The following is a 260479-nucleotide window of genomic DNA, read 5'->3' on the forward strand; positions in this document are numbered from 1 at the left end:
CTTTTGTGTTCTTGCCTAATCATTTTTATTTAGTGGTATCTAAAGTCTACCTTTAATAACAATTTCCCATTTTACTGTTCCTAAAGGTGTTTTTTTTAATTGAACAGAAACCGTGTGACTTATTTTCACCTTTTGTTTAATGTAGAATAAGGCTCTCCAACCCTACTCTTTGGGAGACACAGGTTAGCAGATTTTGTAGGTCATTAAAACATTAAATCAACAGTTTCTAAATTGTAATCAGTTTAATGGGTAATTTGTTAAATTAAGTAATTTGAGTTCATTTACAACTAAAATCTTAAGTCTTTTAATTAATTAATTTAATTCTAATTCCACACTTAAGGACCAGAGTTATCTTAATTGAGCAGATTACTTGCTTGATTCATCAACATTTTATAGTTGTTGCTAGATTTTAAAAACAGGTGATCTATAAGACCCCAGTAGAGCTCTATACTCAGCCTAAATTTTGAGTTGAATAATCAAGATTAAATCAGAATGTTCTTTTAACTGTCTAGAAGTGCTCTTGTGAAAAATAATTATCTGATCATTGTTTCTATTTGGTTCTTGGTACATTTCCTATGTTACAGTCTGCAGTGTTTCTTGATTGATATAGTTTTAAAAGCTCAGGATATGATTCTGGTATTACCTATTAATTACTGACCTCTTCTTTTTTCTAATCGGTTTAAGACCAGAATATTTTTGTGTTAAGGCATTTCTTTATTTTTTATTTTGTCTCCACAGGGCTAAATCAATGGTAACACTCTTTGTTAGAAGCACTTAATTTTCTTTATAGAAAATAACTTACTAGAAGTAAGATTGCACTGCAGGATTGTTCAAAAGATCATTACATTGTATGTAGCATAAAATTTCTCTTTGTTTTCTGTGATTGCTGCATTTAAATGAACTTGCAGTAGCCCCATCTGTTTGTTTGGGAGTTGCAGACAATTCTAAAGTAAAAATGCTGACAAAAAATATACACATCATTGAACAGCCTGCTGACATGAAACGTTTTGCGTTTTGCTGTGATTTTGATGACCTAGAACAGGATGAATCATAATCTCAGTTCAAGAAAAAAATGTGGATTTGAAAAATTTAATTTTGTTCATTGTCCTAGTCTACAAATATCTGTAATAGGATGTAGAATGTTATTCTTTCAGGCAGGGTGAATTTTGTTTCATCTGTAGCATCGTGATATTCAAAACCTAAAATTCACAGGAACAGTAATTGAAGTATTCTGTGGAAATTCTTGAGGATAAATTCTGAATGAAAAAGTTAAGTTAAAAATGAGTATTTAATTGAGATTGTAGTTGCACAATGTGACACTGTGTGTAACAGTCACCAGCTGAAGAAAAGTTCATGTCATCTGATATTTGATGGCAACTTATTTTCAAGTAGCTACATTCAAGTTTGATTTTTAAGTCTTGTGGAATTATTTCTCCTAGTAGGTTTTATTTCCTTTATTTTAAAACAACCCAGTGTGTTGAATATTTAGATTTTTTTGTGTAGTGTCTTTATATTGATTGATAAATACCTTGTTTGTACTTTGTTCATTTTACTAAGCTTACATTGCTAGAATGCATAAATAATACACAGTTGTTGTCTTAGATCATTTCAACAGAACTACATACAGTGTTTTTGTCGTTAACAGGCTAGAAAAGGAAAGGAAGGAGAAAAAATATTGAAGGTTCACATCAAGATGGGCCATTGTTTAGTAAAATGCAAGGAAAAAAAGCTTAGAACATCAGGCTGGATACATCATACCAAATTGAACAGTATAGAAGTCCTTGATTTGCTACTTATCATTTCAGCCAACCTTCATTAGTGAGTAGCTCTTGTCATAAAAGTGCTTAAGAGCATTATAACAAGTTGCCAAAATAAAGCAGTAAATAGTCCCTCAGTCCAAAGTTTGTGAAGTGTGACATGAGATTTTGGCATTTATTGTTTTATTAAGGTGCCTCTAGAACACAGCTCTTGATGGACAATAAAAACAGGTAGGTTAGTTGTTCCTTCTTTATAAACTAAACTTCATGCCCACAGGTGATATAGCTCTTCCAACCAAAAAAATCATTGTTCTTTGGTACAAGATTAGATGTTATATATTTTTTTCTCTGTGTATATTACTTGTCTTTATCCTGTATGCTTTGTGTGTAGGTTCTCAAAACCACACAAAGCTGAAAATACAGTGTACATCTCATTTCCAAAGTACTGCAGGAAATTGCATCTATGTAACAATGACACAAAAGCATGTTTTCAAAATAGCATTTCTGTTATACATACCACTTGAAAACTGGCCTTAAAGCCATAGTGCATCTGTGTATGCTAGTTCACATTTTTACTGCTTGTCTTAAATCCTGATATTTTTTCACAAACTGAAACAATTACAGCAATTGTCAGGATGATTTACAGAATCAGTTGGGTGGAATTGTGTACATTACTCCCCTAAATAGACATATAGCCAGATATCTGCTTTATTTGGGCCCTTTTGAAATAGTGTGTAAAGTACTGTTCTTCCCATTGAGAGGGAATCCAACACATACTATCTACATGCAGCTTGGACTGGGTGAAGACCCAAGGCAATTAATGGATTTTATTTTGTAGACTGGAGATGTAGTACAAAATATGGAACAGCCCAAGGGGGTTCATGATGCACATTATTTGGCATGAGAGTTAAATCACTAACAGACCATTAATATAAGAGGAGATGAAGGAGTTTAGAAGTAAAATTAGACAGATTAAGGCCTCTCTGAAATGTAGAACTTGAATATGTTAAAACCTCTGTTATCTGTTCTTCCCGTTCCACCATTCATTGTCAGAAAGTCAGTTCCCAACAGGCTGCGTGTTGGCGAGACCCTGATCTCGGGAGCATACGGCACAAGTCGGGACTACACCTGGGCCTGCCGGCACTCCATTGCAGGACAAACGCACACTCCCCGGTCACTTTAAAGACGGCGATTAACACACTGAGTAAGTCATTAGTAGGTGGGAGGGAACCTGAGCAACTAGGAAAAATCCACGAGAACGTGGTGAGAACATGCAAGCTCCCCACGGAGTTCCGGTCCGATATCGACCCCAAGACCCAAGAATGAGACAACAGCAATAACTGCCTTGCTGCTTCTACCCATTCATATGTATTGTACTGTATATCACGGTGAGTATTGCACTTGTGTTTTATTAAAAGATGTAGGAGTACCAGCAATATTTTTACTGATGTCAATGAGTTTCAGGTGGGTGGCTCCAGGTATCATGGTTTAAGTGTGTAATAAACGCGCAGGACCTTATTAGATGCAAAGCTGGTTTGTTTAATCTCTTATTAATTCATTCAGATAACTAAAGGTGAAAACCTTCTTTTGCGGGCATCTTTCATATATGTACAAATGTTTGTGTACTTCCAAAAAAGGTAGCAGACACAGTTCACAATTCCGGGAGTGAGTTGGCAGTGTGACCTTCAGTGAGCCGTGTTTCGTTTAGAGTTCATTAGGACGTCTGAAGCTGAACCCTGCCTCTTATCTGTTCTCTGCCAGTAATGCAGGGGAGTGGTGAATTAATTACAGTTCGTTTTGTAATTAATTATCTGATCACTACAACTATTATCTCAGGTCAAGGTGGGTCGTGAACGGGTCTTTATACAGTTAGAAAGCCTGCAGGTGCCTGGATATTCTCCAGAAAGAATCGTGTAATAGAAATAATAGAAAATCTTAACGCAAAAAAAATGAAATCCAGTGCTTATACGTGTATTTACGCACCTAACTACAAATGCGATTTATCCCATTTCTTTCAACAAACATGAACGTTTAGAAATGTCATGGTTCTAATTCTTTTGTACTCGATAATATGAATAGGTTAATTTAAACAATTTGATTTTGAGTTTCTTTTATTACCATAATCTAACTCACCTGTTATTCATCGGAACGAATACGATCTGAAATATGTGATATTTGGAAAAAATCGGAACCAGGTCATCAGATTTTTCCAGTTTGATACTGTGGATTAACAGGCTACCAGATGCCTCGGGCAATATGTATTTGCGGCATTTCCAGTTCAGGGTATCCCCTTTTTCATTGGGGTGTCTCTTGAAACTGAAAATAAAACCTGGAGAATTATGTATATGCCAAGAAACAAAATCTGAAACCAAGACAGCCTGTATATGAAAACATTATTTAGAGGACCTGTCCTACATCGATTGCCAGTATTAAAAAATATCATCCGCTTGTATCAACACATGGCGAATTTATTTTTAAGGGGTGTTTTCATGGAGGATAGGATAGGTGTTTTTTAAAAGGACTAAGTTAGTCCATTTCTTAAGCAAAATATACACATTAACGTTCAGCAACGGGTCCATAAAGAAGAATGTCAAATTATTTTTTTTACTGGGAAAGCATAGGGAAACTATGACAAAGTTACATTAATAAAAATACATAAGGACAATAGATTTTCATCTTAGATGTCAACTTATCCTGACGCGATGCACATTCCTGTGATGGAAATAAGCTAATTACAAGGAACCTGCAGTATTCCATGTAGAGAGTATAAGGACATTGATCTGTATAGGGGATACACTGCTCCAGCACTTCTTCAGCTGTGCAGTAAAGGCGTAAATAGGACCAAGTAAAGAGGAACAAAAATCAATTACTATTATTCTTCGTTGACAAAGTAATTAAGACTGGAGTGGCCAGTTAATTTACTGCGGAAAGACTTGCTGGAGCTGCTTTCAGATTTATGGCCAGCCCTGCTTCAGCGTTCATTACAAGTGATTATCACACATTATCAGGCTGTGCAATATGCAATGAAAACCGTGTGAAGGTATACTGCTGTACTATTTTCGAAAGTATGAGGATGACGTAGAAAACCTACGTTTTTCATAATCAAGGACCGAATATGGTCCTTATTATTATGGGGATAAATTCTTAACACCATTAAAAATAGAACTGCTGAAGTCTGTGAAAAGGATGTGCATACTGTATGTGACTTCGGGTTTGCGTGTGCTAATTAATATGGCACGAGCAGTTTCAGCTATTTTTTCTCACCGATTTCGAAGTTATGTATGGACTCTTGGCTGGTGCATTTCTTGCTTCGCACTCCGGTTTATAACTCCCAGTCAGCGCTATTGCTAAAGATAGAAAGTCACGCCTTCTCTTGGCTTGTGCTGAAGTTTAACGCAGTGTTTCGCAAGCCATGCACGCTTACATAAATATAAAAATTTTGCGCACATTGTCCTCCTCCTCCCCCGACGCGCGTCACCGGCCCTAGCACATTATTCTTAACGCTAGAATTCCAATGTTTAAATCGGAGCTCGCCACAAAGTGCATACAGTAGTTGCATTAACCTGACAGGAACCGACCACAATGAAACACTGAGCTCTTGCTTAACCGCTCACAGACGTTCTCTGTTATTTTTTGAACATTAAACCTGAATATCTGAACTGGCCAATCGATTCCAACGCGGTCGGTCTCGTAATCTGATCAAACGCGTAACCCGCAGCACGACACGTCGGATATTCCACAATTTACTGTATATAAACAATATTTGATTTACTAATTTTTAAAAACTTTCTCATTTGTGACATTTCCAGAATTCCGTCTGAGAAACACCGGTTTAACTTATGACTAACCATGTGTACTCCTCACATCAAGATAAACCATTCACAGGACGGTTTCAACCACACAAGAGTCCCCTGAACAACTAACAAATACCTACGCTTGAAAGTTTATTTTGAATTAGTAGTCTTACGTGGATAAAGCAATATTTTGTACGTCTGCGCCGAAACACAATAGTCAGTTTCTATATTGATTTAATATCTTGAAATAATAATAATATCATTTGTTTTTATTTTTAAAAGTAAAAAAAGAAAAATAACTTGCATGTTCCTGGAAATATTTTATATTTGTATTTATTTTATATTCCGAAAACTACTATTATGATCTGCTATAGCGGTTTGCCTCCCTAAAATTGTAGCCTGCTTTAAACGGGTTAATAGTTAATATAGAATCCAGAATTGATTTTGTTTAAAAAACAGCAAAATTACATAAAGATATCATGAAATATGCACTAATACAAATAAAAATTAGTTTTCTTTTTCTGAAAGGTTGAACTTCATCTTGCACTAAACGCGCACAATTACTGTTTGTATTTGCTACATCATAAACATACTCTAGTGTTTTTTAAAGAAAGTTTAAGTATATTAAAATATTTAATTATATAAAACAACGTGTGCAGAAAGTAAAACAAAATGATTTATACAGTATTTGTAACATCTGCAGTCTAATTCTTACATGTTCATCTTTTATCAGGTAGCCATCATCCTTTTCTGAATTGCAAATACTGCAGTCCCATACAGAACTTTGAAAATTGTTTTAACGAGCAGCGAACACTTACTCGTAGTCTCTTGAGACTAGTTTCTTAATCAGCTCAAAATGAGTCACTCCAAATGCGCAAGCTCAACGAGATCGGGTGTCAGCAAACCCGCGCTTGCGCTCGTTGTCCCTTTAAAAATCTGAATCCACGGCTAATGATTTATCAAACTCTTATTATCAAGAAAATGTCAGGCGAAGGGCACCTTGCTATGCACTGACGCAAACCCAGTCTTTCCCACGGAGGTATAGAAAGCTTTGCACCTACCAGAGCTAAATTCAGTCTATCTAAACTCTTTACTCTTGTTTTCGGTCTTTAACCTATCTGTTGCTGCTGAAAAATGGTAAGACAGTTTTTTCTCCAAAAGTTTGTACGTTTTTGAGACTTCAAAAGGGTTATGAGGAGCTGAAACGTGTCTAACTGAAGCAAATTAAAGCGAGTTTTTTTTCTTTTTGGCGATCCTACTTTCTGCGGTGTCCATGGTGCTGAAATTTAGTGCTACAGTATACTGAATACAGTATATGGTCTTCTTTAGGCAGGTTTTTCCGTCGCGATTTTTTGTCGTAAAACTGTTTTGACATGTGTTATTGCTGTTACTGTTATGTTCTAATTTTGATGATTACTCTGTCTTGCTCTGAGCTTCAACCACAAAGAGTTGCTTTAAAATATGTCAATGGTCGAATTATTTGACATTTCTTTCCATTCACGGACGGATTTTTTCCTGATCAAAAAAAGTACATTTTATTGATGTTATACTCGTATGCGAAATGTGACTCTCAAGCAAGATGTTTGGTGTTGTCGTTAGTATGTTGTTAATAATATTTCAATAAGCTTAACAATTTAATGCTTGTGAAAATGCCTACCGGGAAGAACAGATCTTGTACTTAGTCTGCACATAGCCTAGCAGCTTGTCTATTGCCTATAAAATCAGTGAATGTGCTTTGCTGAATGACAGGGGGGAAATGGGGCGTAAAATTAAAGAATCTTTCTGTAATGGTGAAATCGAGAACCGAGCACCGGCGGATCGTGAGCTGAAAACCAAAGACCGGAGAAAGATTGAAAAATGAGATAAAACATTCGAAAACGCTGAAATAGCCAAATGTTTTTTTTTTGTTTTGTTAAATACGTCTGCTGAAACCTGAACGCCGTCATTTCCCTTCCTATGAATGTTAGCGATACAATCAGTGAAATGTGTCTGGTTGTTGCTCGTTTGTTTTTTGTCTCAGGCTATATCGCACCTTGATTTAAAAAGGACCTTTCGCTCTAGGACTGTAGATTGCTGGTTTCTGATTAGCTCGCGTATTTCTTTGATATTGGTTTGGAATATTGTCTAGTAAAAGGTAAGACTAATTACCTATGCTTTTGTTTCTCTAGGAATTTTCTGATCAAAGAGATATGACCAAACAGCCAGTTAACAGTCCTGCCAACTTTAATCCTTTATCACAAACCGAAGGAGCAGTTGGAGTTATAACAAACAAACCCGAACATGTCCAAAACCTACCTTCCGAGGTCCAGTCACAGACGCAGCCAGCCAAGGTTTCTAAATCTCCTTCCACCGAAAGAAGAACTTTTTCTCCAGCTGAGAATAAGCCGGGCGAGACAGAGGAGATCAAGGCATGTGGGACGTTGAAAAACGCAGTCCCGGGTCCAGTCACCTCTGCAATCCGTAAGGATTCCTTGGAACCTGCGCTACCCCAAAAGGATGATTCTACAACTGTTCATGGCAAATCGATGTCTTCCCATTGTAAAGAAGTGGTACCCAATGAAAGCTTTATGAAAAGCACAGTGGAGCAAAACAGTGCCACAGGCAACTGGACAGCCATGAGCCAGACCACCGTTGTACTGGGCACAGATGGTAACACGTCTGTTCTGCCTGGCACCGTGTCCGGGGTAAGTGGTTTCAAATTATTATTCCCATTCAGGGGGAATTCAGTGCAAAGCGGCGCACTCGTCCTGTGGATCTTGCAGAAAGGTATGACCCTGGTCTTTGGTAAAATTGTTTTTTAACCCTGAAAACGATCGTCCTTATAGTGCGTGTCAATACACCCTGTTAATTAAAACGTTCACGGCGCTTTTCAATTTCTGCATAGCCCTGTGTATCGGAACACCGTGAGTGAAAGATGAGCATTTGATTTGCTGAATGTTATATTGAAATGAATTGACAAGATATTCATGGTAAAGTGAGGTAACTTAAGCTAATAAAACTGTGTTCCAGCTTCTACAATCGCTACGATTTGTTATGAATTTAAACTGAATTTAAGATTAGCATTATCATTGGCTTTCTGCTACGGACCATTATAAACACTAAATTTAGATGGAATTAGTTCATTCGTTCGTTATTAAGAATTGAAGCAAAAGTCCATTTTATTTTAAGTTGTCTACAATGAGTTGGCTTCTTTCACATAAGTTACTTTTTACAAATGGTACTGGTAAATATTTATTAAAGACTTAATGCAGTAAGAGTATGTATCATTAAATACTTCCATTATCGTTTGTATTTCTCTATTACTCCTCTTCATGTAATAGATTGCGTTAAAATGATTGCAAGAAGCGGGAACGGACAGATATTGGAAGGGTCATATCCTTCTTTTCAGGTTTTTACATGGTAGTTCTCTCTGCCTACAATTCCGTAATGCGCTAAGCGTGTGGATTAATTATGATAGGAAGTGACAGTGTCATTTTATAGGGCAATTGTTTTTCGACCTATATAAAGCGCATTCGAATTTTTTATTTCTATATTTTGATTTTTTAGAATGTAGTATTCAGTTGAGGCAGCTCTGCGTCTCCAATCTGCAACAAAAAGGACATTATAGCTCCCGTCTCCCCCGAGATTTGTAACCATACTGCTGTTAACTGCAGACTAATGCATTACATAAAGATGCAGATAACAACCTATTGTCTCATCCCTCAGGGATGTTTCACAGAAAATTGATTGTCGGTGTTACAAGAGCCTATAGCGATACTGGCCCATGCATATTTATTCACGTAAATACTGTATAACCGCAGAAACAACTGCTTTGTAATCATTAAGCAATTATGGCAACCAAAAACGCGTTAAAAGATACATAACGCGAAACGGTCAAAATTACGTTCACGAAGAATTTTGTAATTTTTAAGATAAACGTTTTTTTTCTATCAATAAAATATTGTTCCCCTTTAAGAAAGTTTTGTTTCCAAGTTGATTTCAAGTCCCCTCTTAATGCTGTACTTCAAAAGATTGTTCATTTCTTTGTTCTAATTTTATAAGTCTATGTTTGAGTCCGCGTATGGAACTTACTCAACAACTGTTTTCTTCAGGACGACGATGACGAAGAAGGAGATGAGAATAAAGCTAGAGGAAACTGGTCAAATAAACTGGATTTTATTCTCTCTATGGTTGGCTACGCTGTTGGTCTGGGTAATGTGTGGCGGTTTCCTTACCTAGCCTTTCAAAATGGAGGAGGTAAGAATTTAAAAGACCAAACTTCGATAACTTAAAAGAGTCCCTTTGCTGCATATGGACGAATCACAAAGTTATCACATGACGGTAAAAGGGGTCTTCGCGTTTCATGCACTGGATGTTTTCTGTGGGTGAACCTGTCAGAATGCGACACATTTCGAAAGGGGAAAATCATATTGCATTTCTAATTATTTACCCCCCCCCCCCCCCCATGTGCTTTTCTTCAATAAACCTTTTTCCTCCCCCAAAAAAGATACAACTTTTTCAATTATCAATTTGTCTTGTTCACATCAACCGCAGTTTTTACTGGACAGCTGTCACGATTTAGGGAATTCCATTTTATCTTGAATAAAATTGTTATGCAAAATGAACGTACATATCTAAAGTCATTTGGGTTTAAACAGTTTTGAAAAAAGTTTCTAGAGACTTTTTTTTCGCACGATACCTCTTTGCTGGTTAGTAAAACTTTAACCTCTAACGGGTGTCATGTTAGTTTTCAGTTTCCCCCTCTCATGTAGTATGACATTATTTCATTTATTGATATTTATGTGTATTAAAATAATAAAATGTTTTTCAGATTTTCTTAGACATGAAAGTGTAGTTTATGTGAATTTTACATTTTTTAAGTACTGTACGTTCGCAACAGAGCAACTATTTGAGATCTTGTGTTAAAAATAAAGATCGTATTCTCTTAAAAAGTGTAGATGAAACTAATTACATTCATTCAATGCGTAATTCTGAGACTTACTGTACGTTCAATACTCTCATTCCTTCAACCAAATAAAGAGTAGAGTGGTCACCTATTTGGTTTTTATAAGTCAAAATAGAATTATTACATTTTCTTAGAATTTTAAATAAGCTCAGTATTCATTAGGATTTAACCAAATCATTTTGTGATTAATGCTTAAAGTAAAGATAAAGGTAAACGTTTCGATTTTTTTCTATAATAATTATGACATGTCTTAGTATGAATATTGGAATGGCATAAATATTGTCCTGCCTACAGTACCAGTAAGCCTTAAATTGTAAACTAGGTGTCTTCACTGCCACGTTTTGCTTTCCAGACACTGTGCGCATTTCCAAATAGAATCCCGATTTTGAGCACTCAGGTTTTAGCGGGTATTTAAAAATTGATTTGTTGCGGATCTATGCATTTATCCCATAAATTAAAGAAAAATGCTTAATCCACCTACCTACCTCTGCTTTCTACTGTCGCTCAGGCTAAAAACAAATGTATTGCACTTAAAACGTGTATACTGCCTCTATTGAGACAGCGGTATAATCGTTTTTTGATTATTCCGATATTATTTTGTCGATTATAACAACAAGGGCATTTAATGTGTTTTTTATAGTTCGCATTTCCTTCCCTCTTCCTTCAAAAGCACTCTTGGGAATACAGCACTGGATTGCTGCGAAGGAACGTTAAGAAAACTTCGGGAGAGCAGAAAGCAATGAGCTAGGCTTCTCCACCTCCCTAGGATCGAGAAATGTAGCCTGTCGAGGAAAGCCGAAATCCTCACGTTTCTTATAAAAAGTCATTTTCAGTTCCGTTTAATGCATCTTTATTTATCGGGGTCATTTCTCTTTGAGAGATAAGTCTTTAACCCTTTTAAATGTGGCAACAAAGACTCCCTAGTCACGAATTCGAAATTATCATACAAATCCTGTGCACGCATTTTGCCTTTTGGAAAAATGTCCAATATGGTGTTTGTTCACACCACGTTTCGCTTTCCCTGTAGGTGCTTTTTTAATACCTTACCTGATAATGCTGGCCCTCGCTGGAATCCCCATATTTTTATTGGAAGTATCTCTGGGACAGTTTGCAAGCCAGGGCCCTGTTTCTGTATGGAAAGCCATTCCAGCGCTGCAAGGTAAAGTTCTATTGGAAACTCGCCTACTGTTTGTTGGAGTTTGTATGGGTTTCCTCCCACAGTCCAAACACATAGTAGCAGGCCCACTGGACTCTGTGTTTGTGGGCGGACTGCGATGCGATGGACTGGCCAGACAACCCGGGTTGTACCCTGGCTCGCCGCCGGTGGCTGCCGGGATAGGTTCCAGTTCGCCTGCGACCCCGAATAAGAAGAAGCGGTTGAAAATGGACTGAACACACTTTGTTACTTAGACTCACACTTTGTAACAGTCCCATCCTGTACTGCACATTTGTAGTAATATCTAGCAGTATTTTGGGCGATGCAGGTTATGACATAGTTGCCTTAATACATGTTTTAATATTAGTTCAGTTACATTTTAAGTATTGCGGTGCTATTATTGGTCTATCCTTTGTTGTAAGGTTAAGAACAAACCACATTTTTTCTCAGTTCTTATTATATGCATCGTTTTTTATTGTTTCTATCATAAGGTAAGTTAATAAAGTAATGAGATTATATTTGTTAATCCGTTTTTAAGTATGGTTGTAGTCTTACAGTTATCAGTTTACGGGCATTTTATGCTAACAAATTTCTTATTTATCTTTTCATACTTTGCTTACATAGCAACAAAATTCAACATTTTTGCACAGTCCCGCAGCGAAATAAAACAGTCCCTAATGACCGCCAACACGATTGAAGTAAAGCCATTTTACGAATGCATTTTATGATTTGTACGAAATGACGTGGCGTGGTTTCTGTTGCATTTTTCAACGACTAATCTCCGTTTAAATCAAATAAAACCACATTTGTTTTTGTCTTCGTAGGTTGTGGGATCGCAATGTTGATTATTTCTGTCTTAATAGCCATATACTACAATATAATTATGTGTTGGACACTTTACTACCTGTTCGCTTCGCTGAAGAACCCACTTCCGTGGGCTACGTGCAAAAATCTGTGGAACACTCCAGATTGTAAAGACAAGGACATGTTAGACTTGGGTAAGAGCAAGGAAAAAACCGTCTGAGCCACCCGGGAATGAGTTCACAGAATTATGATCAGTTTTATACATTTATCAAAGTGAAAACAGCCCTTTGGGTCTGCGGTAGTCTCTGACGGAATGCCTCAACATTGATATTTATGTTTACGAAATCCTAATAGCACTAAAAATAATTAACGCAATCAGAGGGTTTTCTCTCTAATGCGCAGTATTACAATGTTCAACCTATACCAGACAATTTGACTTGCAAGTCAAATTTTGCATCGGCAAAACATTTTCTCGGAAATGTTAGAAATTAGACTACATTTATGTTACACCAAATTAACAAAATTATACTTCTGAATTCATATCTGAAATATATACGTTGTATATTTAAAACGTTGATTGCAGTAACATTGTTACTAGACTAGTTTAACATTTTCCTTCATGCCACTCCTTCTCACTTTATCTTAAGGCATGAGAACCGAAGAAACAGATTAAATTAATCATGCTTCATTATGTTAGAAAATTCACGAACCTAATAGTTTAACACGTTTCATCATCTGAAGCGCAATTTAAAGTTTATCCTCTGAGCGTACAAGCCCAGAGGATAAAAATGCGGCTACTGTGATACAGTAGTTATTGAAAACGCCCCCTTGTGGTGGACTACAGAATACTTTGATTTTCAGTTACCGCAGTTGTCGCGGCAGCGTGTCAATTGCATGTACGTAAGTTAGAATTGAGCTGTGCCCCAAATCTTTTTTCATGAGTATTTTTTAAACACAGAGATTTGATCATTTTGTTACTTTGTAATTTTAGAGTTCTACTTGCACTTTCTATTTTCATTTTACCCTAGCTCAAATGATTAGTAGAAGAATATAATACACACCACCCTTCTTCTTCATCCTTATCTTCCTCAGTGCATAAAACAAGATTGTTTAATAATTTACGTAATAATAATAGGAAGTGAGAGGCTAAATCCTTATATCCGAGATGTTGCACGGAACAGTCCCAACACTGCGGTACTAAATTGGAATGCAGGTATTTCATGCAGAATGGGCTAAACTGCTGCCTGAGATAGCATGAGACTATACCTGTTCATAGATATAACAGCCCACTTTACTGCACATGTGAACCTTCTCAGTGAGCATGTTGGCTAACAAGGCAGATGAGGGAAGAATAAAGACAGATCTTTTGCTGCTTGATGAGGTCTGCAAAGTGTTTTTTTTTCTGCAAGCCCTAAAAGAAGGTCTGGTTTAACATAGTCTTTCACTCAATCATCAGTGCAACAACGTAGTTAATTAGCGTGTAAGTAACCAAAGGTACATGCTGTATGTATCTAAACAATGCCCAATTGTGCCTTCGTTCAGCAGCTGTGTACACAGTATTGCCTAGCAGGCCTTCCTCCAAGCACCTGACTTTGCAGACTACTTTCCAGAAGGTGCAAAACAGGGGCAGACAGAGCGATAGGCGCAAGACGATGGTTCTTCTTGGGTACTGATGCACCCAGAGCCTTTAGCCATGTGCCTCTGGATATGTAAGCAATGTCCAATGTCACGGTGCTGAGAATTGATCTAGGAGTCTGGTAACAAAGAAAGTGATGGAATTAGGGATTTTACATTGAGACTGGTCGTGGGGAAAGAGAGGAGCCTTAGTCTACAATCCCTGAGATGTGTGTCCTTGGGCCTTCAAACAACCAGAGTCTGAGTCCAGATATCCAGGAAAGTGTTTACAACTGAATATACTTCCTATGCAATCCATTTTATTTGTTTTGGATGAGTGATTGCATTCCATTGCGTTCAAAGCAGGAACCTGCTTTTAGTTTGGTGAGCCAGCTCAAACACATGCCAGAAGAGGGCGCTATTGTGTGGGTAGAGCTGGCCTGCGAAAGCTCCCGGAAGCCCCTGGAGAGATGTATGGACAAGGTGATATTGGCTGATTATTAAAGCCAGTGGTTAAACCAGCTGCAGGTTAAAAGTGGGCTGAGGAAGGGGTTAAACCAGCAGCTAATTTCCTCACTATGAATACCACCTGCAATCATTAATGGCTAATTAAGTATACACCTTTGTATCCTTAATTAATCACGTGTTCGTTTCAAGAGGTTTTGTTTGGAGCTGACACTGCAAGTAGGAAATTGTCTTCTTTGTCCTGACTTAACCTACTTTTGATGTTGCTTTTATTTTGAGACCTGATGTTGCCTGTAAAAAAGTGGCCTGAGGAAGTTTTTTTTTGCTTACAAACAAACCCAGGTGGTTTCCTGCAAGGCAGAGCTGTGTGTTCTGCCAAACTGCAGATGGAAACTTTTGTTTTGCTATCCTAGGAAAACAAAGAAGGAAAGTGTTTTATTTTGGAGAAAACCCCTTGCCTGTTCACCGTGTACTTGCTTGCTCCCAGTTTATAAACACCATTTACTGTAATGTTTGAAAACTACTTGTGATTTATTTGGATGTTTTTTAACTGATTTGATGAAAAAGCCAAAACAAATACAGCTGAGAAAAAGGCTTGTCAATACAAATTAAGCAGAACTTCTACAGTTATCCTTTTGTTTTATATGATGGATAATTGAACTAATAAAATGCTCATATTCCTATTTATATATAAATGTTTTAGGTTAATGTATGCAGAATATAACAGCACAGGTGTGAAGCATTAGGTTTTCAGTATAGCAAATGTGGTAATGTGTTTATGTAAAAGTACATGAATGGTTACAGTTAATACCACTATATTTAATTTTGTCTTCTCAGACAAAGAAAACTCTTTAAGGTTCAATAATATTGATAATAAAAATAAATCCGAGCTAAATTTGTTGTTATACACTTAAGTTATATTGTCTTTAACAAAGAAAATACCCAGTGCTTGGGTATCACAAAGTTAAATGCTACAATACCAATGTTACATCACCCAGTTACAAAGTCTTTGTGCCCCACAATCGAAAGCATCAAACCCTTGTTCTATTACACCTATCAATTATAGTTTCTGCAAGAAAACGTTAAACTTTCCACAGGTTGTTGTAGTTCAAAGCATTCCTCAGTATAGAGTGCTGCACATTAAGCCTGCTTTCTACTGAGTTTAACCAGGGCTCTGTATTTGTAAATGAGAGATGTAAACGTGACAGATTGCTGGTTTTAGCCAATGTAAATTTTTATATCCTTTGTTGGACATTTATCAATATTAAAACAGAGAGCCGCATCAGTGTGGGAGCTGCAGAGGAACTAAGAGGCTAATTCCATGCTTAAAAGTAAAAAGAAATATTCTGTACAGCCTTCTGAACAACACCCCCGAAAAAGGCTCTTCTGCGAACGTTTTTTTCTTAATTTTCCGCAAGGAATTAATCTGTATTATTTTGTATTTAACAATGATTCCATTTTGAAAAGCAGCCAGACAATCGCATCACATTCCAGTGTCTGTTCAATCCACACTTTTACTCTGCACTTCATTTGTATTCTAATTTTCCTCTTTCTTGTGTAAACAGATGCCTGTGTATTGCGAGATAAGAACATCACCTCCATAAAAAACACGACCTTTTGTATGTCTGCAAATGCCATTGGTAATCTGACCAAATTAACCAATTTAACATCTGAAAACAAAACATTTGTCAGCCCTAGTGAAGAATACTTCAAGTAAGTAGATATTCATTGTTGGGATAACTGTTTTTTACATTGCTGGAAAAATAATTGATTATGAATTAAGATTGCCTCAATTATTACTACACACTTTTTTACTACAATACATTTTTTAAAAATTAATTCACTTCTACCTCTCTTTGTCATGTTTTATATCCATGCACATTATATTGCTGCTTGAAAATTTTCATTGTGATTAATTTAACTACTATTTCAGCTTTTTTTTAAAAATGTGCATTTTATTTGAAAGTATTTGTTTTTTATATCTCCAAAGTGCAGAAATTAAAAGGCTGTTTTTTTGCAGGTACAATGTATTGCACATTTCAAAAGGAATTGAATATCCAGGGGACATTCGGTGGCCTTTAGCCCTGTGTTTGTTTCTGGCTTGGGTCATTGTCTATGCATCTTTGGCAAAAGGAATTAAGTCATCAGGGAAAGTAAGCTGGTCTTTTTTTCACTTTTATCTGTGAGACAGAATTGAGAGAAATAAGAAGTCCCAGTGTGTCAGTGGTTCATACTGTTGTGTATATGTTCTTTATATATTGAGATACACTTGAAAAGTCATCTTGATAATGCATTGTGTTCTGAGAAATCCCAAAGGAATTCACATTTACAAATTTAAAAGTTAATCAGCGCTTTAAAATCATCATATCCTGTGCTGCAATTTCTAAGAGAAAATTAACTATAACTGTCATTCATATTTACTAGATCCTAAATGCAATGAATATGTTTATTATTGATGTAAAAAAATCTCATTTGCAATCAGGACCTGGTCAAGAGGCTTACAGCATAGGTACACAGAAATCAAAGCAGTGCAACAAAGAAAAGAGCTTTCTATAAAACACACATTAGACAAAATGGCAGTATTAACAATTGCAAGTGTCAAGCAGAATATATTTAATCATACAATCGAAAATCTCCCCAGATACAGACTCATTAGCAGAAGCAAATTAACAAGACTTGAACCCATTTCTGACAGTTGTGCTTGAGAGGCTCACTTGATAAAAACACATCTTATATTGTTGTATCATACAGAGAACTACAACAAGTTAGAGATGCAAAGGTGTTTTCCCAATTTAAATATCTGTAAAGAAGAAGAAGAATTATCTTATATTTTTCTTCCCAAATGGTTTCAAAGCACTTTACACATAAGATGGACCCTCTTCATCCTCTCCTGCATTGCAGTCCTTACCCTGTCAGCAGGCAGCAGACCTTAAGTATCAGCTAAAGCACTATGCAATAGATCACCTGGAGAAGTGAAAGCTTGCTTCGCCTGTTGAATTAAAGGAGAACTTTAGACAGAACGGTGCAAACCCAGAATGGACATTAGCCAAGACACTGGGCTAACACCATGCCATGCCAGGTTAGGTTAATTGTCCAGTGAAGCACTTGTCTCATATGCAGAGAGGGTCAATCAAAGATCACAATGGTGAGTGGCACCAGTGATGCATTTTATGGCAGGATGGTATATACAGTGTAAGACATCAAGCCCACAAGAGAGAGTATAGATGTTTTAACTAGTGTATACTTAGAGGAAAGTGTTAGACAGGTATCTCAACCTTGGTTTCTGCAGAGCCTGGTGTCTTTGGTGAGATCATTGCAAAGAAATCTATTAAATTTACATCACTACTGGAATGACTCAGTAGTTGAGGGTTAGTTAAGGGTATTCTTTAAACTGCATTAGATACTCTATCAAGAAAAATAAAAGAAATGATGGTCTTGCAGTGTTTCATATCGCCACGAGAGGGACCACACGTCACATTTTGTGATATAATTGGAAAACGCTGCCATCTATTGGTGTGAAATGTAATAGCAGACTTAATTTCACGTCCTCATGTGATTTGTTAATAAACACTTAACTGTAATGAATTATATGTCATTTTGTTCCAGGTTGTGTATTTTACAGCTACATTCCCTTACGTGGTGCTGGTTATTCTTCTAATCAGAGGAGTCACTCTGCCAGGAGCTGGGTCTGGCATCCTTTACTTTATAACACCCAAATGGGAGAAGCTCAATGATGCTAAGGTAGGTGAAAACAGCATATGCCTGCTTTGTTGTAATCCTGTACATTGATTTAATTATTGGATAATGCCAGACAAAATGTTCATGTTATTGGAAGAATAGTGGAAAAACAATAGGATTTGTGGATTAGGTCTGGCAACAAAATTCTCCACCTGAAGTGTTATTTGTAAAAACATACAACACCTACAGTCTACAAACTTAGAGTGAAAAGCCTTTAAGGGTTAAACTTATGAAATTCTTAATGGCGTATTCATAAATCTTCAATCATTCCACTATTCCATTTAATCTTTCCATATTCTCCCTCATACCCAAGTTGTGTCCCTGATGGCTTCAGCCTGAAATTGTCTTCCACATAGCTATAAAAACTTACTGCCTTCTGCAGTTGTTAAAGGCTTTATTATAGTATTTTCCAGAGTTTCTGTGTGTTTTACCAATGGTTGTAAAATGTTGGAGCAAATAAATAATAATCCCTGTTGAGTGACATTTCCACACACTGTTGTTAACATCAAATGTAACACTGCTGTAAACAAGAGCATTGCTATCCCTATATTGCAGCTGCTTGTGGTTTTAATTTACAGTAGTACACTGTGTATAAATGAATGAATAAATCATAATAGTGCATTGCAAGAAAAACAGAAGACTGCTGAGAAACGCCAAGGCCAAACAGTGGGGCAATGAGTTATGAGACTCTGGAGTACTGTACTCCAACAGGAAGCATTAATTCACTGTTATCATCTCCCACTGCATTCACATGCCTCCTTGTTTGTTATGTGATCTGCTAAAACTGTGTTTTGTTACTAGGTTTGGAAGGATGCTGCTACTCAAATTTTCTTCTCCCTATCTGCAGCCTGGGGTGGATTAATCACTCTCTCATCCTACAACAAATTCCACAATAACTGTTACAGGTGAGCCGGACATCTTCCACCCATATGAAAACTTAACAGTGTTCTCCTTTGTTTTCTATAGATGCTTAAACCACTTGTACACACTTTCATTTCTCTGTGTATTTGACTGCTGTTTTGTGTCAACACCTAATTTGTGTGCTGTGTGTATGCTTGGTTGGTGTTATTGCTGTTTATTATGTTTCTTGTCAGGCAAATGGACTGTATTAGTAAAGAACTTAATCTCTTTAAGATTTATGATTGACACTAAGCACTCTGAGGATGTAAAGGACTATCTCATAAAATAAAGTGTGTATAAGAGAATTTAAGCTAATAGATAGCATATTTCTTATTTTCTTTTGTTCTTATGCATTTTCACTTTTATATTATCTTTCTAAGACATTGTTAGGAGCAAATAAGAATTGAATGGTTATTTCCTGAAGAAGGAATCACAAAAAATAACAAATATGCCTAAAGATAGACAACAGGGAATAGATTATGAAAACTATTTCATTACAGATTTCTTTCAGCTCTGAGCAATGCTGTGAGATGCTGTGATGTGAAGAGAGTTATTGAAAAATAAATTTGACTTGATTTTACTGTATTTAATATTGTGGGTGTCATGGATTTCCCTATCTTGGAAATACCCTGGAAATTTGTAGATATTGAACAGTATTTTATTTCATTTTCGTTAAAGCCACAGGTCAAAGGTACTAATTTTAGCAGCTGAGAATATTTATCAGCATTTCATAAAGCATTTTGGACAAGAATGCTTTTGTCATGTGTAATGAGACCTCTTAATATTTTGGTTGTTGTTTTATACATGATGCTGTTTTCCATCATATTAATTACTTGTTAATCATCATATGCCCTCCAGGGAAGATGAAAACATGCTGAGGCAGAATACATTTTCCTTGCCTACTGAATGGGATGAATAATACCCACATATTGAGAGTTGTGTCAAAGATTATTGTCTTCATGGGGATAACAATTTGGTCTAATTCTTGATAATATTTAACTTCATTCTGTATTAATAATATGCAATGTGAAAACATGAGTTATTTCAAACTGCCTGCAGTCTCAAAGACAAATTAAGTTATATTGTTACCTAAGGTAAGATTTGTGTTTTTTAATTGAAGTATGTGCAGATGTTCTCTAGAGGGCGCTAGTGGATTAATCGACATCTCACTGGTGTCCACAGTACAGCAGTTTATTCGCTCTTATTTATGAAAACTCATTCCATGTATTTTCTTATAATGCATTAATTTTTGCGTTATGGCAACCTGACACTCAATAAAATGAACTTCTTTTATTATTACTACTTCTGAAATTTTTTGCAGCAGTTGATGAAGATAGTTTTTAGCATCATTCAGAGCTACAGGGTGATGAGGACTCGTCATGAAAAGCAGGGATCATTATTATTGTAAGGCTGCAAAGTAATGATCATATTGGCTGACTTGCAAAGTAGTTATTTTCCTTCTTCTCTTTCTTCTTCCTGTTATCCAGGGATACAATAATAGTGACGTGTACAAACAGTGCAACCAGCATCTTCGCAGGGTTTGTCATTTTCTCAGTCATTGGATTCATGGCACATGTGCTGAAAGTGCCTATTGACAGCGTTGCTGATGAAGGTAAAGAGGAAAAGATAGAATGCTGCTTATAAACCTATTTGAGCACTAAGTGGATGCCTAAGTGTTAATACTTTTTTTGATGTTGTGAAGTGAAATATTTGCATTTTTCTGCAAAAGTACTACCAAGCTATTTTGGAGACAGAATTAATGCTAGATGATAAACAGGATAAATAAAAAAATACAGTGCATTTAAAATGCAAACAAAATGTCAATGAAGTCACTGTTTTTGTAGTTGCTTCCTTTGAAACGTATTTTGATATGGATTTTACAGTCATAGTGAAAGTAAGATGCATATACACTGTGCATTCACATTTAAAACAGAACTCTCAAAATCCAAAAGCAGCTTTAAATTTAATTGACATTTAAAACCCACACGTGCAAGAACAGTAAAGTGCTTGTGCTCACACATCTAGCTTTTTAAGCATGTCATGTATAGAATTTATTATTTAGTTATTGGGATCTCATTGTGTCTTTTGGATGGATAGTATGTGCTGTGTTCGTGGAGACTGTATGATGTATTTAGGTTGCCATAAGAAACACATAAAGCAATCGTGGCACAGGATAATATATGTTTATGTTCTTTCAGGACCTGGTATTGCCTTTGTTGTTTATCCAGAAGCCTTGACTAGGCTTCCTGTGTCTCCATTTTGGGCCATCATTTTCTTCTTGATGTTGTTAACCCTTGGACTGGACACAATGGTAAGTCATTTGAGACTCTTCATGTGAATCATAGGAATACTAAGTTAACAGAAGTTCCAGGTTGGGTCATTCCATGCTCACCCAACTAGTATGACTGTGGCGACAAATAGCAATATGTAATACCCTGCATACATACATACCCTGCAGAAAATTTAACCCTGGCTTAAATAGTTAAAACAATACAGTTTATTCAGGTCACTTGCTGTTGTATGATTTTTAATGCTCCTGAATATTTGTATCCCACATAACTTTTACCCAGGTATTCAGAAAAATAATCTAACTTTTTTTCCTTAAATAATACACAGATTTAGAAAACTTCAGCATAAACATTTTCTTAATTAAACAGTTCTTTCACCAGTTATTTTTTAATCTGATAAAGGCAATGATTGATATAGAAAATGCCTGATAAGTTAATGGACATGAACCTTTGATTAAATTGATTTGCTGGCAGTTGCACGCGAAGGGGCTCCACAGTCTGTCTGTTGTTTAAAGTTTAAGTTAAATGGCACCACTAAAGGTGACTTTGTGATAAAGACGGAATTTGATTGAAACAACCAAGAAGAAGCCCGAGTGTACAGTCCAATATTCTGGCCAATCAGCTGAGGGCACTCCACTGCCTTCCTGTTAACCTAGTTCAACTGTTGACCTCAGAGACCAGGAAGGGGGAGAACAGACTGTAAAAGATGTCAGTGCTTCTTGCTGGACTGACACTGCTGATTACATTTAATCAACAACCCATCCCTGGGTGTGAAGGCTTTAATTAGCAGAATCTGCAGCATATGTAACACTTCCACCGCCAGCAGAGGTGGTCTCACGGATTATTAAATTTGGCGATTTTTGTGTGAAACCTCCCACTGGCATTTAAGTGCTCACCATGGACTCTGGCAGTGAGACATTTCTCTCTGAAAGATGACAGGCCCTTCTTGCTGCAGTGAAGTAATGAAGAAAGCTGCATTATTTACAGTAATTTAGTCAGAGTAAAGCAACTCTGTAATCACACTTCTTTTAATTACAATCCTCCTTAATTGGCTGTTACCTGTCAGCTTGAATAGAATTTTGTCAATGTGATTTTCTGTGTACTTGATGAGACCAAAAAATAGGGAAAACACAGTGGTTGTTTTTGGCTGTATGCAGTATACTGTACATGTCTCCAAAAATGGAAGACAAAAATGAAATAATCTAACCTGATAAAAGTCTGTCTTCGATCACTCTATATTTTGTTTGCTATAGTGAAAATAGTATAACTTCAGTTTCTGTATGGTGTATGTTTTCAGAAGGAGAAGCTCGTCGAAGGTTCCTTTCATGCACATCATCTGCTATGCACTTTCATGATGGTTCTCTTGAGTGTTCTGTCTGCTCTGTAATCAGCTGTCTGTAACTCTGTAACTGATTCTTTTTCATTTCAGTTTGCCACAATTGAGACAATTGTGACATCAGTGTCTGATGAGTTTCCTAAGTACCTGCGCACACACAAACCTATCTTCACTTTGGTGTGCTGCATCAGCTTTTTTGTGTTGGGGTTTCCCATGATAACAGAGGTAGGCAGTACAGTATGTTTTGGCATACAGGAATACCTGAAGGGCTTGATCGCTTTGTTTAGAAATTCTGAAAGACAGATGGAAAACCAGTATGGTTGTTGGGCTGTTTTTAATTGCTTAAAATAAATCTGAATGACATGGCTTATATAGTGGAGTGTATATTACAATGCCATTGGCTCTATCATCAACATTCATGCATCATGTGTAAAAAAAACAAAAAACTCTTATCTTGTTACTGACATTGACATATTGATGACCTAAGAACTTGTTCAGACATTCCACACATTGCGTGTCAAGCAAGTATGAACAGAAATGAAGTCTTCTGGGGGGGTCAAAACTAGTGGGTCTGCCTAGTAGGAAGTATTATTAAAGCTTACAGTGAAAAACTGCTTCCCAGTTCTGGAATATCTATTAATCCCTCTGATTCAGAGAATGTTTAATAATAGATGCCTACTGCGCAAAGCAGATATTCTGTACAGTATGTAGGGTACTGATTAGAAGGGGTATGCCTGTGAAGGCTTTTCAAAGCAATAAAGCCATCTCATTCAAACAGGGCTATACTACAGCTCAAAAGTAACACAATAATGAGAATTATTATTTAACACATCTGATAGCAACAGATATCTTAAAATTTTGTATGTAATTAAAAGTAATATAAGATTGAAGTGCTCTTTTTCTCCTTTGTATGTCTTTTGTAATACAATGTTATTGTTTTTCTGTTTTCATGGACAGAGTGGTATGTACATGTTGCAGCTAGTGGATACATATGCTGCCTCATATTCGCTTGTAATCATCGCCATTTTTGAACTGGTTGGAATTTCATATATATATGGTAAGACATAAAATAGAGATGTAAAACATCCAAAGCACTTATAGCCTATATGATTACTTATATCCATTTTTGCGTTTTTAAAAGCTAAGCTGCTTTGTAATGTTGTCTCAAAATCTGGTGCCAAAAAGATGGAAGACTACTTTTTTGAGACCACTAGGTGGCTCTATTACCTTTACTGTGGATCTTCATGTCCACTTAAATTCCCTGTAGTTATTAACCGAAGGCAACCCAACTTTAATTAGGCTCCCACTGTGGAGATTCAGATAAATGGGGTCCCTGCATTTCTTAAGAAAATAATAAACAGTACTGTTTGTTTCGGAGGGAAGGAAATCTCTGTGTAATGTTGTAATTTCACAACAATGTGAAATTGTCATTACGTGTGCTAACACACTCATAAATGAACTATCAGTTGAGCACTGGTGTTACTGACTATTACGTTTCCCTGAATATCATTTAAGGGTTGCAGAGATTCTGTGAAGACATTGAAATGATGATTGGTTTTCAACCAAACAAGTTCTGGAGAATTTGCTGGGCTTTTGTCACTCCAACAATTCTTACAGTATGTATCAGTATATTTGTCATGAATTGTTCCTTAAAATGATAAGACTTAATTTCTTATGTCATTGTGAATAACCTTGCCTGCCTAATATCTGGGGAAAAAAGATGAAATGTTGTATTATTTGAAAAATATGTAAAAAAATTAGAAAATACAAATGAAAAATAAAGTGCATTTTAGGAAATGCATAGAGATTATGTTTTCATCTGTAACTGCACACTGTTTTGCTTATGTAGGAAATCACTATGTTAGGCATGACTAGGTTATGGTCTGTGGTTTTGACTAATATGTGCCTCAGAATATAATATCTTCTAAGTATTGGAAAAGAAGGGAATCAGTGTAATAGTTAAATGTGGGTGATTTATTGCTGTTTAAACATTAAATGACATCCCATGCATCAGTGTTATTACAACTGACTCTGCTATCAATGACCTTGGGATTATTATAAACTACTTATAGGTACAGCGTGCTGGCAACATATTAGTTAAAGATGAGTAAGAGAGCCTGTTATCGTTTGCTTTCAGTTCATTCTGTGCTTGAGCTTCTACCAGTGGAAGGTTATGACCTATGAAGACTACACGTATCCTCCCTGGTCTATGGTTATGGGGTGGCTGATGGTTGTGTGTTCTGTCATTTGGATTCCCATTATGTTTGTGATTAAAATGCATCTAGCTCCTGGCTCTTTCATTGAGGTAAGGAAATAGAGTGGAATTGTCGCTGTAGTCTTTACACATGAGAAACAAATGGTTCTTCAGGCTCCACAATTAATAGAATCAATAGCCTGATCTCTCTTATTAAATTGAAGTGGAGGGTACTGGGTTAGCATTAATTTGTATATTACAGAGGTAGTCCAGTGGGCACATTTAAATACACTGATTAATCTGTAAAAATGGCCTTCAGCAAGCACAGCATGCTGTTTGTGCATGTTGAAATTTCCTAAGCCACTTGACAAGAGAGTATCAAACAGAAAAGGAAAAGCAGATTGTTCTGGCACATTCAATGAAGCGCTTGTAGCATCGTGTTTGGAATAGCAAAATATGTATGTTTTTTCTGCTGCAAAGAAACTAAACAAACATGATTTGTTTGGAAGACATTATAACTTATAAGGTATAATGAGCTACGATAAAAAGGATAGAACTTTTAGAGCGTGCAGAAAAAGCCTATGGACCTTATTAGATCAATAAATGCATGCAATGAATATGCTCTGCTGGATCATTTCATTATCTAAAAAGCAAATACAGGGCTTTTGTTGGATATTCATCTTTATTGATGATCAATTAGCAAAGTGCAATGTGAAAGAGTTGCAGCAGCTAAACATGGAACTAACCACAGTATATCAAAGTAATTGTGCTAGATGTAAAGAGGAATGTATTCTAAATGGAACTTGAGTTTAAAAGTAGTTTTTGAAAATCACTGCAAAAAACACATCTATTTCTTATGCATGCACTTTTTGCGAGTAATAAAACTTGGTAAAACAAATAAAAGGCTAGGCTTGAAAAGATAACATATGTTTATCCCATGAGCATCTGTGTGAAACACCTGCCTCCTGCTGCATGCAAATGAAGGATACAGAGGTAGAAACCTAGGTCAAGTGGGGTTCATGGCATGTGTGTTTTGCAAAATGTTGAATTAACCATCCAATTCCATTATCAAAAAAAATAAAATAATGAATCATCTCAATTTTTCAGAGGCTTAAGTTGGTCTGCTCCCCACAACCAGACTGGGGTCCCTTCTTGTCCAAACACCGCGGAGAACGTTACAAGAACATGATCGATCCGCTGGGAACCAACTCTCTGGGACTCAAACTACCACCAAAGGATTTTGAGCTTGGATCTCAGTTGCAATAACTGTTGTTGTCATATATATACAGTATATGACTCGGCACTATCTGTCCTATGGTATCCCCATTACTCCTTCCTATTATAGTTCCCTTTCCAACTGCAGGATGTTACTTTCCAAAGTGTCCTGTAGTCTGGACCATGTGCCACTTTGCTTTCTAGAACTCTTCATCTCTGTGGCTTCCATAAGTAAACCAAGCTTTTGCCTAACGTGCACATCTAGTGTTGATGCATAATCTTTTCAGTGAGGTCTGAAAAACCAGACAGTGTGCTAATTTAGAGTAATCTGGCTTTAGGCATAAATCTCAGGCTAGATTTAATGCACCTCTAACATATGTTTCTTTTTCCAACTTGTAACATAACTGGTACAAACTGCAAGTTTATATGCCCTGTTATAATTCATTGACCTCTATAAAATGCTAGAAAAAGAAAACTGACATTTCTAAGTACCTGTTTATGGGCTAAACAGTATTTTAATTTTGTGTTAAAAAGAACAAAAATGAGTAAACTCTTTATGGTATTACTAGTGGAGTCCACTTGCAGTTTCATTTTTAACTTTTAATTTATTACCCCATTATCTTAACTTTCACCTTGTAATTTTTCCACAATTTGTGCATTTAACTTGTTATACATTCTTATACTATCACATATTTAATTAAAAATCTGTAATTTGTGCCTACTTCTATACTATGACCATATTCTTTTTTCTCTGTGCTCCGTTTTCCATAATTATTTGTTTTAATATTAAGTTTTAATTACAGTAGCCCTATTCTTGAATACTTCTGCATTGTAGAGTTTAGATGTATTTTTCTCTCTTCACTAAAGGGGAAATTAACTGTGCCCCACATCTATATATAAACTTTAGAATACATATTCTCTCTTATGCTAGTTTAAGATAGATGAATTGTCATTGAGATTTTAATTCACAATATCTAATTAAAACCAGTATTTCCTCCTTTACAAAAACAAAAAAGCCACTTACCATACTGTGCTGAAAAATTGCACTTTGCAATTTTAAATATATTTGACAGCCATATTTGTGTACATAAAATTATATACAATATTTACTGAGAAACCATATATGTTGTGATTTATGGAATTTGTGATATAATTTCCCCTTACAAGTTCATGTAGATATTCCCAGTAGGTTTAGAGCAATGAGTAAGAGAGGATCTGTATAACTCTAATTTGCAAATTGTCTATTTAATTGTAACTTGTATAAAATGACACTTTTTAAAAAGTGATCAGTGTTCATGTAGTGTGTGCCAGTGTTGTCATGTCCCTATAAGTATCTTATGAAACTGTAGAGATGGTGAGAATAGAAATAGTTTAGAAACAACTTTTTCTGAAACTGTTATAGTTTGAATTCCTCTAGTGGACTTCTGGGGACTGCTTTGCCATTGAATTGTCTGTCTTCATGTTACAGGGTCTCAGGTAAACTTAATTTCAGAAACTGCATTTCTAGATGTAGTATAGTGCCATCACCATTTAGGGAAATATGGAATGCTATGACTTATCTGATTTCACCCATTGCTTTCTGAGAATTTAAAAACATGCATTCATCTCATTAAAAAATGAAAAGAAAGAAATCACAACAATCAAACAAATGATGCTACCATCAAAAATAGCTCTAGCTTCTTGTGGTCTGTTTGGGGGGAAAAGTCTCTTATCTTTTGGAAGCCATCATGGTCATTTTGTTTACGAGAATGCTTTCATTATAAGCAGGTTAATGTTCATGCCAAAAGCTGTAACAGAAATTTCAAGGCATATGTAGTTAACCACTTATAACCACATTTGTTGTGCTGTTGAAACTAAACCTAACTTGTATGTCCTTTACCTATATGCTTATCTTCTTAATGGAACCAGTCATCGTTTGATTTAAATGCTTTTTTACTCTTGAAGCTAAAGTTGTTTAGTGGATACACAATAATGTTAGTTAAAATAACATTTCTAAACCTCACAGCTGAAGAACCTGTCAAGGAAACGGAACAAAAGCATTCCACAATAATTAAACAGTATGATATAACAGTATCAAAAACTGGTTGTATAAAGCATTGCATCTGAACAGATGTTCTGCTCTTCGTAAAGAAGATGGGGAGGAAAAAGCAAGAAAATATATTCCCTGTTGCTTTCGTATTTGTAGTGAAGTGTGGCTTTTACAACATTTCATATAAATTCAGTGTTTCTCCTTTGGGTGTGTAGATGTGCCTTGCTCCTGCTGGGTTCATGAATACTCTGTTGTTATTTTTACATTTTTCATTAATTATTAGTACATCTGGAAATGCACTGATTTATTTTATTGTGCATTTAATGCTCTTTTCTATGCATATTTTAGATTGATTCTGATCACTCATTGTTTAAGGCAGGATTCCCTTTTTACCAATCATTACCATACTACCAATGCATGTTGAACACAAGACAGCTTTTTTTGAAGATACCATGAGCTCTGCATTATCTGCTCTTTGGAGTAACAGAACATCTGGATTAAGCCTGGTTCATGTTATTGGATCCAGCTCTCAGAATCTCAACACCATAAGTGCTTCTGTCAGCTGTATACACAGACACCAGCTACTGCTGTGCAGTCACACTCAAATATAAAACATTCCAATCAGTTATGTCTCTGTATCTTGCTGTTGGGTTGATGAATCATATTTTCCTTATTAAAGCTTTTCAACCATTGCAGTAGATATAACTTGGTAAATTTCTTATGTTCTGTGACAAACATGCACAAGTAAATCGATACAAGTCAATAATACAATAAAACTATTTAATCTTAGTATAAAAACAGCCCAGGATATTCTCTTTTTGTTGTTTGCACCCCTTTTTTTCAAAGGTTAAAAAGGTTAAAAATTATATTTTTTACCAGAGCTAATCAACATTCAAGTATTTTAATCTATTCCATTATAGAACTTTAAGTATTTAAATTGACACATGGCCAGTAAAATAATTCCACACCAGTTTTGACAGTTAATGGAATAGATTTGATAGGCCTGACTTTTATGCAGCTGCATGGAAGTTAATTGAAAATAAAGACCTTTTTAGTTTGCTTTAATTATTCTTGTTATTCACAGAAGCCTGCTTCATGATGAAAAAAACAAACATGTCAGGCTATTTTTTTTCTTTTTTCCATCTAGAAAGGAATAAAAATAATGGTATTGTTTTCTAAGGGAGGATAGTAACAGATAGGGTGATAAATTCTGAACTACCGAAAGTGTTTCTCTCATAATAAAAACCCAGTGGGGTGTAGATCACAGACTGCAGTCCCTGCTCTGAATTATTTCCTGTTCCTTTTCTGTTTTCTAAACATTTTTAATTCTTTGCCATATTTTGTATTTCAGCAGGTACATTTACCCCCCTCCATCAGCCATTAGTTCCTCTTGCATGTCTTCACTATTTCCTTGCTGGTACAGAGTTTGCTGTCACTTCTCTGGAGTTTTGGCATGTGGAGAAGGTTAACTTTTAACCTGATATTTCTGTTTACTGTACAGTATGTCATTTTACGTATGCCTACAAGTCAACTTTAGGCAGTAGATAACCAAAGAAGGAGAGCTTTATGAAGGGTTAACAAGGAAAAAAAAATATTTGAAAGACTGAGAAACTGCCAGTCATATTTCATTTGTGTGCATTAATCTTTGCCATCATGTTACAAGACATTTTCAGGTAGCCATTGGCCTTATAGATGTCTTCTGATTTTAGAATATTGTATGTAATTGAATAATAGATACAGAGTAGCCTATAGTCTGCCATATATATTGAATCTCTTATCTAGTGTATGTTGTGTCTTTTTGGCACTTTATTGTGGACCTATCACTGTATAGGTTTAATTCCTAATTACTTGCGTAATGTCATATTTATGTGCGTTCTATGTGAGGTACTGCTGCCTATGGATATAGATATGTACCTCATTCAGGTCATGAAATATGTTTATTTGCCATACAGAGTATAAATATATAAATATTAAGTTTTGAATCTTGTGCCAGAAATATCATATATTACATGAGAAATGCATTATTTATTTTGAAATGTCATTAATTCTTGAGGCCCTACCTCAGATTTTTGTATTTATGTATACAAATGCAATTTATGTATTATATCTTTGCCAATATTATGATGTGAAAAATTAGAGTTTATCCTATAATGTATAACTTCTAAAATCATTAAATAAATGTCAATGTTTTAAACGTCGATGCTGCGTTGTTGCTTTTTTCCCCAGACAACACGACATTCGGGGGAGCTCTGCTGTGCGAGGGTAATGCATGATAACTGATGACCACAAGAGCACATCTCCCTGGAGCAATCTGATTGTATTCCTTCGCTTATAAATACCCTAAATTCCTCAGAGAGGATGGGTATAGCGTGGAAGGTGGCGAGTGAACACTTACCAGTGTTGATCTGCCCCTTAAGTACCTAGGAAAGGTTACAGAATAGAGGAGGCTATTTGGCCCAGCAAACTCCCCCCCCCCAAAAAAAGTTTGGGGGAACACGAAATATTAAACTTGCATACAAAGCTTGTTCACTGATTGCGTTTGCTTTCGTAAATCTGAAGTGAAATCAAACACCTGCAAAACCCGATCCAATTGTCTAACGCGACAATCAGTTTTAATTATTATTGCGATTTTTGCTCTCACACCTTTTGCTGGAAATCTTCCTTTTTATCACCCTTCGCTACATCTGATCACTGAACTGGGGTTTTCTATTTTATCTGCAGGGGAAGGCTGGCAATGAAAAAACACAAAGTTAAAAATCAAACGGCAGCCGTTGGCTCCGTAGTAAAGAAAGCAAAAGGAGCTGCAATATTCATCTACAGCTGCAGCTCCTAAATCCCCCAGCACAAGCCTTTATGAGGTTTATAGGTCAATTACGGCTCAGTAACTAGGATGCTGACGGGTCCCCTGTTTCGCTAAGTTGGACTATTCCAGTCAGCTACATCCAACACCGGTGGAGCTAACACAGTTTTCAAGACGTACACGGAGCAGGTCAAGTTTGGATTTCTGTGGAAACCTGCATCTTTTGGGTATCTTAAAGGAACTGTACATAGTTATACGCAGTGCATACAAATGGATGTTTTCGTGGCGATTTTACCCGTTCTGCTTGCTGTAAAACCAGGTAGGTATTTTTGGAAGAAAAAAAAAACAATACAGAAGATGTTACCAGGCGGTTTAGAATATTGAAGGCGTGATGTCTAACGGGGATTTGTTCTGTGAAGGAGGAATTTCTTGTTTGCATAGATTTTTTTTTTCTTTCGTGTGTGCTATAAACCTGTATCCTTTTTGTGTCTCCCTACTGAAGCTGTGGCGTTCGCCACGCTTCTAGGTCATACAATATTATTTGTTTGCATCTTTAACAAAACTTCAACAGTGTTGCTAGGTCTGAAAAAAAGAAACAAAACCGCAACAATTTAACGAATTATTGGATATTTCTTCTGCCTCAGCTAGGCTTATATATTAAATTGTCTGTATTAAAACCTCATGGGGAAAGTAAGGTACCTATTGCGTCTTGAAAACACTCCGTGTTTGGGGAGCACTTATTGGGCTAGATTTTGTGTTTTAACACATAAAGGGACGTTACGTTATATTCAACATAAACTGAATCTGAAGAGCGAATTATGTTAATTTTAACGAAACATGCACTGCTAAACATAAGTTGTAATCGCTATGACGGGAAATTTTAGAAATGTGATTATTTCCTCCGAACAAAAGTTCGTGCGCAATGAAAGACGCATACTGTACATACATACATTATTTATAGGGAAATGTAATTATTAGTGATTTTTCGATGTAGAAATCTTAGATAAATTGTTCGTAGATGCAAACCCCACTGCAGACCTAAAGAACTCATTGTAACATTTCTGTTCCCTATTGACTTTTTTTAACAAGTGCGCAAGGGAATTATTTCGCACAACGCCAGCTTTGTAGAACCATAGGACCAATAAATAAATCCCTTTCTGGATACAGGGTATTACCATTTTAGATTTTTTAACACATAATTTATCCATGTGAGATATATGAATGTAGTATAAAATAGAGTAAAACATAGAGCAACCACCGTTAATGAAAACCGTTCCTTCCTCCACGGTGTGCTTCCTGTGTTGGCTATTTCTAATTTAACACCGCATGTTTCTTCAGTTCTAGGGTTTGGAGTCGACCCTGATATGCAAATTGATATCATCAGTGAGCTGGATTTCGCAAATGCAACTTTTGGAATAACTCAAGTCCCAGGACTGCACAACAACAGCAAAGCGTTCCTATTTAAAGGTAATGGTAGCCTATGTATTTTTATGCATAGAGCACAATACAATAAAATGAATATTTTATTGTCTCTTTTGTAATATCTGAAAGCGGGTCGTCTTTTATGGGGGGTGGTGATATTTTGTAAATGAGAAAATAAAATACGCCCTCCAGGGGACCAAAGATCGACTTTCCGTTAAAGTTCCAGTATTGTATAAATCACAGCGAAAATCTGAATTTTGCAGCTCTTTGGAACAGACGTTGTACGCAACAAACTGCTTTATTTTCAAACCTTCTTCTTATTGAGTAATCAAAAGGTCACATTGGATCAGCTGCACACAAAAGCAGTGCGCTGCATGACAGTATCAACGTTGATTGTCCCTTCTTTCATGTGCTTTACGCTGATGGAATCCTAAAAATTCAGAGCAATAGTGGCAGTGTGATGCCACATAAACTTGAACAGCACCAAGAGAATTTCTTGTTAATGTTTTTTTTTTCATGCCGCTGATAGTTGGATTGAATCCAGATTTAGTGTAGGACAGAAATTAATTACGGAATTATTGGGAGTATGATTTATGGCATTAATTTACCTCATAAAACGGCTTTAAACACCGTAATTAAGATAGCATTTCTAGCCAACTACCTCAGAGAGATGTTTTCTTCTGCAAATGAATCCTGCCATAGAGAAGAAAGTTAGGTTACAGACTAGACAGAAAACTAAGATGGCAAGTTTGTACATTTTTTTTACCTCTTTGCAGATACTTCGGAGTATTTTGTTTTTAGCTGCGATAGATTTGGTATTTCTCCTTACTGTGATTAAAGATTCATGGAAGGAATATACCAGGCATGCTGTGGGTTATGATATTTGAGATTAAGGATCCTGTTAGTTCTGCTTTGCTTTGCCCAGCGGTAAGCAGGGGCAGCCAATCTGCCTTCTGAAGGTGGTCTTATTTTTGGTGTTCAACCAAGAAAAGTCCCAGGAGTACTGTCTGATAATTACTTCACATTTAATGTGTCCCTTACAGCTGCTGCTTTCTCATTTTCTGCTTCATGTATACTTAAAATGTATGACTGATATGGTAACATCATGAATATTTCATGTAAAATTAGTGCTCATACTCAAGGACTTGTGGGTGGATATTTTTATCCATAAATCAGATCAAAAGTGAGAAATATTTGTATTTGTGCTGGGGTAATGATGTCTTCAGATTGCTTTGAATTGAAGCCTTGTAATTGGTAGCATTTGCTTTGTCTGTATTCTAAGTGAATGGTCCAAGTGAGTTAATTAATTATGAAAGATATTTGTCAGAGGAAAAAAATATCACACAGGCGTTTTTTACCCAATAAAAAAAACTGAATTCAGGATTTGGATAAATTATTAATTGCAGATATTATTTATGACTTTTTAAATATGAATAGTTTGCTGCTTATTAAAAGACGATTACAAGATGGTATGACTGCTGTGTATAGCAAATTAAACAAAACTAGTGATTTAATGTACTGAGAAACCTTTCACTGGGAAGTTATGATGCAGATGAGAGTCTTTAGATCTGTGTTCTTAAGTTTAGGTGCATGACTGCTCAGCAATACTCAGTATTTTCTGTACAGAGCTCAGTTGTCTTCCAATCACATTCAAATTCACATCAGTCATTACACTTTTTTTCACTCCTTGAATTGATTTTGCATTCTGGTTTATCTGAAAACATGCTTTGCTGACAGGTGATTCTGTGCTTCATGAATTAAGTTTGCGGCTTAATGTATTTTTTCTTGCAACTGAAGGTACAGATCATATAAGCATTCTGAGTCTACAAACATTTGTGGGAATAATGGAATTCCTGAAATATGGTCATTTTTGAGATTGCAGTGCACTGCTGCATGTCCTTCCTCTATGTGATAGCACGAGGGGAAAATACAGCAAAATCAATCGTGTCTGACCTTTTGTTATTCTTTGTTCACATTATGCATACCAACAGCAGCAGGATGTTATAAACTAACAGCATCACAAAGTTACTGGGAGATATATAAAAATATGCTTTTATCCAACGTGCTAAAAACTTTCCTTACTGTTTACCATTCCACCGTCCTTCCATTATCTGGAAGAGCCTTAATCCTGGTTATGATTGGAGCACCCCAGAGCCTATCCGGGATGCATAAAGGCAGAGCATAAAGGATCTGCGCCTGTGGCTGGAAGGTTGCCGGTTCAAATCCCAGGGCCGGCAGAGGAATCCTACTCTGTTGGGCTCCTGAGCAAGGCCCTTAACCCCAACTGCTCCAGGGGCGCTGTACAATGGCTGACCCTGCGCTCTGACCCCAAAACTTCTCTCCCTGTCTGTGTGTCTCATGGAGAGCAAGTTGGGGTATGAGAAAAGACAAATTCCTAATGCAAGAAATTGTATATGGCCAATAAAGTGATCTTATCTGATCTTATCTTAAAGAACAAGGTGGGATTGCACACCAGTACATCACAGGGTCACATGCACATACGCAAGCCAATTTAGAAATGCCATTTACCTAGTCAGCATGTTTTTGGGAGGTGTGAGGAATTGCAAGTTATTGATTATTTAAATTATATTAAGGAAACTCCTGAAGTTGAGCATTGAAGGGTATTCATATACAGTATTTCTCATAGATTATCTCTAAATAAATCAAATGAACAAACCTTTCTCTTGATAAATTAATGATTTGTCCAACTTTGTAAGTAATATTAAGTGTTGGAGTCTCCTGCCCTAAAGGGTGCAGATTGGAATCAGGGCTGTGCCATTACTGGACTGTGGCAGGGATTCCTGGAGCAGTGCATTGTGAACTGAGTGCCACCAGGGTGGGGCAAACGGTTGTCATGCGGGTTATTCTAGGCTCGCTTCACAACAGCGAGTTCTCCTGTGGCTTGCCAGCCACCTGTGAATAGGCAGTGCTGTCTCTGAAAGATGCATCGGCCCTTTAAGTTTGAAAAGAGGTAGGTGACTTGGCAGTTCACGCTACGGAGGATGTTTTGTCTTTTCATTTGACAAAAAAACGATACCAATGCAATCTGCACAGACCGGTGCAGACAGGTGCCCGAGACAGGAATCAAACCCTGTACCCTGGAGCTGTGAGACAGCAATACTGAGTATCATGCCATTGTAGTACCCAGTTACAGAATCTATATGTTTCTAAATCCTGCTCTGGTTCCTCTATAGATCTGTTTATTTTGTGCAATGTAGCTGCAGACCACATATTGTCTTGCAAGAGCTACAAAAATGACCGGTTTTAATAGTGTATAGATACATTTGGGGGCATGAATATGTTTCAATTCATTTTTTTTTCTGTCACTTTAGGAAAGAGAAGAATCTGTTAAATTAGCTTAGAAAAAATATTTCCTGGACACGGGTGACTGGAATTGCTTTCTTTTTCTTTGACAAGTTGTCAGCCACTTGTTAGTTTTATTCAGATCTGTGCATAATTCTTGAGCCCTCCCCCAATCCTTTGAAGGAACGACAGCAAAGTGTCGTGATTTGAGTGTAGGTGTTGTCAAGTCAGCCATTCGCCTTGAAAAGAAATTTAAAAAGGAAAAAGATTTGATGAAATAATCTTGTAAAATTTAAAATGTTCATGAACTGCTAATAATACCATTTTGCATGTTAAGATATTGATTAGTAAGGTTTAATGTTCTGTTTAGCATAAAATATTGCAATCACAAAAAGAAATAATTCATAATCATTAAAATGCATGCAATAAACCTCTCTATCTTAATGTGTATTATATAATAAATATTAAAAAAAAGATATTTATTGTAACTAACAGCTTAGTGAAGAAAATGCAGCTTGTTTTTTTCTCTCATTTGGACAATATTTACCACCAATTCCCTGAAGAAATGCTTTGTGCTGGGAGCAATAACATGAGTTATAAATAGCACTTGTGAGTGATTAATAAACAGCATAAGTGCATACTGGTACAAAATGGATGATTTTGTGATGTGCAGGAAAATGGTAAAATCTCAGGTACACTTAATAGGAAGGAAATGCATTAAAATTCTCATTTGAACAGTCCCTCTGGTACCCATAGGTCTTTCACAAACCTTGTGGGATCCTGTCTGAAAATCACAACTCTTACACTGTATTGGAGAACATTTCTCCTCCAGTCTTTCACTGCTCTGTACTGACCTAAAATCTCATTAACCAGAAACATGGCTATTTTGATGGCTTGTTTTGGGGAAAAAAAACCAATTAAGGTGAGAATAATTTAAGGCTGTTGTATAGCTTGGCTCTGAGATTATTTTCTGAAAGTTTGACCGTTTTTGGAATTCACACGGTGAAGGAGCTTGGCTAACCTCCAGGTGAAATATAAACCCAAAGGGGATAATTTCACTGCTGATAGTGCCCCTTGAAGGATTGCTAGAGGCAAATTGATGCAAATAATGCTTCAGTTAAGATTATTATTCCTACTTTTCAGGTCTTCTCTTATTGATTTTCTCGTTGTCCTTGTTTTAAAGATACTGTTCAGAATTTCTTTTTCTTTTGGGCTTTGGATTTTAGAGCTTTTGATTAGTTTTGCAGACAGTGAAGCTTAGCCAATACTGGAGACCCCCTCTGTGACCCTCATTATTAGCCCTTGTGCTAAGCAAAACCTTATAATAGAGTGTTATGGGATGTATATTTAAGGTGATGCATATTTGTTTCTTGTTATTAAAAAGGCCATTCAACTGCTTGTACAGTATTAATTTAGAGCTTTTACCTAGAGTGTGGGAGTCACATACACACATTTGTTTTTCTATTTATGTGAGGACTTCCCATTGACTCCTATTCTATTTTGATTTACAGTACTATTCTTGACATGGGGTGAAAGAACATAAGAAAGGGTCCAAATGCAAGGAAACCATTTGGCCCTCTAGCCCATTTGAGGCAGCTAATTGAAGATCTTATCCTTTATTTATGAAACAGATCAGTTCCAGCATCCTGGCTTGTTCCAGACAACTCTCTCCTTAATACGAGTACCAACTTATTTATATTTAGAAGATGATACCAGTTGGTTTGTAATAAAAAGTGATTTACATTACATGGACATCCTCTTCATGAATAATTTGTACATGATTTACTGTCTTTGTGGGTATATATTTTTTTCAAATTGTGTCCTTATATTAATAGGCAAACCCGCGTGCACAGCCATACTAAATCAGGATGGGACAATCCTAAATACTTAAACCAGGATTTGTCTCGTGGATAATTTGTGATGTCGGAGAAATCGTCTTAAATGCTGCTGTTTTACTTCTTTGCTGTTTTCAGTAACTGTTTCATGAAGTATCGTGCTGTAGTGTTACTGCTCTAGCCAAAAGCACAGCGCTGTGGGGACACATGTGGCACAAATGTTCAAGTGAAAGCCCATTCCAAATACAGGAACTGACAGCTCAGGAGGGAGTGTGAGGAGGCTATTAGCATCCAAGGCACGCTGGCTGTCACTGAACCCTCTGCAATGGAGGCTATCAAACTTTTCATATTTTATTCATGAGTTGTGGGCTGTTCTAGCAGAGGATGTGAAGCTGCGCTCTCTCACATCACCGTGCAATAATCATAAAAAATATTTACATGGTATTAATTCTTTATTACAGAAGGACAACAGTTTTTTTTTTCCAGGAAGAAATGTTTCCATAGCCCCTCTTGAAAAGGAAAGGATAAGTGCTACATTTGTTGAACTGTGTGATAAGTGAAGATGGGGAAGCTTCTGTCGGAAGGTTTCCTTCCATCTGTGAATGTTATTTCAGGTCTTCCACAGAGTTCTTTGCTTTCCATATCTCCTTTAAGGAGGAGTGTTGATTACAAAGAATATAATAAACCATATGGTACTGCATTTAGGATGTAGTAAGTGATTAATATCAACAATTGCCTATATCAAAAACCATATTCAGACATTGCATCACTTCTGCTGTTTTGCCACACTAGTTTCTTTATCTTAGCTGGATAACAATCTTTAGATTGAACATTGAACTCATTTACTTTATCAGCAATCATTTTAAAGATTCAGTCATGATCATTTTTTTCCAGGAAGAGGAAATCCTCCTGGAGGAAATGCTCCTTTAATATTTTTACTTTGAGGAATCATTGAAAGGTTATCTTTGGGATATCTTTCTGTAGAGTAGCCTGGTACCTTTTGTCTGTTGGGCATAGTCCAATTTCCCAGTTGAAATGTTTTACATGACCTAAATATCTCATAGTGATGTTAAAGAGGTGTGTCTATTGGTGTTGCCTGTGTTCTCTTCATTTTATGGGTGTGTTGTGGAAAAAATCTACCATGTAGAGTACCTAATATGTACTAAAGATTTAAAAATGTGTAGATTACAACACTTATGTTGTATAACCTTAATCCTCTACGTCATTGGCAGCCAGGTAACTGTCAATAATAGTTTTTTCTGAAAAGAAAATTTGTTTTTGTTATTGTTGCATAGAACCTGGGATTCTGCCCTCATCTTTCACAGTAAATCAGATAGTTTTGCTGTTTGAGATTAGGATCAATAAGAAGTTACCATGCTGTAATCGTCTCTCTATGGGTATTGGCGACTTGTAGACTAATTCATACACAGTAAGGAAACGCCTTCCTGAAGCACCACGGCCTCATTATTCCAGGGTCCTGGGTTCAGAACCTGGCTTGGTAGAAGAATCTGGTCTGGTGAACTCGGATCCGACCCCTGGAAGTGGCGTCAAACCACTCCAAAGACCAGAGAATGTATTCCAGACATTCCGCTGTCCGAGAAAGCTCACTTTAGGTGTTGCAGTTGATTTCTCTCTCTGTATAAACGAATGGAACAATACGGAGAGCATCTACTCCCAGGTAGTTTGATTTGTAAAGTGTCAGGTGAGACAACTCGAGGTCCTTCGGAGAGATTACTAAGACCTGTTTGAATATTTAGGGAAACTAAACGCATTGCAAGTTGCTGTATTAGATCGTTGAAAGATTATACAGTTAAGTCTCGACCTCAGGCCAGACAGTATCCTCAGCTGATTAAGAGAAATTAATGGAAGAACTTGTGTGGGGAAGTGGAACTGCTAAGGCTAATGGCCAAGCTTAAGGATTGAAGGGCTAGAACATCAGGTTTTTTGACCTTCTCTCAGTAGGAGCATCCCATACATTAGAGAAAATATGGTTAATGTACATGAATCCTCTGTGCCCATGCTACCTTAGAGGAGGATCTGCTACAATATTCTCGCTGTCTTTTTATGTAGTTTTTCACCAGCTGCTCCAGTGTCCCTCCACCATCCCAGGATGTGGTGTTCAGGCATGTTGATCTTTTCTGAATTGTTCCTTTCTCTTTGGCACTCAACAGACAGTCCAGGATAGGGCATAGCCATATATCCTCTGGCCTCATGATTCCAGGATAGGCTCCAACTTGCCTCGAATCTTTCTTAAGTTTCTTATGGGTACACTAGTATCGAGTTCAGTATATCTGTTCTCTCTTTATCGTTGTTATGTTAGGTTTCTATACCGTAAATGCCCGGAATGGACAATAGTTCTATATGTGTGCACTTAGATTTATGAATGCTTTGGAATGGATGAGATGGCTGGATGGGTAGGTTTATATGGGAATTCATATTTGTAAAGGACTTCTGGAACAACCTGCTCTGGTTAGCCTGCAGTGACTAGTCAGTCCTTCTCACCTCCTACAGCCTGTGCATGTCTCTTCATGGAATACACCCCCTCAATTAGCTGTCATCAGCTTCAGATACTGACCTTGAACAACCCCACACATGACTAACTGTGTGGGTGTCCCTCTGTATTCATACTGGCTAAGTTACATTTACTGTTGTCTTCATATGTTTTTATCCTGAGCTGTTTTTAGTCTTTTGAAGATCAGAATTATTCAGTCTATTATAAATGAGAAACAAATAAGATTCACAGTGTAAAGCATTTTCAGGTGTCTGAACATATAAATTGTAATTCTAAAGCAGAAGAGCAATTTTCTATACTGCTTTAATAAATCCATCTATTTGCTTATCCAATATAGGGAGCCAGAGCCTATCCCAGCAAGCAAAGTGAGGAAGGCAGGATACACCTTGGATGGGACGTCAGTCCATCACAGGGCACACACAGACACACACACTCGCACCAGGCCAATTTTCCCGAGAAGCCAGATAACATACCAGTATGTCCTTGTGAGAGGAAACCAGAGCACTCAGACGAAACCCATACAAACTCCATGCAGATAGCACCCCAGGGCCCCAGTGCTATAAGGCAGCAATACTAACCACACTGCCTCTGTGCCACCCACTGTTTTAATATCTTTATTCCAAATTTACTCAAATTGTCTTAACCAGCTTAAAATACCCCCTCATCTTTTAACACTTGTAATGGACCTTGGTAGGACAAGAATCTAACACCCACTTTGCACTGGCATACCTTGGCCGATCTGATATCCCCCTGTACAGTACGTGCCCAGGGTTGACTGGTCTAGATGGGATATTTTTGGTCCGTATTGTTCTAGATGTGATTCAGGATATCGCATTTATCGAAGAATTCAACAACTGGCAATTCACGAGAAATGCACTTGTCAATATTTTATTTGCAAAATAAACAAAATAAATAAAAGTGGTTTTAATTTAACGGTGGTCTTAGGTTTCTTCCCAGATAATTGTAATATGAGCCTGCACTTCAGAAGACTTGGGCTCAACTTTTCTTTCTATTACAACACTACCAGAGACTATCTTATTCTGTTTTCAAGCATTATTTCAAGTGATGACAAAAGTCATTAATATAGTCTCTTCTGACCTGCTTTCTTCTTAGCCTGTACCAGGTAGTTTCAGTGTTTGGCTGTTGCTTGACTTTCAAAACAGCTAGTGAAAAACTCACCTGGACCTGTAGAGTATAAATCCGACACGTTTAGTGGACCAGTGGGGGAAGAATAATTTCCTCTACATAGCTAGTCATAGAAAGCTCCAGAATCTTTAATATTGCTTTTTTAGCTCTACTTTCAGTCATCAAAAATGAACAAATTATTTTATGTTTACAAGTGAGTTATTTTTCCACTGTCTTATACACTATTGTTTAAGCTTTATATCAAAAACATACCCTCCAGGATCTGCATTCATACTGGTACATTCCTGTTATGAACTGGTATGCAAATAAATACATGTCAGTGTAATATTCTTCAATAATTAATTTTGTATGATGTCTCTGCTGGGGATCAGGTACAACTGAAATATGATTGTCAAGCTGCTGCATATATTCATGTAAATAAATGACCACTGTCTTCTGTAATCAGCTGGTATTGAATTAAAGAGTGTTGTGATTATCAGGTCAGCACATCAGCCATGTGTTTGATATTGCTTGATAATCTCATCAAAATGTGAAGACATCAGAAGTGGGTTTCATATAAAGCAATCTGTAAAACTAAGCTATTCACTATGCTTTGCAGGAAATAAAATTATATCAGGGCTAAAGAAAATCATACTATGAATAAATTTGTAAATAATATTTATGCAGTAGGAGTCTTTTGGGTGAATTATCACTTCGATTCATATTATTTATGAATTACATAAATTTATTCATGTTGCTTTATTATTTCAGTAAGTTTGGTAATTAAGGTAAAAAATATTGTTGACACACCTTTAAAGTATATGTTTATTTGATTCTATATTATTACACACCTTCAGAGAATGTTAACCCTGTATCTCCTTTTTGTCTTCATGCTTGTATTTCCTACTAGCAAAAGACAGTGAAAATCCATGATTTTGTTATTGTACTGCATTTTCCCCCAAAATAGAGTACTTATTTTAAAATCCCACCAATCATCCAGCCTTTACCGGACTTGTAGCTCACCCTGGTTTATATATTTTTCATGCTTTGTTGCAAAACTAGTGATAAACACCACCTTAAGACCATCAGGGTTAATGTTTCCCTCATATTTAATAACTCATACACTAATTACCTAATGAGCCATACAATTTCATTAACATATAACATCTAGAAATAGAACATAGCTCTTCAAATTTTCATTGTGCACCTTTAATTCAAAACCCTTAACTTTTAAATTAAGCAATTTTGTGACACATAGAATATTCTTTTTGAGAAACCCTGTAATTATATCATTCATTCATATTTTAAACATATAAACAGGCATAAATTATAAACCAGCCATCTGTGCAGTCTTCACATGCGCATTGTGTTTTATTTGTATTAGAGACTGCATTCATTTTTTTCCCTTTTGGAAGTTTTGCATAAATAGATTTTTTTAATCTTGAATTTTGCAGGCACAGTGTTTGTCTTTTATTTTTGGAATACTGTTTTTCATTTTAATTTTCAGTCATTCTAATGATTACATTCCTCAAAGTTTATATGTCACTGAGCAAATAGCCAATTTCAGGTCCATTACTAGAAGATAATAGAAGTAGCTGCCTTCTCTGTATGGACATTAGGCATGTAATTCAAAGCCTATTGCAACTTAAATGTTGTATTGTGCTTGAGGTGTATTTAAAATTCCAATTACAACAACTGCTGTTTTGCTTTAATACATCGTCCAAAAACCATCAGTTCCAATGGTGCTTATGTTGTGCACAGTATGTGTTATCTCTATCAGTTCTCTGATTTTTTAAAATTAATTTTTATATAAAAGGTGATTTGTTTCTTTTTAAAGGTGAATATAGCCTTCTTGGTGTTACCCTTTAAAAAGAGAAATGTATTTTGTTGTGACATTCTCGGATTGTAAACTGATCATGTGAAGCCCCATCAGGTTTGATTTTTTTTGTTGTTGTACTAGAGCAAGAACCAAGATTATCCTGAATACATTTGGAATGCAATTTAGTGAAACACCCTGTTTTTGCACTTCTGTCAAGTAAAGAGCTGACAACCTGTCAGTCCTAAGACATTTTGTGTAATGTGAGCAAGTAAATGTTCTACAGCTGAAAAGAGGAATACATTGCCTACAGGTTAGTGGAGGAAAGAGAAAAGACCAACAGCTCAAATGTTTATTCAAAAGAGGATGGGCATTGACGCTTCTCCCCTAAATTAAATTGGTAAATCTCATATCTTAGATGCAAAAACACAGTTGTGTGTTTCCAAGGAAATTGAGTTTTTCAGTAAAACTGTGTCAGAAATAGTGATGTGAGCACGGTGCTTTATATTCCCCAGGGGCTGAGCGTGGTTGTTTTTGTGACACTTGTAAGGAAACAGCCAACAGAAACTAACAGTTAAGAACTGTTCTTCTGAAAAACATTATCTGAACTCTCGTTTTAAAATATAAAGATGGCAGCAGTTTTTCTTCTTTTGTCGTGTCTCTGAAAAACTGATGAGACTTTGTGTGCTGTTTGTGGGGGGAAAACCATGCTAGAAAATTCCCATTTCGTAATGTTCAGCATGTGTGTCATGTGATGTAGGTCTGTTAAGGTGAGCTCACCCTCTGAAATTGAAAGGTGTAGGCCTGCAGGATCAGTGGATCTGTGTGTGCAGTGCAGCTATGTGCTTGACAGAACAGGTGCCTGATGGAAGGTGGTTGGGGAAAAAAAGTACGCATGGCCTGCATGATTAGTAAAAAAAAAAGTTGCCCCGTTTCTTAATAACAAATATGCAGTTTTCAAATGTGAAAAGAACTGAGAGTGTCACGTAAGGGATTATTTATTAAAGTGCAGTGATTAAATGGTTTTGGGTAACATTGGCTACCCAAAGGTTATAATACCTGAATCTGCCAAAACATGCAATTATATTGCTTATAAATTAAGAACTAATTCGTTTTCAGAGAAATGTAACATGGCCCAGAAGAAGGTGGAGTTTGGAAAGCATAAGTTCTCTGTACTTGATTTCCTCTTGATTCTGATGGTTTTTTAGAATCACTGTTGGGTTGTTAAGATACTGTAAAACGATTACATTTTGTCAAGACACATTTTATTGACTGTTCAAATTGTGGAGGGATGACACATTCGCCCTAGTTATTACCATGCCTCCTAATTTAATGAAAACCCATTAAAGTGAAACAATAATTAAAATGAGATATAAACTCTGTAGGAGGCAGGAGTGTGAATCCTTTGAGTATGACGTGCTGATCTTATGCACTATGCAGCTGCATCTCAAGGAAATGTCAAAAGCTGAAGGAAAAGAACTCGCCGCAAATTAGCATAATTTAAACTGGAAACCTTTTCCCTTGAGCTGTAAACTCAATAAAATGTGTACACAGAAGATGCAGAGCATGCGAGTGCCGATTATCAGTTCATGCTAGAAATGTTGTAAGCCTCAGATTGGATTCGCATTGAGCCAAAATGTAGTTTAACAAAGTCTGATCTTGGATTACTGTTTCTGTCAACCTTGATTTGATTACTGCATGGAACAAAAGACATGCATAAATGATCTTCCAAAGAGAAAAAGCATTATAGATATTTGCATGCATCACAAAGGCAAGTGATAAATGTTTTCAGAAATAAGTGGTCTTTGATCCTGGTATTCTTCTCATTTAGTAGGACTGTGTGACAGTTATGTTACAAATAGATGCCTGTTTTGTCTTTAAGGTATATAGATAGGGACTCCATGGGAAAACAATCAAATACAGTACATGTATGTTATTTCCCAACTAAAAATCAGGATATTGTCAGGAATTCCTGTGGAAAAAATCGTGTTTAATGACCTTGGTGTGAAAGCGCTGACAGAATGTTACAGTTTGATAAATGTATTTTCTTAGTTATGTTATGTACTGTATAATAACTTGCTCCAATGTCAGACATTGCAATTGTCACACATTTACCAAACAAAGTTTCAGACCAGGAAGTTGATGATGGATTGTTGTTCAACACGGGCTTTTTGATTGTATCGCATAGGAAGATGCTGAAGTATTGAGTTTGTTGTTTGTGACTGATGGGCTGGTTGAAGTTTTTTTTTTGACCATGGGCTTGTTGTTAAATTTAAGTACTTAAAAGAAACAGCTGGCAATGGCTCAGTGCAGTTAAGTAACAAATGAAAAAAGCGCTTTAAAAACTCCTGTGATGTTGAAGTGCCTATTGCTGACCTGACAAAGGGTAGCATGTGTGCTATAGAATTCCATTAATTAAAAAAAGGCTTTGCTATTGAAAAATTGAATCGGCGTCCTTTTAATTATAATGACTTGACCAAATCCCAGTGGTCTGCTGACAAGTTTGCCATTATTAGGAGCTGTTGTGCACTACACTTTCAATTTATGCTCTAAATCTGCTATGAGATTGTTGCATGGCCTGAGAAATAGATTTCATTGCACAGTAAGTGTAAGTAATTGTTGTATTGGTTAATGGTGGAACTCATGCTTCATGGAAATTCCTACTGCATAATTGCCCTGGGTATTTACTGATGTGGACTTATTTAGGGGATTTGCAGCCTGTGGCCAATTATGATACAGGCCAGTTTCATAATTAGGCTACACTAGCCTACACAGAGAGTGCTTTCGAAATGCAAATGGACAGACACCTGGTTGTCCTGATTTACTTCCATTTGCTAGTCTGGTGGTTGTGCGTTTTGAGGAAATTAGAGCAGAACCCAAGGGTCCATTTAATAAACTGCTTCACTGTGAAGGGGAAGGTCTGTGGGCCTCAGGATGCTCTGTAGCATTGTTGTCACCAATGCCCACTGATAAATCTCATGAAAAGGCGTTTCCCATTGGAACATAAGGTATTTCCCTTGCACGACTAAAGCCTTTACAAAGATCTTGTAATATTTGGATGATCTATAACAATAATAGACTTGAGTAAAATTGGGTCATAATGTTTTTGTATGAGAAGAACATTGCAGCATATAATATTCATTTAAATGGAAATGAGAGTATAATCGGGATAAGTGTATCGCCTAAAAGGATGGAAAATGTTGATCACCGTAGTAAAAATTAGAGCAGGTAGTAGTATCCTTGAGATATAAAGCTAAAAAAAATAAGCACTTTCTTTTCTACAGTTTGCTGTTTCTGAAAATAATGTTTATAAGGTTTACCTTTCACACTGTGTCTGAGCCAAACATGATATAATTAATTTTCTAATTTAGTAGTGATTGTGGGAGTATGCTGTGATATAAAAAGCTCCTCTTGGAACAGGGAAATAAGTGTTCAAAGAGAGGGCATTATTGAACATGGAATAGGCTCTGCGTTCTTGTCATGGTCTGATGCAGTGGTCGTTAGCTTGTAAGGTTGTGAAGATTGCCAGGGGCTGTATTTAATGAATCTCCCTGAAATACCAGGGTGTGCAAATCTCCCTTTTTTCAGGTGGTTAGCCTTGCACACCTTGTGAACACAACTTATTAAAAAGCAAGGTTGATTTAATCAATGGTAGTTCACATTTTCCACTAACTAAATTACCTGTGTTAGCCAAACAATTCAGCATTACTAACATTGTGTACCAGACTCTTCTGTGGATTCAGATTTTTCACTTCTGTCAGTCAGGTCTGCAGAGGCCAATATGTATGATAGTGCATATGAGTGCTAGAATACATCTTTTTAACCCTTAATATTTAAGTTCTTTATGTAAACGTCCAGGAGGAGTACGTCTGTAATCAACAAGCGATGTTACATTAATATGTATTGGAAAAACAATTTAATATATAACTTCCTATAATGACCAATATAGACCATTGGTTTGGAGCAGTGGTCGTCAATTTTATTTGCTGAACAATAATTTCTAACTTATGCTACGCTGTGGTCAGTGGCCAAAATAAAAAGGGAAAGGAAAGTGCTGTACTTATTTTGTAGTTTTTGCACCTCATAATGTTACCATTTTTCTGGTGCTGAGGTAAAAGTACAATTTTGATACATTTGGACATTGTTCTTATAAGACAACTGTGTTCTGGTTTTTGTGGTATTGGAATACATTTCTTTATAATTGCTAAAAAATAATAATGTCACAAGTTATACATTAGAAGAGGAGTTCAACTGAGAAGGCTAGGTGTAAAGGCACTGGAAGGAGGCATCAGGCAGAACCTCTCCAGCGGCTGCTTGGATGTATTCTGTCTGTGAAGACATTTCCTGCTGACAGTGGTGTCTTTTCAGCATGAGCTTCACGTGTTTCTTTGTCTTGTTGAGTGTGGAGTAACAGGCTTACTTAATGTGAGCAGCAATATGTTTTTAAGCAGACAAGCAGAACAGATGCCTGTCCATTTACTCTGCGGTACAGCCTCTTATTTTGAAAGCTTTATAAAGATACCTCTACAAATTCACTCACTTTCCTTGAGCTAAACCTGATGAACTGCTGTACAATGATGGTTAGGCTTAATGAGATATAATTAACATGTCTCACACCGTCACAAATTTCCTGTTAGTCAGATCAGAAATTACATATTGTTGCAATAATCATTATTGCAATTTGTCTGGAAATCCTTCTTTACAGAGGGAGAGCTGAAAATAACTACAAGATGAAAATTTATTTTTTAATGTAATGTGGTTATTTCCTTGATAATGTCTTTTAGCATGTGTAAAGAGAAATAAAACAGATAATCACCAATGTTTATAGCCAGTTCACTATGCATTGTTCTTTCAAGTCTTTAATTTGACCTCAAATGACCGCTCATACACCATGCATTCTAAGATGTATAACAAATAACATTTGCCAAGCGATTCAAAGAATACTCATGTCATCTTTCTATTGGAAGAAATGTGTTGCGTTATAATTTACAGTGATCTGAATTTAGGTCAGGCCAGAAGTGAGAAGTCTGGTGAAATTCTGTATCTACCCCTTGAGAGACAGCAAGCAAGCTCAAAAACAGACTTTAATGTACAGATAGCTTCCTTTAGAAGCAGACAAAAGGTGAAAGTTCAGTGATTTAAGTATTGGAGATTGAATTATCCTCTCCCCCACAGCTGTTCAATACAGGGACATTTGGGACACATTGTTGGAAGAATTTGGAGTGAGCTAGATATAGCTTCCCTGTGCTGTGTCAGCTGTGTGGATCTATTGAAGATTGCAGCCTGTTGTACCAGTATTCTTCATAAGCCCTAAAAATTACTGCATCATGAATGAAAAAATATATTCTTTGATTTTCATTTTCAGGTGAAAAACTCAAAACCCACTTATTTTATTATTATAATGAATGTTAGATATTCACATAATACAGGAGAGCAGGTCAGCGGCATTCTTTGGTGTTTTCTTGAGCTTGCTGTGCAACCCCAGGGATATTTAAAACATACTGAATGGAACAAGTGCAGAATGGCATTCTGTCTTATAGTTTTCTGTGACAAACTCAGTCTGATTGCTAAAGAAACATGCAGTTGAATGCAGAATGCACTCTACCGTGGATCCAGAGAGCTGTTGCTTTCCAACACTCCCAGCTCATCTGGTTTATCTTCAGCAGGTTTATGAAACATTATGAGTTGCAGGTTTTCTGGGTAGGGAAGATTGTCTTTTGAGCTAAAGAATGTGAATGATTGGCACACATTTATGCGTTTTTTCCTGACCCTGTATGTTTTTTTTAACCAAGCTTTTGAGTGTGATGGATGCCATTCAAATTTGTAATTCTCTTTTTAAAAAGAGAAGAGAGGATATATTAAGCTTTTGTGTATAATGTAGTAAGGAAACTAAAAAGAAATCAATTATAGCAGTGTAGCTGTAGCATATTCTATCTTTAAACCAATTTAAAAATGTATTTTTATCAACCTGTTCTGTGAATTTATTTGAACAATTATGATGTTTTATGATAGGATGATACATGGTTTTCTAGTAGGATTGTAGTAGTAGATTCTAGTAGTCAGTTGCCTACACTTTTTGCATTTATTGAATGTACTGTAGATTCTGTTGATTTTAAATGTTTTCTTACCCTTTTTGCACATTTTCTAGATGTAGAAAGAGAAGTCCATGCTCCACCGCATGTTGCTGAGAAGATTGTTCAGCTCTTTAGGAATAAAAGTGAGTTCACATTCCTTGCGTCAGTCCAGCAGAAGTCATTAACTTCAGGGATAATATTCTCCATCCATGACTCAGACCACAGGTAATATATTTTTATTTTAATTGTTTTGTCTTCTGACTGCACAGTTCTTGGTAATTGTTTTCATGGGTTTTATCCTGCCCATTCCCATGAAGAACTGATCAAAACATGCCATCAGATAACTAATATTGCACGTTTTATCCCAAAGGATCCCAAAACTCTATGTATATGTAGGGACCGTCTTCATTCTCCAGTTATACAGTATGACACGCAGCATCTGCTCTGCTCAGCAGATCAGATGGCGAAGCGAAAAATCACTTCATCAGTTGAGTAAAGGGGGAAATGTTCGTAGGCTAAATCGAGCAATTCTGGAGAGGACAATGGGATTAACACCCCTAATCTCCCAAATTGTGCCATGGGACTTTTAATGACTAAGCATTCAGGACCTCGGTTTAATTTCTGATCTGAAGACCAGCACCTCCTAACAGTCTTGGCTGTTACCATACTGAGGCATTGGTTACAGTTCTGTTTCACAGGATAGAATGCCACTATCACAATAACACAGCTTTTGGCAGAACCCTAATTTTTCTTGGAGGTTTCCTGTCCCAGTTACTGACCATAGACAGCCTTAGTTATCTGATGCGAACAGACTGTAGGGTAGTAATCCTATTTTTTTATCTGATTAATTTTATCTATAGGTGAAAGGGAATTGATCCCAAATTGCCTATGGTTCAGTAAAACAGTGCATTTTCCTGTGGGCTGAAACCAATGATATAATAACCATAATAAGTCCTTGCACGTTTCAATCAGAATGATCTCAAAGTAATGACCATTTAAGTGGAGACCCCACCATCCACACCTGAAGATCAGTACCCTCTTGGGTGATGTGATGTTGAATATTCTGCAATTTTGTTGTACACCGTATTATTATTGTAGGGTTTTGAGGTATCCAGTCTCTATAATGACATATATGACAGACTGGAGTCTTTAGAAGAAGTATTATGTGTCATGTTTTCTGTTTAGACATTTGTACATATTTGAACTTCAACATGGATCCCATTTGGGAAATGTCTTGATCTTTAAAAAAAACTGCACGTGTTTTAAAGCATGGTGAAAAGCCTTTCAAAAGCATTACTAGTGGAATGATGAATATTCTGTGATCATCCTCTCAATTGAAAACATCTCCAACAGTATCTCTAACAGTACTGTATATATCCAACAGTTGTAAATTGGGATACGTATGTGGGAGGGTGTTAATTTGCCTGAAAGCAGAGGTTAATTAGTGCACAATGACTGTAGTATAAAGTAATTACAGTAAATACACCACCTAGGATAGTATTTTTCATTTATTCTTAAACTATCGTAGTAGAATGAGGGATAAAGTGTTGAGGAAAAATGGTATTTTTACCCACTGCTCCCCAGCCACTCACAGGGTCACTTAGCACAGTGGGCAAATTTAGTTAATTACCATCCTGCCTCTATTGGAAAAATCCAGGCGAAGCAAATGTCAGTCTTGACTAAATAGGGCCATTTGAAATTCATCGAATTTAATTTTAGCTCACTGTGAATTGCTACTGTTTTTCATTTTTTTAGGGCGTTTTGCTGCTTTCCCAACCAGCTAAAATTCCCATTCACTTTTAATGGTTTTTGAACTCCCCCCCCCTGTCTTAAGCTGCTGTGAACTGTTGCATACTGGCAGTTGCGCAGCCAAAAGGAATCTAGGACAGTAGTGTTCCATTATTCAGAAGGAAGAGTTGCTTATCATAAATCCACACACAGACGAGAAAACAATGAGCAAAGAGATGGAAGTTTTATATTTTCCGGGGACTTTACTAAAGGAGTGTTATGTGAATGGGTAGCTAGTGTTCTCACTGCTTTCTTTTCTTCTTTCCCTATTGAGCTGCCTTAGTTCTTTGTTTGCCTTATGTGCTCTTCATTCTGTGTGCATTGCCAGGTCTTCTATGGGAGAGAGCATATTTCTGAACTCCTGTTTGTCTGTCTGTGGGGTAGCACATGTTGTTTACTGAATGCTGAAAAATGCAGATCACAGTGTCGAGAACACAGATTTATTTTTAACCAGAGATGTAATAAGATGTTTTGGGAACCTTCTTATATTTTATCACTCATGAGATGCACAAAAGAATCTACCCCATGAGAACGGTTTGTTACTGTTTTCATCTTCACATTCATAAAATGTGAATAGTGAAGTGCATACTTTGATATTTACAGACTAACTAGCAGCAGGTACGTTTTAGCCGTATCTTAGGAGACAGCTTTATCAAAGTGGGAGCATAACTTTTTAAAATTGACTCAAGTGCCACTTCTTTTTTTTTTAAAAGGCTTCAAGATTAGCCTTTAAGTGCCTGGAAATTCAGCTCATTCAGAAGGTTTAATAACACTTTTGCTTTTGTGTGGAAACGAAATATTTCCCCGTGGTGGTTTGATCAAGGAACTTTTTTTGATATCCAGAATCCTTCTTTTACTGTTTCCTACTGTAGGTTTACAGTATTTCATATACTGCTGCAAATGCTTTTTACAGAGTGTCAGTTTGCAGGCACTTTTTTCATTCTAAAATATACTAGAAGAAGAAAGCAAAATTTCTGCACCACCAGCAGTTTCCAACTACAGTATCAGGGACCGTCTGTTATCAGTACAGGCATTTCAGTAGTGATGGGACTTAAAGGTAGAGCTGATTTTGCTGTTTTTTGTAGAGTGTACAGTGCTTGCAGACATTAGGAGTTTTAAAGTACAATTTTATAGCTCTTAATTTGTTGAACACATCATCAGTCAGTCCAAACTTTGCCTTTTATTACAAAAAGTCTTTGTTCTTTTTTTGCAGTTAATAGTATTCAAATTGAACGTATTCATATTTGGAAGGTTATCTGCTTCACCTGATGAAAATGTGTTGTAAGCTGGCATTAATGGAATTAGGATTTTCATTAAAAAATTTAAGGTTTAAAATGCCCCTCTTGAGAAGTAGAAAATATTCTCCACACAGGTATTTAATCTTCATAAACATCACAGAAAATCTAATCTGTTTTTTGGAGGTTTGTGAGACATTCCAGATATACATTTTTTCTATTTCTAAATCTGTTTTGTTTTGCATCTGGTTATTGCAGCAAACTAATTTTCTAATATTTAATGAGACTTAAGTTGCATATTGTTCTGGTAAACTTTAAAACAAAAGGACTGGCAGTAACTTCAATAACTTTAGATTGGAGATAGGAATTAAGAGGCTGTAATGTACCAGGTGTAAACAATGGAGAAATCCAGTTTTTAATTTTAATTGGTGAAGTTATGACGTGGTTGTCCTTCATCGCTGTCGGCAGTGTACTTTCTCTTGGGAACTGTTTTTAAATGCCTACAGTTCTTTATCCAGCACTTTAATGAGCTTCAGATTGATGCACTATATCAAAATAAGGTTCTGAATTACTTTTTACTTTAAAAAGTCCCACATTTTATTTAAATTTTCAGATGAACTTGAATTTTTTATTAGTTTTTTTTTTGTCAGTTACGCAGTTTACCTAATATTATGCCCTAGTACTAAAAGGTACTCATCTAGTCTTCCATTACTTATAGGAAGTAATGTCATTCAGATGTGTGCTGCATTTTTTCTTTTATTGCTTTCTTTTTTTATTAAGGCCATTCAGAGAATATTTCTTTTTCTCCAGCCTCTGCTTGCAGCCTCCTTAATTTTATTCCCTCGACAGCCGTGTACTAGTGGACCTAACAAATTGCAAAGCCTCAAATTCTAGAGCTTGCAGTTTAATTCCCAGTTTGACTTTGAAGAAATGCACTGAAATTTCAAATATGGAAAGGGTTAGAGGTACAGATGTTTATTACTTTATATGATTATTCAGTAGTGTTTTTTAATTTTTTTTATTTTAAATGTATTCCTGTTATGGTACCTTCTAGCCAGTATAAAGCTGTGTATGTATTTTGGCAAGTTCATTGGTATGTAAAAGAAAACACTTTAGCATTAATCTATGCAGTTGCATCTGGCAGTATAAAAATGCAAATACTTTGTGCCTGACATTCATCGCGAACAGTTTAGATTTGATTGAAATGAGCTGTCAGATTTCTGTTTACTTAACTAGAGTTATCCTTTAAAAAACAAATGGCAGGACACATCTTTCCAATACCTCTACATATAACCAGATTTTTATTTGTGATGTGCATATGCAAATATTTTTTAGGTCATATAAAAGTGTTTTTTAATTAATAACTGGTAATTAGCAATGTGTTAATTGTTAGGTAAGACTAATGAGTGTTTTGTGCAGCAGGGAAGCGTAGTTACTATGGTTACTGTTTATAAAAAGGAACCTAGATCATTTAGTTAAGTGTGTATGCAGCATTAATAATAAACAGATTTACTTAGGATAAACTCAAAGCACTCTGTATACTACTTATTTAGGTAAATTCAAAGCACAACTATGTATAGTACATAGATGGCTTTTTGTTTTGTGAAAAACTATAGAATGAATCATTTGAAAACACATTTTTAGAAATCATTCAGTATATTTTCATGGACCATTTTTCTTGTATTGTTTCCCATTAGCCTTTATGAATTATAGTCCTAGGCTAGGGTGAGCATAGTCTTTCTTCTACAAGTAATATTGTTTCCTATCCACCAGTCTTAAAACGGTTTTGAATAGAAGTAGTTATTGCATTTCTCCACTTTTAGAGCAGGGGCTTCACAATTCTGGAAACAAATGACTTTAACAGCTCCTAAAAATGATTTTTCTGGCAAATAATTCATAATAACAGGATACTATGGAGGCTAGAAAAGTGGTATTCATTTTTTAAAGCTGTTTAAAATATGCAATTTTTTTATGTACATACATGTGACTTGAAGACCTCCAAAATAAATACTTGAGTTTATCTGCATTGCTTGATCCAGCAGAAATAGCGGATGTTGGCTAAGCAGTGTTTAACCAGTCCTTTGACTGTTAGTCATCATGGTTGTTAGAAGTAGGATCCAAACACGTAGTGGGTTTGTAGACTCACAGGTACAAGGTAATTTCTTAGAGCATTATTTCACTATTTAAAAATGGAAAATAAATAAAAGGCCCAAATATAAAAAAAACCCATAAAGGTTAATAATTAACATTCTGACCAGCCTGACTCTGTAAATATATCCTTTGCCCACTCTGTTCTTGGGTAATGCTTTTGAACTGAGATTTTGTAATGGCTTACGGAACCAAAAAAAATGTTTTTAAATGATTGCAAAAGGGCAATAGTTTTCTATTCACTTTGCCTTGATAGCAGTGAAAGTTTTGTTGACCTTCTAGAGCTATTAAAAAATTAATATTCCAGAGTTCCTAAGCAAATGTTCTGAATTTTAATTTTTAGTCCCCTTTGCATATCTCTTCTCCTCTGAGACACAAAATGGCAAGAGCTGCAGAAGACAACAGTCTCACTAAATCTAGTCCAAGCTACACCTGTGGCTTTTCACTGAACATACTGTCGAGTTAATACACTCCCGCTGTGGCAAAGAAGGGTCTTAGCAGTAGCTGAAGAGGAGCTGATTTTGGAATATTGTTTTTGAAGTGTCTATTTTTAAATAAAAATTGTTAAATCGTTTTTGGAAACCATGATAAAAGGACTTAGGCATCGAATTGTATTCTTAAAATATATTTGCACCTGCTCCTCTTAAGTCTTCATTTATGAAGATTTAAATTCACTGCAAGACCATAACTACCACTTCTTAGGCCAAATGAATGTTTAGTAATCTTTCAGTAGTATCTACGGAATGGTAGTGTACTTTAGAAATGAAAGTATTACACTTACTGTAATAAATCAATGAATTACATTATTTTTAGAGTGCGTCTGTGTGCAAGCTTTTGTATGTATATACTATATAGCTTTACATCATATTCATTTTTATGATGTTCTTGCTTAATGCTAATACACAATTATGAGACTAATCTTCACCCTCTTCACCCTCTCTCACTTTGTATTCGGTGTGACACTACTGTGCTTATTCCTATAAATATTTATGAGGCCTGTTTGGGTCTGGTAGCTCAGCCAAGCTGAGTTTGTAGCAGTTGGGGGGGGGGAAATAAAATCTCATGCTCGGCTAAGTATAACTCCATCATTAATGATCTTTTCCCCTTTGCTCTTTATTTATCAAAGCTATCAAGAGCTGATCATGTACATATATTTCTACAGAAACACAGGCCCTCTGACCCTGATGTCACTCAGTGCTGTGTTCCATCACTTGCTTTATTGAAGCTTTTTTATCGAGTTGGCCTCTCCTTTGTTGTGGCAGCTGTGGGTAAAGAGAGTTTTGACCTCACCTACCCTTTTTTCCGTATTTTTTAAAAGGTAGTTTTACTTAGCTCTTAGTGCCTGCAGCATCATTTATTAGTAAAGCGTTTGTTTATTATAAGAAGGCAATCATGAATCTCTAGAATATCAGCAATTTATTTTTTTGTTATCAAAAAGTTGATATCTCAAATTCAATAGTTTTATTATATGCCTACCCAAATTAGATTCGCCAGTTGCTTATGACCGCAACTCCAGTATTTCACTGGGAGAACAAGGACCTGCAGATATGGTTCCTCTGACACACCTTTTCGACCCATTCATCTTTTGACATGCTTCATGGTCTGCAGTGCTTCACAGGAGAGTTAACACTGATTGGTGCGTCCCTCACTGATTTTGCCAGAAGATTTCTGTTGCCTGACGAGACACAAGCATTACTCTTTCACAGAAAACTGAAGATTCTGGTCCAGTAGTTTAAATAAGTTTAAGCTCCAGATATGTTAATTATTTCTTTGCTTATTGTCATACTACCATTCTCTTTAGGTGGATTTGATAAAAACGTTGATATTCCCTACTTTACTGTGATGTGTGTATGTTCTTGACGCAGAAGCAGGCTGTTGAAATCTTATTTCTTGTGACTTAAATCAACAGTTATTTTGAACTGGAGAGCAGTGGATTACGAGAAGAAATCAGATACCATTACCTATTCAACGGGAAACCCAGAAGGGAGTCTTTTCCTTACCGGCTGGCAGATGGACAGTGGCATAAGATCGCACTTTCTGTCAGTGCCTCGCACCTGCTTCTTCATGTAGACTGCAACAGGTAGGACATTTCATCACACTTTGCATGTTGTGATTTTACAAGCATGTTACTTCCTGCAGCTTAAGGATAACTGAATTGTTAAAGGAGCAATCCTGAGCAAAGCAAAAATCAAAAGTAAACCAAACTGCGGTTCAGAATGAATTATGTCATTGTAAGAAAATTGCACACTCCAAAACATCTCCATGAAGCCACATTGTCGATCTTAAAAATGACTCCTCTCAGTGTAGCCACCTGAGCCACAGAAATGCAAGGAGAAGTACTTGTACTGATGCATTCTGGTACGTCATGCTCATTGCAGAGTCCCTGGACAGACTACAACATTTGTGTAGAGACAGCTGGGGGATGGAATCAACAGCAGTCTCAAAAAACACTCTTGTGCAATAGTATGTGGCAGTTTAGTGCATTTAGAAGTGTAATCTCATGTCCTCTGTCCTTGGTAGTTAAAGTCTCTACATCTACTGTACGTTCAGTTTGACTAGGTATATATAAAAGCATACTTTAAATAAGGTGGATTAATAACACTATGATCTCATCAGATGTCAGAACAATGGCACAGAGGCTGCTATGCATTGTGATTTCATCATATTTTCCTCTCTTTGCATCTGCATATTGCTTTTCAGCCAAGGATTTATTATTGTTGTGATTATTCTTGTAACTGTGATTACTGTGAATGATATATGTATTTCGACAGTCTCAGTTCTGATTTCAAGGATGTGAATTTTATTAATAACACTGTCAACAAAAAGGAAAGTGTCAGTCTGCAATCATTAAAAGATATATTAAATTGATTATTGCAGATCAGATTGAGAAAAGAGGTAATTACCTGTTTGACAGCCTTTGGCGTGTCAGACAAAATATACTCATGGGCTGGCTATAATACATCTGGTGAGCTGTTGCCCAATTATGGGTAGTTAATACATTCCAAGACTCAAAAGTGTCAGATTATGGATTGCATTACATGTTTTAATTAGTTTAATTAGAAATAAGCATTAAGGTACATAGATATTAATTTTTTACATGTGAAGTAACTAAATTGTCTACTTTATTACAGTATATTACAAAATATACAGTAAAGGCCTGCTGTTTAACCATGAATAGTCTGCTTTTCTGTTATATGCTAAAATATTAAAACTAAATCTTGTCAAATCATAGTGTTCAAGAAGTTTCGTTATGTGACAAGATGAAATTTTGATGTATTTCTGATCCTTGGCAATAGTTATATTGTACATATTGTTAAATGATTTGCCTAAATTATGTACCTCAATGTTATTAACTATCTTATTTATTATTGTCCATTCATTTTCTTACTGCTTCTTCCAGTTCAGGATCAAGGGGAGGTGTCCTTTGCAGGCAAATGGTGCAAGGGAGGATACACCCCGGACAGGACACCAGTCTGTCGCAGGGCAGGCAGACAAATGCAGAATTTAACCACTCACAGCTAGGGACAGGTTTCCCCAGTAACCAATTAACCAATCAGTATGTCTTTGGGCTGTGGGAAGAAACCAGAGCATCCTGAGGAAACCCATGCAAACATGGGGAGAACATCCAAACTCTGCACTAATAGCACCGCAGGTCTGTAATCGAACCCAGGGTCCTAGTGTAGCGATGCAGCAATGCTAAAGACTGGCACCCTTCATTATTGCATACAACTGTATCTGTCCCCTAGTTAAAGGTAACTTTTCAGTATTTGATAATCAAGCAATGCAGAACACAAAATTAGGTTTATGAATATTGTCATCCATTGTTTTGAGACTGCTTTTGCAAGGTGGACTGTTGTTTTCCAGTTCAGTGTTTCTATGTGAACTTCTAAGTATACCCTCAGACGCTGTAATGTGAGTGATACATTAGTATACAGTAAGTCCTTGTATAGAAGGCATCTTTAGTTTAAAGGAGGCTTCACAGAGAGGGCTTTTTTATCAGATTGGCAGTGTAGCCTTGTGGTGTTTTCGTTGAAAACTACAGAACTACATCATATGTTTCTGTTTATGCTTCGGATTTCCCCTTAACCTTGAAGTTCTTATTTTACGGTACATATTATGTAAGAGATTTCTTTCTTTTCAATACATTTTGTTTCCCGTGATTCCGAATGCTATTTTTTAATAAAATATATTTTTTAAATCAAATCTATTTTTATTAAGTTCAGCATTTGCTGTTGCAACTTTTGTTTTGGCTTGTCTGAAGAGAGTGGCCCTTAGTAGGCTTTGCTGATAGAGTGGGATTTTGATGTACACTATGTCACACCCCTTTGATGTTAAATCTCCTTTTTAAAATAGTTATCCACGAAATGTAGAAGATGGATGCCTTTTCCTTTTTCCAATTCATTCTGTCTCACAGATAATGGATATGTAGATAATAGATGCGTGTCTGTTAGGGCTGTAATAGTTTAATTGATTCAACAGTGAATTTGAGCAATGTGGGTTCTCATTGGCAGATCAATTCATCGATTGGGCTACCAAGGGCATATATCCACTTTAAATAGGTAATTTTCTGGGGAATTCATTATGGGCACGAGTTTGTTACGGTATAAGTCCATTGTTTGAGCAACTTAAGAAATTGCTTTTTAGTCTCTTCTTTTGGTGTTCTGTTATGTCCATTACAAGTAGTGTTCTAGAATTCACTACATCAGAATGCAGACAACAACCAATATTAAAAAATGAGGTAACTCTTAATACCTAAGATGCCCTACCTTCTGTGATGCACAAAATCCTCAGTTATTGCTTTGTTAAAATTCGCCTTGTCCCTTTGGATAAGTCAGGCAATAGAAAGCTTTGTGCTCGAGATCTTGCTGAATGTGCTTGTCAGCGCTTGTCATCTCAGCACAGGCACATGTAGCAAGTTGGTGACTTTCCAGATCGCTACAGTAAATATTAGCCTAAAGATTTTTGGACTAACAGTTCAGCTTGCTGGATGCTGAGAACCCTGTTGTTATGACTTTATAACTTTTTAGTAATAGTATCTGGCATGATGCAGATTGTGAGGTGATGCTGAGGGGAATGAATGCAGATGAGGGGAATTTGAATAATCTTGTTATACGGTGTAGGTCCCTTTTTAATGGCACTGCTTTTTAAAACCTACTGAATTTTAGAAAACAAACTTTGATACACATGAGAATTAAAAAGAGCAATATGGTTTAACATGTTTTAAGTTTTTTCCTCATGAAAATAGTAAATGGGGATAAAATTTAAGATTCTGTGCTTTGAATGTAACATTGCATCACCTATAAACATGTTTGTGATCATTGTAAGCCATATGGTATGGATCACTTAGTGGATTTTACTCAGTTTCCCCTACAATACAGTATGTGATCAATACATAGTGACTCCCAATTAGCTCAAACAATGGCATGCATTCTGTGAGGCATAGACTGGCAGAGACCCTGCAGATGTACCACCTAGATGATCCTCCATTATGACTGTAAAGCAACTTCCAGATCTCTGACATTATTTTCTACTGGTTAATGTTGACATGTATCTATCCAGGTCATTGTGAGGGGTCCGGGTTGTTAATATTTAATGTTACTGCTGGCAAAAGCATGACATTTAATCTCAGATTGACACAGAAAGTCTTGAGAGGTTCTTGTCATGAGAGGACAGCATTACCGGGGCAGTAAAAAGCTTAGGAAAGGTGATAACCCCCCACCTTGCTAACTATCAGTTAGATTACTGTACTAGCTTGCACATGAACTATAGTTGCTGTCTTATTGTAACTACATTTTATTATCCTGATTAAGATATTTGACCACAACAACACATTTGATTATAGAGGATCATCTAAGATGTACTGTAGGCTACTCATGATGCTGTCCAAGGAAGAGCTTTGTGTTTTAAATGTTGATTTGATTTGTGTTTTAAATGTGATTTTCTGTGCATCAAGCCATAATTGTATTATTTTTGCTATAGAGGCATTGCTATTGAGGATTGTTATTTTGTGCTCATTGAGAGTCTTTTCTTCACTTAGATAATTTAGTGACTTCCACTCCCTTTATTATTCATGATAAATCTTGTCTCCAACATTCATGAGCAGGTAAAGGACATGGTATTTGTTTGTGATCTAATGATTCAGCTGCAAGGGAACCCTTACCTTTTGTCAATTAGTAACATAACTCTCAAGAGTCCACAACTCGTAATGCATGACATTTTCCATCAAAAATTGAGATTACATACCATTTGTGCTATGTTGATGTTTTTTTGTATTCATGTACAAAAAACACATTGGTTAATTGGCAGAATTGCAAGCATCTACAGCAGTTTCAAAATTTTACATTAATTTCTTAATTAACCTAGACTTGATGCATATTTTAGATTTAGTCCCAATGTGAGAGACTTGGAGCTATATGATTACATGCTGTACCATTGCAACTGTTGGCAGGCAAGTGATCTTGTAGTGTATTTCTATGAAACGGTATTTCAATATGCATTCTTGTGTACATTTTGTCAGAGTTCATGCGTATGTTTGGCTAGGCGGTTTGGTCTATATACGGCTGCTTTAAACAGTGACTACTATGTTTTAATGTGAAGGGATTGTATTGGACATTGATGTTATTGCAAGTTGAATGTGATCAGAAGTACTGTATGTTGTGCAGTATTAACATCCTTATGAATAAACTAAATCCTATTGGTCTTAATGGCCCCATCACTACACTGTTGCTGCCACCAAAACAGTGCTGTTATTTTACAGAACCTTTAATGCTTTCACCTCCTTACCTGTATTCCATCATGACCAAAGACAAAATGGATCGAAGAATCATCAGAAAGCACCATTTGTTTGCCAGTAGTCAGGCGTTGTCAACCATGTTGATATGCATGATGTGCACTTTGCACACAACTGATTCACAATGTCACCAGTATAGGTTCGCCCAATGTCTGTAATTAGGCCTGTGGATGTTTTGAAACCATGCATATTTATTACACTTGTTGTCATTTTGATATGCACAGGCAAAGAGTACGAATAAGGAATTTGAGCTCAAAGATCTTCTACAGCAATAATACTGTTTTATTTATGATTGTTTTTACAGAACTTTATAGCACTGAACATAACCCCTCAGAGACACAGACTATCATATATGAAATGGTTTGTTAGCATTCTGCTTAATAATTGAGACAAACATAATTTGCATTGCATAGATTTTACAAAAATCTTTGACATTTTTCATTTGGACTTTTTGTAATTTGTTTCTTGAATATGATGATGACTGCTGAATAACAAGCTTGATTTCTTCTCACCCAAACTAAGCTGTAGTAATACTAAAGTTGACATACTAGTTGGTTCTTTGAGTATGTTATTGATAATCATAACATGTAAAGTAATACTTTAACGTCTTATTGGGTACAGTATTTGAGACTTTTGCGCGGTAGTGTGTGCATACTTCATAGATATTATAGACGCATTGTGGTTATTTTCTTAAAATGTGGCTTGTGAGGTACTGTAGCAATTTTTGAGAGCTGTGTACAGTGGTGATGCAGATAATTGTTATGGAATCAACAGGATTAGATGATGTTTTGTTTTTAACATATACTTTGTTACACTTAACCACAGCTGTTTGGGTAACTTGTAAATATACAGTACAATCCACATACTTTCAAGTTTATAGCAGCCTTGTTAAGTTTGCATCCATTGGTTAAAAATTAAGATTGCAGTACCAGACTGAATACTTCCCTGCTTCCAACGGCTGACAAATTAGGCATTGGTAATTAGGCCTTCATTTTTCAAAATAATATGTTAATATTAGCAATCTGGATAATACCTTTTGGGTACTTTGCTATTCACAATGTCTCATTATGTGGTTATTGTTCATGTATTGCAGCAGGTGTTGTAGAGTGATTGTTAAAACAAACCATAGAAAGTGTAGCTATGTAAATTGTAGTGCAAATAGGCTGATATTGCAAAAATTCAAGAATGTATACAATTTATCAAACAACATGTTTTTGCTCTGAGTTATTGTGGAAATTCTCAAATGCCAGAGCCCTTGGAACAAAGGTTATCTTTTGTAAACTGTTATCCTTTGACCGTTTCAGTTGTTAGGAGCAGGCAGGGCTTAGGATTTCATCAGCAACATCTTTTTTTTTGGAATAAATTACTAAATTAATAATAAATTGGGTCACCTTGAACTTATTATGTACTCTAATGGCTCACTCAGAACACTGCTTGAACTTTGGGCCTCACAGTTATTAATATTCCATAGCCATTTTTTTCCAAAATCCATTTGATTAATTATGATGACATTAGTTAACCATGTCAGGTACTTGCAAAATTCCACAGGGGCCTGTTTGCAGTGCTAGACATGTTGCAGGCACCACTTTGTGGTCTTTGAATTGCGAATTGCTAGTTATCTGTTTATGCACTGCAACGTGGAATCACCAGTTGTTAATCAGTTGGGCTCTTTTGGTACTTGACAACTCTTATCGGCACCGAAGGAATGATTGTGCGCTACATGCTGTCTTTCTCACTTTAAGCACCACTGTGTTCGGAGAGGAGTTAGCATAGACAGAAGGTGCAATGTGAGACAGTCTCCAGGCTCAGCCCTGTGTCTCTACCTGATGTAACTCAGATCAGGAGCTCCTGGACCTAAGGTCTTTACCTGCACTCTAAAAGAGCTTTTGCTTGTCAAGTGATTCAGGAGTCTCAGATAAACAGCCAGACTTAAAAGAAATAAAGACTTAATAGGTTTCTATTTGTGTTATGTTCAGCAGTATTCCAAGAGTGCTAGGTCTAAGAGCCCTGCTCAGTACCAGGATGCCTGCAGAGTTAATGAATGACTTTTCAACTCCAGGGCAGTGCCAGCAAGCTCCCACTTCACAACAGCTCCAGGTTACAAACTGTACATTTCCAGCTGGGCTAGCTGATGAAAAAGAGCACATATGCCAAAGTATGGAATTCTGAAAATCTACTTTTCTCTATAATTATTATAGCTACTAGTAGTTGGAGAGCCACTGTAAAGTAACACCTTAGTAATTGTATAAGAATGGCATGGATTGTGTAAAAATGAATGATTGCAATCTTAAAAAAACGGTTTCAGTAAAAAGTAATTTTGCTTGTAAAAGATCCATTCAGGGTAGCAGGTGGAGGTGTGGACGTTTGTGCGGCAGCCACATAGATCTTGGGACCTGAGGTCGATTCTGGAGAGAGTAGCCTTTTGTGTGGATTCTGTATGTCCTCCTCATGTCCATGTGGGTATTTTCTTCAGTTTTCTCCCATCTCCCTAAGACATTCTGGCTAGGATAAATGGAGTTTCTAACTGTGCTCCCTGGGACAGACTGGCACCCCGACAAGGGTGTAGTTTTGCCTCACTCTCTGTAAGTTTGGAATAAACTCAGTGCTGTTACAGCCTCTACAGGAATAAGCAGTGCCCTGTTGAAGGATGGATGAGAGATCCATTCCAGCACATTTTCATGCTAGGGCTTTATTTGCAGTGCATGTAATGAAACCAGTTCAGTAATATCCTGACCCATTTTCTGTTCTACTTTAAAGCCATTCTCTGTAGATTTATACACATAAGAAGAGAAACATATCACTTGTATTTAGCATACTTTGTAAGATATATGTAAGTTATTCTAATTTAGGTTCCATTACCTTTGCCAGTATTAAACACCTGATTATTTTGATTTTGAGGTGACTGTACAAACATTCTCTGTGGGATTGTGGTTATTTCTTCAATGAAAGATGCTTTCTTTCATTTAAGGTGAAAAATCTGCTGCATTACCTAATATGTGGTGTTTGGGGTTTTCTTGACCAGGAATACATTTACAGAATTTCCTTAGTGCTATGTGCTTTGCACTGAAACAGTGTGCCGGGCGCTTGATTTATAGCATTGTAAAATAAACATTTCAGTTAAAGATAAATTGGTGAAAGCAATAATTGAACATGCATTAAAAGGGCATGCTTTTAGTTTAAAGGAGGCCTGTGCTTTTTTAAAATAATCAATGAAGGTACACTGATGGATGATTGGTGTGGATTGTCGCTAGCCAAATCTGATTTTCTGGATAGTGTGGCAGATTACAAATGGGGTAAAATGAGATTTGAGATGCAGAACTTTGCCAGGGGGATGCAGAAGAATGGTAATGATAAGGCTGAACTCTTTCCATTCGCACTATTCTCTGGCAAACAAACCACTTTACTGGAAATTGAATTTATAAATAGGTCTTTCCAAGGTCTGTCCTCAAAGGATTCATTATATGCAAATTTTACAAAAGGAAAAAGTGTTAGAAAGGGTTTCTCATTTGACAAATGCCAAGTAGGAGAAGATTTTAGATGTACTTGTCATTTTGACACTGCAACAAAAAAGCTCAATTATTCTAATCATACACAATAAGTCAAATTGAATTAAAAGCTGAAAGCTTATTCTTGAGAAACGTACAATATCTGTTTTAAAGATTGTGAAGCAACAAATTATACATTTTAACCTTTATTTAGGGTGAAGAGAGCAAGTGTACACCCCAAGCCATTATATTTGACTTTGCCACGATGATATGTAGTATTAGCGATGCTAATGAACCTAGTTCGTTATACTTTTATAATTTGGTAAAGCTTTGATCAAGCTGCCTGGGGGGGTGCACTCATCCTATACTGATAAGATAATGTTACCACCCCAGATGCATGTTTACATATTAAAATTTGAATCTGGTGTCCAGTGCACCAAAAGGTAGATAGAAGTTTGAAAGGAAACACGTAAAGGTTAATTACATGCTGAAAAGTAGAACTAAAGAACAGTGTGTTAACTGTTGAACCTTCTTCGTGTGTCCTTCAGGTGACGCACAGCATAACAATCTAGTCTCTAAAAATAAAACCTAGTCTCTCACACATATTCTGAGCACAGCTGTTCATTGACAACTCAGGGCAAATATTCCATTGGCCTTAATCAGCCGTGGCCAACTGGAAAATTTAGTTTCCCACAGTGATGGACTCCTTGAACTATAGCAATTAAATAGGAAATGTTATAGATCAAGGATCTCCAAGCCTGTTCCTGGAGAGCCCCAGTCCAGTTTTTCTTATAGTTTACCCTTAAGGCTTTTTATAAAGATTAGGAACACTTATTAAAACATTTATTGATCAATTCCTTAAACAACAGAAACACCTATCCTGGGAAGGTGAAGGGCATTCTCACTTTTGCTCAAAATGATCTCTAAATTACTTAAACACACCACTTGTTTGATTTATCATAGTTAACTTATCCCAGGCCTTCATAAAATGCTGGTTATAGGATATCTATAAGCTCTCCTGGACTGTTACTCTCCAGGACCCGGGATGGAGACCCTTGTTATAGAGGGTAAAGACTGTATCGTGTCTAGTCCTATAATAGACACCCTCTGTAGCTTCCATATGTTCCATATTTTGTCACATGTCTTTAAATCTACATGGACAAGAGCTGAAACCAGCTGAAATAGGTCACACATAGGGTATTAAACCAGTAGGGTATTTACTACTCTACACAATCCAGAAATTTTTAAGTTTTGAATTTTAATAATTGGTACAATATTTTGCTATTTTGTATTTTAATCTGTGCGTTTTTAATTTGTATATAAAATGGCTGAATTTTTCAATTAATTTGATAAACCAAATTATTGCAAAGTAAGAAATGTTTTTTTGATTATGCATGTTTTTTTAAATTAATTTTTGCACATGACATTCCCCACTGACAGCTCGCAGGATTTCAACCAGACAAAATCGATTAAATTTGCTGTGGATTTTTTTCTCTTTACTTGTATTATGCCCTTTGAAGAAATGTTAATAATGTAATGGAACAAAATGAACATTAAGTGCATAAACTGCAAGGCAGGGCTGGTGGATTTCATTAAACTGAATTACTATTCTTCATGTACACCTACTCCTTCAGTTGCAATGCCTACATGAATACTCTGTTGCAAGGTATTCTGAAGGACAATACTATGCAAATTAAATGTGATGTGTTTTAAAGCCATGACATTCCTGCTTTCAGAGGGGAATTGAAATAGCTGTGCAAGAGATGCAATGATGTTTTAACCCATTTCTGCCTCTGAAGATGTTTCTTCATGAGAGGCCCTGAAAATGCTGCTGTTTGTATAGTACATTGCTTTATAAGATTGTTAGAAACAGAAAAATAATAGAATGCATTTTATACATCTTAATGTTTAATATAAAAAGAGAAAACAGGATTAAATATTAACATTGATAAAATCATAACAATGGATACAATACACGTTATATGCTGTACAAGTATGACTATAAAAATGCCAGTGGGAAATGTAGGTTTTAAGGTGTGATTTAAAAACTGACAGGGATTCAGTCATCCCAATCTCAATGAGGAGCATATAAATGAAATACGATTTGTGAAACTCTAGAATACTTTTTTTCATCTTTGTAGCTGACATGCAAAGCATCAGATATCGTTATCCTTTTGTCACGTCGCTCGCTGATGCTTGTGATCATTACCGGGGCTCTCGTGGGGCACAGTATTGTTTCAGCAACCTTCGAGCCAAACGCCCAGCAATGCCTAGGAAGATTAAAACTTGCTTTTCTTTGACTCATTGGGGGAGGGAAAGAAGAAAGATGACTGCTCTACGTTTTCCTTTTTCACTCAGCGGTAGAATATGGATGCGAAAAACTTTTGGTTATTGCCAGGTAATACAGTGTCAAATGGAACAAAAGCTGTTAAGCAGTGATAGACAAAGCACTAACTGAGTGGGTCACTTTGCAGAGAATGGATGACAAAAGCATTAAATAAAAAGAAAAGAAATGAGGGCAGTACAAAGACAATGTGGATTAGAATTGGATGCAACCTGCAGTATGTGGGAAAGAGTTTTTTTTTATAATTAATATCCTGGGGGGTGGAAAGTGTGGTAGAGTAATACTTTGGACAGATATGAAGAAGGTAATTAATCAGATCAGAGTGATGGATAATGCAGGATTTAAATTATGCAGAAGTAAATTCATGATATCCTCAGGAAACATAGCAATGCTGACAAATTTAATCCAATTTTCCTCTCCAACAAGTATTGGAAGTGTTGTTATTATTGTGTGTACGTTTCCCTGGATAAACAGCATTCAGAGGAGGGAAGAAAAGTGGGACGAGCATTTTGCCTGTAGTGAGGCGGATTACTAGAAAATCTTTAAAGTCAGTACTGGCCTTTGGGCTCAGCATGATTAAATGTGGTTTCTCTAAGTAATTACTGTGCCCGTCATAATCAAAATTCACATCTAAAGTAAATATACAGTAATGTTTTAATCTGCTAAAAGCTCATAGCTGGAAGTTTGAACATGCCTGCGTTCTCATCCCCAGAATGAAACAAAAATTGAATTTATTTTTTTCTTATCTGCAAAATGCATAGGTCTTGCACACCCTTGCATCCTCAAAATCATACTGGACAGTGCTTTTTTCCCCTGATCTTAACCTAACAACTGGAAAAAAAACAGCTGATCATATAGTAATCTCTTCTGAGAAAGTAAAGATTTGCTCAAATTTCCTATTATCATCATGTCTGTGCTGTAGAGCCACGTACCCTAAATTCTTTTAAACCTTTTAATTTGCTTCCAGTTTCTCTCTTCTTTTTTTTCTGTGAACACAAGAAGCCGTCGCTTAGCACTTAGAAGAACAAGAAGCTGGTCTGTTTGAATGCTGGTTTGTGTGGAATTTGCAATATGAGAATAACAGTGGGAAGCAAACACACCGCATTCACAGTACATTTGGACCAAGCACTGATCCAACATGGGATCTAGACTCCAATCTCCATTAGGATTTCATTTTGAGTGTGAAGAGCTGTACTACATGCTCCAGCTGAGTTCAGTTCTCACAACCACATTGTAGGTCCATGAGGTAATTATACATTTTAGATGCTGAGCAAATGCATCCATCACGTTATTTACTTTCTAATGAGGCAGCATCTCTTAGAATTTAGGTATACAATAATGACGGTGGTGATGATGATGATGATTCTTTATTAAAAGACAGCTGAGGTTTACACCAGTGTAACACAGCAGGCAAACGGGGAAAAAAAGAAAAGGACCATCAATAACAAAAAAAACATAACAGGACACAGCATAACTGGACATGGCAGTGTTAACAAGTGCATGTGTCAGATAGAAAGGATTTAATCATACAACTAAAAACACAGTCAGATACGATGGCAGATAGCTTCAGCTTACTCTGCAGATTGTTCCAGTCATTGGCAGCAGCAAATTGAACTGACGTGCATCTGGGATTGGTAGTTGCCCTTGGGAGGCCAAAAGGTACTACATTTTAAATTGTAGGATTTAAAGAGAACTGCAATCAATTTGTAAAAAGGTAGTTTCCCAATTAAATATCTTTATATATAATTTAAGCTTACGTATTCGTATAGTATATAGAGTGATTGAATCAAAGAATGAAGATCATAGTGATGACTGTGATATGGGATATCAAGACAGTTGAGTATAAGGTGGTGTGTCTCAATGTAAAGCTGGTTTTGAGAGCCTAATGCTTAAGCAATATGATTAACACTGACAGAGAATAGAGTAGAACCTTGGGTATTACAATGCAGGATTCCCTTACTAACTGGGAGAGGCTGTGAAACCAATCTGTTAGAAATTACACACCTCACAGTCTTGTTAGTAGTTCTGAAGACCTACTGTATAGTGGTATATCACAACTAAAATTCCTCATTCTTTTAGGACAAATGGAATGATCTAAAATATCAAAAATGTAGACAAACTATAAAGCTATATAGCTGAAAATGCTGATTTTAATTTTAAGTATTTCATTTAAGAAGTTTTGAAAAATGAACAAAATTAAAAAAAGCCAGACAATGGGGGGGAAAAAAAGCAGCAATGTGCTTACACCTTTTTACAATTTTCTTATAAAGTCAAAACAATCAGGGGAAATTACAAAACTAAGTACAATTTTATTTTTCAGAATAGTCAAGAAAGGTACCTCAGATCTGAGTGCTCGTCCTATGGAAACAAATCCTCTCCATTGTTATTGAGGAGATCATCTCATTGAGCCAGCACTTGAAACAGGGTATAATGAGAGATTTAACAGGTGTCACTTATATCGAGAGCTTTGCAATGCCTTTGAGAACTTTCAAAGCTGTTGGTATTCATCCGTGCCCAGAATTGCATATAAAACCAAGTTGCATATCAGAAAGTACAGTTGCTGCTTAAAAAACTGTTTGTTAACATATCTTCCCATGAGCCTAGAAATACAATATACTGTAGGTCTATAGGAGTTGGATCTAACTTCTCACCTCCTTTGTAAAAAGCAGAATAAGAGCAGGTCTGGAATCTTTTAGAGCTGTTTAAGAGGTTAGAGAACAGAGGTTGAAATGTCTTTTTAAAACTTCTAATGGCATCTGTGCTTATTTGTAATTTGTCTGCAGGAAAGGCAAGTAGTGGAATTCTTAGGGCACCAAAATGGATTATTTTGCTAAATTAAAATTAACAGCTTGAAGCAGCTAAACCACAGGCTTTTATTATTTTTTATTCTAAACCTCAGAACGGTATGTTTATTGATAATATTCCCAAAACAATCTTTATAAATGCCATGCATGTTCAACTGGTAGGATGAGAGGACACTACAGTAAAACATCTAATGAGGAGGTATAGAAATGCTATATGATTATGGTTGCTGTAAGTACATTAATACACTTTTTTTCTGGGCAGATTCAATGCTGTGTTTTAGCATTTACAGATGTACGTTGACTTATTTGTGTAATTTTGATGACGATTTATTGTTGTTTGTATCATCATTATGTAAGTTCCATACATTTTAAAAAGTAATAAATACTAGAACATAAAAACCTGAATGTGAGCAATAAAAATAATGCTTGCTGTACCCTCGCATTAGTGTTAGAATGACAATTTCACCATGTGATTTAAAGTTCTTAATATTGAATTGTATTTTCATCAAATGCTTGAATGCTTTATTTCATGTGGTTATGCGAGTACAGCTTCCATCCCCTTAAACTTCAGAGTTACAGCACCTGTTTTCATGTGATCTTTCCTGTCACTGCAAATGGGAGGCTGACTGGAAGCGAATTCTTCAGTCTTTCTCCCAAGTTACTGCTTTAGTACTAATCACCTGATTTGGCTCCATTGAGCCCAGATCTGATCATTTTTAACTGGTTAGTAAAAAAACAACACCACTTTTTTTCTACTGTTAGCCTTCTGGATTTTCTTGTCACATATTTGGTGGAGGCAGCATACAGCAGCATAATGGATATGGAATCATGACTGCCAGGTTGTGGGTTTGAGTCCCCACTGCAGACACTGCTGCTGTGCCTTGAGGGAGGCACTGTACCCCAGTTGCTGTGTAAGTGGGGACTGGCACTGCTTCGGGGTCATCCCTGTGATGGACCAGTGTCCTATTCACTTGCTCTCTAGTCTGGTTAATGCTGCAGAAACCAGGAGGCACTCCAGCCTGATGAGCTGCACTGGCACTGGTAAGGACTGACTTTTGCATTTGCATCTAAATGAAAGTTTATCATTGAACAGGCTTGCGGTATGTGCAATTGAATATGAAACTAAGTTACTTTAGTTACTAAATTACGCACTCTAGAACTCGGCTTCTGTAATAATAAAAGCTTCGCTGTTACATTTGTTATTCACTTAGTGCATTCTGTACTCACGGTGTAGTGACGAGGCTTCAAGTGCACTTGAAATATCCGGATAAAACCTTCTAAATCTGGGCAAAAAAACTGTTTAATACAGTGTCCACAACATTTTTGTTACTGTCCCTACTTGTATGTATATATATTCTCTGGTAGTATAGAGCTCACAAAGTCCCAATAGTTCATAAAAAAGTTGTGCTAGATGATGGAAAAAGCAGTAGATTGAAAAAAGCCCTTCAACACTTTGTGCAAATATTCAAATGTGTTCTTGTGTTCAATTCCTACATTTGGAAAAGCAGTTTTTTAAAACTGTATTTTGATCCTCAGAGTAAGCTGTACATATTTGTGCTATTCTTGTTTTCAATCAATATGAAGCGTCACTGCAAAAAAAGAAAGTATGCTTGCAAAGCTTCACCAATCACTATGGTAGTAATTACCCTTCTTCATTATACAGCCTAATGAAGGAGAAGTTTAAATGTCAATAAATGTTAAATTGAAAGCCTTTTCTTTTATCGATTTAGTTCCTGTGAAAGTCTCTTTAAAGAGATTCAGGTCAGCTTGGAGCTGTTCACCAGGGTCTCGTCACACCTAGTTATTAGTGGTTTTTTTTTTAGAATATATGTTTCCTAGGTCTGTTGATTTTTTTTTTCATTGCCATTTCAAGATCTACCCACCCTTACTTCAAAGAAACATGCTCCCTTCTGGAGATGCCTTAAACCTACTAGTATAAAAGTAGTTCTTGAAAGAAAGAATAACATAAATCCCTAGGAAATCACCACAATTGCGGTGTCCTGGGTGTATCAGATGTGATACACTCACGTCATTGTTGGAAATCCTCTGTGCTTCTTGCACAGAGGTTTGTGCTACATAGGACCAGACCTACTTTGACTTAGGGCTTCGTGTGGTGAGTCTTTTTTTCATGACTGGTCTTCCCCAGCTAGGAAAAGAAAGTCCTAAAGGACTGTGTAGTTGTGGTCCCCTGTTGGCCAGAGTACCCACTAATCCATTCCAACGAGACCAGTGTCTGCAGGCTTGAACAGTTTGAGCCGACATCCTGTTAATGCATGTTACATCATACCCCCTGGGCGTTTTCTTTGGTAACGAAACTGTTATGATGGACTGGCAGAAAAATATTGCAGGTATAAGACTCTTCTGTAGCTAGAACAATTTTTATATACAGTAGTCCCAATCAATAGTAGAGTAGAGGAGTTTATCGCCATACTGTATGTACACATACTGTACATTGGAATTCTTAATTGCGCTGATCTCTTGGGACATATTCTCTACAACAGACAATGCCACACAATGTAGACAACGTGAACAATAAATATGTTGTGGAAAAATAAATATATAGTAGTGAGACCAAAAAAAGGTAGACTATGTAAAAAGTGTGTAGTGCAGATGTGTATTGAGTCACTGCAGTTAACTGTTGAGGATGCGTATTGCAGTGGGATAGAAGTGGCTGGTCTTTATTATTTCATACATTTTATTATTACATATTACATACAATATGATATGTCACTGGTCAGTCTAATGAGTTTTAAGTGAATCTGATAACTTTTAAAAGCAATGGGAAGCAATCGTGGTCCTCTGATGCCTGGGTCCTAGAGGTTTTAGAGGCACCTTTCAATCAGCACCTGATCAAGACCTGTAATTGCAGCTTGTTTGACTTCCGATCCAATGATAATTGATTCAGTTAAGGCATTAAGACATCCGAGCTGGAATGAAAACCAGAAAAAATGGTTGTCTACTCCTGGTTTGTTGGGTCTGTTTTTTCCATTGTGAAATGGTCAGAGATAATTAATTCATTTTCCCGTAATTAACAGTGATAGCTTGCTCTTGGATCAGGGAGCCTAAAAGCTGTTTCTTGTATGTAAAGGCTTAGAATCAAAAGATTTTGATTGACATTTTGTTGTATTTAAAATGTTTGCTATTATTTTGTTTTAGGCATCATTTTGATTGATTGATCACCCACGACTATGATGCTCTTTAGTGACTTTTGCCTAATAAATTGTCTCATTAGTGAAAAAAGCTTATAGGGCACAGCTGAAGAGGTGATTTATTTTGATGAATGTCAACGTTGGTGAAAATCAAGACAGGAACCAATATGCTCTGTACTGTATATCAAGAGAGCAACACTTCTGTGCCAGAAGTATGTGAAGGCTGGATTAAGTGAAATTAGTGAACAACTTTTGTCCCCCAGTTCCACTGCTTTACAAATACCATGTTGCAACAACCTGAACATCAGCAGTTCAGGTGTGAGGAGGCCCTTGGAGTTCTCCCATCCCAGTACTGAGCAGGTCCAGCCTTGCTTAGTTTCTGGGCTCCTGAGCAGCTGCCAAATGTCATTGCCAAGACATGTCTTTTTTTTGGCTGATGAACCTTATCAGTAGATGAAAAAGAAATCGATCTCAGTTCAGATCTGACAAGATCAGGCTGCAGGATAGTGACGCTACTGGGACAAACTGAGTCTTAAAGAATACTGAACGGTGGTGGCATAATTTTGGATAACATTTCCATTTATTTTTATTGCTTTGTTTTGGATGCTTCAGAGGGCTATTCATGTATGAAGCAGGTTTTTTGATTGAAAATGCAAATTTAAGCACTGAAGATATGATAAAAATTGTAAAGTGACAAGGATTTGGGTACATTATTATGTTTATGGAGAAGGAAGACAAAAACAAATCTAAATGATTGCCATCTGTTTGCATGATTAGCACATTCCCTCCTGAAATCATGACTTAGCTTGCAAACTTTGTTTGTGAACATATATTAAAATTAAGAAAATATTTAAAAAAAACAAATCATCCTTATAGCTGTACCTTATTGTGTTAGGCCTGTGCCAGTCTGTTATCAGATAATTGGATTTGAAAACAGGATTGATGGGGCTCCATTAACTGGAGGGGAAAAGTTTGAAAGCACTATAATAACGTCTGCAGTTATCTTTTAGTATTGCAAACTGTATCCAACTGCAAAAAAGCTAATGCTTATAAAACAATTTACAGCAGTTGTGCTTACACATTTTTGCATTTCCTGACAAGCCAAGATCTCAGCTTTCATGTTAGGATTGTAGCAGCACAGTGAGATGTACCTGTGTGATTCTCATCACAATGTCTGCAGTTTTTTTATCCTTTGGGATAATCATTTAAGGTGTTTTTTAGTCTGCATGCTCTTTGATTTTTAGATACCTAACATATATTATTACATTCTAAATTGGGCATATATACTGCAGTCGTATTGTAATTACTGTAGGTAGGCCGATTTGGATTAGACAAATTAATTTATCCTGTTGGCAAAGTATTGCTGTTCCTTATTCTCATTAATGCTAAGTACTTAGGTATGTACTGTGTATCTGATCTTAGACATTCGAATAACCTCTATTAATGTGGCCATGTGCATCATTTAATGGTCACATCTTCTGTCCCCTGTGGGATAGTAGGAGAGCCTGCTCCTTCGTCATTTTTTTGTCTTCTGATTCTGACCGGAAGACCTATAATGCTCTTCCAGCCTTGAACCTGGAAGACACCAGAGAGATAGTGTTTCTATAGCAACAGATACTAAAGGGTAGATGGAATGTTTGAAATGTTTTTAGTGTTAAGATTTTGCTTATTCTGTATTGTTTGGATATACTGTAGGATTTTGTGATGGCATGCATTCCACATGTGGCCACTGAGATGTACTGTATAATAGCTCTGTCATTAGAGATAAATTTGTAAAATGTATTTGAGTTGGCTTGTTCGGGAGGAATTTCAGGAAAATATTTTTTAATAGTTATCAGTTGTAATTGTTACTGCAGATTAATTATTAATGTGAATTGAACACTTTGGAGAAGTGGAATACATGAATTTTGTTATACAAACTGAGCATAAATTGTGACCATAGATCTGATTTTGCAGAGCCAGCCTAATTGCTTTAAATTTTCTCTGAATAGTTGAACTCAGTATGACACTCTTTTATATGACATAACTGCTGATTCTGTATCTATTGCATTCTGCATTCTCTGTAGTCTTGTTTCAGAATATCTTGTTAATGACATCTTATTTCCTTGTAATTGAACTTAAAGTAGATCACACAGGGGGCTCAGAGTAAGTATACTGTATACAGAAAAGACTTATTTGAATAGCATTATAGAGAGTGGAGAGACAAAAGACTCACAGAGCTCCAGCCAAGTTATATTATTATAATAAATTACTACTGGTAAGCTCTAAACTTCTCAAATGTGTACAAACTGTTTGCAAATGAACAAAATGTAGTACAGCTTCTTATAATTGTAATTGTAAAATTGTTTTGCTTTTAAAATTTATTTTGTTTATAGAAATTCATATCTTGTACATTTAGATTTTTTTTATTTGAAGTGCGTAAGAGAAATAATTTAACTCACTTGTTCATAAGTACTGTATTGAAGGGACAGACATGGTCTTCTTTCCTCATTAGCGTCTGCTTAGACAGTAGTGTTGCTAGCAAAGAGTCTTGTTTTTCTTTTGGCATCATGCTGAAGGTGCAAATTAGTAATTAGGATAGAGGATTAGGTTACAGAGGCTATGTAAAGATGAAGTGTTGAATTGTAGACAAACTCCACAGAGGATTTTGAATGCCATTAGGCATGGAAAGCTGTGGAACTTTGCAAACATTTCAACACTTAGAGTTGCAAACTCTTCTTAAAAATTATTTCAAATACTTATTTTGGGCAATTAATTGTCAGTTGAGCATATACTGCATTTTTCACAGTGCTCTTGGCATTCAGATTTAACTTATGAGTTAAATTACATTGCTAATTTATTTTCTGCAACATCCTATTTTGAAACATAAGTAAGTTTTTAACTTAATGAGTTATTTTTGGGGAAAAAGTAGTAGTTACAAAGTAGTTACATTAAAAGCCCATCTGAATGATTGGGTGTCATGTTGAATGGAGTACACAGCAAAGAGAGGAGTGTCAGACAATTTCAAAGGAGCATATAAGGTAAATTGTTTAACAACTTGCAGCAGAATGACTTGGAACTCTGAAAAAGACTGAGGTCTAGCATTAGAAAGCACAATTTTGATACTGGTTTCATAAAACATGCTGTTATGCTGGTATTTTTCAATGAAAGAACCAGTAGAAAAGTTATTTATAGGCGCATTCTAAAAGGGTCAACAATTATGCCAGCAATGGCAGTGCTTGTACATAACTCACCCATTAGCTCTACACAGGCCGTTAACTCACAGTGAGCTATCTCAAGCAGTCCTTCATAAAGTCATACCAAATTAATAAGATGAATTAAGATTTGATCTGCCAACAGGATCAGGTAACCTGGAGTCAAGAATTTTCTCAAGAGATGAACAGATGAATATGAGAGTTACAGTGGTTTCACAGTACAAACCTGTCTTATTGCCATTTAGAATTAGAAGGCAATCTTTAACTTACATTTTTTAAGCAGATATGACAGAATGCAAATGTGTTCTGTTGCTTAATGCTGTGGGTAAATCGCTGCAATTATTTTTTCTTCTTCTAAACAAAATGTTAGTACAGTTTTGAGGAAGCTTGTGCTCATAAAATGTGATAAAAATGTTAAAAATGTTGTTGCTTTGAACATCAGTAACTTCCATGAAACCCTGTTAATGCTGCTCTTTTTAACACACTCCCTTTTTTTGACCTTCAGCACCTTTTGATGATACCTCAGCTTTTGCTGGCTGATCCTTTTTCCTCACCTTTTTGTTTTATAGTTTTACTGTTTACGGTCAGGTTCTCTGCATTTCAAATATTGTTTGAACCCTATAAAATAAATGCCAGACTATTGCATTGCTGTGTTTATTCAATTGATTTATCACAGCCTGAGGTCATAATCACTTTTGATTATGCCAAAACCTGTCACACTCAAAAACCCCACATATGCGCATACACACTTACCTTCAGGTTTAAGTGTTTTTCCTGTGGATAGTTGAAAGCACAGCTGAAGATTTATTTTGCCCCTCAGGAACTATTCAATTGCTTTGCAGTGTTCCTTTGTACAGTTTTTTTTTCTCCTGTGACTTTTTTCTTTTTATTATTTGCTATTTGTGATACTGTATGTGTTTTAGTTCCGAAAAGCAATGTTTTCCCAATTATAAATTTAACTGTGTAGAGTATTCTGAATGTGAAACATTCCTCAGCTACATGCTGACCGACAAATTAGTCCTAGGTAAGACTAACGTACCCCCCACAACACTTTAATATTTCTTATGACTTAGTGTAACTGCAATGTTTTTAAGCACATTGTCATTAGTCTTAAGATTACTTCTTTGGTCCTGTATGAGTTTTGAACACATGTATCATTCAGTGTTACTGTTGTTTTTCATCTTTACCGCATCCTTCCAGCAGAAATTAAAACTGAATACTGCATTCCCAATGTACCCATTGAAAAAACAAGGAATAAATAAGAAATCAACTTCTCTGTTGCTCTGTTGCTTTCACAAGGGACTAAGTTGTGTTCTTGTTTGCTTTAACAATGGAGAGTTTGAGGTTTTACATCTCTAGGACCTCTGTTGTAAAATGCGACACAGACTGAATTAAGCAAAATCTCTGTTTGTTGCCAGTTTGCAAAATGAGCTTTGATAGTCTCAAGCTCAAGGTCCAAAAGCACAAATGTCGCCATTGCAGAATTACCAGCCTAATTGGCATCTCAGTTTGTGGTCTCAAATCACAGAAGCTGTCGAAGAGAGACTCTGTGTTGGGGATTAGAATTCAGATCCAAGGCTGCTGCGTGTGGCTTCTGGAGGCTGGGCACTGGGTACAGCTTGGGACTCTCCTGTCAGTGTGTGACCTTGAGATATTAAGTTTATGCACAGCCTCCCACAATTCAAAGTCTTCTATAAAGACAATTGTTCCTTTATTACATAATGCCCAAGTGAGGGTTGTCCTCTGAAAGCTCATTACCATACACGCATGTGCATATTTTTTTTCCTGTTTCAATTAACACCATCTTCAAGAGCTGCACACAGGTCATGCCACAGGCATAGACTGTGTGAAGTTCGACTTTTAAGACAATGAGGCTTTGAATCTGTCTGGAAAACCATTTGTAGCCTGGCTTCTCTTACCAATTTCTATACATTTTTGCAAAGGATTGTCAGATTCCAATAAGTTTATACAAAGAAAAAAGCATTCTAGCTGCTGCATAAACAAGGCAAAAAAGAAATACTGTGTGGGCATTCCCATTATATATTAAGGCAATATAACCTAACCTTGAAAGGACCTTCACCAAAAAAGGGTAGGAAAGGAATAGTTGACTGAGGCTTTTGGCACTTGTCATTTCAGTGACGTATTTTTTTTAAATGGAATGCCTTAACATATTGGTAAGATTAGTGTTGACATTTTTGATAAAGTTTTTTTCAGTGAGCTAATAGTTTTTTTTCTGTCATTTGCAGGATTTATGAACGGGTCATAGCCCCACCAGAAACTGATCTAGTGCCAGGGAGCGCGATATGGCTTGGCCAGCACAATCAAAAACATGGGCTATTTAAGGTAAGAGGAGGAGTAGGTTAATATAACACAAGGCGTCTGTTTTTTGGCATGAAGGAAGCAAATTCAGTTCCTTTGTGCTGAAAAAACAACTATTGTACGGTATATGGTACCAATCCTGTATACTATGCTTTCATGCTTCGGGATATTATCTGCATTTCATTAACTGTAATTAAGGACAGGGCTCTTATGACAGTAGTTGATCTATTTGTAATAAACGTACTGGATCACAAAAACTATGCTGTGTGGTGCAATGAAATTAAAATGAAAGGAACAATGGAGCAATGTTTCTATTGATAATGGTGATAGAGAGCAGAAGGGGGTCTAACATCAGTGGCTTTTTCCAGAGGATATAGTATGCATCCAATCCCAGACACAATAGGTGGCTAAATTAAGCAAGTGCAGAGGCCCCTGGCCTCTATTTTGTTTCACTGTCTTTTGAATGTACAGTACTTCCAATTAGTTTGTTCGACAGTGCTGTTTTCATGATACCCCTTTTTGAAGAAGCAGACTTACTTTATTATCACCTTACATACAGTTATCTTTTGGAAATTTGAGAAAAGGTGAACCAGTCTCACCTTTGTTCCCACAAAGGAAGTTATTACAGAGTGATTTCTTATAAACCTAGAGTTGGAACCAGTAGACCCAAGTGGGGTTGATTTGCCTTTTTCTGAAACAAGCTTTCACAACTAATAGCCAGCCCCAGGCCAGTAAGAAGAAAGAAAGAGGTAGCACAGAATGTAAAGACTATAACAATTAATTATACCCAGTCGTGTGGGGAAAAAATACCAAATATAAAACTCTTAAAAATGAATGACTACACTGATCATCGTTTGCTATGGCACATTAAATACATAGGTTTCAAAGGAAAAGGAGCTCACCAATTAATTGATAAGGATTTTGACCAAGAAAAGAGAAAAGAACAAAGGTAGAAGCTTAGCCTGGGAAATGTATTGCTTTTCTGTAGCACAGAATTTTGTCATTTAAAAAAAAATTCAAATACTTGCTAGGGCTGCAGTAGGAGATATGCTTCTGAACCATATATTTTAATCTGACATTAAGCCATAGCTTGCTTTTTTTAACAAAAAAACATTTTATGCATTATATTCTGTTCACAATCCCTTGCCATTTATCATTACGATAAAAACATCAAGAGTATGTAAACTGGCACAAAACTGAATACATGAAGCCTCTTTCCTTGGAATTGGTTTAATTGGCTTTCAGAATAAGATGCCCCTCTGCTTTCTCTATCACTACTAAATTTTTGTTCTAGTTTTCTCCATCCTAACTGCATACTGTGTCTGGCTGTCTCACTCAAAGGAAAGCACACTGTAGAAATGCAGAACTAGCATTTTCAAAATAAGGTAAATTAATCATTTACAACAGGAGACGGCATTTAATTTGCTCCCAGACTATCCAAGTAAATGCTGAATGCCTTCCTCTGTGCTGCTGCTATGATTGGAAAATGGTAGACTGGAGTTAAACAATCTTATATTAAATTTTTCCATGGAGGTCAGAGACATTTGCCTTAAAAAAATAGAGCTTTTTGTTGTAAAATCTTATTTCTCAATGCTTTAGAATATGGTATAAGACCCATTCTACAGTGGCTCCAACACATCTGTGCTAGAAATGTAGTAGTTCAGGTGGGTAGCTGTGTCAGCATGCGTAGGCTGCAAAGGAACAAGTAATAGGTTTATTCCATGCTGAAAAAAGAAGAGAGAAAACACACTGTTTCGGCCGTGGAGCCTTCTTCAGGTGCTAGAACAGGTGTGCTAGAAATGTACAAGGATGTTTCGAAGCCACTGTATGTTTGCTTAGCAAACTTCATTCATGCAGTAAATCAAAATACGCCAATTCTTATTTCTTCTGTGTTTATATACTGTAGATATGACTGGGTGTTCAGGCGTTCAGATTACTTCTTTTAGAATGTCTTTCTTTTTGTATTTCTTCAAGACCTTGTGCTATATCTTTCCCTGAACTCTATACTGGCTCATTTTCATATTGCTTTCTTAAAAACAGACACAATAAAAGAATCCATCCTGGCCAATCGACTCGCGGTATCCGTAAAATGAGAATTCATAGTGACATCCTTCACTGTGCTAATGACCAAACATTTTCTGTTTAAAACTTTTTTTTTTTACTTTTACTGCCACATTTCACCACTTGTGGCTTCTTTATGGTTCCTTCAGTGAGTTGATACCATGGCAATAAAAAAAAAAAAGCAAATGCTTCACTCCAACAAATATCTTTCCGCTTCAAAGTGTAATGAGTTTGGTGCTTTTCTCCTCACCTTGGTTACGTGAAATGGCCTTTTGTCTTTCATTTGGTCAACACAACTAACACGCTTCACCCTTTCAGTTTTTCAATATACAATCGGATTATTTATAAAAGAAAGGAACAGTCTTGATTCTGTCTACATGTGAAGGTGTTTGTGATATATCGAATGTATATAAACTGCATTCATTGGCTGTATTGCAGAGGCACATAGTTAGAGGAAACTAAAAAGTAAGTATAATAAATGCAGCTAGTGTATTTGTATTTGCATGCAGCTGCAGCTATTGTGAATTGGTAGTTTATCTCATGTGTTCTTGTTGGCATACTGTAATAGAATACAACAAGCTGGGGCTCCCAAAAGGTGCCAGCCAGTAAATGTGTAGGGAGAACCCTGTATTGTTGGCCTTACTAGTCTGACATAAGTACATATTTTAATTTGTGTCCAGGATTGACCAAATGCTGGTATATACTTGCCCACATGGTGTCAAGCTTGAGTGAGCCCGAGTATGATGGAGGTATCCTCTGCCTACCAAGGAAATGTGAACCCATTTGGGACTTTGTGGGCTCCTGTCAGCTAGCAGTGTTGTCAGTGAGAACCATCATTCCATCAGTTTATCTGTGGGGTTTGCAGTGTAAATAATGAAGTCAGTGGTTCCAACATTGCCTGTTTCAGGATGAAGACCACAGCCCTCCTTTGCTGGTACATAGTTTCTAACAGTAAAGCTGTGCTAATTAACCATTGCTGTTTCCTCAGGGTGGGATAGGGGAATGTAGCTCTCATACTTCCTTTATTCTGATTTGAAAGTTTTAAAACGTAAAGTAAATCTGATTGACCAAAACCACTTTTTCAATTTGAGTAAGGAGTATAGAAAGTTTGACATTCCTAATTTTAGAACATTCACTTGCAAATATCCATTTTTTATTCATTTTAACTTTGCGCTGGGCTGAATAAATAAATCTCTTTCAGAAACAAGCAGTATTGTGCTCCAAATAATTCTGTTTCAAATGAGGCTGACGGGAGGCTGTGAAATGATTAGGCCACTAAGCTGAGAGAGGGCAAGCTGTAGGTTAGCTGATATCGATTTGAAAGAGAGCTCCAGTCTGTGGCTGTGCTGCAGCAGACCTCCCAGAGTTGAGCAGGCGTGATGAAATGGAAGAGCTTTAGCCGTGAAGGAATAAGTGGCTGTGGAAGATTGTTAATTGGGTTCACTGATGCTGCCGCAAACCCAGGCTTCTTGTGAAATAGTGCAGTGTTGATTTCTTCCCCAGACTCTCTCAGAATAGTTGCAAAAATTTTAAGTTTGGTGTAGTTTGAACAAAAGTTATTTATTCACATTGTTGGCAGTTCTTTTTTTTAACGTGTTCACTTTCATTGCCGAGATATTTGTCTTGCAGACAAGCTCCACGTGAGTGTTACAAAGGAGCCACAGGAGGCATTTTGACTGGTCATTTTACAGAAAATTGAATTCATGGTCAGTGTATCTCCAACAAGTTGTTTTTGAGAGAGCATGTCAAAGGCTAATTCCAATCCACATGAATTAAGAGGAAAACAGTATCTTAATCCTCCAATATTAGCAGTGCTTGCTCCGTCCTTCTAGGTATCAGTGTATATAGTAGTAGTTAGGCTCAGGTCTCTGCCAGCGAAATGCCTGTAGTATCTTTGAGCAAGGCTCACTGCTCAGATTGCAAGTTCGAACTTGTGTTGCAAGATGGACCAGCATCCCATGTAGGGGAGCAGGAGTCATGCTCTGGTGGCTTAATGCTGCTGAAACCAGGATAAGCACTATGCTCTCCTGGGGGTCATGTGTACTTTCCTTTGTTTCATAAGAACATCAAATAAACAAGGTTGCAAGCCAGAGGAGGCCATTCTGCCCATCTGATAACTTGTAATTCATTGATCTGAGGATCTCATCCAGCCACTCCTTGAAAAAAGCCAGGGTATCTACTGTACTGTACATCAACAACATGGATGATGTTGCTTGTTTCGTACTCCTAGAATCCCAATATGAATTTTTTGGCAGGCACTTTTAAACAAGCAAATTGTTTGTACCCATTTACACAGCAGTGTTGTTTACTGAAGCCAGCTGTGTGAAGCCATCTAACTTGAGGGCACAACAGTGCCCCATTCAGGCTCTGAACCCAAAGCTTTCAGTTTCAATTCCAGTGCCCTATCCACACTTTCCTTTGAGTTGTTTGTTTTAATCTATAGTACCTTGATCAACATGTTTTATTTCAGTTTCTTGTGAATGTTCTTCAAGGTGAAGATTATTCATGAAATTCTAATTTCCCCAAAAAACTCTATATAGGTGGTAATGACCGTTTCATGTTTCATTTTGTTTTCTTTGGAATTTTTTCTCAGAAATCTCTTGTAGCTTGCTATGCAGTAGCCAAAACATAGTTAAGAGCGGAAAAGAGCGGTATGTATTGTCATTTTTGAATGCTTCATAATTACAGCTTTGAGAGAAATTACAGCAATTTCCCCATAAGTGTGATTAAATTTGTGCTGTTTACAATGCCTGTTGTTTATACAGAGGCACTCATAATCGCTATAGAATTTCCAATAAGCACAAAAAATGTATTTATTTGTGTCCTCAGAGAGCAAATCTTTTTAAAGAAATCTGGAACTAGATTTAAGTTTTGTCTGAGATCTATAGTTTAAATGCAAGTCAGAACTAGTAAGTTAATCTAGGATGTGTGTACTTAGGGGAATGGCATTCCATGGCTTTGTAGTGATTTATTATAAGATAGCAAGTACTAGATGGCATACTTGGAATTAAAATGATATGATAATCACTTGATGTCCAAGCCCATATGTGGAGTCATTTCTGTATGTCTATGATTCTTTTGTTGTGTTCTGTTCAAAGCTCTTGAAAAGTCCTCAGACTTCTTTGTTTCTGCAACCAGATTTGACAATTATCTGTGGGATGTCTTTTTATTATCAAGAGAACATTGCTGTGCTCGAAATCCCTAGCAGTTATTACCTTGTTTAGCATTAATTATTTTTTAAGGTTTCCTAAAGGACTATGCTCTCATATTGAGATGATAATTTTTATGATATTGTTCAAGCTAACACAATGCCATATACTGTATATGTACTGTACATGTCCATTTAATGTGCATGTTATAAAAGTCTTTCCATATAAATTAGGCTGTTTTGTGATATTTTGAGGGGACGGGAAGTTGCAAGGGATTACAATTTCTAGAACTGTAGTGGTCATATTTTTTCTCAATTATCTCCATTCATAACTGTTTAACAAAATAAACAGTTTGTTTTTAATTTTGTTGTTGTTTTTTACTTAATACCACAGATGGTCTTATTATCAAAATGGAACAATGTTTGTTTGAAATATTCAGTAAAATTAAATTTATACATATCACATGCATAATTGGTTTCAGTTCTAAGTTGTCATAATTGCATAATTATATGCATAGCAACAGGATGTATAATAAATATCATAATGCTTTGTGGTCTGTGATTGATTTTATTTTCCCCAGTAAATGCATAAAAACTGATTTTCTACTTTTCTATTATTATACATAAGTGGTGATAGTGTTCTTTACTTTGATTTGCATAACATATAAAATGTGATTTTGATATTCAAGTACTAATCATTCAGGATCTGAGGACTAATCATAACCAATTGTTTATTTTTTAGAGCTGTGGAAAATGTATTTTGTCTTCAATTAGTGTTAGAATATCGCATTCAACAATACCAATAGTACAAAAACTGCCCAATACAGTGAGATAAATTAATTTAAGTACTGGTTTAGAATTCAGAATAATGCTACATGTCTGTGAAAAGCTGCTGACTATTTCAAGAGCTTGACCTTCCATTTCTAGAAACATAATCTGGCATTTGTCTTCTGGATAGAAGTGTTCTTGTACAGGTTTCCCACTTGAGCAGATTCCTTGTTTTTCTGATTTAATCTTCTGTTCCCCTGCACTGTCTTAACATGCTGTACAGTATGTGTCATTCATTCAGTTTCCCAGTAATAATGAAGGGAGCAGCAAAATTTAAATTTTGTAAAAAGTGGCATGTACTGTAGTTAATAAAGACAATTAACAGGATGATTAGTTAATTAAACTTCAAACACTTTTTAAAATTTGAAATTGTAATAGTAAAATCACTATTCACAATGACACAAATCACAATTACTTTTTTTTACTTCCTTCTCTTTCAGTAAGATGCTACAGTCTGGAGTATAAGGGGGTTAAAAGAGGATCCTATCAGTTTTTACATAGATCAGTCTGATATATTCACATCCTGTTTTATTAAAATCTGCAGTGTTAATAGTCAGAGATGGAGGTGGGAAACTTCTGCTCTGCAGGTACCTTTAGAGAGTAACTATCAAGGCAAATATTTGAAGTGATAATGTGTTAGGAATTAATCACTAAGTGTAACAGTGTGAAACTAAGATGCATGCAAAAAACAACTTTCTTTTTCCACCCAGGGTACTATTCAAGATGTGAAAATGATTTTTGCTCCAAATGGATATATAACACAGTGTCCAAATCTGAATCGCAGTAAGTACAATGGGTTTTCCAGTACTTCTAGCACTACCAATGTGTCAGTGTGGTCGTCTCAAGGGGTTTTGTCTGTGTGCTAAAGACATGTAACTTGCCTTTTGTGTTTGAAAAGTAAAACAATTTCTGAATGATGCAGTATGCTGCATATACATAGAGTATCTCATCTTCATGGAAGTAAAAAGGACAGATATGTTAGTGCCTGAAACAATGGCTAATACCACTGGTTTAGGTAGCAACAGAAGTTCAAAGCAACTTCTTTTCTGAGTTGTTACACATTTAGAAAACAGTCTGAACCTCCTCTGCTAATTGTGGCATGATTACTTGGGAGACCGAAAATAATAAGGGTTACAACACAATACATTTTTCCCCTTTTTTAGAACTTATTGTGGCATGTGTTATAGAATATAAATGGCTTTTATACTGTAGATAAAATAACTAATCCAAATCAGGCCTACAATTCAGAGAACTGCAACATCAGAAGAACCTTAATCTTACGGCATTTGACAGCAATCAGCTTAAGAACATCATCAACCACACAAGGGAAATTTGCCAGCAAAATTGGTTATCTTCCTTTTTATATTCAATCAAATTGTGTAGGGCAGTAGCTATGGAACTAATTTTTAACTGTCTTGCTTATATAAAAACCATTTCACGCACCTACATGCCAATTGAGTACTACAGTAAATGTGGTTTAATGTGCACCTGCCTTTTGTGATATGAGTAAGATGGACTTTGGAAAATTAATATGTTGTTAGAAGAAATTCACAGAATGTAGACATTGATTTCTGAAAGAATAAAAGGGAAAAAATATTCAAAAATGTAACTTAATTTGATATGATAATGTGAAATTAACACTATAAAGGCAATGTGTGTGTCTGGGAAGCCAAGCTTGCAGTTCTGTTTTTACTGACATATTACCCCCATAACACCCTCTTTTCCAACACCTCTTACTTACAGACAGCCGGGGGCTGGGAGTGAGAGGAAGTACACTGTTTAGTACAGCACAACTGTAGAGTACACTGCCTTGGCATTGTGAGGATCTAATTTCTGGAAATTATCGGGACAGAGCACTTTCAGGTGGTGCTGAAAAAATGGCAGAAGCCCTTTACATTTTCTATTAGGCTATAGATATGATGGCGTTAGCAACAGTATATAATGGAAGATATATTTTCTAATGAAGATTAGAAATTAGATAATATTTTTGTTTGTATTTATAGTTTAACAAACAAAAAGCTTATCCTTAGACATTTCTGTACATCACATAGATTGTATAAACTTATTTAGCCCACTGTGTACTTTTTTTCAACCAGATACAGTACATTTGTATTTTAGTACACTGTTCAAATCCCTCTGTGTATTTCTGCAGATAACTTGTGTCATGGAATGGCATTGTGTTGTAAGTGCATAAGCCAAATTAGCTGGAAACAGAAAAACAAACTTGAGCAGAAGGGCTGTATCTACAGATGTCTAATCTTATAACTTCACACTAACTGCCAAACTATGCAAAACAGTATTGTCAGAATCCTTTTTGTGGTACTTTGGGATTCGGGGAGCTAGTACAAGTCACAAATAATAAAGGTTGGCAGTTCTTCATATAAGGACTTCAGTAGCTGAATTCTAAGCAAGTTGGAGCCTTGCCTGAGTTTTTTTTCTTCATTCTGCCAAGATGAAATCACAGTTGATAAGGGTGGGTACTCATTATGTCGTGGGTATTATTCTGTCTGTGTCATATAGTTCAGAACAGTTGGGTGGCAAACAAAGAATAACAATTAAAAGAAATCATGAAATGGGTGATGATAAATCCTAATTAACTTTCTTTGCTCATTTTGAGTTGAAGTCATGCCTGAATTTGGAACTCATTTTCTGATGACGGGAGAGTGTTTTCCGGTTTATTATCAATTTATATAGGCTTTCCATACTGATTGATTGATTGAATGAGACAAATTAAAGAGTTAAGAAGATAAGATATTTTATGGTGCTATAAAATAGTACAATTACGGTTTCCTAGCAATTTGTTTAGCCATTTTTGAGAGTTTCTATTCATAGTGAAAGGATAAGAATTGCAATGGAATATAAAAAGGGGGCACCAGGAGGCGATTCTGTTCTGGTACAATAAAAAAAAATGCTGTTGGTCATTTCCTTTATCCTGATGCTGGTCATCTGTGGCTCTGCTTCAGTTATGTGTAATTTTCTTTTTTTTTTTAAGCTTCAGAAAATCTTCATTCATTCATGTCTTTGTCTTCTCCTATTGAGCCTGCCCAACGTGTAGTGATTTCCTGAGCCTCGTGCAAGGTATCATGGATCTTCAGGAGCTGCTGGCTAAAATGACTGTAAAAGTGAGTAGGTTACAAAAAAACCTTTCTTGTGTAGTGACCCTTTCATGTCATTTTTTGCTTACTGTGTTGCACAGGCATAATTTACATATTTGCTTTTCCTCCTGGGACTTCAGGGGAAATTAGACAGTCATCTGAAGCTGTGATGACACTCTGCACTGTGGTGCGATCCCAAGCAGAGAAGAAGTGAAGTTTGATCATAAAGATCTGTTCCTACTGTAGGGAATTTGCAGCACTGTTCGCCAAATGTTTGAAATGAAATTGAAATGAACTGAAATTTCCTACAAAAAAGGCCATTTTCCGGAGAACACTCAAGAAAACAAACACAAAGTACAGTACATCTTCTTGTAATGCTCGGTGTTTAATCATTTTGAGGTGGTTTTTATAATCTGAGCCCCAGTCGATCTCTAGTGTTACTGTGAATGAGTGTTTTTAGATGGGATCATTGCATATTCATTATTTTTGACAATGGTTACCCCTTCCTTTCAGTTATTCTGAAATGTCACACAAAACAGCTGTCTCCTTGCAAAGAGTAAATTTATCTTGACCCCTTTTCACACAGTAGAGCAGATTCTACTATACTATTTTTTTCTTTTCATTTTAAATAATTGGACCTTTTTTTTAAAAAAGAGAATAATCACCCCGTTTTTGAATAATCAGCTGTTAATCAACAGAACACACCACATCAACCCTCAGAACCAACACAGGGAAAGTCAGGGCGCTTTCTGCTTAAAACATGACCACCCTCAGCTGTTCACTTTGTGAGTTCTCCTGCACCTGCACCTGCAGGAGAACTGACATCAACTGGTAGAGGGATGTGGTCATCGCTGATAGTACCTCAGGCGTAGAGATGCCCTGTAAGTCCTGAAACTGAGAAGATCCTGACCAGAATGAGCTCTCTCAGCCCCATTTGTACTAACCACTAGTTAAGACAGTTGTATCTTTAATATTTTTCTAATTTCTCCCCTCTCTTTGCAATATTAGAATTCTCAGCACTTGATGTTTCATTCTGGATCTGTTAGAAATGTAATGGTGTCCTATATTGCCTACAAAATAACCCTTCATGTCACACACCCGAATGAGAGCTATATTTCTTTTTTAAATTTTAATACTGTCATACGTCACCAAGATCAATGATTTATCTTGCAGTAGTGAGATTTAGTTCAATAAGTGTACTTTTCGGTTATATTGCAGACTAAATTTCCTATTAAAACAATTTTACTGTATAAACTGATTTTGTAAGCCATAGCTTAATAGCTTGTCAAACAAGGTGTGTGCAGTTAGCGTCAGGTCATGCATTCATGACTAAATATGGAATCCAGCTAATGCTTTGCTGCTATACCCATTTGTGGTTTAGTAATGAATGCTACATAGATGTGAAACTGGGTCTTAGCAAGTTGCTATCTTTTAGATTTGAATTTTTAATTATTGTGGTTAAAATAAATCCCAAGTTGCATCACTACAGAGGTGGGCAGATATGAAGCATTGAGGAGGCACGTGAATGGGTTTCTTCTGAAGCACTACAGGACTCCAGGAATGGCACAGCAGGAGACTATTAACAGGTGTTGTGGAGTCTCTGCTATTTATATAGCTTGTTCTGTGTGGAGTATGGAGAATAAATCATATACATTTTTCAGACATTTAAATTGGAGGAACCTTTAAAGGTACAGTATACCACTTCTGTTTTAACTGGCAGTGAAACAAATTAAAGTGATTTGCCAGTGTGGGTGTTATTGTAGGCATCAGTGATAGTAGAGAGAAGGCAGTGTAGAAAGGAGCTGTTTTCCACTGTACTTTTGTCACTTGATGCATCTTTAAGGTCCTTTACATGAAGAGGTGTTTCTGTAAAGCAGCATTAGTAGTCCTGAAAATGAATGCATGAACATGTGTGTCACAGCCACCACTGTATAGGAAGTGTCAAGAAGAAGTTGTTCTAAGCATGAATTATTAATGCATGAAGGCAAGAGGTCACAGCAGGAGCCAATGATATTGTTTTGTGTTCACAGCATTGCCCTTGCGGGGGAAAATGCCCAAAGTAGCAAGAATAAATATACACCACAGGGGGCTGGAGTTTGCTTGAAAAAACAGGCATTTCTGTGTCATTTAGTGGACAGTGGTAGAGTGGGGGGGGAAAAAGAAAGAAAAACTCGTATTTAAGAGTCAGCCTACTCTATTGGGTTTTCCTTTCACACACATACAGGATCTTTTACTGTACATAGTAAATGAAAGAATGAGAGGAGAAACTTGAGGTGTTGTTCTAGATTTTGATTGAGTATGAAAAGAAAAAAAAAGTGTTTAGAAAAACATTCTTTTCATTCAAGGCTTTCAGAAGCTTTCTAAAAATGCAAAAAACCAACATCTTGTTATAGTATTCATATATCTAAATATCTAAATCTACAGTATAATGCTGTAAACCTTGTAAAAAAATAATTCTGACTTGCTTTACAAATGGAAAAGATGCATAATCACTGTTTTTTCATTCTTACCTGTCCTATTGTGAATGGATTACCAGAGAGCTAGATGCCTTTACAGCTTTTGTAGTTTGCACTCAATACAATAAAGAAACATATGAAAATAAAACAACAAATGAAGTATGGAGAGTAGTTTCTAACACAAATGGCAACCATTTCAACAAATTTAGTAAATGTGCATGCTTCATATTACCTTGATGTGAAGCCACAGGATAGATTTAATTACAAAGTCAATAAATAGTGTCAGCAGTCGGTACAAGCTGTTTCATGAAGAAAACTAACAACATTTTCAAGAAGCGTTTGAGAACATGGATATCCCCCACTGGCCTCTCAGTCTAAATGACTCATCAGCAGTGAAATTACAACCCGTAAGCTTTGACTCTTAAGCATTATTACCTTTGAAATATCCTCAGAAGAAAAATTTTCATATGAGAGCTTCCATCAGTTCTCTCCCTCTGTGTTTTTACAAGCTTAAGCATAGTAGTGAAACTGAATGTTATTTATGTGATTATGATAAAAAAAATGTTGTTTTAATTTCTGCATACATTTATTTTAGAATAGGATAAAGTGTAATCATGGATGTCGTGCTGTCAAGTTTAGGTTTAAATCTGGTTATGCTTAAATGTGTGTAACCTTTAGCTTATAATGTGATTATTTAATTTGCCTTTTAGCTGTAGACTCTCTTGCACTAAAGAAAGCAATCTCTAAAGGGAATTCTATGTCAATTCTATGCCACAGCTGTGCTGCTTATCTGTAGTAGTTTGACTGGGAGACGCTCCACTCCAAATTTTGCCATCCTGGTTTGGAATACTTTGTTGCTTGCCGATGTGAAAAGGACAGCATGATGCCAAGATCACAAAGCCATTGTTAGGAGAATGTCCCATTTTTTAGGACTATAATCTCAGCTGTGCATCAAAAGCATTACCCTGCAGTACTTCTACAGCAGTGATTGCACACTGTAGGTGTGATGCAGATGTATATACGATATGATGCAGTAGAATGACGCATTTTGCACCTGTTTTTCAGTAATAAAATGCTCACATCTATTGTGTGTGTAGACCCTGCACCAATTTTATTTTCATTTTTTTTCCCCCAAGTTAAATTATGCAGAAACAAGGCTGAATCAGCTTGAGAGCTGCCACTGTGAAAAAACGTGCAGGGTCAGTGGAGTGGTCTACAGGGATAAGGAGCTTTGGGTTGAACCTGAAAACTGCAGAAACTGTGCCTGTAAGGTAGGGTGAAATTAAGTTATTTATAAAGTAAACAGTCTGTGGAAATATTGAGCTTTAACCTTAGAAAGTAATCCTGAGTGCAGGAGTCGCATATGTTCTGTAGTGCTAGATGCCCGTTGTAGATTCATATTTGTCATGAGCCATGTTCTGTTCTTTTGTAATCCGTTTACAAATACATCTGTTGTACACTATGTTGTTTTATTAATGGTACTGTATCAATAAAAAGTTGATTTCTTCTTGCTGCTGTAATTGTTCAGTGTTGAGTTCCAGTGCACCCAGAGACCGTATTTACTACAATTTTCACCTTATTTGTGAACACTCTCATAATTCAAACATTAACACCTGGCCATAACTACTCTGCTGTCAAGCCAGGTGATCAGTAAATTGTGCTTTCTGAGAATAGGTGAATCATTGCTGGCCTGTGTTGATCAAACTGTACTACTGGAACAGTATACTATTTCAGGTTGAATTTATTCTCAACAAAGAATATTCCAGAAGTAATTGGTTGATAATATTTATTATATGTAAATTGGTGAAGCGAATATACTTAAGGAAAAATTAAATAGTTCATAAATAAAAAGTTTTTTTGCTCACTGCAGCTTAATGAATTTCCTACCTTTGTTTCGAATGTTTTACACACAGAATGGTGTGGTGGAGTGCCGAAGAATTTTCTGCCCACCTGCAAACTGCTCTGCAGAATATCTTCCTGTGCACATTGAAGGGAAATGCTGCAAGAAATGCCGACGTAAGTCCAATCGGCCTTTCATCTAGTCCTCTTGAAATAGCACTTAAGTGGTCCTGAATTATGTTTTTGAAATGAATGTAATTATCATCTCTGACAAATACCATAGACACGCTTTTTGCACATCTACATTAAAAAGACCAGAAATGTGAAATGAGTATTCAGAGAAAAAAATGCTTTGTTCTTCTGTAAAAAGACAAGTAACCATTGCCTTTCAGAGGTTAGTTTGATAGAAAATTCTCAGCATGTACTACAATAGATGACTGGGAGGCAAAGTGAATATTCTGAAAGTTAAGAAATACTGTTCTGGTCTTGTTGATTGAACAGATGCTGATTCCTAGCTGTGGAATTCTCACTAGATTCAAATAAAACAGAATCAGCCTGATTGTAATCTCCAATTACAAACCCAGTCCTCAGTGGTGTTTTTCTATTGAATTCTTCATTCTATTAAATGGAAACCTACTTTAATGCAGAGCATTTGTATTTTGTTATTGTTAGTTTTTATTTAGTCCGGTCCCAACTCTATTAAACCTTACAATGGATGATGTTAAAATAATAACTAGTGCAAAACTACCCAACCCAGTTCAGCATTTGAGAATGAAATGCGAGAACTTTAAAATGTGGTACGCTGCGTTGAAAAAGCTTCAGAAATAAAAAAATAAAAATCTTTTGTTCCTTGGTATCTAGCAGCATAGTATTTTGGTTCTAATTTTTGTAGTTGCTGATGTACTAGATATATTTGAGAATTTCTTTTAATTGCCTTTTTAATTTTTGGTTCTGTATGTCTGTGCAGCGCGATGTACCTTTTTGGGAAAAGTGCTGTCTGAGGGGCAGAGAGTGTTAACAAAAAGCTGCAGAGAATGCAAGGTAATGATTTTCTTTTTCTAATTTTTATGACTGTCCCAAATGTTTAATTGTTGTTCACAGGCCTTAATGTCCATTAAAAAAGGTTCACCTGTAGGATAAGAGCTGTACATCCATTTTTTTATATAACTGTAATGGGAGCCTTACTGACTGGCTGATTGAAATGAAAATCTGCGGAATCAACTTTAATTAACTCTCTGCAGAAAATACATTTACAGAAATGGATGACTGAAATGGACTTTTTATACTTTATTCATATTCACCACTTATAAGTAGCAGAATTAAGTCACTTAATGTGAGTGACCATTGTTAGTTTTAATGCTTCACATTTATATTGATAAACCGTGGGCAACAATCGCATTTCTAAAGTAGGGATCATATTCGAGACACCTCAGAGGCTTTATTATGTTCGACCTTCAGGTTTTCCCTCTGACCTTATTTTTGGATCACAGGAAAATGAATGTGTGTGTCGTAGGCGATTAATGCCTTCATTCATAATACATGATACCCTTAAAAATAATACAATTTTTTATTTTTTATTATTACAAGCTGCTGTCTTATGGGACAGCAAAAATGGTGAAAAAATGATACTGTCTAAGGAACAGTAAATTAACTTCTTGAAAGGCTGCTTTCATGCTCTGAAAACAGATAACCACTATAGCGATAAGTGGTTTGCAGGTATCTTCAGTTATTACAGGTCCTCATTGCTCTTCCCTCTGCTGTTCATGTCTTGTATTCATGAAATGGCCTTAACTATAATCATTCTTTCTTAGCGTGAGTACAGATATTCTATTAAGATTGCAAAAGCTGTTGGAGCTACAGTTGCCAAAGTACAACCCTTTGAATTTCATTGAAACATACTGTAGTCTGGGTTTGTGGGGAAAAAGTGTTGAAAGTTGACTCCATATAAAATATTTCATTGATAAAGATCAAGAGACTTCACAATTTATACTTAATAGCACCAGTCTCTTGGTTAACAGTATGTGATATTTAAAATTATGTATATATAATGTATGTAATTTATAAAAAATAAGAAAGTAGTATATCAAGTTTGGAGAATGGAATAATACCAAATGAGGTCCATAACAGAATATTAGCTGATGTGTGTTAAATTAATCATTATGGTGCTGTATACAACAGCAGAGAGGACTTTTCTGTACTCGATAGCAGTTATCTTCTCAGAGTTCTTTGTTGTCTATATCTAGAGTACTGTCTAACACTGGCCTTTATTTTGTTGCTATACTGTACATATAATTATTAGTTTCTCTAATACTGTCCATTTCTGTAGTTTGTAGTTTTATGTATTCACATTTTTTGGTTTATCCTGTTTGGTTTATCCTCCTCTCTGTGTGGCAGTCAATTTTTTCCAAGATTTTAAGTGGAGTAGTTACTTATCATATTGTTTATTACAAAAACAATGATGGGAGGCCTGATTTCTCTTCCTCTCAATGCTTGCACACAACTTTTTTATTTTGCACCATTTTTTTTATGGTGGTGGTGGTTAGTCTTTGGTGAGTGACATCGTCAACACTACCGTATGTGCAGAGGCTAATGAGACCTGTCCGTCTTTGTCTCATTTGCATTATGAAAACATTTACATTCAGAGGATGGGCTTTTTGAAGGTCACTTGCATAAGTGTTTTTTGAACCATATCTGTCTGAGATTCATCAGAAAATGTACACTTTGTTATAGTAACTGCTGAGGTAGTGAATCCTCTGTATTTAACTTGATGCATTATCATCAAAGCTACAGTTGCATCCACCAATAAACATAATATGCTCTTGTCACTGCTGATGTGCCTTACATTTGTAGATGAGGCGTGGGTTTTAGCAATTATGCTGCAATTAACTTTCCTGTCCTACCACCATGAGCTTCGGCTGAGCAGGCTATATTTAATAGAGCTGTGTATCTAAGGCACTATTCAGGTCTTCAGAAAGAGCATTACACTTTTTTTGAACCTCTCTGATGTGTTAAGCTGTTTAATTGACCCAGGAATTAACAACAAGCAGACATCTTTTGAATTGTCAAGCTCTTGGTAGTTTATGATGACAAGAACATTAATTACAGGGTGTTGTGGTTTCATGTGTATGGTTCCATGAAGAAAACAGAGTGATGGGTGGCTGTGTTGAAGGGTCACAACCCCCTTTATATATGATAGTCCTCAGCTACCAGAAGAACCTGACACCTTCAGAGAACCAGTAGCTGTAAAAAAACTAAACAAAAGCAATAAGTGATGCCTACTTCAAAAAATGTAAATACAAGTAGACATAATTAACATCACTCTCAGTGCTTGTTTTTCCTATTCAAGATTTTTATATTTAGAAATTAAAACTGTATTTATCGGTGATTAGCAGTTCAGAGATCCTGTCATCAATCAGCTGTTCAGTAAGTATTTGATAGAAAGAGTGAGTGAAAGTACTATTCAGCAGGTGATAAAGGACAACTTTCAAAGATTCTTACTGAAAGTATACAGATGGTATTTAGTATATGTTAAAAAAAGAATCCATCCATCTCTTTTCTGACCACTTTATCGAGTACAGGGTCATGGGGGAGCCAGAGCCTATCCCGGCAAGCAACAGGTACGAGGCAGGGTACACCCTGAACGGGACACACGCAGGACAGACAGACACAAACTTAGACATGCACACACTTACACCAGGGCCAGTTTTCCCAGAAGCCAATTAACCTCCTATGTTTGTGGACTGTACCGTACGTCTGTGGACAGTGGGAGGAAGCTGAAGCGCCTGGGAGAAACTCTCAAGAAGAAGGGGAGAACATACAGTACAAACTCCATGCAGTGAGCACCCCAAGAATTGAAACCAGGGCTCCAGCTCTGCAAGGCTGCAATGCCTACCACTGCTTCACTGTGCCACCCTAAAAGTTATAATATGACACGTTACTACCAATGAACATTCAGCAGAAGAGTTTCTTGTTGCTATTTTCACAGAGCAACAAGATGTTCTCATCTACCTTTAGAGTACTATAAATAGAATGATGTTCTATTTAATGATGTTCCAATTAGCTGAACTAATGAATTAATCCAATAATAGTTCATTGTCTTTAAGTGAAAAAAATATAAATTAAGATACTGTAAATGTAAAGTACAATGCATTTTAATCTCAAATGTAAATTACCATACCTGTTTTGCTTTTACATGCAGTAAAAAAATCACTTTATGAAAAATAATACATAAAATTGTTTGGAATATGAATGCTAGGAAATTGATTAAATGTTTTAGCATTGTCTGTTTTTTACTACAGAATGGAATCATGGTGAAAGTGACAGAGAACTGCCCAGCTGTTAACTGTACAGAAAGTGAACAAATACTGCCAGAAAACAGATGCTGTAACGTTTGCAAAGGTTGGTTGGACAGCCAGATTTGGCTGATTGTTGCCGTACTGCAAATATTTGTCTCTCAACTGGTTTGACTTTGACAGGAGCACTGAATTTTAGATGTATCTTAATTCTAAGCCATTTCATCTGTTTGTTTGTGTAGAGGTTTATTTTTGTTTTGGCTGAATAATTGGACAGATTGGTTTTCATCCTTAGCTAATTGTATTAGTATTGCAGCATACTCCCTGTTTGAGTGGAGAACACTGGGTGGGGAAAAAAAGCAATATTTAAGAAATATATTTTAAAAAAATTAAAAAGACTGACAAAAACTTGAAATGAAAATAATTAATAATAAAAATTTGGAATATGAATGCTTGAAAATTGATGATAAAATGTTTTAGGATTGCCTGTAAATGAAAATGTAAATTTTGTGGATTCATATGAACCCTGTTTTCTGAAGCTCACAGTGTCTGCGTTTTGGAGTTAAGTTCTTATTATGCCATATACTATACTAGTGAAGGCCTGGAATATGAGGTTAGGCCCCATATCTGGAGCATAGAGCATGTAATAAGGAATTTGCTTAGAACATCACATTTTGTACTTTTACTTCACAGTAGCTTCCAATAATTGTGAAATAGCAGGGACTTGATTAAAGTTATAGCATTTAAAAGAATGAATATGGAAGTTATTAGACTAGGCAGTATGATCAGTGCTTAATTAACATGGGCTTAATCATCTCTGAACATGAGTTTTCTTTCTTAATTATCAATTCTTTTTACGTATGTCCTTTGATTTGAACTTTGAAAGTGCCATTTATTAACGGGCTTTTTTCCCCTTTGAATTGGATATTCCTTGTGCAATTGGGTATTGCTGAGAAGTTACTATATCTGTACGTCCCTGAATTCAGCTGAAAGAAAATCTGAAGCCTTTGCAGGCGCTTGAGGATGGACATACAGTATAATCACACACCTACATTGCAGAAATGAAAGCAATTCTTATTAAAAAAATATAAAGTTGAAAGCTAGTATACTGTATGTAACACAGTGTTTAGTAATTTAAAATTAGGTTTAAATATTTTCTCCCCTTACAAATAAGACAATTGTGTTAATAGAATGTTAATACAGTAGAATGAAATGTTAAATGGAAGTAATATGGAGATTCCAGCTTGAGTAAAGCTCAGCTTTCACACATTGAATCCCTAAACCTGCCCTTTATTATACAGATGTCTCCCAACTAGTCCTATGAACTTTTGTCATTGATGTTTTGAAGAAACTATTAAGGTACAAACAGTAACAAGAGTATAATAAACAGTGTCAATTATGCCTAAACAATGAAAGATTATTTTAAAGTACTGTATCAAGTCCTTAACATGTTCATTTGGAACACTCGTTTTCAATTTGTTTTCAGGTTTAGATACTTGTTTTCACTGGTTTCGATTCTTAAAATAAAAGACAGACATCAGGTGCACATTAAGTGAAGACTTGCCCATCTAAAGGGACAAGCAGTTTTACTACATTAAAAATGGGCTGAAGAAGGTAAGTAGGGCAGTGTTTTGTGCACAGCAGCAGATGAAAGTCATTTAATTAAAGCTCATTTCATTTTTTTTAGGCCATGATTTCTGTGCCGAAGGACATAATTGTGGGGAAAATTCAGTGTGCAAAAACTTGGATACCAAAGCTGTTTGCGAATGCAAAAGTGGGTACACAGCGCTCCGTGGGGACACAGCTTACTGTGAAGGTAAGAAGCAGACTGCTCAATAAAAAAAGTCAACCACTGTAGCATACAGAATTATAACTGACTTACCCATACTAAACACTAAAGCACTGGGCTGCTGAAACACTGGCTTTTTCACAACAGATTGGTTCAATTGACTTAGCGTCTTCACAATGTCAGCTATGTCAGCATCCACAGAATTAGTGTTTTGCAGTTTGTTTAGTTTTAAAATAAAACTTAGAGATAATCGCTGCTGGAAGCATGATATAAGCTATTGAGTGCTTCATCACCAATGCTGGATGCCAGTAGTTTTTTCTTACTCCTAATGAGAAGTGTCTGATCAAGTGTTATGTCAAGCCTGTTGGACTCGAATTAACATGAAAATAAATTATTGCTGAAAAACATTGAAAGTCCTTATCTGTGCAAATTGCATAGCTATGTAGTGACTTTGTTGGCTATGAAAAATGCAGAGTGTTTTATAAATCAAACAGCATTGTTGCAGAAAACAACTATTTATTATCCGACATTCTAATTCTGAGGCTCATAGAAGATAGCTTTAGAAGTAAAAAAAAAAGAATATCCCAATATAGTGCCTCCCTGGCCCATGACAAAAACTTTTTAGGAATCTTTTTAGGATTTAGGAGTGGCCCTTAAAGAAATAAGGTGTTAAAAATCACATATCGGTTGAAACCAAATTGTTCAGCAGAACAGATGAATAGTAGTCTTAATGGGAAGATTGTTCCTTATATACTGTCGTGTCCTCTCTTGTTGTCTGAGAAGAAGATACAGAGAGCTCTGAAACTATACAAATATATTCCCAACGCGGACAATGCTTTTAGAAGTGCTTGGACTTGACCACACTGGACTGATGACTTATTTTGACAGTGGTCACCACAAGGGGCAGTTGGTGTTAGATGGTGCTGTATATTTGTCAGAGGAATAAACTCCAAGGTTAAAATGTTAAATTTCCCATAAGTGTTCTTTTAAAGGATCAGTTTTTTTTGTGTTTTGTTTTTCTTGTTTTAGTCACTTTGTTAACTTTGAATCTGAATCGTATTTGTTCCCCTCTAGGTAATGTTTTTCATGACATGTTGGTACAGTAGGTGTTGGGATTGTTGTCAGTGAAATTAAGTCTTATTTTCTGAGAATTTAATGTTTTAATATCTTTGCCAAGGAAATAACAATCATCTCTTTCCCCTGAGGGTTTCATTGTTGATTTTATTTTTAAACATTAAGTTATTGCAGTGATAGCTTTGCCTTTTCCAATCAAGGCTATATTAAAGTTTTAAAATAAACTAGTTTCAACTCAGTGGTCACCTTCAATTACTTTGTATGTCATTATGTCCTGGCATAACAGCCAAGGTTTCTGCCTCGGTGTCATTTTTCCTCAAAAGCATGAGTACAAAGTCTTAATTTAATTTTACATGAATATGGTACATTACCGTCTCACAGTTCTGCATTAAAGACGCTTATAAAAGCCATTGCAGGACTTCCATTCTCCAACTCCTAGCTCCATACATTCGTGACTAAGGTTGCATTAAAGATTGTTTTCTTGGTTTGTAATTTTAAGCCCTAATGGCATTCTAATGTACCGAAAAGATGTAGCTATTAGTTCACTTGCATAATTCACTATGAAAATGTGCTGTGCCTTTATGCTACATATATAACTGTACTTAATTGCAATATGTTTTTAACTGAGAAAACACCTTTTGCTAATTTCAGACACCATATTAAAGATGGTTACCAGTTCCTATAAAGTATTCGGTTAACAAAAATTAATTAGTGTGATGGAAAATTGAATATTTCATTTTTTTCCTAGAACACAATTTTATGATGTTCTTTTTACACCTGCAACAAGATGACATCATAGTTAAGGCTATTGCCTCATAGCTTTTCGGTCCTGGGTTCAAGTCCAGAAGGGCTGCTTTCTGTGTGGATTTTAAAATTCTTCCCATTTCTGTATTTTTTTTTCAGGAGCTCTGATTTCATTTTACATTTCAAAGAAATGCTGTCTAGTTAGACCCCCATTGGAGCCCCGCCTTGTACCCTGCATTTATCAATAACAAACAGCAATAATGGAAGGCTGTATTTTGTATGACTGCAGCATCTGATATTGACAGTAGTGAATAAGATCATGAAATCAATCATCAGTTATAATAATTGCATTGTTTTACTGTAATTTGCATGCAATTTGTAATTTGTGTATGCAGTATATGTGTATGCAGAATACACACTTTAAATCTGAAGCCTAAATCTGAAGCTCAAATGTAACCTTCTTGGAATGGATAAATGATAACATATAAACTAATTTACAGTAATACTGTATGCATAAATGAAGATGCATATGTTTCTGTGCGTATTAATGATGATTTGGTAGGTGTTATCTGTATCAATTTGGAATTTGGAAGCAGGGGTCTCGGTACACACTGGATAGCACTTTCTAATCTTTTGCAGACTGTAGGGAAAAGCTTGGAGAGCAGCTTCATGTCAGGCAGAGTTTGATTGGTAGTGTCAACTATCTGTGGTTCAAAGGATTCTTACAAGACATTCGATTTGGGCGTCAGTAAGCAGCTAGACAGATTGGACAGGTGTATCGAGATGCACTGAAAATCAGGCTTGTGTGTATTCCATCAAATTACAATATGGATCGATAAGAAAACAGCTCATCATTTTTGGCATGCCTCTTATTATAGGTGAAAATTACTTTTTCCATCCCTGGGACAACATTTAATGCTGATAACAAGCAAAACAGTCATTAAGTGCAATCTGTTCTGGCATATCATCCATAGTTTAACCTATAGCAGATTTACATACCTGTATGAGGATTAGATGCCAACTTTGGTTAAAGAAAAAATATGCAAATTAAGGAATATTTTCCCATTACTTAGGTGGTTGTCAAGTAACTATACAATGCAACACTCATGTTTTGATATCTTTTTGGAAAGATTGATGAGAGACTTTTAGTCTTTGTTACTTCTTAGAGTTGCATACAAAATGCACTGAAAATAGCGAGCTTCTCAAAGACTGATTGAATTTTCAGTTACGTATACTGTATGCCAATTACTTAACCTAAGTTCAAGATTTAACTTAGCCTGATGTGTAATCATTATCTCATACAAAGGCTATTATTCATATGCAAGAAGTGTGAAATGTTGGACAGAAAATGGAAAGTACAGTTAATGTGTATTTTGAAATGTTAATTATTGTTCTGAAATCCGTTAGCAATCTTGGCAAACTTTTCAACAGATTTCTTGTACTTAAAGGATTGCTATTATGCAATGGCATGTCATAAACAAAATGTTTTGTTCCGACTTATCATTGGTTATTTCAAAGAATTACAGAGAAAAAAATGCAACCATACCTCACTGTAAACTCTCTAGGTTTTAGATTATTACTGATTCAGCACACATTTTATATGAATGCATTTTGCTGAAACAGTTGTTTTCCTCATATTGGATACTAACTCATTCTTATAGTTGTGTACAAGCTGATACTGAACAGTAAATCTTGTATTTCCAGTGACTTTTCTGTAAAGTATTGTGCACATGTGTTTTTGCTAGTGTTTGAGCCGGATTCTGTCAATTATTAAATTGGTACTGCTGTCAGTTCACAGAAAGTGCAGGATGGCATGAGAGAACTAGAAACAAATTGCAGCCTACTTAAGTTCTTTATAAATTTGCCAGCACTTGCAAAGATTCCTCTTTTATAGCATTGAGTATTGATGTGTACAATGAGCAGATCGGTATGTAATTGCCACTACTGCAATCAAGCAGTAGTGTGGGGGGAAAAAAAAGAGCAGAAAAAATACCAAAAAATCTTTTGCATGGCTCTGGATTCTACATCTTTGTTGCAAAGAAAATGTTAATTCTGAAAATAACTTGCTTTAACAGTACAGTAGTTCCAACTGGCAGGTGTTATTGGAATCTGTAGAAACACCTTATCTCATGTGGAGTAGACACACTCCAAAGACGCAGCATGACATTGGACTGTACTGTGTTCTTGGAGAAGACGGTCTACAGAGCAGGAAGTAAACAAAGGGATTATCCACAGCGTTGTATGCAGAATAACAATGCCCCGTCTCACTTTCTATAAATCTGGCGGGAAGCCCTCTTGTCCCTCAGTGGGTGGACTGACTGCATGATGCGAGAGGAGACTTTAGTATTGTTAGGTTTTCTATGATACATACATGTATTAAAGATATATATCATACTGTAAGTTCTTTCATTTTCTTCTTCAAGTTCGTCTGCTTTGTAAAATGTAGTCATACAACACGCTTTGTTCATCTGAAAATAACCAGAGCCTTTAAAAAAAAAACCACGTCTACAAGAATTTCTTTTAAGAGTAATAGAGGAAGTGTTTACAGTTCATAATTGAAAAACTAAGATCTTTCTTTGCAGTATAGCGTACTGTGTTTCTGTGATCCTGTTGCAGTAGAGAGGGGTTAATTCGTTGTAACATTTACAGTAGGCTTTAGAAACTACTGTAGTTTATTTTGCCTCTTAAAATAAGATTTGAATAAAAAAGTTTAGCAACTAACTTTGGCATCTTGCTGCTGGAATAGCGGCGGGGTTGTCATTTGAACATGCCGACAGTGAGAGCACATGCTTTCTTGTTCAATTCCCAGTGTTCCATCAGGGAGAGCTGAAAGTGATGGCACCTCCACTGTGAGCATGGCACTGGGGAAGAGGGTTTTAAAGTGTAGTTTGTTAAAGAGTGTTATGATTAGTAGTCCCAGTGGTGCTGTTCGTGGTTCAGGGCAGGTTTTGTTTTAATTGTGAATTCAGAATCTCCAATTATTATTCTAATTACACTTCCCACCTCAGTGTGAGGTTAACATTGCTAATCAGCTCTGTTCATCTCCGTAACCCCCTTACAACTACAGCGGGAATCACATCAACTCATCTGCTTCATGTTCACGCCCCCAGTTAGTATTGATGGGAGTGATGCAGCTTAGTTCAAGTTTCCAGACACCTGGCCAGTTCCAGGATTTTCAGGAGTGTGACAAACTAAGGATACTCAAGTCCAACCAGTTGCTGCCAGTCCTATTGGCAACAAAACGCAAGTCTGAACGATGTCTGGCGTATAAGGTTCAATCTGCAAACGCCTCTACAAGGTTAGCAGTAAGGGAGCTTCCTTAGGTTGGGCTTCTTATTACAGTGGGTGGGCTCATGTGGCAGGCAGGTCTAGATAAGGAAGATGGATTAGCTGAAGTATGATGATATTGTAATACATTTTCTTTATATTAGCATATCATTTTATCCACTACAACATTGGAGTATTTGTCTTTAAAGTAACTTAGAAACACTCATTTTTGGGACTATAATATTTCTTTCCTCTTTAAATGAGATGTTGATAAAAATGAGTGTGTACAGTGTATATGTATATTTTGCTTTGTCGACACATTGGAACTTATTATTGCAGTATTTGGAAGAATCAGATTACCTTAAATCATAGTGTCAACTGCAGTTTAAAGCCTCTTCTCATTAAGAAAGTGACAATCCTGCTGAGACATTCCAGTACATTGTTTTGTTCTTAGAACAGGAAATGTCATTGTTAGAAAGTGGTTTATTGGAGTTCAGTGTAATTTATTGCTTTAAAGGTCAGAGAAAGAATTATCTTAATTAGAACCCTACAGGTTACTCTCTCTTTGGTCTTCCATTGTGGCTGTGGTAGATTTGTATTCTTTTCTGTTTTTGGTTTCATTGATCAAATCTTTCCTCTTTTTTCCTGTTAATTTGGCTAGTAGATTCAGGAAAAAAAGGATCTTATAATCCTCCTCTGTTGATGAAATGGAGGTTAATTGGTAGATATCATTCTTTTTAGTTAAGCAGAGTGTGTAAATTTAATGGTATTTCAGACAGGCACAGTATTGCTAATTTGGCAACCATTCAGCTGAAACATACCAATGGAAAAGGCTGTTGCATTGCTTTATTGAAGGAATTTACTTGTGGGTTGTCGAAAGTGGTAAAAGTACTGCGAATTACACTCAAAAATGAATTTCCTTTATATAACAGATCTAAAATCTTTGTAATTGTATACACTAGTAAAAGGTGTTTACATTTTTTATCCTTAGAATTTGGCAGGTACTGATTTAGCTGGTCATCGGGTACTGACATTTGCCGGCATGGTTTTAATCAAGTATTGCAGTTGCTAGACTGGCAATGAGATCACTGTATTCTCAGAAGCTAATCAGATTGTCATCCTCAGTAATTGCACACTTCAAATTTAATATCTTTTTTCCTGCTTGTTCTTTGCTTATCCTGGTTAAGAAATGACACCTTCATTTTTTTAAAGTAAAAATATTCTCATTTTGTCAAAAAAAATAAATTTAATTATCTGTTTTTGTTTCACATAAAATAAGTCTTATTTTAGGTTAATTTGCCTACTTGTTTAAAGAGCTTTTTTTGGTTTTGTTTAGTAACAGGGAGTGTTATTTTGCCTTTTGTTATTTGTTATTTCTTAAACTTTCTGTATTATTCACCACATTTAAATATTAATACACAAAAACATTTTAGTTGCATAGCAACAGAGTTTCAAGATGTAAAACAAAACAATTAAAAATAATAACTATGAGGAAATTTCTTGTTTAGTGTGCCTAAATATACATTGTTACAGATCTTTTATTAAGTATTTTCTGGACTTTTTATAATAACTGTGAAATATCAGTTATTACCTTTGTTATTGCATAATTTTTCAAACGAGCAGTTCATATATTTCTTTAAAACATTATCCTTGGGGTAGTTGTTAGAGGTATGTTTTATTGCACAGTTGTGTGTCCTCAGCAAATTGTTTTCAGTGCAAACTTGCCACTGAGCACACATTCTGTATTGATTTTTTGTAAATGTTCATTCTTGGATTTCCAATTTGAGAGAGAAGGGAGAAATGTCATTGTGGCCTATATTTTAATAATATTTTGTTTATCATATTTTCATATCCATAAAAACTTTTTCAGTTTAACAAGTTGTGCATCAGAAATATGAGTTCACAGAAACATATTTCTCTAGATGAATTCCCTTTTATCCTGTAACTCAAGGATATTTATATGATTTCTGAGCTAACCATTTATTCTTCTCTGGTGTGTCAGAATTGCCTTGCATTTTAATGGCAAATCCTTTTTTTTATAAGAATCCTAATCCATTGGCAACCCCATGGTTACTGGCGCAGCTTACCTGTAAAATGCAGCAGCTGCAAACAGTGAGCAAACCTAATTCAGAAAATGCAACTTTCAGTCTTCATGGAGGACTAGAGACAGGGAGTAGAGGGAACAATGAGGAGAGAATTAAATTGTTGAGGCTTGCGAAACTTAAGTGTTGTACCAGGATTTGTGATTTGACCAAGAATGGTGTGCTTGCTGTGTGAGAAGACTTATGTATTATAAATGCAAATTGCACACTGCTTTTTGAAGGCTACTGTGCAAACAAAGCATGCAGTGGGAGAATTGCCATTAGATCTTCTGCCATCTGCACTGTCTGAGATGTTGCAAATCTTGTAACTCAAGTGTTGTTTGCCCAGAAAGAGGAGCTGAATGTATCCTGTAATAATTCTGGGCAAATGAATACTCTTGAATGTTGGCTTTGCTCTAGCTCTAAAATATTTAGTCCCATACAGTATATATTTCTTCCTCTGTATTTTTAACAAATTAGACTCTTCTCTCATGAAGCTTCTGGAAGGTTCGTAAACTTGCTCTTACGTACTGTATACGCTGATAAGCTACACTATCTATCTATCCACGATCTACCGTTATTTTTTCTTCACTGTTTGGAAATGAATCTGATTAATGTATAGTAGGGCTGCTTGCTCAGTTGATCTAACCTGTGACAGATGAAAGCATCCTGCCATCTTTCATAATGCTGGTATATGATCCTCTTAGATGTTTACCTACTGTATTGCTGTTGGATAAGATATTGTCAGTCATATTCATTGCATAAATTACATTGAAGATCCTACATTCTCACATGTGAATTTGATTCTGAAATAAAATGATTACTTAAAAGAAGGCGTGGCTGTGATTGTGTCGTACTGTATTGTATTTTTTATTTATAATATATTGGTGGTCCATACATATGTGGCCATAACTAATCAAGAACAATCGAGATAAGGTTCCTTTTCTGCAGTCACTAGGGTGCTTTCTTCCTTTAGTAGTTGATCACAACATTTAAAGAAAGTAACAGCATTTAAATGTAGTGTTAAAAATGCTGTTTTTTTTAACAAATTATTTCTGCAAGAGGTGAAAAGGAATCCCATTGTAGAACAGTGTGATCCATCTTTTTCAGTCAAAAATATTCACTTTTTTTTTATAAGGACAGTGTGTGCGGTATGTGAAGATTTCAAGCATTTTGATTTATGTTTTGTAATTTTTATATAACATAATATATATAAAAAAGTCATACTGCTTTTCTGCACAATCTGTAGAAACTGAAAAAGACTGTGGAGCTTGTAGAACCTGAAATGGCTCAAACTGCAATGTAATGGGGAGTCTTGTTCCCAACACAAAATGGATTCAGTCCAGAATTACCTCTGTGATAGTGTAATGTAGAGAAGATAAAATTAAGAAATAAAATGCCATTTATTGCAAGAATATTTAATGATGTGAGGCACAACTTTTTCCCTATTAGCCGTTCAAGGGTCTACAAAAGGTCAGTCTCATAAAACCTTAGCCACTATGGCCTTATAGTAAATGACTTATGAAATGAAGCATGGCGCAGATTCTTTGTGCATTCAGTGTAGTTCTGCGTGTATGTCTGACTACTATGAACTAAGACAGGTGATTGGTGTCTTGCAATAATAGATTTGGAACATTAAGTAGCACTTCAGAAATAATGTGAAAATTGAAATTAGTCCATTAAAATGTAGTGTTGACACTGCTGAAGGTTGTAATATAAGACTGCGGTAAGGGCTTAAAGATAAGCTATCAGTATATATGAATTTGCATGTAGACAGAGAAGATTATTACTATATCACTACTGCGATAAAGGATGATAGACCTCTAGACTGTTACAGCTTAGTGACAAAGTGGACAATGTACTGTAAGTGAATGTCTAGGAAAGAAATATCTGTGAAATATTGAAATCCCTGTTCATTATCAATGTCAAACTTCTGTTTTAATAGAATAGTGATTATTTGTTCATGTTTCATAGTTCCAGGAAAATTGCAGGTATGATATGATGGTCCCATTTTGTTTCTTATTATTTTACTGCATTGTTACTATTTAACTGTTTCTAAATATGGCTTTGAATTCTTCTTTCATTGAGTCATAATCCAGACATTTCAAGCTAGAATTTGAAATAGTTTGTTTCTCACAATTAGACGTTCTGGTAGATGGTTGGTTATCCAAATATTTTATGATCTGAAGCTTGATACAATAGCATAACTGTTAGCATGCCTGATTTGCCTTTTTAATTCTCAGCTGTCGTACAATTTTGAAATGTTACTCAAATTTTCTGGAATTGCTTAAACTTGTATAAATAAGGCCGTATGTTGCGCATAGAGCTCGGGTCATTTCTAAGATACTTAACAGCATTCTATAAACAGTATTTGTCCCTTGGGCTCCACAGAAACCTAATAAATCAGTCACGTGTGATTGGCATGAGGTTAACTAGTTCTATAACTTAAGGGCAGCTCTCACAGTAAACCGCTCGGGAATTTTTTTAGATGTCCAATAGTGTGACATATTGCTCATTAATAAAACAGCTTGCTCTTTAGCCCTGTTTTTCTAACTTCTGAGAGCCAATGCAGTTACACTTTAGTTCATTTACTGAGTGGGTTTGTGCGTGTAGATATACAGTATAACATTTTTTTCTCACTTTCCTGTCTCAACCCATCAATGACAATAATAGAGAGGAGTTGTGATCTAGTGAAAATAGGCCTAATCTGTAACAGATTAACCTGCAATAGATTGCAGAATTTCATATTTTAATTTGAAATATTTCTAAAATAAAAACACCATCTGTTGAAATAACTGGATTTTATTTACAGTAGCAATAAATATTCCAGATAAAATGGCTTTTTTACATTTGTCCCCCACTTGTGATAAGCACTGTTGTGTTTCAGATGGACTATACTATGAGTATAATATTACCCTAAAAAGAAATAATTGTGTGTAATGGTGCTGGTTTCTTATAATGGATTCTTTTCTAATTGCTTTTTAATAAGAAAAGATCTGTTTATATAGGATTATATATGAAATGACAGCTGAAATGGCATCTGTTTCCTAGAGAACAGTCAAGTTTAATACATCAGTGGCGTACTGTCAGTGCTTTTTTTACCAAGAGCAGGCAGAACTAGTTGAGTAGGACTCATGATCAAAAGTGATAAAATATTATTAGGAATTTTGATGAGGTCCATATGAAGCTCTGTCATTTTCTTCTATTATACAGCAGGATAACATACAATCACAGGAGAAAGACCTTCGATGAAGACTGAAATAAGTAGGTTTTGTGGGGAATAAAGAGATTTTGCAAAAATAGTCAGCTTTGAACATGTCACTATAAGCTTCTAATCACATGTTTTGTGGTACTTGTTCCTAGAGGCAAGAGCAATACTATCCATAATTCCAGCAAATAGCATTCATTAGGTAGGCTGAAATTTCTCACGATACAAATGCATTGTAAATGGAAAAGGGAACAGCTAGTAATTAAAACAGCAGTTAAGAAAGCTTCTGCTGGTATAATGATGGCAGTAAACTGCACACAGAGAAGGAAACAAAGCAGGAGAGGCAACTAGATTGCTACCTTTGTAAAAGTGAAGGATGCCTCAGATACAGTTTTGAAATTCCTTTAATATGCTTTTTCTTTGCTCAACTCTTTTTTTTATGTCACAGAGGCATTTCATATTTCATAACATTTGACATATCAGGAGATGTCATCCAGGTTTTAACTATAAACTGTTTTAAGTAATTTAGAAATAAATAGTAAATCCTTTAGAGGTTTTTTAGTCCTCTGTGCCCGATAGTTATTCTGATTACTCTGATGTACTGGTTAAGGATTTGTGAATGTACTCAGTGGCACTTTGTTACACAGTTACCACATAAAACCTGAATTGAATTTCATTTGTCACCTGCATTTTCATCTAAAAAGAAATCAAATGGCCAAGTACTTTTACTGTCTCTCCAATGTGCCTAAGTAATGTCAAAGCAATGGATGTGACAGGTCATTTGTAAACATTTATTCCACTTTATCCAAAGTTTTGGTTACCCAGTAAAAAAATGTATTGATATTTTAACCTCATTATCCTGTGTGCTGAGGTTCAAATCTATCTGGTTAGCCCAGAAGTCAATCACTGGAAGATTAGAGTTCTGAATTGATATAACCATTGATAATGTTATTCTTCAGGGTCGTGCCAAAAGAATGGGCAGAATTTGCTGTGTGGTCTCAGGGATAGGTGTAAGGGATTTTCTCTCTGCAAGATCTCAGCCATGGATCATTACAGCGTTTTAGTCTTCAAAGTTTCAGCTCCCAACTCTTTCATGTTCGGTAAGCAGAGGATGATTTTTGAGAGGATGTGGGGTGTTCTGCTGTTTCAAAAGTCTGAGAACAGTTACAAGCCGCACTACTTATTCACCCTCAAATGAGATAAGCCCCTTAAAAAAGAAAAGAAAGCATCAATAAAACTGTACAGTTTTTCTCTGCACACAGGAAGAAAAAGATGTACTATAAAAGTCATAGAAGTATAAAATGTTTAAGGCAAATTAGAATGGTTTCAGCATGAATGACACTTGGTTATCAGTTTCAAATTGTTGGTAATACCAATGTCTCAAAAGTGATTTGAATGTGTTTGTGCTATTTTGCTTCCCACCATTGAAATCTCAAAAGTAACCATAAATCTAATTGTGCCAGGTGTTAGTATATACAGTACTTTTATTTTACTGGATGGGAGGTAAAATATCATGGGTGGAAAAACAATAACTTATCCCATTTGTAAGTAGATTTAAAATTCTCAACAAGCAGAATTATTGGCAATTTTAAAGTCTTTATCAGTGACCATATTGACATTGTAATTTATAATACTCGCAGTGTTTATGGAGCGATCGAAAGCTGCCTGGGGGCTGACAGAGCTAAAAAGCTGTAGTTTTCCTGGCTAGTTGACTTATGAAGAGAATAATAAAATTCTCCAGGTAAAGAGCTGAGCTATTCAATGTAAAGCTTTATCAGTTGCTTATGTTGTACATTGAGGTAAGCCAGTTGGGAACAGCTGAAAAGGTTATTTCCTTTGTTATGTCTTTTTTTATTCATTATGTACAGTAAGTGTCTTGTCATCTTTTTTTTTCTAATCCCCACCTCACACTGGAGACTTTAATTATTTCAGTTGTCTCCCCTCATAAATTCTGAATCAAATTTAAAACTTAACGAAATCTGGAGAGATGTTGGGAGTGACAGACTTTTAATACCTGGGGTATTCATGTGCAGACATCTAAGCTTACCTAGAAGAACACAGGTTATGTTATGCTGTTTAATTATATTGTTTGGTGCAATCACAGCATTTTATTCATTTTCAAAGTATAATTTGTACAGCTCCTTTTCGCTTTATCTGTTGTTGGGGGTAAAATGTAATATTGCTGGCCAGGTGTTGCTGATTTGAAAAATATAGTTGGTAACCTACAAATATATAGATAGCATGCTTATACAGTATACAGCTTGAGTATGTAAGAGATTACATTTTTAAATTTAGAAATGTAATTTTTCACATTTTAACCTGCTTTTACTACAGGTTGCTGTACTACCATAAGTTTCTAAGAAATGGTTAGTAATGTCTGCTAACTATTCAGCAGTATTCTCAATATCAAGTGCAGTAAAGCAAAATGTATTTATGTTGAAACCCCAAGACAGCTAAGGTAAAACCACTAATAAAAATGTTGTAGAACTAACTGCTGTGGTAAATTTAGCAAGGTAAGCATTCTTAAGGGTTATTTTACAGGTAATTTCTCATAATATATTTAGAAAAGTGTTTTGTTTAAACAAGTGTACTGACTTGTGTACTTTTTTCTGTTCAGTTTAAAATATAGAAATCTTTTTTACAGATGTACTTTATAAAAACTAAAGTGCATATTGTTTTTGAGTGAATATCTTATGAAGTTAACCTAAATGGCTTTGTACAGATGATAGCTGAAGTCTCTTTGCTTGCCTGGTATTAAAGCATGTTGACAAGGCAAAGAAGAGCCGTCTACAGTTCACCCTCTATGTAAGACCAAGGGAGTTCTTTTTATAGCATGGAAGTAGGAATCGTTGTAAATGTTTCATTTTCTGTGCTTTATTCTTTCACCTTGAACACCACAGGGAACTCAAAGCAATGCAAAAGACATGAACTGAAAAAAAAAACAGCATGTGAATCTGAAGCATTAAAAAGTAAAAGCTCTTTATGCTTTTAAAGATGTTTGTTGTATATATGAGCATGTTTATGGTTTGAAGTTCTTCATGTTTATTCTGTGTAAAAATTTGTCAGTAGTAAACTGGTTAAACAAAGTACCAGTCATTGGGTTGCCTAGAAACAACTACATTGTAATAATCAGTTGAAGTATTACTTTTGAATGCCATATGCTGTTTTAAATTAGATGCAGGTATCAAAGAAGTTTAAGTAGAGATAGCATAAAGCTGATTATAGTGGCTTCCTTTGTTTTTGTGAGAAAATGATTCATATGCTGGAGCTTCAACATGGTCGTTGCACTTTATCTGCAGTGACCGATTTAAGATAATCCACTTTAAAACTGATGTTTGGGGTAGATTTTTTAAAAAATTTGCTCAGGATTCATACAGTATGAGTTCAGGCACAGACTTAAAAGTAAATGCAGTATGACCCTACAATGAGAATCTGTAGCCTAACAGCAGTAACTCCAGCTAAATTAGATCTGTAGGGATATTGAAGGGTTTAGAGCTGACAGAGCATGTTCCTACATTAGAATTAGGAGATGCATCTTTGTTAACAAAATGCAGATTTAAAAAAGTTACAATATCAAAGCCATTTTGGAGAAATGGCATTGCAGTTAAAAATGGTACAGCTCCACCCGAATTGTGTTTTCTCTAAGGAAGAAAAAGGCTTTGAACTCTCAGAAGCTATTCCCATTGCCATTTATTAAATGCCCCTGCAAGAAAATACCTCCCTATAAAACACAAATTACCCATACTTGTAGACATTTCTACTGTCATCAATTATTGATGAGAACAATATTTTGAATGCTGGCAGGAGAGATTTGTGAAGCTATAGTTAACTGAACAAACATTCTACTGTGCTTACATCCTTTCTCTGGTATACTGTTATGTTTATTATTGCCTGTTTTCTTAAAATGTATTGACTTCAAATAATGTGACGTATCTATGCAAACTATAAGTATTGCATGTTTTTTATTTTTCAAGTTATTCTTACCCCCTCTATTGGGCATGTTATCCCAATTCATATTACTAGAACAGATGTCAAAACAATCCTTGCATGCTGATTAGCACTGAATACCATCCTGTGCCTTAGGAATTACCGGGCCTCTCTGCTCATGTACTTGCATTAATATCTTCATCACACTGTCTGATAGTGCATACCATGAAAGAAGATAATACTAATGGAGACAAAAATCATGGATTGATTAGGACCCTAGTTTCTCGGGTTTTTCAAAATGGGCAACTGTGAAATTAAGTCTTTATGGAATGTGCTGTAAAAGCTATAAACTGTTGTTTTAAAATTCTGAAGGATAAATGATAGATGAGCATATAAAGATAATGTTCATTGTTATGTCAATGATTCTTTCAAGGCATAAGGGTATTTGAATGCTTCTACTTATTTGAATAGTTAGACCTACCAACTAGGTCGACTGACCATTACAGTATCTGTCCTTTAACTTCCCTGAGATGTTAATGGAAAGCTTTTTTTGTAGGGTACCTAAATGGCATCCCAGATAATCTAAACTGAATTTAAAGAGGCTAATTTTCAGTAAAATGCTTGTTGAGGATTGCCAAAGATGAGGATATATAGTTGCCATAAAAATAATGAATTGAGTTTACTCATTGTCTTTTCTGTGTCTGGTTTGGGGACATGAATGCTAAAACAGTATTTTAATTTGGGACTGTGTAAGACAAATCATATCACTTCCTGCTCAGCCTAATGGTTTTAAAACAAAAAGCAGGGGTGTCATCATGATAAATAAACTGCTGTGCTTGGAGTTGTGTACACAATAACTCAGGTTCAGTGTGTTATTCCACCTGAAATGTTTCAGATATGCTGTCTAGTGTCACTCTTTGATGCATAGACTAATTTGCTGCATTGTCTAAGGGTTAATAAAGGTTACTGAGATGTCTGTGAATATTTAGAACATCTTTGATAACATTCAGAATTGTATTTAATTTTGAAAAGGATTTGATTCTGTTCTCGGAACGCACAAAACAGCTGGAAGAATTGAAAACGTGAAATGAGAAGAAAGGCAACCAAGAAATCTGTTATAATGTGGGGAAAAAATGCAGCGCGTCCCAGTTTCAAACCACAGGAGGCCAGGGAAATGTATTTCATTTTAAAACAATGAAGTGTTTCTAAAACAGGCTGAAGCCAGTGGTGAGATTCTTGTATGATCAATAATGTGGTTGGACAGTTTGGCAAAGGCAAGACGCTTAACAGACACAAAAGCCCTCTGAAATCATTTGGGAATCTAGTTTAATGGAATTAAAGTTTATAGCAGAAGAGGAACACTTTTCCCATATTTGAGACTTAAATCAAAGCCCTGATTGTAATTAAATGACAATTTGAATGATGTGTTTGCCTTAGCTGTGTCATTAAAATTTTGATCAAGAACCAAATTTGAAGGACTACATGATTCACATTTACAGTACTCGAAGCACTCAATATTGTTTGTATCTGAGGCAAAAGATAAGGTTTTCTCTGCATTTAAAGTGCAAAGGAAAAACTAATTGCAATTTTGTGTGCACAAAAAAAGGATTTTAAAAAGGAATGTGTTTTTCAACTGTGATATACTTTTCAACATATTGGATTGTGAAACATTCATTTTCACATTATTTGATTGTGAAACAGATTTATTCATAATTTTGTTTTTGAGATGGAATATTACAAGCATTTGCATTGGAACTCTGGTTTATTAACTAGTAGGACTAGTCTTCCTGTCATGCAGGTGTGTTGCAGTCAAATTGTTTTATCTTGCATGTTTTATTTTTGAGTCTATGTTGTTGCTGGTCACTCAGCCTTTGACAAGGTGTGCTGATGTCCTGTTGTTTTGTGTATTCTTGTGTGGTCTGTTTTTTTGGCTAATCATCTGCACCCTGTGTCAGGTGACGGACATCTCTGTTAGTAGTCCATGATGATCTTTGTTCAGCTTGGCAGAGTCTGTTTCCTCTGCCAGATGGTGACAATTTAGAACGCAGAGCCTTTTGGATTCTACACTTTTAGTTGTTCTCTTGTACCTTCACTGGCTGACCTGAGTCATATGGCAAAATAGCCTCAACATATAGAGAGAGAATGGAAAGAGAACAAGACTGACTGTCTCACGTTTTCATAAAGGTGCGGCAGTGCAAATGCTTATTTATTCAATTATAATCTGTGTTTTGTTGTGTACTCTGTGAATGCACCTCTCAGGAGGCCAGGGTAGATGTAAAGTCGCACATTCTGATCAATAAACAAGCTCCAAAGCATAGTCCCCTCAAGCACGGACCAGTTTTCACAATTCCCTTACATGGGTCCCAGGTCTCCCACCTGATGTCAACAGAGCACTTTCAAGTTCTTGAACTGTGTTGCTATATCTTTTGATTTTTTTTGCTCTCTGTGATGTGTAAAAATATCTGCAAGCTTCCTTGAGGTGAATATTGACTTAGAAATTTATTAATTGTGTTTTCCCTTCTTGATATTGTATGCTAAATGTTAAAGGGAAAACTTTTCTTTCCTCAGCAAGGATGCATTTTCTGTCATTTTCCTCAAACTCCTTTTCACCTGCTAAAGATATGAACCCTTGTAATTTTCAACTTGTAGCATCCTGAAATCTCAGCAGAAGGCGGTGCAGTGGCAGAGTGGTTAGCATTACTGCCTTACAGCACTGGGGCCCAGCGTTCAATTTCTGGGGTGCTACTCTAAGTGTGTTTTTGATTGGGTTTTCTCCTGGTGCTCTGGATTCCTCCCTCAGTCCAAAAACATGCTGGTAGATTAATTGGCTTCTGTAAAATAGGCTCGTGTGTGTGTGCCCAGTGATGAACTGTATCCTGCCTTGTACCCGATACTTCCTGGGATAAGCTCCATGACTCTGATTTGGATAAGCAGTTATTGAAGGCGATGATGTGATGGTGAAATCACCACAGAGATTGGATGCACTTCAGATCCTTTTAAACTATTATGTTTTTTTAAACTTGTTTCTCTGTGGTGGGATGCACACAGGTGCATAGGTACATTGTTGCGCACACTTCAATGACGGAGTCCACATTTATGCTGCCACCAAGGTCTGATTGGCAACAACAAGGCTGCGTCTGAACAGTGGTCAGGACTGCAGTGATTCTGAGGTTCCAGCAGCAGTTCAGTAGCCATTGAACTGAGACCATCAGTTTTATTGCATTTCAGCCTTGGCTGATTCGAAATCTGGGTACATTTTGTGAATCAAAGTATGATTCCCCCTTCCTCCTCTGCCTTGTGTTCCGTATGATTGTCGAAAGTTCTATATCCCTCCAGCAAAAAGTGAACAGAAATAAAGCAAAAAACAAGCAAGACTTGTAAGATTACTGCCTTTATAATATTTTATGACTGTTATGATGTTTTTTTCTGTCTTCCTTGCTGTATCTTTATGAAAGACTATTGTCATATTTTGTCTCATAGGAATGTTGTTTTCTATGTGTTTACAGTGAACTGAGGAGAATGATGCTTAGGTCTTGTTATTCTTGGAATTTCTGTAACCAACACTTATTTCTGATGGTAACTTCTGTTAAGGAAATAAAAGGCACACAGTCTACAAATTAACAGGGATTAAAGATGTTTGTGTTCTTTTGGTTGTGCAGCAATCTTAGAGAAAATGTTACAAAAAGGGTTTCTTGTTGAACAAGAGCAGAAATTACTCGGTTACCCTTGAAGCCAGGTTCCTGAGTTATGGTTCTCTAATAATGACGAATTGTCAGCTACTTAGTGGCGCAGCATTCAATTTCAATGAGTGCATTTAAAGTCAGGTAATTTTTGCGAGTGCTAGCTGGAGAGCAACAAATAATGAAGACAGTTCTTAGGCATGCCTTTTGAATGGAAATGGGATGAATGGTACCAAGACAATTAGATCACAAAATAAATGGTGCTCTGTGTGAACCTACAGCAATGAATTGAAAGTACCTTTCTGAGGAATCCTTAATAGTCTGACTTGAAATATTCAGAGTGAAATACTTTATGTAAAGTACTGCCTCTCATTCTTTGCAGCATAATTGTTTGACAGGTTTTTTTAATGAGTACCACTCTTTGTGATAACAGTAATAAAAAATGTAAGGTATGCAAAACAGGATGCATGATGTAAAAGTAGTCTCAAAAAGAGATTTAGAAGCTATAGTAAATATTTACATACTATAAAGACAATACATATAAATTATTTATAGGCAATGATGCCTATAAATATATATCTAATGCATTTCAATATTAATGCTTCATTGTGCTGTACAGTGTATAAACACATCTCTAGACATCCTACAGAAAATACAGTCCACTTAGTCTTACAGCTCATCCTAAACCACCCATTTCCGAAGATGGGAAATACTTAAACTTATTAATCAATTAAGCACATAATTTGTTTAATTAAGGGCATTTCATGTCCTTAAGGGCTCAAAGGTATTAGCATTTTTGTTCTAAATGATCTCTTAGTTACTTCATTTAACACATCACCTGCTTAATTAATCACTGTTAAATTATCCTTTGTCTTAAGATTTGATTTGATAGTGACCTCTAAAATATGCAAGATTCAGTGTCCTTAGGAATGGGTTTGGGTACCACTACCTTATAAGAACAGAATTTGTGTTTTATCTCTTAGTGTTTGTTTGTGTTGGCCATTTAGAAGAAATATCTCCTCCTCCTGTCTTAGTTTATCTGAGCAGGTCTGTGTTTTGTAGTGCATGGTGGCTGGTGCTGACAGTATCTTGACTGCTGAGAGCGGTGTGGTCTGTGTGTTCCAGATGATACCCAGCTTCAGGTGACAAACACCTTCCTCTATTAATAGTCTCTGGTGAGCACTGTTCACCTTGGTAAATTTTCTTTCCTTTGCCAAGCAGAGAAAACTTTGAACCAACCACCATCTGTCTGCTCATCAATCTCTGTCTGTGTTACACCCAGCTTGTAGGTTCTTTGTCCTTGCCAGCTATATGGTGTACTATAAAAACATTAGACTGCATGTATTGTAAGCTGTTATCACGAGTACACACTTATCATGAGTACATACAGTTTCTTAAATATTCACATGCAGATGCTGGCCTCTGCATGGAGCGTGATAGAGGTAAATACAACTGTTTAAATAGATGGGGAAAAAATGATTCCCCCTTTAATAGTCAAAGCTCATGACATTGTGCACTGTGGCATGTGGTTTCTGGGTGCACCTTGGGAACCTAGGTATTGCAGTGAGCCTTGTTTTACTGTGGAACAGGCATTGATAGTGCTTTCCGTCACAGATACTGTTATCTTCAAAAGCAGCCATTGTGTTGAGAAAATGCATGCCGATTTAAGATCTTGCCACAGGTATACAGCCTTCTGAGTGACAGTTAATTATTCTGAGTGCAATTGCTCTAAATGTTATCATTGTAAGATGTATTGTATTGTGCCTGGTTGGCCAGAAAAAAAACTATTTAACTGCACTTAATATTGGAGAATTTTAGGGGGAGAAACAGAATTTGTAAATACAGAAGAACGTGAGATTCCATTTTCTTCTCCTGAAATCATCTTTTATTTTTCTGTACAGGAAAGGGATTGCTGTTTAAAGCATTGGTATTCTCAAGGAATTTCTTACTCCTTCCAAATTCCACAAAAGAGGCTGCCAGGAGCACAGAGACTCCATATCAATTATATGGTTAGCTTACTACAATTTATCATTTGAAGATAGCATCTGTGCAGATCTAAGAGACTAAGACCGTCAGTATCATAGACACATTGGTAGAAGGACACTGTGAGACAGGGCATCGAGCAGTACAGATATAAATAGACCAACAGTGTAAAAATCTTGTGGGAGGGAGGAAGATGAATACTGATAAACTCAGGTGTTTTCAAACAGTCTGGTTCATATGGTGATAAATAACTAGTACACATAGATTTCCTTTGCAAAAAAATAAACTTATTTTCTGAGAATATTGTTTTATCATAGACCATGTGTAATTCAGTGAAATCATTATTGAAATAGAGCATGCAGATTACCTTTGAATGCGTCCCACCTTCTTAGTCCCAGTGTCGGATGGTTAATCTAGGAAAGACTTGTTTGCATCATCATCTCAGAACTGTATTATTGAACTCCTTGACTTATAGTTTAAATTATAACCGAGTAGGGCTTAATAGAGCTGTAGCTTGATATAATTGTGAATTTTTGTTTATAGGTAAACATACTGACATCCAAAACCCCACTCTTATATAGGGTTATACAATAGCTAAATGTAAAAGTATTTTATATAATAAAACTGTTGCCTGAGAGCTCTTGAGTTTGCATGTTCTTCTAATGTACAATTGGGTTTTCTCCAGCAGCTGTTCCGGATCCATCTTCCAAAAACATGCTGATGAGGTCAATTGACATCTTTAAATTGCCATGTGTGCAGCCATCTTGCAGCGGACTGGCATTCTGTCCAGGGTGGATAGGCTTTGAGTTTCTGCCATCCTTACCAATGAGTGGCTTTCCGATAATGAATGGATTAATAAAATCAAGTTATACTAATAGCATCCACATACAGTATCTTTCATAGAAATAGTCATCTGTGTATTTTGACCAATAGTAATACACTGTTGTTTTCAACTGTATTGCCATCATTCATGATAGAACCTGTATGGAGGTTTAAAAGATTCCCTTAAATTGTTATTTAGACAGCAGTTAAAATAGGAATAAATCAAACTAAATGACATATTCCAGCATTTTTAGGACTGTAAAAAATGTACTCTAATGTTTTTAACGTCCGCATATACATTTTACCTGTGGAAGAATTACGCACTTTTTTGTCAAGTCGTGCTGGTGGATTTTCGATTTTTTATTCACAGACCTTTCGCAGCTGAGTTTAATGAACACCTGTGTTTGTTCACTGAAATTTTATTTCTTCCAGAAAAACAAAATGGCATACTGCAGATAAAATATGCATTAATAGGTAATGCGAGTCATTTAAAAATGCTTTGTTTGATGATTGGCCTTAGGGCTATACAAGGTTTATCTTAATGCATTTCATTTGAAGGTTGTGAGCTACTGTACGGTTGAAATTCACTTATTTTCTCAAGCCTTTGTTTCTTTTGGCAGAGAAATAAGAACCTTTGCAATTAGAGAAATTGTATTTTCTTTGCAAAAATAGTTCTTCATGTCTTTGTATCTTGGTGAGCCTAAAACTCCCAACCTTCGACCTCTATTGCCAGTGGGAGGACAGGCAGCTTCTTTTCTGACAGCCCAAGTGTCATTTGTATGACATGCATCCCCCAGGTGACTCAAACATCAGCCAGTACTTAAACTTTGTCAATTGGTAGCATATATAGGTAAGCTGTGCTGTTGCTAACATGATTAAAGAAAATGAAGTGTGGCTCAATGTCAATTTTTCATTTCAAATTTTGCTTGTCTCACACATTCATAAAACATTTCACCTAGCACTTAAAGACACAAGTTGTTTACCTGTGCCATCTAGACATCTGCTTATACTGTGTATTTCTTTACTTTTCTAATATAGTGACAAGTAATTTCAGTAATATAGAATGGTGACATTATTTTTTTCTAAATTAAAAGTAGTAGACTGCTTCTATTGAAGTGCATGTTCAATAAAATCAGTACCTCTATAAAATATACATAAGGGAAATCTAGAAAGCTTAAAGTGCAATCCAGTGTTAAATTTGTGTAAATGCTTTTCACATTCCTAAAAATACTTTCTTGAAATAGATACTGAGCATTGGGAGAAATGTATACCTTTGTGCATAAATTTAGTAAAAAATACTGCTCAGATCTTGGATAATGGTTAAACGTGTTTCACAATATTTTGATTAATTCATCATTCATGACTAACCATAATACACTGGAGAGCCTATTGCACTAAAGCACTTAATCACCACATAAATGAGAGAGCTGACTGGGCACAGGTGATGAGGTGATTTAGCCTGTTGAATGTCAAGCCTGGAGAGTATGAAATGCAATGAAGAAAAATGCAGAAGAAACAAATATATTGCACTTCAAGAAAACAATTTTACAGTTGCTATGTCGGAGCAACAGTTAAGGTCTTCTCCTGTCTAGTGATGGAGGTTTTGTGTAGACTACCTGGCTGGACATCGATGCGTGCAGCACAGAGTAATACTCTAATTGTTGTGTACAACAGACCAATTAACGGGGAGGTCCAAGTGTAATGGTCTGGACAAGACTGTCTAGGAAATACAGAACTGGACTTGTAGTGTAGCTTCAGTAACTACACAGTTGAAGTCTTGGCACCTCACTTGCTGCTCTTCCTTTTGCCATCTTCATGATGTGACAGCATTTCACCAGGACAGTGCATGTTCTCAAGCTGCTTGTATAACACCTTTCTTGCACACATACCAGTTATGCTGTCGATGAGCCCAATTGAACATGTGTAGAGCAAGCTGGTAGTATTTTGGTATCTAGGATTTGGAGACCAGTGAACAGGCATGTGTTTGTCCAGGCTCTGTGTGAGGACTGAAACAGATCCCACAGGGCTGGGTCTTGTGTTGCTTGTATTGCTTTCAGTGGTGTCCACAGATGGTGCTACTAGCTTGTGACCTTCACAGCAGACCTCGTGTTGATCTGTTGATAATATTAATTAGAATAACAAATTTGCCTATGTCATGACTGTTTGATAAAAGGTCATTGCACAAAAATATCAATTTCCAAATAAGAACTTCCTGTCATTCACATTAGGTTTACAGTTAGGCCTTAATACACATGTAAGGATATTAATATTCCCAAACTTAAATTCTTGTCAGCAAGAATCATTTTAATGCATTATTGAATACTGAATAATCCTGGATACAGCTAGAATCTTGAATCCTGAATAATCCCATTATGAATTTGTAAAATGTTAACTTGAATTTTCTTTAACATTACAAAAAATACATTGTTAACTGTGTACCATTGGGGTGGATTTATGCCAAACAAAAATAATATATTTAGAGTTTGTATCTATTTGTAATTGCTTTGACATTATGTACTTCCATTAATTTCCTTATAGAATTATTTACCCATGATTTTAGAAACCATTCTGAAATGGTCTCATTCATCTGAATTTTTAAACCACCTGTAAATCAGTTTTGCTGTGAACAACAAGGTGGAGCTGTTACCAAGCAACTTTTATCAGACTTCAAGGTGTGAGGCTGCAAGATAAGACTGTTGCATAGCAACCCCTGCAAATGGTCAGGTGTATGGCCTCATTTGCTCTAGATTAGTTTCAAAAAGTAAAACTTACATAAACCGAAATACATTATTAATGATTTGGAATGTTCTCTCAAACTCCTCAGTGGCTATATTAGAAGGGGTTGAAATTTAAAGGAATAGGAGTAATTATGTTTCTTCTTTCATAGTTGTATGGCACGGTGACAGTAGTAGAAGCATCCAGTAAAGTTTCGATGCGTAAAACAAAAATAGTTTGCTTAAGGAGTATTGCTTGTGCCATCTGTGCCTGAATAAAGATTGGAAAGCATCCAGATTTACTGTGAACAAAGAACTCAGTTTCTTTTTGATTGTCTTCAGTTTTTCTGGCATGAGTATACTATCCTGTCTTCCCTAGGCTCTAATCTGCTTTCAGCCCGTTTACATTCTACAGCATCTGTCCTCCTTTCACTCAGTACCAGCAGTGTGACACCAGAGCTTTCTTGCACTGCCAGCGCAGCAAGCTTGAATAGACATGATATCACAAAAATGATATAATGGATCGTGTCTGCTGTACTCTAAAGATGTTCTTCTCAAAAGCTGTCATTTTGTGATGCCATATTGTGATTCTCAATTTTATTTAGCATTCTCTACTTAATGTGCTGTAGGTGAAGCATTTCCCTCAGATTCTCTCAAGTGTCTTTGCAGTACGTGTGTGTGAAGTGTTTGTGTGTTGGCTGGGGTCTTTTCCGGAATGCCAGGCAGCTGCGTATTTCCTTTAAGTTATACGTGAAAATATGAAGTGTTATCTCGTGTAACCTTCCCTCACCTTGATCGACATGCTGTGCAAGTATCTACTGTGCATGCTTTAGTAATGGTGGCAGGACCCCTTTTTTTCTTGCTTTGCCATACTGAAGGAGTTACTCAACTATTCTGGAGTTCTATACTGATACATTTAAAAAAGATCATAAGACTGTTCATATATAGTACAAATGGTTGCAACCATGTTTAGATAAGATACGATCACTTTATTAGCCACATACAATTTCTTGCATTAGGAATTGGTCTTTTTGCATACCCCAGCTTGCTCTCCATGAGACACACAGACAGGCAGAGAAGCTTGGGGTCAGAGCTCAAGGTCGGCCATTGTACAGCGCCCCTGGAGCAGCTGGGGTTAAGGGCCTTGCTCAGGGGCCCAACGGAGTAGGATTCCTCTGCCAGCCATGGGATACGAACTGGCAATCTTCCAGCCACAGGCGCAGATCCTTAGCCACAGAGCCACTGCTCCGCCCATGTTTGTCACAGGTTCTCTTTACATGAAGAATAAACCTCATGTTTAATGATGGGTAAGCTGCACTGTGCTTCTCCCTTTTTTTTAACCTGGAGCTTAGGAGGAAGCCAAGATGCTTTCCCCTTTTAACCTACTAAATAGCCAGCCTGCTTCTGCTTTAAACCCCATGATGAACTAATCTGTTCCCTGGACTAACTGTAAGCCTAAACTAGACTGACTCAATGACTGGGCTGATTATATCTGTCTTCTGAACCATTTTACAGAGTGCAATGATAAAAAAAGCCACAAAGCCACATCAGGTCTGACTATCTCCACCTTGTGCGAATGCCAGCACTTTTTCTCTCTCTGACTGGTCTCTTAAGCCACACACCTGCGGCGCAGTCAAGAGATGGCTGAGAGACACTGCTGTTCTGTTACCCAACTATAATGTCAAAGCCGATATGATTGCTTGCTTCAAATGGCTGAGCAAAATCCTTGGATCAATTCACTACTAAACAACAAATGAGCTATGTGGGCAATCTGTTGTTTTTCTGTATGCTAGTTATTAGTGCATTTTAAAAACTGAAATAATCAATCTATTTTCAACATCAATATGTTTAAAAGAATAATCAGAATTATCAATAGCTCCTCTTGGTAAACCTAAGCTGCATGTACTGTACAGTACTACATAATTTTAGGACTGAAAAACAAAGTAGGACATAACCTTAGGAAATTAATTTAGTCCTTTAATGTAGTTGAGGCATTTATTTTTCACTTGTATACCTTACCAAATTTTTATTTTAAAGAGGATAATTCAATTATACCTGTTTAGTGAATGTTAATAAAAGATATTTGTTTCATACCTCCAGAGCATTTGAATAGTTTGGAACAGTTTGTAAATATTGAAATTCACAAATCTAGAGAGAGAGCTTTAAGCATGATGCCATATACTGTATATTTGTTGAAATGTAAATATTTGCTTTCTTTATCTTGCTTTATCTCTCTGTAAATTGCTTAGGCATTTAAAAGCTGATATAGCATATTGTGTTGCATCAGATTATGTTTTAGAGTCCCTAAGTATTCCCCTGAAACATGAAAAAAGTAAACAGGCTCCTTTGGTAATATCTTGCAAAAGCATAAATCATATGTTTTTATCACCCAGGGGAACCCCTGAAGATGATCTGTAATATCTCAAAAGCGACATGTAATCTATACCCATAAATCATGACCTGAGTCTGGTACACACAAGTTACCTTTGCAAGCTTGCCATCCATTCTTGCAGGAAAATTTGATTATTGAGGGTTACAGTTTCACAACTAAAAAATTCATTTGACACCAGCAGCCACCTTCGTCTTAGGAATGCAACGTCCAAAAGTCTGTGTTGTCATTGAAGATGTGTTGGGGAAGAGTGTGATTGTAAGCAGAATGTCTGTAATTTATTTGTATTTGGGCAAAGGAAATTCTCTTCTTTTCTAAAGGAAATCAATACAGTATTTTTGATCTGCTGAAGAGGCTAATATCAAAGGATGTGTCCTTTTTGTACTCGCTCCGGTTTCATCATCGCAGTTCTACTAGTGATCAGGCTTTTGGAAACGTATAAAAAACTTGCTTTGTTGAGGAACATAATTTTGTTTGTTTTTTAATAATAAATAAGGAATAGCAATTAATGCTGAGAAAATATGCCCAATGAATATTAACTTTAATGTATTTATATTATGACATTCATTACAATAACTGTAATGAATAATCAAAATTAATACCTTGAATTCTGACAAGACAAATGTAGAGCTACCATGGTTTTTCATGGGTGATACCTGGTCACACAGTATAGTTGGTCCTAATTTAAAGATGACATAAGCAGTATTGTTTGTGTTCTTAAAAATAAATCACAGCTACAGCTTGCCTGTCCTAGAGCTAGAGGGTTCTCTCTGAAACATGTTTTATTAACACAGAGGCCATTTCCAGCTGGTCCACAGAGCTCTTTAGTAGCTGTAGTAGTAGTAGTAGGAGCAGCAGCACCTGAATCATAGTTTAGTGTAGCAAAAACTCTGTCTGCAATTAGTAGGCTAATAGAAATTTGTCTCTTAGACATACACTTGTTTTAACTATTTTATTATTGTCTTTGATCAATAGATAACGTGATAAACTGGACTGATGTATACTTAGTGTCCATAGTATTTTCATATTTAGAAATTAGTGTTTGTGGCATTGATGTTTGCACATGGAAATCTTTTTTACTCTTTATTTTTTTATTTAGTATTTCTTGTAAGGAAAAAAATGTGAAACCTTCCCCCACCACCACCACCACCACCAGCAGCAGTGGTACCTTCCCTCTATTCTGTAACAGAAGGAGCAACTCTTAATCCTGCTAATCCTGAGTCCTCCTAAGGACCTCACCTCAACAGCAGCAGTGCTTCACGCTTTCACTGTTGAGGTAGTGATAAACCCCCTGCAGACCTTTCATGCTGCTGAATAGAGAATTATATATGCTGTTGGTTGGCATTCTATGTAAAACTGAAAAATCCAGAATGTAATCTATCCCAGTATCCTAAAGAAGGAATCTTTAGTAGCTGTAGTAGTTCTTAGCCTCTGATAGATGGAGGAAATGGAGAAAGATGCTTTTTTCATGGTATTCAAAATGTTAAAATATAGAGCTTGTACAGTTTTCAAGTTTGAGTTAATTGTTATTTAGAGCCACAGTGAATACAGATAAGTATAGTGCAGACTTTTATAGATTAAGATATTTTTTAATCCTTTTATTTTTGCCATTTGTTTTTGACCACTGATGTCTAGCTTTAAACATTTAAATGTTCATTTTACTTAGATACACGCTTGAGGTGAATTGGGAAAACAGTCCCATCTGTCCCAATAAGAGTCTGTCTGTTTGTAATGTTTTTTTTTACTGTGGTAGCATGTGATGAAGAGTAATTCGCCATACAGTGTATAACAAGTGTCTGACCGTTGGCACAATCAGCAGTAAGCTGTTTCTTTCAGCATTGCATAATGTAAGGATGGCAATGCTGATTTCAGCCAATATAGAGCATCAACATCCTCAAAAAGAGAGTGCAGTTGAGGCAGGGGTTTAGACTCATTTTACATATCAGAGTGTCTTAACAGCATAATGCAATGTGCAATGCTGTGTAATGTTATAGACAGTGGGGTCCAAAATAGCAAGCAGTCCCTCTATAACAAGGGCTCAAGCCAGTCTTGACTTGTCACCTTTCATATCCTTATCCATTTTGCTTGAATATTGTGCTGTAGTATTTTTAGCATTTTCCCTTTTTTATTCCCTTTTTGTAACTTGTATTGATTTTCGTGGAAGGTGTGTGTGTAATCCTTTGTTACTTTATCCTGCTTTGGTTGTTCTGTCATGCTGACATATCACAGATAGATACCAGGCGCTACAGTAAGGAAACAAATTAGTGTTGCGCTGTGGTCTCTTGCCTGTTGCTGAATCATTAAAGCAGTGAAGCATACTGTATGTGTCACAGATACACTTACTCCATCTCATTCTCTTACATTCAGCCTTAGGGAATCCTTTCAGAACCCATTATTACTCTAATAGCTAGTTTGAATGGCAGTAATCTAGGCAGAAACAATGACAGAAGATGCAACGGGATAAAAAGTCAGAGATGGAGGAGCAGAGAAGATTGTGCTCTTTCAGGTCATGCACTTTGCTGGATGACCAGATGCTGAGAATGTCTCTAGATTACAGGAATGCCAAATGACCTACTGTAGTTAGGAGCATAAGTTAATTTTGAGCTTCTCAAAGCCTTGTTCTTACAGTAGCTCAGGAGCTAAATGAACCCTGTAAACATGACTTGCAACATAAAACGTTTTTTAAAAACGTTTAAACTATGTGCACTACAGGAGATTTTACTACTTAGAAATATGGAGTTAGATAGATAATACTTTATTAATCCCGTAGGGAAATTGATGAAAAGTTCATGCGCCCAATGTGGGGCTCGAACCCACGACCCTGAGATTAAGAGTCTCATGCTCTACCATCTGAGCTAGCCGGGCGCTGACAGTTACAGACATTGTTTAAATATTGGTAAAAAATAATGATTTAAAAGATGTCCCTTTGAGACTTTCTCAGTGTACCACAATTTATAAAAATCAATTTCATACTTTTTTCTCACAGTAATTCACTAAGTGTGGCAATTTGCCTTTATCTCACTATTTCATTCTTATTGATTGATGAACTCTGTTAAAGTACATTATTAGGAGAATTGTTTTTCTTTTCCCAGAGGAAAAATGTAAAAGTACATTTGAACTTGAATACACTTGGACTTCTAAAGTTGAATACTTGTATGTTTATTCCAGATAACATATCAACGTGAGTGTCAGAGCTTTTTGTGTGCCAGGTTACATTTCCATGATTTTTATCAGTCACAAATCCTACATAATATGTTGTTTTCCTTCTAAAACTATAGCACCCTAAATGATGCACAATTCTAACATATTTTGAAAACCAGACCCATTAGATTATCCATTAATAGCTTTAATCAAAGTAATTAGGACCAGTTCTTACTACATGCTGTGTAAGCCTGCAATCAAACATCCTTAGCCATTGTCACCTTCACATAGACTGATTACTTTCGTAGAGTCAAACCAGAATGCTTCAAATAAGGATGTAATTCTCTATCAAAGGTAAAATGCTGAACTATGTGAAAAGACATTGATAGGAGAAGGAATAAATGTTTGAAGTTTCCTTAAATACATGCATGGGTGGCTCATTTTCTTTTATAATTCTGCTGCAGTTTATCACAACAAGGTGTACAGAGTGTGTGTTTTTAACAATACAGGATAAGTGCCTCAAATTACTCATAACCACTGTTCACTGCCAGCTAGCGCATTCCTAGTTACATTGTGTAATTTAAAGCAAAACTGGTGTGATCAATTTCCTGTCCCAGTTGTCGCCAATTTCTATGAAGCTTAATGCTCATATTATTTAACATCAAAATGCAGGAAATTGAAAACAGTATTGTGATAAAGATGGAAAGTGTTTCTTTTTTAGAAAGTAAGTTAAAGCCATGAAACGTGTTAAGCTGCAGAATGGATTAAAAAGCTCCCAATCTTTTAAAGTTAGCAGATGTTGCTGCAACCTTGAATGTTTCATTTGGTACACTAATTTCCCCAGACAATAAGCTGTATCTATGATGCAGAACTGTAGTCATTTACTTCTTTTCTTTTTACAAAACATGTACAGTAATTCCCCTTGTCCTCATAGTTTACCAGATTTACATGGCTACAAATAAGTCACACTGTATAATTTCCTCCTTTACTGTTTAATTAGTATGTTCCTGGACAAGTACAGCATAACAGACGGTTAGAATCTTCCGTTTCCAATCTGGGTAATGGAACTGATGGGGAAGCTTTAAAACTGCAAGGGTGCTACAGTAAAATATTTCTTAAATGCTTTTCAAGTGTGTTCACTGCAAGCAGAAGGCAGATAAAGCAAACCGTTGCTGTGTGGCTTGATCACATTCTGTTCTCCAGAAAGAAAATGTCCCACCAGTGAGATATAGCCCTGCACAAGTGCACGATGATTCTCCAATGTATTCATGTAACATTTCCAGTCCAAGATGTCCTTTTAGAAACAGGAGATTGCCATTGTGTGCGCAGAACAAAAACAGTACCAGTGGGACAGGGTAGGGCTTGTGCCTGCCAGTGTGGAGTTAATTCCAGCTAATTAGCATGCACAATGAGCTCATTTGGGATCCAGAGCTACAGAATGGAGCTGGCAGTCTGGAGCAGGGAGAGGAGCTGGAGCATGTCATGAATAGAGTATACAAGGGAACTGTCTCTTAGCTTGTGCTTTTGGCTTACTGTATTTTTGCAGGCAAGAAACTATTGCTGAACATTACTGAGCCTTAATGTGCACACTTTTTTTTCTTAGAAATGGTGGTCCTGCCACAGACAGTAGCAGTTTTCATACGCCTTTATTTCCTTTTAATATTTTTAATGCTGTAGTGTTTTACAGCTGTGAGGTGCTTTAGGGTTCCTGCGTCTCACTTCACACTGCCCAGTAGATATAAATGAGTTCTCGTGTCCAAGCCTTCTACTTGAAATAGTATTTTTAGCCTGCAGAAATCTGATTGAAAAATGAACTCAAAAGAAATTAGTGCACCACTCTTGGCTTTAGATATTCTAAGCCTGTGTCATTCAATTTTTCAACCCTCAAGCAGCAATAATAACTTATCCAGCCAAAACAAAATCAGTGTTTCACCTGTTTAAGAAAGCAGTTGTCAGCTTTTCATTGTTATTGTTTCCAATGGAATGTGATGCTCTGCTAGCTAACTCCCGTGAAAAGACCAGTTTCTGTCATATGTGCTTGAACTGCAAGTGCAGTTTTGATTAACCTAATTGCGTCTACTGTAGATCCCTGTCCAAGCTACAAAAAGCCAACAGTTTAGCATTAAAGAGACTGCATTATTTTTAGAAAAGCACTTTCCTGGGCATGACCTAAATGCAAAAAAAGCAAGTACAGGAGTGCCAGAGAAATGAATTACCTCACTGTGAAATGACAGTCCTCCACTTTTATCAGAAATCCTCACCTCGATGTCTATGTTGAATGTCAATGCCTTATGTGGAGGTCAGTCAAAGCAGATATAGGGGTGAGTACCAGAAAATAGCTAGAGATATGAAGAGCTGTAAATTAAGCTGACTTTGGCCTGGCTGCAAAAAGAAAATGTTTTCTTATTCTACATATAAATAGTAATAGAAATATAATACTGCCAAAATTCTCACTTCTCCTTAAACCCTAATGGTATATAGCTTTCTGCTGCATATAAAGTACATAAATAAATACCTAGTGAGAACTACATGTTGCAGAAGTAACTCTTGAAGTAAGTTGCTTTCATACATTTCAGAAAAAAAGTTAATGATTTAAAGAAAAAAAACATACAGTTCAAGGATCTGTGCTACTGAAGCCACTCAAGGCCCAGTCTTAACAGTGTCCGACACGAATTAAAAGAACGGGAAATAAAAAATGCAGTATACTGTACCATGAATAAATCATTTACAGAAATGTTTGCAACTTGTATAAATTCATACAAGGGAATACTTGTACTACCTATGAGTTACATGAAAAACATATCCTTAGAATTTGATGTTTCGTCTATTTTATAAGTCATCTGAGTTGTCACATTTATATAAGTTTAGGAAACAGTAAAAGAAATTAATAAGTATAACTCATGATATATATATACGTGATTCATTTATTTAGATATGGTGAGATTGACATCCCTTATTCAAGCCCTGACCTTTTTTTAAGGAGTATGAATGTTTACTATGCAACATTTACATTTGGGCCCTCATGAGTGCATGAGAAATGTTTTCAGTGGAAAAGAGACCATTCAATCTATTCAGGTTTATCCCTTGCCTCTTGCTGTTAGCTGCTGAGCGGTGTCTGCTGTAATTAGGGATTAACACACTGTCCAGCACCTATACTGCTTGCAGGATAACTGCAGCTGTCCAGAGCCATGAGCAGATAAATCCTTCTTATTTACCAACCATTAAAACAATTAAATACCAAAACAAACCCAGAAATGACTGAAAGTGAATGAAATGGATTTAGAAAATTGGTTTAAATTGAATGCCACAACTGAAATTCATTTTAGTGATAAAGACTTTATACCTTTTTGAAAAAACTGAACAGGGATTTCTTCCTGCAAGTTTGTTTCATGGTTGAGTATCCATTTCAGTGTTTGTGATACTAATTAAAGTTTCACCTTAATTTGATAGTATTAGAAGTAAGGATATGGGACAAAGTGTTGCTTACACACTGCTTTATTACAGAAAATACTGTGTGCAATGACAAATGAACGCAGTTTGCAACTTTTATATTTGGTATGTATGCATTTTGTGTTACACAGCCTGTTTTCATGCTCATATTCAGTTTATCAATGAAAGACTGTGGAAGGTTGTTCCAAACAGCTGCTTTATTCTCCTGATAGGTTTGCATTGGCTGAATGCTCAGAATCATTGCTGTGAAAAGGTAGATACTTGCCCAGCGAGTCAGCGTACTTTCAGTTACCAATGCTCTCGTCTTTGATACAGTCTCATACTTGAATGGATCCACTTTATTGTAGTTGTTGTGCAATTCCTGACTGTAATGTAACTCTGTATTACTCATTACACTGATGCTGGCATTCAAGCAAATTGATTTAGATTGTCAAACAGCTCAAACGTACTGTAGATTTGTCTGTAAGGAGCAATTTTTTCTAGGTTTCATCATGCCGATGTCTCATGTTTTAGTTCTTGTTTTGTTGCTTCTCAGGTTTAAGTGCAGCTCTGTGCACACTGAGGCCATTTTGGCCTAATATACAGAATGTATATACATGTAAGTAAGGTCATTCACAGGATCTCCATTGGATTGTTGTGTGTCACACAGACAGCTTACTCTGAGGGAATTTACATCTCTTTTAGATAGTTTGGGTTTTCTTCTATCCTCTATTCCTGTGTTGTCAACAGTACAGATTCCCTGGAGATTCCCTGGATCACCACGATCTCTAAAATACTATTATTGCCTGTATCTCTGTACTGTACAGTATGTGTTGTGCTGTGTGCAGAATTAGTTTCGTTTTTGGCAACTATTCACAGTGTGCCATGTGACCATAACATTTAGGTAATATTTCATTTTTACACAAAAGATTATATTGTAGCATGTGTACTTCAGATACAGTGAAGAATATGTGACTAAGATACAGTTCCCTTTTTTGGACTATTAAATATTTTCAGTGTAAGATGAGGGAAATACAGTAGTTATGAATACTGAGTAATTTGCAGCTTGCATCACTAAAATACATGTATTTTTTAAGCTAAGTTAAAATTTATTATAAGTCCTCCTAGCACCAAACTATTGTATTACTATAATATGTTTGCTGCAATACACGTTTTCATTATAATGTTTAATTTACTTAGTGTTACATCCTTAAGAGTGTGCTTAAAGCAAAGGATGAAGTTTATTTTTCCCTCTGGGTCTTTAAGTTAAGAAAATTAACTGGTTCATGGCCTCCCAAGTGGCTCAAGCAGTCAAGAGTTGAGTTTATTGATCCAGGTGTCAGGTTGTTCCAGTCATATTAGAAGCCAGTTGAGACTGGAATTCTTGAGATGATATTGCACCAATGTGGCGCTGAGGATAGGGTGGGAATACTGTAGTTGCCCAGGGCAGTCTCACCTCTCGGCAAACACAACACCCCCCCTCAGAGTGTCCTGGGGCTTATAAGCATGTTGTGCTGTCAGTGAGGGACATGCTTCTCCTCCAATCAACACTGAACCTCCAGTACACGGCTGTGGTGCCTCTGACATGTTCAAAGACAAGTGGATTAAAAGTGGGTATGTTGGAGGAGACTCCCTACACTTCCTTGTTCTCTACTGTATGCGGTCACAGGGATCGTAGCCATGAGCTGAGACTTACAAAAACACAAATGGCAATTCCAAAGTCATGTAGGTTTTAACAAAAAAATGATTATTTTTTTTTAAAAAAAGAAAGGTCTCCGTTTTTCACAAATGTATTACTTTCCCATTTGTCACAAGATATTTCTTTCCTTTTCCTAGATATTGATGAATGTTCAACCCAGATGCACTACTGCCAAGCAAACACAGTATGTGTCAATCTTCCTGGGACTCATCGGTGTGACTGCCTTCCAGGATATGTCAGAGTTGATGACTTCTCTTGCACAGGTAGGGATTGTTTTCATGTTCAAATTGTTTCATGGAAACATCCTAATAATAGCACTGATTTATGATGAATAATGACAGGAGTAAAATATCATGGTAAATCAACCTGTTACTGTAAGTATCCTTTGTTGAAAGAAAGCATGCCTTTACTGAAGAAGAGAAACTTTGAAGGGCTGAATTAGGTAAGCATTCAGTGCTATTTCGCAGTATGACTTCCTTAACACAGCAGCTCAGCAGAAACTACTGTAAAAGGAAAGCGAGTCCTGTGCAGTGATAGAGCTGTGCTGGTGTTGGTTTGCTAGGCAATGCACTACACAGTGATGCTAGTGTTGTCTAACACTCAACCCTTGTGGCACTCATCTAATTATGTGTGGTCTCTTAGGGAGTCCTAGTCACAGTCAGCTAGTGACTGCTGTGACAGTTTTGTATTATGTGTGGTGCTTGCATTGACTGAACTGCTGAGAAACCCAAACTTGATGCCCCTTTGAGCTTTGACAGAAGCTGAGAATATGAGATATACAATGGACAAACAGCAAATATTCACCATGAGCTTTTTCCCCTGGTACTAAAACTTGCTTGTTAGTGACCTGATGTTAAACAGTCAAGGTGGATACATTTATGCATTTCTTCCTAACCAAATAAATGAAATTTTCTTCCCAGGATATCATAGCATGATATTCTTTTCTGCTGTTTCCAATTACTACAAGATCTTAACAATTTAATACATTTGTGCAAGAGTAAAATAAAAATCAAAATAACATGAGTCTGTTAGTGACAAGTGAAAACAGGGAAAGCTAGTTACAAATTTTGTAAGGCTCGTTATGAACACAGACTATAATGAGCATAGATAGTTCCAATGTGATATAAAAGAACTGACACCCTGATTAGTATGATTCATTTTTATAATTTGTGTATTGTGAAGATGTGTGAATCCACTTTGTATGACAGTATTGTCTCTCTTTATAGTTGCTTCATAAAAATGTCAGCTGGATCCAGTCACCCATCCATTGAAATGTAATTTCAGTACCTCCTTGGGGAGAATCAAACAGCTTATTAGCATGCATTTTCCACCATGGAATACTAGGCAAACACATAACAGATTTGCTTAGGAGTCCTCTAAATTTTGCCATTGGGTATAAACTAAAATTTATTTTAAAAATACAGACTCAAGCATCCAGTCTTGTTGTCTTTCTTTTCAATTCAATCTGTATATGCACATTAGAAAGAAATGTAGTTGTATGCTATTGAGTACACGCTTTTATTTTAGCCTTGAACTTTGAAAACAGTCAGTGGGGAAGTGCTAACACTATAAAAGTATTGAGAGCTGTAATATTTTTTTCCTCTCTTCTAAACACTTTAGAAATTAAGTACTGCTTAACCCAAGGCAGGCATACATTTGGTCCAGAATATCCAGTGCATTAATAACTTTATTAAATTCTCCTCACATACAGTGAATATCAAAAGTCTTCACACCCTTACTGGAATTTCAACTTTTGTTGATATAAAGGCTGAAATCAAGACAAATCATATCAGACCTTTTTTTTCCACTTTTAAGATATTGTAACCAACGATATTTGAGTGAAAAACAAATGGATCATTCTTAGGATGGTTCAATATCAACAAAAGCTGAAATTTCAATAAGGGTGTGTAGACTTTTGATATCCATGTACTGTACAGTATATACAGATTCTCCAGTGGAACTGTTAAACCCAGAACTCCTGCGTCAGCTGATCCTAAACAGATGTAGGTGGTAAGGCTTGAGACCTAATTACATATTTTTGCACAGAACAGGTGGTTGATTAAGAATTGAAGTTAATTGCTGTAATATCAGTTAGGCTGTTCTGTGAATGTATTTTCATACTGAGGTTATGGTGAACAGGTATAATATGTATTAGTCTAATTAAAGCCTAAGATACCATTCAGTGAGGCTTTCTCCGGAGATTATTATACTATGTAATTTTTAAACGCTAATGCAGGAAAACCAGTGCATGCTCACCTTTAAAAGATGGACTCTTCAAGAAATGAAGCTGGCACTCATTATGCTGTATGTTACCAAGCAAATGGCATGAGCTAGTCCTCAAGGAAGCATGGTTTACCAGACGTGAGGTAATTAGAGCAGAAAAAATATAAACCTTTTTGACTGGCTGAAAGATTTCAAAAACAATTCAGAAAAAGTAATGAAGGAAACCAATTAAAAGCAATACATTTATTCTAAAAAATCTGATTGGCTGTATTTGAGAGGACAAGAGTATCATTAAGATGCTCTGTTGTTGTAGCTGTGCAAAACACAAACGGCAAGAAATTTGGAAAAAACATTCTAAAGTTTTCCATGAGAAATGGTCTACACCTCTGTTCTTTAAGATATAGTGACATTTGTTCTCAATGTATGCTAGCCACATTTAAATATTCAATCTTGTTGTATCAGAAAAGAAATATAGAGCTTTGCTTTCAGTGCATTTTGGGCAACAGTTTAACCTGTCAGTTGTTGTGCATAATTGAATATTGTTAATCCTAAATTAGAGCCTTCACTTGGCACATTTCCATGCACCTAGATAAGAGATATTTGACGTTTTGACTCTGCTATATACACTTCTGATTTTAAAAACACAAAAGACTTTCAGATTCAAATAGCCTTGTATTATAGTATGCTATCATATACAGCATGTTTAGAAACATATGAGTACCATTCATTTAAAACTGTTCTTCTCTAATTCTTACCATTTGTTTTTATTAAACTGCTTTTATCAGTGTCTTTTCAAGGTGTAATGATCTCCATTTCATCTGAGCAAGCAGTAATAAAGATTCTGGGAAAATTAATTTTAGGCTCAATACTTACTTCATGCTGATACTCTGTAGATGTCATTTATTTTTCCCTTCAAAAATATCCAATCTCTGCTGTACAGGAAAGGGGAAATTTCATTATATAGTACAGTATAATTTTGCAGGATTCTGGATGATAGATATTTGGCTTACAAAAGTAACTGTGTTGTTATATAGTGGTTGGTTTCATTTCTTACTGTACTTAAAAATACAGGATAGTAGAGAGTTCTGCATTTCAGGGCAAGAAATGGTAGCTATTAAATGTTGTAGATGCAGATTCCAAAACCCAAAAAAAGGCACATGATTTACACATGGAATTATGTCTTTTAAAATAAAAGCACCGTGATCTTTGATGGGGTCAGTGTAGTGTAGGGGATCAAATCTCTGATCTCAGAACTGGTGGGTCTTGGGTTTGACTCCTTGATGCAGACTCTTGTAGCTTGAGCAAGGTTGGCTTACCCCAGTTGCTTTATCACAACAGGTTGTAAAAATGGGGGCCAGCTGTCCTGATAATGATGATAATAATGATAATAATAATGTGATAATGTTGATAATGTTGCTTTATTAGCCCTATACAATTTCTTGCATTAGGAATTTGTCTTTTCGCATACCCCAGCTTGCTCTCCATGAGACACAGACACACAGGCAGGGAGAGAAGCGTGGGGTCAGAGCGCAGGGTCAGCTATTGTACAGCGCCCCTGGAGCAGTTGGGGTTAAGGGTCTTGCTCAGGGGCCCAAAGGAGTAGGATTCCTCTGCTGGCTGCGGGATTTGAAATGGCAACCTTCCAGTCATAGGCACAGATCCTTAGCCACAGAGCCACAGCTCTGCCCCTAAACACTGTGATGGGCCAGTGTCCCATAAAGGGGGGCGGGAGTCACTTGCTTTATCATCCACTGAACACCATGGAAACCAGGATAAGCTCAGTGCATTTCTCGGATATGGAAATTACCTACTGTACCTACCATGATCTTTAAATGTAAAGGTTCATCTTGTTCTTTGTCGGCTTCTCTGCAATGCTATACTTAAAATATGTACTTTATAGTTCAACACAGATCTGCAGATCCATTTATATGCTGAATATCAAAGAGTGAAATCCCAGGAATCTTTTCAGTGGGTGAGCTGCTGCAGCTTGTGCCTAGCAACACTCGAAAGCTGTAGGTTATATTGCAGATCCAACACTTGCCAATTTTTTTCCCCTCTACTTTCAGCATTAGTGAAAAATCATTCCATGATAATAGGGAATGTCAGTCCCCATTACTTAAAGCAAATCTCTCGTTTAATTGATATATAGTACTCATGTCTTTAAAACTGAGGTGCAAGTTTTCTCTAGTTAATTATAGCAAAATATCTCTGTGCTGCCATTATGCCAGGACATAGTATGCATGATAACATCCACAAGAAAATGTGTTCTCTGACAATCTAGTCTGGCATCAAACGTGCAGACACTGGTGTTGTCAGTTCTTGCAGCAAAAGAATAATGATCACAGAGTGAATTTGTACTCATTTCAGGTTGAAATCAAAAATGTTTGTCATTCTGTGACAGATTGAGGCTTGAGTTAAAAATCTGTTCCGTCAGTTCTAGTAATCACCTTTAATGTATAGCACGTATGAATATTGTTTTGTCAGAGGAAGTGATCAGAGAAAGGGTTGCCGGTGTCCAATTCAGGTACTTGAGGTTATTTTTAAATGGGAAGTTGTGTCTCCAGCTAAGCAATTGTCGTTTCAGTGTGATTGTGTGTGGTTGAGTTTTTATTTCTTGTGGTTAGTTGGGGTGGTTAACAAGAACTTTCTTCCCATACAGGGTTGTTCTTGAGAGTGGAAAAGATCAATATGTCATTTTTCTTAAATGCCTTCTTGTTTTGTATGATGGATGTGTGCTTCCCACGTTGTGAAGAAAAAGTTTTTCTTTGTTCAGTTTTTCTGTCAGTGCTACATCTTAACCCTTTTATATCAGGGAAGTGTAGAATTGTTTATATGGCACAGATTTGACATCCTCCTTCAAATTGGAAAAGGCTTCCTGGTTTGTGTGGGTTTTGAAATAGAATCCACTGATTTCTAAAGCTGATATATGCATATCCTAAGAGCATCAGGTGTACTTCTTGTTTCTCTATTTTACAACAAGAGCATTAAAGATAGAAAATATAAAAATAATTAACAATAAAGTGCATTATGCTTAAAAAATTGTGCTACATTGATAAATATTTAAGCTCTTATTTTTCTTTAGCTGATTTTCAGGAAGGGAGAGGTACTCGATAAAATATTAATAGTGTTTTCGTTTTCTGTCCATTAGACACCAGTATAGAATTTCACACTCACTGCTCTGTTCAATCATTGTAATTGACTTTCCAAAGGACAGATACATTGTCATGGAAAAGGTCCGATGTCATCTGTGTCGAAAAGAAACAAGCTTACTGTATCTTTTTAGGTTCAATTGTAACAAAATATGAAAACATTGATTAGAAATAGATTATGCACAAACAAACAGGTTAACCATACGTGTCTTGTTAATTTGGAGAGACATTTGAAATTCCGGTTTGAATATTTTTAGATAATTCAGAATATACTTTACCAAAAATTTGGAAAATATATTTTCACGTGACCTACATTTTTATTCTCTCAGTGCAGTTACTGCAGTATGAAAAGTGTTTCTTTTTTCAGGCCTTTTCTGTGTTTTTCTATTTGCGAAACTATATAAAAGTTATCTAACAATACAAAACTAACTACTGTAATAAAAGCATGCCTATTCTTAGTGATCTCTGGACCTCAGTGAACATACAAATGATAAAATTGTATTACATTTGTTTCTGGAGTCCATCCATATAGCTTAGCTGATTGCATTAAAAAGCAAAAAAGAAGCACAATCCTTTCATTATTTTGTATTTTGTGTGATGAGATTTCTACTCCACTGTCTTCTATATGTAATTAGCTTCTAAAATGCTGACTTTATATTTAGCTGTACTTTAATGGGGCAATCTATAATACGTTTCCTTCATGCACTTCAGCAAGTGGCTTGTTGCAGTGAGATTGATTATTTCAGAAGACCAATCTCGAGTCTGAGTTTATCTAAAAAGCAAGGCCAATAACAGTAGTCACTGTGATGTATTTACTTTGCAAGTGCATTTTACTTGCTTGCAAAATAAGGCAAACACGCACTATATGTCTGATTGTAACTTAATTTACCTACTATTTATCTGAATTAGGATATCCTAGGATCTCAAAGTGTATTGGTAACAAAATGTACTGCATTGTTCTCATGGTTATACTTAACGTTTTTAACTAGAAAATTTATGGTTATGTTCCCATGTTTCATTCCGGCTATCTGGTGACACAGATCTAATTTGTTAAGGATTGATTCTATGCATGTGCTGTTCTTTACTTCCTCTCATTGAGATATTAAATGAAAAAATGAATACAATGTGAGTAGAGGAATTACTTGTTACCCTGTGTCTTTCAAGACAAAGTTTTAGCATTTGTTTTTCTACTTGAACATAGGGAATTACATTTGAAACACAATTGTTTTTCTGTTTTATTTTCTCTTAATAACAAAATAGCCTCTAGAAATATGTTTTCCCCATTCAGGGAATGAACAAGTTAGCCAAAAATAGTTTAGCACAGAAAAATGTATTAGTCATGTTTGTCATGCTAATGTGGAGAGACTTTTGAACTGCAGGATGGATTACTTTTTAGACAACACAGAATTTTCTGTGCCAAAGACGTGGAAAATCTATTTTTTCTCTGCTGCATGGGGTGACATTAATTCAATAAACCTCTAAATGTTTTTTTAAGCATTGTAGAACAAAGTGTATTTCAATTAACAAAGCTAAGGCATGCGTGTCAAACTAGTCTTGATGGAGAATTTTCAACTTCTAAATATACAACTCTGAAGGTGTTCCTAGGCTTTACAATTACTTAAAAGGCTTGTCAGTGAATATTACATTTCATTTTACACTGATTTACTGTTTGATGTTAGTGAGGGAGTTTTCAGAAGAAAAACACGGAAAGAATGGTTTTGTAAGTGTAAGCTTAGAGAACTGGAGGCAGATTTTTGAAAATGTATATGTATTTCTATCCATACAATATGAATATATTGTGGATTTGTTGTATCTGTATGTGAACAGAAGGTGACACATTAATTATTGAGGATTTAAAAAGAACCTTTACCTGTATCTTCAGTCTGTAATGGGAAGACTACAGAAAAGTACAGGTTACTTTTCAAACATTTTAAAAGATCAAATTAGATAGACACCTTCTTTTCAGCATCAGATTGTGTAATCAAATGGAACGTTTTATATTTTTAAAACAGCTCTTTGAACTATCAGAAGATGAAGATGCCTGCCGAAATGATGTTCTAGTTGGCAGTTTTAGACTAAACTAATTATTTGCCTGAAAGGAACAATCAAGGTTTTGTGTAGATCACCCTGATGGCTTTCAGAGGTTCTGGCATAGACTTGTAAATACAAATAATACTAACTATGGTGTAAAACAGACCACTGTACAGCAAGTTACCAAATATGATGGTCTTTTCAGGAGTTTCTAGTTGCTACAGTCATCCATTTGTTGTGGTTGATGACTGCACGACACTACATTAATCAGGTCCTGGGATCTCATTTGCTGCTCTTCTTGACATGAGAACATTCCAGCAGGACAATACATGCCCTCATACTGACTACAGAAAAAAACTGCTTTCTTGCAATTAGCGTAAATGCAATTTCTTACATTTATGCTGTGAATCTCTCGCAACCGTCAACAGACCTGAGCCTTACTGAGCAACTTTAGGATGATTTGTGGCCTCTAGGACTCCATCTGCATGTGCTTACAATGCCACTTTCAAAGTAGACCCCCAGTTGATCAATCATGTGTGATGACGGATGTTAATTAACATAATGAATCTGATCATTTTAAAAAACGTTTTTCCTAATAACTTTTGAATCATAATAGTGCACTTTTATAGTGTTAATAGATATTAATATATAATAAGTGTATTTGCAGTATTGGAGCAGAGAGACCATTATGATCACACCTGGAATGAAGGACTATTTTCTTTTATTCAGAAGACAGACCCGAAATTAGCTTCCAACTAAAACGGCGACTCTTCTGAATTCCCAGGCACCTCCACGCTAGTGGTCATTGAGGGACAAATCTCTTCCCCTGTTGGCACTAACCCTCATGCAAGTCTCCACGGAGCTTATAGCATCTCTAGAAATGAATGGACTCGTGATGGGTGCTCTTGCTCATTCTGCTAGCCCATCTTTGGACTGAGGTGTAAAGCTGAAATTGGTGATTCCAAATTGAATGCACATATAATAAATATGTCTAAATAAATTGATTCTTACATAAAAAGCCTCAAAGAATGTATAATATTGAGCATATTTAGAAAACCAGAGGAAACTGATTTGGAATTGACATTTTTTGGCATGACAACAATTTGATACTAATTTCTTTCTTTTGGGGGAGGTGGATATTTTTTTCCTTACCTTCATTTGTCCTTATTAAACCGTTTAATTGCACCAGTGTCTACAGCGGCTCTTTGCCAAAATTACTCATGTAATGTCTGTAGAAAGCCTTTACTTTGCTCTCTTGGAGCTGTTCTGATTGCAGCTGACATCACCGAGCAATTAAGAACGGTATGGAAAGGGAAATCAATCAGTATAATGAGTGGCTTAACAGAAATAGCTTTCATGCAACAAGATGACCCCTTTCTTAATTTTCATATAGCAGAAATTACTAACATATTGTGACCAAGGTCTTGATTTTAGAATTGTCAAGGACCCAGGGAACTAAACATATGTGGTATAGATCTTTAACCTTAGTCTGAAATTGTGGTTTTCAGTATGGTATGTTTCAACTTGTCATAGACATTGTTTTAATATGAATATTTTGCAGTTCAGTAGAAGGTCCGTATTAGACTGAACATTTTCCAAATCTGTATACATGCTATTTTTTCAGCCCCCTGATTTAAGATTTCAATGGGAGTAGACACGAGGAAGTTGTGCAGCAGAGAACCAGTTCACCTCTGTAACGGTAATTGGATTGTATCCTGAATTTTAAGCAGGACCAAGATCTTTATAATTGGCCTAGACATATGGTTTCAGGACAGGAATCTTAATTCTGATTCATTTCCTTTTTTCTCTTGCTTTTTGTAAATGCAACGCTGGTTTTAGATAAAGTACTATCCCAGACAATGGGAGCATCGTTATTACAGTCATTGCTTCTGATGTTGTTGTTTTGTTGGTGTGTTTGTTCGTTACTTTAGTGAACAAGTTTTCATTAAATCAGATTGTTTTAATCACAGTTAACAGGAAGTGATGAAATATACAGTCTATAACCAGAGTTTTATTAATATCTGTATCTGAGATGGGTGCAATCTATAACCCCAAGCAGTCCTAGATGTGTACTTGTCAAACACATGGTGCCAAATTCACAAATTCTTAAACATTTAACACCATATGAGAAAACAAATATTAAATGGTTTTTAACTTGAATTTCACAATATTTTTGGTAGTAATTATGTGACATAAAAGTCAAGCGGATATAGTATGCCCATAGGTGTCTCTGGCTTAAAACATTCTTAAAAAAACTTAAGCCTTTACTTGTGGTTTCTGAAAAACTGAAAATTAGTTTCCTTAGCATAGATAATCTTTCTGTTCTAAATGTAACAGTAAATGTAAAGAAGGCAAACAACATTTAAGAATATTGTTTCAAGACGCTTCTTTTTTACAGGGAAAAGTTTGTGTAATAATGTTGTTCTGAGAATTTGACAATAGATTTCTTTCAGGTGAAGCATTTAAAGTCAGCAAATGAAATGAATTAAAATTTAAAGTTGATCATTTTATTGCCGTTAACTTTTTTTAATTTCATAGTGCGTTTCACTGTGCTGAGATCGAAATTCCGTGTGCTTAATTATAATGAACATTCCCTGCGAAGGGATAACAAAGTATAATAGGCATCCATTTGTAACCACAAATCTACTCTCTCTGGAAGGAGTTGCAGCAAGACATGGCACATGGCAGAAGGACAAGGTGCAGGGTGCAGATGGAGAGATTTCATGTAATGAAGGGGCAGTTTGAGATATCCAGTCAAGTCAAACCTAACCAGCTTGTATTTGGGGAAAAGAAGCCATAACATCTGGATAAAAACCTTTCACATGTGGAGATAGCAGATAACACACAAATGAGCCTGGAGATGCGAAACAGAACTGCTGACAGGCACTTTAATATAATAATACAATTTTGCAAGTTTAAATGAAAAAAAGGCATCCCAACTCTTAATATGTACAATATATATACAGTATACAATGCAGAGAACAACCCTGTTTACACATTTCTGAGCAGAATCACATTTTTCTACTGTACATAATTTTAATATATTTTAATATATTTTTGTCTGGAAAAACTGTTGAAAAATCATTTAATAATGTGTTAACTTTGCTTGAGGGCTTAATAAGTGCAACCCATTAATTAAGACAGAATTTAATAGTCACGATTATTATGGCTTCTGCATATTAATGAGGAATGTGTCAGATAATAGGGAATGTTTTATTCTCTGGGAAAAAAACCTCTTTAGTTATGAAATCACTGTCTGTTTCAAGAAAAAATAGTAGCTTGTGATTTCCCCTAAGATAAGTGCACCAATAAATAAAAAAAGTTTCAGTTGAAATTTTGATATAACTGAATGTTATGTACACACAAATGTGTGACATTTTAGGAATAGGACTCAGGTGATGTTCTCACCAATTACAACAAAACTAAATAAGTACTGTATGAAATGGTTAAAGTACAAGTGAACCTGTAGCTTAGAACTTTTAAAATATAAAAATTACAAAGGTCAAGCTAAAATTAGACATAATCAGAAGGATGGTTTTGTGCTTTATACTGAACAAAACAGTGAGACCGTGTTAAACATTAAGCCGATGAATTACTGTAAACTGAATTATATAGTCGTATTTGGCTAACTGTGATTTGTTCAAATGGGGTACTTTTTTTTGTTGGATGCACCCCAGAGGTTGGCTGCAAACACTTTCCTTTTCTGATGAAAATCTTGAGGTGCTTTCTTAGATTCTGAAATGGTAAAACTGTAGGTGATGTTTCTTGCACTTTGAGAGGTTAAAGCATGGATAATCACTTAAAGTTTCATTATGAATTTCACCCGACTTTGAAAGCAGAAGTATTTCTACTTTTCTTTAGATGCCTTGCGCAAGCAAATATTTTTGTCAGCTTGATAACAGAATTGTCTGGCCAAAAATGTAGACGACAAGATCAAGAAAAAATATGCATTTGGAATGAGGGTGTAAAATACCTGTTTTTGTGAATGCTGTAAATATTTCTATGCGAATAGTTTGCACAAACCAAGTCAATTCCCTGCTTTTTCCCCCCCCTCCAAAAGAGCATGATGAGTGTGGAAGTGGGCAGCACTCCTGTGACGACAATGCAATCTGCACCAACACCATCAGAGGACACACCTGTACCTGCAGGCCTGGGTTTGTGGGCAATGGAACCATCTGCAGAGGTAGGCACAGCAATGGAGGGATCTTTTATCCTCAGACCTCACTGCTCTGCCAATTAAAAGCTTGTCATGCATGGAAATTGTGAAGAGTTACAACAGGCTGGTGGTGCATCAGCCTTCCTCTTATTTATCATCATCTGGCAGGGGTATGCAGAGAGATGATGAGAATTGATTTTCGTATAACTTCTGACCCTTGGAGAGCAGCTCATGAAACGGGCCTGCTTGTTTTCTTCAAGCCACACATCATATTTTATAGTTTCACATTTGAAGCGTGTGATGTGTTGCAGTGATTTATTTATTTTTTAGTTAACAACAATGAGAAGCAATCAGTTTGTCAAGGTGAGTGGTATTGCTTTCATATGCATTCGTATTTAATTCTGGGTGCTCTGTGAAGTGACCCTGAACAGATAAAAGTATAATATATTGACAAAAAAGTGGAATTTGAAAACATAAAGGTAGAGTTATAGAATATTTTAATGCATAAAAGGTTTGTAAAACCTGTTTTGTAAGAACCAGAATAATAAATACAGTATTTCACGCTTAAAAATCTAAAACTATACATTGTAACCAAAAAAAGATACTTCGACTTGTTTCACAGTTTAACGTTTTAAAATCATTCTGGGGTGCTATCACACTGTAAATGTATGTGAAATAAGCTCTGGTTATCCTTTTTTAATCAAGTATGCTGTCTGGGCTTTATCCATATTATTAATTTCTTTTAAAATCTGCTGACATTTAGGGACCTTTGCTTGAAGAACTTTGATTAGGTCAGTCTTTGTAAAAGGAGTTCACGAGCCTAACCAATAGTAATTGTTGAGCTGGAGCTGTGGATTTAGAGATGATAATAGAGATACAAATTAAAATGTGTAGCAGGTGTATGTTGGGTCTTCTGAGAGATCAATGCAATTTGCAAAGTGCCTTCCAGACAATTTGTAAGTTGGATTGTTTCCAACCCTTGAAGCACAATAATGTGTCTTCAAGAAAGTGGTATGCAAACTTTCTTGCTACATCTACAGTTTTACATGAATCCTCATTTGCAAATAATAGAATTTAAAAATAGTTGGTTTAACTTGGAAGAAATATAGAAATTCTTATTGACTTCAGAGTCTGGAATTTGACATTTTCCCTTAAGGTATTTGCATAAGTATAAAATATTTTTTAGCACAGGCAAGCTCCTGAAATTTTACTAAAGAAGTTGAAGAAATAAAGAAACTCTTGTATAGAAGTGCTACCAACTTAAAGGTAAATTTACTGTACACTGATGTCCAACTCTTTCATTGTTCTGCACAAATTATTATTGACTCTCTGTGGTCTGCAGTTGATCCTAATCCAGAACATTACTTTCAGGGATTCTTTTAAAACCAGTCTTATGACCTCAACCTACTTGAACCTCTGAAGAGATGTTATCTCTATCACGAAGGATACAATCCATTACTTGTGGAATAGGCCAAGCACAAAATAACCCTTACAAGCTAGCTTTGGTCTTATCACCATTAAGCCTACTTTGTGCCTGAACGTTCCATTTTGCTCATAGAAAATTAAAATCTGTAATGGCTTTATCCCTTTTACAGTATATCACATTTGGAATGTCCAGTTTATAGTCAACAGGGTGTGCTGCTGCAGTTCTGAACTAATGAGCGGACAAGAAAGACGCAAGCACCAGTTTTTCGCAAATGCAGTACAGAATACTAATAAGGGAATACAGTATGAGCTTCATCCTGAGGACAGAGTGAATCCAGGAAGCCTTAACAGAACAACCTGAGAACTCCCCAAGCCAGCCCTACCCCACTCATTTTTAATTTTACAGAACATGATCTGGCATTGCAGATTGCAGCTCCATCCACAGGAGCTTCAAACTGCCAATATCTTGGATTTATTGTTTATTCCATAAAGTGGGCAAAATATTTAACAGAATGACTCGATGAAATGAAGTCCGTTAAGCTTGGTTTTCATGGCGTTATCTGGGCTGTTCCTTCCTTTTGATTTCCTTTACCCATTTGTTAAAATACTGGTGTAAAGTATAATATGCAATGGACAGGCTAAAACGTGCACAACGCTGACAGATTTAGGCACACATATCCACTCTTAGACTTTTCTTTGGGCCCCAGGGACATCATTAATATATAGACTATAGTACACAATCTGTTTCTTGAATCATGCAGGAATATCCACAGTATTGTTATGTATTTCTTTGCTTTTAGAAAAAAAAGAACTGCGAGATTTAGCAAATATTTTCCTTGGGTTTTGTGTGTTTCAGCAGTTCTTCGACATGTTTATTTTGATACCCCCCTGGAGTAATTCAAAATGATGTGTTCAGCCAAAAAAAATGGCCAATAAATTTTTTATTACCTTGCAATACAGTTATGCAGTGAGATCAAGCTTAGGGATGTTGTAGGTTCAAAATAAAGGAAAGCTGTCGTATGTAACAGTTTTGTTAGTTCTGTTACTTGAGTTTGGAAGATGTCAAGATTTGATGCATTCTTAGGAGGCACAGTAATTCATTATACTGTGAAAGCCCTCAAACCAGATAGACTGGTAGAATTTTATAGTTGTACAGAAGATAATAATCATGCAAATAGCACAGCAGGTAGTGTCTCACTAGTTGCTGTGAAAGCGTTTGTTAAATATGGTGTACATGGTGTTTAATACTTTACATGTGACTTTCCTTATACAGTGTACTGTATATAGCCTTTAAAAAAATATTTGGTACTATGGAGTGGTGTAGGCATTAACTCTTGTGGTAGTTCAGATTGCCAATATTTGTTGTGACTCCTGATTGATTGGAATGTGCTTTCTAAACCGTTTTACAAAAAATGTAAATTATATCCCTGGAAACAGTAGAAATGGCAAATATCGGTGATCCTCTGAAAAGACAGGATAAGTCTGGACACAAAAGGAAAACAAATAGTCTCTATAGAATGTGGTTTGACAGTGAAGAGTAATATATACAGTAACTACCATAGAGCGTAATGCACAGTTATTCCATTCTGTGCTCACTTATTCTGCCTTAAAGATCTTCTGGGGTTTGTTTTCTTGAGTCACTCACCAAGATCGATGTTGAAAGCACAAAAGATTTGTCCAGGCTTATTTGGACCTACTGTACCATACTTCAAGTTGCAGTGAAGAGATTTAACTGTTTTTTCTTTTAGGTACATGAATGCCTGTTTTACCAAACAATTAGGTACAGCTAGAACTTCTATTTGTAGTTAAAAATGTGAAGAATGCTTTATTATTCAGTTTGCTTTATCCTCAATATTTGAATATATATGTTTGAAAAGTTCTAAACGAAAGTTATGACAAGAACAAGAACATTGAAGTACGGTATAATTACAGGAAAATAAATTTAACTTAATGTCGTGCACAACCTGCTTAGATTACAACACAACTATTCTTCTATATATCCCTTATAATATAGTAATATAATCCCTCATGGTAAAGTATGTCTGCAAGTGTTGTGTGTTCATATATAAACTGTAATTCAGTATGCAGACATAATTAAATGTGTATATGTGCAATATGTGAATATATGCATGAGTGTGTTCCGAAATAGAATATTCCCATTCTACACCATTCTGTTTTTTCCAGCCATAGCCACTAAAAACGAATCGCCCTCCAGAATTGTACACTGTGTAAGTAAGGTTGCTGTATGCATTTGTTCGATTAACCTTAGGGTTCCTCTTTCATACACTGTTATGTAAACATGACAATGTAAGCTGTCAAATGGTTGTTGAAAATGAGTGGTCTCCACTGGCAGAACGGATCTTACTTTATTGATCTTGAGAACCAAAGGAAGGAAATAAATGAATGTGGAGATAAGGTCCCTTTTCTCCTCTTTACTTTTACAATTCAGGCCATTTATCTAAGTAACTTTGATCCAGTGTGGACTATGAGACAATTACATAAACACACTCTGCCTAGCTAACAATAAACAACTGGATGAAGTTCAATTAAAATGCAGCAAAAAGTTATGGATTGGTATAGTCAATATTTTAACTTAACGATAGCAATGAACTGTAAATCCCTTTGTCAGACATACAATAGCAGGGCTTATCTTGTTAATAGTCTTTTTCAGAGGGCAACTTGTTTATACAAAAGGTTTTTGTTTAAGAAATAATTTGTGCAGGTGTGTACTGTGGTTTAAGTGGATTTGAGAAAACAAAGGGGTTATTCATCTTACGCTCTCCTTCTCCAACAGTGCAGTTTCTTTGTTTAATTGTTTCTCCCAGTTAAAAGTGTTATCTTGGTGGTTATAGAAGACGGCTTCAACAAGTACCTCGTCTAATTATTTTCAATGATCCCTGTGGTACTTGTACAACCTCATTTCCATTTCTTGCTTGACACAACAGGAAACAGAACAGTTAATGCTGTAAAACGATGGAGTAAGACATTTTGCTTCAGGTATTGGTATTTCAGAATGTTGAAAATGAATTTGAACCAAAAATTGATTCCCATTTCTTGTTTGAACGTTTCTGTAATATTGGCCAGAATGATGTCAGTGGTTGGCTGCCATCAGTATCTCCGTCTTGCTATCTGAAACATCAGGTCTGGTGTCCCATTCATTTGAAAATCAAGATGGAAATGTTCACGGAGACATTAAGAGCTTATAAAATAAGGAGTAGCCGAATAGAAAGAATTTTGACTGATTTTGCTTACGTGATAAAATTACTGTTTGAAAAATACTGTACATCCTCTGATGGACCTGGGCACATCTTTATTTTTTTACCTGGAGTCACTGGGTGTTTTGGGTCTTTCAACATCAGACAATCTTGTGCAGGCAGTCAAGGTTGGTCAAGCCCAGCATTGTTGCCCACGGATCACTCCTCTTGATCCATAGCCATCCTGAGGCTCTTTCTACAGCCTCTGTGGTGGTTTTGATGGGTGGTTTTGGCTTTCCTTTCTCACCCCTGTTGTGCCCAAAAGACTGGAGGCTCTACAGAGGGATTGACCTGCAAATTCTCTGTAGCCCAACTTGATGCTGTGCTCTTCACCCATTCAAGTGGCACTGGTTGACCAAGTCTTCATACCTGGCTCTCTTCCTTTAGTTGGCCTCCTCCATCTGGTCTTCCCAGGGAACACTGTTAGCTGTTGCATGACCATCTGCTTAGGAGCTTCAGACAGCAATACAATAGCGACTGCACTTAGGCCAGACATGATAGTGTCAGGAACATCAGCTGCCTCCCTAGGTCAACCTTCAGCTGCTAGGAGACCTGCTGATACTTTCTGTATTTTCTACCATGGCATTGTAAAATCTGCAAAATAAAGAAGGTGGAATAATCAGTGCTCTTGTGCAGATTCAAGTTCAGATGCCACTGACTGTACTGGTGGGGAAATACCCCTGTGGCACTTGTGGAAGAAAGTTCCACATGTGTAGGAAACAGAACATTTGTGAAAGGAAAGGGGACATTTTATGTGTAACATTCCAGAGTTCTGCCTTTTTTTAGAATACAAACAGCATACTATGCTGTCGACAGGAACAAAAGAACTATGTAAATGAAGTAATCTACAAGAAGTCTAGGGAATATTATAAGAAAAGTCTATTAACATAAAATAGACATACATCAGAAAGTTCATGAGCTCCTGATAGAAATATCAGATACAAGGCCTATTGCTTTTTATAAGGATCATTACTTATTTTAATATAAATCATGTTAACTGATTTTAAGAAATGAAGCAAGCTGTTTGTGTACTTGGATGCCTGAGGTGTAAGTGTACATAAACCCTAATTTTTGGGGAATTTTTACCAGTTGACACTTGAGATCAGAATGTGATTAACACAATCTTAAGAAATTGAAATTGTACACTCAAATACTTCACCTGCTGTTTGTAATGAGATTGCGCTACGTTTAGTGATGTCACACATATGACAGTAATAGATCTGGGAAATTGCGGTCCTGTGAATGTTCGGAACAAAATTTATTTATTTTTTTTACTTTGTAAAAACTAGTCATTGAAAACACTGAATGTTGCTATCCTGGAGTGTCAAAGATGGCACTTTCTGGAGCACAGAGGAAATGTTGGTTAATCATAAGATCAGGCTTGGAATACTGTGCAGGTTTAACAGAAAGGATGGATAAAATAAAATTGTCCAAGGGTTGGCAAGTGTGGCTTTGTAACTGTATCCTATTTGTACCAATATTTATGGTACAGCCCATTAATTACTTGATTGATTCTTGATGACAAAATTTCTCGTGCTTCAGAAGACTAAATTAGGATTCTTTGGAATAAAAACTTGCATTTAAATTGAATAGTCAAAGTATTCTACCCGTTTTAAAAACTTTACAAAGGTAGGACAGCAGTTGAGAAACAAGTAAAGGTGACATTTCTATATGTTCGAATCTGTAAGATACAATTCATCTGATGTCTTGCTATCTCTGGAGACAGCCGTTGTACTTGGAATTGAAAGCTAAAGCAGTAGGACCTTATCATTTGGCAAAAGAAAGATCAGATAAAACTGCTATTGCAAATTTGCAAGTATGCAGTTCCTTAGGGAAATAGATTTAGATCATAAAATGTAAGACCTTTACTCCTAAACTCTTTTCTGATTTCTAGTTTTTAATTCGATTTTTTTGCCTCGGGGGCATGCTGATTTTTACACTTTCTCTTCCTTAATATTTTTTTTTCTGTGAACCTTTTTTGAAAAAGATACTTCTGTTTGTTTATCTTACATTGATGAGTGGTACTATTCTCACTTATTTTTCTTTGATATTTTTAAAAGCTTTTACTCACTAAATTCTCATTACATTTTCATTTAAGTTGTCTCTTTACTGTTGCTTAAAGGAAACATAGCCAAAGCATTCATAGGATTCTTCGATTATACTGTATAAAACTTGTTGGCTCTGCCTTCTAACCAACAATTTATAGTCATTGATAGGCTAATCTGTTTTCATTGAAATGCCTTTCAGGATCTGCAGGCTTTCTTGAAATTTCTAAAAGCTTGTCCTCATGCGCTCATCATTTTTTCAAGCAAAAGGGAAGTGTTATTACCCTGGCTTGACTCATCAAGTATCGTCTGATCCTGATAAGACCTTTGTCACTACTGGTATTTTTTTTTGTTCTGTGCAATGGCAGTACATGATGCTGAAAGTCATTAATCCACTAATGCATCCATAAACTGAAGCCACACTTGCCTTAGAGCCAAAAAGCTGAGGTTTCAAGTAATGATCAACCCTTAAGCATTAACCTCTTATACTTCTTTGTCTGTGGTTACAGCCATGTGGCTGTTATAATTGCTGAAGGAAGATATCATCCTTTCCTGGTTAGCTGCCCATCTGCAATTGTCAGGCTTGAGATCGTGTCCAATAACCCACGGTAAAGAGATAAATTACATTGTTTTTATTAAGCTGATGGGCAGTTAAAATCTAGTACTAGTTTCTTGAAAGGGTCCTTAGTTTTAGGTGGTACAGAGAAATTGATAGTTTGTGTTTTTAACCTTTTTTTTTTCCTCATAAGACATTTTCTTACTGTGCTTCCTAGGATCCCTGTACTCCATCCAGCATAAAGAATAAGGATTTCCACAATGTGCTGTACTTCATTAATGTTTCATTTGGATGCAGTGTGAGGTGTTGTGAGATTTGGCATACCTCCAGCACATTTAACTACATGAGAACTTGCAATATTCAAAGTATACAGTTTTGACTAACAAATTTTGATTTTGGTCTGGTCCAATATAATGGTCCATCCATAAAACCCTGTAATTTTGGTGAAAAATTGAGAACAGGCATGTAATGAATCACTAATTGTACATTTGGTCTTGACCCTCATGTATCCTGAGATACCCTCACAGGTATAGCTTCATACAGTCCATTGAAATGTCCTTTCCATATAACTTATATAACCATAACCTAACTTTTGCTTGGCAAGTGTAATGGATGATGGGATGTGTGAAATATTTGTATTCCCTGGCAACTACGGTAGAGTAGTGAGTAGTGTACACATCTGAGAAAATCCCTTATAGACTGTAGGGACTATATGGTATCATGTTAAAGAATTGCATCAAAGATGGGATAAAACCGCCATTGCAGATCTGCAAGTACTGTATACAGTTCCTTAGGGAAATAGTTTTAGATCATAAAATGTAAGATCTTTAATACTTAACAATTTTCTGATTTCTAGTTTTTAATTCAAATTTTTTTTCCTGGGAGGCATACTGATATACCCCACTCTGCCCATCGAAGAAGTATATGAATATTATGACCCATTCTACCCATAGGTCTAACAGTGTTCAGAATATACAAAATTCTGGGAAGCTTCAATTTTTTTCCATCTTGAGAATTTTATGCTGTTATTTAGGACAAGAAGCTAAGATATTTATACAGTACATATTACCAATAATAGTTCAGAGAACACGTCAGGGCTGTGAAGATTAAAGATCTCTCTGAGCCCGTTGTTTCTCATTTCACCTCTGACGGCCAAGACCACTCTAATCTCTCCGTCTGTGTTCTCAAAGACGGTTTTCCGGACTCATACATCAGAAAGACCACCGAAACCAAAATTATTCTGCAGCTAGGATCACACATTCTCCCTTCTCTTAACGACAGACTACTGTTCTTTTAAATTTTCTCCATTCATTGGAAGTTTCATTTCACACCTCTCTACACCTGTTTTGACTTCACACCTCTTGATTGGCCTCTCTTTCTGTCCCCTGCTCCCGCCTCTCACTCCTCCTCCCTCCCAGCCTTTGTTCTCCCGCTACATTACCTTTGCCTACTGCCTTGTCTCTCTCACACTTGAAGAAGGCTCCACGGCCAAAACGTTGTGTTCTCTTTCTTCTTTTTTTCAGCATGGAATAAACCTATTACTTGTTCCTTATTACCAGTAATGCTGTGCATAGGAATAACAAGCTCACATCACTTTTTCTCGAGGTTCAGAATGCTTTGGGGTTATATCTGCATTGCACTCATGGATTATAGCTGTGAGTCTGTAAAATCACACCAGTATTTTATTTAAGAAGATTAGACTTCTGAGATTTAGTGACCATTTCAAGGACAGAAAGTAAGTTCTGTGCTAGATCTTTTACTAAAATTGAAGACTGAAGATTGAAGAACACTGCCAAATTTAAACATATTAGTTTTTTTTTTGTACAGGAGGCCTTAAGTGGATGCTTTGCTTTATAGTACACGAGAGCCAGACCAGATGTTCATCAGCAACAATCAAATAGGATGTTGTTCAAATAAGTTATGTTGTGCTTTAATGAAAACGTATTGGCATGTATCATGGCAAAGCTCTGTGAAGATGAGATCTATGATGATGAACTGTAATGAAATCACTTAAAAACATTCAATCTGTGCCTTTATTTGACAACCTGATAGCAATTATTTTTCAGTCTATTTTGTCTGTTTTTTTGTTGCTGTTTTTCTATTTTAATCTAGGATGATTTTCTTAACATTCACTGCTTGCATACTACTTCTCTTAATTGGTAATATATGCATAAATACCAGAGCTAAAATATCTCCTCTAGCAGCTAAAGTTGAATTCACAACATTGACGCTCATGCATTATATATAACATCCAGAAAAACAAAACAGACAGCAAAACCATCACATTTGATTGCTAAATGTTTTGAAATTGTTATTTTTTCAGACTGTCATATTTTTACTCATATATTAAAGCACGTAGAGACTTCTGAAAGCTTTGATAGCCTGTTTCTCAGCAATCATGATTTGTTCCTGACTTCATGGATTTAAAGTACCATTCCTTGACCTTTAAATGAGCATTTTACTGTGAAATGAGGTTTTGTACTGCCTCACACCAGAGAGATATTGAGTGGAATTAAAATGAAAGCAGTACCTCTTCTATGAAAAACTTAAAAAGAGCAAATAAAAATGTAGAATTGGCATACCTGAATAAAAAAAGCATACTTTAGTTTTTTAGTTGATTATTCTGTGATCACTTTTTGACAGGAGACAAAATTATTGTTCAACTAAGAAACCAGTTACAATCTTATCCCTGCTCTTCTGCAGTTAGGCTATCTCATCCACACTAGCAGACAGATGTTGAATGAAACGCATATCAAACCTCTCAAGAGATACATTTCAAATGTCAAAATTATGGGGCCTAAAGGAAATTATGGTTCTTGTCATACTGTTTCTAATTGGAGCTGAAAACGTAAAACTTTAATTTACCCTTACTACTCTCCTCAATTACTTTTTATAACCATTCTTTGTGGTTTATTGCCATTTCTGGACATTGTTGATATGTTGATTTCCTCACTTAACAAAGCTGCAATTCTCCCTCATCATGCCAGCTTCTAAAAATGCATCATTAATGTTTCCTTTGATATGGTAAAGTTTGACTTGAATTAAAATCAGTAGCAGGTTGAGTGATTAGTCTTGAACTATGGAACAGTCGACTTGTCTCCCCTTTAAGATGTTTTTCCTCTCAGTACTTTTTTGTATAGCTGGAAGCTTTTCAGTGTTTTATGATTGTAGTCTTCATTTTACTGTGTGAAACTTAGTCTTTCTTGCAGTTTCAGTCACTGAGCACTCTTGGTTGTGAAAGTTAACTATAGACATACAAGTATGATCTACATCTTCCCTTGAAGCTGTGGTAACTCATTAAAAACATACAGTACTCCTATTTTTTTCCATACTGCTATCTTTTCTAGGTGGCTTGTGCTACATTTTCACCTGGATCTCATCTCAATAATTTCAGGCACTGATAGCCATCTTCCATACTGATTGTACCATCTTTTACCAGGGCGAGTACTTTAATGGGATTTTGTTTACTACGATAGCGTGCTAATAAAATGTATACACTGTTAGGTGTTCTTTTGAAATGGGTTAAGAACCATTGGCATAGGGCACATTGGAATTAACTATCTTCCGATGATCTCCTAAAGGTTATCCAGCATTGTGTGTGATTTTGCTTGTGATTGTAAGTCTTTCCTCAGAAGATGTACTGTTTTTGTTTTCATTTTTGTGCATTTTTCTTATGCAAACTTTAGTCTGAATACATAGAAAATGTATTCATACCACTGATCATATACTTCTTACTACTTGAGTTAATATCAAAGACCTATTCTTTTCTCACATCACCTTATTTGGTTATTGGCAGATTTATTAATTAAGTGTGAAGGAGACCTGGGTAATGTAGTTACAGTATGTGGCACAAAGTATAGGGGGGTCTAACTGGTGATTATCGGACACATTAATTCAGCACCTGGGGTGCATTAATACTTTCTAATTTTAAAATGCACTGTATTTTCTTTTTTATTCATTTTAATAAATGAGTGTGATAAAAGTGTGATAGTTTGAAATTAAATTTACGTCTAACTCTAATCAGTACTGTATAGAGAGCAAAGAAATATGACTGAAGATGCAGTAAAGAAACAAAGGAATGGAGTTAAGATGAAGGAAGTCAGTAAAGTAAGAAATCAGTTTTTATTATAACCAAGGATAAAACAGTGCTTTTCTGAAGCCATTTTGTCAGTTATTGATTTTCCATTAATAAAGAAAAATAACAGATCATTAGTTTATAAGCACACATACAGACCTTTAACATAAGCAGAAGCTTTATTTCTGAATACAAAAACTCTGCAAGAGATGTTTGATTTTCTTCTCTCTTCCTCAGTACTGCTGGCATTTCTTAAAAGAAATCAGAATGAAATATGAATACACAGAGTGCTTTGATGGTGGTTTTTGCCACTACAGTACCATTGCTGCCAGAAGATTGTTTGACATTTTATGGAAATGTAGTCAGGCAGTGTGAGGTTTATTTTCCGATTTAATGCTGGCCCTGAAGACCAGCGTGTGCCTCCCCCCTCCAGAGCCTGAAATTGGAAAATAAAAGTTGTTGAAAAGCAGCAACAAAAACACAACTACTTTCCATAAAGATGTATTTTTGACAATATGGTTAGGAACAACGAATTGCATTTTTGACTGATTGTACCTTTAATCCAGTTAGGAAATAATCACAGCCCCCTTTCACTGGGGATTCATCCTCATGACGGGTTGAGCTCATTTCTGAGTACTATTTAATGTTGCCAACCTTCAAAATCGCTAAATTGAATCACGCTTCACTTCTGTCCACATTTTTTCACCCTAAATATGACAGATTTCCTAATACCAATTACAAACCCTTCAGTGGAGAATAATACCTTCACATTCATGCTAATCTCATGCTCAGAAAAATAGGCCCATTACCTTTAACTTATTCATAAGAAGATATCTTTAGTGGCTGAAATCCTTTGAGCGACAAAAATGTTCGTTACCCATTGTCTTGTCTTTCTTACAGCTAATTTGACAGACAAGTGTGTGCTGTACTAGAATGTGATTTAGAAAAGAACTTTGCATCATTAATGAAGAACTTCCCGAGGCTTACATTCAGCACGGAGAAAGCGAGATGTTGCTTGTTAGATTGAATATTGTCCGAGATTAAATCAATTTTGTCTCTACCCTGAACAAGGCTGAAAAAAGATTCTAAATGTTATCTATTATGTGTTATTTTATCTGTACTCTGTTCTGCTTAGAAAGAAGAACTGATTTATGCTTGTGTAGAGAAAAAGCATAATAAAATGCAATTTGTGGTTTATGCTCACTATTGGACCTCATCATGTTTTTACATCAAAATATAATCTGTAAGTAAAGATGATGGTTTTTATGTGATATTGACTCTGATCCGTACAGGGTCTAGTCTTGATGTCTGATAGATATGACACTTCAGATATGAGAGGTTTACTGTAGATATTAGCCATTCGTGTTTTGAAGCCTACCATATTAATCGAGGGCCCCTGATATTAGAGAACATCTTTCTTTAACACCCCGAAGTCTGAGGTATGAATGTCTACTTCGGGCACAAGCAGCGGGCACAAGATATTTCTGCCCGATAACTATTCCTTTGCGTTTGCTCTTTCATGTTTGTTTTTTCTTTACAAGCATAATACCTTTGACAGGGACGCTGGTAAATTTTAAACACATCAGGCCCTTGTAACAAATCACCCAGATGTTGGATCTGAACAGATATGTCACTCTCCATGTTTGCTAGCGGTTTGAAAACTAAGAAATCCATTGACAGGACAGTGGTGGACTTCTGCAGTTTGCTGTGGCACATCTGCAACAGGCTGCAGACCAAGTCAGAGACTTGCAGGACACTTGCTCTACAGGTGTTAACAGATTAACTTTATTCGCCATTGGATAGTTTCGAAGTTTGCTTTACAGGTCTCAAGACTGTAAGATCTATCTGCCTTAGTGAATTATAGGACAGAATACATGGTTCTTATTCTGCTTTCCTCCTTAAAACTCTTAAGGGCTTGAATGAATAGTGATTAGACTGAATCAACTAATGAATGCCTTCCTAAATGCTAATGAAGATTAAAGCACAATTTTGATTTCCATTCTGTAATCTGCAAGTGCACAGAGCCTTCATCTTTTTGTAAAGTGAAGCTACTAGTAATACAGTAATTGACAAAAGTAGTAATCAAGGACAATCCTATCTCAAATGTGGATGATAATCCATAACCAGCATATTGGAGATAACTCCCCTCTTTTGTAATGCTGATTAATTACAGTGCACGTTAGATCAGCTATCTTATACACTATTAAATTAGAATTATAGCTAATATCTTGAACTTCTTCTGAAACAAAGCAAGCATGTTGAAGTAGTTTGCCTTTTTCAATCACAGCTTTTTCAAATATTTGTTGTCCCTTTTTTCAACCTGTTCTTGTTACAAGTGAATGTCTTGTGATCTATTTTTAAATGCCAAAAGCTAGAAAGTCAGGGGGTCATGGTGTGAGTTAGTCCGGGTGAGTGCTTTGGTAAATCTTTGAAGTAACCCATGAATAAAATTAATAAAAGCAAAACCTCTTTTACCTGTTACCTATTGCTTTTGCTTGGTCTTTAATTGAATCGTTTTAGGGAACAGGTCAGATACATTTTCTGTAATGAACTTCCAGTGAAGGTTCAGAAGTCAAAGTTTGTTTTAAGGCCTTATCCTTTGGATTTTTTTAAATAATTAAAATGAAGAACAAGATGTAATTGAAGTTTGAATGAGCAATAAAAGTAAGTCTTTGGCACAAATTACTAAAACTGAAGGCTTAAATTTAGGGAGTTGATTGGCAAATGTAAAGGTTAATAATGAGTATCTTTTTATTTAATGAATTGGTGGCAAAAATAGGACATCAGGTCACCTACTTACCAAATGGGCTCCAGCTGTCATAAGTCTGTGGGATTCTTTGTAGCAGTGGTTTGTGTCTTTTTACCTCATCAGACTGAATAAAAGAAAGCAGACTATTTGTTGATGAGCAATAGAAGATTTTCTTCACTTGATTTTTATTCTGCTTGTGCTTAGAAAACATTTTGGCACATAATAGCCAGGCAAGCAGAGCCTGGGCAGAAGTAGCACAGTCCCTGTGTAGATAATAGAGGGGCTTTTTGATAATGAATCACTGTTTCCTAGTTCTGAGACTATCCTATGCTATCCAGTTATACCAAATACTGTTAGTACTGTACTACTAACGGTTAGCTTTAGCTATGAGAATATCCCATATTTTAGCATGTGAATTAATCTACATTTGATCCAGGGCCTTTATAAATGCAGCAGTCTATTAGTTAAATTAACCTACAGTACTTAGCCTCTTAAAAGCATTTTCTTGTTTTTTTTTTCCCTTTCAATCTGTAATTGAATGGAAAATCCCTTCGGAGATTAACTGAAGAGTAGCAACCACAGATAAATGTGGAGCAGCCAGCAATCTGTTGTGCTGTGGCATTGCTAATGTTATCAGGATGATGGAGGCTTTACCAAATGATGTAGAAGGGCCTTAATGATCAGTTAATACAAGGGCACTTTCCCTAACTGCAATAGGTCTCCCATTTGCTTGCTATAGTGAGTATAATCTCTTGATTTATTTTGTTGTAGCTAACGCAAAATTTGAAAACGGTATGTTTTATTTGCTGATTACCATTGCCATGTTTCCTAACTGTACCCCTCTATCTGTGAGTTATTTGGAATGTGTAACCATTTTGTGTTTCCTCTTATTAATGTTAGACATTCAAATTCTAGCAGAAAGTGTTTAATTGAAAGCATATGCAGATTTTGAAGGAAGCTGGGGTGTTCAATACCCACTGCATAAATAATACATAGACAGAACAACGTGTCAGGCAGCAGTGATTGGGAATTATGAATATTCCGAAACGTGAGTGTAACTCAATTCTTAGGGGAAATGTCATGGTCACAGAAAGGTTCCTCACTGCTGTTGTATGCAGCACAATGCTTTAAATGTTAAATCTCCAGAGCTTCAGTCTGGGCTACTTATTAGCTTTCATAGTGGTCAAGGTTAACTAAGTTGCATGGATCAATAGCATTATTCCACAACGCACCCCATTTATTTATCAGCTTCCCTACATCTTTTAGATTACTGCAGAGCAAGGTTAGATATGAGTAAGAGAAAAAAAATACCTCAGACATCTGTTTCTTTTTTACTGTGAATTAATTTATAGCTGTTTTTCTTACCAGCACTACACGATCAGCTTGCATCAGGATTCAGTAAATTCTTGAGACTAATGTGTTGTTAGTAGAAATGTAAATCTTTAAAAAGAAGAATTAGTTGCTTGCAAGACAGATCACTGTTTGAATTTTCAGTGTTTGCTGGAATGAACAGCCTACAGTGCAGTGCTGTTAAGCAGTGGTCTTAAGAGATGTTAATAAGAAATGCAAGATGGTAATTAGAAGAACTACATGGGTTTTCTGAGTTATGGTATTATTTAATATCCTGTTTTCTTTATTCCTTAATGTCTGTTCTGTAACTGCTGTTTATTTATGTTGTACTTGTCATCTTCCAAGGCAGCTTCCTCTTTCATCAAAAAGAGCAGAGAGATTTCTCAAAGCTGGCCATGATACCATGAAACAACACAGTACACCAGTACCTCTAAAAAGATTTAGAGGTTTCCATGGTCATTGTTTTTGTACACTATAGCTTTAACCATCCAAGTCAGTTTTTATAGGCTTCTATGCACAAACTGTATTTTCAGAATATTTAATTTGCTTAGAAAATGAGAGATTCACAGAGAGCATTGACAAGAGCATAGTAAGAATGAATTAACAGGAAATCCATGGCTTATGAACGTCTTGAAGTGATTTTAATTGTGTACATTATAGTGGAGAAAGCAAAACATTTTCTGTACAGGTTTTGCTCTTTTTTGGTGGCGCTTAGCAAACATACTTCTGGAAACAACCCCATTCATGATATCCCATATTTTGCCATGTGATCTATTTTCAATGTTCTTTGATATGGGTCAAAAATTAGAATTTATAATGTGATAACTTACAGAATATTTACACAAGTCAAGTGTTTCCATGCCTGTGGTTTTCAATTGTTTTCCCATATCTGTAACTCTATTTTCATTTCTGCCTATATCAAAAAATAGAAGTGCATGTTCAGACAAATGTCATGGGAAAATGCAGATTAATTAAATCCCAGCACACGCACACACAGTCCATTTACAGACCAGATATATTTCAAGTTAAAAATTCATTGTTGACTAGTTCAAGCCAAAATGGCTTCAGATTTAAGGTGCACTCTCTGCACATTTTTCTGCTTGTTACACAAGTATAAACAAAATCCAATATTCTGTCCATGAATCTTGCCAATATAGTTTGTGAGGAGCAGACTTGCAATTATTCTCATAAAACTATTCATAGTCCGAAGCTCTACATATCTTATCTAAAATATTATATCTGCCCCATGTTATAAAGCGATAGAAAGACTTACAATGTCTATCATGCACCAGTATAATAAAATTGCAGATATGCTCACACCAAATGCAGCATCTGAACACAAACACAACATTGTAGGTCAATAGTGGATCTAGAGTCCATTCAGATGGCAGGATGATCTGCACAGTGCAAATTCATCTATAAATGCACCTGCACAACAAGGTATCACTTCATTTGGATTTTTTTCCTATTTTGCTTGCTTATAAAAAAAGGTTTTAAAATTGCTTTAGTGCTAGTAAGGATTCTTGGTCGATGCAAAAGTGGAAGTGCTGTTCAGTGCTTGTCTGAGAGGTGTGTTTTGTTACAAGCCAGTAGGCAGATTCTCATCTCTTCTGCGATGAGTCTGAAGTACTTCTTGTACTTTGGGTACAAAATAAGTAACTTGGTACTATCAGAGTGTAACGCGATTTAATTCCGTTTCTGTGAAAATTGAGAGTCCTTTGAATCCCTTTTCAGAGATTAAACTTTCCAAGTTTAATGTAATGACTTGTGAGGGAACATGCTCTACAAATTTGTATACAGGTTCATTTGATGCACTGCACCACATATGAATCTGGATTCTGTCCAACATTGTAACTTCCCACTATAAAGAGAGAGTATGTCCAAGGGAGGCCTGATTAGAGCTTGGGCTTCATAATCCACATGTCCTTGTTCTGAGGATGGTTGTATCCAAATGTCTAATCTAAGGTTGTGCTTTAGTTCTATGACATGAGCTACTGCAAGAGAGCACTAAAGTTATCCTGCTTAGTGTTTTTTCTTCCTCATAAAGGCAAGGTTAGTTTTTAAAACCATCCAATATTGATGATAGCTGTACACATTGTTTAAAAAAACATCATTATGAAGATATATTGCTGCTGTTTTGTAAGAATATATTAGACCTGTGAGACCTATGATAGCTGTGGTGAATGCAATTTTGTGCTAAGCAACTTAGACTTGTTGGTGTTTATTTTTAAGCATCAGTCTCATTAAAATTGCTTCTTATCATTTAATATCTTGTAAACTCATGTTTTGTGAGATTAAATTCTCAACACAAAACTATAGGATGTTGTAATTGAAAATTGTGGCCAATAATTAGTCATTCTAAACAGAGCCCGTTTGATGTCTCAGCTACATGAACGAAATCGGATATTCCTGTATTCCTCATTTAATTCACCTCAGTGTTAAAATGAATGTGAAATATCCTTGGCCTTGACAAGTGTGAATTGCAAGTTATTTTAAGTGTGAGGTGTACTTTTGGAAACGGGTAATTTTTAGGTTCAGTGTTGTAACAGCTCCACCCCTGAGGGTGGTGGGTGAGCTAAGGGATTGAGATTTCACCTTGGCAGTGAGCGACCTTTTGGTGATAAGTGCATTTGCCTTATCAAATACCAGCGATGGGGATTTGCCTCCCTGTCACACTTGCCAACTCCCTAAGCATTTCAGTACTTTTAAAAATTCTACATTGTACAAGGTGTTGTTTAATTTTGATGCTTAATAACCTTTTAATTATATGTGGGACTTCTGTTACTGAAGTTCAAATTCAGTAATCATGCTAAGTTGTCAGTTATTAGACAGGTTTTGAGCACTGACATCCTAATTATTAGTGGTGTTAAAACTGAATTTTGTGAGGAAGTCAAGTGGTAATTTAGCACTTTTGCTCTCTGACACACAAATACACCTGTGCCTCCTTTGCTCACAACCTTTTCTAGCACCCCTCACGCCTCCCCATCTTCACCATTGCAGCAGCCTCCCTGGTTCGTTCCTGGTTCATTTGAAGGGCTGTCACTGATTCAACCAAGGCAACTTAACACCAAACACAAAAATATTAAGTATGCTGTTAATTTATATTACCCCTCCCATCTCGTTGTAATTAGAATTTAAATGGACTGCTGAACTACAAGTTGCCATTTTGTTTTAATTTAGAATCAACAGATATCACCAGATAGGCCCACTTGATTTGGAATGACCAAATGTGTGTTTTCACATATCGGCTACAAACCCTGCCACCACACACAGGAGAGGAAGTACATACAGATTTCCCAGACTTTCCTACCCTCTGAATATTTGTCTATTAACGCATGACAGGCAACACCTCCCCTCAGTGCTGATTATATTGGAAAGGAGTCCCCCTACCATCTTATCTCCAAGTAGCAATGAATGTCAGGGGTTGTGGTGTCACCAAGAGAGATGTGACCAACTAATCTCACCTTACTTGTTTGGGGAATGCCGGTTGCGGTCAGCTGGTGACATGACGCAGGCTTGATCCCAAGATCATGCAGCTCAAACTGCACTCAGTTGTGCACATTTACTGGCTGAACTACTGCCTTTTTGCCTGTTTGATCAGTGTTTTGACCATGTTTCATCCATAAACCTGAAAATGCTGTTCTTGTACGTAATCTTTTCAAAAGTAGTTGTGCTCTGTACAAGTTGTGCTTTTAGTACACGCTTTAGACTGTCTTCTCTACTATCTTAAAAGGTACATTTCAATGTAAAAAAGGATAGAACTGAAATCTTTATAATCTTCAGTCCCTTGCCAGCAGTTCTATTAAAAGTGCCTAATGCTCAAGATTTTAGGATGTGGTAAAAAGCTGTACATTCATTATCTAAATGGGACTCTGATGGTATTTCATTATTGCTGACGACAATATTTATAATAAAATGTTCATTACTACAACTATCATTTGCATTCACTTTCACATTACAATTTTACATCTTTTACACTAAGCTCAGTCTATTAACTGTTTTGGCAGATGTAATGATTTTTCAAATTATGCTCTTGTTATTAATGATGCTGGTTTACTCCAAGTCCTAATGTATTATAGTGCCAGATTTTTTAGATATGATTTTTTTCAGCAAACACTGCACTGTCTTAGAAATCTTGGATTGATCTTTCAGTAAGATTGCCAACATACATATCAATAGGCTCTTGGTTTTTTAATTAGTGTTACATGCACAATGTATATTTTACATTTGGTTTCTTCCACACTTTAAGATTACGTTTTACTGTACACATTGAGAGTTATTCCTACTGTAATGTCTTAAATCATGTTTATGGAACATGCAGAGAACTTGTGCTGTAGAGACATCACATTGTATCTGTGACGGAAGCTTAAGTTCTAGACCAGACTATTGAATCGTATCTGTCAGTATGATAAAATGAAAGTATTACAGGTCCCAGTGATTCAAGCATGGGATCGCCATAACTATAAATGGAGAATATTGTGAGGAGATGGTTAATTTCAGTGCCTTACTGTAGTATTATAAAAAATAAACACCTCTTGTTTGTAACTGAAACATAGTTAACAAACACATATAAAATTCAGTTACTAATTGTCTCTTTATAGATATTCGTAATCATAATAAAGAAACTCAAATATCACCTTCAATGCCTAATAATAGCATTATGAATGAATGTTATTTACGGTAATTAAAAAATAGCTAGACTTATACAGCACTACCATACCATGAATCAAATCATATTTATCTGCCCCTTACAAAATAATCAAATACTGTGTCTAAATAATAGTACTCAAATGTGATATAGTTGTAGAAAACCAAAATATTCCTTTGATTTGTGTCAGAAGATCTCTCTGTCTTCTTGATGGCACTTTTATTATTTTTAATCAGAATGTCCTCAGGAGATTTGAGATAGTAATACAAAAAGTGCGAAATTATACTTGTTACTTTCAGTCATCATTGAATGCAGCCAATGTGAAAGAAATGACAGCATTTACCATAAATTGAAGGGGGCAGTGGCAGATTCAGGTCTTGCATTTAACCAGTATCCTGGGGCTGAGCTTAATCTGAAGCTCCATGTCAGGAATGAAGTTAAGTGTCCTCTTGCACACCTATATTCACAGCCCATTGTAGATCACTCCAGCAGTCAAACAGCAACATTTTCTCCAACAGCTGTGCCTCACCTGGAGGTTACAGAAATATATACAGTGTAATTGTCACTTTCACTGGAGAATTCCAACATCTAGCAGGGACACAAGAGAATATACAGTAGCTTTCCATTTAATTGATGTCATTAGTATGACAAGCTTAGTTTCTGCTGATGGAAGTAAAATGATAATTATAGAAATAGATAAATCGACTCAGTTTAACTGTAATTAATTTTAAGTGTACAGATTATTAGTGCAGAACCAATCAGGATTCTAATTATCAGATGATAAAAGTGCTCAAACTGGGGAGTGAGACCAATTAAAAGGCAGTAATAGCTTTTGACATAAGACACCACACTGTTTGTTTATTTGTTATCCCATAAAGAGCTGAAATGATTGTATTGAATAACTGCATTGGGAGCATATTTAATCTCATAAGTAGAAACCCTCTTTGGGTATTCAAAAACCCACTGACAAAATGCTTTATTTACTATAAATAGAAACTTATTTTTTTTTCACAGACACTAATCTTTCAAGTCATATTACTCCTTAAATCTTAATCCTCAATTAATTCATTTCTTAAACTTAATTAAAAATTTCTGGCCAGTTGTTCCATGTGGAAATGATCAATTAAGGCAAGGTGTGAATAATTGAAGAGAAAGGAGCTGTTTTTTTTCCTAAGGCGATGAGAAATTAATTTTCTAAAACATATTTTATGTTACTATAACTGACCAGTTATTCCATGTAGAAATATCACTTAAAGATACATACTGGCAATTGAAGGGAAAGAAGCCTTTTTTCTAAAGATGACAAGAAAAACTAATACTTCTAGCATGTAGTATGCATTCTATGAAAATATCTTACCTGTAAGAGACAGATGTATTTTTTGTGTTTGAGTTTAAGTCCCTACATATTTATATTTGTACTAGCTGTACATACTGAATGTGGTGTAGATGTAGTATCTGAAGCAATAGCAACAGCAATAGCACAGACAGCCCAGAAAACAGACTTGGCTGTTCTCATATTGCCACACTGCAAATTTTAAAAAAGTGCAGGTGGATACTAACCTTTAAGATAGTGGTTAGTTCTAACACTAAAATTTTAAAGGTCAATTTCTTTCTTGGTCTCGAGAGCAAGTCGGCAACGCAAAAATAAGTGACAAAATACAACTTGCTTTTAATATGACACGTGTGATATCCTTTAATTTCAAGCCCAAAAATTAAATCTCAAAATATCAAATACATTTAACCTACAATGTAGCAAAGTTCTAGTACAATTGATTTACCAATGGTATTTAAGAATTATTGTATTAGTAAATGCAGCATTAAGGGGATCCTTTTGTGGTGTTAATCCCTGGTTAATAATAAGACATACTGTATCTCAGTGAGTAATGGAATAATCTGTGTACCGTTTATGGTTTTGTTTCTTCTGATGTTTTATTTTGAGTCTTGGAATGATTAACTGATCATGTGTAACCCATTCTACTTTTTATATTTTACACTGTTACCTTTTTACAGTTCATTGACTGGACTTAATGCTGGTTGCCTTAGATCTAATTGGCTGCACAAATTAATATTACTAATAATAAATGGATCGATCTTTCTCATCTCTAGCATTCTGTGAGGAAGGCTGCAGAAGTGGTGGAACCTGCGTGGCGCCTAACACCTGTGTCTGCTCTTCCGGCTTCACAGGTAGTCACTGTGAAAAAGGTAGGACTTCTTATTGCATACACTTCTACATTTCCTTGTGCTTTATTAGCAATTTTTTGTTGCAATACTGTATATTGAAATTGCATAGCTTAGAAACCCTTGCACTGGCCCAAAACCTTATTGGCAAATCCATCTATCCAGTGTCGTGGAGCTGAGGGCTGTGACAAGTTGGAGTATATTCTGGAAACAGCACATGGTTGCCCCTCCATCCTCAGACATGGCAAACATCTTAATCACCATATTAAAAGTCAGAATGGAAAAGGGAACAGGTACTTCTGAGAATTGTTACCTTCCATCCCAATGGTATTTCTTCAGAAGAATTGCTTTTTTAAAACAGCTCCTGCAATTCTGCACTGTACCAACAGAGTGGTCTTTTGTTCCCAGGGGCATTTCTGTGATCATTGTGGGAAATTTGTATCTGCCTGTTAGTAATCAAAATGAGACTGGAGCAAGATATTCTAAGATAGGAACAGTTTTTAGTTTGTACTGTACCTGTTGCTCTCCTCTTCTGAAGACATGAGGTTTGCAGAGACACTGGTAGATAAACTTAAGGCTATTGTGTGGAAAATGGTTTATTTGTGACTGTTGTTTAAATGTAATGAAACCCACTAGAGATTACTGACAAAAATTAAATTTATTTTAATCAGCAATTTGCAGAGCAAAAGTTCCAAATAGCTTTGCTATTTTAATTGAAATAATTTTTACTTCATGCCCAGCATGAAAAAAATAATTCTTAATTATTTCCTAATTCTTAGGACTTGATCTTTGTCCTCTTGTGCCTTGTATTTTTATGAGCACAAAATTCTTAAAAATATCTATGCTCTGAAAACAAAAAAGAATGACATTAAACTCTATTACTTTAATGCTGTTATTCTAAGTTAAATTGACCCTTTATCTTCGGAGTTAAATCTCTCATACCACAGGGACAAAATTGCATTGGAAATTACTTCACCTTATGTCATCTCCCATGAACAAAAATCACAGTTGTCATGGAAACTTAATTTTCAAAACCATTTGTAAGACTTTGTTAAAATGATCTTGTTCTGCAGACTTTTGTTTCTGCCAAAATCCGACAAAAAATTTAGAAATGTCATCTGTGTTATGCATTGTTCCATCCATCATTTTCATTTCAAAGTATTTTTTTCTTTTCATTTCCTTCAATTTCAAATCGCTTATTGACAATCAGTTTGGCACATGTCTGCAGCCCACTCGCACGTGCATCGTGTCACGAATGACCCGCTGAGCAATCGGGAGGAGGGACGCTGTGCGATACCTTAGGTGGTCAGGAGACAAGTAGGTAGCTTCCAGAGCAAACGAGGGCTAGGCGAGAGACGTGGTCAAAGGCAAGTTCCGTGGTTCGCGTCGTGAAGAGCGAAGAGAAGGTTTTGAAAACAAAAGCGAGGTAGGAGCGCAAGCACCATGGTGCTTTACAGGCGAGTTAACAGTGATTGGAGGAGGATGTGATTACAGTGCAACTGCAGGATTCGTATGTACCTATCACCCCCCAAGGAGTTAAAGCAGCAGGCCAAAAATATCTTGGCTAATTTTAGCTCATGCAGAGGCAGTCGTGCACTGCCTATTTCTGCTCCATTGGTTGGGGAATCCTATTACACTGGGTTAATGACAAAGTCCTGACTTGAACCGCTAGTTACTCATCCGTTCACTCTTCTGACAGCGCTGTTTGTATCATCCTGTGTTGTATCCACCTCTTCGGTCACACTTTTGCAAAACTTTATTAATCATTTTTGGCATTTTTTGGTATATTTGCTTCGATTTAGTAAGTAGTAAGAACACAGTAGTCTGTTACCTAATTCTTTAGATGCTACATTGTTGTGTGTACGTGGATTTAGAATATGTCTTTGCTTTGAGTTTCACCTTGAGGTCTAGTTAATTTAATTGAATTCGTGATTGTTTCAGCTTGACAAACTTCATATTTTTCAAGTTCACATCATAAAGATGCACTTCATTAATGATAAAGTAGTTATAGAATAATTTGATGATGCATTATTACAGAGGTATGTTGCAAAATATATTTTTTAATTTTTAATCCTTGTATATTTATGACCAATTACAAGAGCTTAACACATCAAGGTTGTAAACTGTATAAAGGTTTTTTAGTTTTTTTAGTTTTGTCCTTATCTCATTATTTTCCAGTACTCACTCACTAAGCAATATCATAGCAATATCAACACGAAAATATGCTTTATAAGTATGCCTTTCTAAGAATCACTTTGGTTACAAAGCATTTATCAGACTTTTAGAATCATCTTATACATCGAATACAAAGCATTACTAGTATTTTTTAGGCATGGACACAAGTATTTTTATATTTTTCCAGCCAATCAAATAATCAGACCATATTACTAAGTGAAAATTTGGCAACAACAAACACTAGATATGTGTTAGTAGCAAACATACAGTACAGTATATAGTTAGGATGTGCCTCTGACTGCAACTGTACAAATATACAGTATAGTTAGACAAAAAGGAAACACAGTATTAAAAGTCCTGAGCAGAATTCTGATTCAAGCTTCATGCACAAGCCAAAATTTGAGTTATCCAAATAAGAATGTGATTGAAATACAAAGGAGCCAGTTAATTACAGAGGCAGCTTAAAGTTAAAAATATGCAGAGATTTTACCAAATTGGATTTAGCATATCATAACAGAAATGAAATTTCAAAAGAACACAATTTATACAGCTCAATTTATATAGCTATATGCAAAAAATAATAAATGTTCATATTTTGGTGTATTAAATCAACAAGGCAGTTAAAGATAACATAATAATTAGAGCTGCAGTATGTAACATAATTTTGCACCAGTGGCATATAATAAAAGTGAAATCTTCTTTTAAATTACCTTATTCATTCTAGGGAACCCATCACTGTAACAAAAAAAAACATTTTATGAAATGGGTTTTTACTACATTTTTAGATGTTAGAATTAGTAATAAGTAAATGTGGTACATGAATCCTTATTAAATATGCCAACACAAACAGGAGCTATGTATTCTTAGATTAACTACAAGCCTCATCTTTATGACTCAGATATGATAGATTAGTCAATTATCTTTATTCAAAAATCTCTTCATGTCTGTAATTTCATTAAAAATGGTTCAGTCTTATTTTCCTGACCCTGCTCTATGAAGAGCAAAGGATTTACATAGGTGGTTCTGGGCTGAAGGTTGTAATTTCAGATTTTCACACTCGTGCACTGATTTGGAACATCGTAATGTGGAAAGTTAAAGGGGCCTGGAATTGTGATTGAAGATATATTCAAATTAAAATAGCATTTCGTACAGCAGACAGGCGCCTGATGAGAAATTACTGTTTGATGCAAACAACTGATTCATTTTTCATTTGAAGGTCTCCTTCAAGTTTTTGGCTGACTAAACCATTTCATTATAAAGCAGTACATATATATTGACCATCCGTTCATGTCACTCATTACCTTTGCTGGTTAAGCAGTTTGTAGGTGCTTGATTGTGAACGGCTCTTCTATTCTTTTTAACATTGACCATAGAATTAGAAGGTCTCACAAAAATCTTTTATTATACCGTTATCTATACTGTATATTATACCATTGGCCCTATACACTTTCCATCTGAGCAGAACTCACTAGTCAAAAACATGTTAGTGGACAAAATGACCTACACCCTTTAATGGGATTTTTAATTTTGTTTTTTAATAATTCTAATTTCCATCACAGCAGAGGTGACAGAGTTATGTGGTAGACAGGTGCATTCTCTATCTTTTGAAATCTTTCATGTTTTGAAGTCTTGAGTTGAAAACAGTTTAAAGTGTCATAACTTGTGTGGCCTCAAAATTGGTATTAACTTTTCATCTACTGGTAACTCATTCATATTAAGATACAAAGGAACGAGTAAAGGTTTATTCCATGCTGAAAAGAGAAGAATGGAAACATAGTGTTTCGTCTCCACAGCTTTTCTTCTCTTTTCAGCATGGACCAAACCTTTACTTGTTCCTTTGCAGCCTACACATGCTGACGCAGCTACTGTACCTACTTGAACTACTTTATATTAAGATGGAATGTAATTGTGTATTGTGTAGTATTCTATAGCAACTGTTCAAATAATTTATGTACAGTATATGAAAGCCTCTCTAGAATGAAAACAAAGCACTTGTAACAGCAAGGAAAGTGCATCATTATATTCTAAAGCTAACAGTCACAGTTATTGATCACTTGGCCTGATAGTTACAACACCTGTCCTGCAGAGGAGACTGAGAACAGGGCCAGCTGTTGGAGCCAATGGCTGTTTGACACACCACAAACCCCAAGGTGTTTAGCAGGAGAGAAAGCACTTTCTGAGTGATGTCACTGCAAAGTTGAAGGGCCTGGCTGGTCATAGATTTCACTGTCTTGACAAGGGCAAGGAGACCTTGGCCAACTAATGCTCACTCCACCCACATTGTCTACTGTGTGTTTGTATATTGTCTTGATGCACTGTTTGCACTTTGTTTTGTTTTTTACACTTGTTTTACAATCGAGAGACTTTCTGTAAGTAAGAATTCCATTGCACCAGTACCGGTTACATAGGGCAATAAAGTTCAAGTTCAAGTTCAAGTTCAAGCAGTTGTGCTTGGTTGCTTGAGGAATCTCTGTCACTGTTGCCTAACATAGCCCGAGCTAAAATTGTCAACATCTGAAACTTTAGGTACAAACTAACTCTGTTTTCCTTTACGAGTTAAACCAAAGTGTAATTTTTCTATTTAGAAATAATTCAGACTATTTTCAGAATGTGACTCGGGTACATACTGTACAGTAACAATGGAATCTTGATTTTTAAATAAGTATAAGGCAAGAGATTACCTAATTTCCATGCAAAATGCACTCTTTGAAAAATCCACATGACATTGTCTTTATGCAACAAGGCACTTTTATTATTGAATCAGAGTATTGAGATGGAAAGCCAATAATTAAGGGTCATGGAGACTTGCTGCTGTTAAGGAGGTTTGTCTAAGTCACAGCTAAAAAAATGTAAGGTTTTAGGGCAGCTGTTCTGTGCTGTAACTATTTTGTAGAGAACAATTTAATGCTCCACATTTCTGCAGGCATTCCTCTTTGTTAAAGGAGACAATGGACAATGTAACTTTACAAAAAATATTAAAAATAACAAAACCTTGATCAGACTTACCAGGTTACTAGAACCTTGTTTGCAGTAGTGATAAGATCAATTGAAATGTGGATATATAATTTAGATCCTCCCATACATTTGACTATTTTTGTATTTTTTTTGAAGAAATTAAAAATGGACTAAGCATGAAGTGTTTTAAAAATCATTCATTTCAATCATTTATGTAAGAGAAAAGTTAAAAAGGCTTTATAGTGAAATCTAAGTCTCAAATATGGAAATCATTCTGAGTACTTCAAAAGCAGGTGCTTGTAAAACAAAGAGTAGCACATCTTGGCAGTAATTAGTTTGCTCCCTCTGGACTTGTGACTTTGGCCATGGGTGTTTTGAAGATTTGTTGTTTTTTCTGCTTCGTCGCACATTCCCATGATAAACGAAGGCTATCATGCCCATCTGTCTTTCCTTCAACTACATAGACAAACAGCTTTTTGTTTGTGTGAGCTTTTGATCACTAATGAGTGCTACAAGTCCATTTTTAGGTGTTCTGCTGGGACTTCAGACCAGTTTTTAGTTTGGTTGACTATCTAGATTTTTTAATACTACTGTGAGAATTAATTTGACTTCTGGAAGTTAAAAGCCACTGAAACATAATGGAATAAAAAAAGATATTGCTTGATATTGATAGAAAAGAAACTGCTTAAAGGTTAGTTCTCGAGCTGGATATGCTGTAAATCAGTTTTGAATTACATTATACATATAATCTAAGGGTTGTTTATCATTTGTATGTAGAAAAGGATATTTGTCTTCATTCTGATTTATTCAGATTTTGTCTTTCTATCTTAGAGTCTATAGTCTCTCTGGTTTAAAAGCAGTTTTAGTTCAAATGTCATTTACTGTCAGTAGGTACTTTGCTTTACTTGATTGCAAATTGGGTGGTGGTAAAGGTATTGTTTCAAGAAGAAAATGACCATAGTTACGTGAAAAGAGAGCACAGTACTTAATCTACTCCTTCCTGATTGTCCTCTCCTGGGGAGAAGCATCTTGTGTTTTAGTGATCATGTTCTGAAACGGCTAATGGACAATACACCAGTATAGCAGAATTTACTTAATGTTTTTTAGGCTTAGGTTGTTAAGATTCTGAGCAGCAGTAAATGGAAGTAAACTGATGTATCAAAACTTGTCACGGGTGCTAGTTTAATGAATTCTTCCTGCAATTATTAATACATGTAACCTCTCACTTTTCTAACCTGGAGCTCAGCAAAGCTTAATTGCTTCTCCTGCCTTTCTATTTGCGTTAAATTGCATTTTCCCCCTTTTATGTTAGAACACTCCTCAGTTCTTGACCGGTTTTCAGCCGTTGCCTGTGATTTTTAGTATACGTGAAATATATGTAATATGGAAAGAATTGCACTTTGAGTATGTTCTTTCACTCTTTCATAGAACTACTGTACCTCTAGATCTATATATTGTCTATACGATAGAATTGGATTGGGGCTACAGATACTATGATGTGCTTTATCCATTTATAAATAAGTACTTTCTGGATCATAGATCATTTCTGCCTATGGTAATGCAGGATTTGTCTGTTTTCATGTAGCACATACAGTACTGCGTTTGTCTGCATGGGTTGCTGCTCTAGTATCACATGACCCTTAAACACTGTTCCTGCTAAAGCTGTCCTACTAAAGACATGCATTTTTTTTCACCTTAAAAGTAATGAATATGAATGAAACTTTCAGACAGAATTAAGAATAACTACACCCCATATGATGCGTTTAGGTCACTGCTCACCACCAATAAATACTCTCTAAATGATGGCTAACTGCATGGTGACTTATTCATGCAATAAAGACTGGCTTCTTCAGATGAAAGTGCATGCACAATATACAGTATTTCTATGTGTCTTAATAGACATAATGCTGACAACATCTAGAAAGAATGGTATCTAAAACAGTGGTAGGGTGTGTCTTTTTAAATTTAATTACAATTACTTGTGCAAGGGATTACTTTTCAAAATTAAGTTGAGGGGAACATTTACGATGTAATCAGTTGCAATGATCTGTGAAGCATTATGTAAAGTAATAATATAACCTCTTAAACAATTTCTCCTATCAACTTGGAACTTTTTATATAAATAATTAATCATCATAGTGCATTACTATTTAAAAAAACAACTCTCCCTCACAGATTTAAAATAATTTTTCATTAATAATGGAATAATCTTAGAATGCAGTACACAATCCATCCACCCTTCCTGTGTGTGACAAGACCGTTCAGGGGTGACTCTTTTCTGACCAGCTCAAGGGCAATTCTGATCTCTAGCCAGCCTTTCTTTCTTAAAAGCTCAGCTAACGTCGGATAGGAAAATTTGAAATCTCCTCCAGAAGTTGTTTGAGAATCCTCAAATATCTTATTCTTACACTTCAGTAAAACTACGTAATGTATATCACACAAATACAAACAGTATCAGTTCACACTTCACTGAAGTACTATAAAAATGCCTGCAGTATTCCTCCCTTGTAGGAAGACTTAAATTCAGCAATTCATTAATGTTAAATGGGACAAACTGATTCTATCCACATTTTGAACCTTTCATTTGTGTGCTTAAACCTTTTAATTTCAGTTAGGTTTATCATCTTTGTATTGTTTTTAGAATATCGCATTGCTTTCTTAATTTTTCTTTATTTTTATATTGTCATCTGCTAGTTCTCAACCACCATTCATTCGGAAATGCTAATACAGTGGGACTGTAGTGTGTTATTCAAAGCCTTATATAAATACTAATCCCAATAAAATAAGAGTGAAGATGTTTCAGTACACTAGGGATTAAAAGTGTTCTATAGTTTTTCAGTGCAGAAGAGTGCCAGTACTGTTACGCAGTATATGTAACATTTCTCTAGTGCCACAAATAGACATGTTGAATAGTGCAACAGACAAAAATATAAACACAGGGAAATTATGTACCTTTTAAAACTGCTTAATACTCCATAGGAAATGTCTCAAAGAAAAAATAGTGGAGTAGTAGTTCTCTTCTTTTCTCTCAAGTTAGTGTAGCATCTGACAGCCTAAGTAGCACAATAAAACTGCCTAACTCAATTATTTTAAATTCATATTTTTATCTCGCATATACACAGCATACACCCTGAGCCTGGGTTACCTTCATCAGTCTGTGAATGCCTGAATGCCACAAGTGGAGCAACAGAGTTTGGAGAGTAAATTCTGAGCTGGGAACTCTGAGATTGAAGTCTGCCTTTTTTCTTTTTACCTGCAGCCTTTAATAAATAACAGCCTTGGCTTTGACCTTGCACTTTTCTTATGGGATGTAAGAAATGAAACAGATCTGAGGCATGGTGGAATTATTTTTTTCTTTCCTCGAAACCATGTTTAAGATTAAGACTTCAAGACCAGAGTGAAAATATTTTGTTCAATTGTCTACTGTTTCTTTTTCTCTCATTCTTCAAGAGGAGTATTTCTAAACACAAAAGCACTTATTTCAGAGGAGGAGTTACCTTTTAAATGTTTCCTTAATATACATCTTTGTATTGTGCCACAGTAACAATGGTAAGATCGCACCTTTACAGATTGGAACGGTCTCTGAATTGGTCCAACGCCATTTCATCCAATTCAGGTTATCTATTTTTTATTCAAAACCAGAACTAAATAACAGAGGAAATGAAGAGAAGTCGAAGACATTGGCCCATTGATATACTGTATGCCTATTGGATTTTTTCCTAAAATAAGGATAAATGAAACCTCTTTGCTTTCATTTTGCAAAATGATGTACGTGGTAGTGTTTGACCAGTAGGTGTTGCTCTTTGTTTGGACCAGAAGGTCCAAATCATGGCCCCAGAGTAGTGACAAGGGACACTGTGCTGTAGATGGTGGCAAACTTCACATGAGGTTCTGTCTACTTGGTACTTCTCAAAAGAGGGGCATTATCACAATACCCTGGCTGAATTCCACTTGAGTCTTGTACAATCTGTCCCCTCAATTCCCTAATTAATTTAATTGCAAGCAATTACTCAGTTCTTCACCTGACATGTTATGTATTGAGGCACATCCTCAATATTACTGGCAAATTATTACTGCCATGGGATCCCACCCATATGTAAAGTACTTTTGGGTGAAACGTGCTGTATCAATGCAAACAATTATTATTGGATAATACATTTTAAGAATTAAATTATACAAAGATTCCATTTTTGTTTTTTGTCATTCCAAGAATGTTTTTACATTCTGAACTGTACCCTTGTGTGTTAGTTTCAATTATTTTTAATTTGCGAACCTGTCAAATCCAAAAAAACCTTTAAAAATTATTTTAAGATTGAAACCAAATGTCGATTAAGACTAAGAACATTTGAAGTATGTTTTCAAGTTTGCAATCTAATAAGATTTTAATATCTATACAGAAATATAGTACATGAATGTGTATAAATAGTACAGTAACAGATTAAACCCTGTGATGTAAAAATGAAAAAAACTAACTTAAAACTAAAAAAAAACTCCTAAAGCTAAACATGCAGATATGGTATTGATGTCCAGTACCTAAAACAAGGTAATTCTCTAATGCACTGTGTAATAACTGTTCTTTGTAAAACAGTTGTTACAGTATATATTAGTGTACTGCTTCTCTGTGTACTCACTCATTCTGCCAAGTGGTGGTTTAGATGTTCTAGGGAATGAACTCATTTATGATACAGAATACCAATACATACCACATATTAGCTGCAGATATACAGAATCCACATCCAGCTCACTTTGCACAATACAGGAATGCAATGTAAATTATTCTTCCCAAAACTACATTCCATGAAGACCCCCTAAGAGCAAAATAATCATGATGCATTTTCACAATAGGGACAAAAAACTAAACACATTGATCGGGCATAGCGTACAAAGTCTTTGAATCAAAATTGCTTTTGTTCCTATTTCAGAATTGGACTATTATTGTTTTTTTTACCATTGCTTTTTATTCCTACCCAGAAATGATTATCTCTAATAATACTGCTCCATCAAAATATGATACTGTGTTTTGTTGCAACTTTTCAGATAAATTGCATGAAGTCTACAAAGGTAGTGCAGTCTTTCTCATTTGCTTGCAAAGGCACATTCTGAAACACAGAGGAGTTACTCAGTGGTTTCTGCACAGATCGCTTTACCACAATGTGGTACTTTTTTCAGCTTCATTATATGGAGTAGATCCCTTTCACGCAGCAGACAACTATTTATCATTGCAGCCCCACTGCAAAATCCATATCATCCCTCTGTGAAGGTTACATCCATATAGGGACTTGTTAATTTTTAAGAGCTATTCTACTGTAGAATGAAGGACCAATGGGGAAATGGTTTGTGGGTATTGATTTTGCAGGCTTAAATGAACAATAAATGTGAATTATGGTGGGTTGCAATTCACAGTATTCCAACTCAACCAGCTGTAGATCACCCACTGGATTCACATCAGCTAATATCTCGGTTAACAACAAGGGGAAGAAAGAAAACAAGCAAAAAGAAACCCATTTTCAAACGTCTTCTGAGGGTAAAGGAATGCACGTGTCAGATAGGATTAAACATGTTATGTCGGAATGACATGAAGGACCACATTCCTAATTCCATTTTCTCTAATGAATCAAAGATGCTCGAATAGAAAACGGAAAACCTGTTTGATGGACAGTTAGACATTTCCATTATTTCAGCAAACTAAAATTCCGTTTAAGGAGAATTGGAATAAAGCCCAGGGGATGCAGAGTAGAATTTTAAATCTGGCATATATAGATAAAAATAGCAATATCCCTATCTAAGGCTTAAGATATGAATTATCTTAGATGAATCTACCTGAAAAGTATGACCAATAAAAACCAGAACATTTAAGTTAATTTTTTGGTCGGTGGAATATTGTAAGTGCTTGATGATTGTACAGTATATACTGTACATTGGATATAGAGTGACTATGTAATCTCTTATATCAAAGTACTAGTTAAGATATTTAAATGGAATTTTATTTTGGAATCTTTTGTTTGTGTTTCTTAAATACAGTAAAGGCCCGTAGAATGTATTAAGTGAACTGTTATACTGTATATTTTTGTTTAGACAGAATGAAGCACATTTATAAAGCATCAAATCTGTTTTCCTGCCTTTCTGTTATGACTTTGAATCAAATGATGTGCAGAATATTCTGTCAAATGACTTAATATGATGGGCTTTTTTAATTAGAATGGTAACTTGGAATTGCACAAAGAAATACCAGAAGTTTTTTATAGATTAAATATAAATTTCTGTAATGCAGAGGACATGATGAAATGTGAACCCCCTAAATATGAAAATAGCTCATTATGATGCTTATTATTTATACCAAAGTTTTTTTTTCAGTTCTTCCTTAGTGTAATGGCTGTCAGCATGAAAATGCGTTACCATCTGTGCAGATGAGTACATTGTCAAGTGGTGCCTGAGGCTGGGGCGTGTTATGAGTCAGATATTTTTTAGCACACAGTTGTATTCTAATTTAGCATGACATTGGCATCCCAGATCAGCCACAAACTGGCCCCCTCAGACTAGAGGACATTTTTGATAAATGTGTTACTCTCTTGCTGGTTGTTAATTTATTTTGTTCTCTTCTATATATCTCTGGCCTAGGTGCATGCTTTCTTTTCTTTTGTTTGTTGTTTTGTGAACTACAAAATGTGTAGCATAGCTTGTGGCACGTTAATTACTATTTGGTGGTGTTTTCATTATTAAATGATGATTTTGTATGTCCTTCTCCATTTTGGGCATATTTCAGTTTGTTCAATTATACAGAAGTGTGTAATGACACACAGATTGATCAAGTGTATTTGTTCTTTAAAATGTTTTGATGTGATTTATTTTAACAAATGGATCTGTACTCATTCTAGAACAGGGATCTCAAAGGCAGAAATGTGAAATAGGACAAACTATATTGGATTCCTGGAGATAAAAGCTTGCACAATACAAAAAGAAACCAAAACAAAAGGAATTTTGTTTCCACATATAAAAATTCCTTAAAGATGTTTTCTACTGTAGCCTCTTTGAGGGGGAACATACAGTATACTGAGGCATTAAAAATGCAACAAATGAGTATTGAAACAGATAGCATTTGTCGCATTTTTAATGCCTCTCAGTATGTTTACAGCTTTCTATAAATGAGTACTCAATTATTCTTCATGAAGAAAAAGTTATGGAAAATGCACTGCAGTTACACACGGTCAGTTTGTGTCTTTTTAACATTGACAGATTTTTGCTGGGGTTATTAGTCTTTTAATGGGAGGCCTTTTTAAAAAAAATACATTAGTAACCAATTTTCAGAAAAATTTCACACAGGTACTGAGGGGTGCTTTTTGCCGTGTGAATTGTAGTGAAATTCAGCATGTCATAATTATACCTTTTAAGTAGTTTCTGGCAGTCTCATATCACCCTTCACAGTAGCACAAAACAGTAAAAAACAAACAGTTGCTTGTGATGCTTGACTAGCATCATAAACACTAGCTTTTTATAAAGCAAAATTAATTTCTACTGATCAATATTTTTTATTATTCAATAACTAGAATCTAAGAAAATTAGATTGTGGTTTTTTTAATTACAGTAGTTCTTTGCTTAGTGTGTCTTCTCCATAGAACTCTTTTGTCCAAGCCATTATTTTAATTACTTAATACACCATATACACCTGGATAAGAGTGTTATATTTAACTGTCAGTGGCAGGTGCACAGAAAAGAGGGATGTACCTAACCCACACTCGGCACAGGCTGTAGTTGTGCATCTTTGTACTATTTGTGCAGTAGTGATGATAAGGTTTTTTGTTTTACTGTAATAATTAGAAATTGGAACAGTGAATTACAGGAGTGGTATGACAATAGTTAGGAATCAGTCACACAGAAATGTACAGTGTCACACACAGATTCAAAATATACAACATACAATTTAAGACACAGCACCAAAACATATAAAACAAACCATCAAGGGTAATAGAGCCGATTTGTGAATTGATCTTCTGTGCTACAAAAATGTGATCATGCACTCAGGGATGATAAAGATCAGAGTTAATGACATTAGAGTTAAAATATATTGACTATAACATGTTGGCCAAAAGATTGTTGACGAATTTGAACTTCATACTGAAGATGGAGATGAGGTCCAAGCAGATCATGCTGTGGTTCCTTTAGCTGCTTCCTCTGTCCTGGCAGTGCTCTGATGCAGAGAGAACAGAGATGAGCTTTTCCTAGAGTTGCTGAAATTAGCGTTGTAAAAGCCTACGCATAGTCATCTGCTTGGGTCTAGCTGCAAGTAAGACAGGCAGGAGAAACTTGGTTAAAATGTTAACAAAAACAGACCAACTGTCTTAATTTGGTTGATTGTGTTTCACAAACCAGCTGTTACCCAAGGTTTCTTCTTTTGTAGAAAGAATATCTTTATTGACATGTGGCCTGATGTCTTGGAAAAAAGTTCAGTTCTGTTTGAAGTCATATGGTTGGTAAAGTCAAAAACTGCCATGTGTTTTGGAGAGAGAAGGGCTGAGCTAGTGAGTTAACAAGTGAAATGAGTTGGGTAGTATCTTTATAAAACCAGGAAATTACAGTTTGTGATTGGTTAAGATATTATCAGGTATAATCCTGGTGTGCACCCTACACTGGTTGATCACCTGCTGGGTGATGGACAGTGACCTGTGATCTATTGTGTTGGGCAGAAGGGGAAAAAGCAAATTGAGGGGAGCCAGGCTGCATCATATTGTACATCATTGTGTGTTTCAAAATGAACACAGCTTTACAATGTCCTCGTCTGTATTCCAGACATGGGAGATGTTTCATATCATTTGGGCTGCTTTATACAGAGGCTCAAGCTCCTTTTTCAAGGCAACAGAAAGGTTGTTAGAAATCCTTATTCTAAGTGTAACAACATGCCTTGCCACTACAGTGCTTAAGGCAAAATGCAATGAAAAACGGTGCTCAGAGTCTCAGACAATAAGAGCAGAGCCCGATACATATGTTTACTGTATGTCTAAAAAAATACAGAAAAGAGAGCACAGCCAGAAATCACAGAGGTGCTGTCCAGTACAACTTCACTGAAAATAATAATCAGCTAGATGCACACTCTCTCCACTCCAAACTAGATTTAATGTTACATTTTATTTGTCAACAGTTCAGCAAACAAGTCTTCATCAGGTATGTCCTCTTTTTACTGTAGGGCTGGTTTTCATTGAAAAAACGTCTCAAGCACCACAGGAGGAGCCCCAGTTTAGCCCACCATGGCAGATGCTCCTCCCCTCAGTCTCCCATGGCTGATAGACTGGAGAACTAGAGGCAGGCAGTGATTAATCTATGCAAGCTCCAGTGGAATGCATAGGTGCATAGTCAAATTTTATGTATTTCTTCTCTACATATAATTTAAAAATAAACTCCTTTCTGTATAAAATGGATTTTTAATTATATTCCAGGGTAAAAATATCAGTAATGTCATTACCAGTACCCCGGTGAAGCCCTCACATGTTGCTCATGTGTGAGAAATGCACTCCAGGGAATGCATCTCCATTGAAGCCAGTCTATAATTACTGCTATTAGCGCTGATCCCCACAGAAATTCTTTATGTGGAACGCATCCTAAGCAAGGTACCGCTGTACTTAATTTTATAGGGTTTCTGCTCCACCTTGAGCTTTGGGTTTTTAAGTTCAATTTGTCATTGCAGAGAGACTGAAGGTTGAATACAAATACTGTTCAAGATTGGACCATCAGATTTTAGTCCAAACTGTCATCCATCAGCATCGCACGCTATTATAACTATATGATGATCAGTTGTTCAGTATTTTGTAACATCATTCAGGCATGTTAAAATGGTTTGTCTGAATTGCCCATAATGTGTCTTAGTCCTATTACATTGGGCAGCTCTGTGGCTTGGCACTTGTTTTAAAAATATCTATTAGTACTGTACCTTTAAAATAAATACAGTCCTGAAAGTAGAATGAGTTGTTTTTGAGGGTGTATAACGAGACAAGATTCTTTTCAAAACTAACATTATACAAGCATTAAGAACAGAGGATGAGACAGATAAAACAAGTCTGTAGAAAAGGTTTTCAGCCTTTAAGAAACAAGTGAACAGGCTTAGCAAGACAAGAAAATTGTACGCTTTTCAAAAAGTGAAAAGAAAATGGCTTCAAATGCTGTCCCTGTCACTGACACTATAGTTTTGAGAGAAAATGGTAAAGGTGTGGAGGCGTGTCACAAAGTTTAGGCAGATGTATGCTTTAAAGCAGTGATGTGTGCAGTTCTTAAAAGATATGAAGGCCCTGTAATGCATTTACAAAGGAAACAGGTACAGTATGTGTTCAAAAAGCTAAATGCCATTTAAATGTTGTCATCAGATGTCATGAGAAAAAGGGCTAAGTATGAACTAAAGCATCTGAAATGATACTGTATTCATTTTAAGGAAACACATCACTTACTTCTGACCACACCGATGAAGGAGAGCTGTTTCATTCAATACATCATAAGCATTTGACTAATCGAGCAGTACAATTAATAAAAAAGGAGTTGTGTTATGTATGAAAAAATGAGCTCGTCTACCCAGAAGCGGGTTATATTTTTTTTAATGTCTTAGCATTGTAATCAGTTCAAAGCAAACATTTTCATCATCCTGCATCTTCCCATTTACTGTATAAGACGATGTGGAAGGTCTTAAGAACTAAATGGGAAGGTAAAGGATGATAAAGACTTTGAATAAGCAGTTGTGTGCCCTTAGTCCCAGTTTCCACCCTTCGTTTCCAGGACAGGTTCCAGTGTGCTGATAACTGGTTGATGGAGTTCACTGCGGGATTTAGATGGTCCAAGAGGACAGTGTATTATATTCTGTTTAATAGACTGCAGAACACAGGAATCCTAAATTATGTCATGATGTCAACCTTATCTATTGAATGCCTGTATAATATTTTTCAGCTGAAGCACTTCTGAGAAATGATAACCCTGTAAAATGTGAATTAAAAATCGCTGAAGGAGTGCTGCTTTAATGGTGGTGGATGACGGTTCAAAACCCTAAGCAGTGTTGCACGAGGTAGATGAAAGATCAACAAAATAAACAAGCGTGTCACTGACGGGGCACTGTAGTGCTTATTGGTGAGAATAGGAATGTATCGGTTTTCACACCACCATCCTTTCTGACTAGGGAGAAAAGGCTTTTTTTAAACAATCTGCTTTTGGCAAGAAAAAAAGTTCAATGGTTGCCTTTGTGACCTGCAGTGCAGTGGGTTGTGAACTCAATCTTTCTGATGTTGGTTTTTTTTTATTGTCGGATTACAGCCTTTCTGGCTCTGTTAAGTACTTTTCACTATACCTCTTTGCAAGTTTCCCAAGTGCTCTCTTCAGAAAAGAATACGCACTAGTGTTATAATAAAAATAATTGCTTACACTTATATAGCGCTTTTCTGGACATGCCACTCAAAGTGCTTTACAGGTAATGGGGACTCCCCTCCACCACCACCAATGTGCAGCATCCACCTGGATGATGCGACGGCAGCCATAGTGCGCCAGAACGCTCTCCACACATCAGCTATCAGTGGGGAGGAAAGCAGAGTAATGAAGCCAGTTCAGAGATGGGGATTATTAGGAGGCCATGATTGGTAAGGGCCAATGGGAAATTTGGCCAGGACACCGGGGTTACACCCCTACTCTTTTCGAGAAACACCCTGGGATTTTTAATGACCACAGAGTTTCAGGACCTCGGTTTTACGTCTCATCCGAAGGATGGCACTTGTTTACAGTATAGTGTCCCAGTCACTATACTGGGGCATTAGGACCCACATGGACTGCAGGGTGAGCGCCCCCTGCTGGCCCCACTAACACCTCTTCCAGCAGCAACCTTAGTTTTTCCCAGGAGGTCTCCCGTCCAGATTAATTCTGAATCCTGGATTGAACTATCAGTGCTTATAGCTTTGTCTGTTTCTGTATTTGTTTAAGCTGTTTCTTTTTCATTGCATTCTGGAAGTTAATGTTTATTACGTATTTGTAACTTCATAGAGATGTAAGGTGCAGGACTGTAGGTGACTGATTGAAACTGGACGGTAAAACGGTAAAAGATGAAGATAGATGAACGGTAGAGTTTCTTATTTTCAGAGTTTCCATGGCAAAGAATAATTGAAATATCTTTTCTATTAAAAGTAGCTAACAGCTAATGATATTAAATTACATTAAAACATGAGAGCGCTGAATCATCATTATTTGGAAATGTGTCATTTGTTATAATGGCATACTAGTTTTTGTCAAGTCCATTCCAAAACCTTTATTAAATCACAATGATCTGTACAAATGACTGTAAGTCCCTTTACATTTTTTCCAGTACATTATTGTGTGTTAGAAGATAAGCAAAACAGTCCATTATTACTCGTGTTGAGCGTCAGGTGTTTTCATTTCAAAGCTGTTGTGTTGACATACTGTAGATCAGTCAGAGGTTTCTTGCCTTTTTAATCCTAACATTAATTTATACATTTATATGTTCATTAATTTATAAGTAATATATGTTAGAATTACAACAGACTTTGAAATGACTTGAAAAACCTTGTGGTATGTGTGCATTTAGATGGTGTGTATCATTCACACTGGAAAAAAAATTAATTGATAGTTTCTCTTTTGCTTTATTTATGTATTCCGTTATCACAAGGTGAGCACAAGAGCATACAGTATATTCATTATACGCATTCATTTCTGTAAGTGCCTCTTGCTTTGACCTGTGTCACTCTCTCATGGTGCTCTTGAAAAACAGTTCTGACATCTCAAGGAGGTTTATCTCCTGATGAAATTATAGTAAATACATTTACTATAATGTATTTAATATTTAATCCCCTGTGATGGAGGTGGCATAACTCTGGGTCACTTTGTCTCTGAAGCAGAGTTTTAGGGGTGACCACAACATGAAAGATAGACAAATTAAAATTCTTATGATGAATCATGAAAGCTGGGAGACTGGATTTATGAAAGAAGGTATATCTAAAATAATATCCTTTAGTGGGGTGTGGGTCACTCCTGAGCCCTGAATTAAGTGTGTGATGGAATGCATCCTCACTGAATACATTATTAATGGGAAATAAATAAGATGACATTAAATGTGGAATCCATGCAAGGTTGTACTGATAAGAAAAAAAATCTTTATTGTACTTCTGAAGACACAACATCCATTTGTATTTATGATCTTGCTAATACTGGTGGATAATTCATCTAGCTACAGTATGTCTGAGCCCACTGTGGCATTACAACTGGTTTTAATACTAGATACAAAAAAGGTTTAGATGCTTCAGGCTATGCAGACCCCAGGAGAGGTGTAAATATAATCTGTGGATTTGGCCCGAAGTAAACGGGGGATTGTTTTATAGCATGCATTAATCCAAGAGAAGACTCTTGCATGGATGAAAAGTGAAGAACTTCTTCTGTCTTGAGGCAAGGCCCTGGATTAGACAAGTCCCCTTCCCTTTGTGTTACAGTGCAATTAACTCCATCCAGCCATCCAATCTCAGCTCTCGAAAAGACTGATTTTAAAATTTCTGTTTACAGGACCTTCAATATATAGGAGTCTTCAATATTCTGTACCTGGTTACAAACCAAAAGACAGAAGTCAGAACAAAGAAAGGCAATGTGGTTGTTTTCTTTGTCACCCGAGAATGGAAAATGAAAGTAATTTCCCCCTCTGTTGTGCATTTTATTTCTCTCTGAGGCAGATATTGATGAATGTGCTGAGGGGCTGATTCAGTGTCACAACCACTCGCGCTGTGTTAACCTCCCTGGCTGGTTCCACTGTGAATGCAGGAGCGGTTTCCATGACAATGGGTCCTACTCACTTGATGGGGGGTCCTGCGTTGGTAAGCAATTAAGAGTTGAAATGTTGTACTCTTTAATATATCATGTCTATTAATAAACCACTGGAATCATGAGTGCCTCTTAGTCTAATACCCAATTAGTGCACTGGATTTTGGTCAGATTCTGCAGACAAAGGCAATAAATTGAAGCCATTAGTGCGATGTTTGTGCATTATCTAGCATTCCACATCCATCTTCATGCAACTTTGTTGCTAATCCCCCCATCTCCTACCAAGTCATTCGTTATCCCTAATCAGTGGTCTTAGAGTAATGAGGAACTTTAACTTGCCACACTGGATCATAATCATCAATTTGTATGTTATTTTGTTCTGCTTTCAGCACCATTAATTCAGAGGGACTTGTCCTCCATCTGCTATTATGCCTGGAAAGACAAAATTGCGATAAGACAAAACAGTCTGCACATCGCATGTAATGAACAGCTAAGACTTAAAAAAAATGTAGTGCAATAATTTATAGGCCCGTAATCACATTTTCATATTTATTAATCAACTCAGCGCAAGAATATGAAAAAATACAAAAGCCAAGCTAGATTTAAAATCAGTACATATACATATACTGTATATGAACTCTATAAGAAAATGTTAATTCATGTTCCTATTCACAGTAAAAAAGATCTGATTTAAAGATTTAGGCAAAACCTTATTTGGATTTTTCTGCAAAGAATGCTAACATTCCCCATTCCGTATTTTACAGAGATACAGGGGTGGCGAGAGAAAGCATTTGTGTTTTGTTGAAATGATAGCTGCACCACGCATTTAGCCTTATCTCCATCTCTGTAGTGTCAGTTTAATTTCAAAATGCATTACTACCAGCACAGCCTCATACGGCCATCTTTCATTCTTTGCTGATAAACATAAAGCTTGTGGATTTGGAGGTATTCAGAGTAATATCACCCCTGAAGCTGAAGCGGTGCTTCTCAGCATGCCAAGGCGATGACCTAGCTAGTAGGAGGATGTGCAGTGCATCAGTCTGGACAACCAGCTCTGAAAACCCAGCTTAGCAACGAAACCTGTGCATATGTGACCTTGCGAATGTGCTGTTCACCTCTTATGTACATGTCCTCATCCAGCGGTAAACCTAGGATTAGGCTGTAGATTTGTGAATGTATAGATGTAGATGTGAAGAAATGTATTACTGGGGATTGCCCTAGGGGCTTGAATGCCATTGGGCAGGCTGCATGGTAATCTTTTACCTGTGTCTTGCAGTGACACCAGGTCATATTTCAGGAAAATCTAGGTGTTCCAACAGACACTGGTCCTTAGTATCCAGTATAGCCATCTACAGTGTGTCTTACAGGTGTTATAATAGAACTGTTGTGTTGGTTAGAATTATAATTTACAGAGAAAGATTTTGATTTAGATTGTAAAGCAATACTTTGACAAAGTTTTGGGTCCTCTCTAAAATGTTATTCAAATCCATAAAAGCATCTGGCCTCCTTATGAAAGTTGCTTTCTTGTGCTTGCATTATTTGCTTGTATTCCATTTTAGTTTTCCGAACACGTACAAATGCGTAGGTAATAAAGTACTCCTCTCATAAACGTACCGTACCTGTCATTAGAAGGTGCATGTTTGTAAGTGACAGAACTGAAAACACAGATATCTAATTAAATACTATTACAGCAAGTTGACATGTTTTGACAGCCTTAGAAATTACATATCTTGTTGACAACCATGTGTACATATATGCTAATCAGAGGTCAAGTCAGATCTAAATTCAGCCATTTCCCAACATGTAAATAAATGGTATCACAGCCATAAAAGGAATTCACAATTAAATAAGAAATCCCTAAGAAAACTCTAATTTGTTTGCAAACAAGAAAACCAAGTCCCTAATCTCTGTTAAATTTGCATATGCACTTTATAAAAGCAGAATATGGTTCTCTTTGATTGATCTACTGTACCACTACAGCAGTGAAGGTGATTATGCCTTATTTAGGACAAAAAACTTACAAAAAAAGAAATGCACGTTCTGATCCACAGTAGATAATGACCCTTTGGCAATGTTAAACTGAACAACATACTGTAGGGTCATTTTATTCACTGTGTCCCAGCTTGTGATAAACCCAATCCATGGATAAATGGAGATGACTTTGGTCTCCAGCAGCTACAATGTCTTGAGCATTTCATCATAAGGATAAAATAAACACATACAAAAACTGCTCTAGGTCAACACACTTTCATTGTCAGTATGAAGATGGGTTTTTGAGATGTGGTCGATTGGGAGTTAATCCTGAGGGGAACAGTTATTTGTAGCTGCTGAATGGAGAATGGAGAGATGAAGATTTAAAAAAAACAATACTTTTAAATTGAGCAAAAAATATCAAATTACATCTCACAAAATATTTTATAGCAGAACAAATATCGGGGACAGGCACAAAAAACAGTATATGACTCAGTAAATGATTAAAATACTTATTAATTTAAAATATTAGAAAAACAATATCTGCTCTGTGAAGGCACCAATAATAAACTTACACAGAAATCTGCTGAAATGGGCCCAGCTCTCGTGTAATAAATCCATCTGGTATTGCAAAGACCCAGGCACTGATTAGGATCCAGTAAACTAGAACTTATGTTTGTTGCGGAAAGGAGTGAGAACACACAACAGCTCTTGCCCTGGAGGGTTCTCCAGTCTGCTGCGGAGACGTGAGAAAGGGATGAGTTAGGACAGGCAGTCAAATCTAGCCACCATGTCATTTTGAAGGTGGGAGTGAAGAGGGGCACCCACTGTAAGCCCACACAACCTCCAGAAAAACAATAAACTTCTGACTCTAAAGATGAGCATTGGGTCTTAGATCGGACAGGCAGATATACTGATAGTATTTTACCTTTAGGAAAAATATTCTTTAAGAAAGGGTTTATTTTTATACCACATATCCATTAAGTTTTTTTAATTAAAATGCTGTGCATACTGGTTGAGTGTATATGTAGTAGTGTGATTGAGATATGTGTATGAGTTGCTACATGCATGTAGGTCCAGACCCTTAATTATAAACTCCCACAAGCCTGAGACACATCACACAAATGAGCATCAAAACGCCACCTTGGAAACTGGGGCCTGAAGGATCTGGAAGTGATTGCAAACCAAAAAACTGTGAAAAGCTTTATACACAATTTGAGCCCTATTGCTTTTTAGAAGCTGCAGCAATTCATAGACCATAAAACTGTTTTATCAAAGTCAAAGCACTGATATAGCAGGTGCAGTTAGACCCTGGATTCAAACAATCTCCAGGCTAGTGACTTGCAGAGTAAAAAAAATTAAAATTCAAGGGAGTGTTGTTGCTGTAACAGGTTTGTAATTCTAGATTCACAACTAGAGTATGGAAAACTTTCAAAGTAATAAATACAGAGCACTGCACTTTTAGTTGTAAAATAAAAAATATTCTTAACAGTGTGAAATGTAGACCACATATGTTGAGGTCAGCACAGAACTGAATTCTGCTTGTTCCAATGTAGTAGTGTACATATTCATACTTATTATTGAAAACCAATGAGATTATGACTTTCTAATTTGACATTTTGTATTGCCTGTTTTGCTTCGGCCATTGCTGTATTTGTATTTGTACCTATACAGTAATAGGAAATTTTGCTATATCTGGAGTGGTTGGAATGTTATGCAAAATATAACTTGGTGACATTGAATCAGAATGCCCCCTGCCATCTGTGGCTCAACCAATTGTTCCCTGTTTGTGCAGTACATTTCCTGTACACTCATGGACATTTATTATACAAGAGGTATGCAAATGTGCTGTAGTATGTGGTATATTAATAAACAGTTTGTGTGTAAAGATTATGATAATAAGACGCAAATACACATTACTGCATATGCACTTTCATTTCACTATACATAACCTTTCCATATGGGCTGCCTAAGGATATTAAAATGAAATGCAGTTGGCATTTTGTAATACACAACTGCTTGATTCCCGGTAAGTCTCTGTAATTACTAACATCTGTTTTTCCTGAATAAATTGCTGGAAATGCATGGCACTTTTTAGTCTATGACGGGCTAGAGGGCGTAATGGCGCTCTGTTAAATATGACACGAAGACCTATTAATCAATGGTGAATTGTATATGAAGGTATGTCTCTCATCCAGACAAATATTTCATTTAGTTTATGCAAATAGCCAGTGTCACTTTTTAAAATAAATGATCTGAGCCATGTTCTATCTCTGTGAGTTAATGCAGAAGCTAATTGGAATTTACATTTTGTACTTTTGCTGAATGTCCATATCAGAGTAAAAATGCATTTTTGTTGCCAGGCATTTTTTCAGGGTAAGGCAACGGTACAGTATGCCTTCTCAGAAGCAAAAATAGGTATGCTCATATAGCTTTAAGATGTATGGTGTTTTCAAAGAAAATACTGATTAAGGTTAAAAACTATTTAATTAACCTCCTTTAAATGTTATTTAATTATCTCCATTAACACCAAAATATCTCTAAATTAATTGTCTTTAGTGTTTAAAAGAACATCTCTTAAATTAGTCATGGGTTGAACTTTAATTTATCATAAACACTCATAATAGCTAATCTAAAAGTTAGTATATAAACTATTTAAAGTGTATTTTTTCCATTTTAGAAGTATAACATCTTTCGAGTTTCTGGTAAAACCTCCAGCTGTAGTTTTGTTAATTGAACTAGAAGAAAAAAAGTTTTCTAGTTAAGATTAGTTTCCTGCTGAAATCCTGTTTCCTTTAAATCTAATTTCAACACCAAATAATAGTCATCAGCTTTCTCCAAGTCATCAGAATGGAAATTTGGGTTCAAGTGCTGTATTACCCTTGGCAGTCACTCTTGCCGAAAATTAAATGTAGCTTATTATATTATTTATTGGTGTTACAAGATGAAAAGGCAAACCCTACCAGGCATGTTTATCTAATATTGAAAAAAATATCATTTCCATAGACTTCATTATTGCTTCCTGTTTGGGTGGCATGGTAGCACAGTGGTTAGCATTGCTCGGGGGACCTGGGTTCAGTTTCAGACCTGGGGTGCTATTTGCGTGAAATTTTTATGTTCTCCTCGTGTTTGTGTGGGTTTCCTCTGGGTGCTCCAGTTTCCTCCCACAGTCCAATGAACACTATAAGGTTAATTGACGTCTGGGAAAATTGGTCCTTGTGTGAGTATGAGCATGTTTGTGTCTGTGTATTCCCTGCAACGGACTGGTGTCCCTTCTAGGGTCTGCTCTGCCATATGCCTGTTGCTTGCTGGGATAGGCACTGTCAATGAGGCTGGTTAGAAAGTGGATGGGTGCATGGATGCTTGTTTTCTGTTTAAGGTGCTTTGAGGGTTTATTTAAGTTCTGTGGATTGAAGATCTTTCTATTTCTCTGCAGTGTACAAATGAGGGGAAAAAAGACCATAGTACATTTTCAGTCCTTACACCTGAATGTTTGAATGAGGCGCTGAATTCTCCTAATAACCACAGTTATTACATGACCTGGATGGAGGTTCAATTTGTTTTTTGTTTTTCTTGTGCCTTTAAAAAGTAAAAGAAAACTGAAGTAGTTCTCGGTCTTGGTTGCAGACATTGATGAATGTGCGACAAGAACTCACACCTGCTGGAATGACTCAGCCTGTGTGAACTTGCTGGGCAGCTATGACTGCCTGTGTCCTTCTGGTCCGTCGTGCACTGGGGACTGCCCCCATGAAGGAGGGCTGAAGAGAAACGGTCAAGTCTGGACTCTCAAGGAAGACAGGTGCTCTGTGTGCTCTTGCAAGGTACAGTATGTTTTATTTGCCATGAACCAGAGTCTTTTGAATACATTGTACTCAGTACTGATCAATCACCCTTGTCTACCAAATTTCCCATTGGCCCTTATCAATCATGGCCTCCTAATAATCCGCATCTATGAATTGGCTTCATTACACTGCTCTCCTCCCCACTGAGAGCTGATGTGTGGTGAGCATTCTGGCGCACTATGGCTCCCGTTGCATCATCCAGGTGGGGCTGCACACTGGTGGGTGTGGAGGGGATCCCCATTACCTGTAAAGCGCTTTGAGTGGAGTGTCCAGAAAAGCGCTATATAAGTGTAAACTATTATTATTATTACTGGTAGATACAAATTTGTATTTTATGTATACAAAAACAATGCAAAATTTTATTTCAATGAAAATTATCTGGCTGCATATCAGAACACATGGACTAGAATCCTGGTAAACGCTCACTTGGCTTGATATGATTGGCCTGAGGAGCTCCGATTTTATTTGGTCTTTTATTTAACCATAGTAAATTCAAGAGGATACAATTTGCCACTGTTTTTTGGATTATATTTCCACTGTCATTGTAGCATAAATAGATTTGATGAAAGAAGACAGGTATAAATCCATTTTAGTCTACTCTAGTTTCTGTTCTCTTGTTCTTATAGATTTACGTGTTGCAAGTTAAACATGAAAATTAATAGAGTGATACTATACTGTACCACTTGGCTGTGGAAATGTAATGATTAGACTTCCAGACACCAAGAAGGTGGGGTATGATACAAATAATTCCTGTAAATTGCCATCTGATGACATTCATATTGAGTGTTATCGGCTCTGAATCAAGAAGAATGATTCTGCTAACATTAAAATCTGCAAGTGCATGTTCTGTGTGGGTAAGCTGTTCTTTGATCACTGCGGAAGTTCAGATCAAGCAGTGTGTGCTGTAAATTGTTAAAATCCCATGGGAGCGAGGAGTCAATATTTGACATCATATTTAACCTCTACTTTGGTTCAAAGGGTCGACATGTAATGTTACCTGACAATGTTAACAGGTAGTGTTTGGCTTCTGAAAGGTATGAGGTCAAAAAAACTTCATTTGAAGAAGAAAAAATCATTTTTGTGAGCATTTAGGTACAAAAGAAGAAATATATACAATGTATTTATTTTCTTTCAGATCCTTGCAGGTGTGAAACTATTGATCATTTATACTCATTACATTTTGGTGGCTACCACATTAACAAAAGTTCAGTCACACTAACAGTTTTCAAGAGATGCTCGCTCAACATATCTTTTGTTTTCATTTAAGATTTTATGACAGTCATTGCAATTTTTTTAATAAGCTGATAAATGTGCCTTTTTATTTATTACTTTATTTTAAATTAATCAGTTTCTTGCTGAGGTGCAGTTCTTCAGTTTAAATTGGGATTCCTGATATTTGGATATTTCACCTTTTAGCTGACAGCTGGATTTTTTTATGACTCTGTAATTTCTTTCGCTTACATTGTTTTGAATCTGTGTCCTCAAGGGGAGTTATTTTAGAATGCTGTAATTATGCCCATTATAACACCAAGTTGGCTATTTCTGAACCAAACCCTTCCAGCAAGTGGAATAAATGTCAGTACGTTTACTAAGCGTAACCCTCCATTTTCGCAGCACCTTTTTAAAATAATTATTTCAAAATATGAAAAATCAGACATGCGTCAAAAAAAATTATACACAAAACATTTTGCTAAGATGGCTTCTTTTTATGTCAGGATGGGAAAATCTTCTGCAGGAGAACAGCATGTGACTGCCAAAACCCCAATGTTGATCTGTACTGCTGCCCAGAATGCGACTCCAGAGTAACCAGCCAGTGTCTACACCAAAGTGGGCACACAGTCTATCGAAGTGGAGACAACTGGACCTACAGCTGCCAGCAGTGCAGATGTCTGGTTCGTTCCTTGTATTTTCATTGCTCTAAATGGAAGAGTCAGTATCTAATACCCTCCTCATTTATATCATCCCATTTTAAAAAAAAAGAAATTGTTATATAAGAAAACAGTATATTATGATATAACAAACCTTAGTGCCTCATCTTATGGCTGCAATTCCTTTACAGCATGGAGAGAGAAACAGTCTGCAGGAATGCAGGACACAGCCACCTGTCAGAGCATTTCATCTGTTGACACAAAGGAACAAGTAAAGGTTAATTTCACGCTTGAAAACTGGAAAGGAGAAACAACATGGTGGCTGTTTTGCCTTCTTAGGTGTTTTTTCTCATTTCTGTTTTTCAGCGAAGAATTAACCTTACTTGCTCCTTTGCAGTCAACAAGTGGGCAGCTGCGTCAGTGACTTGTGGTTGACGCACTACGAGTCATAAAAGATTGTGGAGGCAGCACATCTCTCAGTGACATCGCTGAGCCTGCAGGCACCAGGCTTGCCTTGAGAGAGGCTGTTTTACCAAAAGTCGAGATGCCTGCCCTGCCAATTCTGTGTTCCCACATTTGGGAATACCAGTCAATCCAAGGCTTGGTTTTTTTTGCTGTGCACAAACATACAGTACCAGTCTGTTTAAATTTGCAAAAGATTTTGACACCTGTATTCTAACCAGAACTCATTTTATTTGACAACTTGTCGATTAGCAGTTTGTTATTAATAAATGGTTCTAGTGCTAAAAGAGACTGGGATCACTTTATGTAAATATTTTTGAGTCTTTTATAGTCGGCATTTTAATCTTTCCATATGTTACATCTATAAAGAAAAATGTGGGGAGGTTGTTAAATTGAATGCTTCTATTTTCTGAGTACTGTATATTTACTTCACAAATGTTGTTGCATGCTGTTGAGCTCTGTTGGATAGAAGCAATTAAGCAGACTAAGAATCTGGTGATTTTGTGCACATCAAATATATAAATGTTGAAAGTGATCTAAGCTGTTGCCACTTGATTTTTTATAACATGCTTGCTAAGTGACAGCATTAGTGCCTGTCCACAACTTAGTATTACATGTGTTACATAAGAGTGTGCCATTCGTTTGCCAGACCAGAAGAAAAAACAAAAAAAGAGACAGAAACAGAGAATGAAAAACAAAAAAGGAAAAAAAATGGTATTGAAATTTGCACAGCGTCACATGAATCTTGAGATAATTAATTGGGAAATGTAATTAAATTAATATGAGTGGAAAATGAGTAAGACATGGAGAGGTGGAGAAGTCAGCATTGGTGTGGCACTCTAGGTACAGTATTGTGCCTCATCACAGCATCCTGAATTTATGTAAAATTAATATAGCTTTCATGCTTTACTTTTTTCATGAAATTAATTACATATCCTTGCACTACTCAAGAGGAAATCAGATTTAATTAACAATAACTGCACTAAAGCATTATCAATTAAACAGCAAGTAGTAAGCAGGGAATAATGCTCATTAAGTTTTCCCAAGTGGGAGTAATGCAGATGTATTGTTTTAGCAAAGGAACAGAAAATAAAGGGTCCCTTTGAAAATCATGTGCTTGGTAATTAATAAAGCTAACTCTACAAAGTTCTTCATTCAGATTTATATAATTCAGAATGCAATTAATATTAATTGAAATAGTTGGGAAATATAGACTGTAGATTTATAAAATTAAAGTATTTTTACCGGGGTGAGACTACAAATCTGTAAGTTGTACAGTAAGTAACCATCAAAAAGGGCAACACATTATAAAACTCATAACCTCTGTTGCTGACCTTTTTTTTGCATTAGACACTTAGAAAATTAGTTTTACATTGAAATCTAGTCAATTTTCATGTCATTAAATAGGACAAATAGCATTCTGTTATTTCTATTATGGTTGAGGTCATTACTACCAAACAGGGTCATAGTTTATTGAAGGTGAGAATATAGAGTACTGTACCTTGGATCGTGAAGGAAAAGTTGATCTTCAAACAGACTATTGTGCTGTCCTATTATACCGAGACTGATGCAGGGTAATTTTTTGGAGTTCTTTCTGAATTCTTTCTGATTTCTGAACAGTGCTATACTCATTTGAAGATGATGCACAACCTATTGCATACAATCAATTATAATCGATTACCTATTTTCCTTTAATATTTGATTTTAGATCTTACTATAGCTCCCAAAGTGAATCCTAATTTTTCTGGGCAATTAATTTTATAGCAATTAAACTGTATTAGTTGCTTTTTTCACTTTTGGTAACCTGCTGTATGTTAATTGATATATCCGACTGTAGCAGTTGCATTGTGCTTGTTTGTATTGTGCTAAACCAAAATGTGGTCTGAATGCGATGTCTTTTCCCTGTGTGAAAAGGAAGGAGAAGTGGATTGCTGGCCATTCGCTTGCCCGTCTCTTAATTGCGAGTATACGTCATTGTCAGAAGGCGAATGCTGTCCCCACTGCGTCAGTGATCCATGCCTCGCTGACAACATTGTCTACGACATCAGAAAAACCTGCTTGGATCACTATGGAATTACACGCCTCAGTGGTTCAATATGGACTATGGCTGGGTCACCCTGTACTACATGCAAATGCAAGGTACAGTGTAATATACATGTATAATAATTCACTATTTGACAGTAGCATCAACGGTGCAGTGTTCCAATCTCTAAACTTAGAATCCTCAATCTGGTACATGCCTTCTTTAAGAAGGATGTTAGGAAAACAGACTGCACCTGTCAGCCAGTTTGAAACAAATGTTGGTTAATTCTATGTATAATCAACTGGCCCCGACTGAGGTCAGTATTTCAGATGGCTGGACAGGATGGCTGAAAGATTTACAGTGCATAATTCAAATAAGATTTGGAAGATCTCCAGTGAAACGTTAATTAAAGTCAAATATATCATTGTCATGCAAGGTTTTTAAGTATTATGTAACCTTCTTTTTATAATGGCTAGAACTTTTTATATACCCCATAAAATTAAAGAAACGCCTTTGAAAATAGAGCAGCATAGAAATACGAGCACTTAAAAAGAAGCCAAAGGTAAAAGCAATCTGTCCTTAACATGCATTAATAATATGGATAACTTTCAATAACTTCAAAGCTACCATTAATACCATATTTTAACATGTTTCCCCCACAGCCTGAAAAAGCATTTATATGTTTTATGCCTTTTCTTCTTTCCTCCTTCAGAATGGAAACATCTGCTGTTCAGTGGATTTAGAATGTCTCCAGAATAACTAGGAACAGCTAATTCTGAGAAACTTCCACTTATGAACTGAAAGGATCGCCTGGTTTAAAGTTCCAAATTTTCATTTTTTATGCACCTGACAGTTGCCAAAGTCTCCACATGAGGAAGATGGCTGGAACTTCAGCTTCAAAGGAACCATAGTAATTCCCTTGGCTGTTGTCTTTGAAAGACTCTTGAATCCTAGTTGGATGGAATATGTTATTCTTAATTGTGGAAATCATGTGTGATTCCATTCTTGACAATTCCAATGCTGTTAAATGTGTTGTGTTTTGGGGTTTTTGTCCATTATCCGAGTAAAATCAAAAAAACAAAGGAGCAAAGTTAGAACATTTTGTCTCTACCAGTGTAAAGCTATATATAGAAACATTCAAGTATTTTTATTGCTTTTTTCAATGGCTAAACACATAAATATTCTCAATTTCACAGTCTGCTACTTGACCAATCAAATATTTTATATTTTGCTGTGATGAGTTAATGCATATTCATCAATATTGGCCTCAAGTATGCAGTATCACTTTACCTAACTGCATATTTGAAGTTCCATTATGGTGATCACAAGAAAGCACTTCCATTTCATGTAATTTTCATGTTATGTTTTTAAATTTAGGACATAAAATGCACTCCATGTGTTGGTAAAGATCTCCATGCACTCAGACTCATTTTTGCAACTAGGCATTTGCTTTAAAAGGCAAGGAACATCCAATTTTCTTCAAAAAACAAAACATTTTATTAAACTATAGTGATAATAACGCATGCTCAAGAAGACGAACTGTAAGCTGACAAAGTTCAGTTTATACAATGTACTGCACTGTACATGAACACAGGATCTTGCCCAGTTTCTGCTAACTGTTTTCAATCACAACATGAAGACTTTTCTTAATTGGATTGCTAATTCTTTAGTCTGTGAAAAGACAGGACCACTAGCTTTTTAGTGTATTTATATTTCTTCAATGATAGTAGTTTGACAAACAAATTCAATTAAAGAACTGTATAAATAGAGGCTTATATGCCAAAGTTCAGTAAGTTCAGTCTTATTTGGTTATTACTCTGCTTGTTAGGGAACTATATATTTGATGTGGCTTCTGCATTTTCCCCTTCACAGGATGTTCATCAGTTTCTTTCACTGAGTCATAGCTTAGCCCTCTATATAACATTAAGTGGTAAGTGACAGATTTTTGACACTACCACTATCCACTGTTGTTCACAGCACTCTTACTGCAAACATTGCAAAGTATCTAATCACCTCAACCAAAAAAGTGCTACAAACTGTCCTGTGTTACCATTAAATGCAGGCTGTATAACCCAATATGCATTATTTGATGCAGTGTTAAATGTTAATTAGAAAAAATCTCTTACTCAAGTATACTATTTCTGGTGTGGTACAGTATATCATTTTGAACATTACTTTTAAAAATTACATGATTAATAATGGTGACCTAGATTGGTATATGTTGTTAAAATATTTCAAAAGTCTTGGAAAATACCAGTTGTCACATTTCTAGGATTTTTCTTACATAACAAGGTGTTATGTATATTAGGTAACAAGGTACAAGGTAAACATACAATTCTATTCTTCAAAATATTTCATGGAGACAGTGGTAGCATTTGATACATGTTTTTAAAAGGTGTAGTTTACTGTGTTATAATTTTAACTGAAAGCAGTACAAAATAACTAAAAAATCTACCCATTTGTTAATGAGGAGCCAAAATCTGAGTAATCTAGGCTCTTACATTTCATACACAATTGGGCAGATTCAATAGACTGTATGATAACAGCCCATGCCTTACTGCAGTTACAGTATGTATAATTGTTCTATATGCATTGTTCCCATTGTTCTCTGTATATTTTCAATAACATTGAAATTGTCTCCTAGGTCTTGTACCTTGAATTGTTTCTTTCGGTCTGTAATATTTAGTTTTTATTTATTCCAGTTGTCTCTGTCTTAAGATATGCCTAAACAAAATCTTCACCATACCTGAGATAAGCTACAGTAAGTCAGTAATAAAGTTAACTGCATAGAGCGGTTAACTGCATAGTTAATTGATCAGGATACAGGCTTAATGTGAACCATCAAATAAACTATTACAAAATCCTACAGTATGTATTTTTACGTAGCATTACCCTAAGAAAATGATCCATAAAGAGATGTAATCTTATCAGAACATGGGCATACAAATTCCCAATTTATTTAAAAGGGAAAGTAATACAACCTTTTTTTTAATCCCTGTGTAAATGTCACTGTAACATATTGAAACCATTTAGATTATAATCAGTTTTCTAGTTTATGTGCTTTGAAATTTAGTGAAATATTTTGTTTAATGTAAATACTATATAAAGCTGGGGACTGCATAAAGTCTAGAAATATGGGCATAAATCTGAAAATTATATACTGATGCACAAGAGAAATACATGCAACACTAAGGCCCAAAGGATTTAATCCCATTTTAAACGGATATAAGAATCCCAGAAAATGTGAAGAAAAATGCTTATCAAATGTGACATGGCCAAAATGAAAACATTACAAATAAAGATTTGGACTGATTTTTCTTAAGCATTTATACAATTCTGGCCAAGGTGATATGTTTGGCCTAATGTTTGTCCTGCTGAAAAATCCCATTTTGATTTTAAGGAATGGAAAAACTTTCTCTTTAAGAAGTTCCTCCATGAATCCCTGAGCTGTAAATCTGCCCTCAATCCACCAGTAAAGGTCAAATCCTGTGTTGAAGGAGATTCCTCCTCACATCATCATACTTGCACTGTGCCACCAGCTGGCACGAACAATGCAACTGTCAGCATAACAATCACCACAGTGTCTCCGAACTCCTGATCGTCCATCAGGTCTGGCAAGGGCAAAGCGGAATTTATTGGTGAATAAAACGTTCCACTGCTCTCTCAGTTGTCAGTATTACCCCTAAACGGCCTCCGCACATACAACTCATTTTAATGCAGATGGCAAGCGGTAGTTGCTCTGCTGATACGGTATGTGGGTTGCTTCTTGCTGATATTTCCTCTGCTTTGGCAGATTGAGTTGGCTGTCCTGGACCAGTGTGGTGAGCCTTTGCCTTCCAGGACAGAGCCAGTTTGACTAAATTGTCTGGACTAGTCGGTTGATTTTGTGAAACAGAGCATGACATTCTTCAGGCAGGTACTCTTATACACAGGTCACCTTAAATCATGCTGATAGCAACCTCACAATCTTTTTTTCACGTGGGTATCTTTACTGTTCTTTCATTAATTAAAATTATGTGGATCCAGTATTTTTAGGAAATAGCATGCCTAGAGATCATTATTCTGTTATCCCATGAAACCATACTACTCATCAACACATCAAATCTGTTCACTCTAGGAAGTAAATGCATCTGTGCCCAACAAGTTGTTGATGAACTTATGACTGTTGCATTTTCATTTTGCATCAGTATACATTCTTAGGTCCTTAGCTACTGTACTTAATCGTGGAAAGGGTAATTTATATTATTTTTCATTACAACAAGAAACGTGTCTTCATTTTTTTGTTATTGTTGCCTTAACCCTTTCAGTATTGTCTAGTTTAAACAATCCTCATGTTCATGTTCAAACTTCAAGCAAAATTATTTTAATAAATAAGGGGTGAACAACTTCAAAATTAAGAATCCTTGCCCAAAATAATATTTAATGGTTAAAATGGAGTTTGGAAACAGCAACTGCAATGTTCAAAGACATACTCTAATCATACTTTAATAGGGTTTATGAACTTTAGCCAGTTACCTTGGAATATCTTCAAAAATAATATTAAATGAGAATCATCATATGATCAAGTGTATTTGCAAATAGAAAATGCAAATCAGGCCTAATATAAACCTTAGTGACATTTTTTGGTATGCAAGTTTGATTTATGCCTACTGAAAACATCCTTAGAAATATGTGGCATACAGTACATCTTTTCCTAATGACAAGGCATCATTCATGTCCTTGATTCTCTCAGTAAAGTTGAAGCTCAAAAGCTTATACATGTATAAATCTGCCATCACTTTTTATGCAGTTCTGACATCCTACTCAAGATCGATGTACAAGTTCATACAGTATATGAAATTCAAAGAAAATACATATGTACAGTATGAAACCTAACCTGTCTTGGTTTTACCTTTTACTGGCTTCATTGGTTATCTTGATGGGAGACTATTAGGTGTCCTTTAGAATTATTTTTAATTTTAAGTCCCCTGCTTTCAAGACAAAAATTATATTTATGCTCTTAAATTAAGCGGTTTATTAGCAGGATGCAATTTTGTTTTCTTTTTTGTGACCAGTTCCAAAATGCATCACATCTTTGTACTTTAAGGGTTAAGTGTCAGCTGAACTGAAGACTTGTGTCGTGAAAAAGAGTTCTCTGTAAATTCTTCAGTTAATAAATATTTTAGTTGTTTACTTAATAACATTGATAATGTTTGATGTTATTTTCAGTCTCTGCAACATTTTTGTGCTTATACAGATTTTAATTTTACAGCTAATTTTGCACTAATATTGCTGGGGGATAAGTAACCGTTGGGATTTGTATGCACACTTTTCATATACAGTATCTGCTGAACCAAAAAACATTTTATAGCATGTAAAATGGATTAAGCATCTGTTTTATAAGGGATTCAAAATATCTAGGATTTGCAGTTACTAAATTGTGCAGCATGAGTACCATTCAATGTCTGAATTAGAAGTTTTGAAATGTGTACTCCCAGTATGTTCACAATATCATAGCATAACACAAAGAACTCTTTCCATTTTAAACTATTTGTGCATGATCTTTCAGTTTAAAATCATTACCTCTTCTTTTGTGCGGTGTATGCTGTGATTTTATTTATCCCTACCTAGTATTAAGTAACATGTATTAAAGTGTTATTTTGCATTACACTTACACAGCCAATCTCGCCATAATAGAACATACAGTATGCAGCTGTATTGCCATAAACAACAAAAGTCATTAGCAAATAAGCATGCATCTTTTGATCATACAACCCAAAGATTTATTTCAAAGCAGGTCTGTATAAGATTAAAAGACACGTGTTTATAGCCACAAAACAAAACTACTGTATGCATCACAGAAGAAGTCAATCAAAGGGTACGTACTGCCTACAACATCACTGCTTTACATACAAGGAAATAAGATGTCATTGCAAAAGCCTGGAAATACAAGAATGACAACCCTGCCACAAAGCAGAAGAATTATAATCAATACTCAGATGATGGAGGATGGAGGTTCCCTTCACAAAAAAAAGCACTTCTTCCTCTTTTCTTTTCTTTTTTTTACATAAATCAAATGGATGCCCATGCAGAAAGCCTAACTTCAATATTTTACTATATATAAAACAATATTAAACTAGGTATACTTTTAAATATAAAGGTATACACTATCATACAGTATTTACATTTCCTACCCATTTTTGTGCAAATGACTTGGAAAAACTAATATATAGATTTTTTGTATTTTAGGCATATACATACAGTAATAAAAGTTATATAGTGTAGTAGATTTGAATATACCTAAAGTACTTAATATACTTAAAATTGTATACAATGTGTTTTATGCTGATTCCTCTACTTACATCGCTAATGAGGCATTAAATAAATAGCAAGTAGTAGGAAGTTAAACAGTATTGTACATTTGAGATACACAGTCTTGCAAATGCAATTAAACCCATTTTTCAGAAAAGTCCTTTGAGCTAAAAAGTTGCAAAAGTTTTTTTCGTCATACATTTAACAACCCAAGATAATTAAGTGTTTTTTATTAACTGGTTCATCCTTTATGCATACTACAGAACTTTGATCTTCTTGTCTTCTTTAGCTCAGCTGGCAAGACCTGGGTTCGAGCCAATGCAGTGAGGCACGAGCTAGGGTGGGAGTGGCGAGGGCACAAGCCCTAGAACCAGAATCCGTTACAACAACAAAGGGACAGACAATGAAATGTGGGCTATTTCGCAAATGTGAGATAAAAAGTCGCAATTGTGAGATATAAAGTCGGAATTCTGAGTTCCTAAGTCGCATTTCTGAGATATAAAGTTGCATTTCTGAGATATAAAGTCGGAATTCTGAGTTTCTAAGTCGCATTTCTGAGATATAAAGTTGCAATTGCGAGATACTAAGTCGCAATTGCGAGATACCATAGCGCTTTTTTTTTACTCCATGGCGGAAACGGGCTACCATATCCAATTCAGCTTGCTAAATCCATCAACAAAAATGGTGCAGACCTCTTGTCAATAACTTGTACAGGAACAGAATTAAAAATTAATGTATTATACTGATGGGTTGTGCCAAGGAGTCATACAACTCACTCTGAAGTAGTACAAAAAAGCCCTGCTGTGTTTTTGGCTCAGTATTAACTCACAAAAGAACAGCCCTGAACCTTGTGCATTTCACATTCCTATGGAATTCGATTTCTCCATGAGCAAAGCATGTAAATTACAGTATTATATTTTTAGGAGCTTTTTATGTGTATGAAAAAATGCATGGATCAGATGGAGTAACATAACCTTTAAATTGATTGTGTGTGGTGTTCTCAAAATTAACGTTTCCTCAAATTAGTTTTCTTTTAAATCAGATTTTCCTTAGTATTGTATCTAAAAGTGAGTTCCATGATAGTGCTGCCATGTGCTGCATGACAGACTATTTGAACACCGTGACTAGTGATTCTGACAAAACTGAACACAACTGTGCCAAACCTGGAACAGTATGGTGAAGAAATTAGTTAAACACTCACATAATACTATTTCACAGCTTTATTGTTGACTGTTCTTTCTTAATTGTTGTATGTATCGATTGTTTCTTCACACTTAATTACTTTCTTGTTATGCTTGTGGAGAGCAGCAAGTAGGTGCAATAAAATTATTGCTGCGTAATCGAAGCATCAACAGCCTATCCATGCTTAATGGTTTTCAGCCATTGGCTTTCTCTTTTTAGTACTGAAGGTTTTATAACAGGGGCAATAACTTGCCCTTGAGACACCAGGGCTAGAAATTTATAGGTACCTTTAACTAATAAGTTAAATCTTTCAAGGTCCTGAAGAGCTATGTCAATCAATCATTTCAACTGTACTGTACATTATGGAGGAAAACCTTCAAAGTCCCAAAAAGTCTCTTTAAAAATGTGAGGCCCCTATGAGGTACTTTTCAAGGTTTTCCTGCATTTGAAAACAGAGAAACAGATGTACATTCTGATGCTTCAGAGCATACTTCCAATTTTCTCAATGTGCTGTTAATGACTATCAGTTAATTTACATGACAACAGGGAAATGCAGATCACATTGGTAAACATTAATAAAAAGTGTTGTGACTCCTAGAAAGTGTGGCAGCACATGCAGGGACTTGAGGTGGTGTTTTAAACCGAAATTTAGTCCAGGGGTTAAACTGCATGGTTTCCCAGCATTCTGTTACATAGAGTATTCATGGTCCTCTGTCAAGGCAGGTGCTCGTTAATACTGTTATACATCCATCCATCTTCTAACTGTTTTATCCAATCCAGGGCCACAGGGGAGCCAGAGCCTATGGCAGCAAGCAACAGGCGCAAGGTAGGATACACCCTGGATGACATGCCAGTCCATCACAGGGCACACGCAGACACCTAGTGACTCCTAGGGCCAATTTTCCCTGAAGCCAATTAGCCTACTGGTATGGTATGTCTTTGGACTTTGAGAGGAAACTGGAGCTCCCTGAGGAAACCCATATGAACACAGGGAGAACGTAAAAACTCAATGCAGGATGCAGATAGCATCCCAGGTCTAGAATTGAACCAAGGGCTGGAAGGCAGCAATGCTAACCACAGTGCCACTATGCTGCCCATATAGTATGTTAATGGTCTGACAGGATGGTTCTGCGTCTGACACACACTGTTGAAGCTCAAGAGGAGAATATATCCAGATCCTTTGGATGTGCTGTAGAGCAAATGTGCTGGAATACGCATTTCTCCAAGTTCCAGCAGTGTGTCAGTTCCTGCCTCTGAAACCACCTGTGACACCAAAAGCATTGCTTGATTGAATGACTTGCATACAAATCACGTCCTACAAGGCCAGCTTTCCTTCTTGTATGAGCCTGGTAACTGCCATCCGCTATGAGCTTAATTTTCATCACCCTTTTTTTTTTCTTGGCAACATGACCACAAAGCTAAATTAGCACAGCGGGATCACACTGAGTGGTATGCAGTAGGGAACTCCATCATTTTGCTAAATGGGTAATTTAATAATTCAACCTCAGTTTTGACAGCATTCAGATAGTAAATCCTGCAAGTATCTTTCTTTAGATATTAATGAATCATTGCATGGCTTTAAGACTTTAAATCAAAGGGGCTCTTCAAAGGTTTATTATGTTCTATTAATGAAATGACTTGAGGTTATGGTTTAAACCAATCAACAAGCATTTCACTTTGTGTAGGGCTGAGCATATCAGGTCCATCAAGGTCTAGAACCTCCCTTTACTGATATTATTCATTATCAAAGCTGGTTGCCATGAGAGGATAATATATTTAGGTGTGTCTTTGAAGAAGTCTGGCGGTACCAATGTTTGGGGATAGGGTATAGCCTTGCTTTTGGAGGAGTCAATAGGATAAACCCTTGATCTACGGTATGTTTTTTGCTCTGTGTAAAATGTAAAATTGTTGTTATAAAATGCTTGTCTTCTGTGTAACTTAATGAGAACGTGAAAGCAGGAGAGCCTGATATAAATTTATACATCATCAATTCAGATATCCAGGGGATTAAACTGCACTGTTTACCAGCATTCTATTACATACATTTGAAAACATTTGTTATTTCCATAATGGGTGGTGCTGTGGCTCTGTGGCTAAGGATCTGCCCCTGTGGCTGGAAGGTTGCCGATTCGTATCCCGAGGCTGGCAGAGGAATCCTACTCCATTGGGCCCCTGAGCAAGGCTCTGAACCCCAACTGCTCATACAATGTTTCTTGTAGTAAATTAATATTCCATACTATACTGGACAATGCAATTCGGCTCTTGGAAGGCTATATTATAGTTTTTTTTTTCAAATGGAAGAATGTTTACTGTACAGCTAAAGACAATACACTATGCATATTTTATCCCCCCTTCCCCCAGGAACATTAGACTTTTTAATGAACATTCAGTATTGTTTAACTTTAAAATACACTTTCCAATTGATTAATCTAAAATTAAGTGAATCAGAACTGTAATTTTTGTGTATATTAGGTTTCCATTGTGTTTTTTCTTCCATATAACTCAATTACTCTGAAAGGTCAGTACAGGACACTTCCAGGAGCCATAATTTTCTTACAGTATTATTTATTAATTCTCTTGCCACTTCCAATGAAATACTGAAAAAATGCATAATTAATAGATTTATCTACTGTATGTTGCCGTTAATAAGGTCATCTTCAGTCCATTTCTTTTCTATTAATGTTTTATAAATCTCAATAGCAATGAGAAGCCAACTTGTAAAGGTTTATTTTGAAAAGCAAAAGAGAAATTATTTCAGTGTTTGTCATTTCAAACATATTTCATATGAATGGTAATATATGGTAACATAAACCAGAAGTTTCAATGTGACATTTTGGACACATAAAATGTTATGGGTTAGCAGACTGAAACATTTCCAAATGTCCCACAACAGCCAAACTAGAAATGATTATGTGCCAAAATGTACCACACTCGACCTTTATAACTGATAATACTGTACATTGGTAGTCCTTTTGAGATATACTATAACATGGCTGAGACAATCTAAACCATTTCTCCTGTGATTCATAAATCAGGGACTAGCACCTGAAAATCATTAATAAAAAGAGAACCGTAGTATAGTTTACAATATACATATACTGTATGTCGTGTTTGTAATTTCTTCATATATCAAAGGATCAGAATTAATGCGCACTGAGAAAAGACTCCAATTCTATTTACACAAATCATGAAGACTGAAAAGCTATCTCAAACCAACCATATATAATATACTGTATGTGTAGTTCTGAACATTTCCACTGAACACAATACAGTATGCATTCTTACATAATTTAATAAGATGACATTTCTAAAGTATTTTTTACTCCTCCTAAGACAGTCAGTCTACAGACAACTGAAGCAATCTTCTTAGCTACCAATCGGTTTGCTTGCTTTTTTAATCATGTACTGTATCTACTACCTATTCTTTCAAAACACTGTACAACCCAAATGTGAAGTGAATGATGGAGTCTGGACTGATGGGCTCAACCTGTACATGAGTGTAAAAAGCTCAAAAGAATTTAAAAGAAAACCTTAAAAACAAAAGGAATTATTTACTGATGTTTTATTTGCACAGCAGTGGATAAAATGGATTAGTTTTCCTTTCTTTTGCTGCAGTAGAGCTCTATGATCAAACAGTTCAATAGTTTTATTGTTTAGTAGACTCTTATTTTTGGCAACTTTGGTTGAATAAATTTATTACTAGTAAGTGCGGTAATAGAAAAATTGAGTTTTAATAGGTCATTTTTACAGACATCCATGGCCCCAAATGCACAGGTGCTAAAGAAAACAGGTGGCTGTCTTTCCTAAGTGGTAAATTAATATAATACATTTCTACATTCACTCCAGCATATACAGTAGATGTGCACTCATTGTGGCCTCCAGGTTCTGTGTGGAAAGGAGGAGTTTCATTATTCTGATTACTTAAAAGGCATTTACAACCTTGTCATTTACAAAAAATAAAATCAGGTACTGCTGTTCCTGAAGGTGCTTCAGATTGCTGGTGGGAATCTGAATAAACGGCTCTACAATGCGTGCGGACAGTAGTTAGAAATTGATTTTGCCCAGACGCCGCAGGCAAAGTAACGGCTGCTGGGTATCATGCTATCCACTGGAAATGAGGAAGAGCTAAAAGCAAAAACCTGCTAAATGCATTTCACAGGCGTAGTAACCAACTGTGCTGGCAGGAGGAATATGTCCTTTCATCAGTGATTTGCCCACAATGATGCCTTTTTTTAATGCAGGCCACTGTTTTCTCATACAAAGAGATTTCAGAGCTGAAACACAAGAGATGGATAAGGAATAAGAATGCATCAACAGCTTGTAAGACTCTAAAACAAATAATTTTTAACACACCTTCATTTTCAATTATGCAGGGGAATCTGTGAGTAAGAAAAGATTCTAAATCACTCTAAAGTAAAATGGTAATGCATTTAGCATCAATGACACTAAAATAATTGGTCATAATTATTTAATTTGTCATAAATTAAATATTTATGCCTTCAGATAAATACTATGTTATAAACTTTATTTATTCATAAAAGCTTTTCAGCACTGCTTTCTAAATAACAGACCTATCTCCTGATGTGTCTCGTTTTCCTGCCAGAATTGATATTCAATCATCCCAATTAGCTGAATTGCCACTGCTTCAAAAAAAGGGTACTAATTAGAAATTAACACTTTCGTTCTGTTGATATTGACAAGGGCATGGTCTCCTGCATGTCAGTCTTTGCATTAGTATAAATCTCTTTACTGACAGCTTTGAAAAATTTGGAATAAATATCACCCAGTGAGGATGTACTGTACACATCATCTAAATTAAACCAGAAAATCACAGAGAAATAATGGCTTCATCTAAAACAATTATTGGGGAAGAAAACCCTTATGAATACAGTGTACTCTACAATTAAAGATCACACCTGCAATGCTAGCCTTGATTGTCTGTGAAGATTGCTGTAGTGGGTCATTAATCTCCACTAAAGTGAGAGTTCTATGTAATGATGCCTGTACCCTCCAGAGCTGGCATTTCTACATGTAATACTGAACCTTTTTTTTATTTTTGTAATTATGACTTAACAGTTTTGACTGAAGTGGTTTGTGTCATCATAAAACTTGGAACCTTGTTTGAAGAAACTGGAGACTAAACAGGAGTATCTGTGTAATCTGTAACATATTGTCACCAGGACTGATACCAATATTATACAATATATGCATAGGGCAGCCTATCATAAGATACATTTGTGAAAAATGTAAATAAATGTGTCCATAAAGTGTCTTATTGTCTCAGATGGTGACACCCTATCATGTTCGGAATCTTCTTTAGAATGTTTATCAGTTTTAAGAATTCACCTTGGTTTATTGAATAACTATGACTCATTTTTATGAAGATCATGTAAATACTGAATACACTTATATATATATAAACTTTTTATATGCAATATTGAATTGCAGTAACCCAACTATTCTCAGCCACTAAAAACATTTACAACAAAGATATGTATTTATATCTATGCAATATTAATGAAAAGGGTATAAAATTCACAGGCAGCAACTAAAGATATAATAGTATTTAACTATTATTTATCAACTTATCTAATTGAGGAAGCATCCCTGGTGGCACGTGATTTGACTGATTTAAGAGTAATCTTGCTATAGCTTATTCTGTGTAGCAATTTTCATGAAGATTTAGTGTATTTGCTCTTGCATGTATATAGTCTAAATGTTCCAAAAACAAGAAAATTACCCAAAAGCTGCTTTCCTTGTTAAAGAAGGCTTTGTGTTCAAGCAATTTAAAATGGTCAGGCCAATGGCCTGCCACCCTTTCAGTAATTTAACTCCCTGAAAAAGAAAGTCATTGAATGGGTTTTCTGTATAAATTGTGCTGTCTTTCTAAAAAGGAGTTACCATTTCTTAGAGACAATACTGTGTGAGAAGAACTATAATAGAGTTAGCTCTATTGCACAACTTAACAGGATGGATAGAACACGATAGACCAATATGCTTGGCAGTTTTTATTGTCATTTCTTATTTTCTTCTGCCTAAAATGTATACACTTACACACTTTGACACAAAGGCTTCACTTCTGCATAAGCGTGAAACTAAACACTTCATGTTCACTAAACCTCAGCTTAGAACTAGGACCCATCATTCCTCCCAGCATAGAAGGTGCATTGCTTGCCTTCACTCACTGAAAACAGTACTTGCCATTTTAAATTCAAATATGAAATGAGTTTACAAAAACACTTTTAAAAAAACCTTAGACTGTCTCAAGCACTGTGTGTATTGAAGTAGTTTTTAAGCAGTGACTCTTAGAAATGCTGTGATATTGTGATTAGTAGGAATTATCGATTGTGGAGAAAAGAACCACAGAAATTTAGATATCTTGTTAAGCCTTGTGACAATATCTTTTCATCTGACAGATGTCACTGCTGATTAAACTGTTTTTTTGGATTTAGCCCGGGCCACATTATCAAAACACCCACTGCTTGGCAGTTAAAACTACCAATTAACTCACTGGTATTTATTAGAGAACAACAGTAATAGACTCATTACTTCATAAAAACTCTTGTAGAAATAAACACATTTTTTAAAATCATATTTTCTAATGGACAGACTGACTTATGAATTAACTGTTGCACAATACTGCAAAATTATCACACATGTTCCAAGGAAGACACTGAAACAGGACTTTATATGTGCAATTCATGTCATATTTCACTATATTTCTTTGCATATACAGTACTGCAAACTGTAAACAAATTTTCGCAAAGTGAGAATCACTAACATTAACTGAATGTGTTAATAAATTTTCTATATTTGTCATTTATTTTATATATTATATATTTATTGGGAGTATATATTTTCAAGACAGCTTTCCTCACCCACTTATCCTGAAGTTGTCATTCTAAGTTTAGAAGACAATAGGACACTGGTAGCCTGAAACATGCTGTTTAACATTGTGAACTTTTGTCAACTCCAGGGAAAGATTAGCATGAAGTAACATTGATTTTTGCAATGGAATATTAAAATGAACATTTTAATTATAGTAAGTCATTTTGTATAACTTATTTAATCTGTAGTTTACATTTCAAGAGGGAGAATCGATTTACCTGATGACACGAGAGAAACAGTTTCATTAAATGTTCAATTAATTTTTAATGTAAATTATCTTCTCTTGCTCATCTCAAAGTCACATTCATGAAAGTGCTTTGCTTTCACTGTACTCAGAACATTAAGCACCGCACAGCAGATAGGTTACTGGAGATATAGGTAGTGATAATTCATGGTAAGATACAACTCTTAAATTGGTGTGTTGGTATGCTATACTTGGTGCTTCATGTTTAATATGATTTTATATACAGTATACTGCCTTCAAAAGTGTGTATAGTTTAGATTACTAAGGCATAACAATATCAAAGGTGGTGTATCTGAAAAAGTGTTATGTCACTTTTTTGAGAAACAAATTTGAAATGATGGACTACGGCATAACTTTGAAAAGCACCTTTTACGTTACCCACCAGCTGTATTTCATTTATATACAACATGATACAACTGCCCCTAACACCTCCCCCTTACATCTTCTGATCTAGTCAATGAAGTCAATATGTGACCCGACAACAGACTGATCAATTGATTGAACCAATTGAGCAGTCCCCGATTCATAAACACCTGAGACCAGATTAAAACTTAGATGCTAAACTTAATTGGTTCTCAAATTACATTTATCAAGAAGAATATGAATTATTAATTTCATGAGAATTTTATTATGTCCTTCATTAATTAAATTATTTTCTTTCTGAACAATTAGAATTGCAACTTTAAAGGCAAAAATGTTCATTTACGCTGTAAATGGTGAAAAAAAATCTGGAAGCAAACTACAAATATATTACTAATGTCTGCACACTGTCACTACCTACCACCATGATTAGAACTCAAAGTCATTTATACCTTAGGCTTTCCCTATATCTGTACTATCTATAAAAAGGAATGAAAATGTAAAAATGCATTTAAATGTCAGTGGTGTCCAACTTTTAATTAAGGTTTCAATTAACATATTGATTCAGCTTTTCTTTCTCAAGTTGCTGTGAAACCTGACAAGCCTTACAAATGGTTTCAAAACTTAAGTTGCCAGAAATGTTTGCTGGCCAAGAAATTTATATTAATTTAGATATAATTTAAATGCCTTCAAAAGGCAGGAATAAATTGTGTAGCAAGCATGACATAATGACAGAGCAACATAAACACTATTAAACCAATAACCCCCCAGGTGGTGACAAACAACAGAGAATAAAAAATGTAATGTAAGAGTAATGTAGGGAAAGACACTCCTGTATAATGAGTAGAGACAAGCTACAGTAACTCTTCATTGAGAAACTCCTGCCAATAAACTGAAAAGTGTGGAATCATTAAGGCATTAATAGATTCTCAATTCAGTTTTTCAATGGTCAGATTACTTAGTACATGTATGTGTAAGAAAAGCAATAGATATCTTTGTATGATTTCTGAACAAATAATTACAAATACCAAAACCACACACAAATAATAATAATTATAACCACACTTTAAATGAGAAATGTCTAAGTCTCAGATTGCACAGTGCATTAACAACACAGTCCATAGATGGACTTACTCTGATTTACCAAATGCAAAATATCCCTTGATTTTACAACAGAAAATCAAGGATATAGTGACAGCTGTAAACAAATACGTCTTTGATAAGCCTTTAGAGTTGTTATTGAATGGATTAGTCGGATTTTGTAAACTGGGCAACTAGATTGCCCGAGTACTCTAATAGGATACTTACAAGATGTGCAAGCTACACATCAATGGTGTGTAAGTTCACTTTTATGATCAAAGTCTAACCAGACTCTCTAAAGATACCTTATGTACAAGCCCATCAGAAAGGGGACTATGAGAGATTAAAGACGGAATGAGATGGGTGACTAGCTATGAATGAAAACTTAAAAGAAGCCTCAGGACCTGTGCAATAATCTGCCTGTCAATACACATCTAGGGAATTGGATTTATCCTACAAACCATGAAAGGGCAAAGACTCAGAATGAAAGGACAAACGCTATGCAATAAACCAGAAACCTTTGCACTTATTTAAAATGGCTTTGAACCTCCTTCCTAGATAAACAGTAAACACCCTACTACATTTCTGCAATTTACAGCCATTCCCCTTAAAGTTAAATTGCAATCTTCGAATAAGAGGTAATTATAGAAAAGAGAATTAAAACACTAAAAAAATAGATAAAAGCACAATATTTTAACCACTTTATAAGAATGCCCGTATACTGTATGTTTGTAACAGACAACTCGGAAAACATTCAGAGTATATCAGTTACAGACAGATGCTGTATATTACAGGTGTATAAAATGGGTTTCCAAAAAGATTCACACCAGCCTTCATCACATACAGTGACAGGTAACCTTTTTTTTACTAATGGAAAACAACTATACTGCTCTGGACTTTTTTCATTAATGTTTAAAATGTGCCTTTAATTGCTGTGCATAAAATACTCTGCATGATCATACTCACAAGTCAGAGAGCTTGTTCTCTGATAGTAACTCTTCACTGCTGATGACCCCCTGGCAGACTCAGATGATGACATCTGAATGGGAATAGGTCCCATCATGTACACTTGTTGTTTAACATACTTTAGATAATGAGTAGCAGCATCTCCAGCTACAGTACATCATAACCTCAAACTGGGCAAACTTAAAGGAAAAAAATTAAAGTGACCAAAGCTTTTAACTGTTCAGTGTAATTCATTTTTTTCCAGTTCTTATCTCCAAGAAACATGTTTCTCTCAACCACTGGCTCCACGGATTTGAGAAGTGACAAAGCAGTTTCATTAGCATCACTATAACCTTTTTTTTTTCCTTGTTGTAAACGAGTCAAAGGCAGACAGAGCTCAGCATTTATTTTGGAAGTGCACTGTGCATGCAATTCCATTTTCTAGACAAGCTTGTATAAGTTTAATTGGAAATTAAACTTCAGAACAATGCAACACACGGGAGGCTTCTCCTATATGAAAATGTGTCACCCTTGGTTAAAAAAACTTGGGAGTTTTAAGGTCCTTGTGAATGAACATTCTTACGATTGGCTGAGGTACAGCATTGTATCTGTGTCTAATTGACTCTAAAATCCAAATGAGATGGGGAAGTATTTTAAAAATGCATTGAAATGTACACAAAAATAAGAACATTACATTACAGTAGTGATATATATATGTACAAAAACGTATAGATACCCCATTAAGTTTTACAAGGCAGTACTATAAGATTGGACCAACTGAGCAGTTACTGTGGGTCCATAATTGTACATATTTAAAGAAATAAATGGCTGGGAATAAAAATAAATGGATCTGTCTAACTGTCGAAAGAGTTGGGGGATAGCCTGGAAAAGGCAGAAAAGAAATGGTAGATGAGTGCATGCTACATTTTCATTTGTCAGTGGTAAAACATTTCTAAGGGCATAAAATAAAAATTAATAATCAGGACCTTACAAGCTGATAAATATTTTAATTTATTCTAAAATAGTGTTTTGTAGGTGCAAAGATAATTAATGATAGGCAATTACTTCTGCTAATATGAGTATTATACATCTAATTAGAGTGGTACGGTATATGCATGTTTATCAAATACAAAGCTGTAATTTGGAGTCAAATTAGGCATAAATTACAAGCACAGCAATATAAGATTTGCAGTTACATTAGCAAAACAAGAAAAGAAGCACAGGATTTACAAGAGCTGACTGAAATGAATGTTGACAATTTCAGATTTTAATTAAACCATTACAACAACTGCCAAAAATGAATAAATAACCAGCAACAAAATATCACAATTATGACAAATACTGTACAAGGGTACATGTTTTCATAAATTAGTTTTCACCTTTTAACGCCTTTCGATAAGTCTTTTCAGGACACAATATTTAATATTTGAAGGTGTGGGCCCTCATTATTTTTTACTTGGAGAAGCTGAGCAAGCTCAACAATTAAGAATCACTTTGGTAAAAACCGAGATAAGTTAGTTAATAAAAAGTGTGAAAAAAATGTTTAACCTATGAAACAAATCCTTGACCGATTTACTTTCTTATTCAGTATTTTCAAGAAAAATTAGTATGTTTTGAAACTTTTGCAGACTTAATATAGGTAAATGTGTTTTTATGATATATATTGAGCATCAAAGAAGCTAAAAAACACCTTTATTTTCAGAAAAATGTTTAAATGAATACTGAATTGACAGGAAAGGTAAATTTGTAATGCTGTCTAACATTTGTCATCCCCATGGATGATCAACAAGGGTCCTACTACGAGTGTGAGGCCAACATTAGAAGCAAAAAAAAACTCTACATCTGCGACACATCCACCAGGTTTTGGGTACTGTTTTGAAGGATTCTGTCTCAATCCCCTTATAGAGCTTGGACAAGTAGAGTGTACAGTATGTGCCTGTTCACTGGTCTCTGAGCGCTAGATTCCACTGTCACCCCAGCCCATCCCAAAAACATTTAAGTGGGGCTCAAATCTGGCAAGTACGGCATCCAGGGCATAGCCTATAATCTCAAATGAAAGTAGCTGCTACACAAGCAGCAGGAGGATGTACTTGTATGCTGTCTTTTCAGAATACTGTCACATTAGGATGAGCCTGCAGAAAGGGCAGTCCTGTAAGTGCAGTTCCAGGATCAGATCTGGTTCTGCGAACTCAGGTTGCAGGTGACTAAATGATCCTGTCCAGACTAATGCACTTGGACCTTGATCTCAAGCAAGGTGTTGTAACTCTTCATCTCCCCGATTGAGGCCTAACCTTGGCGGACTGTATGTGGTTCTCTCTTCACAGGTTAGAAATGCAAGCTATGAACACCATAGACAACAAGCAACAATCTGCACTGATTTAGTTCAGCGTCCAACATACTGTACAAACTAACTAAGGCATTGATCTCTTCAGGAAGAGGGCCTATTGGTTCCTTTCCGCAACTGTGTTGCTTAATTCTCACCAGGCATTGACATTCAACAGGTATAACCTCCTCATTACACTACACCATCAGCTCTTTGACTAATGAGGAGATTAGCGATTTATTTACTTTATTTTGTCTCTTTTCATTCTCAAGCATGTACACAGAGTATGATCCAAAGAGTTAAATTTCAGTGTGCTTTGGAATTCCTTCCAGTACTATGCTAAAAAGTGCAGATTTCAGATATGCATTATTGTGTTGAAATGGAGTGCAATTCCTAGTTCTTACTAAAACGTATACACCATATACACAGGTACTCTTTCCATTCCTGTGATTCAGAAGGCTGCACACAACTCATTTCATTTCTAACTTGGCAGGAGCTGCTACCCTGACTTTAAATGGTAATGTCTGCTTCAATAGGAATGGGGGAAATATGTTTCTAAAATCACCGTTCTAAGCAGTTCTTTAGCAGCCGGAAATCTTTTTAATAACATCAGCATTAAATCGGTTCCAAACGCTCCATTATGAAAGATATCTCTCTTCATACCCAGGGCTGCTATCTTCCACAGCTATCTTCATCTTGGCTTCCGTAAGTTAAACACGTTTCACGGGGAAATGTTCAGCATTGTTATTTTTCTCATTTAAAAACTAGCCTGCTTGTAGAAAGAAGAAAATGTCGTAGATTAATTTAATGTGGCATTGCTGAGATTAATTGAAGTGAAACAGTTCCTTTCACTTCACTACACTTTCTAGACTGAATTTTCTTTTGCTTTCTTGTTTGTTTGTTCTGCTTCTGTATGACTTAAGGGACTATACAGGCATTGAAGGCATTGAGCCGTTCTGGCAAAAATCACAGATTTAAAAACATGAATTTTATTTTTTTCTCAGTACGCTTAATCCAACTCACAGTAAGCAAAATCTTTATCCTTATGACCATATCATCAGTTCTTAAGTATGCTAGGTGACTTCCAATGCAGTGTGGCCTGCATAGTTTGTCAAAAATAAATAGATGAATCACATGCATATTTTTAATGCAGGGAGATCTAAGCTGCTATGTTAATGTGGGCTGAATTAATGTGTTTAAATGTGTATTGATGTTTGACCAATCAATGTCAGAATAATTAAATGAGGGAATGTGAGGTAGACGTAGTTGACAAGCAACAACCCCCTGTGACTTGCTTTTAAAGTGCTCAAAATATTGATTACTCTAAAATGAAATAGCAAAGCATTAACTTCTATCTGCATTTAAACTTTTAAAGGGCGTCCTAACATGCTGCTGAAGTTTGACCTTACTGACTCCAGTTTTCCACTTTACAGGCCTGTGGGATGCAATATGTTTTGCTGTTGAATGTTTTTTTACTTTTTGTCATGAATCTTTTGTGGCTTAATTTCCTTATTTTAGAAAGAAACAGTTAAAACAGGTTTTATTAACTGCATAAAAATTAATCTAATTAAAAAGAGTGAGGTGGTTATAACTCACCTTGAAGTAACTGTTTCATCAGGACATGAAAAAAGTTAATCATGCTTCTAAATGAAATGAATAAAAATTAGTTACAATTCTGAGAATTAGAAAAAAATAGATTATAGGGCTATGCACTTTGTAAGATATTTAATAATATTAAATAAGAAAATTTGTGATTGAGATATACAGTATAGATACACCAGGCAACTAAAAATCCAATGTTTAGTAGAGGAAACCTTAAACCCAGGCTGTGGAATACTGAAATTACAAGACTTGAGGTAAGCTAAAAAAAATTAAACTGGGCAATCCAATATAATAACCACCTTTATATTCAGTTATTCATTAATATTACAATAATTGAATAATTGCCTTCGTACAGCATTTCACACCTTTTTTGTACAATGTTACTAAACAGTTAAAAGACAAACCTTGTTGAGTTTCATCCTGCACAATAATATATAAATAATATATTCTTATGTAAAACAAGGCATACACCAATAATAAAGTATTACTAATGTTTGCTTTCACATTTTATTTTTAACAAATTGAATTGAATCTGATTGTTTGGGTGCGATTGATTTGAAAGACCATTTGAAATACATAATGTATTTTTGCTATTAGCTAAAAGACTTCCCATTAAATACCAAGGAAACCATAATCAAATTTTAAATGCATCTGCATATTGATTACATAACTATACAAATTAAGTGTTCACTGCACTTAAAGTTATTATATTTTTACATTTATCATTATTGCAAAATGAACTGCAAGCAATGGATATCCATTTTTTTCCTATATTAAGTATACGTTTTTGAAACTGAAAAAATCCTATTCCGAAGAATACTTGTCTGGGACCAAATAAGGATTATTGGTTAATTTGCCTTATTTTTGAACATGGGAAAGAATGGTCTGATATCTGTCAGACAATGTTGTTCTTTAAGAATCCAATTTCTTATTACATGTAATAAAATCATGATATACCAATATTTAAGATATTTAGAAATCTTGAAAAGGTTAACAAATGTCATCTTTAATGGGAAAAGACTGAACAACACTGAGGTTGATGAAAGACATATCATTTATTAGGATGCTAAAAGAATTGCATATTTTTCAAATTGCTTTCAAACTAATTTAGAAATGATTTTAATTGTTTCATGCTAATGCCAAGTATCAAGCAAGAACTTAGAGTTGTAATAGATTTTTCCTCTTCCACAGTAATTGCGAAGATACTGTTTCACAGCCGTGCCAGCTAATAGCAATGTCAGATCATATACAAAATAATTACTCTAATTTAAAATATACAGTGTTGAGAAAATATTTATAAGGTACTTGTATAATACACAAAGAGCTTGACAATAAAAAAGAGTAAAAGTAATTTAAATGAAAAACAGTTCTGGTCCAGAGTGTTCATGTGACTTGACAATACATTTAATGTCTGATCTTTGGTTTCACCTTGCAGTATAACACTGACCACCAGGTAATTAACTAACCTGACCTGCATCAAGCCCTTCGGTGTGTGTGTCCAAGATACTGACAGAAGCTTGACACTCCACAAATAAGGTGATTGGCACATGTACTTTCCTAAGAGGAAGTTAAATTATCTTGACCAAGCCTGAGTGCTATTTTTGCTTATGAAAGGTGTTAAAACTATAATCAAATTAAAACAATGAAGATAAGAAAAAATGAGTTGGGGATTATCAGAATTTCCAAGCTTAAAATGTCTAATACAGGCTAAGCTAGGGTATTAAGGCTAATTTTTGAAACACTTTGTTAAAACAATACCAGCTTTCCAATAGGATTGACTTGTTTTAATGAGGTTTCTCAAGCAGAATGTCTGCATACACCAGCAGCATTACCTTTATCATTTCAGAAAACCTGATGTGCCTAGCTCAATGGAAAGTTAACTTCAAACCAAACTGTGCAGATCATGATACATTACCCACTCAAAGAAATAAAACAGAGTCTAAGTGTCTTTGGAGGTTTATATTTGAATGGCATTTTCAGAAATATGCAATGGAAAATCTTGATCTAAAACCACCATGGAAGAGTCTGATACTGTAGCTGACGTAGTATCTTTTAGAATAGAACTTTCTCTTCGAGGATGATGATACATTTATTTCTTGATCCAAATAGGATGAAATTGCATTTCAAAGCTGATTTAATTCTTAGGTCCTCCTAGACACTATGCAGTTTTCTGACAATCAAAGACACTCTGAATAATTCCTTTAAACAAATTTTTCCCAGATTAAATCCAGAAAGACAATGAGAGCAGGGGCTGAGAATAAAAGCATGGAACAAAAGAATGACACAATTATGCTTTGAAAACTTAAAGCTGCAATGGGGGTGTTAGGCATGCATCGCATACCAGAGTGGCTCAGCAACACTGTAATATGCAGAAACATGTACTGTAATTGGGCCTCTTCATTGTGAGAATCTGCATTGTAGCCTTCAGGAAATTAGGTGGCCTGTGTCAAAGAGAGAGATTTTATAATACAAAATATTCAGAAACAGATGAGGGTTATGGTTTTCAAAATGACAGATTGCAAAATGATGTACAGGAACCTAAATACATTTGTTATTTGTAATCCTAAACACATTCTTTTTGGAAAAAGGAATAAGGGCACAATCACGACACATCCTTAAAATTGTCCAAATAATGTATAGAATGTGTTTGCATATGCATTTATACACATCGCATTTGTATACATGTTTTTTTTTTACATTTGAAGGAAAGTTTGATCAAGAATATTTGAACAATTGGGTTTGACTACTGGTGCATACAAATGCAGTGTATACTGTATAAACAAATGTAAGCAGGCAGATGTCTTTCAGACTTCAGTGTGCCTGAAATTTTATAATCCATTCTTATTCACAGAATTACAATTTTACTGCATACAAGGTGTCCAGTTATGACCTGTTTAAAAATAACATTTAACCCTATTAAAATGTTTACAGTTAAATGTTTTAATTGGTATACAGTACAATAATTAAATTACATATACTGTACAGTACAGTATTTAAGTAATTTACAGCTTCAGGCAATACGTTTTGATTTTACAAAAAAAAGTTAAAACAAGAGAAGGTGTCACTCTTTTTCCCACTAAACAGCAATGAGCTAGAGGCGTGATCTCACTAACAAATTGTTCATGGTGTTCCTGTTCAGTTTAATTTACACAGCTTGCATTTGAGAAAATGATCACAGTCTAAGGACACTAAAAAGATATAGATAATATATTATTTCTAGCTTACTTTTAATTTAATCCCATTCAGTGGTGTTTCAGATTAATGGTGTGTGTGCTAGCAAAGTTTTAAAAAATAGCTATATTATTAATGCAATATAAAATTATTAATCGCATACGTTCCATGTCCTTAAAGGCATTGACAAAGTCAACCCAGTGAACTAATCATGTAATGGCCTTACTTATGTTTGTATTATGTATTAGAGAATATTAATGTAGAGCATTATTTTGAAAGAATATTAGAATGTCTGTTAGTAGCATATTAGAATGAAAGTCCCTTGTGAACATACTGTATGAAATGGACAGTGGGAAAGGATTATACCCAAATCATGAGGTTGTACAATACTTGAATCATGTTACATAACAAAAAAATGAAAGCTTTTGAAATTTTCAGCATAATTTTGCATAGGATTAGGCAAACTGTACTTGATTCTAAATGTGGCTTCCATCTTTAGTTGTGTACATTTACTGTATATTCCCCTGTACAGAGTACAAAAATCACTTGTTTTTGCGTGAGAAATTATCACTTGTTTGGTTTCTAAGATTCCAATGCATTCAAAAACTGTACTTGGTCCAAGTTTGAAATTAGAAGGAACAATCAGTAGATGGATTTTTCAGTCTTTTTTTGAATGATGGCGCCAGAAGAGTCTCACATCAGTCATTAGGAAGATTAACGACCACAGTAACTTTGATTTAGTCCATCCCTATGTGGAGCAGATGTCATGAAATTATTTAGTGTTTCTTTTAGTTCATATGCACTTCAGTTGCCTTCAGTTACAAATGAACCATAGAGATGCCTGATGCTCAGGCATATGTGCTGTTAAATGGGCACTTCAAATCGATTCAAATATGGGTTTCGACTTGTAAACTTCATAATTCCACAGTTTCTCCCATCTGCTCCTGCTCTATTAAGATCGTTGATGAAAAATGACATCACCTGCAATTCACAATAATAAAAGCACAGGGTTCTGAACAATTCTATGACACGCTTGAGGGGATCTGAAGCCATGGTGCAATATGCACTCCAGTGGAGGCAAAAGGGCTCAAGCACTGGTTGTTGGGCAGGGGAAGATAGAAATGTGAGGACCTTAAGGATGAAAGGAAAATGTGACTGACCGTCACACAAACAGAAGCACAATAATGTACAAAATGGGCCATACCAGGAGATACAAATATATTTATTTTTGTGCTTGATTGTCTACCCCCAGCTTTCTCAGATAAAGCAATTTAAAGGACACCAAGTCAGGCATTAAATTAAACCATATGATCATTTGGTCAAAAACAGAAACTTGCCATACAAACCCAAACTAAATCAGCTTTTGTACAACTAAAACTAAAGTTTTTGTCTTTTTTTACATTTACTTAAAAAATAGAACTGAGAAGAATTCTATTCTCGGGGACAAACACACTCCTATGAAGAAATGTCTCTTATGGGATGCATCTGGTCTATAATTTGGATACAAATTCTACATAGATTCCTTAGCCAAATGAACAGGGCCACATTTCTGAGTATGTTCAAAAAGAATTGTCTATCAATGTCCTGGAGAATTTTAAAAAACAAATGAGGCTTGTTGAGGCCATTTCTACTGTATGCCTGTTCCATGCACCAATCCCACTGCATCAAATTTTTGCTTTTTTTCCAAGAATCCAAAAGGATCATTGAATACATTTTCCTGTGGCAACTCTTTGAATTCTGTTTCTCAGGAAGTGGTAACCTTGCATTCCAGTCACTCCAGCTTTAGCAAGTATATTTTCAATAACCTTGACTGCTCCCTGTTTCACTCAAGGCCAAGTCCAGTTTTGACACCAATTGTCTACAGCTGTCATGTTCACTGTTCAAGTGAAAGTAAACCCAGGCACATGTACTGTAAGGGCTATTTCAATTATACATACATTAATTTCTTCTGCTGGAATGTATGGATAGTATTTCTTAAATCTGTGTGTACCTCTCAGGAATCAAGTTTTTTATTGTAATTTCTCCACTTCTCTCACTGTATATACAAGAGGTTTGAATGGGGAACTGTGATGTGTCTGTGTGTGAGCTACAAAGCAAAATGCAGAGGTTAATTCTGAGCTACAAAATAGTTTCAGTTGTTGAGCCTTTTTGAGGTGTTAGGGATAGAGAAAGGGTGAAGGTGTAGAGGGAGGTGAAGGGTATTCCAACATAAAGAGAAAGCTTTTCCTTCTTTACTTTTCAGCATGAAATTAACCTCTGCTTCTATCTATAATGCATATCATGCCCATTTTCATGGTTTCACTGTTTAAAGCAATTTGTTTTCTATTTTACTTTCTGCCAGAAAACATAGAATATCATAACTGTTCCCTCCTTGGAAATGAACAGAAAACAATTTTAAACATTGTTTGACATTTTATGACCTTTTAGTTATTATCTAAGCCCGACAGGAGTTTATGCGACAATATTTGTGTTTGTTAGTATCCCACTGAATGCACAAGAGAGATTAATGTATGTTATGCTTAGCTTTATATTGATATTCATCCATCAACATACAGTACCAATGAGAGAATAGGCCTTTCTCTGGAGAAAACGTCAAAGCCCCACACTGGGCTCCAAAATAAAAATGATATTGGCCATCTAGTACCTAATATGTTTTCAGTATGCTGAGGGACGAATTACATATTAAATGTACAATTTCCTAAGGAGGCAGTTCCGCACTGCTGGACCACTGCACCCATGCCAGCACAGGTTTTGAATCAGAACTATTTCCATTTATCTTCATTACCATATCTCCTGCATTAGGAACCCCTGGGCAAATTTTTACCTTGATACACTATTGTTACACCAGGGGATCATGCTTTACCTTGGAGGTGAGGTAATTTTGTTTAACCATGATCAGAAAACAAAAAAATCTTATCCCATGAAGGATAAGGGTTGAGGTGTTTGGCTGCATTTTTAAATTGACGAAAATCATGCTTGTGTTTTTTAATCAAACGGTGTAAATCTTATCAAATATACTGAAGCAGGCCTTGGTGAAGTCTTTGTTTTATACAAGTTATACAAAACATTGATGTCATTCCCATTTCACAAGATCCTGCAATCTGGGGATGGGAAAGGAAGGCAACTAAGGATATAGTTTTAAATGTCTATTCATTATCTTTCTGTATAAGGTCAAAGTGAGATCACAATTACCTAAGGCTGACCTGCTGTATGTGAAAACTGGCTGTTGCTGATATGATAGATCACATATTAGGGCTGCTGGAGATAAACAATACATTTGTTCCTAGGTTTGCATTAAAAACACATCACTTGTGGTCTATTGCCTATTATTACTGAAAAGCTTACACTTGTTAGGATCTTACCCATTGCTGTATTTGACTACCATGGAAACGAAAGGTATGTTGAATCCCTAAAAAAAAGAAAATGATTTTACTAACTAGCATAGAAGAGGTGATATTCTCTAGGTATCCTGGAAACAAATCACCTTTTTTTCCCCAACATGGCCTTGATTGAGTACTTCATATTTTCTACTTTTATTCTTTTATTGCTCAAATGATTGTATTTTGTTCCATGCAATTCTTTTTGATGTGTCTCATTATGTTCATATTTACCAGACTGAGTATACAAGAATAAGCAACTCCTTGAAAGATTTCCCTTCATCACCAGCCAGAAACATTTGGATGATTTAGGAATTCAATTGCTTTTTTGAGTTGGATAAAACAGTTTTGTTTGAGTTCAGTGCTGAATTGCATTCTTTCTAAGGATATTATCTCCAATACATATTTCTTCTATATCTACTGTATATATATATGGTGGTTCTGTATTTTTCCTCAAAGACTTTATAGAAGTTTACCCATAAGCAATAACCTTTAAATCAATATTTCTTCTAGTTTCTATTCTAGTTTCATATATATATATATTTTCTTATAGAACTAGTTTTCAGTTCTGAAAAGACAGCTATGTTAGATGTGAAACAACACACCTGAACAAAATATTTCTAAATTCTGACAACACTGTGACACTCTAAGATTATAACAGTTTAAAGGAAATACAATTTACTTAACTACTGCTATATATGATTTGCTGTTTGCTAAAGTAGTACCATTCCACAATATAAACAGTATCAACTATCAATACAGTACAAACATGTAATTTAAATCTAGTCTAAATTAATACTGTTTGCATGTTAGATGAATTAATAATTCTATATTATTTATATAATCACAGATATTCTTAATATTTATCATGAATTCTTGTGAAAATATTCCAGTATAAATGAAATGTGAATTCTTTAATACAAGTCTTGAAAAACAACAGGATGTAGTGTTCTCTTTCTTTGTTTTTTTTCACTGTAAGCTCTGAATTAGTTTTTTTCCCCAGAAGCTAGGTTTTTAATGAGTAGTGAAATGGCTCAGCAAATAACGGAAGCAGGAAAACACTACTTCTAAAACGCTTACTAAACACTACTTCTAATAATGCTTAAGTACGGTATTATTTGGACCACAAACAGATCCAACAGCAATGAAAACATAATAATGGGGAAATATACATTAGCTATGTATTATTCCTTTGAACCTCTGCACCAGAAAAGGTTAAAATACCAAATTAAGCATTCATTGGATAAAATAAAACAGAATCACAACTGAATAATTAGTTCCAGATTAGTTATTTATTTATTGAAGTGGGGGGGAGTGGGAGAGGGAGAGAAAGAGAAACCTTTTTCTATAAATCTGTTTAATTACTTCTCAAGTTGTACTGCTTCCCATGACTGACTTTTGGCAAGCAGCAAGGGATCTAATTAAATATACAGGTTATAGTTTACTGGAATAGTCACTGTAAAACACTCCGCTTTTGAAATAAAACCATCTGCTTTCAGCATTTGATGTATATTACCAGACCTCAGCATCTTGTTGCTGCTACAGTATGTATTTATTAATAATTGAGACGGCAAAGATTCTTTTTTCCAGAACCTCCTGATATATTGAGACCTGTTAAAGTCATTTTAGTTAGATACAGCACCTAACATTGCAAAACACATGCTAGTTTTCTATTATTTAAAAATTAAAAAATTCAGTTCTGTTTTCGTAGGATATGTTAAAAAAAACGATGTAACAGACAATCACGTCCAAGCAACCCAATTTAATTCAGAGGCTGAGGGATCCAGTGTTTACTATTGATAATATTTTTACAATTCCTCTCAGTGATCACTTAAGGGGAAACACGTCAGAAATACAAATTATGAGGCTTGTGTCATTTACTTCAAAAAGAAAGATGGCTTTTTAGATTTCCACTGATTAACACAGCTGTCATTTTAAAATAAAACTTCAACTGACCTAGTTTTTTAACTGCTTTCGTCTAGATTACTGAGGGCTCTATGTAAATAAAATAAAACATTCTGATTTTTAAGTGTATGTTAATGGCACAGATAAAGTATGATAAGATCAGTTACTGCTATTAAAAACATTGCAACAAGGCTTATTTTATGCACTATTCTATAAGGAGAGCAACAGTCTAGAACTGAGAAATCAGCTAAAAATTTCTTTTCATAAACATCCAATACTACACTGTCTCAATTTAGAATATATTTTTTGTGTATGAATGAGTAGAATTAAAACAACAGCGAAAGTCAGCCATGTCATACTCAAGTAATTGAGTAGGAAACAGTTAAAGAGATTACAAGTCACTTATTACCTTTCAAAATGTCTCCTTACTCTGATTAAATAGCTATTTTTGTTTCCGCTCTCTCAACTTAAAGTTTTAATGAGGCTTATATGGATAAACATGACACTTTGCAAAACGGCATTAATTACAGCTTTAGATAGACCTCCAGTAATTCCATAGAAATAATTAGCATCTTGGGTTGCCTTGTACATTAGCAAACAGGCTGGATTCACATTCTCAATGGTGTCCGTGGAATGGCAATAATCTACTGTCATGAGACAGAGAGCTTAACAGCGTAATCAAGAAATAATTAGAGCAAGAAAAAATACAGAAAGAAGCACAGAAATCAATGGCAATTAGAAGTGAAACACAGATATTTTAAAAAGCACGTTAAGTGAGATTTTTTAAAAAGTGACTGAGCTTTTCAATAAGAAGAGGAGTTGCTTGTTCTGGGGTTACTGCCAGCCCTTTTCCCTGGTTTCTAAATGTTTTATGTACGGTCATGTTTCATACAGTATTTAAACAGACAGGTTAATTTGTTTTTTCTTCTTGCGGGCATATTGGGGATTTTAGACAAGAATTTCAAGGCTAGGGATAGGGTTAGAGTTCAGGGGTTGATGTGGTTTACATTCATGGCTTTTTCATGAATTATTCAAGAACTGAGTCCCAGGTCAAATCAAACTTTGACCCAGCACAAATTTTCAATTCCACTTGTGTCACTTGATAGCAGCTTTCTGTTTGCCATAAGCTTGTCGTTTCCGCTGAATGAAAACGATAATAAATTACTTGACTTATAATCTGTGACTGGTGTACAAGTTGTAGCGTTGATATAATCTGGCCCCACATTAGAGTATGTGTAATTTGTGTATACCAGGAAACTGGGGATAGGGAAGGTTGAGGCATCTTTTAAAAGCTATGAGCACACAACACACAGACTAAAGTCTGTGGGGGAAATACAGTATACAGTACTTCGTCTCCAGACCTTGATTTATTTTCTTCTTCTATTGTAATTTGGTTTGCATACGCCTCATTTTTTATTTTAGAAAAGCTTCCTGGGATGTTGAGATATGAGGATCACTATAAGAATAAATATATTTTACTAATCAAACACAAAAGTCAGGAAGACAAAGCAAAAGCCAAAAAGAAAATATTTTTCATTACATATATAAATCTTTTCTAGTATTCATGAACCAAAGCAAAACAAACATGAAGGAATTACCAAAATACAGGCCTTTCCAGGTTTGGTCAAAGTCCAGTTTAGCTTCTCGTGTCGACAAAGGTACTGTAGATGATCAAAAACTACTCTAAGAGTTGTTTTATTTTATTCCTTATTTCAATCTTTTTCTAATGCCTCCCATAACCCTGGTTTACTAGCCGTCCTTTAATACATGTGCTAATGGCTATTGCACAGGTATCTCCATTCAACTGTGGCTCATTTCCTCTTTTGGATGCTAAGGATTCTGGGGCTTGAAGTTTCGGGGGCCACTCTCATTTCTCTCCTCCTTAGCTGCCAATTGGAAATGTACATGCCCTGTGATTCTGTAACCTTTCCCCTTGCCTCAACACACAGATTAGATAAATACAGAGATACAGAAAAAGTAAAAGAACTGATAGAAAACTTAAACAATCCAATAGAGCAAGTTACTGTCAGGAAAATAAATCTTTACGGAGGGGCAGAGTGGTTGTTCTGTGGCTAAGGATCTGCGCTTGTGGCTGGAAGGTTGCCAGTTCAAATCCTGCGGCCGGCAGAGGAATCCTACTCCGTTGGGCTCCTGAGCGAGGCCCTTAACCCCAACTGCTCCAGGGGCACTGTACAATGGCTGACCCTGCGCTCTGACCCCTGTGTGTGTGTCTGTGTCTCATGGAGAGCAAGCTGGGGTATGCAAAAAGACAAATTCCTAATGCAAGAAATTGTATATGGCTAATAAAGTGATCTTATCTTATCTTGCAGCAGGTGACATAACTTGACATCATTTACATTTCTCATTAACAGGATTGATTAACTGGGGATTTACAGTCAAAGGCTAGTAGCTTGTGTGGACACCATTAGTAATAAAGTAATGCATGCTTTGTACCAAGTTGTCAGAATGTTATTAATCACTGCAATCAGAGTTCTGTATTGTCCTAACACTCCTGCAAAACAATCTTGGATCTCCCAGGTGTCATGACTGGAGGTCTCACAGACCATAGCCTATCACTGATGAACTTGTAACATTTTACCAAGTTAGAAGTTGCCGACCGTGAACAGCCAAGATAGCAAGCAACTGACTGTGAGACAGCTTAGTCAAGCTTGTAACATACCAATAACACAAGAGTGTTGTTCTCTTGCCAAGTGGAGCATATTTGTTTCTTTTCACCTTTTTCTTTCTGGATTTCAACCAGGCTTGACATTCTATTGTTGAAATTAACTCATCACCTTTTTCCAATCATTCCACTAATGATCTGATTAGTGTTTATGCAATAGTCACACTCTAGTGCATCATGGCCAGACATGAATAATCAATTAATCAAAATGTCATTAAAAACATCTAATCAAAATACAAATTTTGTATACTTTTTTTCTTCTAAACATGTATACCTGTAAATGATTAGTTTCTTTTGATATTACAGTATGTGCACAGTACAAACAGAGCATGATGTGGACAGTTAAATCTCACAATGCTTTGGAATTGATTCCAGTACATGCATAAATACATGTATACTGTAGTCATACATTTCTTTTAATGCTAGGTATATTTTATTGAAGATGTATACTGAGTGTTCTAAAAGCACTAAGGATCTTGGTAAAAGTTGCAGTGCTAGGCTCATGAGAATTAAAATAAACTGGTTTGACCTTTCTTGACAGTTATTAAACCTTGCCTCAAAGTTAGTGACAAAGAGCTGTAGTAACTATTCATCTGGGAATCCAATTTCTAAATCACTCTATAGTCCTTTGTGTTTATCACAAAGTTAATTTAGGTTATATAAAAAAAACAAGCTCCATTCCTCTCTTTCACCTTTAAAGAAGTAATCTACTTACACAGTATGTTCACAAATATAGATAATATTATGACCATGTCTTTCATTAAAATGTAAGAGGGATACAAATTAAATCGGTCTCATCCAGTAATTTCTTCTACTTTTTACTACAATTTGGATATTTGCTTAGATAAGTGACCCATGGATGTCCATCATATTAACACATTTAGAAATCCAGCACATTACAAAAACTGCACAAATAGAAATGAATGAAGGAACTATGGCTGTAAATTCAGGACAAATATAGCAACAGTGTCACCAAAAGCTTTACAATTTTATTTGCTACATTCACATAACTTTGTTTTTCCATCCATCCACATTCTCACTGATTTTCCAAGGTCACAATGTATTGCTCCAGAAACAAAAGTGGTTCTATTTTGAAATTCATTTTCATGTAAGACAGTTGTGAATTGAGATGATTCCACAAGTGTTAAACAGGATATGTTAATAAGAGCACATTTTGCTAATGACACCATTTCACTCACTGCAGACAACAAACTGGTTACTGATGCTATCAACAAAATTAATCCTAAACAAAGCTGTTTGACTCCCCCCTGACAAGACCCTTTCCACACCTAGGAAACACGTCTAACCTCATCTAAAGAGTTCACATGCCCCCATTCCTCTGCAACAGGGATGATACTGCCATCAAACCAGTGGACAAAGAGGGTGCTGTTGTGATGTGGTAAAAGGACCTATATATCAATGAAGCTTCCAAACTTACTAACACTTCCTCCTAATGTCCTCTTCCACAGGAGCCTACCACTTTCTACAAAAAAGGAAATGGTATGTGCCATCTCTTTTTTCATCAGTAATAAGGAACTACCCCAGGAGGCAAACCATCTCATCATCGAACATCCTCAGGCATCTCAGTTTTACCTCCTTCCAACATCCACAAACCCAATACCCCAGGATGTCCAGTCATCTCAGCATTCATCTGCCCCTCCACTCACATCTCAGTCTTTCTTGAGACCCATTCTTGTACACCATCCATTCCCCACAATGATGCCCTTATAGCCCTCAGGCACATACTGAACAAAGGCACAGTGCTGGATCCACCTACCCATACTCTTGTATGGCTTGTGGATTGGTCTTCACATTGAATGCCTTCTCTTTCAACAACTTATTTTAACGTGGAGTTGCCATGGGCACCAGGATGGGACCCAGTTATGCAAAAAGTCTTGGCCAATCCCTTAGGTTTACAGTCTTTCCATACTCATCAGTTTCTGGACTTAAACCTCTCCATTATCCATCCATGACTTTTAATACCTGTCTATTAAAAAACCCACTGGCACTGACACACAGTTATCTCTTTACAGCTCCTTCCACCCCACACATACTAAAAACTCTCTCCCTTTTTACAATTCCTCAGACATTTATGACAATTAGGTTATGACATGGACTTCCATATCCCAAGTACCCAAAATGCACTCATTATTTTATTTACAGAAGATACCCAACACATATTATTGACAGGGCCCTTACTTGAGGCAAAAAGAGCCCTTGTATCATCAGATAGGAACTCCTGGACTCACAACTGCATTCCTCTGGTGCTTTCCTACCATCCTATGTCACGAACCGCACACAAGCATGCAAGCGCTCCCGCATTCCCCACAAGCTCTAGTCTCTCTAAACGCCCACACACCAATTAACACCACTTCCTATTTTAACCCTCATTCTCCTCTCCTACCTCGCTCACTATTGAGGTCTCCTCCCTGAGCTCAGAAACTTATTACTAGTCTCTGCTTTCGTCAGTATTACCTTTTGGCTACCGACTCTGTGCTATCCTCTTGACCACGACTTCGCCTCTTGTTTTGGTACTTCATCTATTCGGAACCCTGCTGGCTTTTGACTCCTCACTCTCGTTTAAGACCATGACTTCGTCTCTCGTTTGGTACTGCTTTGGAACTCCATCTTTCTTCTGATCAGACTCCACCGGAGTAGCCACGCACAGGGTCCTACCTCCCGCTGCCTCCTGCAGTGTGATATCCCAACACCCTCTCTATTTCCAGGACCATAAATGACAACTTTTCTATCTTAAAAGATTACCCTTCCTGACTGCCCCATCATTTCATATCACCTGCCGCCATATCTGCGCAACCTGTTTTTCACAGCCTCCTTAACTACCCACAACAACCATCTAAGCACTTTCCACTGAAACTGAATCCGCCGCATCACCTGCAAATATAAATCCAATACAACACACATACAGAGCCCTCTAGACAATTCCATATCGGCCAGATGGCATCATGAATTTGCAGAAACCTCATTTACTACATCTCATGCTGAAAATGCCTAACTGTTTACAGGAGTGAGACAGGTACAGTAGAAGACATGCAGACCTTTTTAGGGAGCATGTCACAGCTGTGAGGATCAAAGATCTCTCCAAACTGATACTTCCCCATTTCACCTCTAAAGGCCACAGTCTTTCTAATCTCTCCGTCTGTGTCCTCAAAGAGGACTTTCAGAACTTCTATTGCAGAAAGAAATCCAAAATCAAAATTGTCCTTAAACGCGGATCATGCCTTCCCTCTTCTCTCAATGACAGACTGATCTCCTTCCAAATCCTCTCTAATCATTTGCAGATTTCAGCTTTCCACATTCTCCAGTTTTACCTAAGTTTGGACAGTCATTCCCATATGTTTTTTTCCCATTTACACACTGCGCCTCATTACATACTCTGTGCCTTATTAATTTGCCACTTTCCCTCTCAAAACAAAAACATTGTGATTCTTTTCTTTACCTTTCAGCATGGAAAGAGCCTTTGTCTGTTCCTTTGCAGCCTACGCATGCTGATGCAGCTCCCTTCTCGAACATCCAATTCATTCGGCTCAGCAAACATCAGGCTGTGACAATTCCTCCTTTTTCAAAAACATTTTACAATAACCACTTCCATACATCCATTTTCCAATACAAAGTTGCAGGGGAGCAAGCAAGCAACCGGTGCAAGGCGGGATACACCCCAGGTCCCGAAATGAACCCAGAACCCCATCACTGCATGGCAGCGATGCTAACCTACAATAAACACTTAATGAAGCTTAATAAACATACAGTACAGTATAACAATAATAATGTGTGAGGTTTCCTGTAACTTCTTTGCTTAAGAACAAAAGGTTTCACAATAACTTTCAGACATGTTTAGAATAAAATACAGACAGGGTTAATTTGTTTATGTCAGCTGTTTGAATTTCAAACAATTTAATTCCCTGTTCAATATGGGAGGAACTGCAGGATGAGATCTGGTCTAAAAACCCACTGTTGCTGCAGACTACATGCTGTACATATCCATTCATAACGATGTGAGAACAGCAAAATATGATGCATAATGTTCATATTTACATTTGATTGCTTTTGTTCAAAATGCATTAAGCATTTCCAAGCAAATCCGGGGCTTTTGAAAAAAAATACACCTTGGTTTTATCACCCAGTAAGGAAATGTTTGTTGTTTAATTTGGCTTGCTTATTAACAACTGTACAAACAAGAAAACCTCTGCAGATAAATCCCGCTCCCATTCAAGACTCCACAAGAGATTCTGTTTTGGAGTAAATATAATATGAGAAAGAATTTACCCGACTGGGTTAGCAATCGAATTTCATGACTCAGCTGAATAAATAAGATGAGAGTTTAATCTCTAACATTAAACTCTGCTTTTTGTTTTTAGAGACGGGTTACTACACCTGTCAATCGCAGTACAAAACTGAAAGGAAGCACAGCACTGGAATGTCATCACAATGTAAATTAGAGCTACAGTGTACAAAAACTCAAAGAACAATATATTTTGTATCAGCATCACATGAAACAAGCTACAGTACACTTCATTGCAAAACCGCTATAGTCAGATAAAAAGGCGGATTAGAAAATTGTGATATCAGTCTGGTGCAAATCCCTCTGTGGAGCAGATATTATTTGGATTGAATATCTCCTTGCTTAACTACAGTTGTTCTTCAAACACACTTTGGCTTACACTGGATGCCAATTAAATAAAATCTGCACTTCCTATAGTGGACAACAATGCTGTCTTTGAATTTTTTTTTCATAAACATTACAGTGGAGGCAGCAGCTCTCATCTAAAATTGAACTCTTACAATCACTGAAACAACAGACGAAAATACATTATGTCAAGCAGTCCTCATTAAGCCTGAAATGACCGAGGACTGTTGGCAAATAATGTCGGTAAAGACATAGCTCGAAAGAAGATACTCTCCAATCACTAAGCACTGTGTTTGGGTCTAAAGTGAGTTCTCCCTGACCAACTGAAAGGTATTTGTTGTAAATACAAAATAAAAAATGGATATCCTTAAATAAAATGAAGAAAGACCATCATCTCAAATATGTAAGGCACTCTGCCTTTTTAACACATACAGTACAGTATATGTACAGTATTATCTATTAAACATATATTATAACAGTAGATCATGTTTAAGTTGCTGTTTTACATAGGTTTCTTGTTCAACTGCATCGCTATACCTTATAGCAGCTAAAGATAGAGTAAGACTGTAAGGTTTATGGATGAAGATTTTTTTAAACCAATTGCAGATTTATAAACATTCTCCTTCTTGTAAGAGCAAGCTACAAAATCACCATACATTAGAAGTGAGGCATATTTTCACTGTGAACCGAGAGATGAAAAAATAGAAGATGCTGTCAGTTAACAGAAGAGCAGAATAATTGTGTATTCATGAACTATGTACCACTCTGTGAATTACATCATGTGTCAGTGGTAGATGGCCTAAATTTCTAACTTGAAAAAAACATTTAAGTAATTAGTGATGTGATTTTTGACAAGCCAGTAAAGTGCAACTTGGAATATCTTCATGTTTGACAACTTTACCGCCTACATTTGTGTATTTTTTAGAAAAATAAAATTACAGCCTGACAGCTTACCTACCCTAAGGTTCTAAAAGAAAGATCAAGCAATAAATGTAATCTATGTTAAGGGCAAAACTCTGTCCTTTCAAGTAAAATGCAAAAACTAAGCAGTGTTATCATCTTTGTTTTTTCCACCAATGGTGCTCTACAAATAGTTCAAACATGCTGTTTAGACATATTGACTTCATGTACTGTAGGCATTAATGTAAGGAATTATTGACTACATGCATTATTCTGTTCCACTTAATCATAGTCACCAAAAACAAATTTAATAATTGAGTTAAAGAAGATATAGTAAGTACATTATTACATTTGAGATTTACAACTCCATAGAAAAAAAGTAAAATGAACAGTGGAGATTGTAAGCATCTTAGATCATTTACTTTCAGTCCAGTCATAAGGATAGAATTATAGACTTTGACAATAAGATCTCCAATCTTTTGGGAATCACACTGAGTTGAATTAGTTCCTCAGATACACTACTGCTCAAAACCCCTGTTCAAGGGTGAGCTGGAAAATTCCCTGAGGTAATAGTCAAACGTGTTCTCTATCTGTCTGTTTACTGTGGTGATTTCCAGCGAAAGACAACTAAGATGCACTCAATCTGACATCAGAAGTCAGCTTTCTTGTGAAAAGCTGTGTGAAGGGTCCAGGGAGGTCAATTTATCACATGTGTTGTCATCAGCAGAACATGAAGGAGTTCTTGCATGGACTTAACAAGCATGGTCTCTTTCATTATGGAATTCACAAACAAGGATATAAATCCTGAAGGTAAGGCTTTCCTGATTCAATGTTGTGTGGGAGGCGTACAGATTGTCGACAAGAGGGCTCAAAACTACACACTCCCAGGTTTAGATATGGCTATTATGATCCTATTTATATCAGGGTAGAAGGAGAGGGAAAAGGAAGAAGAGTTAGATCTCTTCAAAGACCAGAGTTTAAAGTGTGAACACTGTGGAAAGATCAAGCATATATTCTTGCAGGTCTCCTTATTAAAAGGGATCCCAACCCTCTTGTTTAATGACATTTAAGAGCTGAGAATTAGCCTTTTATTGTTTGCAATGTAGCTTCATTTTAAAGTGATCAATTCAGCAAAGCAATTAAAACAATGAAAAGTGTGTAGGTATACTAATACAATGTTCTAGTAAATTAATATATTAAACAAGCAGTTAAAGATAACAGCATGGATGATGAAAAAATGTAACCCAAGTTTCCTACCTTATTCAGTAGCATAGTACTTAACACTGCTGCCTCACAGCTACAAGGTCCTGAGTTTATTTTTAGGCTTAGGTACCTCTCTGGGTGGAGTTTGTATGTTTTCCTTTTGTTCGCATGACATTCCTTCTACCGCCGAAAAACAAAAGTGGGCATGATCAACTATTACAATTTCTCATACTAGGGTCTGATCCTTTTTTGGACCCTATGAGGAACCACATTGTTAAGAGTGATTCTTGATCAGGCAAAGATTTTGTAGATTTTTCCACTGCTACTGTTTGATGCATTTTAGTTCTGACTCAAATATTTAAAGAAATCCACAGTATTTTAGAAATGCAGTGAGATGGAAAGAAATCCAGTTACCATATATCCAGTTACCATATTTACTATGTCATACTATATGTACAAGAGTCAGACACAGCAGACAGAATTTTGCATTTTTCCCAATCTCTAATGGTAGTAGTCAAGCTTTTATTTCATCAGTTACTATATGCAATGCTGGGAAACAATTTGGAAAACATGGTCACAGCCAAAAACTAACAATGGCAGAAATCAAAATACCATAACCTGCTTAACTCAATGGAAAGGGGCTGCCTTTTAAAGATTTGTCATAATTAATTAGGTTTAACCTAATGACAAGGTCAAAAAATGAAAAATGAAGCTTAAGCAGCTATGGGCTTTGTTCTCACAGTGAGCCAGTAATAACTGTAAGGTATGATCAATTACACCATACCTTTTCTGTTGCTCTGTTTCTTTCCTATTCAGAAAAAAAAACTTCTAGTCCAAGTCCAACACTTCTAGTCAGTGCCCAGGAGCTTTTTAATTGTCTGCTATTAAATGTACATCTGGCTGTCTCTGCATTCTTTTGTTATTGTAACCCAGTCTCCCTTTTATTGGGTATGTGGTTGGTCCCCAGAGTAAAGATGGTGTACTGTAAGTTTAATAGAAGAAAAAGAAAGAGCTCAGCCTGACATTTCCCACAATAACAGTAGAAAAAAATGGGAAAGATGGATATATTGACAGCGTAATTGGAACCCTCACTTCTTTTGACTTTATTGAGACACGGTACTGAGAGAAGCCTTCTATTAACTTCCATCATCTGTCCATAAGGTTGTGTTGTTCAAAACTCCAAGGTTCATGTTAGGATCTCCAAAGATAATGCCAAAAAAGGTTTCTGGCACTGGTACACATTTTTCTAAGCACAAAAATAAATAAAAACCTGGGATCCCTGAGCGTATTTTCTGCATACTCATTAACACCCTTGCAAATATTCATCTTGCTTTTTATTTCAGTTATTGTCTTTCAGACCTAACATTTTGCATTGGGATTCAATGATCAGACAGCGCGTCTTGACACAACTTTAAAAACCAATACATAAGTTCATTGAGAGTACAGCAAATTCTGGTGGAATCCTTCTGTGTGCAAGGAGGTTCCACAGGGGATTTGATTTTACCAGCATTTTCAGATTCACAGACCCTTTCGGCATTCACTGCAGCAAAACTGCAGAGCAATACTAGAGCTTCCGTTCAGGGACAACTGTTCTTTACACACCACAGTCACAAAACATATGCTGGGAAGGCTGCTTTCCAGGTGTTCTCTGTATTAAAGTGCCAAATGATAAGAATATTCTGATGTTACACTGGAATAAGAGTTAAGCCATAGACCTCCTGTGAGGAAGAGCTGATGCTTTGTGCTTATAGAGGTGGATTGCACCTGGACTCTTATTATTAAACAGCCTAAATATCTCATATGGTATCTTTTTCCACAGCTAGGCTATTTACTTCAGCTTGCTGGGAACACCAACATTGAAAGCTAAGGGAAATTTCACTTGTGGTTATATTCTACAGCTTGTCAGAAACACAACCTTGAGCAGCTGGAGTGGGCTAAAGTACAGACTATATGAATCACTTGTGAATGTAAAAAGAATTGAGAACTCCTTCTAATTTGTTTCTTTAAAAAACATCAGTCTTTTGGTTTCTTAAAAGATGGATGCCGGGATCATTAGATGCTCTAGTTATAGATTAAAGGTAATGCTAAATCAATAACACCCTCACAGCATTAAGGGGTTATAGGAGCATCAAAATGTAAGTGCAAGCAATTTACAGTGGAGTGAAAAATGTACATGTATTGATTATAACTGCTGTGATTATACAAATCCCTTATTTAGGCAAATAAAGTTGTAAACAAAGTTATAAAGGAAAATCAGCCCCAATCTGAATGAGACCTAATAGCAATAAAATGCCATTTTTACGCCATTACTTTCCATAATGCTCTCAAAAAGTAATAAGGAAAAAAAAATGCAATAAAATCCTTTAACCTTGACTATAACTGTAGTAGTGAGATCAAAAGAAATGGTGTCAAGAAAATAAAAAGAAATGCCTCTATAAACAGCTATCCATATGGCTGCTTTATTTACTTTTAATACTGAAGAGTGCAGATACTAAATGTATATTATAAAAGCACTGAACAGAAAACATAAAGAAAAGCATGTACAAATAGCTAACTCTTCCATTCAGCGACTCTCATTCTCTATTCAGCCTTCCCATCTGTGTAATCCATCTTTTTTTACTCATGGTTTTCACTAAATACCTTTGTCCTGGTGAAGCATTTCAATTCAAAACCAATCAGGGAGAAAATGAAATTCTCAGTCAACTGTTTTATTTATATTCTGTAACATGCATCCTTCATTTTTTATTCACATCATCTCTCTAAAAGCAACAGCATCTAAATTTCTTGCCTACATAGAAAATTAAAGCCTGTGGGGTTTTTCCCTTGTAAGCCTCTATAACATCATATATTCTAACTCTATATCTAAACTTGATTGATGCCAATACTCCTGCAGGTCTACAGTTAAAAAACTATTGCAAAGACTATAGCATCATTATTTTAAACTAATTTGCCTAAAGTTTCACCCGTCTCAAAAACTCTTATAATGCTTTATTGTCATAAATAAACAAGTATTTACTATTTTACAGGAATCCCAGGGCGTTTCTCAAAAAGAGTAAGGGTGTAACATTGGTGTCCTGGCCAAATTTCCAATTGGCCCTTGCCAATCATGGCGTCTTAATAATCCCCATCTCTGAACTGGCTTCATTACTCTGCTGTCCTCTGCACTGGTGAGAGCTGGTGTGTGGTGAGCGTTCTGGTGCACTATGGCTGCCGTCGCATCATCCAGGTGGGGCTGCACATTGGTGATGGTGGAGGGGATCCCCATTACCTGTAAAGCGCTTTGAGTGGAGTGTCCAGAAAAGCGTTATATAAGTGTAAGCAATTATTATTATTACTATTATTTATTCCATTATAATACTAAACCTAAGCAAATGGGACCTTCAAGTCTAAAATAACTAACACAAGTTAAGACCATGTAGAAATTTAAAGTACTGTGTTATTGGTTTTCTGTACTGCCGCTTTTTTGAATGGTTTCTGCGATGACAGCATTAAAATGACCCATTGCTACTCACAAAAAATATTTTTTTTTCTCACCATCGCTGATTAACTGTCTGAAAGAGCCCTCATTATTACAATTCACATGCTGCATGGGAAGGCAGCAGACGTGAACCCAGGTGAATATGTCTGATCTTCCCTCAAGATGATTTGAAAACTAAGCACTAAAACTGGTAGCTGCATAATGTCTGCAGGAAAATTTTGCACACGGATCGGGAGGCAATCATTCATACTGAAAGAAGTAGCCCTTTTCACATCATAAATGGATGGTCAAAGAATAAAAATGTGTCTCAAAGCATAGGAAACAAATAAATAGGGAAAACAACAATTCTCTGACTCACAGAAATTCTATACATAGCACAGTATATATATATCTCTTTACTGAAGTAGAAACTTTGATAAGTCTGCTATGCAATGCTTTATCTGAACATCAGTTGTTAATGCTTCCATAAAAGAATTTAAAATATTAATGTAATGTATGAATGTAATAAATGTATGCCTAAGCAATTTTTACTATTTGCAACCTTGGATTAAACACCTTTTATTGTTCTTAAATGCCATAAAATAAATGGAAATAAGAAACCTCATACAATACTGCTAATGACATTTAATATTTGCTTTGCCTGTGCACAGCAGCTTTCTTGAAACAATAATGCAATATATGCAAGATGTCTACACCATACCCATTCACTACTGGTGTTTGCAGTTGTAAAATAACCCGAGAAAGTGTAAAGTCTCAGATGATCTCATCTGAAGACAAGTAATTAACAATATTTATACATTTGAGCCTGTTACCTGATGGTGGATTTTATTACTTATTTCATACATATGCATGCAGGGATAAAAAAAACACACAAACATTCCCAGTATGCCAAACCACAGATGTTAAAAGAAGAATTCCAGATTGATATATGCTTTTGGGTATTAGTTAAATTCTAAATAATTCAAAGAGGTTAGGCTACGGTGCCTACTACAGTGTTCTGTAACAGTTATTAATTTGAAATTTATACACATATAAAGCCACTCAGAGATGTACTACAAGTCCAACAATGTACAGTACTACTTGAACATGTAAGTAGTACAGTCAGTAATTAGAACACACTGACAAGTTAAAAGAAAAAAAACAGAAAAATACTGAAGCCTTCTTCCACACCAGCAAATAATGCTCTATCATATCAAAACATTGTCAGTTTGCAACATGCAAATGAATCAGTAAACACATTACAGCGAATGAAAGGCTGAGTTAATTAAAAAGGGAATCGACCGAAAGCAATAAAAACATTGTAAAGTGTGTCATTACAATTTAAATTAAAATCATCTGTTTGAAGACTTTCCAGGCTTCAAATGCTGACATACAGCAGTTGTACAAGGGCACCTTTTTAAGTAGCTCTTGAATCATTTCATAAATAAATGTTGTTTGGGGATGCTTTAATGACCCCATAGGGAAATGGTCCTCTTATGTAAGAGCTGTTACACAGCAGGGAAGTCAAATGCCTCTTTCTCCAGATATTATTACAGGACTACCATTGCTTGAGTGAATTTTATCAGAACCTTTTAGAAATTCCAATGCAGCACCATGATCTGCAGTAATCTAATAAATAGAAAGTGTTGGGAACAGAAAAGAAATACTCTCCAGTCATAAGAAAACATAGAAGTCAAGTTAGGTCGTTGAGACCAACAACATAATTTTACTTCGAATCTTACTTTTAGGATGACTTTTGATTAAATAACACAGCATGCTTTTATGTAACTGTAGGAAAGTGATAGATTCCTTGGGTTCAACACAGAGCTCCAGACATAAAATCTAATTAGTCCAGTCAATGAAAATGAATAAATTAATAGCAAGGTTAAGATGAGCTTGATATACTTTTAAGCACCACATCATTAACTGCTAATTCATATGAAAGGATAAGTATTAAAGTATTTCAAAAGCCCATACACAGCAATAGAAGCTTTTATTACAGAGACTGGGATACAAGAATCCATGCATCCACAATGCTTTGTACAATACCTCTGTCAGGCATGCAATCAGTTACACTAGACCAGCTTCTGATTGTTAAACTGGCGTGATTCTTTATACTTACACTTAAAGGGCACGATCTTTTTGTTTTAAACTAAAAGGATTTTATCCTCAGGTTCTGCATATCCCCCAGTGAATTTATCTGTTCTGTGTAGGCTGAAAAAAAAAATCTGCCTTTGTACTTTATGCACAAAGTGCAAAACCTCCCCTTGCATTTTAATGAGCTAAAAGTAACTGAATTTGCTTGAAAGCATTTTCATTAATAGTTTTACTGATTTTACACCAAACTTAAAACCATCAGTCACAATTTCATTGATATATTTTGCTTTGAAAGACTGCTTTCAAAGTGTGAAGAAATATTAACATCCTTTTATTAGCTATTTATATGTAACTATTTATCCGACTTGTTAGAGACCCAGGCAGCCTTCTTTTCAGTGGAACTCTTGTATCTGACATCTAAGGCTGTACACTAACAAACAGAAGGATAGGGTTAAAACAAAGTTATAATTCTGAATAACTGCATTTTATTGAAACAAAAAGCATAATTAGATTCTGAATACTCAATAGGGTTAAAGTATGATAGCTTAAAGTACATTTTGCTTTTAAGTAAAAACTAAAGCCCAAACTCTTCAAGCCCATTTTATTTGTAGCTTACAGAATAATTACATTTAATTAAAAAAGGGCGAACTTTCCTTGTGAGCTGCTACAGTTCCATTATGGAGTGCATTTTCCGTATCAGTAATACCAACATGTGTTCTTTAGTCTTAAATTGGCTAAAATTCTTTAACACAGTCTGTGAGTCCCAATATTTTTTTTTAAGTAATTTTATTATTCAAATACATTGAATGTGGCCTCATTGTAGTTCATAAAACAACATTAGCTCCACATTTAGCACTGTGTCACACTAAAGCTTTCATTTACTCAAATCTTCAATTCCCTGTGCATTTGCAGGGAAAGATACGTATACCACAGATAATCTATATATTTTAGGGTATCCTTAATAATCAAACAACAAATGAATATCTATTGAAATAGGAGTATCTATTTCATACTTGTTCCTGTCATTTAAGTCATAGCCGTAGTATCTTTAAAATTTGGCACACAAATTTAGCTCACCATTTACACCTCAGTGAGGACTGTGCACGCATTCCCCTGGAAACATGCGAGGATACATTTGCTATTTTTCTCATTGCGCAGATGAGTTTGCAAACAAATGGGGTGTTTTGAGCGTCTCACTGACAACACTACAAGTTGACACATTCCTGGCGAAAAGCCCCAGGAACAGTTGTAGTCTCAAAGTAAACTGAGGCTACCCTGGCTGGCTCAAGCATGCCTGTCTCCTGCAGTGCCCTAACCAGGTTTGGACTGGCTAGGTCTGGCATAGACTACAAGGCACAACCTGTGCTTTAAATAAGTACCTCTTCTGGTTGGGTCACATGGAAATCTCCAGGGTGCCATTTAGATAGAAAGTGGGCAGAAATATACAGTAAGGTAGAAAAATGTGTGCTTGAATTAATTTCACACATTGATCCAACTGTTCAAACCTCTGCTCACTGATGGTTTATACCACTTGCAGGTCAGTGGGGATGTAGAGAGACCTGAGAAGTTCCAATTGTGTCTTCAGATTCTGAGCTCCAGATTCTTAGCTCCTCTAGTTCTGTTTTTTTTTCCCACCAGTTTTATTGAACTCTGCTTTCAAGTCTTTGTGATGATTTAAAACATTAAGATAGATTAATGCTTTATGACAATTTAAAAACAATATTTCACATGTATAAACTAAGACTTTTTCAATTAAATATGTCCAAAAGATTTAGTAGAATTGTTTGATACTGCAGTATAATTCAATATTCCCAGACTTTAAGAATTTTTTCTTTGTTCCCCATGTCTAAATATTTTAAAGTGCTTTTTTCATTTGAACATTTTTGAATCAGCACGAAACAGACAAATTCAAAGAATTATTTAATGTCTTGTCTTTGCCAGCTTTATTTAAAATATTTGCATTTTTCTGCATCATTGAACTAACTTAGAAGGAGAAAAATGTCTGCCTAGGTGCCAGTGCTCAGTGTCAATTCCACTGCTTTATGCTGGTGTTGCTCATGTCCTCAGAAAGCTAACCATGGTGAACTAGGGCACATTTAGTTTAATTAGAATACCTAGGATTAGGTAGATGTGAAAACAGTACTCTGGAATATAATCAGCACTGGCTTTTGAGAATGTCCATGCATAAGAAACACAAATTAAAAACTGTTCCTTGTGCCCTCTTTGAAGGTCTCCATCTGAAAAATCCTTGTCCTGCGTGTATAACTAAGGCTCACATCATAGTAAGGGTACCAACTAATCATTTTTTTAAAATCTGCTCTAATGATGGTGATGAGACCATAGTTCCCTGGCAGTCACTGTGAAACAGCATTTGCATTCCAATTGGTGTTTTACGGTTCCATTGTTTGCAGCCTGCGATTTATCATTCGACATGAGAATCCTCATTTGAGAAATAGCAGGTATTCTATTGATTTTATCCTTCTATTTTATTCATAGCTCAAAAAGATGAGATCTTCATTTTATACAAAATTAATAAATACACAGCAAGCAGCAGAATTGTTTAGCATTACCATCTACATTACTGCTACATGTACTTATCTTCAAACTGCAGGTTTACTTCTCAGTCTTTCAATACTATATGTTTACGTTTCTAAACAATTTTCATTTATTTTCAGGCTTGGGTAATTTTTCAGAAGACCCTGATGGCTGCTGTGAATCTGGAGTGGCTCTCTTGAGACACTGCATACTAATGTGCTCTTTGGTGCAGTAGATTCATTTTTAGTCACAGTGAATGTACGCAGAATTTTCTGAAGTCTTTCCTACTTTAGTACTAATAAACAGTTCTACAACTACAGTAGTAGCATACATTTTTAGCTTTTTATACCAAAAATGAGATTGAATTACTGCAGGCAAAGGTTTTGTTTTGGATGATTTGAATTTCACTAAATAATATTTAGTCCATTTTTAAATGGATACATTATACATACAGTAGTATGTGAATTGCTTTTAAGTGCTTTACTGCTTTAAGTTGGCTTTTGTTGCGCATAAAAGAGAATATCTTCTTTTAAAAATGAGCTGTGACTTGAAGCTTACTGCAGTATTAAAAAATTAATTAGCTCCATACACCAATTAATGTTTAAGATGACTCCTTCTCATGTATTTACAAAGACAGATCTAGTACTTTGTCAAAGTATTTTTTTTACTTGTGGTCCGCAGAGGCCTGTTGCATAAGCGGAGGTTGGTAAAGCATCATCGTGCCTCTAGGTGATGAGAAAAAATTATCACTTTAGTGAAAAGTAACTTTTTATCTGATGACTGTGAATGAGGCATCAACAAGATTTAATAATGCTTCCTTTCAGGTGTATATAAGGCATGTGTTTGTTCTATAGCACAGAAAAACATTTTGTTCATGTTCATTGTTTAGAAATGTCTAATGTAAGCCGTGTTATTTAGGCATACCTGATATCTTGTATGTGGTACATAAAAAGCTTAAACTGTATTAGGCATGTATTGCAGGACAACTTAGATGCCCTTAATACAATTAAATGGTATTAAGTGCTGACTAAACCTTTACAGGACACAATTAAAGCAGGATAAGCTTTGGGTTGTTGTGGCCTGAAATTGACATCTGGTGAGGCATGGATCTATCGGATGTTACATCTTTTGGCACCAGCAAGAGGCTGGGGCAGGTTAGGGGCTTTTGTATTTTGGTGACTGACTTGTTTATCACCAGATCAGAGTGCAGTCAACTTAAAGTTTAATTGAAGTTCTGTTTTATATGCAGAACCATAATTCATCAATCACTTTTTTTTTAAACATCCGAGCTGGTGCTCCACGCAAACAGCCCTCTGGATTCTCTTCATATGGTAAATATAGTGTACAATTTCCTCTACCTAGCTTTGACAGGACTACAGGACCCAGAAGGCCTGACTGCAGTTGACAGTGAATGAAATGATTCCAATGATTAGATACGGAAGGACATTGAAGGCAGAATAAAGGATAGTAAAGGCAACTACTGAGCCGAGACGACAAAGTAATTGAATCTGTATCCTACATAGACTTGGCTTTAAGCACAGCCTTGATATATAGCACCACCAGAGGAAACTGAACAGATGGTGGTGTTGAATGTCATGGGGCTGAACTTACCTCGGGTGTACCTGAATTGCCTCATGCAACCAAGTGCAATTTAATGAAATGCATTAACAACAAAAAATAAATAAAACACTTTATTGGACCAGCACATTCTACATCAAATTGAATTATGTTAATATTTATAGGCTACATGCACGGATGGAAGTCGAATCTAGGCTTTGCTGGAATTTTAGTACCTAATAAAATTAAACTCTTCCAATCATTTCACGAGGTGTATATTTGACCCACAAATGCATCTGTACAGAATAAATGGTCTTCCTTTATTGCAAACCTGCTTGGAAAGTTTTAGAACTATTACAGGATATTAAAAGTTGTAACTCTAAACAACCTGGCTTTTCTTTTACAATGTGAATGGCAGTAAACATTAAATTTTATCCTCCCTCATCAAAAACATTAATATTTTAAAGAAAACAAATTGGCCACTTAAAGCGGACCAATTGAAATAACAATCACAGCACTGTTTTCTAATTGAAACAATTAAGTTTGCATTTTCAGTGTAATGAGAGATTCAACACCATCCTCCTAGGAACCTGAAGAAAGCATTATAAATTCAAACTGTTTTTCTTTAATCAGAGCAAAATTACTTCAATCAAAACCAGTTAACCCCTTACAGTAGTCCCAGTTTCAACAATGAATTTGTAGGAATAGTTAGTAGTTTGTCATTCAAATTAACCAGTGTCTTGGTGTGTGGAGAAGCAGTTCAATTTTTGAGACAAGGTTTTGGGCTTGTATACAAGGAGATAAAAAATATGTTTAATATCTATGAGGAAGCACGCTTTTCTGAACAACTCCTTATAATTGAAAGAGAAACATTTGTAGCATGTTAGTTTGAGTATACTGCCCCATCTTAACATTAGATAATAACTGTTACAACAGAGATAACAACTGTGACAGCAGATATTCTCATAAGCCCATGGAAACACGGGATCACTCAGTCAACAAAAGCTGACAAAATCGTACAGTAGTTCAGTATCTACCTTCAGGCAAAATTCTGCTTTCTGCTGGTGTTTTTGCATCCACAGTTGCCAGTAAACGTTTGAGGATGTCTAAATTAACCAGGACAGCAATACACCAACATGAGAGACCATATCATGTCTCTTTTGAAGTCACCTTTGTCCTCTTTCCATGTGTTTTTCCTTAGCTAAGCACTTTTGACTGCTGAATGGTCTGGTCTGCTTTTGCCTTACAGGCTTCAGGAATCATATGTTGGACCAATCCTACTACTATGGCATCAAAGATCACTACTGCCGGACATAGAATTCTTGGGCTGTACATTAAGAAGAGTACAAGTTGTACGGTTATCTTTTATCTAAAAGATATTTAAAATGGGCATTTGAAAAAATGATATTGGCCGTATACTCGGCAGAAAAGTAAGTTTTCTCTGCTGTTCCAATTTGCCAGACAAAGACTTTTGTTTTGCTTGTTTTGCATGGTTCAAGAAGAAACTAAGTTTTTCTGACAGCTGTTTTATTGTATTCTCACCTTATTAAATAACCTGTGATGAAAATACAGATAAACCCTGCATTCACTCTAGTACTTCATTTTGATTTGCACCACAGCAAGAAATTAGGTCAAGCCTGAAGCAATAATGACCGCACAATACATCCACATAATCACTCCTGCTGAATGAAATAAATCAAACAGTAGCACATTTTACAATAATAACATTCACACAATATAAATCGATACAAACAAAGTTAGATAAATGAATCTGCTCCTTAATGCTGTTCAGTATTATTATGGCATTGTGAATGACTTATCAACTTTAAACATTCAAAAACAAATAAGGCTTTCTGTTTTGCTTGAAAGCAGGTGGACCAAAAACCTGTGCAGATTAAGGCAAAAGAAAAATCGTATTCTATGTTTAAAAGTTCCCCGACTTCACCTTCACAGATTACAACTACTGAATGTTTTGGTTAAAACCGCATGTTTATTTTAAAAAAAGCTAATAAGTTTTCATATATTTAAATTTGGCTGGGCAGTGTTATACAAATACTGAAGGGAGTAAAACCATAATGGACAATTCTGCGATGATTAACAAATAAATTAATAAATTAAGGATTACAGCATCAAAGCCAGTCTGAGTCTGTGGATTATTGTGAGAAACATTCATTGTTTGAGTAGTGATTCACTTGTGGTTCAGAAAATTCACATTACAATTGCATCTTAATATAATGTTCAGATTATGTAGCTCTCTTGGGTTTTATATGTTTTGTCTTCCTGACAAGTGCTTTATGCTACAAGAAAAAGTAGCAAATGTTCCCTCATGGTTTGTGCAATGGTAACCTCAATTCCAACCCTTGCCTTCACTCTATAACCTTTTTGATCCACATGAGATGGAACAAATTGTGATTTTCAAAACTGCACAGAAGACCGCACAAGTGATTTTTAAATAATTGGCAAATACAAGGGGGAATTTAATAATTCTGCTGTTTACTGTTCTTTGATTAATACCAAAGTTCAGAACAATCAATAAATTGTTCGAATTTCCCTTGACTTCAGGTCATGGTAGGATATTAATTTTCAGAACCTGATTTTTTTTTACATGTTTTAAGGAGCTTTGAGAAATATTAAACCTTTCTTTGTATTAGATCTCAAACGTTTTTTTTTTCCTAAAAGAACATCCCGAGTTAAGCTCATGGTAAAGGAACTAATACTATGTACTTGAGTGTGCACAAGTACTGAAGTGGTTAGGGATGATGATTCTAGTTGGAAAACTTAAATTTACTCAGTGGCCAAAATATAAGGAATCCTGTAAGGAAAATAAGGAATATTGCAAGCAATAAGAACAGCTTGGCATGTACTGTATTATATTTAATATTATATTTGTATAATATTTGCATCCTAATCTTCTATCAGGATCATCTTACGTTGATCTGGTGCTAAGGGAAATTGTGCATGTGATTCCTCTTATTCCACCTATTAGTTACTGTGGACAAACATTTAAACACTAACCAGTGGAAAGAAGAGGAAGCTACAGTATGTGGAATCAAGATCGGGAGGTACTTCTTTGCCCAAAGGGTTGTGGTTATCTGGAACAAGCCATGTTGCTGAATAACCCATCTTCTTTAAAGAAATGGCTGGATAAAATCTTGGGATTAATTAGCTACTAACTACCAATGAAGTCAGATGGGTCATTTAGTCTTCTCTCATTTGTAAATATGCTATATTCTTATTTTAATTTGCAGAGGTGGTCCTGGCTGATGAAGAGGACAGAAGCTCCTTAAGCCCGTCGCTATGCATTGCCTGACACTGAAAGCATTTATTCATTTTACAGGGTGTGAATACTTCCATTGCACATTATAGTTACTTAGTGTACAGTATTAAAACAGTCAATTTATGTCCTTTTAAAGCTTGTTGGATTAATTTCCAACATTATAAAATAAAATACTAATCAGAAATAATCAGTTCTTCTGAATTACACTTTCTAATAGTGCCATTTCTATTGTGCAGAAATTGGCACCGAGGGGCAGGACTTCATTTATTACTATTACTATTTGAACTTCATAACTGCTCTATGAGATCCTGCTTGCAAGCCACTCTACAGACAATTCAATCACAGATGCTAAATGATTGCTCTTGTACAGGTTATTTGCTGTAAGGTTGCATGCAGAGGGAAAAAAAAAGTCAGAGGTGAGATCACAGAACATAAGTTGCTCTCCCTAGTGGTAAATATTGACAGATTTTAGGAGTATATTTGGCATGACCTTGTATGTGAGCACCCCAGTGAGTAAGATGGTTTGCAGACAGTGCAACACAGATTTCTCATAGTAGATGCAAAGGCTCTTCAATTGACTTTGGGAGTAAACACAGAAGACTAACGACTTCATACACTTCCCATACTACTGAATTTGCATGCTTCAATGCTTCTGACATTACTTATGGTATTTATACTCATACTTATTTATTACCATTCTCAGTTAGTTTAATTTATTCAAGTTGTAAATTACTGAATACTCCAGAAATTACAGAGATGCATTTTTTTATATCAAGCGTACATTGCACTACTTAACATTTATGACTAAATGTACTGATCTACTTATAAAATGCTGATCAGGAATAACTTAGATATAATGTTTCCTGTTTGTTTTTGTTTTGTTTCTATAATCTCGTCAGGAGGATAGAACATTAACATTTAAATCTGTTTTTAATACAGGCCCATTTACATTTAGATTATTGAATGCAAGGTACTTCACTATTAAAATTCTATTTTTGCAGTTATCAACGTCTACTCGGAGTGCCACCAGAGTATCTTACTGTACATCTGCACATAAAATATAGAATTGCTCTGACAACCCCATTGTTCAAAAGAACAGATTTCAATGACGAAAACAGATGGGAGAAAGAAAATTACGAGCAGGGACCTGTATGATATGAGGAAGTTCTGCTTGTATTTCCAGAAGAAAATACAAATCCAAAAGATTTTATTTTTAACAGTGGCAATAATCTTTTATTCTTAAACATAACATATTCCTCACTGACAATGGTTTTGCATAGTGTCACTTGGAAGAATATTTGTCTGGGGGACATGCAGTAAAATCATGAATCATGACTGATCGTTCTCCACCCTTTTGCTTATACATCCATCATCAGAAAGCTGATTGTAAGAATTGCAGAAACCACACATTAGGCATTCATCACAAAGCACATGCACACATGTCCATTTAGTCTAAGCTAATTGGCACTTATTTTATAAACTAAGAGACACTAACTGACCTAGGCAACGTCTTTGAAAAAGCACCTTGAGAAAAAACATGCAAAGAAGGGAAGAAGTCCTCACAATAGGTGCCTCAGTGCAAAATTAAATGCAGCAGCTAAGAGCTGTGAGACAGCAGTGATACACACCGCTTTACTTCTAATAGGATCATTTAAAAAAAAACAACACATCTGTTCTTTTGCAAAATCACTATGTTCCATCAGAATATGACTGGAAAAAAGAAATAGAAGTGCTGTATTAATTTTAGGAACGCTCTTCAGTGAAAAAAGTGACAAGTCAAAACTACCTTTATAAATATGGGTATAAAAACTCATTGTGAAACTTTAAAACTAAGTAGCCTTTGTAATTTCTTCAACTTCTTAATGTACTAAATCACAAAATGTAGCAGCCTAACAGTCGGAGATCAATGTGCTTGCATATGCACAGCCACATCCCTGAACAACTTCATAATGTTTCCCAATAGGTATAATTTCTAGATATGCACAGAAGAGTGATTCCGCCTCATATTCCTCAGGCACCTATTTATACAATTCTCTGTTATCTTGAAATATATCCAAACATTTAATAGCTGCTTTTCAAATGTTACTATCATAATAGGTGAAAATAAGATAAAATACTTTGTCATAAAGGTCCAGCCAGCAGGAAAATTAATACTGTTCAATTTGCATTTCAGCCGCATTGTAATACAAAGGCAATCGATTATTTCACCACCAAACTATGCTCATCATCTTCATACATCCCCAGTTATTGTTCTACTCCATTATATTACAAGATGCTATATATTAGAATTTCTCAATAACAGTTGTCTTGGCTTGTAATTTTCCAGTCTCTGGTGTTCAAGTTCATTTTTATGCACTTGGATACCGAAAAAAGAACGATTTTACTTTTGCCTCTTGTTTATAATTTATCTGCACATCTGTGTCAATCATGGTTATCCAGGTTGAATAGCAGTATCCTGGGGAGGAGATGAGAGCTGGAGTGTACCTGCTCAGCTATAGTTCTGTCCTTTTTGTTTCTAAGACGTTATCTGTTCAGTGTCTGCTGGGATGCCTTTATCATGAAACATTTTGATGGCCTGTTTTAATTGTAAAGCACTAGATGACACCAGTTGAGTTCTAAACCTCTGATGCACAGGAACTACAGATGTTAAGTCTAACTTGACTTGACAAGCTGAGGATACAGAGTGGATAATGTAGATCTAACTTCCCACTTACTCTTCCAGCATTATTTTATTCATGGTAGTGGTGCACACACAAAGAAAAGAAACACCAGACCAATTGCTCCCATTTATAATAGTAACATATAGAATAATATACTGTATTATACAGTATATACAATAGTAACATACTGCTTTAAAAAGTAAGAATGGCTACTTACTCTAATAAGACCAATGTGAAGCCCAACAATTCTAGTAATGAACAAGCTATCAAGCTGTGTGAGGATCACCTTGACTTAGCATACTGTTTTACCTAACTTGGAAGTATCATCTGGCATGACAGGGGTACTAGCAAAGACATTAGCACTAGAATAAAGAAAACGTGACAATCAAAACAATATACATAGACTACAATAAATGATCAGAGCTGTGTACTACAGTATCTACAGTACCTAACCGTATAGCTCGGAATGCTGGCATGCAAATAAATAAACTTTCGGGCTTCCATACAACAGGCCTTCACAGAACTCCTCCAAAAAAAAAACAGAAAAAAATGGAAAATATACTAAAAAGACGTCGTTGGAGTTGGCTTGGCAGGATAAGACTCCATCCATCCTGAGAATGGAGGAACACTGAGGTGGAGCACCAACAGCACAAGGTGACATTGAGCACAGCACAGAAGATGGCACAAGATCGTTTGAGTTGGTGGACCTCTGTTGCTGCCCTGTGCTCCGGTAGGTGATAGGAACACATCATTTACCTTTTTTCTTCAAAAACTGTGTAAACCTACTGTACTAGTTCTTATCAGTGCAGTGTCTATCCACAAAGACAATATAAAGGTAAACTGAAAGGAGATGAACCTATTTTTAAATACCAATTATAATGGGAGACCAGTATACAGCAAGGAATGAATACTTACTGATCTGAACAAAATACTTAACAAGTCTTTATAAAAGGGCAATTTTATAGACCTTTCCAGGTGTATTAAATGACCCAATTTATTCATAATCTCATTCAATTTAGTCTATTCAAAATAAATATAGGCGAGTGCATTATAACAGACACTCGGTTTTAAGTCTTATACTGTAAAAACAGAAGACCTCCAAAATCAAATTACAGCACAACTGTTATAGTGCAATTCCATTTCTTTGTGAGGTGCAAAATGTTAAATAAAAACTGAAAAAAATCTCTTGTGCGCGAACAAAAATACCTCATCTGTAAATTACATTTTTTTAAAATCATTGGTTCTGTAACATTTCTTTTCACCACAATCAAAAACAAAAAAAGAGGTTCTCCAATGAAGCTGTGGCCTTTATTCTCACAGCAGGATTAATTTAAAACAGCCATTGGGAAGGGTGATCAGAAAAGGTTAAATGGGGTTTCTTGAGATTTAGAACGCCAATTTGTCATATTAATATATCCTTTCATGAACAATCAGTAACTGACTGACAAAGCTGAAAGAGAAATCAACAAAGTAATGAAATTAACCATCAGCTCAGAGGAAAATGATTTGTGCCTGTGTGATCACTTTATTGCTCATTTCAATGATGCTGCACCAAATGTGCACCTTTACTCTGACACCTGAGGAAAGACACCCATTTAAACAAAATAGTATCAACTAAATGCAGAAGTCAAAGTCGGAGGAAAGCCTAATATCAGTGACACACAAATACTGTACAAGATAAATGACTTCAGCAAAACATCCTGAGATGGTGCTCACCATAAAATGGGATTATAGATAATAAAAATTTATTGATTGGTATAGTTTATAAAGGTGTCCTTTATTTCTAGTGCAGCATAAGCTCTTCTTTCCCCTGAAGAATTAAAATTGTTCTGTGGCCTAACAGCGTACGTGTATAGTAGCCTGAAAAGGACCAAAAAAAACACCTCATTTTCAGATATCTAGCTCCCATTTGTCAGAGGTGTCAGTATAAATATCATGTGTCAGAGAGCTATTTTCTACCTCTCTAAATGACAAACTAGTAACTGCAAACTGTGACTGATGAAATTCTGTTCAATGTTCTTAAGGCAGTGATTTCAATATTTCTTGAATTAGGGTGCAGGTTAAAATGATCAGTGTCATGACCACATGAGTCAAATCTTATTAGAAAAAAAATGTACAGGGAGTTCTATTAGATTCACAGCGTCCTATCCTACAAGTCTGCTGGCAACACTTTTGTTGTGATTTTGCGTCAGAGATTTGAGGTGCTGCATTATAATGCATGCGAGTGTTGAACAATTGACTCTTTGGGCATCTTGATTTTTCATGGTCTGACACCCTGAGGCGAGTTCACCTTGTTCACTTCCATTGAAAGTACAGAGAATATTACGCTTTGAGAATATCAAGGTTACACAAGTCAAAACTCTTCGATTTTTATTCCTCCATCTCTGAAGTAACATTTTAGGTAACACTTCAGAATTGGAGACACCCTTAAGGCAAACATTCCTATTTGTGAGTGCACCAAGTTCTAATAAATGCCTAGCATTTATTAGTGAAGCACAAAGGGTTTGTATTAGTTATACATTTGTGAGAAAAGAAAATAAAGTCTCTTATTTATTAAATCTCTCTCTAAAGGCTGCTACAGTATATGTAGCATTTATACTGGATCTGTCCAAGATTTGCTAAGTGCTTATACTTCTTTCAAACTGTTTTTTTTCCAATTCTCATGTTTTTTGTTATACTGTAAGCTGTTGCATCTGCTTTGATCAACCAGTTTGAATCTCTGAAGTATCATTTTAGGGAACGCTTAATGGCATACATTGCGTTAAAGGTAACACAATAGGCATGGATTCCTACTGTATTTCTTAGGGCACTGAATTCTAGTAAATATGTAACATGCACTCAAGCTCATTGTGACTAGATTACATTTCTACAAAGGACACCTTATTAGTATCCTCTGGATCCCACTAACTTTTGGGGGTCTATTACTTCAGAAGGATTTCAGAAAATACTATTGAAATCCTGCAAAATAGATTTACCATAAAACTCCATCCATCTATCCATTTTCTAACTGTTTTTTCCAATTCAGGGATGCAGGGGAGCCGGAGCCTGTCTTGACAAGCAGTGCGCACAAAGCAAGATGCGCCCTGACACGCACACACTCACACCCAGGGCCAATTTTCCCAGAGACCACTTAAGCTACCACTATGTCTGTGGACTGTGGGATGAAACCAGAGCAAACCAGAGCACCTAGTAAAACCCCGTGTACACCCAGGGAGAACATGCAAACTCCACACAGATAGCACCCTAGATCCAGAATTGAGCCCAGGGTCCCAGTGCTGTGTGGCAGCAATGCTAATCACTGCACCACCGTGCTGCCCTTGATACTCTACAAGACTAAATACAATTTAGAGTTTGTGCATAAGATATTCCCCGTATATGAAGTTCTACAGATTTATGTTATAAAAAGGTCAGTTATTACATCTGGTAACCAGCATAATTTACTTTCAGTCATGTGTACAGCCCATCCATTAGTTTGGTGACATAGATCTACTCAAATCATCTTCATAGCTCAGGGATTTTCAGATCTCATTGGTAACCATCAGGTTTGTTTGACAGGTGAGAACCTTACACAATTAGCACATCTTTTTGGCTGTCAACTACAACTACGTTAAGGATGATGTTAGTGTTTACTAACAGAGGCATGAAGTATTTATCCCTGTATATGTAGTACAGTGCATTCCTTTAAGAAATCATGCTTTAAATCTTTCTTCTTTATATGCACATTTCAGTGGAGAGTCTAACAGACTGGCAGGTGAACTGTGTTTCAACGACCACCAAGAGCATTTTTTGTGCTACAAAGCTTTCATCCCTGCTTGGCACTTCAAACCAGTGATAAATCAAGCTCTTGAGGAGACAGTCTCTTCTTCATAACAGAATGCCAAAAGGAATTTCAATTTTTATCACTCACTGCTTACCTTTCCAAATTTCACCTCTGTTCGGAAAAGTAAACAGAATTTGGTTTAAGGTTTCACTGAAGGAATATAGAGTATTCATTTTCCCAGAACAATGTCTAACTTAATCAGGAATTGATCTTTCTCTTCCCCTTTTGCCAACAAAAAAGTTTTTTTTTGTTATTATTAAAGCCTCTGCACAGATAATGCTGACAAGAATGCCAAAGAAGCCTTCTTACTCTGACTAAATACCTGTGGCTTCATTAGGTGACACGAATTGTGCACAGTCGTTCAAATAGGTCCACTCTGATGGCAAACAGTGGTAAGAGCATTTTTTAAATGTAATGCATCTGTCCTTTAATTATCAATAACTGCACAGTCCAACAGGGAAGGAGAGCTGAAGCTCAACATGGCAGACTAAGGACATGAGACGGGATTCACAGTGGATAGGATGCCTGTCCATCACACACACAGTTGCAGATTAACCTGGACAGTGTGTTTTTGGACTGTGGGAGAGAACTGGAGCATCACTCTACAGACAAGATACCCAAGGTTGGAATAGAAATAAGGACTCATTAACCATCATAAAATCATTGCCCCTTAATGTAATCACTGGAGGACAGGTACACATGTATTGTATATATGATCACAGTCTAACAGACTCTAACATAGTAAAATCTTGTCACAAAAAGAACAATGAAAACGTGGTTTAACAAATGACAATTGCTACTTCTAATCTTTGCCTCTCTCTTGATTAGATTTCTAACATCCTCTGCAAAAACAGAAGTTTGTTGCACTACAAAAATTTACTTGCCACCCTGAACCATTAACCCTGTTTATAAACATGACTACCAATTGTTCGTATAATAAATTGGAGTCACTGCAAGGTTATATTTTCCAACCAAATTACAGTTATTTTGAAATTCAAAGTGTACACTAGGGATATGCCAATTAATTTAATCGAACGTTTAATGAATGCAAAACTATTAATCAACTTAATTACAGTGAAACTCAAAATTTAATCACACTGACATTTTGTTTGACTGTGACATTTTTTTAATAGAATAAGATTCCTGAATATCTACAAATGCTAAAGTTGGAAAAGAACAAAAAATATTCAGTTAAAGCATCAAATTTGTCATAATTTCATAGTATGACACTGAAAATACAGAGAATAGTTTAATTTCCTGGAGCTAACTAAATGATTGACATGCCAGACTTTTTACTGGTTTTCTGTATAATCTATGATAAATTGTAATATGTTTCTCGGACTAGAAGCTTGCTTTAAAAATTATTTATTTTACAGAAAAGAAACATCAATGAAAAAGAAATGAATTATTTTGGACTTCACTGCAAATTAACATACACTTCAGCATATCTATATCTACCGTTTGAAGTACTGCAGTTATTTTCTTTCATAAAACATTACAGAATGTGATCAAAGAGATACAGGTATGATTTTCCTTTTGGGATCAGTTCTGAAGCAGTTTGTTCTCAAAGCTCTGCACGCAGTTCATTCAAAATATTTTACTGATGAAGTCATTATAATTGACACATTACAGAAAAGTTATTACTACTGTAATTTCTAAACTTTTTGCTAGTGCTTTCATTACCTAAAGCACCTTTTGCGACCCTCAGTGTATCACACCTGAAGAAATTACACCTTCAGTGTATGATTCTTTAATATATATAACATGTAAAAAGCCAGTAATTGGGAAAGTATTCATATCAATTTTGTCCAAGTAAGAATGACATTATATTGAAGGAATAAACCAGTCTGATAAAAGTAAAGGTATTCAGCAACACTGTCATTGTTACATAAGGCAAGACATTTGTTGGAATCAGAAACATCACTTAAATGATCACACACTGACATAAAGGGATGCACATAAGAACATTATTTTCAATACAATGCTTCCATCTCCTGGACAAACTGTGTAAGTAAACATTTGACAAATTAATTGAAATTACTCTGGTTCTGTATTACTTTTTATTGACATTATTTTTTAATGCACAAAATGACTAAGATGATTAAATGGCTCCATGTGTACTGTATGTACACTTTGAGACAGGACCTGAATGTACCCAAGTACTGTTCATAACAGTATAAACATGTTACTGAGCTGGTGGAAAGTATCATTGAGAGTTGTATATTAACAAAAGCTAAATAGGGACATTTTTATCTTAAAACAAAAAGTAACAATATAAGTCATACTAAAAAATGGCATCACAATAACAAAATCCAAACATTTTTTGTTATTACTAAAACTCTGCAGGATAACACAAGCTGCCTTCCAGGATAATAAAGTGATTATTATTTATTTAAAACTTAACCTAAACAAAGGTTTAATACTGAGTGCATACATTACCATCTTTCAATGGTAATGTAGAAGGAAAGTTTTAAAATTCTATTCTGACTCAAAGTGTTTCGGTAAACAAAACGTCAGAAAGGCATCCTAAATATGACTAATATTGATAGAGAAAGAAAAAGAGAGGCTTTATCTTCACAGGCTAGAAATATCTGAATTCTTATGAATTTACAGTTCTAAATTCTAAATATGATACTGTACATACAGTATTTAAAACTCTGTATATACCACTGGTATCAATATATAGTCTAAATTTACAAATGAATGAATTTAACAAAAACTATTTTTCTACATTCTCAAAAAAAAACATTGATAAGGCTTGTGTTATACCCCCAAACACCTTCCATTTCCAGCACACAAACATTTCCAGGAAAAAAATATGCTAGCATTTTGGGATTAAAACAGCCACCCAGATATGTCCCTGGTATGCCCAGTGTAACCTGATTTACTTATATTTGCCAAAGACATGGACATTTATATCAACAATGGAAGCCTAAAAAATGAGTTCCTCTTCAATAGAGCAGTGCACAGAAAACTGTGAACAATGAACCAGAGGAAACTACATTGAAGTGACTTTAAAACCAAGAACGGGAATCGCTTCTTTATGCAAAGGGTTATGGGAGTGTAGAACGAGCTGTGCTGTCATGCCATTGAAGGCAGTATCCTGGCTCCTTTCAAGAAATGTCCGGTTGAGATTTTCGGATCAATTAGCTACTAACAACCAAACTAGCTTAATGGGCTGAAAGGACTACTCTCATTTTGATCCTGTGTTATGTTTTCATTATTTGCTAGAGCTTTTACAAATGGATCAAAGAATAACAGAGAAGACTAACGAGAAGAATCACCAGACGGGTATTGTTAAGAACGTTACCCTTTATCTAGGCCTTTAATTTCTTTGTGCTTTTTTGTGTGGGATTTCCTTCCAGTTTTCAAGACAGATTCTGTAGAACCAAGGGTCAGCTCAGCAAATCTTGTGAGAAACCACTCTGGAAAATTATTTTTCCCCTCCCATCAACTTACCTCAATAATAAATCACAAAGCTGCAACTCTCACTGCAGCAAGGTCAATCACGAAGAAGAAATAAAGTGAAACTCACAAATTTAGCAATAAATGAAATACCAGAACATAAGATCATAGGTTAAAAATGAAAGGAGCACTGGCAAAAATAATTCAGAATGTGGGAGTTAAATGTTCCAATGTAGTTTTCCAAAGCCACTGCATCAGTGATGAAATAAAAAGGCTTTATTAAACTGGTTCACCGGAGAGCTACATCACAAAATGCCATGCCACTGTTCAGCCCTTGATATCTACAGATCTTTTTAGGGCACAGAAAAAAAATCCATTGAAATTCTGACAGATTGTTTCAGAATGTGCTTTTTTCTCTTTCCTTCAGCTCCATCATGACACACACAATCTTTCCCCAGGAAAAGTCAAAACATACTCCTTTCCCTCAAACACAGGCATCTCAGTAAAGCAAAGAAATAAGCAGAGTGCGACAGCAAAACATATTAACCACATTCCTACCTGTAAGCACTATGAGAAACGTCAGTACTGGAGAGTTTCCAAGGACCTGAAGGGGACAAAAAAGAAGCATTACTGAAAACTGTAACTGTACACTAAGGTGGCTTGGTAACTTGATGACTGCCCTTTTAATTAAATTGCCAAATGTTTTTTGTCTGTTACAATGTTATTGACTCCCCCCCCCCCCCCCCATAAAAAAATGCTCAATTTGCTCCATAGAAAATTCAAACACTTGGTGAATCTGACTACAATAACTGGATGGAAAAAAACCTGTACATACAAAAAAAAGTTCCTTACAGTCATTTGAGTCAGTATAGCCAGCTATTTTAATTTATATTAACAAGCTGTCATAAGGACTGGGAAAATAGCCCTGGAAATAAATAAGAGACATAGAAACAAGTGGTTATAAAATCCGAATTACATTAATAAACTATACAACATCAAATGAACCTGTTAAGTAATTTGATATTAGTACATCTAAAATACTGTAGCTTTATACCAAGCTTGACAGGACAGCTTGTTTCACATATTCTACAATTTAATCAGTGAAAAACTATTAGTCATCCAAAATGCGTGATTGCTGTTCAATTTTCTCAGCAACTATGTAAACCCATAGTATGCCGCATTAATGTTTTTTCAGGATCTTCTGAAGGACTCTGTGTCCTCAATTTTCTTTACATTTGAAATAGTTTTACACAGGCTTACATGTGCCATGTTACCAAAACATCATAGGCAAAATTTAATTTCTAAACTGAATACTGTATATTCTATCATGTACTTTGCATGATACACCTACTTTGTCCTAATAATTCCATATTTTTTTTCCATAACTGTGTGTGATTTGATCAAGAACAAAGATATATTTTGTATCAGCAATCCAACATTATCTTAGAATTGTAAACATTTTTGTATTGCTGCAAGTACAACTGTTATGAGCAAGGGATAGACTGCCTGATCTCTAAAGGTGAAACAAAAGGTTCATTTGCCATTTTGAAGCAGAGAACTTTCCCTATGTGAAAACCTAGTGATGCGTTTTGTGCTCATTATCTGCTCTGTTTTGCCTCATTAAATAAGATTTGTCTTCGGCACAGGAGATTAAGACTGCTCTGTGGCAGTTTCCATGCTGCTTTTTGTTACAGAAACTCACAGGTCTCATGAAGAACAGCTCTTTTGAAAGAAAAATATTTTTTTCTGCCTCCCAATGATTAAACTTTTATAATGCAAGCATTTTTCACATTAATCGCATTGGTGCAACTACAGTTACAAATTAGTGACAACTGTGCTCCATGTATATTTATAGACAAATTATAAGCACTCTTTCCAGTTTTACTAAACAACTGTATGAATAATGCTCCCAAATGCTTATTAAAACCATATTAAAGACTCTGTAATCAAATCTATATTTGGGGCACATTATGCTGAAAATGTTTTAAAGCATTACTAATGTTTAAAGAATAAAGTTGTGTACTTGCCTGCATATTGTTTTCTTGAAAATCAGGGTCCTTTATTTTTTACCAGCTTAAAGGCACTGCAAATTAAATACCATTCAAATATCTGCCATGAAATTCAAGCTGCCGAATTTGACAAATGATATTTGAAAAGTAATAAATAAAATAAAGAATTAAGAGACAAACCAGGAAACTTCCAGATGAAAAAGAAAAGCTAACAGGACTTCAGCCATTGCAGACACTAATTAGACACCTGTTTGTACACCTGAATCACATTAGATCACTCATGTTCCTCCTCTCTGCTCCTAAACTACTTGAGATCATTAAATGAATCCAGAGCCATATAGCTCAGCATTTCTTCTTTGAAAATCTGTTTTCAGTTAATCTGCAAGTTAAACTGAAGACTCTCTATACTACAATTTAATGGGGGGTAAAAATAAAAAATGTAACTGACTCATGCAGGATGTAAAGACTATTTTCAAGTAGCAGCTGATTAATACCAAAAAATAGTTGATCTCTGACTTTAATTTGTAAAAGAGGTTTGAAGCATTGAAGGAGATCTTCCATCTCTCAAGAGTTTTATTCCAGCTCTGCCTTCCAAACAATCACTTCTGCTGTTAAATTCATTCGGGTCATAGAGGTTCAGAGGCAGTACTGGCAAGCAATGGGCACTAAGTAGGATGCACTCTGGACAGGACACACTCACACCAGTTTGTAACAGTAGTTGCTAACTTGTAGCTGTAGTTACTCACACCACTTCTTTCCTAGAAGCTAATTAACCCACCTGTATCTCTTTGGTCTCTGGGAGGAAACCAGAGCACTTGGCAAAATCCCATACAAACACAGGGGAGAACATATAAACTCCATACAGGTAGCACAGCAGGAACTGAACTCATGGCCCTAGCACTGCAGAAAGTAATGCTAACCACTGTCACTTGTGCTTTTAATAGGTCACTATTTTGAACTGCAATGGCTCCCAACCCTAATCCTGGGGAAATCATTTTAGTTTTTTGCTGCAGCTAAGATCTTAATCGCCAATGAAAAGCTGTGAGTTTCATGAGTACACATTTTCATTTTTGCTTTATGCTAATTAACAGTCAGATAAAATTTGTAATGCCCATGAGCCTTGTACCAAACTGAGTTGCAGAACTGTATTCATTCAAGGACCTTGGACCTCTGCAGAAGGAAATTTAATTTAATCTTTCCTACCTGTCTGAGTTCATCATACGTTAATCACAATTAAGAACTTATTCAGAAATAAAAGTAAGCAAAGTGGTGTAGGTTAAAAATACTGAAAACCATACTCCTGAGGATATTTTTAAAACTGAGGAACCACCACAGAAAAGTTCACAAGACGTTTAAATAAATCAATTCATTTTTTCTTAAAAATTCAAAGCATAGCTAGAATACGAACCAGGTAACAGTTGTGCCTAGAGCCAGGACTGGAACCCACTGCTGTCAGGCGTTTGCTGTACACTACCAGAGGCAACTAATTTGTAAGAACTTTTATTCTTGCATGAAACACTATGAAAACATTCATACACTAAAGGTTCAAACTTACAAATATCCCAGTGGCAGATTTAAACTTTTATCACAATCACATCTTGGACTGTACAATAAAAATGTAAATAACTTCCATATATTTTAAGATTACATAAATGGCTTTATACTGCTAAAAAAAGACTGAAATTTTTAGACATTTAGGCAAACTGTTTACCAAGACAAACCAATTTATTTGAAGAAATTCAAAAGTAATTAATTCCCGGTGTTTTTCAAAAAGGAAATGCCAACAGTTTGCCATTTAGGCCTATACTACAGTCATTGTAGTTTGTATTTCTTTGCCATTTAAATACAACAATATCTTGTGCAAAATCAAAAATGTAAAAAAGGATTAACACCTACTGCAAGTTGGAA

General features: G+C 35.9%; 2 protein-coding genes and 1 non-coding gene across 3 annotated transcripts; 2 read left to right on the top strand and 1 right to left on the bottom strand.

Annotated features, from left to right (window-relative positions):
• Positions 1 to 2720: 2720 nt before the first annotated feature.
• On the top strand, positions 2721 to 26257 carry slc6a5 (solute carrier family 6 member 5). Its single transcript, XM_088934820.1, has 17 exons — positions 2721 to 2961; positions 7720 to 8235; positions 9463 to 9468; positions 9643 to 9787; positions 11524 to 11655; positions 12477 to 12650; positions 16101 to 16248; positions 16556 to 16688; positions 18142 to 18276; positions 19075 to 19178; positions 20661 to 20785; positions 21372 to 21484; positions 22891 to 23022; positions 23755 to 23854; positions 24313 to 24413; positions 24935 to 25102; positions 26099 to 26257. The coding sequence occupies exons 2-17, from the start codon at positions 7741 to 7743 to the stop codon at positions 26255 to 26257; spliced, it is 2370 nt and encodes a 789-aa protein (XP_088790946.1). The 5' UTR covers positions 2721 to 2961; positions 7720 to 7740.
• Positions 26258 to 31289: 5032 nt separating this feature from the next.
• LOC148819555 (protein kinase C-binding protein NELL1-like) lies at positions 31290 to 196148 on the top strand. Its single transcript, XM_088934521.1, has 20 exons — positions 31290 to 31354; positions 32374 to 32502; positions 49197 to 49347; positions 56203 to 56373; positions 78306 to 78402; positions 85126 to 85198; positions 87455 to 87537; positions 91103 to 91237; positions 91880 to 91982; positions 92773 to 92846; positions 96104 to 96203; positions 97785 to 97913; positions 132182 to 132307; positions 143508 to 143630; positions 165812 to 165907; positions 184702 to 184842; positions 190388 to 190581; positions 192318 to 192494; positions 194847 to 195071; positions 195668 to 196148. The coding sequence occupies exons 1-20, from the start codon at positions 31306 to 31308 to the stop codon at positions 195716 to 195718; spliced, it is 2427 nt and encodes an 808-aa protein (XP_088790647.1). The 5' UTR covers positions 31290 to 31305; the 3' UTR covers positions 195719 to 196148.
• On the bottom strand, positions 126568 to 126640 carry trnak-cuu (transfer RNA lysine (anticodon CUU)). Its single transcript has one exon. It is a non-coding gene; the product is annotated as a tRNA-Lys (tRNA).
• Positions 196149 to 260479: the final 64331 nt, after the last annotated feature.

Source organism: Atractosteus spatula, chromosome 16 (assembly GCF_055471065.1).
Source record: "Atractosteus spatula isolate fAtrSpa1 chromosome 16, fAtrSpa1.hap1, whole genome shotgun sequence".
NCBI classification, from domain to species: Eukaryota; Metazoa; Chordata; class Actinopteri; order Semionotiformes; family Lepisosteidae; genus Atractosteus; species Atractosteus spatula.

Excerpts from the sequence above, each read along its gene's own strand:
- LOC148819555 (XM_088934521.1), top strand. The coding sequence starts at position 31,306 with ATGGATGTTTTCGTGGCGATTTTACCCGTTCTGCTTGCTGTAAAACCA. Across the intron at positions 78,403-85,125 it reads AAAAACATGGGCTATTTAAG|GGTACTATTCAAGATGTGAA; the intron begins GTAAGAGGAGGA and ends TTTTCCACCCAG. Across the intron at positions 91,983-92,772 it reads ATGCTGCAAGAAATGCCGAC|CGCGATGTACCTTTTTGGGA; the intron begins GTAAGTCCAATC and ends ATGTCTGTGCAG.
- slc6a5 (XM_088934820.1), top strand. The coding sequence starts at position 7,741 with ATGACCAAACAGCCAGTTAACAGTCCTGCCAACTTTAATCCTTTATCA. Across the intron at positions 11,656-12,476 it reads AGCCATTCCAGCGCTGCAAG|GTTGTGGGATCGCAATGTTG; the intron begins GTAAAGTTCTAT and ends TTGTCTTCGTAG. Across the intron at positions 20,786-21,371 it reads TGACAGCGTTGCTGATGAAG|GACCTGGTATTGCCTTTGTT; the intron begins GTAAAGAGGAAA and ends ATGTTCTTTCAG.